We start from the raw sequence: 224,226 nt of genomic DNA, 5'->3' as shown, positions 1-224,226 counted from the left end.
GCGGTCTCCGTTCACCCCCGGCCCGGCTCGCAGCCGCCGGTTCCGTCCCTCCAGGGGCCGATGCCGGCCCGGGCACGGCGTGCGATGCCGACACTCCGCCTGTCGCCCCGAAGCCGCGCTCCACAGATTCCGTGTGTGACGGCCTCGGTGCATCCCTCGCTGGGAACCCAGTGTGTGCCGATCCGGCTCCGGCAGCTGACAGCAGAGACTCCGCCTGCCGTAGCTGGTGTTTTACTCCGGAGGCTCGTTTGGATGATGAGTTGCGCGATGACTTCAATCCTTCCCGTGCTCTCACGGTCGCCTCTAAGGATTCCATGTGTCGTGAGCTAAATTCAGCCTCCGACTGCAGAGGCACCAGGGTTGCTCCAGAAGTTGAGGAGGACAAAAAGGAAACGAGGGGCGATGATCGCATTCCCGCAAACGCTGTAAAGACGGAGGATGGGAAGAGGCTGTGGTTTCCCTGTGCGAATCCTGGAAACCCTGTCTTTTCCTGCATGGAAAAGATCCCAACGACGGCACATTCCCCGACTCCATTCGTGAAACCCCAGAATCCGCTCTACAGAACCACCTCTGCCGATTATGGATCCAATGAACCGACCTGCGACATTGCACCTTCTGTTTACAAACCGATGTCGCAGTTGTTCTCGGAAGCGCTCTACATCGCTGGGATGTATCGTAACCGCTCTCTGAATACTGGGTTGGATAAGAAGAGAGTTCACGATTTAGTCCAATTGTGATTTTCGGCCCCCATTGTGCAAACGTTTGTATTAGTCATCAATATTTGATAGTGAAGATTTGATCAATTTTACCAGAGATAATGTGAGTGTGTATAAGTGTGTGTCTAAATCCTGTGCGCAGTTTGCACGCTTGTATACTTTAAAATCATTGTCTGTGGTAATATATGCTGGCCTTGAATATAAAGTGTTCAGATGTCTTTTTGTTTCCATTTGCATTCGCTCGGCACTTTACATCTGCAGGCAAATGTAAAAGAATAGAATGCAAGAGGCCATTGAGTCCATCGTCTTCTCATCCTAATCTCACAATCCAGCATTTAGTCTCTTGCCCCGCAGATCATGGATTTTCAAGTATGTATCCAAGGACATTTAAATATGATAAAAGTTCCTGCCTTTTCCATTAAGGGGTTCTAGACCAGGATCATTCTTTGTGAGTAAAAATTTCTCACTCACCTCTTGTCCCATTACCAATTCTTTGAATCTTTTTTTACCCCCTGCTAAGGGAAACATCTACTTCCTATTTGTTCTGTCCCTTCATAATTTTATATAGCTCATTTAAACCTCACCTCCATCTCCTCTGTTCTAAAGAAAACAATCCACCTTATTCAATATTTCTTCATAGCTAAAATAGCAGGCATGGTAGCGTAGCGGTTAGCTAACGCTTTACAGTGCCAGCGACCTGGGTTCAGTTCCTGCCACTGTCTGTAAGGAGTTCGCACATTCTCCCCATGTCTGCGTTGGTTTCCTCCGGGTACTCCGGTTTCCTCCCATGTTCCAAAGATGTACGGGTTTGGAAGTTGTGGGCATGCTATCTTGGCGCCAGAAGCGTGGCGACACTTGCGGGCCACCCCCAGAACACAACGCAGAAGAAGCATTTCACTGTGTGTTTCGATGTACAAGTGACTAATAAAGATATCTAGTCCTGGCAATGTGTTTGAAGATCTGCCTGCACTCTCTCTAGTCCTCACGTCTCTCTGTGGTGATTGTAAACATAGTCTGAAATAGAGTTGTGTACAGTTCCAGCATGACTTCCCTGCCCTCCTCGTCTATGCTTCAGCTCATAAAAGGAATTATGCAGTATGCTTTTTTAGCCACCTTATTGATCTGTGCTGCTACAAGGATCTGGGCATATATACTCCAAGGTCTGTTTGTCAGTATCCTACCATTTATTGTGCATTCCTTGTCTTGTTGAACTTCCCCCAAATGCACCACCTCACATTTCCAATTGCCACTTTTCTGTCCAAATGACCAGACTGTTTATCTATTTCTGCATTCTTAAACTTTCTCTCTCACTGTCAAATACTGCAATTTTATATTTTAATTGCAAATTTCTTTATTGTGTATCTTGCATTTAAGTCTAAATCATAAATACATTTGACTAAAAGCAGAAGACAGTGTATTGAGCCCTGTGGATTCCAGGATAGTAACTGTAAAGGACTGCTAAGTTATATGCTGTTGAGTTTTATAAGCCTCCCAGCTCTGTATCACTTGTTTTAAATCTTTGTGTCCCTAAGGTGAGTCATGTCTCCACTCTGGTCCAGCCCTGGTCCATGCTTTTGACCACATTGTTGTTTGGGTTGGTCTTCTCCTTTCTGACTGCTTAAGTAAAATATCCCTTAGCCCCTCCTATGTTCCTTTTCTGCATGGAGCATGTCAGAATTAAGCGTGCCTCCTGGTTTCGGTCAGTGCTCTACCCTGCTTTATGATTCCCCACCTTCATTTCTACTCTGCACCATGCCCAACAAACTATCTCTTGTCTCACTCCAGAATTGCAGAGATGTTACAGCACAGCAAGAAGCCATTCAGCTGGTCAATCCCCTGCTGGGTCTATGCAAGAGCAGTCCAACTCATGCTGCCACACACCCACCACCTCTGATTGTCCTCCAAACCTTTCTCCTGAAGGACTTGTCCAACTCCCTTTCAAGTGCCACAATTAGAACTGAATCTATTACTACCCCTCATATTCCAGACTATTGGTTTTACTGTCAATCATCATCATCATTTTGTGAACCCCGATTCCTGACCTTTCACCAGTTTATTGTTCTTCTGCCTTGTTGTTTGCCGGTCCTCACTTTCCAATTTGCATCTATCTTTCACACTGCAAAATACCAAAAAAGAATCCATTGCGTAACTAAACTGCCAATGCCACTAATTTAAAGATTTGCCCTCAGTCCCAAATTAAATGAGTTTCCATTTCCCTCCTGTACTTTAAATACCTCCCTGGACCTGCTGCCATTTTGCTGCCATATCCCACCATTTTCCCTCTTATACTCCCGCTAACTTCTCTCCTACCGCTCTTCTACTGTCTGCGCTCTCTGGGTGAAACTGGTCCCCCCATCTCACTCACTCGCTTCAGGGCCACTCCTCAATAGCCTGCAAGTGCAGCCAACTTTAGTCTGAGCCACGGAGCCCACCCAAGATCAGCCTCAGTTTAGCCAAGCTTTCCATCTGGCCACAATTTTTCAGCCCTGGTAACATCCTCAAGTGCAGGTGGCAATGCTGCAATCCTGCAGTTTGTCAATCTGTTGCCTTCTCTTCCAGCAGTGCAGATAATCCTAGAGTTTATTCCAAAGGGAAGTCAATGCATTTCTGCAGGTCCCAATAACGTAGCATGGTCTGACTAGAGTACAATGTGTTTACAGTTTCAGCCTCTCTTCAGTGTTGGAGATATAGTCTAAATCCAGGTTCAGTCCAAGTCACACTTCCAGCATTTTGGTTTTAAACTCTCTGGACTACACTGCATGGACTCAGGGGTAGGTTCAAAGTTAGATGTATAAATCATCATGCTGACTTTGTGTGAACTTGCATGTTTTAGGCAGGTGCACATTTTGCCAAGCATTCTCCAAAGATTAGAAATATTTAATCCTGAAGGAGGGTCTCAGTAGCTGTATATATTCAGTCATTTGCTGAACTTTCTTTGAGGTTAAAGCAAGCAACAGCATCTGGTTTGCAGCTTCTGGTTTCAGATCAGTAACCATTGTACAAGTGCAGTGTAACTTGACTTGCCAAGAAACAAAGAACTTTGCCTCGTCAACAAAAAGAGTTTCATTACTGAGACCAAGAAGTGACTCTTCACACCTCCCACGTTCTTTAGTCTATGTTCTCTCTCTAACTGCTCCCATTCAATCATTAATCAGATAACCTTGTTTACAGTTTATCCCTATGGTTACCCCAGTTTTTCCCTTGCAGACATGCCTCTTCCCCACCCTCCCTGCAATTTAACAAGCATCTTTTGTCTCCTTCCCAGTTCTGACGTAGGGTTTTTTGACCTGAAACTCTTTCTTTCCCCACAGATAAGGTCTAACCTACTGAGTATTTCCAGCATTTTCTGTTATATTGAAGAACTGACTATTGTAAGGGCACCAAGAGGTGTTTTGGATTGTATTTGGTGCCACTTTTTTTGTTGCCTTATGTTACCATAGAACCATACAGCACAAAACAGGCCCTTTGGGCCACCATGTTGTGCTGTCCATCAAACCACCCTCACACTATCTAAACCTTTCCTCCCACATATCCCTCTATCTCACATTCCTCCATGTGCCTATCCAACAAACTCTTGAACCTGTCCAATGTATCTGCCTCCACCACCACCCCAGGCAGTGCATTCCATGCACCAACCACTCTCTGGGTGAAAAACCTCCCCCTGACATCTCCCCTGAACCTCCCACCCATAACCTTAAAGCCATGCCCTCTCGTCTTGAGCATTGGTGCCCTGGGAAGGAGGCGCTGGCTGTCTATCTATTCCTCTCAATATTTTATATACCTCTATCACGTCTCCCCTCATCCTCCTCCTTTCCAGTGAATAAAGCCCTAGCACCTTAAGCCTCTCCTCATATTCCATACGCTCTAATCCAGGCAGCATCCTGGTAAATCTCCTCTGCACCCTCTCCAATGCCTCCACATCCTTCCTATAATGTGGCGACCAGAACTGAACACAGTACTCTAAATGTGGCCTAACTAGAGTTTTGTAAAGCTGCATCATCACTTCGCGGCTCTTAAACTTTCTTGGTTTAAAAGTAGATGATCTAAACCGATACATCCCAAAATGCTTGCTGCAACTGAAAGAATAGCTTCCATTCACTTTGTCCTACATGAGGTACTAAAAATGCAATAGGTTATGAACAAATGTATGCTCCTGAAATAAACAATCACCAAGCACACCCAACTTTTAGAGACAACATACATCGCTAGGTTATTAATTACAGATGATAATCAGAAAAAACAATATCACTTTACATACATTACAGAGAAGCAGCACTTTCAGTACTTTTTTTGTACAACCAAGTTCCTTTGTTCCTGCACACCCTTTAGAACTGTTCCCCCCCTTTGGTCTGCATTGTCTCTCCTTACTCTTTCTACAAAGTGCGTGACTTCACAGTTCTCTGTGTTACTTTTCATCTGCCGCTTGTCTGTCCTTTCAGCCAGCTCGTTTCTGTCTTTTTGCACTCTATCCTTATCCTCCTCACGGTTAACCAAGCTTTGTAGCGTCTGCAAATTGGAAATTTTACCCTGCATACCCATGTCCACAAGATTAATTTATATCAAAAGAAAGCACTAAACCCTGGAGAACACCAGTGTCCACGATATCCTCCAGTCTGGAAAACCACCATCTACCACCATTCCCTGTTCTCTATCTTTAAACCAACTTCCCACCCTTGCTGTTAGTGATCCTTTAATTCCATGCACCTCAATTTTGCTAAGCAGACTTCTGAGTGGCACTTTATCGAACGTCTGAAAATCCACGCGGACAATATCTGCATTCCCTTCATCAACTTCTCTATTATCTCATCAAAAACTAATGTTAATCAAATATGATTTCTCTTTAACAAATCCATGTTGACTCTCCCTTATCAATTTAAAAATAATCTGCAATCATAGACCTTTCTTCTACACAATGGTACAACTCTTGGTTAACCATAACCTTTGCCCTGGTACAAATTCTAAGTACGGGCATCCCGAGTTCAAACTTACTCAGCAAATCTGATCCACCCTTTTGGAGGTTGATTGTCTAAGTCCTGGGACATGATTGCATGAGCTCCTCTGGATAGTCCTTGGCTGAAGCATCCAGAGCTGCTTCATTAGTGACCTTTACTCCATCATAAAGTGAGAAGTAGAGATACTTTTTCATTGCATCATGTTCATTTCCATTTACTACTCCACAGCACATGCACCAAATTCAGAACTGATAATCGGCATGTAACATTCTCACCATGCAAGTCCCAGGGAATTACCATTTCAAACAAGAGAAATTCCTGGTCACTTGTCTCTGTAGCAGCCAGAGCAATGCCAAGTATCCCATCAGGTTCTGGGAGGACACCCTGTGCTTCTTTGTTCTGTGGCTCCCAACATCTTTTCCTGGCCTGCAGTGAAGGAAGGTCATGTAAACAACACCTGCATCAACACAGATAAGACAGCTTTACAGCCCTGTGAACTATCCCATTGGAAACCATCCCACTGTGCACTGTCCAGAGGACAGAACCATCAAATGGGGATGTTTTGGGAAACTGACATCTTGTGAAATGGACAGTTTGATAAATTGCCAAAATAGCTCAACAAACATTCTGATAATTAAGGAACCAAATGGTTTAAGTAATTGTGGAATGGCACCAGCAGAAATTTGAAAAGGTTACAGAAACACATACTCCTCTGGATAAGGATCGGAATTAAGGCTGTGTAAATGGCAATAAAGGACTAAGCAATGTTTTGAAGCTATGCCAAGAAATGTATGAAAAGGTGCCTTACAAGATGACCGGCAGCAGTGAATCCAGAGACCAACAACTGAAGAAGAGAACCCTGAGTCTGGGACTCAGAAGAACTAGCCAAGATAGAACCCTGGCCAGGGTCATAAAGAGCGGCTCATATCTGAATACAGGTAGTGAACATTGGAAGTTGTGAAAGTAAACTAAACAGTTAATGGGTCTTGTATTAAACTACGTATTGAATCTTTGGGTTGTTTGAATCAATCTTGATTAATAAAATAAGTATAGATGTTGGGCAAAGTCATTGTCTGGTGTGTTTCATCGTGTGCTGCATTTAATTGGCAACATCTGCAAGCCACAAGAATACAGCACCAACAACACTAAAGCTCACACCATCCACTTTCAGGCAGCCTGTTTGACCATCTGAAGCATCCACTCCTTCCATCATCAGTACACATAGTCTGCAATGTTTACCATAATTATGATACACTGCAGCAAATAGACAAGGTTTCTCCGCTGCACCCCAAATGCATCACCTCCACTGCCCAGAAGAACCATGGCAGCAGGCAAAGAATTCTATTTACAAGTTTCCTAAGTAATGTATCAGCCTTTCTTGGAAATATATTACTAATCCATCGTCAACTCTCTGCCTAACAGCATTATGGGCACAACTTCACCATATGAACTGCAACAGTTCAATCAGGTACCACGTTCTCAATGACAATCAGGGTCACATACAAACATAATTGTGAACATATGAATTAGGAGTAGGAGCAGGTTACTTGGCCCTTGAGCTACTCATGGCTGATCTGATTGTAACCTCAGTTCCACATTTCTGCCTACCACTAATAATTTTGCACCCTTACCTTATCAAGAATCTAATTTGAAAAAAAACATAGAAAAACATAGAAAACCTACAGCACAATTCAGACCCTTAGGCCCACAAAGCCATGCCAAACATGTCCCTTAGAAATTACTAGGCTTACCCATAGCCCTCTATTTTTCTCAGCTCCGTGTACCTATCCAAAAGTCTCTGAAAAGACCCTATCGTATCCGCTTCCACCACCGTTTCTGGCAGCCCATTCCACGCACTCACCACTCTCTGAGTAAAAAACTTACCCCTGACATCTCCTCTGTCCCTACTCCCCAGCACCTTAAACCTATGTCCTCTTGTGGCCACCATTTCAGTCCTGGGGAAAAGCCTCTGACTATCTATCCGATCAATGCCTCTCAGCATCTTATACACCTCTATCAGGTCCCCCTTCATCCTCTGTCGCTCCAAGGAGAAAAGGCTGAGTTCCCTCAACCTGCTTTCATAAGGCATGCTCCGCATTCCAATTGACTCTGACTTAAAAATATTCAGAGACTATGCTTCCACAGCCCTTTGAGGAAGAGTTCCAAAGACTCACAAGGATTCAGTTTTCTGAATCATTGAGGCCTCCTTTGGGACAGGTATGACCTGTTCAAAGAATCCCAGGGGGACCCACATACTGGCGGGGAGGTTTGCTAAGGCTACTGGGGAGAGTTTAAGCTAGAATTGTTGGGGGGTGGGATCCGTCCTGGAGAGACTGGGGAAGAGGTGTTTGGCTCTCAAATAGAGGAGGCTAGGAGTAAGTACCACAGGCAGGTGATAGAGAAGGGACGTGTTCAGACAAGCTTGAGATGTGTCTATTTTAATGCAAGGAGTGTTGTGAACAAGGCAGATGAGCTTAGAGCTTGGATCGATACTTGGAGCTATGATGTGGTGGCCATTACGGAGACTTGGATGGCTCCGGGGCTGGAATGGTTGATTCAAGTGCCGGGTTTTAGATGTTTCAGGAAGGACGGGGGTGGGGGGGTGCATGGGAGGCGAGAGAGGTGGGGGAGTGGCACCGTTGATCAGAGATAGTGTCACGGCTGCGAAAAAGGTGGACGTTGTGGAGGGATTGTCTATGGAGTCTCTGTGGGTGGAGGTTAGGAACAGGAAGGGGTCGATAACGGTGCTGGGTGTTTTTTATAGGCCGCCCAATAGTGACAGGGTTATTGAGGAGCAGATAGGGAAGCAGATCCTAGAAAGGTGTGAGAATAACAGAGTTGTTGTGATGGGGGATTTTAATTTCCCAAACATCGATTGGCATCTCCAGACAGTGAGGGGTTTAGATGGGGTGGAGTTTGTTAGGTGTGTTCAGGAAGGGTTCTTGACACGATATGTAGATAGGCCAACAAGAGGAGAGGCAGTGCTTGATTTGATATTGGGAAATGAACCTGGTCAGGTGTCAGATCTCTCAGTGGGTGAACATTTTGGTGATAGTGATCATAATTCTATCTCCTTTAGCACTGGAGAGGGATAGGAACAGACAGGCTAGAAAGGTGTTTACTTGGAGTAAAAGGAATTATGAGGCTCTCGGGCAGGAAATTGGAAGATTAAGTTGGGAACAGATGTTCTCTGGGAAAAGTACAGAAGATATGTGGCAAATATTCAGGGGATATTTGTGTGGAGCTCTGCATAGACATGTTCCCATGAGACAAAAGCATACAAAAGGTACAGAGAGCTAGGTAATGTTAGAGATCTGGAGGAGTACAAGGCTAAAAGGAAGGAACTTAAGAAAGAGATTAGGAGAGCCAGAAGCGGAAATGAGAAGGCCTTGGCGGGCAGGATTAAGGAAAACCCCAAGGCATTCTACAAGTATGTGAAGAGTAAGAGGGTGAGATGCGAAAGGATAGGGCCTATCAAGTGCAGCAGTGGGAAAGTGTGTGTGGATCCGGAAGAAATAGTGGAGGTACTTAATGAATACTTTGTCAGTATTCACTATGGAAAAAGACCTAGGGGCTTGTAGCAGGGACTTGCAGCGGCCTGAAAAGCTTGAGCATGTAGATATTAGAAAAGAGGTGGTGCTGAAACTTTTGGAAAGCATCAAGTTAGATAAGTCGCCGGGACCGGATGAGATGTACCCCAGGTTGCTGTGGGAGGCGAGGGAGGAGACTGTGGAGCCTCTGACGACGATCTTTACATCGTCCATGGAGACGGGAGAGGTTCCGGAAGATTGGAGGGTTGCGGATGTTGTTCCCTTATTCAAGAAGGGGAGTAGAGATAGCCCAGGGAATTATAGACTGGTGAGTCTTACCTCAGTGGTTGGTAAGCTGATGGAGAAGATCCTGAGAGGCAGGATTTATGAACATTTGGAGAGGTATAAAATGATTAGGAATAGTCAGCATGGCTTTGTCAAAGGCAGGTCCTGCCTTACGAGCCTGATTGAATTTTTTGAGGATGTGACTAAGCACATCGATGAAGGGAGAGTAGTAGATGTCATGTATATGGATTTCAGCAAGGCGTTTGATAAGGTACCCCATGTGAGGCTTATGGAGAAGGTGAGGAGACATGGAATCCAAGGGGACATTGCAGTGTGGATCCAGAACTGGCTGGCCCACAGAAGGCAAAGAGTGGTTGTTGAAGGGTCGTATTCTGCATGGAGGTTGGTGACCAGTGGTATACATCAGAGATCTGTACTGGGACCCTTACTCTTTGTGATTTTTATAAACAACCTGGATGAGGAAGTGGAGGGGTGGGTTAGTAAGTTTGTGGATGACACGAAGGTTGGGGGTGTTGTGGATAGTTTGGAGGGCTGTCAGAGGTTACAGAGGGACATAGATAGGATGCAGAGTTGGGCTGAGAAGTGGCAGATGCAGTTAAGTGTGAAGTGGTTCATCTTCGTAGGTCAAATATGTTGGCAGAATATAGTATTAATGGTAGGACTCCTGGCAGTGTGGAGGATCAGAGGGATCTTGGGGTCCAAGTCCATAGGACGCTCAAAGCGGCTGCGCAGGTTGACTCTGTGGTTAAGAAGGCATATGGTGTATTGTCCTTCATCAATCGGGGAATTGAATTTGGGAGCCGTGAGGTATTGTTGCAGCTATATAGGTCCCTGGTCAGACCCCACTTGGAGTATTGTGCTCAGTTCTGGTCGCCTCACCACAGGAAAGATGTGGAATCCATAGAGAGGGTGCAGAGGAGATTTACAAGGATGCTGCCTGGAATGCAGAGTGAGGATGAGGGAGGACCTGATTGAGGTGTATAAGATGATGAGAGGTATAGATAGGTTAGGTAGTCAGAGGCTTTTCCGCAGGGCTGAATTGGTGGCCACAGGGGGACATAGGTTTAAGGTGCTGGGGAGTAGATACAGAGGAGATGTCAGGGGTAAGTTTTTTTACTCAGAGTGTGGTGAGTGCGTGGAATGGGCTGCCGGAAACGGTGGTGGAGGCTGATACGATAGGGTCTTTCAAGAGACTGTTAGATAGGTACATGGAGCTGAGTAAAATAGAGGGCTATGGGTAAGCCTAGTAATTTCTAGGGTAGGGACATGTTCGGCACAGCTTTGTAGGCCGAGTGGCCTGAATTGTGCTGTAATTGTTCTATGTTCTATGTTCTAACCCTCTGAGAGAAAAATTGCCTGATCTCTAGCTTAAATGAAAGACTCTTCCTTGCAAACAGTGATCCTCGTTCTAAATTCTCCCACAGGAGGAAACACCTCTCCACACCCACCTTGTCCAGACTCAGGCTCTTATGTTTCAATCGTCAGCTCTTGCTCTTCACTCCAGTGACAAGCAAAGGAGGCACAGATTGTTCCTTATAATCTCAAAGCCAAAACTAATTCAAAAGGGTTGAAGTGTCTGACAACATGACACTTTTAATATACTCATTAACATGAGATCCATAAATACCATAGGACCAAAAGCAAAATATCAGGACTCTTTTGGTGTTTTGCATGGAAAGGGGAAGGTGCCTTCTTGAACAACGTGCTCTTCTGGTGAAGGTACTCCTACAATGTTTTGAATTGACAGTTCCAGGATTTAGATCCAATGATGATGAAGGGATGGCAATTATATTCACAAGTCAGATTGATGTGTAGCTCAGAGGGAAACATGTGGGTGATGGTGTTCTCACCTATCGGTTGCCCTTATCTTTCTGGGCCCACAATGTTGTGCCGAATTTTATCCTGCTCTGAGATCTATCTAATCCTTCCCTCCCACATAACCCTCCATTTTCCTATCATTCATGTGCCTGCCTAAGAGCCTCTTAAATGTCCCTAATGTATCTGCCCCCACAACCTCTGCCGGCAGTGCATTCCATGCACCCACCACTCTGTGTAAAAAACTTACCTCTCACATCCCCCCTATACCTTCCTCCAATCACCTTAAAATTATGCTCCTTGTGTTAGCCATTTTCACCCGGAAAGAAGTCTCTGACTGTCCACTTGATCCATGTCTCATCATTTTGTACACCTGTATCAAGTCACCTCTCATCCTCCTTCTCTCCACAGAGAAAAGCCCTAGCTCACTCAACCTATCCTCATAAGACATGCTCTCCAATCCAAGCAGCATCCTGGTAAATCTCCTCTGCACCCTCTCTAAAGCTTCCACATCCTTCCTATGAACACAATACTCCCAGTGTGGTCTAACCAGAGCTTTGGAGAGGTCACGTTTTGGGAGGCAGTGTCAGAGCAGCCCAAACAAAAATTATATTTTAAAAAGCTTTCCCAATATTCACACACTTTTGCTTTTTTTTCCACCTTCTCTAAATAGCAAATGCATGAATGGGTTCCCAAAACACACACCTAGGTACCAAGGGGAATCCTGGGAAAACAATTTCTCCTGTTCTCCTTAAAAATTTTCCCCACAATGCTGCTCCATCATAATTGCAAAACATTTAGGTTGGTCTCATTTTGATGGGCCAACATTAAATTGTAGTTTTCTGTTCAACGTCCCTTTAAAACATTAACCTTTTAACCAAACATCTAGAACACACTGTTACTCTACACAAGTTTCAGATTTTACACACATAGCCTGCACGTGACCTGCAACTTGCAAAACAGAGGAAAGGAACAGGTTGCCCAATGACAATAGTTCCTGATCAATTTGATTGCTAACTTTGACTTGCTGAATTTTGCTTGCAATCATCCTGTCCAGCTTGCGACAGGAAAACCACAGAGTGTGTACACAGGGCAAAGACCAATTTACCAAATCATCCTTTTCCCCCCATTTGTATCCCAGAATTAGGCATACAAAGGATGCACCAGAGAGAAAGGAATCAGAACAGTGTATTCAAGACCTTTTCACGAGAAGTCAGTTGTGACTGTATGGTGCAATACTTTTCCATTTTATAATTGTAATTCTAAGCAGCAGTTTAGCCTGCATAAATTGATAGTTTCCTTTGTCCAAATTAAGTGGACATACAGAAATGCTTCATACATTCTCCTAGAAGTAAACTGCAAAGAACAAGATTAATAATTATATCTGGGCTATTTTAAACTTTTATGGAGGGGAAGATACTGATGCCGGTTTCAGTACACAGAGACTTGAACTACTGACAGAAACCTCTGCTAATTATTTGAAAAAATTATGTGGAGAAAAATCCAAATTTAACAATCACGTTACCAGTACTTGGTTGAAGAACCCTACCTATTCCCAGGGATTGTGTTCTTCAGTTCACTGCATCATACTAAGTGCCAACAAGGAGAAATGAAAGCCACGCTGGATGCTTTATGCAACATGACATCAGCGTATAAAGCAGCAATTCTAAAAACAATTGATGAAAGAACTGTTCAGCACATGTCAATATTTGCAGGAATTTGCTGACTTTGTTTTTGTATTTGTATCTCACATCTGTCAAACATGATGGTTTCAGAGCACATTACATCCAAATACTATGCAAAAATGTTTCAAGTTGCTTTATAATTTAAAACTGGAAAATAGTTTTCTGCTGACACTGCATACCTGTCCAATAGAACGGTAGTGTGACAATCCAGTAGTGAAGTGTAAATTCCCAGCGCCTCTACTTCCTCAGAAGGCTAAGGAAATTCAGCATGTCCCCGTTGACCCTCACCAATTTTTACAGGTGCACCATAGAAAGCATCCTATCTGGATGCATCACAGTGTGGTACAGCAACTGCTCTGCCCAAGACCGCAAGAAACTGCAGACAGTTGTGGACACAGCCCAATCCATCACAAAAACCAGCCTCCCCTCCATGGATTCTGTCTACACTTCTCGCTGCCTCAGAAAAGCAGCCAGAATAATCAAAGACCCCTCCCACCCCAGACGTTCTCTCTTCTCCTCCCCTCAATCGGGCAGAAGATACAAAAGCTTGAAAACATGCACCAACAGGCTCAAGGACAGCTTCTATCCCGCTGTTATAAGACTCTTGAACGGACCTCTTGTGTGTTGAAGATGAATTCTTAACCTCAATATCTACCTTGTCACAGCCCATGAACTTCATTGTCCATCTGCACTGTATTTTCTCTGTAACTGTAACACTATATTCTGCATTTTGTTACTGCTTTTCCCTTGTACTACCTCAAAGAACTTAGTTTTGTAAGCCATCCATACAGATAATTTCAAAAACATAATTTTTTCGCTGTATCTCAGTACATGTGATAACAATAAACCAACACCACACCTCATTCATACACTATTACTTTTCACCAGCAATTAAATTTATAACATCAGAGTCTTTATTATTATAACAAATCTCAGATGTTCCTAAATACTACTGAGGAGTACTATCAGAATTTGAATTTTTCCAAGATTCAGCATAATGCTTAAACCAGTAATCCAAATAAAAGAAATCATTCAGTTACTAATCAATTCTTGAAGCAATTCTATTCTGCTCTGAGGTATCAGATTTTCACATTGAACTCGACTACGATAATATTAACCAATTTGGTAATTACAATATAATATTTTATTGCAAGATTACCAAATAGTGACATTTGCCAGGTTCATTTCAACATATAATTAAATTTATAAATAAAATACCACAGTCTAGATCTTGTAATATTTTTGAAAAATGTCAGACTATTCTACCATTCCTAGTAGAATTTATTAGATTCTTTTAAAATAGGACCGGATCACCTTAGTCCATCAAGAGTTTAAAGTTAAAGCTGTATCTTCTGCATTGGTGCTGGTCCACCTCTAGTTTACACCTTCAGCTATTTCTCCTCAATGCTTTTCTCTTCTTGCTTATTGCATACTTCTGTCATATAGAAAACATAGCTGAATGTTAGACTCATTCCCCTTTACTATCCTAGATTTAATACTGTTTTAATATTAATATTCATTTATATTCTCCTCAACAACTGCCTTGTTGCAGATGGGTTAATTCCCTTATTCATTTAAAATTTCATGTTTAAAAAGACTTCTAAAAGAACATGGCAATGTAAACAATATCTTGCTCTAATTGACCACTCCAAGGTACACCGTGTGGTATTTTCAGAAAGACTCTGCAATATCCCCCAGGACTTTGAAATAATTATTTATATATACAGTGGCATGCAAAAGTTTGGGCAGCCCTGGTCAAAATCTCTGTTACTGTGAATAGCTAGCAAGTAAAAGATGAGCTGACTTCCAAAAGGCATAAAGTTAAAAATGACACATTTCTTTAATATTTTAAGCAAGATTACTTTTTTATTTCCATCTTTTACAGTATCAAAATAACAAAAAAGGAAAAGGGCCCGAAGCAAAAGTTTGGGCACCCTGCATGGTCAGTACTTAGTAACACCCCCTTTGTACTTAGTATCACAGCTTGTGAATGCTTTCTGTAGCCAGCTAAGAGTCTTTCAATTCTTGTTTGGGGGATTTTCGCCCATTATTCCTTGCAAAAGGCTTTTAGTTCTGTGAGATTCTTGGGCCGTCTTGCATGCACTGCTCTTTTGAGGTCTATCCACAGATTTTCAATGATGTTTAGGTTGGGGGACTGTGAGGGCCATGGCAAAACCTTCAGCTTGTGCCTCTTGAGGTAGTCCATTGTGGATTTTGAGGTGTGTTTAGGATCGTTACCCTGTTGTAGAAACCATCCCCTTCTCATCTTCAGCTTTTTTTTTACAGACGGTGTGATGTTTGCTTCCAGAATTTGCTGGTATTTAATTGAATTCATTCTTCCCTCTACCAGTGAAATGTTCCCCGTGCCACTGGCTGCAACACAAGCCCAAAGCATAATTGATCCACCCCCATGCTTAACAGTTGGAGAGGTGTTCTTTTTATGAAATTCTGCACCTTTTTTTCTCCAAACTTTCCTACATCCTCACCACAAAATTCAGCATCAGAAGTTTGCAAAGGAACATCTAAACAAGCCTGATGCATTTTGGAAACAAGTCCTGTGGACTGATGAAGTTAAAATAGAACTTTTTGGCTGCAATGAGCAAAGGTATGTTTCTAGTAAAAAGGGTACAGGATTTCATGAAAAGAACACCTCTCCAACTGTTAAGCACAGGGATGGATCTATCATGCTTTGGGCTTGTGTTGCAGCCAGTGGCACGGGGAACATTTCACTGGTAGAGGGAAGAATGAATTCAATTAAATACCAGCAAACTCTGGAAGCAAACATTACACCGTCTGTAAAAAAAAAGCTGAAGATGAAAAGAGGATGGCTTCTACAACAGGATAACGATCCTAAACACACCTCAAAATCCACAATGGACTACCTCAAGAGGCACAAGCTGAAGGTTTTGCCATGGCCCTCACAGTCCCCCGACCTAAACATCATCGAAAATCTGTGGATAGACCTCAAAAGAGCGATGCATACAAGACGGCCCAAGAATCCCACATAACTAGAAGCCTTTTGCAAGGAAGAATGGGTGAAAATCCCCCAAACAAGAATTGAAATACTCTTAGCTGGCTACAGAAAGCGTCTACAAGCTGTGATACTTGCCAAAGGGGGTGTTACTAAGTACTGACCATGCAGGGTGCCCAAACTTTTGCTTTGGGCCCTTTTCCTTTTTTATTATTTTGAAACGGTAAAAGATGGAAATAAAAAGTAATCTTGCTTAAAGTATTAAAGAAACGTGTCATCTTTAACTTTATGCTGTTTGGAAATCAGGTCATCTTTTACTCGCTTAGCTATTCACAGTAACAGAAATTTTGACCAGGGCTGCCCAAACTTTTGCATGCCACTGTATGTATGTGTGAAAATGTGTTAACACTGTTGTTGAATGATTCAGATTCACTAAATGTACAAGCACTGCCTTATTACGGTTTCACTCAAAGCCTTGGGTGGTAAAATATCAGATCATAAGATATTCCAAAACCTTATGAACATCTTTTGTTAATTTGCAAATGCCAAAAGCAGTGATATCCATCTTAGACTGCATACATCTTAAATGAGCAGCCAAAATGATACTGGTGATTGAGCACAAAATATTAAGGCTTTGACTCTTAGAGTCATAGCACAGAAACAGGCCCTTCGGCCCACCAATCCATGCCAACCATCAGGCAACCATTTATACTAATCCTACCCTAACCTATTTTACTCTCCACATATTGGCATCAACTTCCTCTGCCCCCAGATTCTACCACTCATCTACACACCAGGGACAATTTACAACAGTCAATTAACCTACCAATCCACAGATTTTTGGGACGTGGAAGAAACCTGGAGGAAACCCACACATTCACAGGGAGAACATGCAAACTCCTCACAGACTGCTCAGGATTGAATTCAGGTCTTGTTTGGTCCTACAATGTGCTGACCTAGTTTTTATAGTAAGGTTCCATGCTGTGTCATTACAAACAATTCCTTCTCTACTTTGTGCAATTGAAGACAGCCACATCTAAGACCTGTAAGGCATGAAACTCTATGAATCTGAATGTGTAAGAAAAAGTAGGATTATATTAAAATCTTGGATTTTGGTTACAACATGGCAATCGGCAATCTTATTTTGAGAAAAGAGCAGAATTACATCTCCTTCCCCCTTCCCAGTCTCATACTCAGCTCCCAAATAGATTTTCATGGACCCAAAATAGCATTCAACTGTAGTTCACATAAAGAAAGGCAAGTAAAATAGCACCAATAATTAATGCAGAACTTCTATCTTATTCCTCTGAGAAAATTAAAAGAAGCCTGATTTGGATTAAGGATCTGGACTGGATTGAGGATCTGGACTGGATGCTGCTCTGACTACAAATCTCTACAAGTTTTAACAAAAGTGTGAAAGGTAGAAATATGCTAAACTTTGACATTCTTCGCAATGATTTTAGGGATCAGGAGGAATTCCTTGAATCACTCGACGTATCTTCTCTGCATCTGCTTGTATTGCCACGTTGCTTGGGTCAATCTTAAGAGCTGCTTCATAATCTTGAAGACCTGCCAAAGCAGAAAATAGAAAATAAATAAATAACGGCTTAAATATAATACTGAGCCATCAGGAAAAGTCCAGCTTGAATCACTAGTGTGAGCTAGGTTGCAAAATCTAGTGAACATCACCAACAGCCTGTCCTGGTCAAATCACGTAGAAGCCATGGTCAAGAAAGCTCACCAGCGCCTCTACTTCCTCAGGAGGCTAAAGAAATTTGGTTTGTCCCCTTTGACTCTCACCAACTTTTACAGATGCACCATAGAAAGCATCCTATCTGGATGTATCACAGCTTGGTACGGCAACTGCTCTGCCCAGGACAGCAAGAAACTGCAGAGTTGTGGACACAGCCCAGCACATCACAGACACCAGCCTCCCCTCCTTGGACTCTGTCTTTATCTCTCGTTGTCTTGGTGAAGCAGCCAGCATAATCAAAGAGCCCACCCACCCGGAACATTCTCTCTTCTCTCCTCTTCCATCGGGTAGAAGATACAGGAGCCTGAAGGCACGTACCACCAGACTTAAGGACAGCTTCTACCCCACTGTGATAAGACTATTGAATAGTTCCTTTATACAATGAGATGGACTATGACCTCACGATCTACCTTGTTGTGACCTCGCACTTTATTGCACTGCACTTTCTCTGTAGCTGTGACACTTTACTCTGTACTGTTATTGTTTTTACCTGTACTACATCAATGCACTCTGTACTGTGTAATGAATTGATCTGTACGATCGGTATGCAAGACAAGCTTTTCACTGTACCTCGGTACAAGTGACAATAATAAACCAATACCAATACCAATCTAATGTTGATGGTGGGGAGCTACAACTGTCTTCCTCGGCTAGGAAGAGGAAAAATTAATCAGGGTTACACATCTAGTTCAACAAGCAACTGCAGATCAATATTCTATATTGCATGTGTCCTGATACGATGTTTCAACTCAAAATTTCTTTCCTCCCGGCAGATAGTGCTTTACCCGCTGAGTTCCTCCAGCAGATTGTTTGTTGTTCCAGATTCCAGCATCTGCAGTCTCTGGTGTCTCCCTGGGTTACAAGTTACAGTACTACTTTCAGGAAAGGAAAAGGAAAAAGTACAGGAAAAGGGAACACTTATGCAACTAAATTTATACTATAGCATCCAATATTTCTAAATACATACATTATACGGGGCCTGATTAGGTACATCCAAGAACACGGTGGGAAGCTAGAGAAGAAACTGCGGAAGCCCTGACTAAGATACATGCATCATCTTTAGCAATGAGCAAAGTGCCAGAAGACTGGAGGATGGCTAATGTTGTGCCTTTATTTAAGAAAGGCTGCAAAGAAAAACCTGGGAACTATAGACTAGTAAGCCTAACATCTGTGGTAGGTAACTTAACAGAGGGAATAAGGAAAGACAAGGGTTGATTAGGAGTAGTCAGCATGGCTTTGTGTGTGGGAGATCATGTCTCACAAATTTGATTGACTTTTTTTGAAGTAACCAAGAAGGTCAATGAGGGCAGTGCAGTAGACGAAGTCTATATGGACCAGTAAGGCCCTTGATAAGGTTCCGCATGGTAGGCTGCTATGGAAAGTTAGATTGCATGGGATCCAGGGAGAGCTGGCTAATTGGATACACAATTGGCTTCATGTTAAGAAGCAAAGGGTGATGGTGGAAAGTTGTTTTTCAGACTGGAGGACAGTGACTAGTGGTGTTCCACAGGGGTCAGTGAGAGGCCCATTGTTATTTGTCATCTACATCAATGATTTGGACGAGAATGTACAAGGCATGGTTAGCAACTTTTCAGATGACAGTAAAATAAGTGGTGTTGTAAACAGTGAAGATGGTTATCAGGATTTACAGAGGGATCTTGATCAGCTGGGTAAGTGGGCCGAGGAATGGCAAATGGAGTTTAATTTGGGAGTTGCACTTTGGAAAGTCAAATCAGGGTAGAACTTTCACAGTGAATGATAGGGCCCTGGGGAGTGTTGTAGAGCAGAGGGATCTAGGAATACTAGTATGTGGTACCTTGAAAGTGGCATCACAAGTAGACAGGGTGGTGAAGAAGGTGTTCAGCATGCTGGCCTTCATAAATCAAGGCAGTGAGTATAGAAGTCGGGATGTTGTGTTGCACAAGACGTTGGTGAGGCCGCATTTGGAATATTGTATCCCGTTTTTGTCACTCTGCTATAGGAAAGATGCCATTAAGTTGGAAAGAATGCAGAGGAGATCTACGAGGATATTGCCAGGACTTGAGGGACTGAGTTATGGAGAGAGGTTGGGCAGGTTAGGACTTCATTTATTGGAGCATAGGAGAATGAGAGATGATCTTATAGAGGTGTATAAAATCATGAGGAGCATAGACAGAGTGAATGTACACAGTCTTTTCCCAGGGTTGGGGAATCAAGAACTAGAGGGCATAGATTTAGGGTCAGAGCAGAGAAACTTAATAGGGATCTGAGGGGCAACTTTTTCCACACGGGGGTGGTCCATATATGGAATGAGCTGTCAGAAGAAGCGGTTGAGGAAGGTACATTAACAACATTTAAAAGATGCTTGGATAGGTACTTGGATAGGAAAGGTTTAGCGGGATATGGGTCAAACATGGGCAAATGGGACTAGCTTAGATAAGAATCTTGGTCAGCATGGACCAGTTGGGCTGAAGGGGCTGTTTCCATGCTGTATGATTTTATGATTCTATTACCACAAATTCAGTACACTTAAATATTTAAAGATCTTCTTACCCTCCACATACAACTCCAGCTCACAAAACGCTGCCCCTCTTCTAACATGGGCCTTCAGTCTGCTGTCAGCATTGTCTGGTACTGCAGGGGTTAATAAATCAAGTGCCTAAAGAAAAGAACAAACAGGTGTCTTTCAAAAATCAAAGGAACTGTTGAAAGCAAATGGCTTTTAAAGATACAAAAATTCTGTAATATTTCTAAGTTCTGAGAACAGAGTGGAAACTTGTCAATTTAATGCATTTATGATTTCACTACATTTAAGATTTACTGCACCAATCACCATCATCTTTTGGAGGACATTTCTGAAAAACTATTGACACACAGCAACTGATTTTACTTGCAAAAAAACAGCATGGCAAAGAAATCTGTGTATCAAACCGTGTGTAGGAGCAGAGAGTATTGTATCATTTTTTTAAAGGCAGATCTCATTAACATGCAGCTGCTGATATTGCCAGCCTCAGCACACAGGGGTAGTTAGGAGGGCTCTGAATGTTTTGTGGAATCCAGAAAATCACTTCTGGTCAGCAAGAAAAACATTGTTTTTAAATTTACTTTCCCAGACCTCCGATGAGCAGATACCCAGGAAATAACTTGTCACTGCTTTTCCACACTCAGGCTGTAGTCAAAATAGCAAATCTCTTCCTGTTGATGTCATTGGAACTCAATCTGCAGATTGAAAGAGGACCTGACCATTTTCGTTCAGGATGCCCTCACTGTTTACAAGCTGGACTAAGAACAGTAAAGGAATGAGAACATTATCTACAGGTTATCCTCCGTAACAGAAAGAAATATAATTTACAAAACAGTAACAGCAAAAGGGAAAATGAATGATCTGTAAAGCATAGCAGCAGTAACAAATTTACCGTCTTATATTGTTCAACAATAGATGGTGATTTAGTTTTTGTGACCAACTCAAAATCAAAAACTCTAGTTGATATAGGAAGGTTCTAAATTTAAACTAAAACTGAACCATGGTTAATCTTTGCTATTTTTTCAGAAACTGATTAGGAACTAACCTTGGAACAGTCTTCAAGGGCTTTGTGCAAGTTTCTTAGCTTAAGATGGGTTGCAGCCCGATTCAGGTACAAAACTGGAAGCTTGTTATTTAACCTTATTCCCAAATTATAAGCGTTAATAGCTGCAAGATAATCTCCTGATGCAAACAGTTTGCTGCAAAAGGAAAACAATGCTTTAACAACCATAATAATCTGATCAATTATTTATTGCAGAACAGTTAATCAGGTCTTCAAAGAGCAGCAAAAGGAAAACAATCATAAACCAAGTGATATCTCACTCTAGTTAATCATTATTTAGGAGTAAACTGCATTCCCCATGCTCCAGAATGTCTTTTGGACTGCACACATTCTGTATAATGGGAGATCATTATACTTGTAAGGGATTGGCACTCAAACTGAAAACCATCACAGGACATAGAACAGTACAGTACAGGAAGAGGCCCTTCGACCCACCATGTGTGTGCCCACCATAATGCCAATCTAACTAATCCCATCTGCCTGCACATGGTCTGTATCGCTCTATTCCCTGCCTGTTCATATGTCTGTCTAAATGCCTCTTAAATGTTGCCATAGACCAGAACTGCACACAGTACTCCAAAAGTGGCCTAACCCAATTTTTATACAGCTGCAACATGACTTCCTGACTCTTATACTCAATGCCATGACCGATAAAGGCAAGTACGCCATTTGTCTTCTTCACCACCCTACCTACTTGTGTTGCCTCTTTTAGGGAGCTATTGACTTATACCCCAAGATCCCTCTGTACGTGAATGCTGCCAAGGGTTCTGCCATTTACTGATTACTTTCCTCTTGCATTTGACCTCCCAAAATTCATCACCTCACACTTGCTGTATCCTTTGACACCTTCCTTGTTATCTACAACCCCACCAATTTTTGTGTCACCTGCAAACTTACTAATCAGACCACCTACACAAACGTCCCGTCAGAAAAGCGTCCCTCCACCATTACTGTCTGTTTCATAATACCAAGCTAACCTTGGATCCAATTTACCAACTCGCCATGGTTCCCAGGTGACTTAATCTTCTGGACCCATTTGCCATGACTGACCTTATTGAATGCTTTACTAAAGTCCATGTAGACAACATCTATTGCCCTACCCTCATTGACCATCTTTGTCACTTCGTCAAAGAACTCAATGAAATTTGTGAGACAGGACTTCCCAGTCACAAAACCATGTTGACTATCCTTAATAAGTCCATGCTTTTCCAAATGTGACTACATCCTGTCCCTAAGAATCTTCTCCAATAATTTCCCTACCATTGACTTAAGGCTCTCCAGCCTATAATTTCCAAGTTTGTCCCTCGTGCCTTTCTTAAACAAAGGAACAACATTGGCTCCAGGTCTTCTGGCACTTCTCCTGTGGCTAAAGAGGATACAAAGATCCCCGTCAAGGCCCCAGCAATCTCCTCTCTCAGTATCTGGGTTAGATCCCATCAGCCCCTGGTGACCTCCACCTTAATGTTTTTCAACATACCCAACACCTCCTCCTTCTTAATGTCAACATGCCCTAGAATATCAACATCACTCTCCCTGATCTCACCATCATCCATGTCCTGCTCCTTTGTGAATACTGATGCAAAGTACTCTTTTAGGACCTCACCCACTTCCTCTGGCTCTACACATAAATTTCTTCCCCTGACCTTGAATGGACCTACCCTTTCCTTAGCTACCCTCCTGCTTCTAATACTTGTTTAAAATGCCTTGGGATTCTCCTTAACCCTTCTGGCCAAGGATATTTCACAGCCCCCTTTAGCCCTTCTAATTTCTTGATAAGTTCTTTCCTGCTTTCTTTATATTCCTCAAGGTTTTGGTCTGATATCAGCTTGCTAAACCTGACATCTTTTGCCTTTTTCTTTTGGACTAAATTTATAACATCTGTCATTCCTGAACCCAGTCATCTTTATCTTTCATTCACACAGGAACATGCTGGTCCTGAACTCTAATCAACTGGTCTTTAAAAGTTTCCCACATGTCAGATGTGGATTTACCTTCAAACAGCCTCTCCCAATCTATTTTCTTCAGTTCCTGCCTAATATGGTTGTAATTGGCCTTTCCCCAATTTAGCACTTTCACCCAAGGACCAGTCTTATCCTTATCCATAAGTATATTAAAATGTACAGAATTATGATCACTGTTCCCAAAATGCTCCCCCACTGAAGCTTTGATCCCCAGGCCAGCCTCGTTCCTCAGTAAAGTGTCTAATACAGCCCAATCCCATGCTATCTACATACTTTCAAGAGACCCTCCTGGACGCATCTAACAAATTCTGCCCTATAGAAGCCCTTGGCACTAAGGGAGTACCAGTCAATACTGGGCAAGTTAAAACTCACCCACTAGAATAACCCTATTGTTTTTACATCTTTCCAATGATCTGCCTGCACATGTATTCCTCTAGCTCTTGCTGGCTATTGGGAGGCCTATAGTATAACCCCAGCATAGTGATTGCACCTTTCTTATTCATGAGTTCTATCCACAGAGCCTTGCTGGATGAGTCCTCCAGAATGTAGTCTCTTAGTGCACCCATGGCATTCTCCCTAATCAGTAATACAACTTCCCCACTTCTTTCACATCCCTCTCCGTCATGTCTGAAATACCTATACCCTGGAACACTGACCCATCAGATCATAAACATTCTGTGACTGGGAAGCCAGGTACCCATTGAAGTGGCATTACTTTGTGAAAACCCAGTTGATTGGCTACTTGACTTTAGAGGACTACAGAGTTGATCTTTCTTCACCTGATATGACACGTGTGGACAAGACCACTGGAGCGCACAAATTTTGAGTGGAAATTAGGCTCTGGCCATATGGGCAGTGACATATTCAAAAGAAGATTTTTTTTGCAGATCGCTGCTGTAAAAAGAATAGAACTTAATCATGATAGATTTCAATGAAGCAGACCAAGAAAACGACAGTGAAAAAACTGAAGAGTGGTATCTATTTTGACTTGTGCAGGATTTATTCGTACTACACTGGTGGCACTGTTGCCTTTGTAGGAAGGTTATGGGTCCAGCATATCCTGAGTCTTGAGCACAAACCTAGGCTACTACTTTGATGAAATTCTGCACAGTTGAAACAACTGGTAACTAAAATTGATTTGTATAGAATGTGACAAACTGTTGCAGAAATGAAACCTATAAACTTAAATTAGAAGTAATGCAATTGATGGAAGAGACTTATTCATGCAGTTCCCAGTACCAAGGATGACTTCTACAGAAGTGCCTGGGGATGAATTCTTTTGACATGGGGAGGCCACTGCACACCAGCTACCACAGGGTCATGACTGAGCAGGGTACTGGTCCAAAGGCAAGGGGGCCAAGATGATTGGAGACCAGGCTTTGCTGGACAGACTAATAACATGCCTGGTCACATTTTGCCCACAAGCAGGCATTATCTATTACCCACACACTCAAATACAAACATATTAGGTAACCACATAAATAACAGAGAAATGCGAGGGAAGGGTTAACATTTGCAAGGGAAGGTTTAGATAGATTTTAGAGCAGGATAAAGTGTCAGCACAATATTGTGGGCCGAAGGGCCTGAACTGTGCTGTAGTGTTCTATGTTCTATACACACTTCTGCACAGACTGTCTTCCAAAGGCCAACCCCGTCTCCCCACTTTCTGAAACCCTGTCCTTCCTCAGTCTCTCTCTGCTTAAACACTCTCTTCTTCAGTCTCTACTCCCCTTACACCCACACCCTCCTTCCACCTCTCCCTCCCTCTCTCTGCCACTCTTCCCATTGCCACTCTTTTGTTGCCCACTTTCTCCTGGGGTGAGGCTACTCCCCAACCACCAGTAGGTGCAGGCCACTTTTGCCTGTGTCTCAGATCCCACATTCAAAGCAGCCCCAGACCATCCAACCCTTCCTCAAAGCTACAATTTTTCCATTCCCGACAACATCCCAGTAAATACAGGTTGCCTTAATGCAACCAGCTTATGTTATTTAAATATGATACTGCAGTTGTTGCATGAAGCTGCTGAGAGTTGCAATTGACTTCTTTTGAGCTCCAAATAGACTCCAAGATTATCAACAGTGGATAATCTGCAGGAGCACAGATCGCTCAGACCCAGTCACTAGGTTGGCAGAGTATTAGTAAAGGGAGTGGGGAATAGATCGCAGAGTAAAACAAGGCCAAGGATCTCTATCAATGCAGCCAAATTACCCATTCCTGTGCTGCAGGATTGTACACTTCAGTTCCACTGATATCAACATCCCATCATCCAACTACATCACAAAGTGGCCCTTATGCAAGTGTTTGCCTTGACAGGGTTATTACATTGACATTGTCCATGCAGGACCATTACTGCCAAATCCATTCATGTCTTCATATGACCCCCATGCATGCAGCTTGGACAAGATTTGCTGTATAGTGATTAAAAGAAATGCTGGCTAATTTTCCCCTCTGTCACCTAAAATGACAAAAACTCCTTTTGATTCCCTGTAGGTCACCCTGGGAAAGAGCAGTTCACTAAAGCAACAGAGGCTGGGATTATATCCGGGACATCCATGGTCTATTTTATTCACTTTGATAAACCAGGTTAGGTATTACTGGAGTGAAGTTGTGATTTAAAATGTTTTCATGACTTACTTCCCTTTATCTTTCAGCCAGTCTGGATTTTTTTCTTCTTCTTTTAAATCTTTAAGGTCAGGGACATGTGCATTATTAGCTCGCCTAGCTTCTGCTTGCTTTCTTAACCACTGAAAGTAGAAAAAGTAAAATAGTTCATGAGCAACCAATCTCAACTGCCCATTGCATCTTATAAGATTATTAAATTAAATTGAGTCATAAAGTCACACAGCACCGAAACAGGCCCCTTGGCCCACCAAGGCCATGCTGGCCATTAAATCCCCATCTACACTAATCCCATTTACCAGCACTTGATCTGTAGCCCTCTGTGCCTTGGTGATTCAAGTGCTCATCCAAGTACTTCTTCGATGTTGTGAGAATCTCTGTATCCACTATTCCCGCAGGCAGTGCGTTCCAGATTCCAATCACCCTCTGGGTGAAAAAAGCTTCTTCTCAGATCTCCTCCAAGCCTCTCATCTTACATCTCTACTTTTAGACACCTCTGCTGTGGGGAAAAGTTTCCTACAATCTATTCTATCTATACCCATCATGATTTTCCATATGTCTATCATGTCTCCCCTCACTCCAACTGCTCCAGGAAAACAAATCCAACCCATCCAGTCTCTCCTCATAGTGAAACACTCCATCCCAGGCAACATCCTGGTGAATCTTCTGTACACCCCATCCAGTGTAATCAAGTCCTTCCTATAGTGTGGAGACCAGTACTCTAGCTGGGCCTAACCAATGTTTTATAAAGTTGTACCATAACCTCCCTGCTCTTATATTCTATGACCCAGCTAATGCAAGCCTTCTTCACCACTTTATTTACCTTCAGGGATCCTTGGACTTGCCCACAAAGGTCCCTCTGTTCCTCATTACTCCTTGAGGCCCTACTATGCTTTGTGTAGGTTCTACCTTTACTAGTCCTCCTCCCAAATGTCACACATTGCACTTATGAAGATTAAATTCCATCTTTCATTGCTCTGCTCATCTTACCAACCCATCAATATCATTCCATAGCCCATGACTATCTACCACACCCTCAACAACATCACCAATTTTCAGGTCAATTTACTAATCATACCTTGTACATTCATATCCAAATCATTAATGTATTATATACGTATAAATGATTTTTCACATTTTATAAATAACTCTGAAATTATCATTTTAAGTGTGAAGTTTCAAAACATATTTTTTCACAGTCATCATTTGCATGTGACGGAAGTACAAGATTAAACCAAAAGGGATCAACAGAAACTGGCACAGAGAGATGGCACCAGAGAGAAACACAAACAACACTGCGTTCCAGGAATTAGGTGAGACCTGAAATAGATTAAAGAAATGTTTAATTATGGCACTCATGACAACAAACCAGCAGCAGCAGAGGCCCAGAACTGTCAACCTTCTCATGCTATGGATGGGGAATTGCATGTAGATTCATGAAGAGGGAGAGAAAAGATAACCAACTTGTAAAACAATCAGTTACACACATTATTAAATCTCAATTCCTGCTCCAAAATGCTTCATTTTCCTTTACCTACTTTCCTTTTTCCCAGTAATAATAGTAGCGCGAAGCTATTACAGCACCAGTGATCGGGGTTCAATTCCCGTCGCTGTCTGTAAGGAGTTTGTACGTTCTCCCCGTGTCTGCGTGGGTTTCCTCCGGGTGCTCCGGTTTCCTCCCACATCGCAAAGACATACAGGTAAGTTAATTTGGGTTTAAAATGGGCGGCGCGGACTCGTTGGGCCAGAAGGGCCTGTTACCATGCTGTAAATAAAATATAAATTTAAAAAAAGTTCCTTTCATTCCATTTCATTTGAACAATCATCTCCAAATTGACACATTATCAATTAAAGTTTCCAAATGAACAGGATTAACTTTATACAAATAAATGTTTCAAAACTTGTGAATTAATAAAACAATTTCTCAGGTAACCAACCACAAATCTCTGGAAGAACTCAGCGGGTCAGGCAGCATCTAAGGAGGGAAATGGTGAGTTGATGTTTCAGGTTGAGACCCTTCATCTGGACTTTAGATCGGGACCTCTAGCGCTTTGTGTTGCTCCAGATTCCAGCATCTGCAGTCTTTTGTGACACCAAACGTGTTTTAAGTATTTTCACAGTGTCCTTACCTCCTCTTCCTCAGCAATGAGAGATTCCCTCAGTGCGGTAGGAAAAACCCGTGGTGTGAATTGTATCTGAATATTGCCAGCTGAACGAGGAGCTGGGATGATTTCTTCCTTCACATTTTCAGTAAATATATTGCTAGCATTGCCTGTAATTAAAGTGTGGTTAGAAGTTTACCATTAAATACTATCCTCCAAAAAAAATGACCTTTTTTTATAAAAGCAGTTATATGATCTACAAAATAAACAAAGGGCAACATACTTCTACTTGGTAGAGATATACCAAGAAATAAACTATCTCTTGTGCTTATTAAATTAAGATACTAAACAAGGAATTTGATCAAGCAATAGGGTCTATTTATTGTGAAATACTATGCATAAAATTAGAACTACCATTATGTTGCTACATAAAATAGCTGTGGTCTTGAGATTAAAACTGCTTTTACTAAACACTGGCCATATTCATGGGCTGAGAGGCTAATAAATCCTAATGGCACAAATAAGCACAGCCAATTTCCATATCTGGACATCATTCTCAGCCTATTCAGGGGGAGGGTGAACAGCCAGAAGTCGTGGTACATATTGGTACCAATGACATAGGTAGGAAAAGAGATGAGGTCCTGAAGAGGGAATATAGGGAGTTAGGTAGGAAGCTGAAAAGCAGGACCTCAAGGGTAGTAATCTCTGGATTGCTGCCTGTGCCATGCACCAGTGAGGGTAAGAATAGGTTGACTTAGCAGATGAATGCGTGGCTGAGGAGTTGGTGCAGGGGGCAGGGTTTCAGATTTGTGGATCATTGGGATCTCTTCTGGGGAAGGTACGACCTGTACAAAAGTGACGGGTTACACCTGAACTGGAGGGGGACCAATATTCTTGCGGGCAGGTTTGCTGGAGCTGTTGGGGAGGGTTTATATTAGTTTGGCAGGGGGATGGGAACCCGAGTGATAGGTTAGAGGTTGGTGCATTTAGTGTACAAGTAGATGCAGCGTATAGAAAGACTGAGGAAGGATAGGCAGTTGAAAGGGCAAAATTGCAGTCAGTTGGATGGGCTGAAGTGCGTCTACCTTAACGTGAGAAGTATCAGGAACAAGGCTGATGAACATGAGCAGGGGTAAGTAGCTGGAACTATGACGTTGTGGCCATTACAGAGACTTGGCTGTCACAAGGGCAGGAATGGCTTTTGGATATTCCAGGGTTTAGATATTTCAAAACGGACAGGGATGGAGGTAAAAGAGCTTGGGGAGTGGTTTTGCTGATCAGGGACAGTGTCACAGCTGTAGAAGGGGAGGATGTCCTAGAGGGATCGTCTACTGAGTCAGTGTGAGTGGAAGTCAGAAACAGGAAGGGAGGATCACGCCATTGGGAGTATTCTACAGAGCCCCCCAACAGCAGCAGGTCGGGAGGCAGATTTTGGAAAGGTGCAAAAATAACAGGCTTGTTGTCATGGGTGATTTCAACTTCCCTAATATTGATTGGCACCTCCTTAAGTGTAAAGGGGATAGATGGGGCAGAGTTTGTTAGGAGTGTCCAGGAAGGATTCCTGACACAATATGTGGACAGGCTGATGAGAGGAGAGGACATACTGGACCTGGTACAAGGCAATGAGCCTGATCAGGTTTCAGATCTCTCGGTGGGAAAGCATTTTGGAGACAGTGACCATAACTCCTTGACCTTTACCATAGCCTTGGAGAGGAATACGCGCAGACAATATGGGAAAGTATTTAACTGGGGGAGGGGAAATTATTATGCTATAAGGCAGGAATTTAGGAGCGTAAATTGGGAACAGATGTTCTTGGGGAAGTGCACAATGGAAATGTGGAGGTTGCTTAGGGAGTACTTGCATGGGGTTCTGGATAGGTTTGTCCCATTGAGGCAGGCTGAGGATGGTCGAGTGAAGGAACCACGGCTGACAAGAGACATAGAATATCTTGTCAAGAGGAAGAAAGAAGCTTACCTAAGGTTTAGAAAGCAAGGATCAGACAGGGCTCTGTAGAGGTACAAGGTAGCCAGAAGGGAGCTTAAGAATGGACTTAGGCGAGTTGGAAGGGGGTACGAGAAGGCCTTGGCGAGTAGGATTAAATAAAACCCCAAGGCATTCTACACGTATGTGAAGAATAGGAGGATGACTAGAGTGAGGGTAGGACCGATCAGGGATGAAAGAGGAAACATGTGCCTGGAGTTGGAAGAGGTAGGGGAGGTCCTTAATGAATAATTTGCTTCCTGATTCACCAGCGAGAGAGAACTTGACGTTTGTGAGAATGGCATACAACTGGCTGATACGCTAGGGCATGTCGATGTGAGGAAAGAGGATCTGCTGGAACTTTTGAAAAACATTAGGATAGATAAGTCACCAGGGCCAGACAGGATATAATCAAGGTTATTTCAGGAAGCGAGGGAAGAGATTGCTGCACCTTTGGTGATGATCTTTGTGTCCTCACTGGCCACAGGAGCAGTGCCAGATGATTGGAGGGTGGCAAATGTTTTTCCTTTGTTTAAGAAAGGGAGTAGGGATAACACTGGGAATTACAGACCAGTGAGTCTTATTTCAGTGGTGGGCAAATTACTGGAGAAGATTCTTAGAGACAGGATTTATGGGCATTTGGAGAAACATAGGCTGATTAGGAACAGTCAGTATGGCTTTGTGAGGGGCAGGTCGTGCCTCACGAGCTTGATTGAATTCTTTGAAGATGTGACAAAGCACTCTGATGAAGGTAGAGCAATGGATATGGTGTACATGGATTTCAGTAAGACATTTGATAAGGTTCCTCATTGAGGGCTCATTCAGAAAGTCAGGAGGCATGGGATCCAGAAAAACCTGGCTGTGTGGATTCAGAATTGGCTCGCATATAGAAGACAGAGGGTGGTTGTAGATGGAGAGTATTCTGCCTGGAGGTTGGTGACCAGTGGTGATCAACAGGGACCCCTGCTCTTTGTAATTTTTATAAATGACTTGGATGAGGATGTGGAAGAATGGGTTAGTAAGTTTGCAGATGACATGAAGGTTGGTGGTGTTGTGGATAGTGTAGAAGGTTGCTGTAGGTTACAACAGGACATTGATATGATGCAGAGCTGGGCTGAGAAGTGGCAGATGGAGTTCAACCTGGAAAAGTGTGAAGTGATATACCTTGGAAGATCAAAATTGAAAGCAGAATTCAAGGTTAATGGCAAGACTCTTAGCAGTGTGGAGGAAGACGGATCTTGGGGTCCATGTCAATAGATCCCTCAAGGTTGCTGCTCAGGTTGATAGGATTATTAAGAAGGCATATGGTGTGTTGGCCTTCATTAGTCAGGGTATCGAGTTCAAGAGCCACCAAGTAATGTTGCAGCTCTATAAAACTCTGGTTAGACCACACTTGGAGTATTGTGATCAGTTCTGGTCACCTCATTATAGGAAGCATATGGAAGCTTTGGAGAGGGTGCAGAAGAGATTTACCAGGTTATTGCCTGGATTGGAGAGCATGTCTTATGAGGATAGGTTGAGTGAGTTAGGGCTTTTCTCTTTGGAGAGAAGGAGGATGAGAGGTGACTTGATAGAGGCAGAGAAGATGATAAGAGGCATAGATCGAGTGGACAGTCAGAGAATTTTTCCCAGAGTGAAAATAGCTCAACCTATCCTCATAAGACGTGTTCTCCATAAGCATGCAAAACACTAACAGCAGCTTGTACTTACTAATGTGGTGGCACATTTAACACTATAACATGTCCCAAGGCGCTGGACAACAGCATTATCAAACAGTTGACCTCTGACTACACAGGGAGCTCAGTCAAAAATGTAGGTTTAAAGGAGTGTCATAACAAAGAAAAGAGACAGAAGAGCTTGGGAGGAAAATTTCAGAGTTTCGGAACTGGTAATTGATGGCAGACTGCCAACAATGAAGCAATTAAACTCAGGATGATTCAGGAGGCCAGAAATGTAGGACTGCAGTGATCTTGGAGAGTTGTAGGGCTGGAGGTCAATAAAGATGAGTGAGGCCTTGGAGAAATTTTGAGACGTAAAAGAATTCTAGAATTTTAAAGTTTTAAGAGTTGCTTTGGTTTTCAGTGATTTCAATGCCACTGAGTCAAGTTATCAGCTGTCTTATTTAACCGAGGTTAGATAAGGCAGAACAAAAACAGAATGCTGGAAGAACTCAGTGGGTCAAGCAGTATCTGAGGAGGCAAAAGGTGCTTCAGGACTAGGAGGAAAGAGGAAAGATTGCCACTCTATAAACAGTGTGAAGGAGGGGTGAGACAGAGGCTGGTAGATGATAGGTGGAACCAGATGGGGAGGAGATGATGGGCAGATAGAACCATTGGGGGATGGGGGGGAGTGGAAGGGATGAGCAAAAGGGAGAAATAAAACTAGGTAGTCAGGTGAGTGTGTGTGAGAGAACACCAGGTGTGGGTTACCTGAAATTCAAAAATTCAATATTCATAGCATTGGGTTGTAGGCTGCCCAAGCAGAATATGAGATGTTGCTCTTCCCATTTGGGTTTGGTCTCTGCAGCAATGAAGAAGGCCAAGGACAGACAGGTCAGTGTGGGAGTGGGAAGGAGAGTTAAAATGACATGCAATTGGAAGTGTGAGATGGCTGGGGGTCTCCATTTTGTGGACAGAGTGCAGGTTCTCTACAAAGTGGAGGAGACCCCTGGTCCAACCAGTTCATCTTTACCGTGGACGTCCAGTCTCTATACACTTCCATCCTCCATCAGGAAGGTCTTAGGGCCCTCTGGTTCTTGCTTGAACAAAGACCCAACCAGTTCCCTTCCACCAACACTCTCAACCTCCTGGCAGAACTTGTCCTTACTCTGACAATTTCTGATTTCTCCCATTTTCTACAGATCAAAGGGGTAGCCATGAGCACTGGCATGAGCCCTAGCTGTGCCTGACATTTTGCTGGCTGTATGGAACTGTTCTTGTTTCAAACCTATTCCAGCACACCCCATACCTCGACTCTTTCCCCACTACATCGACAACTGCATTGGTGCTGCCTCCTGCACCCAAGCAGGACTCATCAATTTCATCACCCTTCCAACCAACTCTGTCCTCAAATTCACCTGAACTATCCCTGACACTTCCTTTTCTGGATCTTTCTCTCTTCATCTCAGGAGACAGACCTGCCACTGACATCTTCTGTAAACCCACTGATTCCCTCACCGCCTCAGCTACACCTCCTCGCACCCTGCCTCCTGTAAGCATCCATCTCTTTCTGTCAAGTTCTCCATCTCCACCACATCTGATCTGAAAGTGAGGCCTCCTGCTTCAGGACTTCTGAAATGCCCTCCTTCTGAAAGTGTAGCTTCCCCTCTGCCATAATTGATGGAGCCCTCACACATATTTCCCCCATTTCCTGCACACCTGCTCTCATCCATCCCTCCCTGTCACCAACCCCCCCCCCCCCCCCCCACCACCCTTCCACAGGCAGATCAACAATAGTTTCCTTGGTTTTCATCCCACCAGCCTCTGCCATTTCCACCAGCGCAATGTGATCCTACCTCCATTCACATCTTCCCCTCTTCCTTCTCCACCCCATTCTACTTTCCACAGGGACCACTCCTTTCCGTGACTCCCAGTCTGTTCATCCCTCCACACCCACCCCTCCCTGACCCCTGGCTCTTTCCCCTACAAGCATAGGAGGTTTAACAGCTTCACCTCCCTCCTGACCACCATCCGGGGATGAAAACAGTCCTTCCAGGTGAGGCAGGGGTTCACCTGTACATCTTACGGCCTGGTATATTGTATTCAGTATTCGAGATGTGGCCTAGTTTATATTGGAGAAACCGAGCATAGATTAGGCAACCATTTTGCAGAGCACCTGTGCTCTGTTCGGAACAGCTATCCTGAGCTTCGGCTGTATGTTGTTTTAACTCCCCTTCCCATTCCCACATCAACCTGTCTTGTCCTCAGCCTCCTCCATTCCATGGAATGGCCAAACACAAACAGGAAGAACAACATCTCATATTCCATTTGGGTAACTTACAACCAAATAGTATTAATATTGAATTTTCCAGTTTCAGGTACCCCACACCTCTGGTGCTCTCCTCCCACACACACTCGCCTGTCCACCTAGTTTTAGAGTCATGGAGTCATAGAATTATACAGAATGGAATCAGGCCATATGGCCCAACTCATCCACACCAACCAGTGGGCACCCTTCCATATTAATGCCATCTCCCATATCTGGTCGAAGTGATTCAAGTGCTCATCTGGACACATCATAAAAATGCTGTCAGCGTCCCAGCTTCAGCCAGTGCATTCCAGGTACTCACTACTCTCTGGATGAAGAAGGTCCCCCTGATATGCCCTCTAAATCTCTTCCCCCTTACCCTAGTTTAATCTCCCTTTGTTCATCCCTCCCATCCCCTCCCCCCATGAGTCTCAAGACTGGCTATAACTAGGGAAGAAAAGCCAACAGAAATTCTCTCCAACATGTCAAGTCAAAATGTAAATTCCCTTTTAGGGCCGACTACCAATTTAATAAATCACAAATTAAGTTTGCATTCTCTATACAGATAGGGCTGGTGCTAAACCGAGTTCACCGCTCTGCTGCTTCCTCCACTTTAACCACCATCCAAACCCCTCCCTCATATTCCTGACAAGAAATCAGGACTGAACATAATCTTTTGTGGTATATTCTTTGTTTCAGATCGCATCCCCCACCTTTTTCTCAGCACATTAATAAATATATTGGTACCTGCACTGAACTGAAATGTTTCCTCGCCTTTGCTGCCAACTTCCACTCTGCTCCCACCTGATCCATCTCCAACTCTTCCCTTCCCCTTCTCAACTTCCCCATCTCCATCTTAAGAGATAAACTCTTGATTGGTATACAGTGAGACATTCTGATGAAAGGTCATTGACCTGAAACACTGTTTCTCTCTCCACAGATGCTGCCTTACCTGCTGAATATTTCCTACATTTTCTGTTTATATTTCAGATTCCCACCATCTGCAGTTTTCTGCTTTCTCTCTAAAATCTCCGAGTCCCACAGATACAGTACCTTAACATGTTTCCTTCCACCCTGCTTCCTTAGGCACTACTGCATTCTACCACTCTATCTCTATTGTAATGCCACTTTCCACGCCAGTACTTCCAATGCACTTTCCTTCTACCTCAACAGTAGGCTTGTCTCCACTGAAGCTGAAAGGACTTCAACCTTGTCTGCTCCAGTTTCTGCATTTCTGGGTAGTTCTCTCCTGATCCAGTACCGGCACATGCCCTCTTTTCATTACTACCATTGGGAAGGAGGTATAGGAGCCTAAAGATCCACACTCAACGATTCAGAAATAGCTTCTTCCCCTTCGCCATCAGATTTCTGAACAGTCCATGAACACTACCTCGTTATTCCTTTTTTTGCACTGTTTTTGTAATTTATAATAATTTTATGTCTTTGCACTGTACTGCTGTCGCAAAACAAGAAATTTCACATCATTATAGTTAATGACTCTGATTCTGATTCATGATAGTATTCACCTTGTCTTCACCCTCAAGAAGCCTCTACATTCAACATTCATACTTCAAAATTTATGTCTCCACCAATATGGTGCCACCACCAAATGCTTTTCCTCTCCTCTCACTTTTCAATATTTCAAAGAAATCATTTCCCTCCAGGATGCTCTGGTTCACTCTTTCCTTGCCATCAGTATCCATTGCCCCTCCCATGGCTCTTTCTTGTGTAATCACAGGAGATGAAACTTCTACACTTTTACATCCCCCTTTTACAACATCCAGGGCCCTAAACACTGTCCACTTTTTCTTGCAATGTAGTAAATGCATTCACTACTCATGATGTGGTCTTTTCTACACCGGGGAAACAAAATGTGGATTGGATCACCTTACTGGTCACAGGGACCATCCTTGATCAGTAATTTTATGAGAAAAACAATTTTAAATTAATTTGTGCTCATTCTCTATGGATGGGACAGATTCCACATCCAAGTATCTGGTAAGAAATGAGATTGCTTCTGTGTTAATCACTGATGTGAACTAGATTTACCTCGTTTGACAGAGTGCTTGTATGGTGCTTGTGAAGTAGAATTTTGTACTTTCTTCTTCTTTCTTTCTGCCTCAATCTTTTGCCTTGCGATCTTTAGTTCCTCCTTTCTCTTTAGTTCCTCCTTTCTCTTTAGTTCCTCTTCTTCAAGCTTCTGAAGCTTCCACTTTTCTAGCTCTTCAGTGGCTTTTCTTTGCTCTTGCTTTTTCAATTCTTCAATCTGCTTTCTATGATCTTCCTCAATCTGTACCATTTTAGCACAAGTGCATCATCCTTAACCACACTTTCGTATAGGCCATGCTTATAACAATTTACTGCATGTTATCATCCAAGATGCACATTCCAAATGTAGTTCCAGTTCCAGCACTAAAAGAGTGTTTTACATCTGCATTGATCATCAAGACCAATACAAAAATATATTGCTGCTGACTTGTGTGGAGTGCAGATAAATTGTATAGAGACATGGTGAAAGATGGGCAGGACTGGCAACTCAGTATCTCAGGGTATAGAATTTTCAGGGAAAACAGAGGGGGATATAAATGAGGAGGTGACATTGTACTGTTAACTAAGGAATGTATTACTTCCGTATTGAGGGAGGGTATCCTTGAAGGCTCTTCAAATGAGGACATATGGGTAGAGATTAGGAACAAAGAGGATGTCGTCACTTTGCTATAGACCACCTGTCAATAGGAGATAGAGGAACAGATATGTAGGCAAACAGCAGAGAGAAGTGATAATATATAGGAAAATAGGGTTATAGTACTAGGGGATTTCAAATTCGCAAATATAACTGGGATTGCCTTAGCATAAAAGGCTCAGAGGGGGCAGAATTTTTGAGGCATGTCCAAGACAGCATTTGACCCAATGTGTAGATAGACCAACAAGGGAAGTGCTGGACCTTGTCTTGGAGGATGTAGCTGGTCAGGTAGATGGAGTGTCAGCAGGGGACCATTTTGGAGATAATAAAAATAACTCCATATATTTCTAAGTGGTTATGGAAAGAGATAGGAATATTCCAGGAACAAAGGACTTAACTTGGGGGAAGGTCAATTTCATTAAAATAAGACAGGACCTGCTAGAAGTAAGGATAGTTTGTGATACGAGGTGAGAGGAAAATGCTAACTGGCAGAATTCTAAAATCTGCAAAAGGAGGTGGTGATTGCAGGGGTATATTTTTAAAAGCCCTCTAAGAGCCCGCCACTCTCCAGTCCCACACAACTAGACTAGCTCCTGACCACTGATCAAGTTTTCCGTTCTGATCATTTTATAAATGGGAATTGCAACAATTTAAGAGTAAAACTGTAAGTGAAATAAAAACAGAAGATGCTGGAAATATTCAGCGGTCAGACAACTATAAGTGAGGTTTCAACAGAATCTGGAAATCCAACTGCCTGTCATTTGCTTCCAGTTAGATTTTGATTAGTAAGTATTTTTTTAAGAATACCATCAAGAAAACAAGACAAAAAGTGAAAATCTTTTGTCAAAGTTGCAGCACAGTTTTATTTATCTTAGTGTAATTCATATGATTGTGCTGTGAGAACTGGTATCCCCCAACGAGCACTAGCTTAGTAGTATTGGTACTGCCTTTCACTATAATTCTTAAAATTGTAATTTTTCTTACCCTGCTTTTAGCATTATATGACAAGAAGCTATCAAAAAACATGCAAAATCTGCAAATGGCAGAAAGTGTTTGTTTTTCCTCACTTTTCTATATTACAGATCTACTTTGCAACCAACCATCTTGAATAAGACTTAAAACCTCACTGCTTCTGTTACAGGCTGTCCCAGGGTTAAGAACGCCTGACTTATAGACACCCCTTATATATGAACGAGCTCCCATAATATTAAGTTCAAAAATCTGCCGTACATACATATCTTCATTTCTACAAATGGCAGAACTAGTTCCCCATCTCTCCCTCCACTTTTAATAATTGTTCTCTTTTATCAGTCTTATGCGTTTTTGATGCCATTCATTACAAAACTGTGGAAGTATGGATACCATATTGAGTGTTTTTTGTGTATTTCTGACTCATGAACAAAATTGACTTACGGATTTCTGTAAAAACAGAAACAATTTGTTACCCCTGAGTGGCCTGTAGCTAGGTTGCACATTTTATATAAGTGTTAAGCAAATGAGTAGTTTTACACAAATTCCTTGCCTGACCTTGTGCATCAAGGTATCTGTTCAAAATAAGAAAAGAAATTCAATATGTTTAACAATAATCACCTTCATCATTTTTTCCAATGAGTACTTCTCATTTTCTCGCTTTTTAATTGCTTTTTCTTTTACGGCTTCTTGTGCCTTCTCTTGAGCAGCAAGAATGGCACTTTCCCTCTTTTTTTGCAACTTCTCCTTATTAACTATCAAAACAAAACCAAAATGATTCACAGTTACGAGGTTTAAAATAATCAACACAGCTGTTGTATTTCACACAAATTTATTTTCATCTAAAGTCTACATAAAGCAAAAAATAGTTAACACTTTGCTCACCTTCGACAGTTGTAAGTTGTTCCCACATTCTAGATTCTTTTTTATGCAAGGTGAAGATGACAACACCATTGCCAACTTTAGCTGAACTTTTTGATTCATCAATAGAAGCATATAACAGCACTTCAAAAAGAAATGGAGGGAAGTTCACCTGTTAAAATAATACATACTGTAATATTATCTGCAAGCAAATACAGATTTCCAATTAACAACTGCACAAAATGAATCAAATCTCTCAATTTGGTCAAAAACTAAAATAAAGGCCACTCCGGGGTAACAAATGGTTTCTGTTTTTTACAGAAATCATGAGTACAATATCATGAAGCAGTCCACAACCAAATGCAGCAATATCCAGGCCTGGGCTGATAGGTAGCAAGTCACATTTGTGTCACACAAGTGCCGGGCAATTACAATATTCAACAAGAGAAGATCCAGCAATCACCCCTGATATTCAAGGGTTGACCGTCACTGAATCCCCCACTATCAACATCCTGGGGGTTACCATTGACTAGAAACTGAACTGGAGTAGTCATATACACAATGTGGCTACAAGAACTAGGTCAGAGGCTAGGAATCCTGCAGGGAGTAACTCGCCTCCTAACTCCCAGAAGTCCATCCACCATCTACAAGGCTCAAGTCAGGAGTGTGACGGAACACTCTCCACTTGCCTGAATGAGTGCAGCTTCAACAACACTCAAGAAGCTCAACACAGCAGAAGGACACAGTAGCCTGCTTGACAGGCATCCCATCCACAACCATTCACTCACTCCACCACTGACACACAGCAGCAGCGGTTTGTACCATCTACAGGATGTACTGCAGCAACTCACCAAGACTCCTAAGATGGCACCTTCTGAACCCACAACCTCTACCAGCTAGAAGAGCAAGGGCAGCAAAAGCATGGGGAACACCACCCCATGGAAAGTGCCCTCCACGCCATACACCATCCTGACTTGGAAATATATCGCCGTTCCTTCACTGTCGCTGGGGCAAAATTCTGGAACTCTCTCCCTGACAGCACTGTGGGTGCACCCACACCTCAAGGACTGCAGTGGTTCAAGAAGGCAACTCACCACCACCTTCCCTAGGGCAACAAGGGTTGGGCAATTACGTGCTGGCTCAGCCTGTGAAGCCCACATCCCTTGAAAGAAAATAAAAAAAATAATGCCAGCAATTCCCTTAAATGATTTGCAGGTGCATAATATTGCCATGTTCATACTATTACATGAATGACTCGAGCATACAAGATCAAGTACTGTTTATGATCTGGCCTGCCTATTGAAATCATTATATTTTTCCACAGTGCAAGGACATGAGCCTAGAAATTTCTTTGCACAACTCCAAAACATATTTCTGTGCAGATGAGAAATTGGCTTAATCCAGAATTGAGTCATTCTGTGCACATTCCAGGGTGCTTTACCACTCAGTGGAAAACTTGACATCTGACTTTCAGGGGACTTTCATTTGTCCTAGCACTTTTTTTCTCAGCACTGATGATATCAACAGTACGATGAAAAATTTGTCTCCATTGAAGTGTTCAAATTCACTGGTCTGAAAAATGATGTTTCTTATTTACTCACAGAACAGCAAAGTTTTACAATTCTCTTTCCCTGAAACCTTGCTAATTAAACAGATCAAAACATAACAATAAGATCAGTAACTTTTTGCAACCTTCCACCATTATCCTATGTGCATGCCTTGACTGTCTATATTTCCTTATGAAGGAGATCATTTGGCCTATCGAGTCTATGCAGGCGTACAGACCAATCCCATTACCCTGCTAATTTTCCCTGCAACCTACTCCCTGCATTCGCACCACCTACACACTGGGGCAATCTACATTGGCCAAATAATCTACCAACCCACACATCTTTGGGATGCAGGAAGAAACTGGAGCACCCACAGGACACCCACATGGGCACAGGGAGAATGTGAAAACTGAACGCAGACAGCAGCGGGCATCAGGAGTGAACAGGGATTGCTGATGCTGTGAGAAAGCAGCTCTACTTGCTGCGTCACTGTGCTGCCCAACTCCTTTGCCTGTGAGCCTGAGTCACCTCAGGATCATTCCCAGCCTCTTATCCTCAGGATCATTCCAGGCTTCTGCTGCTGATCTCTGCCAATACTCAAACTAAACTGCTGGAGGAACTCAGTGGGTCAAGCAGCATCTGTGGAGGCAAAGGGATCGCCAACACTTTGGGTTCCTCCAAGCAGTTTGCTTTTTGCTCTAGATTCCAGAATCTGTGGTCTCATGTGTCTGCCAGTTCTCAGTTTGCTAGACATTGCTGCAAAAAGGAGGTCACTCAATTCAATACTCAAAGGGAAAAGATTAAAGGATAGGAAAGGTTTAGATAAGTTAAGGTATCTTTATTAGTCACATGTACATCGAAACACACAGTGAAATGCATCTTTGTGTAGAGTGTTCTGGGGGCAGCCCGCAAATGTCACCACGCTTCCGGTGCCAACATGGCATGCCCACAACTTCCTAACCCGTACGTCTTTGGAATGTGGGAGGAAACCCATGCAGACACGGGGAGAATGTACAAACTCCTTACAGACAGTGGCCGGAATTGAACCCGGGTCACTGGCGCTGTAAAGCGTTACGCTAACCGCTACACCACTGTGCCTGCCAGTCAGCCACAGGAAACGGGACTACCTTAGATGGGCATCTTGGTTAGCATTGTCAAGGTGGGCTGAAGGGTCTGTTTCTGTGCTGTATGACTTTATGACTCATTTTCCTTTAACTTAAAGGAGTGGGCAGAACAGGGACAGATAACTGCTACATTGCAGGTTTCTCCAAAGTACAGTCATTCATAGACTGCACTCATGTCTTTCTGGAGACCTCCAATGGAAGCTTCCCCCAAGGCCCCTTTACACAAAGAATGTGCCTCCTGAGGGCACTATTCTTCATCAGCCTCTGCAGATTCCTTTCCTCCCCTGGGTACAGTCTGCCATCCATCTCCCATCATTGCAGGATCTTTTCATTCAGAAGCAAAACTCCCACATAACAGAAAGAGGTTGTGTGCATTATAGAGTGTCACCTTAAGAGCTGCCCTTATGTGGCACAGTATCACATGCTGTTAACAATAGTCCTGTGAAGCTCTTTTGATACTTCACAATGTTAAAGGTCTCATGTAAGTGTAAGTTGATGATGCTGTAAACGCAGTAAGAGTGTGGTTGTTTCATTTGCCTTCTGGTGTACTGTTTTAGCCAGGCACTTATAGGGGAATCAAGTTTACACAGCTCTGAAACAAGAATATGTATGTGAAGTTAATATATAGAGAACTCTCTGAAGAGGATGTTTGAAGGAAGAGGAGGGAACAGGAGAGGGAGGCTCAGCTTTCTCCCTACTTCCCCTTATTCTATTCTCCCCTACCATTCTGCTTGCTTCCCAACCTCCTTTTGCCCTCTTCTCCCTTTCCCCTCCACCTTCTCTCCCCCTCCTAATTGCTGTGAGCCAGTCATGGTTACGAAGAGGTTAAAGATAGTATTAGATCAAACGAAAAGGCCACACAATGTTACCAAAAACAGCACTAAGATGGAGAATTTAGAAAATTTCATAATTCTGTCAAGGAAGATGAAATCATTGAAAAGAAAAGAGGAAGTAAAATACAAGAGTAGGCTATCAAGAAAAATAAAAACAGACTGTAAGAGCTTCTATACATATACTGTATGTAAAAAGGAAACGATTAGTTAAAATTGTGGGTAGCTTACAGATAGGAGAAATTGCATTGCAGAATAAGGAAATGTCAGAGAAATTAAACAAATGCTTTGTGTGTGTCTTCACAGAAGAAGATGCAAATAACCTCCTGGAAATACTAGAGAGAAACAGGCCTAGAGTGAATGAGAGGATTAACAGAATTAACATTAGAAAAAAGAACTGGGAATGGAGAAATTTATGGGATTGAACAGTCATAAATCCCCAGGACCTGATGACTTGCACCCTTTGGCTTTGAAGGGGGTGAGTAAGGAGACCATGGATGCACCAGTTGTCATCTTCTAAAGTTCCACAGAAGGGATTCCACAGACTGAAGACAGCAAATGTAAGCCCACTATTTAAGAAACAAAAGTGGGGAAATATAGACCAGTTAGCTTGATACTGATCGTACAGAAAATGCTATAATCGATTATTAAGGAAGTGGTCACAGGGCATTTGGAAAAAAATAATAGGATTGGGTAGCATTAACATGGATTATGAAAAGGAAATCATACCAGATAAATACGTGGGAGTTATTTGAGGTTGCAATTAGCAGAAAAGGTAAGGGACATTGAGGTAGAGAATTTGGACTTTCAGAAGGTTTTCGATAAGATGCCACGCTGGAGATTATTAAACAAAATTGAAGCACAGTACTGGAAGCAATATGCTGGAGGTGGATTGGGGAATCAGAATCAGATTTGTTATCACTGACTTATATGACATGGAATTTGTTGTTTTGCGGCAGCAGTACAGTGTAAATATGGTGAGGAATGGTTAATGGACAGAATATAGAGATTAGGAATACACAGGTAACTTTCACATTGGTAGGCTGTAACTAGTGGGGTACCACAGCAGTCAGTCCTGATGCCTCAATTTATATCAATGATTTGGATATAGGGCTATAGAATATATGCAAGCTTGTGGGTGGTACAAAGCTAACTGGCAGTGTAGGGTGTGTGAAAATGCAGGGAGACTTCAGGGGTTTATAAACAGGTTAATTGAAAGGGCAAAGACATGGCCATTGCAATATAGAACATAGAGGAGAGGTTGGACAAACTTGGATTGTTATCTCTGGAGTGTTGCCAAGTGAGGGGCAACCTGATAGAAGTATACAAAATTATGAGAGGCATAGACAGGGTGGAAATGTCAAATACTAAAGTGCATGGGTTTACATTGAGAGAGGGAAAGTTTAAAGTTTGTGCAATACAAGTTTTTATACAGAGAGTATAAATCCAGGAAACATCCTAGTGAACCTCTTCTGCATGCTTTCCAAAGCCTCCACATCCTTCCTGTTGTGTGGTGAGCAGAACTGCACACAATACTCCAAATATGGCCTAACCAAAGTTTTATACAGTTGCAACATGACTTCCTGACTTTTATACTCAATGCACTGACCAATGAGGCCAAGCATGCCATATGTCTTCTTTACCACCCTATCCTCTTGTGTTTTCATTTTCAGGGAGCTTGCATCCAAAAATCCCTCTGTACATCAATTTTCTTAAGGGTCCTGCCATTTACTGTATACTTTCCTCTTGCATTTGACTTCCCAAAAAGCATCATCGCACACTTGAGGATTAAAGCCCATCTGCTATTTCTCCACCCAAATTTCCAACTGATCTATATCCCCCTGCATCCTTTGATAATCTTTCCCATTATCCAAAATCCCACCAATTTCTGTGTCATCTGCAAACTTACTAATTACATTATTACTAATTAAAACTACATTTTCATCCAAATCATCAATATACATTACAAACAACAGAGGTCCCAGCACTGATCCTTGCGTAACACCACTGGTTATAGATCTACATTCAGTAAAACACTACCCTCTGTCAAATAAGACCAAGCTAATTTTGGAACCAATTTACCAACTCACTGTGACTTAATTTTTTGGACCAGTTTACCATGAGGGACCTTGTTGAAAGCTTTACTAAAGTCCATGTAGACAATATCCACTGCCCTGGCCTCAATCATCTTCATCAACTCCTCAAAAACTCAATCATATTGGTGAGACAGCACCTCCCCCACACAAAGCCATGCTGACTATCCCTGATAAGCCCACGCTTTTCCAAATGCAAGTAAATTTTGTCCCTAAGAATCTTCTCCAATAATTTCCCTACCACTGATATAAGGCTCGCTAGCCTACAATTTCCTGTTTTGTCTCAGTTTTCCTTCTTACACAAAGGTACAACACTGGCTGTCCTCCAGTCTTCTGGCACCTTGCCTGTGGCTCTAAAGGACAGAAAGATCTCTGTCAAGGCCCCAGCAATCTCTTCCCTTGCCGCCCTCCATATCCAGAGATAGATTCCATCATGCCCAGGGGACTTGCCCACCTTAATGTTTTTCAAGTCACCCAACACCTCCTTCTTCTTAAAATTACCATGCCCTAAAATATCAACGTACCCTTCGCTGATCTCACCATCATCCATACCCTTCTCCCTGGTGAATATTGATGCAAAGTACTCATTTAGGATCTCACCCACTTTTTCTGTCTCTATGCATAATTTCCCTCCTTTGTCCTCAAGTGAAGCTACCCTTTTCCTAGCTACCTGCTTGCTCCTAATGTGTGTATAAAATGCTTTGGGATTGTCCCTAATCCTACTTGCCAAGGATATTTCATGGCCTTTTTAGCCTTCCCTTGGCAAGTTTCCCAAACAATGCCATCTTTATCTTTTATCTTTACAGAAACATGCTGGTTCTGAACACTAATCACCTGGCATTTAAAAGATTCCCATATGTCAGAGGTGAATTTACCCGCAAACAGCTGCTCGCACTCTACTTTCCCCAGTTCCTGCCTAATACTGTTGTAACTAACCTTCCTCAAATTTAGCCCTTTTAGCCGAGGACCAGTCTTGGAACCATAACTATCTTGGAACTTGCAGTATTATGATCACTGTTCCCAAAATGGTTCCCCCAGTGAAACTTCAATCACCTGGCTGGGCTCATTCTCCAGTACAAGGTCTAGCATAGTACCTTCCTTAGTTGGACTTTCTATATATTGTTTCAAGAAACCCTTCTGGATGCCCATAACAAATTCTATCCCACCGAAGCCTCTGGTACTGAGGAGGTCCCAGTCAATATTGGGGAAGTTAAAACCACCCACTATAACTACACTGTTGTTTTTATTTCTTTCCATGGTCTGCCTACATATCTGTTCCACTATCTCTTGGGAGGCCTATACTATAATTCCATTATAGTGACTGCACCTTTCTTATTCCTGAGCTCTAACCATATTGCCTCACTGGATCAGCCTTCAGGATGTCCTCAAGTCCAGTTGTGACATTCTCTTTAATCAGTAATACAACTCCACCACCTCTTTTGTCCCTTTTTATCACCCGTGAAACATCTAAACCCTGGAATGTCAAGCTGTTAGTCTGCCCTTCTCTCAACCAAGTTTCCATACTGGGTACGTCATAGTTCCTGTACTTATCCAGGCTCTAAGCTCTTCTGCCTTATCTATTATAATCCTTGCATTAAAATAAATACACTTCATACCATCAGTACTGTTGTGTTCATTAACTCAGCCCTCCCTCTTCTTCCTATTAGAGTTGTTTGACTTAACCTGTACCTTCTCCTCAATTTCTCCACCTACTGACCTACTTCTCTGGTTCCTACCCAGCTGACACGCTTGCTTAAAACCTCCTGAGTAGCACAAGCAAACTTCCCTGCAATGATATCGGTGCCCCTCCAGTTTAGGTGCAATGCGTCTTTCTTCTATAGGTCCTATCTACCCTGAAAGAGAGCACACTAATATAGGTATCTGAAAACCTCCCTCCTGCACCAGCTCTTTAGCCATGAATTGAACTGTACTTTGTATGTATTTCTTGCTCAGCTAGCATGGGGCACAGGGATTAATCCCAAGAGTACAAGCCTAGAGGATAGAGGTAGTAATTTTCTACCTATTTCCCCAAATTCTTTTTGCAGAATCTCATTCCTCTTTTTGACTAAGTCATTAGTACCAATATGGACCATGGTCTCTGGCTGCTCACCCTCCCCTTTCAGAATGTCCTATGCCTGCTCAGAGATATCCTTGACCCTGGCACCAATGTGAATGAAACCATTTTGGAAGAAAAAAAATGCAGAGTACTTTTTAAATCATGACAGGTTGAAGGATGTTGGTGCTTGGAGGGACCGAAGTGTCCAGCAACAGCAAGTGATTAGGAAGGCAAATGGCACATTCATCTTTATCACAAGAAGATTTTGGTTCTAGAAATACCTTGCCTAATTATATAGAGCCCAGATCATAGAGTTATACAGCACGGAAACAGGCCCTTCGGCCCAACTGGTCCATGCCGACCAAGATGCCCCTTCCAAGCTAGTCCCATTTGCCAGCGTTTGGCCCATAACCTTTTAAACCATTCAAATCCATGGACCTGTCCAACTGTCTTTTAAAGGTTGTTGTTGTACCTGCCTCAACCACTTTGTCTGGCAACTGATTCCACATAGATACCACACATTGTGTAAAAAAAGTTGCCCCTCGAATTCCTCTTAAACCCTTCCCCTCTTACCTTAAAGCTATGTCCTCTAATTCTTGATTCCCCAACTCTGGGAAAAAGACTGATTGCATTCACCCTGTCTATGCCCCTCATGATTTTATATACCTCTATAAGGTCACCTCTCAGTCTCCTACGCTCTGAGGAATAAAGTCCTAGCCTGTCCAACCTGTCCCTATAACTCAGTCCCTCAAGTCCTGGCAGCATCCTTGTAAATCTTTTCCGTATTATTTCCAGTTTAATAACATCTGTCCTATAGCAGGGTGACCAAAACTGAACACAATACTCCAAGCACAGCCTCACTAGCATCCTGTACAACCGCACTGTGACCTCCCAACTTCTATACTCAGTGCCCTAACTGATGAAGGCCAGTGTGCCAAAAGCCTTCTTCACCACCCTGTCTACCTGTGACTCCTTTTTCAGTGAACCATGTACTTGTACTCCCAGGTCCCTCTGTTCTACAACACACCCCAAGGCCCTGCTGTTCACTGTGAAAGTCCTACCTGGATTTTTGACTTTCCAAATCAAATGGTGCAAGTGATCCTAGAATATTGTCTACAGATCAGATCTCCAACCACATGGAAAGGTACATTTACAAAGGAGGGAGTGCAGCAAAGATATGCCCAAATGATTCCCAAGATCCAGGGATAGCTAATTAGGTGGATTCAAAATTGGCTTGGAAGTAGGAAGCAGAGGGCGGTGGGTGAAAATTGTTTCTCAGAATGGAGGCCGGTGACTAGTGGTGTGCCGCAGGGGGTTGGTGTTGGGACCCTTGTTATTTAAGATAAGATAAGATATGATATCTTTATTAATCACATGTACATGGAAACACACAGTGAAATGCATCGTTTGCGTAAAGTGTTCTCATCTGGATGCACACGGCTTGATCAGTGAGTTTGCAAATGACACAAAATTAGGAAGTGTTGTTAATAGTGAAGGAGGTTATCAATAGATTATAAGATAAGATATCTTTATTAGTCACATGTACATCAAAACACACGGTGAAATGGATCTTTTTGTGTAGAGTGTTCTGGGGGCAGCCCGCAAGTGTCGCCACGCTTCTGGTGCCAACATAGCATGCCCACAACTTCCTAACCTGTACGTCTTTGGAATGTGGGAGGAAACCGGAGCACCTGGAGGAAACCCATGGGGAGAACGTCCTTAAAGACAGTGGCTGGAATTGAACCCAGGTCGCTGGCACTGTAATAGTGTTACGCTAACCGCTATACTACCAGGATCTTGATCAATTAGGGAAGTGGGCCAAGGAGAAGCAAATGGATTTCAATACAGATTAGTGCGAGGCAATGCATTTTGGAAAGTCAAACCAACGTAGGACTTATACTATGAATGGTAGGCCACTAGGGAGTGTTATGTAACAGAAGATCCTAGGAGTACAAGTACATAATCCATTGAAAGCGGTATCACAGGTAGACAGGGTGGTGAAAAAGGCATTTAGCATGCTGGCCTTCATCAGTCAGGGCATTGAGTATAAAAGTTGGAAGGTCATGGTGTGGTTGTACAGGACACTGGTGAGACCACACTTGGAGCACCGTGGCCTTGGAAATTGGAGCACACTCGGAGTTAGAACCATAGAACAATACAGCACAGAAAACAGGCCATTCGACCCTTCTAGTCTGTGCCGAAACGTTATTCCGCTAGTCCCACTTCCCTGCACCCAGTCCGTAACCCTTCAGACCTCTCCCATCCATATATCTATCCAATTTATTCTTAAAGCTTGAGCCTGCATTTACTACATCAGATGGCAGCCCGTTCCACACTCCCACCACTCTCTGAGTGAAGAAGTTCCCTCTAATGTTCCCCCTAAACCTTTCCCCTTTCACCCTAAAGCCATGTCCTCTCGTACTTATCTCTCCTAATCTAGGTGGAAAGAGCCTACTTGCATTAACTCTGTCTATGCCCCTCATCATTTTGTAAACCTCTATCAAATCTCCCCTCATTCTTCTACGCTGCAAGGAATGAAGTCCTAACCTGTTCAATCTTTCCCTGTAACTCAACTCCTGAAGACCCAGCAACATTCTAGAAAATCTCCTCTGCACTCTTTCAATCTTACTGATATCATTCCTATAGTTAGTGACCAGAACTGCACACAATACTCCAAATTTGGCCTCACCAGTGACTTACACAACCTTACCACAACATCCCAACTCCTACACTCAATACTTTGATTTATGAATGCCAGGATGCCAAAAGCCTTCTTTACAACCCTGTCTACCTGTGACGCCACGTTCAGGGAACTATGTATCTGAACTCCCAGATCCCTTTGTTCCTCTGCACTCCCCAGTGCCCTACCATTTACTGTGTATGTCCTCCCTTGATTTGTCCTTCCAAAATGCAACACCTCACACTTGTCTGCATTAAATTCCATCTGCCATTTTCTGGCCCATTCTTCCAGCTGGTTCAGATCCCTCTGCAAGCTTTGAAATCCTTCCTCACTGTCCACAACGCCTCCAATCTTAGGGTTATCAGCAAACTTGCTGATCCAATTTACCACATTATCATCTAGATCATTGATATAGACAACAAACAACAATGGCCCCAGCACAGATCCCTGAGGCACACCAATAGTCACAGGCCTCCAGTCTGAGAAACAATCATCCACTACCACTCTCTGTCTTCTCCCACACAGTCAATTTTGAATCCAGTTTACAACCTTTCCATGGATACCTAGTGACTGAACCTTATGAACTAACCTCCCATGTGGTACCTTGTCAAAGGCCTTATTAAAGTCCATGTAGACAATATCCACTGCCTTTCCTTCATCTACTTTCTTGGTAACCTCCTCAAAAAACTCTACAAGATTCGTTAAACACGATCTACCACACACAAAGCTATGCTGACTATCCTTAATCAGCCCTTGGCTGTCCAAATACTTGTATATCCAATCTCTCAGAATGCCTTCCAATAACTTACTACAGCATCATAGTGTTTTTCGTCTAGATTCCTGCATCTGCAGTGCTTTATTTCTCTTGGAACATTGCGTTCAGTTTTGGTAACCCTGCTACAGGAAAGATATTATTAAACTGGAAAGAATGCAGAGAAGATTTATGAGGATGTTGCCAGGACTAAAGGGCCTGAGTTACAGGAAGAGGTTGGCCAGGGTAGATCTTTATTCCTTGGAACACAGGAGAATGAGGGGCGACCTTATAGAAGTGTTTAAAATTATCAGAGGCGCAGATAAGGTGGACGGGAACAGTCTTTTCTCCAGGGGAATCCAAAACTAGGGGGCATAGGTTTAGGGCAAGAGTGGAAAGATTCAAATGGGACCTGAGGGGCAACTTTTTCCATGCAGAGGATGGTGAGTATACAGAATGAACTGCCAGAGGAAGTAGTTGAGGCAGGTACAACAGTATAATTTAAGAAACACTTGGATAAGTACATGGAGGGGTGGTGCTTGGAGGGATATGGGCTGAGTGCAGGAAATTGGGACTAGCTGGGTGGGCAGCATGGTTGGCATGGACTGGTTGGGCCGAAGGGCCTGTATCCCTGCTGTATTGCTCTATGACTTTAAGATGGCAGCTTTTTCTAAAAAAAAAGTCAGCAGAGGTTAAGGAAACCAGCCTATACTCTCGAGTTTAGAAAAAGCAGAGATGATCACATTGACAGAGTAGATGAAGGGATGATGTCTCCCCTGGTTGGAGTGAGCAGAACATATTACAGTCTCAAAATAAAAGGTTTAACTTTGCAGCAAAGAGAAGTGATTTCCTCACCCATTGGCTCTTGAATATTTTAATTCTCCATTAAAGGAAATGAAGGTTAAGGCAATGAGAATATTCAAGACAATTAAGGGAACCAATGGATTCTTATATATTCAGGGAGTGAAGGGATATATGTATATGGGGCCAGTGCAAGACTGTGGTGCTGAGGTAAAATATCAGCCAGGAGCTCATTGAATGACCAAACTCTGCCTCACGTTCTTGCTCCCTCTCCCCCCTCTCTGTTGATCCATCTCCCTTCTTCCCTTTACCCCCCCATCTCTCTCCCTCCTCCCCCCACCTGCCCTTCTCCCCGCATCTTCTTCTCTCTATCCCTTGCTCTCCTCTCCCCTTCCATTTACCTCCCTCTTTTCACAAAAACTTCCCCCCGCCCCCATTACCTCCCCCTCACCCCCATTACCTCCCCTGCCCCCACCTCCCCCTCAGCCCCCATTACCTCCCCCTGCCCCCACCTCTCCCTCAGCCCCATTACCTCCCCCTCAGCCCCCACTACCTCCCCCTGCCCCCCGCCCCCATTACCCCCTCCCCCCACTACCTCCCCCTGCCCCCCGCCCCCATTACCTCCCCCTCACCCCCCACTACCTCCCCCTGCCCCTGCCCCGCCCCCATTACCTCCCCTTGCCCCCCGCCCCCATTACCTCCCCCTCACCCCCCACTACCTCCCCCTGCCCCTCGCCCCCATTACCTCCCCCTGCCCCTCGCCCCCATTACCTCCCCCTCAGCCCCATTACCTCCCCCGGCCTCTGTCCCCCGCCCAGTGAACGGCCTGAATTCTGCCGCCGCTGTGCCTCCCTCACCTTTAAGTAATCCTCCGCACAGAAGATATCTGCTCTCCCGGCGCCGACTCCCCTCAGCGGCACGGTGATGAACACCTGAGACTCCACCTGCTCCCAGGTGTAATCCCTGACCAGCACCGGCATCTTCCCCGCCGCGGCGCCGTTACTAGGATGCGGCCTCGGTTGCTAGGGATTAGCACTTCCGGCGACGCCGGGGTACTTCCGGGACGGATGGGTGCTGCTGGAGTGATGGGGAGGATGTGTGGAGGAGGTTCGCTCCTCACCTCACTGAGCAGGCAAGGTGAGGGTGGCCGTGTGCCACGGTACTGGGTACCCCCTCCAGCTTTTACAACAGGCTGCAAAGCTTATGGAGTCTGTGGGCTGCTGCCAAAGCCGGTCTTTGGCCAAGCTCATGGTCCAAACTGGTGCTGTCTTTGGTTTAGTCTCAGCAGGGACGTGTTACCTGAGGAGTTGAGATCAGCTGTATCACTCCTGTCTGAGTGAAGGGTTATGGGTTCAAGCCCCACAGGAGACAGTTCTATAGGTCAACACAGAGGGATTGGGACATTGACAGAGGTGCTGTCTTTTGCATGAAACTTTACACTGAAGCACCATCGGCTCTTTCAGGTAGATTGAAAACCCTGCAGAACAGGAGAGTTATTCTTTATGTCGCCACCGGTATTCATGCTTCACTTAACCTCACTAAGCAGAATTCATCATTGTTGCATTGCTGCTTCCTATTTTACAAAATGTGGCTACTCTGCAAAAGTATTTCATTAGCTGTAAGGTATTTTAAATATCTTGAAATGTACTATATAAAAACAAGTTTTTGTACATGTTATTGATGAAATAGTGCACATTTGACTTTTTGGAAGACTGCAAGGACTTGGCTCTTGCCGATTGCCTTCTCTGATTGACAACTTATGACAAAAGTAAATCTTTAAAACATTTAACCACAAGCCTTGCTTCCTTAAGTTAAACTGTTGGTTCCAAATTGGTAAAACTTGCCTAAAACCTGATTGGTCCAAAACTAGGTGGGTGGTGTCTGTGCCCATATTATAGTCATAAAAGCATCCTCAACCTCTGCTTATCTAATGCTCTGTCCCTTCTCTGTCCACAGTGTCAATACCATATTCTCACTCAACAACAAGGCTCAAGCTGCATTTGTGTGCTGTGGACATTTTTGCTAGCCCAAACTGAGGACCTCATTGTACAAATGAATTTATTCTATGTGGGTACAGTAGAATGACAGAAAACTCCCAGATACTTTCCATTGCCTGGGCTGAGTTATCCCCTTTGAAGCATCTGTTTTACAGTTATCACTGTGCCAATAGAATGCTGTAAGGTTGAAGCTCTTCAGTGAGGAAATTTACAGAATGATTACTGTATAGTGACTAAATTGTAAAGTCAGTCAGAAACACCTGCAACATTAATTATATATTGTAATATAAATCAAAGTGAAGATTTACCATAGAACCATAGAACGGAACAGCACAATACAGGCCCTTCACGCCACCACATTGTGCCGACCTTTAAAACCACGCCTAAGACTATCTAACCCCTTCCTCCCACATATCCCCCTATTTTAAATTCCTCCATATGCTTACCTAACAATCTCTTGAATTTGACCAATGTATCAGCCTCCACCACCACCCCAGGCAGCGCATTCCAGACACCAACCACTCTCTGGGTAAAAAACCTCCCTCTGACATCTCCCTTGAACTTCCCACCCATTACTTTAAAGCCATGCCCTCTTGTATTGAGCATTGATGCCCTGGGAAAGAGGCACTGGCTGTCTACTCTATCTATTCCTCTTAATAGTTTGTATACCTCTATCATGTCTCCCCTCATCGTCCTCCTCTCCAAAGAGTAAAGCCCTAGCTCCCTTAGTGTCTCCTCATAATCCATACTCTCCAATCCAGGCAGCGTCCTGGTAAATCTCCTCTGCACCCTTTCCAACGCTTCCACATCCTTCCTATAATGAGGCGACCAGAACTGGACACAGTACTCCAAGTGTGGTCTAACCAGAGTTTTGTAGAGCTGCATCATTACCTCGCGGCTCTTAAATTCGATCCCACAACTTATGAATGCTAACATCCCATAAGCTTTCTTAACTACCCTATCCACCCGTGAGGCAACTTTCAGTGATCTGTGGATATGAACCCCCAGATCCCTCTGCTCCTCCACACTATCCAGAATCCTGCCATTAACTTTGTACTCTGCCTTGGAGTTTGTCCTTCCAAAGTGTACCACTTCACACTTCTTCGGATTGAACTCCATCTGCCACTTGTCAGCCCAGCTCTGCATCCTATCAATATCCCTCTGCAATCTTCGACCGTCCTCCACACTATCCACAACACCACTGACCTTTGTGTCGTCTGCAAACTTGCTAACCCACCCTTCTACCCCCTTATCCAAGTCATTAATAAATATCACGAAAAGTAGAGGTCCCAGAACCGATCCTTGTGGGGCACTGCTAGTCACAGCCCTCCAGTCTAAATGCACTCCCTCCACCATAACCCTCTGCTTTCTACAGGCAAGCCAATTTTAAATCCACACGACCAAGCCTCCTTGGATCCCATGCCCTCTGACCTTCTGAAGAAGCCTACCATGTGGAACTTTGTCAAATGCCTTACTAAAATCCATGTAGACCACATCTACTGCACTACCCTCGTCAATTTGCCTGGTCACCTCCTCAAGGAATCCTATCAGGTTTGTGAGGCGTGATCTTGCCTTCACAAAGCCATGCTGGCTGTCCCTAATCAGTCCATGATTCTCTAAATGCTCATAGATCCTATCCCTAAGAATCCTTTCCAACAGCTTGCCCACCACAGATGTAAAGCTCACTGGTCTATAATTCCCTGGACTATCCCTACTACCTTTTTTGAATAAGGGGACAACATTTGCCACCCTCCAATCCTCCAGTACCATTCACATGGACAACGAGGACTCAAAGATCCTAGCCAATGGTTCAGCAATCTCCCCCCTCGCCTCGCGGAGCAGCCTGGGGAATATATCTATCCTAATATTTTCTAGCAACTCCAACACATCCTCTCTCTTGATATCTACATGCTCTAGAACATTAACCTTACCAACACTGTACTCAGCGTCATCAAGGCCCCTTGCCTTGGTGAATACTGAAGAGAAGTATTCATTGAGAACCTCACCCACTTCCACAGCTTCCAGGCACATCTTCCCACCTTTGTCTCTAATCGGTCCTACCTTTACTCTCGTCAGCCTTCTGCTCTTCACATAAGTGAAAAAAGCCTTGGGATTTTACTTAACTCTACTCGCCAAGGCCTTTTCATGCCCCCTTCTTGCTCTTCTCAGCCCCTTCTTAAGTTCTGTAAACATTTAACACATGAAGATTACCAGTTACCGCAGATATAAAGAAAAGAAGTCAGAAATAGGGAAAGGTAAATCAGAAGCAAACCATGCTTATTTTGATAAGGCAAAAAATACAGACTGAAATTTACAAGTCATTCATCCAATGGCCATTATTGCCAGATAGAAGTGCACAGATGCTCAATAGAGATTCCTCCCCCCACCCATTTTAAGTAGCTTGTTTATTTTATAGACTCCTTCACATCAACTCAATCAAAAAGATGTTAAATATTACTGGTTTTCATGGACTTGTGTTTGAAAATGGTTTCCAAATGTGTTCCTGACTCTTTGTTGCAGTGAACAAAACAAAACCTTTGTTCAGTGACAAGGTACATTAAGTAAAATCCAAACTGCGGTAACACGGGGGGGGGGGGGGGGGGGGTGGCGGGGGGGTGGGAGGGTGGGGGTTGGTGTACACTGTAACTGAAGCTATCCAATCTCCTCTGCACTGGTAGGGAGTGCGTTATGTGAAAATAACAGAGGGGAGAATGTGCATGGAGTAATTATTAAATTACGTTACTCCAATCCCATTGAATATGTATCTGATGGAAAACTAAAAGCCACCGTGAAACCTGAATTTTTTTTCACAAATTGCAAAGAACCTTTCTAATTTTAATCTTAACAACGCTTTAAAGAGATCCAGCTGAAATACATGGGCTACTTTTCATGCAGTTGTGTTCTGTGGTGATAAGTGCAGTACTTATGACCAACATCAAACATAATTTCATAATTTGAGTGGTGGAGTTAGTACTTCATCGGGGTGTGGGAAGAAACTGGAGCACCTGGAGAAAACCCACACAGTCATAGGGACCCACACAGATAGCAGCCAAGGTCAGGATGGAACCTTGATCCCTGAAGCCATGTGGTAGCAGTGCTGACAGCTGTACCACTGTGCCGTCCCTCAGTGCTGTAGCTTCAGAATAAGGAATAACCCATTTAAGAAGAAAACGAGGATTTATTTCTCCTTTCAGAGGGCTAAGAATCTTTGGAAGTCTGTCTCAGAGAACTGTGGAGGCTGAGCCATTAATTTCATTCAAGGCTATGAAAGGTAGATTTTTGGACACTAAGGGAATCAAGGACTGTGGTGATCAAACAAGGAAAGTAGATTGGAGGCCAACATTACATCAGCTACGATACTGAATGGTGCTCAAGGAACCACTGAACCTGCTCCTGCTTCTGTATCTTTTGTTCTACAGTGGCAGATGCATCAGTTAGGCAGCTGGTTGGCTTGTTTGCAAACAGAGAATGTTTTGTAAATTTTCATGATTCTGCCTAATTCAGTTCAGACTTCTCAGGGTGTCTCTCACTGCTACTGCCAGATGATGTGGGTAAGTACAGTAGTGGTGATGTTAGTGGACCAATAGCCAGAGTTCTGCATTGGGTCCAAATCCCACCATGACAGCCAGGTAATTTAAATTCAAGTAATTAAATGTTTTAAAACATTATGGAATTAAAAGCTGGTCTCAGTAATGGCCACCACATCGGTGTTAAAAACCCACTTGGTTCACTAATGTTATACAGGGAAGGAAACGTACCACGCTTATCCAGTCTATATGTTGGTCTGGACCCACCAATGCGGTTGACTTTTACCACTTCCTCAGTTCAGAGGTAATCAGGGACAGGTAATATCAGCATTCCTAAATATCAGACAATCTATGAATGAATAAACTTAAAAAATATACAACAGTAAAAACCGACAATACCACTCAGCTAAACTTAGAATGGTCCAGAATAAACCAAGTCATTATAGAATCATAGTGATACAGTTACACAGCACAGCAGTAGGTCCCACAAGTCCATGCCAGCCATAAAGTGAACATATACTAATCCTATTTACCACCACTTGATCTGTAGTCTTCTATGCCTTCACGATTCAAGTTCCTGTCTAAATACTTCTTAGATGTTGTGAGAGTACCTGCCTCTGCCATCCACTCAGACTGTGCATTCCAGACTGCAACCACCCTCTGGGTGAAAAAATTCCTTCTAAGCTCTGCTCTAAACCTCTTACCACTCTACTGCAAACCTGTGCTCTCTAGTTTTAGACACTTCTGCTATGGAAAAAAATGTGCTACTTTCTACCTTATCTATGCCTTCCTTGTAGAACATTAGTGAACCAAGTGGGTTTTAACACCGAAGTGGTGGCCACTACTGAGACCAGCTTTTAATTCCATAATGTTTTAAAACATCTAATTACTTGAATTTAATTTACTATACCATGACCTCCTAACTTTTATAATTGTGTGTAACTCTCAGCCTCCTCCGCTGAAGGAAGACAAACTCAGTCTATCCATTTTGTCCTCATAACCAAACAGTTTCATCCCAGGCAACACCATGGTGAATCTGCTCTGCACCCTCTCCAATGCGATCACATCCTTCCTGCAGTGTGGTGACCAGAATTACACATAGTTGTCTATATTTCATAAAGTTGTACCATAACGTACCTGCTCTTATACCACAGCTGATGAAGCCAAGTATTTTGTATGCCTTTTTCACCACCCAGTCTACCTATGACTTTGAGACACGTCATAGAGTTATGCAGCACGGAAACAGGCCCTTCGGCCCAACTGGTCCATGCTGACCAAGATGCCCCATCCAAGCTAGTCCCATTTGCCAGCATTTGGCCCATAACCTTACAAACCTTTCCAATCCATGTACCTGTCCAACTGTCTTTTAAAAGTTGTTACTGTACCTGCCTCAACCACTTCCTCTGGCAGCTGATTTCACATAAAGCTACCCTTTGTGTAAAAAAAAGTTGCCCCTCAAATTCCTGTTAAATCTTTCCCCTCTCACCTTAAACCTATGCCCTCTAGTTCTCGATTCCCCAACCCTGGGAGAAAGACTGAGTGTGTTCACCCTATCCATGCCCTTCATGATTTCATACACCTCTAGAAGATCAACTCTCAGTCTCCTACACTCCAAGCAATAAAGTCCTAGCCTGTCCAACCTCTCCTGTAACTCAGTCCCTCAAGTCCTGGCAGCATCTTTGTAAATCTTTTCTGCACACTTCCCAGTTTAATAACATCTTTCCTATAGCAGGGTGACCAAAACTGAACACAATGCTCCAAGTGTGGCCTCACCAGCATCTTGAACAAATGCACCCTGACCTCCCAACTTTTATACTCAGTGCCCTGACTGATGAAGGCCAGCGTGCCAAAGGCTTTCTTCACCATCCTGTCTACCTGTGACTCCACTTTCAGGGAACCATGTACTTGTACTCCAAAGTCCCTCTGTTTTACAACACTCCCCAGGGCCCTGCCGTTCACTGTGAAAGTCCTACCTGGATTTGACTTTCCAAAATGCAACACCTTGCACTTATCTGAATTAAACACCATTTGCCGTTCCTCGGCCCACTTACTCAGCTGATCGTGTCTCAAGGTCCCTCTGTTCCTCAATGTTCTCCAGGGCTCTACTATTCATTGTGTATGTCCTACCCTTGTTAGTCCTCCTAAAGTGCATAACCTCACACTTATCAGGATTAAATTCCATCTGCCATCGCCCTTCCCAACTAACCAATATCATCCTAAAGACTAAGTCTATCCTCCATGGATCCGAACTTTGCTTGACAATAGGAGGGAGAGGCTGACGGTGGAAGGTTGTTTTTGTGATTGGAAGCCTGTGACAAGTGGTGTACCACAGGAATCGGTGCTGGGACCCTTACTGTTTGTGATACATTAATGATTTGAATACGAATGTAGGAGGCATAACTAGTAAATTTGCAGATGACACGTAAATTGATGGTGATGTTGATTGTATGGAGGATAGTCTTAAGCTACAGAATGATATAATAGTGATCAGTTGGTAAGATGAGCGGAGCAATAATAGAAGGAATTACATTTGTCAATTTGCCTCGGATCCCATGGACTCTAACCTCTTGGACCAGTGTCCCATCTGGGACCCTGTCAAAGGCCTTACTGAGATCCATGTACGCTACATCAATTCACTGCCATCATCAATACATTCTGCTGCCTTTTCAAATAAACTCAACAAAATTGGTCAGACAAGATCTCCCCCCCCCCCCCCCCCCATCCATCAAAACCATGCTCAGATTTAGCCACAGTTTGACAGCTACAGTAAAGATTTAGTTTGACAGGAGTGGATCAACTACACACGTACCAAACAAAAAATGCTGGATACCATGATTTGTGTAAGGATGATATTTGCTGCCAGAAATATGAAAATGTGAGTTCTGGACTTGCACTATATTGTTTGACACTACTCACGTTAATGAAGACAGACTGCAGGCAGATTAGCATCTGGCAAGCAAAATTCAACAGATTATTTTATCACAGAAAGAAATATGGTAGGTTTAATTGACATTTTTATTGATACCACTATCAATTTATGTGTCATCTGCGAAGTTACTAGTTATGCATCTTACATTCATATCCAAATTGTTAATGTATATAACAAACAGTAGGGTCCCGATTCCTGTGTTACAGGCTACATTTTTAATTTTGCATGTCAGAAATTTTATTTCAAACTTGATGAACTATGGATTGAATCATTTGCTTTGTTTTGATGCCACTCTGTGATAAATTGCTGAATTGCTATGAATGATCAGCCTTGGTTCCTGGTGTAATTGGTTTGGAAATGATGAAATATTTAATGGATAGTGATCATTTGTAAAACAGCCAGATAATGATCTAAATAAGTTGTTTTCACTTATGAAGTGAAACTTTTCTACTTCTGAAGATAGGTTAAATTAAGAGGAATAGATAGAGTAGACAGCCAGGGCCTCTTTCCCAGAGCACCAATGCTCAATACAAGAGGGCATGGCTTTAAGGTAATAGGTGGGAAGTTCAAGGGAGATATCAGAGGGAGGTTTTTTACCCAGAGGGTGATTGGGGCATGGAATGCGCTGCCTGGGGTGGTGGTGGAGGCAGGTACATTGGTCAAATTCAAGAGATTGCTAGATAGGCATATGGAGGAATTTAAAATAGAGGGATATGTGGTAGGAAGGGCTTAGATAGTCTTAGGCGAGGTTTAAAGGTCGGCACAATGTTGTGGACCGAAGGGCCTGTATTGTGCTGTACTGTTCTATGATTCTATACCTCCCGTTATACAAATTTTTGCATAACAAAGGATTCTTTAAGAATCTAACCAGAGATCTGTATGACCATTCACAGTTCTTACAGAAGCCTGAAAGCACGTACCACCAGGCTCAAGGACAGCTTCTATCCTGCTGTTATAAAACAATTGAACGGTTCCCTAGTACAATAAGACCTCACAATCTACCTCATTTTGACTTTGCACCTTACTGTCTGCCTGCACTGCACTTTCTCTGTAACTGTAACACTTTATTCTACATTCTGTTATTGTTTTCCCTTGTGCTACCTCAATGCACTGTTGCAATGAAATGATCTGTATGGATGGCATGCAAGACAGTTTTTCACTGTACCTCAGTGTATATGACAATAATAAACCAATTTACCATTTTATTTGCCAATTTGCTATTTGGGCCACCCGATTCTTCATCGTGTATGTCTGAGGCAGAGGCTCCTCCCTCCACCCTTCAACCCTCAACCCCCAACTGCTTTGTCTTAATGTCTCATTGGTACCATGTTCCCCTATTCCACGTGTATTGAGACTGCATCACAACCCATGCACATATTATTTACAGCTAATCCATCTATTGTCTCTCACCCTTATCTGTGGTCCTGGCCCTCAAATGTTCAAAGACAAGTAATGTTCTTATGTTGACTGACGTATTGAATCATGTTAGGACTGAACTGTTGACCCTTACGATTCAGATTGAACCATTGAATGTCTTACATTGGTCAAGTATTCTGCCATACTTCATGACTGGATTACATTCATGGCTTATTATAATGCAGAGTACATTATTAAGACTAAAATTCTTACAGTTAGTATTTAAATACAAACCATGGTAGACACAGAGAGAATTGAAGACTGGCACTCATGGTCTGTGTGTTTCTGGTGCCTCCCATACTTAGCCATACTTATGAACGATGTAACAAACAAGCATTGTGCTTTTTTCTCCTGAAGGTACCATTTTAAGCAATGAACCGAATCAGAATCAGATTTATTATCACTGACTTGTATGGCGTGAAGTTTGTTGTTTTGCGGCAGCAATACAGTGCAAAGACACAAAATTAATATAAATTACAAAAATAAATAAATAGTGCAAAAAAAAGGAGTAACAAGGTAGTGTTCTTGGGTTCATGGACCGTTCAGAAATCTGTTGGCAGAGGGGAAGAAGCCTCTGCCTTTTGGGGGATAAAAAGCATCCAGTAATAACCCTTCTGATCAATCATTAAACTGAGAGGATGTTTTCAATCTCAGGTGGCCACATTTGAAATAGAGACCAGGAAAAGGGTGTTTTGGGCCACTGGGCAACACTTACCATGAATGTGAAAAGCCAACAAAATAACTTGCACACTTGGGAGTCTAATTTTCAGTTGGGACTACTTTTCAGATTGGCACACGTCAGTACTCGTAGAGGTACTGTACTAATACTTTAAACATTTAGGGGATCTCAAGTTCCCAAATATTAATTGGGATTGCCATATTGTAAAAGGGTTAGAGGGGGCAAACTTTTTGAGGTGTGTCTAGGAGAGCTTTTTGACACAGTATGTGGATAGACCAATGAGGAAAAGAGCATTACTGGACCATGTCTTGGGGAATGCGGCCAGTCAGGTGGTGGGAGTGTCAGTGGGGGAGCACCTTGAAAATAGTGACCATGTCTCAGTATATTTCCAAAGTGGTTATGGAAAAAGAAAACGATACACCAGAAATAAAAGTCTTAAGTTGGGGGAAGGCTAATTTCATTACAATAAGACAGGACCTGGCACAGGTAGACTGGGAGCATCTACTTGCTGGTAAGTCTACATCTGCACTGTGGGAAGCATTCAAAGGAGAGTTCCTGTAACGGTGAAAGCCTAGTATAGGGAACCCTGGATGTTGAGGGATATTGAGTGTTGGATAAGGAGAAAATAGGAAACATGTGGTTGGTATAGAGAACTAATGCTGCAGGAGGTCTATAAAGTGTATTAAAAGTATAGGGAGATGCTTAAAGAGGAAATTAGGAAGGTCAAGAGAGGTCATGAAATATCACTGGCAAACAGGATTAAGGTAAATCTGAAGGTAATTTATATGTATGTCAAGGACAAAAAAGTAGCCATGGAAAGAGGAGGGCCCATGAAGGACAAGGGGGACAATCCGTGTGTGGAACCAGAGGCACAGGTGAGGTCCTAAATGACAAAAGAGAACCCAGAGAAGAGGAAGGTGAAATTCTAGTACAAGTCTCCATGAGTAAAGAGGAGGTACTCAATACCTTAGGTGGGCTGAATATTTGGGAACTTGAGATCCCCTAAATGTTGAAAGTATTAGCACAGTACACCTGCAAGTACTGACCTGTGCCAATCTAAAAAGTAGTTCCAACTGAAAATTGGACTCCCAAGTGCAAAAGTGGGCTTAAGTGGATAAATCTCCAGGGCTGGATGAGATTTATTGGCTGCTATGGGAGGCAAGAAAAGAGATTGCTGTGGTTCGGGCCGAGATTTTTAAATCTTCCCTGGCCACAAGTGAGGTACCAGGTGACTGGAGGATGGCAAATATGGTCCCCTTTTCACGAACAGCATCGGGGAAAAGCCTGCTAACTACAGACCTGTGTGCCAAACATCAGTGGTGGGGAGGTTATTGGAAAAAATTCGAGAGCCAGGATTAACAATCACTTAGAAAGGCAGGAACTAATCAGAGACAGCCAGCATAGCTTTGTCAAGAGCAGATCTTCTCTGACCAATCTGATAGAATTTTTTGAGGAGGTAGCAAAGTGTATTGATGAGGGCAGGCCAGTAGATGCAGTTTATATGGACTTCAGTAAAGCTTTTGACTAGGTCCGTCATGGGAGACTGGTCCAAAAGGTGAGGGCCCATGTAATCCAGGGTAAGTTGGCAAATTGGATCCAAGATTGGCTTGGCAGTAGGAGACAGAGGGTGAAGGTAGAGAGTTGTTTTTGTTATTGGATGCCTGTGACTCGTAGTATTCCACAGGGATCAGTGCTGGAACCCTTGCTATTTGTAATCTACGTGAATGATTTGGGTGTGGATGTAGGAGGCAGGATCAGTAAGTTTGTGGATGGCACAAAGATTGTGAAGTTGTTGACAGTGTGGTGGGTAGTCTTATCTATAGGGTGATAGCATAGGCGGTAGCATAGTTGTTAGCACAATGCTTTACAGCGCCAGCGACCTGGGTTCAAATCTGGCCACTGTCTGTAAGGAGTTTGTATGTTCTCCCCGTGTCTGTGTGGGTTTCCTCCGGGTGCTCTGGTTTCCTCCCACATTCCAAAGACGTACTGGTTAGGAAGTTATGGGCATGCTATGTTGGCGCCAGAAGCGTGGCGACACTTGCAGGCTGCCCCCCAAAATCACTACACAAAAGATGTATTTCACTGTGTGTTTCGATGTACATGTGACTAATAAAGATCTTATTTTATATCAATGTGTTGGTGTAATGGGCTGAGAAATGGCAGATGGAGTTTAGTCCTGAGGTGATGCATTTTTGGAGTACTAATGAGGCTCGGATATACACCATGAATGGTCAGGTCTTAGGGAGTATTGAGGAACAATGGGACCTTGGTGTGCAAATTCAAAGATCCTTGAAGGTGGCAGTGCAGGTAGATAACGTAGTTAAGAAAGCATATGGGATACTGGCCTTCATTAGTCAGGGCATTGAATACAAGAGCAGGGAGGTTATGCTCCAACTTTATAAAACATTGGTGAGATCTCAGCAGGAGCACTGCCTGCAGTTCTGGTCACCACACTACAGTATAGGAAGGATGTGACGGTGCTGGAGAGGGTGCAGAGGGGATTCATCAGGATGGTGCCTGGGATGGAGTGTTTTAGTTATGAGGAGAGAGTGGAGAGGCTGGGTCTGTTCTCCCTGGAGCAGAGGAGTTTAAGCGGGGACATGACTGATGTATATAAACTTATGAGGGGTGTAGATAGGGTAGACTGCAGGAAACTTTTCCTCTTATAAGAGGTGAATAAAAGTAAATGAGATAGATTTAAGGTGAGGGGGAAGAGATTCAGAGCGGATCTTTTTCACCCAGAGAGTGGTGAGTACCTGGAATGCACTGGCTGACAGAGTAGTGGAAGCAGAGTCACGGACAGAAGTGTCCAGATGAGCACTTGAATCACTCAGGCAGAGAAGGTTACGGGCCAACTGCTGCGAGAGGGGATTAATATCAATGGGTGCCCACTGGTCGGTGTGGAATTGGTGGGCCGAATGGCCTGTTTCCTTGCTGTGTGACTCTCTGAACATTTGATTTGTTTGACATCAATATCTGATTGAAATCACAGTAGAGCAAACAGCAGTATTTCACTTCATAAATCCACCAGAACATTCCAATCAAAAGCTAAGGTTAATAGAGTGTTTGATGTATGATGTTTTTATTGTTTAATATTATTTTGTTTACTTATTAAGTTCATTTTCCCTTGAATTCTGTCATTCCACTGTTATAGTGGCTGGAACTGTTGAAGTCAGAGATGGTGTTGGGGTAAGTGTGGGGGTGAGGGTGATGGGAGGCTGCTGTGAGCTCAGGAAACTTGGATAAAAATGTTCCTTCAGGCAACACAACCCGATTAGTGTCTTTTGTCTACATTTCCCATTGGCAACCAGTCTGACTGAGAGGCTGGCTTCCTGTCAGGCAATTTAGGCAAAGAGGATCTAGGAAGGGGGAGAGGGACTGACATTTACAGTGGAGGTGGGGGTGAAGGTGCTGGGTGTCAGGTGTGGAAAGTTTGGAAGAGTAGTTGAGGTCTGATGGAGGAAACGGAAGAGCCATGGGGACATCAGAAGATCTACAACTAGCACGTCTAAACATCCTGCTCCATCTCAGTGCTGCAAATACAGTTCCCTTCAGCTTCCCCAAAGCTTTAATCTTTTAATAGGTATTTCCAGAGCAATTACCTTCTTGCATAGCTGAGATAATTGTACATCCAGCAGGCCGTTCCCTGGTGAGTCCTGTGCATTCAGATGGCCATAGCTTTCTTAATCTCCTTCATGTTGAGAGGCTTATCTAACTGTTTCTACTGCTCTGTTTCTAATTGGGAAAGCTTACTGTGTTAAGGAATGCATTGCTCGATAGGCACCAGGGAACATTCCACGGATTGTATTTTGTTTTTTTAGAGTACCATGAATGCAGAGTTAATCTCCTCTTTCCTGGTCAGAATTCCCTTCGCCTCGTCTTTAATTGTGTAGTTGTGATGATGCTGCATTTTGGTTAAGCAGTTATTTCCCTTCCATTTAATACTGAAATAGTGGGACTGGTTAAATGCTGCACCTGAAATGTTGGCATGGATCTCATATATATTTTGCCATTTGCTCTCAATGACCAATTTTCAATTTTATTCTGTAATTATGTGAATCTGGGAGAAAAGAGAGAAAAAGCAGAAGTGACTTTAATGAGGGCAACCTGGGAACATTTGTACCATTTTTTAACTTTGGAGAAAGAGTCTGGACTGTAAACAAAGCATTTAAAATGCTACTTTCAATGTAATAAATTAAATCCTCGCGATAAGTCACAACCAAGTCACAATACACAACATGGTGTATTGTCCTTCATCAATCGGGGAATTGAATTTAGGAGCCGTGAGGTATTGTTGCAGCTATATAGGTCCCTGGTCAGACCCCACTTGGAGTACTGTGCTCAGTTCTGGTCACCTCACTACAGGAAGGATGTGGAAGCTATAGAGAGGGTGCAGAGGAGATTTGCAAGGATGCTGCCTGGAGTGCGGAGCATGCCTTATGAAAGCAGGCTGAGGGTACTCGGCCTTTTCTCCTTGGAGAGACGGAGGATGAGGGGGGACCTGATAGAGGTGTATAAAAGGATGAGAGGTATTGATCGGGTAGATAGAGGCTTTTCCCCAGGGTTGAATTGGTGGCCACAAGAGGACATAGGTTTAAGGTGCTGGGGAGTAGATATAGATGAGATGTCAGGGGTAAGTTTTTTACTCAGAGAGTGGTGAGTGCATGGAATGGGCTGCCGGAAACGGTGGTGGAGGCTGATACGATAGGGTCTTTCAAGAGACTGTTAGATAGGTACATGGAGCTGAGTAAAATAGAGGGCTATGGGTAAGCCTAGTAATTTCTAGGGTAGGGACATGTTCGGCACAGCTTTGTGGGCCGAAGGGCCTGAATTGTGCTGTAGTTTTTCTATGTTCTATGTAATATGTAACCCACCTAATTCATGGAATAATCTGCCTCAGTGGTATCATGCATGGGAGATGCAGATTTATGCTTTGTAATTTAAACTGTGAATATAAAGCATCCATGAGTTGCATTATTATTGCCCATTTACTTTGACTTTATACGTGTAACAATAAGGAGATGGAGAAAGGTACATTGAGAGATGTGGCTGGAGTTTAAAGAAAATGGTTGGCTAAATCAGGAACCCTGACCTGCCTTGTGTACATCAGTGCAAGTCTGGTAAATGTAGATTTTATATCCTGTGCATTGTGTGACTCTTGGTTTCCCGAGAAAATGCCTAGTTCGAAAGAAACTCGTCTGCATTTCCAGCCCATCAGTGTTGGCCTTAATGAAACCACTTCTGTGGCTCAGTAACATTGTTTTAATCACACCTGGCTGACTTCTAAAGTTTAACTGTTTGCAAATGAATGCATACCTAACCATTACCTGAACCTGAAGATATAATAAGGTATGAAACAGCTACTGGAATGGGCCGTGTGGCATTGATTTGATGCTGCATCATCATAGTTGGCAGCTACTTGTGTGGAAGTTGAGATTGTGTACTGGTCTAAAGAGGGTCAGGAGATGAGAAGGCAAGGTAGCAATACAAGTTAGGTTCCCTGTTGTGCACTTACTGTTACTGTAATTTATGAGATCAGCTATATAACTAGACTGCAGTTCAGATTGTATTATCTGAGAGATACTATATGGCCATGTCAAGGTACCACAATGGGGTGCTCTGTAGTCAGACTGCTATCTCAGTTACAGGTCTCTGAATTGGCTTCACTGACTACAGATAAAGGAAGGGAAAGTAAGTGCCAGGTCCCAAGTGAACTGCAATTCCGTGTCCTAGCTTGCAAATGTGCAAGTATCTCAGCAGGGAGCAAACTCACTGCCGAGGCTTGCACCTGGAGAATGCCCAGTACAGTGTGGCCGTGTCAGGCACATCAGTTGGGCAGTGCCCTATCAAAGTTCCTTGATTCTTTGTTCAGCAGCCTCCAAATGGATGGCAGCAGGGGCAGGAAACTCCAGCCATAATTATCAGGAGATGGGTGCAGTTTTCTGCTGTGTGTGCACACACTGGTTAATTGGCAGGAGTAGCAATGTTTTACAGAAAGAAACATGAATTGGAAATACCTCGAAGAACAGGCACCTCAATTGGGAGAGCAGTGGTGGATCGTGGATACCTAGATCTTTCATGAGGTGGGTAATGGACATCAGTCTGAGCTGCCTGTTGCTTCCTTTCCTGAACATTTTAAGGAGTTGACTCTCAGTGGTCTGTCCCTAAACAAGTGAGCGTCACCTTGGGGCCTCACCGTGGCTTTCACTTAGGAAGTGAACCATTTTTTTGAATCTGTCTCATTGCTCAGTTAGATCAAGCAACGTAAAGCATGGATTGGATCAATAAACTGTCTTATTCCCAGTGAAGTAAATGGACAGGGTTGGGCACGATCAGGTTCACTCAGGTCAGTAATTACAATGTATATTCACATTATGACACAACCGAAAGACATTCCATATTTTCAGAACTGAAGGGTCATTATATCCAAGTCAGAGAGAAGGTCTTTCAATCATTCTCCAGCATTCGTAATCTTTGCCTCAGCAACTGCCCCGACAGCTTTTCCTTTTACAAACTGCCTGCACATGCAGCAGTACTCTGAGAGAGAAAGAGCCCACCTTTTTTCTATTCCCACCTCTTAGAAAGAGACCGATTGCAGGGTTTTCCAACACAGTGGGGCAGAGGTGCTTGCTGCTCACACAAATAAGATGAAAGGTTTGGAGACGCATTTGCTCGGGATGAAAAATTTGCTTTGTTCAGTCTCTGGGAGAAAGAAGTTCCTTCATTTTTAAAACACGCAATAATAAACACTTCTGTTAAATACTCAAGACTGGTGGAAATGCTTAACCAGGTCTCAAGAGCTACCTTTAATCTGATTTGAAATTTAGTAAACAACATGTTGCCCACATCACATGCCTTTTGGAGTGTCAGGTTACCAGATCAGGTGCCGCCATTCACTGAAAGTTATTTCAGATTGGACCACAAGAGGGTGCCACAACCTGCCCCATCCATCCACTGACTCCCACACAGATTACACAGAAGGAGATTGGACCAGAATTGGTGGCAATAGGTTGGAAATCTATCAGCATTCACCATCATTATTCTGTGGAGTTTACAGGAACTCATCGCATCTGCTATTTTCAGATGGATGTGTGGAAATCCCAAAACCATTTTCAATGATATTACGTGGAGTCTTTGCAAAGGTAAATAATGCAGAATTGGTAAATTAACTTGGACTTCGACACCTTTATACGCTATTCACACTGGAAGTTCCACTGAAAATGTTACTGCCCAGTCAGTAACACTAAATGCAATAAATATTACCTCATAGTTTAGCCTGTATAACTGTGTTTCCATCATTATGAGGCAAAGTTTAGTGGGTAGTCGTTACTAACGTGTATGTAGTGCTACCATCTGGGGTTGGATTTCAATGGAACTGAAATTAATGTGGGCAAGAACACCTTGTTGCGGGGTGTTTATACTAAGAACCGGGGTGAATTTCTTGGCATATGCTTTATGAATGACAGATTTATTATTTTAAACTGTTATGAAAATTAATAGAGTAAGGATTTTTCATATATTTTGCCTTCTACCTTAATCCACATACATGCCCCAATCATTATTTCACTCTCTGTAAAATATTTTAAATGGTATAAAAATTAGAGCTTTCAATTTCAGGTTTTTATTGTCTCTTGAAGTTCTTCAATTTGATTGGCTGTTCAACTATCTTGATGCCACACTATTACTGGGTCCTACAGATCTCCTATAGATAGGAAAGCAGTGATCCGTGTCAGACACCATACTGAAGTTTTGTGAGTTTCTTCAAGATTACAGGTAGGTATTGTCACTTTATAACTGACCAGAAAATCTACATCATTGAAACCAAATTACCAACTGGTCAATGCCAGTGTTTCCAAGCCTTCTCCTAGTCTAATTGTCCCTACACCGTACATTCAAAAATGACAAAAATGCAGCATACCTACAGGAATCAGTCTTTTGGCGATAAAATATAACGAGTGACCAATCAGACAATGTTGGCCACTTTTTCCCCACTGTTCCCGGGCAGCAGTTGAATTCAATCTGAAGACTGAGCTAAAGTAAAGCAGCTGCAAGGGAGGTGAACACACACCATGCCTCGGGCTTCAAAGATGTGGGTGTTAAGTGCATGGGTGTTAAATTCGTGGGTACTGTCCAAAGCACACATCAAATAGTCGGGATGCAGAAGAATCAGACAACTTTATGGTTTATTAAAATATGTGGTCCACTTTGTAACAGAATATTTCCATGCCTGAAGGTTTCAGAAATCACACTGTAACCAGATCTCTTTTGGTGTAGTTCCACTGGTAACTGACAGAGGCCAGTATTGTTCCTTTACTCAATGACCTGCATCTCTGACCTTTTGCAAGATCCAGAATAGCTCCTCGAAATCCTCAAAAGTAGAATTCCAATTTACACAATTTTCATGTATTCTCTTTTGAAATTAGTTTGATCCCCACACCCACATCAGAGAATTTAAGTACAGATGTAGCATTGCAAACATGAGTTAATCTACTACTAGAGCTTAAATAGCTGAAATCAGCAGAGATCCTGCTATGAAGATATCATCTTCCATTAAGGCAATGTCTTCTGTGGATACCAGGAACTGAGCAGAGAAAATCCTATTCTCTCCAACAACCATATTCCTGAGCCAACGTCCTTCATTCTGAAAGTCATTGGTCTGTGTTTTGCAGGTGGTGGTGAAGCAACATTGGAATTGGTTTATTATTGTCACATGTACTGAGGTACAGTGAAAAACGTTGTTTTGCATTCCATCCATACAGATCATTTCAAAATATAAGTACACCAAGGTAGTACAAGGGGAAAACAATAACAGAATGCAGAATATAGTGTTACAGTTACAGAGAAAGTGCAGTGCAGGCAGACAATAGGGTAGAAGGGCCATGACAAGGTACATTGTGAGGTCAAGAGTTCATCTTTAATGTACAAGATGTTCGTTCGAGTCTTATAACAGACGGATAGAAGCTTTCCTTGATCCTGGTGCATGTTTTCAAGCTTTTTTATCTTCTGCCCAATGGAAGTCAGGAGAAGTGAGAATGTCTAGGTTGGGAGGGGTCTTTGATTATGCTGGCTGCTTTACTGAGGCAGCGAGAAGTGTAGACAGAGTCCGTGGACAGGAGGCTGGTTTCTATGATGAACTGAGCTATGTCCCCAACTCTCTGCAATTTCTTGCAATCTCAGGCAGAGCAGTTGCCATACCAAGATGCGATGCATTAAAATAGGATGCTTTCTGTGGTGCATCTATAAAAATTGGTGAGGGTCAATGGGTACATGCCAAATTTCTTTAGCCTCCAGAGGAAGTAGAGCTGCTGGTGAGCTTTCTTGGTCATAGCATCCATGTGGTTGGACCAGGACAGGCTATTGGTGATGTTTACACCTAGGAACTTGAAGCTCTCACCTCATCTCCACCTCAGCACCATTGATACATACAGGGGCATGTGCTCCGCCCTGCTTCCTGAAGTCAATGACCAACTCTTTTGTTTTGCTGCTATTAAAAGAAAGGTTGTTGTCATGATGCCATGCCACTAGGCTCTCTATCTCCTTCCTGTACCCCGACTTGTTGTTATTTGAGATCTGGCCCACTATGTCATTGATCCCGAAGTACAGTTTCAAATATTGGTTCCTATCAGGCACCAGTTCATGGAGATCCCATCAAGTAACAATTACATAGACTGAGTAACCAATCACATCGAAGAATTCTCATAGACTACAACCCAGGAAGGAGAAAGCTAATATTTTAAACATCTTAAGAATGAAACATACAAATAACATTAATGCTCGTAAAGTTCCGACGAAAAAATAAGAATTTTAAATTTGAATTGGGAAAAGGTGAAGTCGTTCATTTTGGAAGGAAGAACAAAAGAACATATTTACTATTTAAATGGAGACAAGCCACAGAAAGCTTCAGCACAAAGGGACTTGAGGGTCTTTATGCCTGAAACAGAAAGCTAGTACACAGGTGCAGCAGGTAATAGTAAGGCTAGTGAAATGTCGGTCTTTATTTCGCGGGAGCTGGAGAATAAAAGTCTTACTGCAACTGTACAAGGCACATCTAGAGTATTTTTTTAAAATTAAATTAAATTTTATTTACAGCGTGGTAACAGGCCCTTCTGGCCCAACGAATCCGCGCCGCCCATTTTAAACCCAAATTAACCTACCCGTACGTATTTTGGAATGTGGGAGGAAACCGGAGCACCCGGGGGAAACCCATGCAGACACGGGAGAACGTACAAACTCCTTACAGACAGCGATGGGAATCAAACCCCGATCGCTGGCGCTGTAATAGCATCGCGCTAACCGCTACGCTACCGTGCCGCCCCAAACTGCAAACAATTTTAGTTCCCCCTATTTAAAAAAATATATTTGATTGGAGATGGTGTAGAAAAGGTTCACTGGGATGATCCTTGGTATGGATAGGTTGTCCTATGAAGAAAGGTTAAACAAGTAGAAGTTTATAATGAGAGGCCTTCTTATGAAATGTAGAAGATTCTTTTGGGGCTGGACAGGGTAAATGCTGAGAAGATAGGGGGAGGGGGCATCCATTGAGATGAGAAAGATAGTTGAGAATCTTTGGAACTCCATGACACAGAGAGCTATGGAGCAGAGTCTTTGCATTGATTAAAGGCTGAGGTAGATAGATTTCTAATCAGTAAGGGAACCAAGGTTGTGGGAAAGGGAAGAAAAGTGGATGAGGGATGTCAGATTAGCCATCATCCTGTTGAATGCAGAAGCAGGCTTAAAGGGGTGAATGGCCTCCTCCTGCTCCCACTTCTCATAGTCTCACTGAGGTGATTACATCCACTTCCAAAGCAATTTATTTTAGGAGAAGACAATTTGCTGAGTAATTATGACATCGCACAACCTTAAAAACTCATTTAAAGTTCAAAACAAAATCTCATATTGTCTGGGTATTTTACATCAAGAATAGTTTGTAAGTTCCTAAAATATTCATCAGCAAACTGATTTTCTTGGAGATGTCTGCAAAAACAACACAGTCAGTGGGAAAGTGTTCAATGACAACATCCACTGGGTGCTATGACAATTTACCAGTGCAGAATCCAGACCAATGAACGTTCCCACTTCCTTTGGCAAAATACCCTTTTCCTACCTGCCTCTTCCTTTTGGTTTAATTGACCTTGTGTAGCCTCATCAGCCATGGGACTGTATGCAAGCATCTGTCTATTATTTTGTGGCTCAGCACTGCTTTGTACTGCTCCCCTCAGGTGACAGAAATCAAGACACTTTGTGCTCTATGTTACCAAATTGGAAGGCCCTTCATTGAAACTGTCTCAGTCTGAGAGCGAAAAGGCAATTCCGTGTGAAGATGAAGTCACAGTTGGACGCACGACAGCTGTAGGGTTTGCACACCATTACTTCCTATAAGGCAATACCTAACAACATAAATGGCAGTGATGCTTCACTCCCCAATGAGCTCAACACCTTTATGCACACTTTGAAAAGGAGAATGACACCACACCTGTGCGAATCCCCACAGCATCTGGCAACCCTGTGATCTCTGTCTCGGAGGCCGACACCAGAACATCCTTCAAGAGGGCATTAGGCCCCGATGGTGTACCTGGCAGGGTACTGAAGATCTGTGCGGACCAACTGGCTGGAGTGTTCAAGGACATCTTCAGCCTCTCACTGCTGCAGTTGGAAGGGCATCGGAAGGGCATCAAAAGGCCATCAACCATACCAGTGCCCAAGAAGAGCAGGGTGAGCTACCTCAACAACTATCACACAGTAACGCTCACATCTACTGTGATGAGGTGCTTTGAGAGGTTGGTCATGGCTAGAATTAACACCTGCCTGAGCAAGGACCTGGACCCGCTGCAATTTGCCGACTGCCACAACAGGTCTACAGTGGACACAATCTCACTGGCTCTCCACTCTGCTTTGGAGAACCGAGACAACAGCAAAATGTACATCAGGCTGCTGTTTATCGATTACAGCTCGGCGTTCAACACCATCATCCCCTCCATATGAATTAACAAGCTTCAAAACCTGGACCTCTGTACCTCCTTCTGTAATTGGATCCTCAACTTCCTTACCAGGAGACCACAGTCAGTGCGGATCGGTAGTAACATCTCCTCCTCGCCGACAATCAACAAAGGCGCACCTCAGGATGCGTGCTTAGCCCACTACTCTACTCTCTCTACACTCATGACTGTGTGGCTAGGCGCATCTCAAACACTATCTATAAATTTGCCGATGACACCACTGTTATTGGCAGAATCTCAAATGGCGATGAGAAGGCATACAGGAGCCAGATAGATCGGCTGGTTGAGCGGTGTCGCAACAACAACCTGGCACTGAATGTCAGTAAGACCAAGGAAGTGATTGTGGACTTCAGGAAGTGGAAGCCAGGAGAATATACACCAGTCTTCATTGAGGACTTAGCAGTGGAAAGGGTAAGCAGCTTCAAGTTCCTGGGCGTCAACATCTCAGAGAATCTATCCTGGGCCCAACACATTGATGCAATCACGAAGAAGGCACACCAGTGGCTCTACTTCATTAGGAGTTTGAGGAGATTTGGTCTGTCACCAAAGACTCTTGCAGACTTCTACAGATGTCTGTAGATGTTTCTACAGGTGGAGAGCATTCTGACTGGTTACATCACTACCTGGTATGGAGGCTCCGATGCGCAGAATCGAAAGAAGCCGCAGAGGGTTGTAGACTCAGCCAGCTCCATCACGGGCACAACCCTCTGCACCATCGAGGACATCTTCAAGAGGCAGTGCCTCAAGAAGGTGGCATCCATCATTAAGGACCCTCACCATCTGGAACATGCCCACTCCATGTTACTCCCATCAGGGAGGAGGTACAGGAGCCTGAAGACCCACACTCAACATTTCAGGAACAGCTTCTTTCCCTCCACCATCAGATTTCTGAATGGTCCATGAACACTACTTCGTTATTCTTCTTTTGTACCATATATTTATTTTTGTAACTTCTAGTAATTTTTATGTCTTGCATTGTACTGCTGCCACAAAACAATGAATTTCACAATGTATGTCAGTGATAATACACCTGATTCTGATTCTGATTCTGACTTGAAGTCTTCCTATCTCAATGAAAAATACCACATCATCTCCACACAGCAAGCTGGCAGCCATTAGCCAGTACAGCTCTAAACATCCCTGCATCAACATCAGACACTTACCTGTAACAGCACATTTGAAAGTGGTCCTTCATAAATGGTGGGTGTACACTGTTCACCATTAAGTTTTCTAATGCACCACCAGGCTCAAGGACAGCTTCTATTCTGCTGTTATAAGACTCTTGAACAGATCTCTTGTACAATAAAGATGGTCTTGATCTCTCAATCTACCCTCATGGTGGCCCTTGCACCTTATTTGTCTCTATGCACTTTTTCTGTAACTGCAACTGTAGCACTATATTCCGCATTTTGTTATTGCTTTTCCCTTTGTATTACCTTGATGTAGTTATATTTGGAATGATCTGTATGGGTAAAGCAAAGTTTTTCACTGTATCTCGGTACATGTGACAATAATAAACAAATCACCAATTACTAATTAATTTAAAGGTTCAAAAAAGACTTTCATTTCTATGGCACCAAACAACTTCTCAGTAACATCATAAAGTATTTTGATTGTGATGACCAGCTTTGAAGTACTGCAGAGCTAAATCTTTGTGCGGAATGGAGCATCAAATGGTAATTAATGTCGAAGTGTGAATCATCTAGTTGGTTGAATGTTTAACTATTCTGTAGATGGATAAGAACTTTGTAAAACAGGGCCACCATTAGGCATTCCAGAGATCATGGGTTCAATGCTAGTTATCAGGGTTAGTAAGTTGATACAAGGCTGAGTCCTAGTGAACTGATAACAGGGATATTCAAAGCAACGTCATCAATGCCATTGATATACAGAAAGGAAGCATTGCTTTTAAGAGATTAGCTGCCTGATTGTCTCCTGTGATCTTTCACAGAGGTCATAATTGAGGTGAAGTGAAAGGCCATTGAAGAGGAGTTATATTTAACACAGAAACTAAACCTACAGCTGGACTCAGAACTGCTTCTGCACAGGTCATCCCTGTGCAGTTCCCAGGTCAGCTGCGTCACTTTCATCACCGGGGCTCATTGGGGGGCTCAGACGTGGAACAATTTGATAGCTGATAAATGCACGGGCACCCCTGCTTATCAGGAGAGACAGCACACAGCAAAGGCAGATGGCAGTATCCAAATAAACCTGCTTTTGTGTTTCACCAATGTGAGGTTTCGTGCTGCTTTGAAGTTCACAAATTAGAGACTATGTGGTCGTGACAACAAGTTGAATTCTGGATCATTTCTTTAGGTGACAGGACTACTAGTCATATCGAAAATGCTTTCACCAATGAAGTTTGACTTTAATATTGACAGTCCTTGTGACTAACAGTTCTTGATTCATACTGCTCTGCTGAATAGATCGATGGGAGAGGTAGGTCTGTCTACGTGACCCCAGCCGTGGCACGGCAAGTATCTGCTCCAGAAGCATTTTGGAGGGGTTTTTCTCACTTGCTTCACGGCACTCATCATTTGCATAATGTCTGCCCTCTCGCGATCTCGACATGCACAGTTGCATAAATTACAAGGCAGAATCCTCACGTTTGGTGTCGGAGTAAATCAGCACGTGTTTTACAAATTGCAAAGAACAAAAGCAGCCACTGGGATTGAGGCTGGCAATGAGACAAAAACTTAAATTGGCTGCAGTTACTGGTTGTCCCTGACACACTGAAAGTATTCTCCTACTTGGGTGGGTTGGCTGGAGTGAAGCATGTCCCCTATCAAGAGGAAATAACTGTGGCTGCATACTGCTCTCACCCCCTCCCCCAGTCTGCAATCAGTGGGAGAAATTTCCACCCTCCATTGTGTTTCTAGTCCCACACTATCATCACACAGCAAGCAGACCTCAGACTGTCTGAGCGCACAGGTCAGCCTGACCAGCAGGGTCAAAAGCCTGGTCGAAACTACAGCTGTATAATCAGATTTGCTCCACGTTTTGCAGCTGTTTACAATCAAAATACTCCCCAGTAAATTGTAGAAATTAACTTCCGATGTGAGCTTAGGGTAAAACTTTCCAACTCCTGTTGGTGACTTTTTAAAGTTCCGAATCACACTGTAATTTGTAGACAGACAGCAGTGTGTGTGTGTGTGTGTTATCACTGCAGTAATGTGACACCGTCTCAGACTTGTCCGGGGAAGACAGAGTGCTGACCCAACAGTAGCCAACTCTGGCTCCACCAAATCGCACTGGGGCTACAGAGTGGGTTCAGCCTGTGGCTTCTTTGCACATTCCCTGTTCAAGGAGTCATGGGGCAGCAAAAATGCCCATGACAAAGTCAAACAAAATGCAGCAGCAGCAGGAGAGCCCAGGATAATAGTGCTGGTACTCTCCTGGATTGCTCTGTATCACAGGTTCTTCTTATATACAGTTGTCTTATTTTAAATTTCAGTCAAAATTACAGACATGTCCAGATCTTTGTAAAATGTTCAGCACAAATCTTGCAACAATGATTAGTTCTTTAAGTAAGGCTGGAGTTGTTCATTAAAGTTACTATTGATTTATTGATCTCCTTAAACTGATTCAGGTCTTTTGCTGAAGGAAGCACACCTTGGTTTTTACCATAAAACTTCTTGTGCTTACAGATCTCTTCAAGCCTTGTGCCGTAAAATTACCTTAAATAATTTAGATCACTCGTTTTCTCAGCAAGTTAAGAAATTAGATGAATTGAATCCCAAGCCTCAGCTGTAATATTCAGGAAAAACAGTCTATTAGATGTAGGAGTAGATGTAATCCCTGAGCAATCTGCAGTCAGCTGATTCCAGATTTTAATAGGTGTATTAGAGTTGGTAAGGGTTGATGCTATTATCTTACTGTCCGGGTAACAGATGGCTACAACCACAGGAACAACTTGCTTTTATTTGGCTTTGTAGGAGACAGATACACATCATAATAATTTTAAGGACTTTGTATACATTAAGTATGAATTCGCCTGTAACTGCCCTCTGCCAGTAGTTTAGGCTTTACAAAAAGATCACAGACCCTATATGGTATGATATGGTAGGTTACTCATAAATTACTCAAGGATAAAGGTAATTTACATTTCTGAACAGTACGCCCCTGCTCAATCCCACACCTTTTTCTGTGCCTGGTAACGTCTAAGTAGGTTAAGAGGAAGACACAAGAGACTGCTGATGCTCTTATAGAATATAGAACAGTACAGCACTGGACAGGCTGTTCAGCCCATGATGTTGTGCCGATCTTGATGTCGATTTATACAAATGTCCTCTTCCTGTGTATCATCCATACCCCTCCATTCCCTTCATATTCATGTGTCTATCTAAAGGCCTCTTAAACTCCACCAAACTGCCTGATTCCACTACTACTCCTGGTAACCCATTGCAGGCACCTACCATTCTCTGCGTAAACAAACTTGCCCCTCACGTCACCTTTAAACTACCCCTCCCCCCCCCCCCCCCCCCCCCCATCCTCTGGTGTTTGCCATTTCTACCCTGGGGAACAGATTCTGACCATCTCTGCCTTTCATAATTTTAAAAATCTCTGTCAGGTCTCCCCTCAGCCTCTGACGCTCCAAGGAGAACAACCCAAGTTGTCCAACCTCTCCTTATAGCTCATGCCCTCTAATCCAGGCAGCATCCTGGTAAACCTCTTCTGCACATTTTCCACTGTCTTCACATCCTTCCTACAATGGGGCGACCAGAACTGCACACAGTACTACAAGTGCAGTCTGACTAAAGCAGTCTGACTAAAGTTTTATATAGCTGCAGCATACTCTTATACTTCCTTACTCTTATACTCAGCACCCCCACCAATGAAAGCAAGCATTCCATAGGCCTTCTTTACCACCTTATCAACTTGCGTAGCTACTTTCAGTGAACTTTCACTCGATCCCAAGATTGCTCTGTACCTCAATGCTATTAAGGGGTCTACCATTAACTGTATACTTTCTCCTTTCATTTGACCTACCAAAGTGCAATACCGCACACTTGCCCGGATTAAACACCATCTGCCATTTCTCTGCCCATATTTGTAACTGACCTATATCCCGCTGTATTCTTTGTTAGTCCTTTACACTGTTCACAATTCCATCCACAAACTTACTAATCCAGCCAGCTACATTTTCATCCAAATCATTGATATATATCACAAACAACAGAGGTCCCAGCACCAATCCTTGTGGAACACCACTGGTCACAGACCTCCAGCCAGAATAACAGCCTTCCACCCCTACTCTCTGACTTCTATGGGCAAGCCAGTTCTGAACTCAAACTTGCTCTTCACCCTGGATCCCATGCATCTTTATCTTCTGAATCAACCAACCATGAGAGAGCTTGCAGATAACATCCAATGCCTTACCCTCATCAAGCACCTCTGTCACCTCCTCAATAAACACAATAAAGTTTGTAAGACATGACTTGCCTCTCAAAGCCAAGCTGACTGTCCCTAAGCAGGCCATGCCTTTCCAAATGTGCAGAAATCCTATATCCTCTCCAATAGCTTTCCTACCACTGACGTGAGGCTCGCTGACCTATAATTCCCTGGATTATCCCCATTTCCCTTTGCGAACAACATTTGCTACTCTCTAGACCTCCGGGACCTCGCCTGTTGCTAGTGAGGACACAAAGATCCTTGTCAAAGCCCCAGCAATCCCCTCACTTGCTTCCTTCAATATTCTGGGATATATGCCATCAGGCCCGGGGGTCTTATCCACCTTAATGCTTTTCAGGAGACCCAGCCCTACCCCCTCCTTAATCTCAAGATGTCCCAGCACATTAGCATGTCCCACTCTGCTTTCACTATCCTCCAATTTATTCTCCTCGGTAAATACCAACGCAAAGTATTCATTTAGTATCTCAGCCACTTGCTCTGACTCCAAGTGCAAATTCCCTCCTTTATCCTTGAGTGGACCTACCGTCTCCTTAACTCCCCCTCCCACACTATCACAGATATGTGAGTCCTCAGCCTCCTCCACTGCCAGGAGAAACTGGAGGAACAGCACTTCATTTTCCGTCTTGAAACCTTGCAGCCTAATGGCATGTACATTGAATTCTCCGACTTTAAGTAATTCCCACACCCCTTCCCACACCCACCCCCAACCATGCGTCTTCATTTCTTCCCATTCCTGGCCTGTCTCTCTTTATTGTACCCCTTTTTTTCCTTTCTTTCCTTATCTTTGACCCACCCCCCCAGTGGATCTGCTCTCCCCTCCTCCCCTGCACTATCTCTCAGCTGCATCTACCTATCACCACCTTGTGCCCACCCCGCCTCCCCTCTTTTGTCCACCTATCAGTGCTCTGCTTTTCCCTCCTATATATTCGGTTTCCCCTTTTCCTATCTTCAGTCCTGAAGAAGGGTCCTGACCCGAAACGTTGACCGTCTGCTTTTCTCCACGGATGCTGCCTGGCCTGCTGAATTCCTCCAGCATCATCGTGTTTTTCATCTCGATTCCAGCATCTGCAGTCCTTTGTTTCTCTCCTTAATTATCCTCTTCTTCTTAATATAAAATGCCTTGACATAAATGCCTTCCAGCCTTGTCTCTTGCATTTGGTGCTCTTGATGTGACCTCCTCTACATCAGCAAGACCTAGCGCAGACAGGCCACCCATTTTACTGAGCACCTGCACTCTGTCCACAATGGCCATCTCGAGCTCCTGGTTGCAAGCCATTTCAACTCCCCTCCCCATTCCCGCACCAACCTGTCTGCCCTCCGCCTCCTCCACTGCCAGGTTGAGGCCAAACACAAACTAGATGAACAGCACCTCATATTCTGCCTGGGCAGTCTACATGAACATTGAATTGCCCAGGTACTCCACAGCCTCTCTGTTCTTTCCTCTCTCCTCCTGATCCATCCTGGTCCTTTCACACACCACACCCTCTTCTTTCACACTCACTACCTACCATTTTTATCAGATTCCATCATCTGCAGCCCTTTGTTGTCTCCACTATCACCGCCAGCCTCTGTCGCTGTCTCCACCTTTCCCTCCCCCACCTGGCTCCATCTACCCCTCCTCCCCTGGATCCACCCATCACCTGCCAGCTCACCCCTCCCTCTCACCTCTTTATACTCTCTATCTTCCCTCTGTGTTCTCAGTCCTGATGCAGGACCTTGACCCAAAACATCGACTATCACCCTAGGGGCCCACATGGTGCTATGCTTTATAAAAGTGTTAACACTACTCAATGTATTACTATATGACACTAAGAACGTAAAAAGTTTTGCAGTGTTTATTCCTTTGTATATATTTTTCACTGTGAATTAAGTTTATTTCCCTTTGCATCTACAGATGTCGCCTGACTTGCTGAGTTCCTCCAGGAGCCTGCTTTTTGTTCCAAGTAAGTTAACATCTCCTTGGAAAGTGTTGATACAATTTCTACATAAAATCATTAGCTGGCATGTTTAAACACAGGAACGAGAGGGACAGTTCCCCTCCCACCACACCATACCCCTCTCCCTTCACCTCCTGCTTCCGCCCTCTAGCAGAGAATTCAACCACACTAGCACCTGCCCTTTGTGGGAGCCTGGTTAGTTCCTCTGAAGATCCACTGTCTCAGTGCAGTGAGTCTTTGGACATCTATGAAGATGTTTTGCTCCTGACACTGGGTCGATTGTGTTCAACTGCACTGTTGATGAATATGCAGCAGTGGAGGGTCACATGATACAGTGGGACACAGATCAGCTGGGAAGCTGAGTGGACCAGTGGGGGATGGAATTTAATCAGACAAGTGTGAGGTAATGCACTTTGGGAGGTCAAATTCTGGTAGGACTTATAGACCTTGGGAGCATTGGTGTACCTTGGTGTCCAAGCCCATCACCTCATGAAAGTAGTGACACAGATGTATAGGGTAGTGAAGAAAGAATTTGGTACACTTGCCTTCATAGGCTGAGGCATTAAGTATAAGAGTTGGAATGGCATTTGGAGTATCGTGTACAGTTCTGGTCACCACACCACAGAAAGAATGTGGTCATAAAAGAGACAATGCAGAAGAGATTCACAGGATGTTGGCTGGAATGGAGGACTGTGGTTATTAGGAGAGATTGGATAGACTGGGTTTGTTCTCACTGCAACTTAGAAGACTGAGGAGTGACCTTATACAGGTTTATAAAATTATAAGGGACACAGATTGGATAGATAGTCAGAATCTTTGTCCCAGGGCAGTGGAATCTCGGACTAGAAGGCACAGGTTTAAGGTGAGAGGGGAGAAATTTAATGGAGATCTGAGGGGTAAGTTTTTCACACAGAGGGAATGTCTGGAACGATCTGCCAGATGCAATTACATTTTAAGGGCATTTGGACAGGTACTTGGGTAGCAAAGGCATAGAGGGATACAGGCCTTTGAGCAGATGAACTAGTCAAAGAAGTAGGTTTTAACTAGCTTCTTAAAAGAAAGATAGAGGGACCAAGAGGTCAGGTAAGGACATTTAGCTTGACAACTGAATGCACAGCCACCAGGGACAGTGTGATTAAATCTGGAGATATCAAGAGACCAGAATTGGAGGAGTATGGAGATCTCAGGTGCTGCAGGGCTGGAGTGGTTTACAGAGTTGAGAAGATCAGACCAAGGAGGATTTATCCAGTAAGTGGATTAAAATATCTTCCCAAGAAAACATGGATAAGAAACCATGGATCCCGACAGCAGGCTAATCTGGAAGGTTAGGTTGGATGAAATCCAGGGAGAACTAGTTCGGTGGATTCAAAATTGGCTTGGAGGTAGAAAGCAGAGGGCGGTGGTTGAAGGTTGTTTCTCGGAATGAAGGCCGGTGACCAGTGGTGTGTCGCAGGGGTTGGTGTTGGGACCCTTGTTATTTGTTATTTATAGAAATTATTTGGATGCGAATGCACAAGGCTTGATCAGCAAGTTTGCAGATGACATGAAATTAGGTGTTGTTGATAGTGAAGAAGGTTACAGATAGATTACAGGGGGATTGTGATCAGTTGGGGAAGTGAGCCGAGGAGTGGCAAATGGATTTCAATACAGATAAATGTGAGGTGATGCATTTTGGAAAGTCAAACCAGTGTAGGACTTATAAAATAAGATAAGATATATTTATTACATGTACATCGAAACACCGTGAAATACATCTTTTGCTAAGAATGTTCTGGGGGCAGCCCGCAAGTGTCGCCACGCTTCCAGTGCCGATGTAGCACACTCACAACTTCCTAAACCGTACGTCTTTGGAATGTGGGAGGAAACTGGAGCACCCAGAGGAAACCCACGCAAATGGTAGGGCACTAGGGAGTGTAAAGGAACAGAGGGACCTAGGAGTACAAGTGCATAGTTCGTTGAAAATGGCGTCACAGATAGACAGGGTGGTGAAAAAGGTGTTCATCAGTCAGGGCATTGAGTTTAGGAGTTGGGACATTATGTTGCAGTTGTATAAGTCTTTGATGAGGCCGCACTTGGAGAACTGTGTACAGTTTTGGTCACCCTGTTATAGGAAAAACATGGTTAAACTGGAAAGAATGCAGAAAAGATTTACAAGGGTGTTGCCAGGACTACGGGGCCTAGGTTATAGGGAGAGGTTGGCCAGGTGAGGTCTTTATTCCCTGGAATTTAGGAGAATGAGGGGTGAGGGGCTTCCCCTCATTCTCATAATTTTAATTTTTAAACATAAGTGTTTAAAATTATGAAAGGCATAGATAAGGTGAACAGTAACAAGTTTTCCCCAGCAGTAGGGGAGTCCAAAACTAGGGGGCATAGGTTTAGGGTGAGAAGGGAAAGATTTAAAAGGGACCTGAGGGGCAACTTTTTCACGCAGAGGGTGGTGAGTACAGTGGCATGCAAAAGTTTGGGCATCCCTGGTCAAAATTTCTGTTACTGTGAAGAGCTAAGCGAGTAAAAGATGACCTGATTTCCAAAAGGCATAAAGTTAAAGATGACACATTTCTTTAATATTTTAAGCAAGATTACTTTTTTATTTCCATCTTTTACAGTTTCAAAATAACAAAAAAGGGAAAGGGCCCGAAGCAAAAGTTAGGGCACCCTGCATGGTCAGTACTTAGGAACACCCCCTTTGGCAAGTATCACAGCTTGTAAACGCTTGCTGTAGCCAGCTAAGAGTCTTTCAATTCTTGTTTGGGGGATTTTCACCCATTATTCCTTGCAAAAGCCTTCTAGTTCTGTGAAATTCTTCGGCCGTCTTGCATGCACTGCTCTTTTGAGGTCTATCCACAGATTTTCGATGATGTTTAGGTTGGGGGACTGTGAGGGCCATGGCAAAACCTTCAGCTTGTGCCTCTTGAGGTAGTCCATTGTGGATTTTGAGGTATGTTTAGGATCATTATCCTGTTGTAGAAGCCATCCTCTTTTCACCTTCAGCTTTTTTACAGACGGTGTGATGTTTGCTTCCAGAGTTTGCTGGTATTTAATTGAATTCATTCTTCCCTCTACCAGTGAAATGTTCCCCGTGCCACTGGCTGCAACACAAGCCCAAAGCATGATCGATCTGCCCCCGTGCTTAACAGTTAGAGAGGTGTTTTTTCATGAAGTTCTGCACCCTTTCTTATCCAAACTTTCCTGAGTCCTCACCACAAAATTCAGCATCAGCAAAGGGACATCTAAACAAGCCTGATGCATTTTGGAAACAAGTCCTGTGGACTGATGAAGTTAAAACAGAACTTTTTGGCTGCAATGAGCAAAGGTATGTTTGGAGAAAAAAGGGTGCAAAATTTCATGAAAAGAATTGGTTTATTATTGTCACATGTACTGAGCTACAGTGAACATGTGCCATCCAGACAGATCATGCAATACACAAGTACATTGAGGAAGTAAAAAGAAAACAGAATGCAGAATATAGTATTGTACTCACAGAAAAAGCACAGTGCAAGGCGACAAATAAAGTGCAAGGGCCACGACGAGGTCGATTGGGAGATCAAGGGTTCAAGAGTTCACCTTTGGATGATGTTGCTTAACCAAGAACAAGTCGGGTTCCAAGCCCAGGGATAGTGGGATTTTGAGCAAATTCAGTCCTGGGTAGCAGAATTATGAATGACAATTTTACAGAGGTTAGAATTAGAGAGATCAACCAGGAGTACGTGTCTAGAGGTAACAGACACCTAGATTAGTATTTTAGCAAAAGCTGCACTAAGTCAGGTAATGTCTTGAAGATGGAAGTACGTGTCCTTGTGATGGCACAGGTAGTGGTCAAAAACTCATAATCATAGAGTCAGGAAACAGGCCCTTTAGCCCACTGAGTCTGCACCGACCATCAACTACCCATCTACACTAATCCTACAGTAATCCCTTTGTTTTAATTCTCCCCACATTCTCGTCAACTCTGCCCAGATTCTACCCCTCACCTACACACTAGGGGCAATTCACAGCGGCCAATTAATCTACCAACCCGCACATCTTTGGGATGTGGGAGGAAACTGGAGCACCTGGAGGAAACCTACACAGTCACATGGAGAACGTGCAAACTCCACACAGACAGCTCCCAAGGTCAGGTTTGAAGCTGGGCCACTGGCGCTGCAAAGCCATGGAGGAAGATTGAATCAGTGGCAGGGGAATGGAAAATGTGTCAGAGACCAAAGATGATGGCTTCGGTCTTCCGGGTATTTAGTGGAAGTAAATTACTGAGCATCCCCTACAGACAACTCAGAGCCTAGGCATAGAGGTGGGTCAAGAGAGATGGCGAGGTGGAACATCCAGTTAGAAACTGATGCTAGTGGTGTTTCAGGTGGTGGTGTTGAGTGAGGAACATAGTAGCTCTTCTGAGACAGCAACTGCTCAGTCCCAGGCTGGCTTTCAGCTACTGCACAGGGTGAAATAGGAGTGTGCAAGATTTCTTAACGTGTCACAGTTTGAAGAGATGTACAGTTCAGGCAGCATTCTCTAATAGTTGGAACAAGTCTCAGAAATCATGAAGTTGTATGAAAACATTCTATGTATTTCTGCGAATCATTTTGTTTTAAAAGGAAACTCAGTACAATTGGCAACTCACTTAAATTGAATAAACCCCCCATGAAAAGGAGCTGAATGAGATGCTGATGACTACACGTGTGCATTCATTCATGCGTTCCCAGATTGGCTTCCACGGCAATGACCTATCACAGCAGGACCTCTGGTTATTGTTATGGAAATCATTAATAGCCAATCAGGAAATTATTATTATCCTAGCTGATGTTCCTCCTGTCCTCCCACAAGATGCACATTTAGATAGTAAGCGTGTGAGTTCGGAATTATTGTTAGGCCATCTTTAAACAGAAACATCAGGAACACACAAATGGCAACAAGCAGGGTGAATTCAGGAACTGAACACATTCAGCTGAATGACCCAATGACCTACCGGATTTATCGCTGCAACACAATGCAACTGAAATGTTGATCCCTCAAGAAGTGACTTACCTTCCACATGCTGGGAACTTCCAGAACTTGGCCGAAATAAGTCATAGCCCTGTCTACATCCATCCTCTCTAACTCCTCCTGTATTAAAGTACTGACCCAGCGTCGCACTCACATATGTGGAGTACTTCTGCTTTCATTCTTGTTTTGTTTGGAGGGTTCTGCACTGCACAATGAGCAGCCGTCTTCATGCTTGACCTGTCAATGCATGAGTTATCTGCTTAGTTTCCTTTGACTTTTATTCACCCTTATTCTGTCGACTCTGTCAACCTGGTTTCTCCCTTTTAATAATTTCTTCTTTTTGCAAATAGTTCAATTACAAACAGACAAGAATTTTACTGACCCTGTTTCCAACATTCTGCAGGAGCTGTTGTGTAAAGGATTGGTTACGAAGGATAGACCTGGATGTTCTACCAGTTAGGATGTTTATGTGCCCAATTATGCTAAAGAAAAGGTCTGACATTGTTCTATGCTCCATTGTTAGTGACAAAATCTGTGTTCTTCCTGCCAGATCGTCTGTGTATCGGACATGTTAAGTATCTACCTGAGCAGTTGGTATTGGTATTGGTATTGGTTTATTATCGTCACTTGTACCGAGGTACAGTGAAAACCTTGCCTTGCATACTGATCGTACAGGTCAATTCATTACACAGTGCAGTTACATTGAGTTAGTACAGAGTGCATTGAGGTAGTACAGGTAAAAACAATAACAGTACAGAGTAAAGTGTCACAGCTACAGAGAAAGTGCAGTGCAATAAGGTGTAAGATCACAACAAGGTAGATTGTGAAGTCATAGTCCATCTCATTGTATAAGGGAACCATTCAATAGTCTTATCACAGTGGGGTAGAAGCTGTCCTTAAGTCTGGTGGTACATGCCCTCAGGCTCCTGTACCTTCTACCCAATGGAAGAGGAGAGAAGAGATAATGTCCCGGGTGGGTGGGGTCTTTGATTATGCTGGCTGCTTCGCCAAGACAACGAGAGGTAAAGACAGAGTCCAAGGAGGGGAGGCTGGTGTCCGTGATGCACTGTGCTGTGTCCACAACTCTCTGCAGTTTCTTGCGGTCCTGGGCAGAGCAGTTGCCGTACCAAGCCATGATACATCCAGATAGGATGCTTTCTATGGTGCATTGCTAAAAGTTGGTGAGAGTCAAACGGGACAAACCAAATTTCTTTAGCCTCCTGAGGAAGTAGAGGCGCTGGTGAGCTTTCTTGGCCGTGGCATCTACGTGATTTGACCAGGACAGGCTGTTGGTGATGTTCACTCCCAGGAACTTGAAGCTGTCAACCCTCTCGACCTCAGCAACATTGATGTAGACAGGTGCATGTACACCGCCCCCCTTCCTGAAGTCAATGACCAGCTCTTTTGTTGACATTGAGGGAAAGGTTGTTGTCATGACACCATTCCACTAAGCTATCTCCTTCCTGTACTCTGACTCATTACTGTTTGAGATATGGCCTACAACAGTGGTATCATCTGCAAACTTAGAACCATAGAACCATAGAACCATACAGCACAAAACAGGCCCTTCGGCCCACCGTGTCGTGCCGTCCATCAGACCACCCTCACACTACCTAACCCCTTCCTCCCGCATATCCCTCTATCTCACGTTCCTCCATATGCCTATCCAACAAGCTCTTGAACCTGTTCAATGTATCTGCCTCCACCACCACCCCAGGCAGTGCATTCCATGCACCAACCACTCTCTGGGTGAAAAACCTCCCTCTGACATCTCCCCTGAACCTCCCACCCATAACCTTAAAGCCATGACCTCTCGTCTTGAGCATTGGTGCCCTGGGAAGGAGGCGCTGACTGTCTACTCTATCTATTCCTCTCAATATTTTATATACCTCTATCATGTCTCCTCTCATCCTCCTCCTTTCCAGTGAATAAAGCCCTAGCACCTTAAGCCTCTCCTCATATTCAATACCCTCCAATCCAGGCAGCATCCTGATAAATCTCCTCTGCACCCTCTCCAATGCCTCCACATCCTTCCTATAATGAGGCGACCAGAACTGAACACAGTACTCTAAATGTGGCCTAACTAGAGTTTTGTAAAGCTTCATCATAACCTCGCGGCTCTTAAACTCAATCCTGCGACTTATGAAAGCCAACATCCCATTGGCCTTCTTAACTGCTCTTTCCACCTGTGAGGCAACTTTCAACGAACTGTGAATATGAACCCCCAGATCCCTCTGCTCCTCCACACTGCCAAGTACCTTGCTGTTTACCCTGTACTCTGCCCTGGAGTTTGTAGATGGAGTTAGAGCAGAATCTGGCCACACAGTCGTGAGTGTATAGGGAGTAGAGTAGAGGGCTGAGGACGCAGCCTTGTGGGGCACCAGTGTTGAGAATAATCGTGTCGGAGGTATTGCTGCCTATCCTCACTGATTGCGGTTTGTTTGTTAGAAAGTCAAGGATCCAGTTACAGACGGAGGTGTTGAGTCCTAGGTCTTGGAGTTTGGTGACAAGCTTGCTTGGGATTATTGTATTGAAGGCAGAGCTGTAGTCAATAAACAATAGTCTAACGTAGGTGTCTTTACTGTCCAGATGCTCCAGAGCTGAGTGTAGGGCCAGGGAGATGGCATCCTCTGCAGACCTGTTTCAGCAATAGGTGAACAGCAGTGGGGCCAGGTTGTCTGGTAGGCTGGAGTTGATGCATGCCATGACCAGCCTCTCAAAGCACTTCATGATGGTGGATGTCAGAGCCACTGGTCGGTAGTCATTGAGGCATGTTACCTTGCTTTTCTTTGGTACCGGGATGATAGTGGTCTTCTTAAAACAGGTAGGAACCTGAGATTGAAGCAGGGAGAGGTTGAACACGTCCGCAAATACTTCTGCCAGCTGATCAGCACAAGATCTGAGCACACGGCCAGGGACACCATCTGGGCCAGGTGCTTTCCTCGTGTTTGGTCTCCGGAAGACTGATCTTACATCCTGCACCGTGATCACAGGTTCAGCTATATTGGAGGCTGTCAGGGTGGATGGTGACAATCCACTTCCCTTCTGTTCAAAACGCACATAGAATGCATTAAGTTCATCCGGAAGGGATGCGCTGTTGTTAACTATGCAGCCCGACTTTGTCTTGTAGCCTGTTATGGCATGTAAGCCCTGCCATAACTGACGGCTGGTCAGCGACTCTATTTTGAGTCGGTATTGCCTCTTGGCATCCCTGATAGCTTTCCAAAGGTCATACCTCAATTTCTTCTACAGATCAGGGTCGAGTACTTGCCTCGGGTAGGTTCTCCAAGTTAAATTCTTACACCTTTTGGCAACCCTCCCTCTAGCCCCACCCTAAATCTCCCCTCCCCTAGTGGTAACACCCACATCTTCAATCTGATCAAGACCCACAATTGCTCATCCTCCACTAACTACTTGCTTGCCTTTTCCCCATTGCCTATGACACATAGGACACGGTACAGCAGGGGAACAGGCCCTTCGGCCCACAATGTCTGCGCCAAACACGGTGCCTAATTAAACTTAATCTCTTCTGCCTGCACGTGATCCATATCCCTCTATTCCATGCATATTCATGTGTCTATCTAACAGCTCTTAACTGCCACCACCCCTGGCACCGCATTCCAGGCACCCACCACTCTCTGTGTAAAAAAATTTGCCCCGCACGTCTCTTTTAAACTTTCCCCCACTCACCTTAAATGCATGCCCTCTAGCACCAGACATTTCTACCCTGGGAAAATGATTCTGACTGTCTACTCTACCTATGCCTCTCATAATTTTATAAACCTCTATCAGATCTCCTCTCAGCTGCCAACGCTCCAGAGAACTCGTAAAGCTTCTTTTCTAAAATTCTATAATATACAAAGTCCACGTGTTGTGTTCTATAATCTAGACTGTTGGGTGGGAGACGAGTTAAGGAAAGTGGATGGGGTCATGAGTGTAGTAATGTTAGGGAAGGCACAAGTATAAAATGGAGACACAAAATTTCCGACTGGCCTCCCCACCTTCCCCACTTGGTTCCACGCTCCACCTTCCTCTCCTATCAGATTCCACCATCTCCAGTCCTCTGCCATCCCCTCCTATCACCCCCCAGCCTCTGCTGTGATTCCTAACCTCCCCTCCTCCGTCTGCCCATCACTCCTCCTCACCTGGATCCACCTATCGCCCGCCAGCTCTTGCTCCACCCCTTCCCTCCATCTCTTTACGCTGGCTATCTCCCCTCTACCTTTCAGCCCTGATGAAGGGTCTCGACCTAAAACGTCGACTGTCCATTTCCCTCCATAAAATGCTGCCTGACCCACTGAGTTCCTCTGGCATCTTGTGTGTTCCGCAAGTATAAAATAATTTGTTTTCCCTCAATGCTTATAGGTAAAGTGGAGAATCATAGTGTTGGCAATCTGGGGGTACTGTTCAGCAAAAATGTTTGGGAATCTCTACTTTACAGAATAGGGTTTGCTCATGTGAAGTCCATTGTAGAGTGCACAAGGGGAACAGTTAGGTCACAGGTAGTGGAGGGTCATGGGATAGGGGCCCAGTCTGACGGAGGTCATAGTGATAGTTTGAGGGAGTGGGGTTCAACACTGGGAGGAGACTGTTCTCATTCGGGTGCTGGGGAACTTGAGGGTTGAGCTTGAAAAGTTAAGATACATGGTATTTAAGGCAAGCTGACTATTTGGATAAGTTGGCTTGGCGATAGGAGGCAGAGGGTAGTAGTGGACGGATTGGAAGTCCATGACCAGTGGTGTGCTGTAGGGATTGGTGTGGGGCCTTTGCTGTTTGTGACGTATATTAATAACTTGGACGTACATGTGGGAGGTATGATTAGTATGTGGATGACATGAAAATTGGTGGTGTTGTGGATAGTGAGGAAGGTTGTCTAAGATACAGATCAGATGGAAAGTTGGGCAGAGTGTTGGCAGATAGAAGTTGATATTTGATAAGTGATACATTTTGGGAGGTCAAATAAACATAGGAAGTATACAGTAAATGGCAGGGCTGTAAGGAATGTTGTTGAACACAGGGACCATGGGGTTCAAGTCAATAGTTCCCATATTGATAAGGTGGTGAAGAAGGCATGCAGCAAGCTGGCCTTCATGGGTCAGGCATGGAATGTAAGAGTTGGGACTTTACATTGCAACTTTAGGCCACATTTGGAATATTACGTATGGTTCTTGTCGCTACAGGAAGGATGCACTGGAGAGAGTGCAGAGGAGATTCACCAGGATGTTGCTTGGATTGGAGGACTTCAGTTGCAGGGAAAGACTGAATAGTCTGGGTTTGTTTTCCTGGAGCAAAGGAGGCTGAGGGGTGACCTGATAGAGGTGTATAAGATTATGATAGGTATCGATTGGGTAGACAGTCAGAATCTTTCTCCCGGAGCAGCATTGTCGAAAACAAGAGGGCATAGGTTCAATGAAGGAGTTTTAAAGGGGATCTGAGGGGCAAGTTTTTTTTACGCAGAGTGGTTGATATCCAAAATTCTCTGCCAGAGGAGGTGGTGGAATCAGGTACAATTACGATGTTTAAGAAGTGTTTAGACAGACAGTTAAATAGGCAAGGCACAGAGGGATATGGACCTGATGCAGGCAAATGGGACTAGTGTAGATGGGCAGAAAGGTCGTGTGGAGGTAGTTGGCCAAAGGGCCTGTTTCTGTGCTGTACAACTCTATGACAATCAGGCTGCGGTGGAGGGGGGGGATGTTTGGGGACCAATTGGGTGGGGAGCAAGGGAATTCCATTGTCAGGGGTAAGTATTTTACTCAGAAGACTTAGGTGAGACAGTGCTAACCTCCACAGTCTGGGCTCTGGTCAGCTCCCAGGTAAGTATCAAAGCAGCCTTTGGAATGTGTGAGGCCCTGTTTCTGTATGTGTACCTCTCTCCGTAGGCTATAGATACTCGGATGTAACTCAGGGAAGCGGCATCCAGAGGTGACCATCTGCCTCAGTGAACCAGCATCTCGGATGTACAAAGGACCTGGAAGGAAAACTGTGGTCCTTGTGATCTCTGTGGTAAGTCCTCAACTTTCTTTACCGAATATTTTTCACGTTAATTTAATCATGTACCTATCTAAAAATGTTGTGATACTCAGTAGAATTTCTAGGCCTTATTTTCTACATTCACCCTATCATTATTTTGAAGACTTTTAGCAGAAGATCTCTCTATCTTCTCTTTTGAAGAAAATAGAGCTCCAACCTGTCTCTTCCCTGAGTTACGGAGAACATTATGGAGAATATTAATAGGTCAGCAATTGTGACAACTACTTCTATTGAGTCAAAAGTGGAGTGGAAAAGAGCAGGAAGGTGACCTTGTCCAGAGTAAAGGCAAAGTTGCTGGATAAAGCTGGAATGGTACAGCCTAAAATATTCTATCCAGATAAAATCCATACTTCCTTCAATGAATAAGAGGATTAGTCCCACAAGTAAAGTCAGAGGATTAATATGGAGAAATTGAGGCAAGTACTAAAGTAGAATCAAAATTCAAAAGGAGAAACAAAATAGAGAGATAGGGATGGCTGAGGCAGGGATTGAGGAAAGATTTCAAGCCTACGTAAAGGTAAAGGGAAAAGCTTTTATAAGAAGATCTAAAAGAGTGAAGCCAGAGAATTAGAGCAGTGGAGGTGCTTAACAAATATTTCACCATGGTATTTATCAGAAGAAGCCGAGCAATGACTGAAGGAGAGCAGGGAAGAGTGTGAAGCACCATCTTGGAGCGTGAATGATTATTGAAGGAAATGTTATTTGAAGGAGAGGACATAAGGTTGGTGATTTAGTAGGCCTGGATTGCCTACAGAATACTAAGCATGGTTAGTGATAGAGGTTGACTAATCTTAGTGTTCTGTCTATATATAATTTGTGTTCTCATAATTCCTTCTGGTATAGGTGGTCATAGGTGGCCAGTTCTTAGTTCATTCTTACCAATCCCTCTCTGATTCCCCTGTAACCTGTTCTCTTACACATACCCATTAACACTCCCCGGTTCTCTCAGCAGCCACTTACACTAGGTGCAATTTCACAGTGGCCAACTAAACTAAGAGCCAGCACATCTGTGGGAAGTGGAGGAAACTGGAGCACCAAGGAGAAACCCACATAGTCACAGGGAGAACATGCAAACTCCCCACGGGCAGCACCAAGAACAGGCTCAAACCCTGGGTCACTGGAGCTGTGAGTTAGTTGCACTCACTGCAATGCCAGATGCATTGACCAAACCATTCCCCAGGACAGATGTGGCTAACATTCAACTGTAATAAACCGTGTCAGTTTCCTGTTCGACATGTTATAGAACATAGAACATTACAGCACAGTACAGGCCCTTCGGCCCACAATGTTGTGCCGACATTTTATCCTGCTCTAAGATCTAGCTAACCCTTCCCTCCCACACAGCCCTCCATTTCTTTATCAATCATGTTACTTGAAATCCCTCTCCCTGTCTGCATTGGAGACCTGGGAAGCCCTATCATCCTCCTCCCTTTGACCCCTGAGCAGCAACTTCGATGCCCAAGGAAGGTAGATGAAAGGAAAACCGAAGTGGTGTGGTGGACAAGGCAAGACAGGGCTGGAGAAATGTGGTCAGTGGGAGGGACAGTGAAAAGGTGCAGTGAAGGACGCCGGAGGGAGGTGAGGAAGCGGAGGGAGTAAAGCGATGGAGTGTGGAAAACACAGTGCCAAGGAAAAGAGCTAGAAAGGAAAGCAGTGAACTCCTGGAGCCAAGGAAGGAGCAGAATGGAGGGAGAGAGAGAACAGAAACAGAGTGAATTCAGCAGCAGAACCAGAAGTCAAACATGAGAGATACCACGGCCCAGAGGGGCGGGAAACAACGGTCGCAGTTTAAGGGAATTAATGGGCTGAGGAGGAGAAATTGTGATTTTGTTTTTAGAAATATCTACCCTCGAAGAGTTGAATGAATTTATTGAAGACAAGTGCGGGGATTTCGAGGCAGGAGGGAAAATGAGCAATTGTACACCAGCCAGGATCTTATTAAAAAGCAGAGCAGGCGTGAGGGGCTTTAGTATCCGATCCAGTAGCCTCATCGGTCTTGTATTCTCACTATAGAATCATGGAATCAGACGGCACAGAAGGGAACACTTTCAGCCAGCTTCATCCTTGCCAACCATGATGTCTAGCTACACTAATCCCATTTGCCTGCATTAGGCCTGTATCCAAGTACCTGTCTAAATACATTTTAAACATTGTAATTGTACCTGCCTGCTTCACCTCCCTTGGCAGCTCGTTCCAGATGTTCACCACCCTCTATGTGAAAAGCGTACCCCTCAGATCGCCTCTAAATTTCTCTGATCTCACCTTAGACCTGTGCCCTCTAGTTCCAACCTCTACTGCCCTGGGAAAAGATTCTGACTGTAGTGTAGCAACCAGAAATTTACACAAGACACCAAATGCAGTCTAACCCAACTGCAACATGACATCCCAACTCTTATACTCAATGCCTCAGCAAATGAAGACAAGCATAATATCCTTTGCTACCTTATCCACCTGTGTCACCATATTCAGGGAGTTATAGACTCGTACCCCAAGGTCTCTCCATACATCAACGCTCTTAAGGTCCCTGACATTTTCTCCATTTGTCCTACCAGAATTTGACTTCACAAAGTGCATCACCTCACACTTGTCTGGGTTAAATTCTATCTGCCATTGCTCCACCCAAAGCAAATTTAAAAGTTAAGAAAGATCGGCAGATGCTGGAGATCGGGTAGTATCCGTGGAGACAGAACCAGCGCTAATGCTTCAAATTGATAAGCTGAAGCATTAATTTTGACCTTTCACAACTGATGAAAGGTCATCTTCTTGATGCATTAACTGTCTCTGCCTCCTCAGATGCTGCTTGACCTGATGAGTCTCTCCAGCATTTCCTGGTGTTATTTCAGGTGATAATTTAATAAACTGTGTTTTGCACATCAGTGTAAAAGAATAAAATGGTCAGTGTTAATCTATGTGCTGTACTAAATATCCCAACCATGAAATGGTTATAATCACTGGAACAATGGAATGGGGAAATGGACCAGGTTAATAGAGTCATGGAATCCTGGAGCACTACAGCACAGAAGGAGGCCCTTCAGCCCATCTAGTCCATGCTGACCTGATCTTCTGCCTAGTCCCATCTACCTGCACCCAGACCATATCCCTCCAAACCTCTCCCATCCATGTACCTATCCAAAGCTCTCTTAAGTGTTACAATTGAACCTGCATCCACCACTTCCGCTGGCAGCTCGTTCCACACTCGCACCACCCTCTGAGTGAAGTAGTTTCCCCTCAGATTCCCCTTAAAGATTTCACCTTTCACCCTAAACCTATGACCTCTAGTTCTAGTCTCACTCAACCTGAGGGGAAAAAGCCTGCATGCATCCACCCTATCTATACCCCTCATAATTTTGTATACCTCTATAAGATCTCCCCTCATTCTCCTGCGCTCCAAGGAATAAAGTCCTAACCTATTCAACCTTTACCTAAAACTCAGGTCCTCAAGTCCCGGCAACATCCTTGTAAATTTTCTCTGCATTCTTTCAAGCTTATTGACATCTTTCCTGTAGGTAGGTGACCAGAACTACACATAATACTCTAAATTCGGCCTCACCAACGTCTTGTACAACTTCAGCATAATGTCCCAACTCCTGTACTCAATGCCCTGATTTATGAAGGCCGAAGTGCCAAAAGCTCTCTTTACCTGTGGCGCCACTTTCAAGGAACTATGGATCCGTATTCCCAGGTCCCTTTGTTCTACCGTTCACTGTCTCAGTCTTACCCTGGTTTGTTCTCCCAAAGTGCATCACCTCACACTTGTCTGCATTAAGTTCCATCTGCCATTTTTCAGCCCATTTTCCCAGCTGGTCCAGATCACTTTGCAAACTTTGACAGCCTTACTTGCTGTCCACTACGCCCCCAAACTTGGTGTCATCCACAAATTTGCTGATCCAGTTTACCACGCTATCATCTAAATCATTAATATAGATGATAAACAACAACGGGCCCAGCACCGATCCCTGTGGCACACCACTGGTCACAGGCCTCCAGCCAGAGAGACCACCATCTACTACCACTCTCTGATTGGTCTGTAGTTACAATTACAATTCCATTGTATTGGAACGACTCTAAATGGAACCCCTCAGACCATACAATAGCTCAGGTTACAAGTATAAGGTTTCAACCTTCACAGCTGACAAAAATATTGTGGCCTGAGGCAGAGGATTAAAAATAAATGAAAGTAATTTGCCAAAGAGATTGGTTCAGCATTTGTGAATGAATGAATATTTAGGCCATAGAAAGAGGCAAGACAAGAAGTCTCTTTGTGTATATGTGATGGTAGGAGTTAGTGAAGGCCACAGGTTTTTGTTTTCATTTCTGCAAAGGTCCAGGTCCAAAATGAAACAGTATAGATTTGGCTGTTGGTCATTTCAAGTACCTGTCCCATCACAGACTGAATCCTGCAACAGTTTCATTCACATGAAGCGAGGGGATATCTGGGATAAGTACATCCAGGGACGGGAGCAAATCAGATCCCAGAAAGTCCTTGTGCCTTTTGTGTGATGTATTCACATCAACCACAGTGAAAAAATCTCAAGACTGCAGTCCCGAGCATCTTCTGAAATGGATTTTGTGCTTCTTGATCTTGGATTGTAGGCTGTGGCACTGGAGCTTTGTTTCAGGGATTTCTTCATCTACTGCAGTTGTCTCACAACTAACTGATTGCTACCTCAGCAACATAACCCCCATACAGAGACATAGGAGAATCACTCGGGGGAACATTAGCCTTTATGTCATCAACTGTCCACTTGCACAGAGAGAAAGGCCCTGACGAATAGGTAAACTAACACCTCAGTTACTTCTGTAAACATTTGTCCAAGAGCAGGATTTAAATAGTTTCAAGATTCTATTACATTGGCCTGAATTTTGCAGTACAATAAACCAAGCTGTCTGTGCTCACCACAACCAAAAGGTAGGAGAGAAGATTCTGAGATGAACTGATGGGCAGTTACACTGGGAAACAAAAGATACCCTGCTCCTCCACGGCCAATGCTATACTGACAGTATCCATTGAGTCCTTCTCCTGAAGTGCCTGCAGGATGTTCCGTGCTGACCACTGCCTGATGGACTTGTGGTCAAAGGTATTGGTCCACAAAGGACAGGTAGCGCTGCAGCGTCCAGCTGACTGGGACACCGTGTGGCCATGCGGCCAGGCCTATCCTTCGCAACAGCAGGGGAATACTGCCAGCTGGCACATTCCAGGCAGGAGTACATGCTGAGGGACGCACTGAAGCTGGGCGCTGCCAACGCAAAGGCTCGGTGGGGAAGGACTACAGTTTACGGTTCTTCTGCCACTGGAGAGGGAGGGGCGGGGACAGGCGAGAAAGCCCCTAAATATTGTAAATACGGGACCGGGTAGTTTCCAGGGAGCCACACGTGTGGCATCGGTGCTGTTTTTCTATATAAAAAGGTAACACTAATGAATGATCTGTACAAGAATGTAAAGGCTTGCACTGTTTTGTAATTGTATATAGTTTGTCTTTTATTATGAATAAAGTTTATTTTGTAAAAAAAATGCTATACTGACATCTCACCCAGAGACTCAAAGGTATGAGACTGCAATAGTTACACAATAAACAATCCAGCTAACAATGGCCCCTTCAAATGTTGGTGACTTTAAATGGTGTGATGTGCTATGGTCAAACCACCAAGGCTCTAAACGTTGACTTTCACAAGTGCAGAATCTATTGTTGGGGATGTTTCTCTCTTAATCCATCATCATTTCTATCTACTCATTTTGCATTCTGTACATGATTGGTTAACTGCCTTCAATGTGAGTAGTTAAAGTGATAGGTTGTTGCTTTACAAAAGATCAGGATGTACTCAGATGGGAGATTGTCTAATGATGTAGACAATCAAATCATTCAATCTTTTATTCATGAATGGTTGTAAAGTTGGAAGGTGACATGGGAGACGTGGCGAAGTAAATCAAGGGTTAAAGAACTGTGTAGCCATGAACGGCAGGTGGCTCTTTGGCTCTGTCGTTTCCTGAGGAGATGCTGCAGAACTGAGACTGTTTAACTTCCTCTTGGTTAAAGCAGCCTCTCCACCCAGTAACTGTAAATGCAATCAGTTACCCATTTGCTACCTGGGAAAATTCAAGTTAATTCAAAAACCACATGCCCACTGGTGGAGGCAAAGGGGTTGTTCATGAGATCGCCAGTCATCAGGAAGATTGGGATGTGTGAATGCAGGATTGGAAGAGATCTGGATTACAGAGCAAAGTGCTGGTGAGTTGTCAGGCAATTCCACATAAAAACTGCAGATTGGTAACCATAGGGGATTCAAGCCCAAGTAGAATTAGAACATATTTGAGAAAATTCGAGGAGATCTGTCATCAGACTTTCAACCTGAAATGATGATTCTGCTTCTCTCTCCACAGACACTGCCTGACCTGCTGAGCATTTCCAGCATTTTCTCTCTTTATTTCAGATTTCCTACAACTGTGGGGTTTTTTGCCAAGAGCCGATGGAAGCAGTGAGCCGGGGGAGTTTGGGGGCACAGATTCCGCTACCGAGCTCGGCTGATAAACTAGTGCCCGCGTAAATCGTTTTCTCTGTGCACCCCAGAGGAACTTAATGAACCTCAGCCTAACATGAAAGTCTGCACCTCTAAGACCTTCGTTGAAAAGACCTGACATGCCTCAAGCTGGCATCCTGTGGAACAGCGATTGCCTTATCCCTTGACCAGACAGACTCAGTTCCAGTACAATGCGGCTCTGGATCACCCATCTGGCAAACAGAAGTCTGAGTCCGAGAGGGGAGGGACTGCCTGGGAGTCCCCACGTTGGTATCTGTCAGATATCATGAATAGAGTGATTGTGGGGGAAAGTTTATCCAGCTGTAAAGACAAGCCGGTAAAACCATAGAAGACAGAATCGAGGTTAGAGGCAGAAAATGTGTCAAATTCCAATAAATCACAGTTTGGAAATCTCAATGATTTGGCATCTGGCTCACCAGATGATGTTTGCTGTACTCTCCTCCAGCTCACCCAGTTCCCACACTCCCTTCCAACTTACCAGGGTCCTGGTTCCCATTCTCCCTTCTGCTCACCCTTGAAACTTACCGGGTTCACAGGAATATTTATTCTACTGTGTAACATCTAAAATAAAAGTGCATTGTCCAGAAAATCTGATGGTCCAGTATCATTCAAAGTCCCAGTGAGTCAGATTAATGACATCTTACTGTATGGAGCAGACTCGTTGGGCCGGAAGGGCCTGTTACCACGCTGTAAATAAATTTTAAAAAAAAACTACAGAGGCTGGAAATCTGAAATAAAACCAGAAAGTGCTAGAAACACTCAGCAGGTCAGGCAGCGTCTATGGGAAGAGAAACAGTTCACGTTTCAGATCTGGAATCCTCCATCAGACCTGAGAACAAGAGAAATCAGTTGATCCAGATGGCAGAGAATATGGAGATCAGGTGGGTGGAACGAGCTGACAGGGTGAAATAATGTAACTGGTAAGAGGCAGTTAAGTTCCTTCGTCTGCGTAGTGTGTTGCTAATGGGCCAGACTATTCAATGAAGGAGAAAGGAAAAGGGAAGGCAAAAATGATCAGTTCTGATATACAGAAAGAAAGAGCAAGTTATGTAAAGTTGGGGAATTCAATCGAGTCTTGCAGGCTGCAGCATGCCCGGATGAAAGATGAGGTGTTGTTCCTCAGCTTGAGCTGGGCTTCATTCTGGCTGTGCAGGAGGTCACAGACAGAGAGGTCTGACAGGGAGTGAGATGGGCCACGGCTGGAAGCTCAGGGTTGGTCCTGCCAGCTGAGTGCCGGTGTTCTGCAAGGCGACCCTCTGTCTGCTTTTGGGGTCTCTGACACGAGCACCAAATGCAGGGACTGAATTGGAAGAGATGCAGGTGAATGTGCTTCACCTGGAAGGACTGTTTGGGTCCCTGGATGGTGGGATGGGAAGGGGTGAGTGGACAGGTGTTGCACCTGCTGTGGTTACATGGGAAAGGGCCGTACGATGGGGAGGGACGTGCAAATCAGGGAGTCATGAAGTGCTGAAGGGGAGGGGAAGGGGCACATGTGCCCGGTGGTGGGATCTTGGTGGAGCTGGTGGAAATTGCAAAGGATGATCCATGGAATGTGGAGGCTGGTGGGATGAAAGGCAAGGACCAGGGAACTCTGTTCTCATTCCGAACAGGAGGAGTAAATGCAGAGGTGCTGGAAATAGATGAGACGTGGTCAAGGGCTCTGTCCACTACGGCAGAGGAGAAGCCACGGTTCAGGAAGAAGTAGGCCAGACAATGCAACATTCGCAACACCTTTCACAAAGGAGCTCAACTGTCTCTGAGCTGCCACTTTATTTCACCCTGAGAGAGATTCCCTGTGTTCCACCCATCACCCTCCCCCGCCTCAGAGACCAACTCATTTCTCTCGTTCTCAATTCTGATGAAAGGCTCAAGACCTGCATCAGTAACGGTTTCTCTTCCCACAGATGCTGCCTGACCCGCTGGATCTTTACACCTTTACCTGCAGCACACTCAGCCCCATGTTCAGCTGGACGTTGCTAGCACCTCATTCCCCACTGAATCACTCCAGCCCAACTTTATATCCAGGAAGGGAGGGAATGGATCAGCCCAGTCGATGGAAATGCCCAGCCAGTTCAGGGGCTGGTTGTACAGTTGGAACCACTTCACCAGTTGCGATGGAGCTGTTGCTATGGTGAAGTACAGGACAGTATTCGGCAAGCGTTAGGCCACTCTATTAACCCCACCCTGCTGATGAAAGCCACACAAGTCTCCCGCTTAGCCTGAAAATTTTCCACCATCCACACGTGTGAGACCTGTATCCCCATCACCTGCACAGGGCTGGGTCCTGCTCTCCACCTGGGAAAATAGATCTGATTCCCTGAGCAGCCAATCAGATAACAGACCACACCTTTCCCAGGGCAAGCTGCCTGGGTCAGCTGCAAGCTCGGGCCAGTGACTGTGGGAAATGAATTAAAACATTGCAGACCCTGCCCAGTGACCAATCCAGGCTCAGGAGGTCAGTCCATCACCACTCCCTAATGGGGTCTGACTATGACCATAGTGGCCACCAACACAATGTCAGTGGACACAGGATCCTGATTTAACATCCTACATAACCCATACTAAAACACGAGCTTGTAGCAGAAAAGGGTTGCTGATTGCCTTGATTTTTCCACTCCACTCATTCACTGTAACTGACCTCTGAACATGTGGCATTCTGTTCACAAGAGCTGATCCTGACATCATCCTTAAACCTGCCACTATCGTACTCTGGTGAACTGCCGTCTCAGAGGCCAAACATCTGCTGTCAGACCCACTCCATCTACCATTTCTTGTTGTAAGGCCCTTTCCCACACAGATGCAGGAGGTACAACACCTGTCCTTTCCCATCCTCCCTTCCCACCATCCAGGGACCAAACAGTCTGTCTAGGTGAAGCAGCGATTCACTTGCCCTTCTTCTGGTCTTGTGAACTGCGTTCAGTGTTCACACTGTGGTCTCCTCTCCACTGGAGAAACCAAACACAGATTGGGTGATCACTTGTGGGGCTCCTGCACTGTCGGCAGGGGTGACCCTGAGCTTCCTGTTGTCTGTCACTTTAATTGACCACCCACCCTCATTCTGACCTCTGTAAGAAAGCTAAGAAAGGTAAAGGAGTAATTGTGTAGTTTGTGTTCTGTGGTTTATGTTAATTGGGATAAGGATTTTTTGTTTGTTAATTATCCAAGGAAATACTGCAGAACCAAGACAATATCTAAATATCTCTTTGTCAAAGAAGCCTCTCTGTGCAATAACCATTTATACAATCAGTTGCCTGTGTTACTTAGAAAGACCAAAACTATAATTGTTCACAAGATCAGAGGTCTGCAGGAAGAATGCGGTGGCAGTGGTGTGTGAGTGCAGCTTTGGAAAAGCTGAAACGATTGGAGAGAGACTGGGACTACTGTGCAAAGTATTTGCAAGTTGTCAGAATTGTGACATCCAAAGCAGACCAACTGTGGTCAAGAGAACACAGCAGGAAGTTGTGTGGCAGGAGTTCCAAGGAGATACTGATGCCCAACTTCCCAGACAACAGAACACCAATGATGAGCATTTTCTTTGTACACGTTAAAGGACATAAAGCTCAGCTTAATGTGAAAGTTAATTCCAAGTTGATAAGGACCCATAGGTTTACATCAAGAACAATTGAAATGGATGATTTAAAACAATTAAAGCACTTAGCCAGTCTAGTTTATCAAAAGGGACTCCCAACTGCAGTGGATAATGCAAAGCCTCTTCCCCCATGTACCACTGCATTTATTTACAACATCACGGTCTTCAAAGGGCCCACATTGCTCCTGATCACCATTTTCTTTCTAATATCATTACGTATTAACAAAAACATTCAGGTTGGTTTTATATTGATATTCAGTGTCCTTACACACACTCTCATTTGGTACTTTCAACTTCCTGTTTTGCAGCTGCCAGATCACACCTTTCATGTTGAATTTGTACTTCTGGTTCATTAGCTTTACCCCTCAAGGTCTGTGTGTTTATACAAAGACCACTTGTTTGGGTCACACAACCTAACCTGTTCTGCTTCTCAAATATTTGAGTCACATATTTATATCTTCTGGTTTAATTACTTTGCATCTTTCAATTTTCCCTTTACTTGTGGGGTGCACTTTCTGACATTTACTCTTCTTCCCTGTTTATTTTGGAACTATTAAGCCACTTTTCCAGCTTCCCCCATTGACTAGTTTAAAGTTCATTCATTTTGCTAGGTGGAGCCTGACTGGAGGACAAGTTCCTTCCTGCCCCAGGATTTCAGCATGAAGTAACTGTCTGTTAGGTGAGGGGAGGTTGGGAGAAACATGCAGAAAAAAGTACCGTTTTGTTTTAAACTGAATTAGCACAAACCATTCTCATCAGGAGATTCAGACCCAAGGAAAGCAATTCACACCCAGAGACACGAAAGAATTCATCATTGAAGAATTATCATGTAATTTTTTCCCCATCCATTAAATGTGCGACAATAGATGTATTTTATGGAAAACTTTATTTAAACTGTGCAATCATTCAAAATGCAGACTATTTTACAATAGTTTTAAAACATTTTGGCTTTTAGACTAGTTATATTTTTGGCATGAGTCAGCAAAATTACAGATCAGGCACCTGAACTCTAGGCAGCATTCACTGTAATGCTATTATAAAATAGGAACACACAGTTTCTCAGTAAAAGTAGTTAAAGACATAAATGAGGTACATTCACAAATCAAGGCAAGCGTTCATTCTCCTGTAGCACTGGACATGAAGTGAAGCTGATCCCCTGAGACAAATAAAATTTGATATAATGCAGGTTCACCGTCCAGAGCCAGGATCCCAAACACTGCCTTTACAAGATAATTGGCAATTGAAGATAGAAGGTTCAGAACACCTGAGGTACATCAGACTGCACCCTCCACTTCTTCCCTTTAGTTCACATCATAACAATATGCTCTAAAATCAAAAGAAACTAACACATTAATTGTTCTCATCACAAAGGAATAAAACACAGTAACCAAAACAAAGCGGTTAACAATGACTTTTCTCCCGCCCTTCCTAACCGTTGTAACGAGTGGTCACATGACATACTTCAGTACCGCCACAGGTGCACACGGTAAATGTCACATAGGTACCCGTTACATCAGCTGCACAAGTTTAATACATAATAAAAAATGAAAATACAATTTCAGACAGTTTAACACACAATTCCAGATTAACGTGCATCAATACTTAACTTAAAAATGAGGCAGTAGTTTCTAATTATATTTCAGTTAACATCTCCAACCTCAAAAAAAAAATCAAGCAAAATCTCATCAGCTGACCAGCATATTTTCCAGACTCTGCTTTTACTGGTCTAAAAAGGCAGACTCTCTCCTAAAACTGTGCTTACATTTGCAAATGCATTGATGCTATCAGGCCCTCTGAATAAATTTAAAAGGCAGTTGCTTTAATTAATGCAATTAGTAAAACTTGATCTGCCAGAGATCAATGACAAGTTTCCCTAGCAAACACAAGTGAGGTCCTTTATTGATAACATATATTGTACTCAATAGTCATGTTGTGTAAACACCAGTATCAACCTACATCATATATGAAGCAGGATTGAAGAGTGTGGAAAAAATTGCTGGTGAGTTAACAGCAGTTCTCGTTGAAGTACTGTACATTATATGTCAGAATGTTTTTTTCTGAGACATTATTTCACTGTTTCTTGATCCAGGGTCCCACAGAAGTAACAATGATATCAAACAGATTTTAAATATCTCGACTTCCGTTGGTCACCTTATTCACACCCTGTGTGGGGAACGTGTCTTTCCTAACTAGTGCGCAAAGCTGGACAGCTGTAGGGTGAACAGGGGATGGGTTGGTCTTCAATATCTTCGATTTGCTTTTGTCAAAAAACTTTAAATGATTAATGATGTTCCCACATCATAAAGTAAAACAAGTATTAAAGTAACTTTTTAAAAGTTGTTGTCATGAACAACATATTTTCAAACTTTTCAATAGCTCAAATGGAACACCAGACTGTCCAGAGAAGGAAGGTGCACAGCTGAGGCGAGTAACAGTTACACAAGTATTACTACAGTTGTACAATAGCAACTCATACCTTAGTACTGTGGGAATGAGGAGGAAGGATACTAAACAGGGTTTTAAAACATCAAGCAATGTCTATAATGATTATTCTATGGACTGTATTAATTCGTATGTACAGTATTTCAAAGTAACTGCTATGTATAATGAAAAGATGCCAATTTTGATTTGGAATGTTATCCATGAACATTTGTTGCTGCATCGAAATAAAAAGCAAGCAATTAAACAACATTATTTAAAAGACACAATCTAGGAGTGAAGAACTAAACTCCTACTTTTGATACACAAAGGTGAACAAAAAATAAATCTTTGGTTTTCACGGACGGCTGATCTAGCTGTATTTGAAAACAAAATATTAATACTGTATTTATTGTTTTTTTTAAATCTTCATCTGCTCTCCTCTGCTCCCTGAAATTTATCAAGGCAAGAGACAGAACACTTATTGCTCAACATTGATTAAATTATTTAAAGCTATTACAAGTCCCTTTTCTTTCACATTCTCCAGAACTGTTGCAGTATTTTATTTAATTGTTAGTTAAGTAATGCAAATCATGTGACTGTGAACCTCAAAAATATGCAGTTATCTTTGGAGAAGGGCTCAGCCAATCACATGATAACAATTGAACTGAATTCCAGAAGGGAATTTGAGTATTTTACTTCTGTTTGCGTAGAGCAATCTGGTTATTCCAAAAATTAAAATTTAGGTTCAGATTCATCAGGAGAAGATGTAATTTGCCTCTTTAAACGCTGAAGACATCATTCATTATTTGCCAGTTTTAAAGTTTTACAGTTAGTTGGATAAAGAGAATCCTCTCCTATCAATGGTATTAAACGATTATTGTAATTTGAGGAGAATGTACATTTACAAAATTACATCTTGTCACACAAGAGAACTCTTTTCCTTTCATTCATCAACTCTACTGCAGGTTTTATGAAAAGTGACACAGTTCTCAGGTCTGGAATTCAGATACTGCATAGACACAGTGCCCCGTCAACATCAAATCTTTGGATATAGTTGCTTATCATTTACCTTTGTATACCGCCTTTACCACCAATACAATGGGATGACACTAATCTGAAAGACAAGTGCTAAACTGACTATAAATCTGATCTACACTATAAAGAGCAGAGTGCAGCTAACCAGAAGTCGTACTCAGTAGTCAGTACTAAGGATCTTTCATTGAGCCGATATTAGAACATCGTTCAAATATTAAAATCTTTTGGCTTTGGACAGGACAAAGAATTGGCTTAAGTAATTTTGGACAATAAGTCATTGGATATCTATTTACTATAATTCAATTTGTTTCTAGTTAGGGATGGGCTTTAATAGCATTTGGGCGTTTTCACATCAATATATCTCGTTCCCTAAATTAGGTTTCCAATTATTCTAGTGTAATATTGTATTAGAAAATCAATTTCAATTCAAAACACATACAAGTCACTACTTCTGATTGATTAGAAACTACCATAAAATTAAGAGATTCAACAGTTAAATGGCCCAAAAAATCCTAGAAAAAAGTTATGTACATTTTCTTTGGTAAGCTTAAAGTAGTTTTGATATATCGGCATCGCATAGGAGTGAACATTTACTGGCACACAATTCTAGTGATCTGTTCTAACTCTTAAAAGCTACACAGTAACTATTTTAAAAGCAATAATTCAAACAAGATACCCTGTCAGTACACCACACACTTGTGTGTGGCAGTTCAAATGTAACAAATATTTGATCCCTGAGGTTAGATAAAGAATAACACTAAAATAGGTTTTTAAAAAAGAGGTAGTATCAAACCGGAGCTGCAAGGCGAGAGCACATGAGAGTAGCAGCTTCTAAACATTTCCCTCTAAACATTTTTGGTATCATAAAGCTCTGTTTTATGCAAGCAATTCTAAAACTACAAATGGGGCACCGAATGGTGCTCTTTGGATTGTAACTCTTAACGAGTTTCTTGATTTAATACCGATAAACTGAAGTTGTCAGAAGGTGAAAGATTACTTGTCGAAACTGTGGTAGAGATGCAGTAATTGAATATCCAAGCACAAAATTACTTTGTTTTAAAAGTAGCTCGATATCCCTTTCAACTTGATAAAAAATTACATTCCTATTATTTAGAACATGAATAGTTTAATCAAAATATTTTAAAGCTCTGCAGTACTCTTACATTCCAGGACTCAAAATTAATTGGATCAATTCAATCCAAAAATATTGCTATGATTTTTCATTTGGCAGTTTGTTAAATGAAGTGAATCCACTCATCATGAGGATCAGAAGGTTAAAAAGGATTTTGATGAGTTCTGAGGGGGAATAGAGAGGCTTTGTGTCAAGTAGGGTTTAAAAAAGTATACTAATTAATTGAAAAGATGACAATGAAGAATTTATTAAGGAGGAACTGCTTATATTTAATGTATTTAGTCTACCATGATAGGTGAGCATTTCTCGTTGAGATTTTTTGGTAGAGGTTTGGCAATACTAACCTGGGAACACTACCTACTTCAGAGCTGCAGAACAAAACTGGAGCAGGAGTCCACATACTAATTTAAATGCATCAGTAAGTGTCAGCAGAAACTCCCTTGGAATATTTAACTTTAGATAAAAATTTACTTCAGCTTCAAGATATCACCAAAGTCCCACACTTAGAGAGAATAAGCCCACAGGATTCCCCTTCGAAAACACAACATTAGCATTGATATATGCAGCAAACTAGAATGTCCAAGCACCAGCCCACTGAATGTTATATTTGGGTTGAAACAGACCAATCAGACAGCTGCAGAAGCATCTGTTAGAACGCATGAAATCAGAACTCAACCAGGACAGCACAAGGCTGTGATAGGGGTCAATGCACGAGGCATGTTTTCCCTAATTTCTGCATCTGCATTGTATTTTCCAGTTTCTAGAACAGGAAGCATCTAGGTAATCATTTCAGTTAACCCTGGCCTGCTTCAATTAGTCTGCTGTGCCTCCCAACAGATATTCAATGAAACTTGATGTACTCAGAGCATTTTAGGTTCAGATTCACTGGGAATACATTCACTCTGCTTGTAGTGCAGAGTTCAGATGTCTTTATAGACCAACTCAATAAGAACACAAATGAAGCACTAAACTTCTACAGGCACCTTATTCAAACTAAAGCATTTCTGCTTTTCTCTGATAAGACCAGCTCCACATTTTCTCCCCCCACAGCTTAATATCAGTGTGCAGTATAAATAAAACAGCTGTGGAAAGTAATCTTAACATTTCATGGATTGAGATTACAAATTCAAAATCTTCAATAATTTGTCTGGATCCCCTGCTGTATATTAAAAAATAATCAAGACAACTTCAGCTTAAAGGCATTGTGCATGGCCCTATTTTAGAATCTCACCTGCTCATGTAAACAGATCTTTAGTCAAACACTCTCATGGCAATGTCCTTACAACCCCTACATCACAGCAGAACAACACCAACAAACATTTCTTTTATCAAAACAACACATCTGTGTAAGGAAGTATCAACTATTAGGCAATGGAGTCAAATACCTGTTAAATACTGGAGTTTATCATTAGGTAAAATTGAGGTAGATTTTTTCAGCAGAAAGCCTGAAATATTATTTCTGCTCCATGATATACCCTTTAAAATAAAATCAAAAGAAATGTAATGGTCCTTTTCACATTTTTTGACATACAGACATTCATGGTGGGCAAAATAATAAAAAATGGAACATTCATAAAGCAAAAGTGTGTAAGAACCTGGAGTGACTAAGAAAATGACCCAGACTTTCTTTCCAGAGTGTTCTTTGGCTTCCTGCACATTTGTCCATTGTACAGATAAATTACTGGATCAGGTTACTTAAATTGGAAATTGGTTGTTGGTGTTTTCACTGGTTGGTTTTGAAGATGCTTGATTCGGTCGAGGCAGCGCCAGCAGGTCAGAGGTAGTGGAATGAGAAACAACCAACAAGCGTTGATCTTCCTCTGAGGTAGACAAGACGGGAATGCTGGCAGTTTCTGCCTGGACAGATGATCCCAAGAAGACAGGCGTAGCACACGTGACAGAAGGAAGATGTGACATTTCCATCTCCTCTCGAGAATCATGCGAGTATCTGCCTGAATCTCCAGTTTCGTGGCTGCCATCACTGTTATGAGAATATTCTGTATCTCCCACAGCCGTAAACACAGCTGGCAAGGACGTGGGGGGAATCAGCACGGAGCAGCCCGATTCTCCACAGGTCAGCCCAGACAGCTGGTAGGAACTCACACCAAACCCATTTCTTCTCACTGGCTGCAAGCAAAAGAATGGTAATTTAGTAAAGACTTACAATTCTGGACAACTCCTTTGGTTGGAGTGAATACTCAACTGTTCTTCATAGGGTGTGTAGATAATCTACTGCATCATAAACCAAAACACCTCCATTGGAAAACCAGGACCATATTGTTGGGCTTTATCCATAATTATTTAAAGAAAGACAACAGGTGGCCAACCAGTAATTATTGACAGGGAACAATCAAAGGAATTAGTGCCGTCATTCGATGAGTGAGAGTGACCTGCCGTTTAAAACTACAGATGCAGGATTTATTAACCATGCTGAGTTAATAAAGGTCAAGCAGCTGCTCTCACTAAAAGTTATTGAATACAAAACTAATTCTAATTGACTAGTCAACTCTCAAGCCCAACAAATTTCAATCCCATTTCTGGCACCAATAGCTCTAATTATAGAAACCATCAAGCATTAGCCTGTATGAGAAATTGTCACACAAGTCCAAATCACAACTTACACCACACACAAACAGGTCCATCAGCCCAAGCACTGGAACCAGTGTTTGAGCCTAATCTCACTCTATCAGCAAATCTTTACAGTCCCTTTAATGCAAATACATGGTCATTACCACTTCAACATTCAAGTTCCGAATCATACCTGATCCTCTTTGTATGTGTTTGTTGATCTCTTTTTTGTTCCAAAAAATGAACATTTTTTGGTCTTTTCTTTTCTGTGACCAGAGCTGCTAATAATCAGATCAGATCCACCCTGTTGGGTACAAGAGCACATTGAGAAGGGTTACTTCTTGCTCACTTAAAGCCTGCGACCGCTGTGCAGAGGTGCTCAGGTTGCACCTTGTGCTGCTGGTTTAAATCCGGCCCTCTTTCTGCCCACTCTGCAGCTCAGTGACTTCATTAGTTTCCCACCGTTAGAGCACAGAAATTCATTTGGGTTTTAATGGTGTTTCCCTATCAAGGTTAAAGCATCCCTTTACATCACTTCTCCCCTTTAGAAATATAACAAATTTAACACAAGTACTCCCAGATTGCCTTTGTGCTTTCTTCTACTCAAAAAAAATTCTGAGATTGGTATCCGAAATACTCGCTCTCATTTTCCTCTGCTCCTCATTTCTAACATGTTTTCTCTCTCCCTTTTGCTGCTCAGCACCTGCACTTTGCACCAGGTCATCGGTCAGCCCTAATACACAAACGTAGCTTCAGAGTGTGGGTAGAGAACATTACAAGCAGGAAAGTCCCTGGTTAGAGTTAGCTGAAGCAACAATCAATCTGCTGGAGGAACTGGTCGTATAACTGGAGGATTAGAGTTAGCTGATCTCAAGCCTCACAAGCCTGATAGGGTTCTTTGAGGAGGTGACCAGGAAGATTGATGAGGGTAGTGCAGTAGATGCAGTCTACATGGATTTCAGTAAGGCGTTTGACAAGGTTCCACATGGTAGGCTTCTTCAGAAGGTCAGAGTGCAAGGGATCCAGGGAGGCTTGGCCGTGTGGATTCAGAATTGGCTTGCCTGTAGAAAGCAGAGGGTTGTGGTGGAAGGAGTGCCCTCGGATTGGAGGGCTGTGACTAGTGGTGCCCCACAGGGATTGGTTCTGGGACCTCTACTGTTTGTGATATTTATTAGTGACTTAGATGAGGGGGTGGAAAGGGTGGGTTAGCAAGTTTGCAGATGACACAAAAGATCGGTGTTGTGGATAGCGTGGAGGGCTGTCAAAGCTTACAGAGGGATATTGATAGGATGCAAGATGCTGGGCTGAGAAGTGGCAGATGGAGTTCAATCCAGAGAAGTGTGAGGTGGTACACTTTGGAAGGACAAACTCCAAGACGGAGTACAAGGTAAATGGCAGGATTCTGGGCACTGTAGAGAAGCAGAGGGATCTGGGGGTTCATATCCACAGATCACTGAAAGTTGCCTCACAGGTGGATAGGGTAGTTAAGAAAGCTTATGGGATGTTAGCTTTCATAAATCGTGGGATTGAGTTTAAGAACCGTGAAGTAATGATGCAGCTTTACAAAACTCTGGTTAGACCACAGACTACTGTGAGCAGTTCTGGTTGCCTCATTATAGGAAGGATGTGGAGGCATTGGAGAGGGTGCAGAGGAGATTTACCAGGATGCTGCCTGGATTAGAGAGTATGGACTATGAGGAGAGACTAAGGGAGCTAGGGCTTTACTCTTTGGAGAGGAGGAGGATGAGGGGAGACATGATAGAGTGGACAGCCAGCGCCTCTTTCCCTGGGCACCAGTACTCAATACTAGAGGGCATGGTTTTAAGGTAATGGGGGGGGTGGGGGGTGGAAAAGAGTTCAAGGGAGATGTCAGAGGGAGGTTTTTCACCCAGAGAGTGGTTGGTGCGTGGAATGCGCTGCCTGGGGTGGTGGTGGAGGAGGCTGATATGTTGGTCAAGTTCAAGAGATTGTTAGATAAGCATATGGAGGAATTTAAGATAGAGGGATATGTGGGAGGCAGGGGTTAGATAGTCTCAGGTGTAACGATAACATGGTCGGCATAACATGGTGGGCCAAAGGGCTTGTATTGTGCTGTATTGTTCTGTGGTTCTATGATCTTCAATAGGCAACACTTACATAGTTGAGAGCACTTTGGAATGTGTGCAAAGATCCCAGAAGGCACCAGCGCAGGTAGACAGAGTGGTGAAAAGGCCAAATGGGATGCTTGCCTTCATTTGCCAGGGCACAGAATACAAGTTGAGGGAGGTCTTGGTCAGGCCGCAGCTGAAATGCTCTGTGCACTTCTGGTCAGCACACATAGGAAGGCCATGGGTGGCACTGGAGAGGTGCAGAGGTTCGCCAGGATGTTGCCTGGATGGAACGTTTCAGTTACGAGGAGAGGCTGGATGGGCCGGGTTTGTTTTCCTAGGAGTGGAGAAGGCTGAGGGAGTCCTCAGAGGTTTACAAAATGATGAGAGGCAAAGACAGGGTAAGTAGTAAGAAACTTTATCCCATGGAAGGGGTTTGAGGCAAGTGAAAGATTTAAAGGGGATCCGAGGAAGAATAATTTTCCACCCAGAGGTCGGTTGCAACCTGGATCACACTGCCAGTGAAGGCGGTGGAGGCAGGTACTCTCACACTATTTAAGCAGCACCTGGACAAGCACTTGAATCACCCAAGGTGTAGTCGGCTGTGGACCAAGTGCAGGTAAATGGGAATAGATTGTGCAAGATGGCGCCAGAGCGTGGCGACATGTTGCAAGATGCTCTCTACAGATCTACTCATTACCTTTACTATAATCGTTACTGCTCTGTGTAATGAATTGACCTGTACGATCGGTTTGTAAGACAAGTTTTTCCACTGTACCTCGGTACAAGTGGCAATAATAAACCAATACCAATATAGATAGGTACTTGATGGCCAGCAATGGACATGGTGGGCCAAAAGGCCTGGTTCTGTGCTACGACAGTAGGTAATTGCAATGTCACCAGGAAAAAGTTTCCTTCTGTTTAAAGGGAAGGGGCAGGTTGAGTAATAACAATAAAGCAAGAACAAAGTTACCTTGGTATCCAAGAAGACGTTCTCAGGCATCATCGGCATTAAGGTTTCCATGTTTTCCCACTGTTCATCCTTACTCTTGGCGAGATGGTTCCCACTGACCAGCGGCCTCGTCACCTGTGCCAACTGAACACTTCCTTGTTGATCAGCCTTGACTGCATTGGATTTCCTGGATAAACAAAAGTTCACCGTTTAATGGTAACCTCAGCAAAACTATTGATGTATTACTCACTGCAGCTGCTGCAAACACTCACTGTTTATTCACTGATGCAACTGGAAATAGGAGAATGCTAGTAAATGTTACCTTCTGCAAAAGATGGCATTTCAGTAAAAACTATACTTAAATACATGTAACAATCTGAGTCCAGGTTGTGGGGTGGAGTGGGATGGGGGTGGAGAGATGAAGGTTTACAGCATACTTTGATTAGCAGAACTTCCCCCACTCCCAACAATTAGATTCAAAACATTTCAGATAGGTTTTAATATAAACCTTTGCCTGTTATCATTAATGCTCTGCATTGTGTCCTGAACAATGGTACTTTCAAACAATACCTTGCTTTGCTTCTATAAAGGAGGATGAGGATGCAGATGATAATACAAGTCAGGGCAATGCAGACTCCAACGATAATCCCAGTCATTGACTTCTGGTCCAGGTGGTAAAATACATCTGAGTTAGCTGTGGTATAAAGAAAGTGATAACGGACGTTAGAGCTGAACAAAAGCACTGAATTCATTGTAGTAAGGGATAAAGGCACATACAGAAGTACAAAATTTGGGTTATACCTGCATCTATTTCTTGTGTTCCTAATTCACTGTCCCCACATTGCAGATATTAACAACAGTATCAGAATAGATCAAATACTGCTTTTCATATACAAAATGTTGAATCTTTGTAAATAAATGCCATTCAAGTAGTAATAAATAATAATTTTCATAAAGGTATTAGTGCTGCCAGCAGCAATGATCCACTTTGGATATGTGGACAGGCAGTTTGTTTAAAAACTTGGATGAAGAGTAAAGAACAGAAGTGAATACATGGTGCGATTAATGTTGAAGCAGGACACTGAACTGGTAGATATTTCTGAAATAAAATAGAAAATGCTGGAAACACTCAGCAGGTTAGAAAGAGAAACAGAGTTAATGTGTCAGTTCTGATGAAGAGTCTAAGTCTCCAACCCAAAATGGTAACCTTGCTTCTCTTCCCACAGATGCTGCCTGACCTACTGAGTGTTTCTAGCAGTTTCTGGTTTTATTGCAGGTGCTGGAAATGTGAAGTCTTTTGATTTGCAAATGATAAAATATTTCTCTCAGGGCTTTTCTCAACCTTGCCCCAGCGGAGTGTCCCTTGTCAGTTGCCATTCAAACAACTCCAGTACATTCACTTTATTCCCCTTCCCCACAGCTGTATGGCCATGTGATATGACAGATATCAAAATACTGCTGCTCCGATAAATACAAACTATCACAGCTCAGACTATTGCAGAGTTTTATAACATTAGGCATAATTGTTAATTTTAAGTGTAATATTATTAAAAATATCTTGATCCACAGTTTAAATTGCCCAGTTTATCATTCTTTATAGATCAAATGATCAGCATTTCACTGACAAGTATGCCCATTTAATCTAGTTTGATCTTGTAGAAAAGGTTTAAACGATTACATTGATTTTACACTTGGCAGTTTACCTTTGGCATCTGCATTGCTGAGAGAGTCAGACCACTTTGGCCCTTGACTAAAGTATATTGTCTCTGTAGCAGGGATTACCAGTTCTACAACATTTGAAAAGGGTCCCTCTCCTACTTCATTTGATGCAGATATCTGAATAAGGTAGACATTTCCTGGAACAAGGTTCTCCAATAAAGCCATAGTAATCGTTCCTAAAAAAGAACCATAACATTAGTGGATCAAAGGCTAAAAGCAAGAAGTGTAATGAAGGCAAGCACAACTGATTACTCATTAGCCTCTTCCTTCAATATGTCACACCCTTCCAAACTGCAGTGAATATATCTGGCAGATCAACGTGCACTTGGGACACAAAGTCAGCAGAATGGTGTGAAGTAATGAATTGTATAAAAAATGAGGAGGATCTTGTAGATTGTCCAAGGTACATTTTCATCACATTTGCGTACATTTTCATCACATTTGCTGTAGAGGGGCAATGGATTATAGGCTGGAGCCTTGCTGTCAGACCAGGCCTGGCCCAACAGGTTCTGCACATTCTGTGCCTAACAACAGCAAGACCCAGACATCATTCACTGCGAGGTGATAAGTGGCATGCAACATTCAAACAAGGCAACGAGCACCTTCCACAAGAGAGATTCTTCACTTCATGACATTCAGTGCTGTAGCTGTCCTCGAGTTGACCACTGACCAGAAAATCTAACTGGACCAGTTAGAGGTTATAGGAGCTGTTCAAAGACTGGGTGTTCTGCATCATGTGACACATTTCCTCACTCCCAAAAACATTTTCACAATCTACAGAGAAGTCAGGTGTTTAAAGAGCACTCTTCACTTGCTTGTATGAATCCGATAGAAGAGCAACCATTCAACCTCTCATACCTGCTCTGCCATTCAACAAGATTACAGCCAACTTTTTACCTTAACACCACCTTCTGCATTTACCCCATATCCCTTGATTCCCTTAATGTCTAAAACAAAATCAATCAAGTCTTTCTCTTGAACACATTGAGTTCTGAGCCTTCACTGACCTCTTGGGTAGAGAATTCCATAGATTCACTGCCCTCCAGCTGAAGACAGTTTTATCATCTCTATCCAAAATGGTTGATCTCTTATTTTGAAACAATGGAGCCAATTCCAGAGACTCTGGGCAACCCAGCCAAGGAAAACGTCAATGCAATATCTACCTGGTCAAACCCTATAAGAACTTTGTACACACCAGTGATATCACCTCTCATCCTTCTAAACTCAAGAGATGACAGGTCTAGTCTGCTTGACCTCTCCTCATACGACAAACCCTCCTGTGGTAAAGGAGTCAACTTGTTTCACCCCCCCCCCCCCCCCAACTAGTACTCAAGAATTTTCTTCATCACTAGAACAATATGTCCACAGTGCATGCCATCTACAATATGCAACACAGCAATTTGCTAGATCTACTTTAACAGTACCTCCTAAATCCACAATCTCTGCTAGGGAAAGGTGCATGGGAACATTCCCCGGGTCGCATCACCCCGACTGGAAAATTTAGCATCATTCCTTCAGCATCACTTGGCCACAGTCCTGGAACACTCTGCCTCAGAGCTCTGTGAATGTTTTCATCAGTCTGCAGGCTGTAACCTTTCCAGAGGTGATGCAACCCTACCATCTCATGGGCAATGAGAGATGGGCAACCATTAGCCAGACCATAAAAGGTACTGATGACAAACATCTATAAACACTCACTGAGTGTCAGCATATGCCAAGAATACAAAAATAAACATGGTGACATGGTGGTCAAGGTCTACTTTTGCATGCATTTGACACATCTACATGGTTCAGATAAAAATATGGATTATTCTGATCTATTACTACTGGACAACAATATTAATAATAAAATGAATATTTCTGGTTTCAATTACAGTCCAGGTGGGACTAAGCTGAATACAACTTTCACCACCGGGATCAGGGTATAAAACCAAACATATAAAGCCAGCATTCAAATGACTACTTTATCTGTAGTTACCTTTGGCTTATTGCTGGAGATGTAGGTAAACCAAGCTTGTGATCTTTCCAGTATATAATGACTCAGACTAAGTCCAGCATTTTTCAACATTGTGTATTGTAAAATCAATTAGGTTGTATTGTGATAAACATGACTTCAACAAGTAAATACAATAACAATCCAAGAACATCTGCTCACTGATAGTGCACAAAGGGGATAAATGTTCTTGTAATGATCCGTAGACATAAATGTTTGATGTATATTCTGATTGCAGCATCCTTCTTCAAACATTCTTCCTCTCTGCCCAGAACAAGGACCACAAATAATTCAGGGCAATAGAAAGAAAATTTCAAGAGCAATATCAGGAAGTTCTCCCGTCCCCTACATGCACGCACGCAGACTGAAATGGTGCAGTCTGGTTCTTGGACCAGGGAGCCGTCCAACTGCTGGAATTCCAACAACAAACACAGAGATAAAGCATCCACCCAAAAAGATGATATAACCCAACTCAACAATAGTGCCAACTGCACGGGTTCGATGTATGGATGAACCAACCTGGGCCTGCAGGCCTTGCTCATTCAGAATCATCAGGCCATGTGGTTTTCCACTGTTTGTGAAGATGCTACTTCACAAAAAAATCTAGGAAGCTGGGTAGATAGTGGTCTCATGGCTTGAACCCATTTTAGCTGTTATTTACTACATAATTCTCAATCTCACTAATTTTCCAGATATTAACATTTAGTCAAGGAGTTTGCAACTTGCTGATTGAAATCTGAACAAATACACAAGACTTCAGCTATGCTGAGTGAAGCTCACCTTCCCTGTGGAGCATTTGCCACTCGCCTGCAATCCAGGCCTTCCTGGAAGCATACAGGATGGTGTAACGAGTGACAGCTGTGCTGCTATCTTCAGGGGGTTTCCAAGAAATGAGAGCAGTTCCTCCTTCTATCAAAGTGGCTTTAACTCCTGAAGGTGGTTTGGTTGGAGCTGCAGAAGAAATTATAAGAAGTTACAAGCACAGCCACAACAACAGGCCTATATTTCTAGACAGGTATTCGAACTTTTGAGACACAAGAGACTGCAGTCGTCGGAATCTGGAGCAACATGCAATCTGCTGGAAGAACTCAGCATGTTGTGCAGCATGATGTCCCTTCAAAATATTATCACAATATAGGTTTGGACTTTGTGCAAGATTTAGCACTTTTGAAAAGAGGTTTATCTTCTAAAATATTTCATGCTCACTAATTTCCACAAAATCTATCGATCTTGGTTTTGAATGTTGTCAATGACAACCTCCACAGCTCTCCAGCACGGAGAATTCCAACAATTCTCTGGGTGAACATTTCTCATTACAGACCTAAATGGACCACCTCTTATTCTGAGACTGCAACCTCTAACTCTGGACTTGGTAGCCAGGGGAAACATCTTCCCCTCATCTACCCTGTTGAGTCCTTTAACTATTTCCTACATCCCAGTTAGATCACCTCCTCATTCTCCTAAACTCTAGAGGACAGAGGCCTAGCTGGCTTAATATCTCCTCGCATAACAGACCCTTCATCCCAGGATTCTTCACTGCACTCCCTCTATAAAGTACATCCTTACCATCAAGGAACTTTACTGTCCAATCTAGTTTTATGCAAGCTACAGTTTACTCTGTAATTAGCCTCATCTTTCGGATAGAAACCAACTCCCTTAGGAATGGCTTGCTGTTAACAAAATTCTTAAAATGTGAACATTATAAAATATTACTATAAAATCATGCCACTTAATGAAATCTCTTCAGTCATGGAATATGTCAAAACCAAATTTGACACTGAACAAAAATGAGTTGAGATCAGGTAAATAAACATCACTCTGTTTTTCCAGGCTCTGGGATGCGAATCATTTGACGTGGTCCTTACCTTCAGGCAGTGTCAGCTGATAAACCACTGGGCTCCAGGGGCTGGAGAGCTGATCTGCATGAAGACGCACTGCAAACTCATACTTGGTGAAGGGTTGTAGACCATTCACAAGCATGTGTGTTTCAGACCTGTATAAAATAAAAATAAAATGGGAATTATTGGAAAATAAATTCATTCAGGGCTGACATGATTGCTGAGCAATGTGCACTGCATATTGATAACAGGATCAACTAAAATGTATTAGTTTGTGACTTTCCATTTGCACATTAAGTAAAGATGAAATAGTTTGGTGCAGTTTGGTTCTTGGACCAGGTAGCCATCCAACTGCTTTGCCAAAGCAAAAGTACCGAACTGATAAGTATGGGTTAAGATAACTGATGACAACGTTTTCTATTCAACTCTGGAAGAAATCTGCTCAAGAGAGATACCTCCTGTAAAAGCAAAAATGACCCAATCACGATCACATTGAGACCATTATTTCTTGGTATACACATTTAACATTTTCCAAAATAATCGCTAATCAAGTTTATTCTCAAATTTCCTGCAGTATTTCCCTCGTTAACATTGATGATAAGTAATGCAGGATGAAATTTATTGTGGCCTATGTTGACCACACTTTACCAATGGTCTTTTTCCCCAAATTGAAAAGGAAGAATTAAGTTTTTCTGTACATTAACAGGGCAAGTTGCTGTTGGATGAATGGATTGGTCCCGAATACCAGGGGCAGACGCGTACATGCACTGCAGTCAGAGGCTGAGGGACAACCAGATAGAAGTGCATAAAATTTATGAGTGGCATAGATAGGTAGGTTGTCAGAATAATTTTCCCCAGGGCGGAAAGGTCAAATACCAGAGGGCATAGATTAAGGTGAGAGGGGGAAAAGTTTAGAGGAAATTTACATGGCAAGTTTTTGTTTTACACAAAGAATGGCAAGTGCCTGGAACGTACTGCCAGGGTAAGTGATAGGAGCAGATACATTGGTAACATTTAAGAGGCATTTACACAGGCACATGAACAGGCAGTGAGTAGTGGGATATGGACCATGTGCAGGAATGTAGGATTAATTAGAAATCAACTTACGTTTGAAGGTACATGACAAGAGATGCATTCTGCAGCCCCACAGGGTTGCAGCGGACAGTATAGTTGATCATTGGTGCTGCAGTAAAGGCTGGCTTCCCCCATTGCAAGGAGATAGAAGATGAACTATTGGCTTTTGCGTACAAGTGATGAGGAGGAGGTGGAGGCGGCACCATGCGATCCCGAACAGCTGTCCAATAAGAACACACATCATTCATTTCTATTAGGTTTAAAAATATTTAAAGAACAGCAATATGTTGTGAAATTAAAAATCCAGCTTGAATTTTCATTTGAAAGCTGATAAAAAAAATATATTCTCCAATTTTTAATCAACCTGGAAAAGGGAAATGTGTTTTGATGGTTACCAGCTGCATGCAAATTCAGTACTCAAGGGAGAAGATGCTATCAAAAGCCTGCCAAATAGCCAAAATAACTTGAAGACTGAAATGATCAGCATGGATGGCATGCAAAACAAAGTTTTTCCACTGTACCTCAGTACATGTAACAATGATAAACCAAATTTTACCAATTTTTAATTTTTACTAAAGTCCATGTAGAAAAAAGCCACTGCACCCATTTGGGATTTTGAGATAAGTTTCACTTCTTAAGAGCTGTAGTTCACTCTCACTTTCCTTCTCACATAAACTGCTTTAGTAGAATTCCAATAATCCAGCCTTCTTGGAATTTGCGTTGGACTAATTGATTTTCTGGACTAATGCACGTTACTCCTATTAACATCTATTTCATTTTTAATCACATTCAATGTAGTATAATACATTCTCCAGTGAAATCACCAAGTTTAAAGCGAACACGAAATATACACGCATGGTGCACCTCAAATCGAGCCGCAAACCTATCTGACCACAGCCCCACAATCCAGACCCCCTTCCCGCCACCCTCTGCACCCATGCCTCTGGTGAGCGAGCCAGATGCCAAGCAATCAAATACAGGATTATCAGCGTTTTACTGTACTTGTTTGGTTTTATCTGTTGCACACAATCTTGACAGTGAGAAAATCATTTATAAAACCCCAACAAGAACCAGAAATCATTTACAAGAACCCATGACTGTGAAATTGCTGACTGCTTTGGTTGTGATTGACAGGATGCCTTAGTTTTTAAAAACAGACAAATCAACAGCATTATTATTTAATGCTTGGTTATCTGGGTTAAAGATTTAGGAGAGGAGACAACATCCAAGGAAGGTTTACTTAAGTTATAAAGCTTTTCAGGTACAAACGTTATTGGCTTTCTCTAAGAATTGAACAATACCAGTCACTAAATGCCAATCACTTACACACACATCCTGGGGTGCTCACAGTCTGATCTGCCTGGTAGCCTTCCCCCATGTAATTGTATGCCAGCAAACGCATGTGGTACTTCTTTCGAGGGTCTAAAAAGAGGAAATAAAAAAAGTTGATTAATATCCAGTATTACTTTTATAATTATTATGTTCATTCTCCACCAAACTCCACCTTATGGTCATGGTACATGCACACTGTGACGACATTTTTGACACTGAAAACTTTATCATGCTTTCACAGATTAGAAATGGACTACCATCTAACCTGCAAAATGTTTTAATTACTCAAACACATGCCATATCAGGCAAATGTAAAACAATACAGGAGATGTTAAGAAATGTTTTCTTTGAAGAAGTAGGATTGCAAAGAAGATGGAATTCATAATAATTTTAAACAACTCTCCCTGCAGACTGAGGGGTTGGTGAAGAGGACCATAAACACTAGCAAAGTTGCAAACAAAAATCATAAATTATTAAAACTCAGTAACATTCTGCCAAAGTTACCATCCACTGTTTTTCTCTGTCATAGTTTCCTTCATTATTGACAAATCCCCTTGACTGGTTGAGCTTTTGGTACCAAATCCTAATTCAGTGTACAATATCCCTAATTAAGTCAGCTTTACAAGCTCTGTACTAATTCAGTTACAGTTACAATGGAGGCTTTCCATTCTGCTCTAAGCTTTTCCAATAGCAGAATGGATCAACTTCACAGTTACCACCATGATTCCTGAAGTATCTTAAGCTGATAAATTTGAAAAAATTTATCACATTCAAACAATACTAAAACCAATTGCTTGTAATCTTTCTGAATGGAAGTCCCACTTGTTAACACTTGGTTAAATATGTAACCTCCCCCTCCCCCATGAACACTTGGTGACATCAAAGGTCACTCCTTTTAAAGGAGTTGGGACCTTCTGAGGGGTTCTTAGGGACTTCCAACAGCCCCGTTGCTTGGAAAGCCGGTGCATCAAATATATTTTTACTTATTAACTTTCTAGTTAAACTCTCTCAATATTATTCAAGCCTCAAGGAAGTAATTTTTGGCATCACCCCAAGGGATCACACATCCCAAGTTGGAATTGTTGCTATTAAAGAGTTCCTTTCATTTATCAATAATTTTCTCAGCCTACAACTATTAATTCAGTCCCTGTTTGAATTTTCCAGCTCCATCCAGTTGGTATCTTCTACATACTCACCTTCTCTTGCACCCTAAAGTAGAATTTGTCATCTAGTCCAGCATACATTTTCCCCAAGAGAACAGTAGTTGCACCTTATCAGGTCATGTGCCCAACCAAACTTCTCTGTTACACTTTTTTTTTTGCATTTTCTTCATGAATTTTTAGTACAATAAATGGAATTCTATGCTCTATAATGCTGGGCCAGAGCTTTACACAAGATTATCAAACGCTACCTTGCTGGTTAGGTCTCTTAACATCTTGTCTGCATTCTTTGATGTTTGCCACATTTGCTCCAATGGATTTAGTCAGCAACTATAAGCAGCCCCAACTCTGTATCCTCATGATTAATTCCATATCCTTACTTTCTAAAAACTTCCAATGCAGTTTTTTTGCATTAAAGCAGTCCAACCATTCAAATGATTTAACATTCATAACAATTTCATAATAACTATCTGCTAAGGCCCCCCAAAAACAGGGTGCTCAAACTTTTCAAGTTCTAGATGGTTCCCAAGTTGGGAAAGTGTTGCAAAAATGTTGTTGCTGCCTCTGTGCACAGTGCACGAGAGAGCACTGGGTGATCAGGGACTCTGCTGTGGCATGACTTGCACAAGCCCCTCTGGTACATAGAAGAGTCTTAATCAGAAGGTTAAGGCCAGTTTTGGTACTAGTTAAAAGGCCCAACTCTACCTGGGTCTCTGCTGGCAGTAATGAGATGTCTGTCTTCCTCCAGATAGGGCCTTCCACCAGTAACATCCTTAATCGTGACCATAGACTCTCCACAACTTCACTGTCAACATCCTCACCAATCCGGCCATCACCTATGTAGCCCCCCACGACACAATACTCACCATCTTCCCTTCCTTCCATATGAGTGGCAAGCTCTCGTTACATCCAATTTGTGCTCCCAGTCAAGCTATTCAATTTTCTTTTTTTAAAAAGATAAAGTGGATGTAGAACTGGAAACTGCAATTGGAATATACAATGAGTATCTGTGATCACCAGCCATGTTGATGCCTGCCAGTTTAACACGACCATGTGTCCACATCAGCACCACTGCCTGCTCTGTCATTGCTGATATGAAACAAGACCATTTATTGTAGCAAACACAGGCAGAATTTTGACATTGGTGGAATCCATTTGCCTCCAGAAGTATTCTGTCAGATGTTTCTGCACATGATCCTTTTTCAAATGTTATACACTTTTGAGGGTTTCCAGGATTCTGAAGAAAGCCAACTTAATTTTTTCAAAATAACAAAAGCCAATTACTATTCACAGTAACAAACATCAAACTAAGAAACTGTGTTTAGCTTCTACATTCTTGTCTATAACTTTCAGTACTATTCTTTTGGAAAAAGTACAAAATAAACCACAAAGTAAAAGCCTGGGATGACTGGTTTAAGGATCCTTTTACAAAGCAACTTATCTACATGGGACCCCTACTGACCTGTTGAATGCCAGAGGATGACCACACTAACCATTTATCATACTGTCAAGTAGCTTAAAATGTCTGCTAGCCTGCTGAGTGGTTATCCTGAATCGGTCATCGTTCCATTAAATGGAGACAAGCAAAGGTCTAATGTCAACATAGAATTGCCCTGCTTCAGTGAGAGATATTGCTTAAAGCAATAGTTTATACAATGCATCTTAACAAGGGGGCCTCTCTTTGTAACTGCAACTAATTCATCACTCTACAGCATTATAAAGTTTAAGATTTTCTTATCCAAAACTGCAAAGCAACAATATTTAGCCTTTAAATTGCCTTCATATGCCACATGATGAAATCTTTATGAACTGAAGCTGATCCAATATCTGGTTTAGAAATACCTTTTAGAAAATTCAAAATGAGTAGCTTATTAAGAGACCACAAACAAGTCATCCTGATTTACCAAATAAGGCTGGTAAAAAACCAACCTGATTTTTCCTCAGAGATATTTCAAGGATGCTTCATGAATTCAAATTAATTTATTTGGCAAGTATTATGACTACTGTTTATTAATGTCCATTTTTTTTTGGATATAGCTGTAATATAAAAAATGTTTAAAGCCAGAAATGGATTACAAATCAGTTCCACAAATAATCAAAGTATCTTCACCACCCCATCCCCCAACCAAAGCATAATTTTGTCCCATTCTCTTCTGAAGTGCAGGATTGTCACAGGGGCTGTTCCAACAATCTTGTGGCACCTCAGAGCAGAGAGACAAGAGAATAAACACGTAGGGTACTTGCTCATGAGAATACCCATGCATGAACATTTTCCAGTAGAGGTCACTAGATAGCAATCAGGAGCACAAAACTGGTTGTTTCTCTACACCCTAGCCAGAGGCACTGGGGATAATTGTAGTCCTGCCCTCCCCCGACACCACCACCCCACTCTCATTCAAGATAAGCTAACAGGAGTACAGTCTGTGTGTCTCAGCTCCACACCACTGGAAAAACTTTGGCTTGATTTCTATGATATACTTATCAGTAATCAAATGGAAAACAACCGTGAAAGGCAGGATTAATTGGTAATAAATTATAAAGTAACTTCTGAAACTATTTGCCCTTATAACTTGCCCACCCCATGAAGGACTTCAGTTATGCTTTTATAAATGAACAAGGTAATGAATTATCAATAAGCATTTCCACAAGATTAGAGAGTGCAGATTCATTCCCACTGTGAGAGGAGAGAAATACTAGGGAATGCTTCAGAGGGTTGCTCGCTGTTTCTGTGGTCTCAGAGTAGACAAAACTTCTGTTTTTCCTGACACATGGGCTTGAAAGGTCTTAGAGGGCAAATGTTAGGAAAATCTAAAGGTCCATGCCTGTGTAAATTCCCTTTAGTGAAAAGATTAAATAATTATATTGACAAATTATAGATTCTATAACGCAAAGTACTTGTACTTAGCTTTTAAAGTAAATCAATGGGTATTTAAGGTTATTGGTACGTGAAGTGATTGGTAATACACTTCACTGAAGGAAACAGCAGCACATAAGTTACCGAAAGAGATTAAAAAACAAACAAAATTGCCAAACCAACAATATATCACTGTAAGAATAACATTCAGTTGAGATGTGTAACAGAATAGCAGAAGCGTTTTCATCACAATTTGCATTCTAGAGTTCAACGAAAATAACAGACTTAAGAGCTTCCAGACACAACAAAAAAACGTAACAGTGGAAAAACCTCCAAAAATAAAAACAAAATCAGATAAAGCAAGTCCCTTCCTCCAGGCATGCTGGAGCTTCTATTTCACAGCATTATTTTTGCTGCTGCTGCTAATGGATCATCTAAAACAAAAGCACATCTTTTGCAGTTTTAATGGTTTCTGGTAACCAGATAACCTGCAGGAGACTTGGCTGCAGAACACTTGTAGTGCGTTTAAATAATCCCCATAAAAGCTGAGAGCCACCACTTATCAGGAGATCCACTGCAGACCATTATTTATTATGCACCATCTAACAGTGGAAATCTTTAACTTAAAATAACAGGCAAGACTAAAGCACCACAGAATTAATGCTGCATTGTTAGCGTCTGCACCATCATTGAAATGATCTTTGTTAACTCTTGCTGGAGGTGATTTGTCCCCTTGTTTATTATTTTTATTTTAAAACTACAGCCTACTCCTTCAAAGGAATGAACATTTCTTGCAATTATTTCAATTGGTCCAATGTAGTTTTTTTTTAGAACAAACATTAAGTAGCCAGTGGAATTTATATTGTGTTTCAGTATGAAAGGCAGGTTAGAAAACCCCAAGTGAAGGTGAAAATACTTACTTTTCAGAGAATTACCTGATCACAGATCAATCCTGACTCATAATTTCAATTTGAGGACAAACTTTGAAGTGAAAGAAATTTGTGAGGTGGTAACTAAGCTTTATTAGTGGAGGTTATATTCTGGGATAGAGGTTTGAATTTGTTTGTCTGAGCCCTTGAACCTCGAGCACAGAAACCAGCATCTGAGGGAGTAAAACAGCAATTATTTGAACAAAATACACTTCAGTTGCAAGTGGCACTTGCTGTCACAGAGTGCGGCCAACACGAGATGTAGGACTCAAAGTTATGAGGTAGGGCCCTTTCAAACAGCAGGGTTAAAGGACAATTGGTTGGTGAGTAATGTGGATGGGCGGCTGCAAAGCCTCTTAGTACAGTAGCTGGACTTCGCCACACTACCTGTCCCTTGTAGAAAACATTCTGCAGAAAAACACCCTTGACCATGTTCATTCAGCTGTAAACACAGGAACACAACAGGAGCAGGAGGGCGGCCATCAGGTACTTCAAGCCTGTCCCACCATTTAATACGATTGTGACTGATCTACACTGGCTTCAACTCTTCCTCTGTGTCATTTCTCCACACCCCTCTATTTCTTGATCTATCAAATATTTACCCACCTCCACTTTAAATACTTCCAATGATCCAGCTTCCACCACCTGCCGGGACAGAGTTCCAGAGATTCACCACCCTCAGAGAGGGGAAATTTTTACATACCTCAGTTTTAAATGACCAGCCCTTTTATGTTCCTTTGTTCGACTCTGTCCCACTGGTGAAAGCATCCCAACATCGAACCTGTCAAACCCCCTCATTCTTCTGAACTCCACGAATACAGCCCTGAACTATTTAGTCTCTTGGTAGGACAACCCTCTCACCTTATCCCAGAGTTACCCTGGTGAATCTCCTTTGTACTGCCTCCAATGTTACGAGATTTATCTTTAGGGGAGGGGAGCAAAATTATATACAGTATTCCAGGCGAGGCCTCACCAACACCCTGTACCATTGCAACAAAACCTCCCTGTTTTTATACTCCAACCCTTTTGCAGTGAAGGCCAAAATGCCATTTTTTTTCTTAACTACTTGTTGGAGCTGCCTGTGAACCTTCTGAGATTCATTGGTGGTCAACACTGAACATCCTGCAGGCTCTCGGAGAAGGATACAGGCTCTCAGAGAAGGATACAATGGATCCTGTGGGATTGTTTCACAAGCAGAATGTCAAACCCATTTGGCGGAATGCCTCCTCAACAGGCACCAGAATCTTGCCTGGCTGGCAGTGCGAGGGGCCCTCCTCATCAGACCTTCCTACACAGTCACTCACTCACTGCCATCAGGATGGCTACAAGACAATCGTCCACCTCTTTGTTGACTGTGTTTTTGCAAAGGAGGTCTGGGAAAGGATGCAAGGGTCCTTGTCGAGGCTTGTCCTGAGCAGCTGCATTACAGAATACTCTCTGGTCTGTGGGCTGTTCCCAGGGACACATACCGAGACAAAGACCAACTGCTGCTGAAAGATCATTAGCTGGGGAAGGACTGCAAGTTAAAGTCCTGTCATAACTATGCACGGAGGGGCTGTGTAACAACCCTCAAATATTTGAAGGGTGTATTGTTCAGAGGCCATGAGCAGCATTGGTGTTTTGTACATAGAATGTATTAACTTTATGACACTATGGGTGTATTGATTTGACAGCACTATGAATGCATTGAGTTGATAACACTGTGAATGTAAAGAAAGCCATGTACTGTTTTGTATTTCCTTTGTATAATTTTTATGAATAGTTTATTTTTGAAAGCAGAAGTACAGTAGGTTTACAACTAGAGTTAAGGCACTGCACAATTCTGTGAACTTGCAATTCTGTTGAAGTTCTGATAAAGATTCTTGGACCGGAAACATTACCTCTTTCTCTCTCCACAGATGCTGCCTGACTTGCTGAGTGATTCCAACATGTTTTTTAAATTCAAATTATAATTCACCCTTGCCCTTCATTTCCTGGGGGGGGGGTGGGGGGCAGCTATACTTAAGACACATTTATGGAGGAGCCTTCTGACTGCTCACCCAAGCAATAAGCATTCCCCACTTAACAGCCAGAACACCAAGTGAGCATTGCTGTTCACCTGTATGGGCAACGTATCTGAACCCACCCCGTTCTCACCGAGTCAAGGTAGGCACACTGCCAGCACTGGACAGAGCAGCATCAAACTACACATCATCACGATTTACATTCCAGGACCAGACATCTACAAAGCCATTGGAAAAATAACTCCACGCTCCAAAGAGAAGTCAATGCCATTGTAATGAGGGAGGAGGGAGTAATTGCCGTTGGAACAAATTATCATTAGTTGAGGTGAACAAGTTACGTTTGCTGAAGGTTATTTTTCTCCGGCACATAGAGATGACAAAGTTAAAAAGATTGAACAACTGCCTTTCCTGTTTTGGTCAGAAAATGATACATTTTAACATCTTAATCATCATTAAAAGGCAGTTGGCCTGCACAGCAAATCTCTGCAAGGCCCAGACCCAGTTATTAACATACTAAACCTCAGAATAAAGCTACAGAAGTTTGCTACAGTTTGTGAAACACTACAGTGCCCTTACTCACAGCACGACATCACCCAACATATCTACATGTTCAGTCAGTGTGCACAGCACAAGCAATAGATATCCCAATCACAGTTGAGACTGCACAATATTTTTGCCATTAAATCCAATCACTAATTTAGGGTTTCACTCCATTAACGCTACCAACTGAATTGCAGGTTATTCATTATGCAAAATTTCTTCTAACTTAGACAAAACGTTTGGGGCAACGTGCTTGGCTTTCTTTCTTTAAAATAACAACCTGTTATGTGGATTCTGAGAGAAAATACCAGACTATACAGAGTGATCCAGCATTGAACTAGCAGATTCTAAGTGCTGAATGAATCTGCTTGCCTCTTCACTCCTCTGAGATGTTGTTGGAGCATGCTGAATCTCTCAAACTAATGAGACACTGTCTCAAAGGGTTTTTAAAGAGTCTTTAATATTTTAATGCATGTCACAGTTCATGAGACACAATCTTACACGAGTCAAATCACCCAGATGCAATCTAAAGCATCAATGCAGCATGGTAAAATTTAATTGCTTGTACATTTTGTAAGAGAAGCCTCAGGGACCACTAACGTTTAAAGACAACTTGAATAAATTCACACAAGTCATTGGATCACATTAACCATCCCACTGTTGAGCTCTTCCCAAAACCCTAAAACCCAAATTAATGCAAATTAGAGTGAAAACATTAATATAGAAATATAATGTGAAATGGTTTTAACCCAATCCCCTATCAACTCCACACCAGAATGAACTAGTCCAACTTTCCTTGCACTTGTGGCTTTAATATTATCTTCAATTTGCCCAGCTCCTGCTCAAACATGCCGATTTAAATTCCTTCAATAGCCATGTGGTATTGTATTCAAATGTTCTAATAAGTCTTTCTATGATTATTTTTAGATTTATGCATCCAGTGCCAGTCTTAAATTTATGTCCCCTTTTTACTGTGACTAATGGAAATAATCTTCCACTAGCTTCCTTCTCAAACTCCTCCAAATTGCATTTTTCCCATGGCACCATCATCCTTTTCACGTTGGGCTACCAAACTCCATTCAAATAATGCCCTTTGTTTTAGCAAGTAAATCTTCTCCCAGCTTTCCTATGTATTTCATTTAAATCTAAATCCAAGAATGCCATGTCCTTTCTTTGGCTATTTCTATCTGCAATCCAACTTAAAAGATGCAAATCTATCCTTGCATCTGCCCATTCTCCACCATCAACAATTTTTTTTATATACAAAAAGTATTACTATATTCTGTTTCACAAAGTTTCATGAGCCATATAGCCAGCTGTCCATTCTTCAATGATGGATCTTTTAAATAAAATATTATATTTCTTTCAAAATGATGCAATCTGGACCTAAGTGGTTAAACATAAACAGCACCAACAAGTGAAGAATAGCCAGGCAGGAAGGAACGGAGGAGAACTGTTGCCGTATTGAGATTATACCAGGACATGGTTTGAAGAAAGGAAGGAAATGAAGGGAAAAAGAGTGTGAATTCTAGGCAGTAATGACAATAAGATCTATATAGTAATGAGATATATTTATATAGTTATATAACCAGGGGGAGATGTTACTTGGTGGGATCCTGTTGCAGCCAGCGGACATTTTTCTTTGTCCATTTCCACCTATTATTTAGCTACTATAGTTATATTTATATAGTAATGAAAATAAGATTTATATTTCAATGTATCAACCCTATTTTAGCAAGTGTGAACAGTTCACAGCTGGGTTTAAAACTGTAATATAACCAAATTTAGTGCTTAATCCAGGGGTGGTAACAATCAATGGGCATAATCACTGGATTGGAAAATAAATAAAACTGCAGATACTGGAATCTGAAACAAAAACAGAAACGCTAAAGAGCTCACCCAGTCAAGCAACATCTGTGGAAAGGGAAACCAGTCAACATTTCGTGTCAGGAACCCTTCCTCAGAACTGGGGGGAGAGCGGAGGGGTGTCAGTTTTCAAAGCAGAGCTGGGGCGAGGGGTGAGATGCAAGACAAAAGACTAATGGAGGTAGGTTAAGACAGATCAGGTGATAAGGAGCATGAGGACTTACTGGTAAGGAGGTAATTTATAGAAGAGGCAAGAAAGGGACATGACCAATGATAATGGGAAGCAATAAGAGAGCAGTTTACTGGAAAAAATGGAAAATTCGATATTCATTCCAAAAGGCTGCAGTACCCAGATGGAAGATAAGATGTTGTTCTTGCTAGTTTACGTTGGGCTCACTATGGCAATGGAGGAGGTTGCAGACAGACAGGTTGGTGTAGGAGTGGGACTGGGACTGGGACTGGGACTGAGAATTAAAGTGACATGTAACAGGAAGCTCAGGATCACTCCTGCAGACTGAGCACAGATGCCCCACAAAGTGATCACCCATCTGTTTGGTCTCTCCAGTGGAGAGGAGACCATATTGTGAACATCAAATGCAGTACACTAGACTGAAGAGGTTGCAATGATTGTTTGGACCCCTGGATGTGGGAAGGGAAGAGGTGAGTGAATAAATGTTGCATCACCTCCAGTTGCGAGGGAAGATGCCATAGGATGGGGAGAGAAAAGTGAAGTGGTCCGTGCGAAAGGCAGAAAGGGGAGGAGAGAGGAAGGTGCAACTGGTGATGGGATCGTGGAGAACCAAAGAGACCGCAGGTACTGGAATCTGGAGCAACAAACAAATTGCTGGACCAACTCAGTGGGTCAACCAGCATCTACTGAGGTGGAGGGATGAATGACGTTTCAGGTTGAGACCCTGCATCAGGGCAGAGTCTAAAGGGAAGATAGCCAGGTGAGGGCGAGGGGTGAGGCAGGGACTGGTATGGTAGTGGAACCAGGCGAGGTGGGGGAGGATGGGCAGATGGAGCAAGATAGGAGACGGGGGAAGCTTTGAGACAGAGGCTGATGGGTTATAGGTGGAAACAAACACGGAAAAAGAAGTCCACCGGCTGCAATAGGATCCCACCAAGTAAAATCTCCTCTCCTCCCCCCACCCCAGTTCACCCTTGCTGACGTGACGCCCTGGTCGTATCCTCCCTCCCCATCCCCTGGCACTTTTACCTGCAACCACAGGTGTAACACCTACCCCTACGTCTATTCAGAAGCCTAAGCACCTCTTCCAGGTGAGGCAGAGATTCACGTGCACCTCCTCCAACCTCATTTACTGCATTCAGTGCTCTCAACGTGGCCGCCTCTACTTCGGTGAGACCAAGAGTAGACTGAGTGACTATTTTGCGTTCTCTCTTCAACGGCCACCTTGAGCTTCCAGTCGTGTCATCCCAACTCCCCTTCCCATCCTTGGCCTTCCCCACCGCCATGGTGGGGCCAAACAGAGTAGAAGAACAACATCTCACATTCCACTTGGGTGGTCCACAACCCAATGGTATGAAGCGTTTCCAACTTCAGGTAACCCACGCCCTGTGTTCCTTTCCCACTGGTCCACCTAGGTTCTCTCTCCCCACCTTCATCTTTTCCATTCCCCTCCCCTCACCCCCAGTACCTAGATTCATTACCCCACCCAGTTCCAGCTGTCCAACACCCACCACCTGGATTTTTTCTCCCTTGGCCTATCTTTTCTATCCCCTCCCCCAGAAGGTTCCATTTGCCCCCAATTATTTCCCCCTCAACTGTTTTCACCTGTTACCCACCACCTTGTCTCAAAACTTCCCCTCCCCTTTCCTCCCCCACCTGCCCATCATTCCCACCCGCCCCTTACCTGGTTCCACCTACCAGCCCCTGCCTCCCCCTTTATACTGTTTGCCTTCCCTCTACAGTCTCAGCCCTCTGCACATCAACCAGCCCTCTGCTTCCACAGATCCTCCAGCAGCTTGTTTTTTTGGTGGTGGGATCATGGTGGAGCTGGGGGGAAATTGCAAATGATAACACATTGAATGAGGTGGCTGGTGGGGTGGAAGGCGAGGGCCAGAGGAATGCCATCTACATTCTGTCCTGGGGGTGAGAGCCAACATGCAGGAAGTAGAGGAAATGCAGTTGCGAGCTTCATCGGGAAGCCACGTTTCAGGAAGGAGGACCTATCAGAGTGGAAGGTCTCATCATTGGAACAAATATGATAGAAGAAACTGGGGATTTGCTGGTTAGCTTTTAGTTCAAAAATGTCCTTACCTTGTAGTTTAAAAAAGCTTATTCAATAAAACATGTTACATTATTGTCCATTAATTATCATAGCACTGCCCCATGGTAACATTTACTGCACTATAGTTTCAATGCCCTGGGGTGCAAAAAAGGTTTCATTTTAACTCATCCACATACCAACGGTGTAAAATATACCATCCAGAGCTATCCCTGGCAATACAGACTCATGAGCTTTAGATATTATTCCCAGCCCATGCAAATCATGCACAACACGCTGCAGCAGTTTCTCCATTACAACCATGGCCACACTTCCCAGCAGCTGTGAGAGGTCCTGAAAGGAATACAAAAAGCATTGTACAAATGCATGCTTTTAACTTTTTATATCAAGTTCCTGATGCAAGCCAGAGCAGAAGTTTGAATTCTGAAATTAAGCACAGCTTGGTTTGGTGGAGGGGAACTTTTTTGGGTGGGGTGAGGGGTGCAGTGGGAGGAGAAGAGAAAACGGTACACAGCGGTCAGAGCTTCCATTACTGATGATCACTCCTTGACTTGTGTTTGATAGTTCAGATATGTTAATGTTGGGCAGAGAACAGGTCTGACCTCTGTGACCTCACACTTTTCTATCCTCGCTGCCATGAAGAACAGCTCATTTGGCAGGGGACTGGAGAATGGCTGGCACCCACTGAAGGCCAGCAACACCCAGGGGGACTGGGAGGTGAAACACAAACCAAGGGGAGGCATTGCAGCAGTGCCAAATGCGAGTTTTCTCAACTAATGGCCTACATGATGTCTGTGCTTGAACCACCGGTTCCCATTTCTGGTGTCTTTCTCAGAAGCTCAGCAGTTCCCGTGTGCTGTACAGGATTGTTATTGACCAGTAACTCACTGACCACTGTATATCTAAACTCCGTATTCGACTACTAGTTCCGTCACAGTAACGGCCCCAAGATGCCCACACACATATTTGAAAGCAGTAGTCAATCAGAAGCAGAATTTTGACCTCTCTTGTTCCTAGCTCAGAGACACTGAAGCCAAATAACCACAAGAGATCACAACCTAATGTCATATGCAAAATCTCATTTGAATATTTAAAAATTGCTCTTTTCTATGAGCAAACTTTCTACCTCAACACTCCAATCATCTGCAAACTACAGTGGTGTGAATGGGGGTCCCAAGTGGTGATATAAATGCCGACAGTGTACTCAACGTTTCACTTTTGACATTGCCCAGGAACATCTAGGGGACAGCTAAGTGTAATTGGTCATTTAAAAGTTGCACCAATATGTCAGTAAAGCATTGTTGGCTACATGCCAAATGCATCATTACCGGCAAATGTTTGCTGACCATTTATTTTCATTGACAAGCTGTAAATAGCTTTGCTTCAAAAGAAAGGCGATTCCCTCTTCTGTTAAAAATATTTGCAAATCTCAAAAGTTCTTCAAAAGAAATGAGCTGGCAGGTCACCAGTGAGGGCATGGGGTGGGGGTGGGGGTGGGGGGAGTGAGGGAGAAATGAATCCGGGGTCAAAACCATGGAGAAAATGTTTTTTTTTCCTGAAGGGTCATTCCATTCGTCCTAACCTTCATTTAGTGGTGATAAAGACAAAGGCAAACCTACTGAAAAACCAGACCTCTCAATTCTAAAAAGGTCCCCTCTGGGACCAAGTAACAGATAAGGGCTGGCTAGACAAGACAAAAACAGTGCCTACACAGAAAATTTACAGCCACTGTCTTTTAGCTTTGAGTACTTAATACAAGATGGGGCTTATCCTAGTTATGCATGCAAAATTCTAGCCTGTGATCCAGGATAAAGTTTTGACTGAAAGCAAAAAGTTAATGCCTTCTCTGCCGTCCAGTTTCAAGCGAGCTCACCATATATTGTCCTGCAACAGTCTAGTGGCTAGCCTGCTGGGGTGAATAAGTGCCCCAAGCTCATTCTCAGAATACAATAAAGCTGCAGCAATTATGCAGGAAAGAATCCAACCATGCTAGATGGTGACATCTGGGCCATGCCCTTTGACACGCTTAGAATCTGCCTTGACTAAAGCCTGCTTTTGAAGCAATTGGGAGACTGAGATCTGGGGGACTGTAAAGGGAGTGGTGACATAAAGCCAAAAGCAAGCTGTATGATGTTACAGAAACCTCCTAAAAGGTTAGTTTTCCTACTCATAACAACCAGATTACTGATACTGTTGCACTTGAGAAACCAAAGCATGTATAGTTAGTTGTTGACCATCAGTATACGAGTAAAACAAATCCTTAGTCTTCTCATTTAAAAGAGACGGAAACATTTCCCACATCTTGCAGCAATGTTAATATTGCAAGGCTGACTGTAATAAATTTTAAACCCACAGCTGGTTACATTCCCTTCACATCTAGGTGGTTGAAACTAACACTCAGTCCACATTATCTGCTGCCCACACTCATTATTGAATGATTGGTTTGACACAGGTTGTATTAGCATTTAAGATACAAAGTAGAGAGAGACGTGCCTGATGTGCAAACTCCCTGATGCTGCAAATCTCAGGCCTGGAAGTGGAACTCAGAGGTAGCGTCACACTGCAAGCCCAACTCCCATCTACACCATTTATACTGAATCAACAAACTGAAATTTGCAATCGTAGGGTAAACCAGGTTTGAAAGGTTTAATTGCTGCTCCTATTGTAAATCCTTCTACTTCTTCATGGTCACCTGATGTTTATGATTTATTTGTGTAATCCTGCCTATCTCAAGCCTTTGTTCTGTCCCTTTGAAGGCCTTCAGGTCAAACACTCCCCCACCCCACCCCCATCTCCCAAAATAAATGGTTCTGTCTACTGAGTAGGGCTCTTTAGTAGAGGAAAAAAGATAATCAAGACTACAACACTGAAAATCATTAAAGGTGGTTGAGAAGTGACAGAATAATTTGCAAGGATATGAGTAACTTATCTAAAGTACAGTAACCAAGGACCAACTGATACTTCAGTACATAACATCAAACATTCTAAAATATCCGTTCTGTGCAAAACATGCCTTCAGGCCTAAAAATACATTTTCTTCTAGAATAAACACAGTCTATTAGTTTCATGGGTTAACTACCATTGTGACCTTGTAATAGAATGAAAACTTACATTTATCAAACTAGTTAAATTAAGACAACAACTTTGTGCCTGATACAAAGGACAAGACTATTGGACACAAGTACTCAGATTCAACTACATAACTTCATTAATTGCGATAGTTTTCTTCTTAACAGTATCTTTCCTTCTCTGCAGCTGTGATGCATTTAATGGTTTGGCATTAATGATTTAGCATCAGTTAAAACTTTTTTTTATACTTTTCAGAATCTGGCAAGCATGTTGCTCCCATCAACTTTCCATTCATTATGTGTTCTGTAGAAATTACCTCACCAAGAAGTGACCATTAAAGTTGTATTACAAATGGACAAACTTCAAACATACATTCTCAAAACGTTTGCTTCTGTAATACTACCTTTAAATTAACTTTAAATGATGTGATTCAAAATAGATATCAGTCCTCGCCATAGTATTAGGTTAACTACAACATGAGTAAAATCATCCTGAGTTTTGTTGTTGGACTTGGGAATTGTCCCCAATGCTGGCTGCCAAAAGATCTGTTCAAACGAGTGATGGGCCACTTCCAACACACTATCATATCCCCTGCTGCAGTGGTGGCTTGGCGATTCCATTCTCCAATGGACAGGGAAGACTTGTTTTCCTAGCAGCCTAAGTGAAGTGCCATTCATATTTCCCCAAGGCCCTCAGGGTCCATTGCCTAACATCTGCCTAGATTGAGCTTTGCAAGAACTTGGATTTAAGGGAATAGTTTGGCAGAGTACTGGGGTGGGAAATATTTTCCATTAGTCCATTTTACATTTCTAAATAAAAATTGGATGCATGCATTTTTAGATATTCTTATGTAATAGGCCCTTCGGCCCACTGTGATGCCAACTAACCCCATCTGCCTACACATGGTCCATATCCCTCCATTCCCCACCTGTTCATGTGCCTGTCTAAATGCCTCTTAAACATTGCTGTTGTATCTGCTTCCCCCACCTCCCCTGGCAGCACATTCCAGGCACCCACCACTGTGTAAAACAAAACCTGCCTCATAAATATCCTTTGAACTTTCCCCTTCTTACCTTAAAGCTATGCCCTCTAGTATTTGACATTTCCAATTTCACTTATGTATAAGTGTATAGAATTTGTACTGATGATGGAAGAAAGGAAAACCTCTATGGCAATATGGGCTGACTACTGGTCTGTGGCTCAAACATGTCTTAATATTACATATAATGATGTGGGAAGTGATGTGGGACAAGTTACTCTCTGAAAGAATCATCACAGTACTCCTTAGTATGTTCCACTAAATCATGTAAGTTGTTGAATGAAATTTCTTCTTAGAAGCATAGAACAAAGGCAGGGATTCTCATACAAGTTAGACCCAAAAGATTTGCATTCTGCATTTCAGTTAGCCAACATAACAAGTTACTAGACAATCATAAATCAACTTAGAATCTTCTTAACAGGAGGCCACCAAATCCATGCCATTCACAGTAGAGCAATCCTGTCAGTCCCATTCTCTTGTTCTATCCCCATAATTCTGGAAGTTTATTATTTCACAAGTGTTTGCCAATTTCATTTTGAAATTATTAATTATCTCCATTTCCACCACCCTCTTGTTCTAGGCCATTACATAGAAAGTTTTTCCCCACATTCCCACCCCACCTCATGTATTTTTTGCCTTATATCTGTGTCCACTAGTCACAGAGTATTACAACACGGAAACAGGCCCTTCCTTGCATTATCAGCTTAAAGGAACAACTTTCCTTTGTCTACCTTACCTAAACCTGTCTGAATCTTGCCTATCTCCTTCAAATCTCCCCTCAATCTTCATTGCTCCAAGGCAAACAAGCTAATCATAGTTAAAATCCTTCATCTCTGAAATCATTCTGGTAATCTCCTCTGGACCTTTCAAGGACCTTCACATCCTTCCTAAAGTGTGGTGACAAGCACTGGATACAATATTCTAGTTATGGCATAACCAAAGCTTTATAAAATTTGAGGATAATTTCCCTGCTTTTGTACTCAAAATGTCTACCTATGAAGCCCATGATCCCATGAGTCTTGCTAAATCCTTTCTAAATTTTTTTCTACCTAGAAAGAACTATGCACTCTGAATCCCAGGCTCTCTGGTCCCTGCATGTTTTAGAACCATGCCAATAAGCCCATCGTTCTCTCCCAAAATGCATCACCTCACGTTTATCTACAGCTGTCACTGATTGCTCATTCTGCCCAGTTTTAGTTGATTCATATTATTCTCATTGTTTACCACACCTCCAAGTTAGGCATCATTAGCAAATTTTAAAATCTTACTCCGTACTCCAGTATTCAAGACAATTATATAGGATACATATCAAAACTTAATTTAGGAGGTAATATTTTAGGAGGAATTTGTCAGACAAAATTAAGACCATAAAGAAACAAGTTATGTTTCCAAACTTTACCACATGGGTTAAATGTTTCCTTAAGTTCTAATTAGTCTGGATGCACCCCACATTTACAATTTAAAAAGAAATCCTGAAGAAATTAATGGAAGATCTTATGACATTTATCTCAGAAATTTTTGAACTTGGGCAATAGGTCTCAACAAGTATATGCAAGATTTCTACAGCAAACACTAATAATTATAGAATGTGAAGACTTCAAACAGCAAACAAGGAATTTCATATCTCCCCACAAAAAATAAACAAAGGCAATCCAAAAAATATCAGTGTTCGTTGCAAAGTCCAAGACAAGAAACTACTATGAAGATGAGAACAGTTAAGAGAAGTTGGTTTTTAATAGGCATCTGTGTCAATAACTACCTAAACTCAAAGTTTACAATAAATGTGAGCGGTGAATTTAAGTACAAATTGAAATGCTACATTCATGCTCACATTTTGTGGTTACATGCTCTGGTTCAAAAAAACTTATTGGTTATACACAGAAGAGAGAAAGAAAACTTTAATGCCTTTAACATTATCTGGAACACCCAAGGCATTTCACAGCCAGCAGAATACTTCTGGAGTGCAGTCACTAGTGTTACAGAGGGAACTACTGAAGCTACTCTGTGAATTTCCAAGTCTAGCGAACAACATAAATAACTAATTTGTTGTTTCCTGATAAAAAGGTAAAATATTGGCCAGGATACTGGGCAATAAACCATGATATTCCACAGGGAAAGATATGAACTTGGCGGGGGCAACAGTGCAAATTTTTCTAACTGTACAAATTGATTTCAGCAGTGGGGTATAATGATGGTTCAGGATATGCTTTTTATTAATACTGATAAGTGGGAGTCCTCAGGATTGATGGATTATCAACCCAGCTGCATGAACACCCCTTTTATAATAGAAGGGGGCAGGATGGCTGTTTAAATATTTAGCAGAAGGCTGGGACAAATATCCCCCCTTGGTACTGAATAAGATTTTCATCTTTGAAAAGACATGTTCCATTTAACTTGGGGATAATGGCTATTAAGTGTTGCATGTTCTGATTTACCATGGACTGTGACTGTACCATTGTCACCCGTACAGATCAGCCTCTACTTTGTAAAGTAAATTGCTCTGACAGTAATATTGGCAATATTTTAAGGGGGAATTATAATTTACACATTTTAATAACAACATTTAACATATTATTACTACATTTACAAGAATGAAGCTGCTTTAATGTACCTTTTAGGTATTTTACGCACATACGTCTTAGGTAAATTTAGGTAAATTGGGTTAGTTTTTCTTGGAGTGGAGGAGGCTGATAAAATGTATACAAAATTATGAGGGGGATAGCTATGGTAGACGGTAAAAATCTTTCCCCCCCTGTGGTGGGTGTGCTTAAGATGGCACAAGTTTAAGACGAGAGGTAGGAGGTTTAGAGGGGACTGGAGGAAGAATATTTTCAGAGGTTGCATGGAGTCTGGGATGTGCTGCCTGAAGAGGTGGGAGAGGCCGATGCTCTCATCACATTTAGACAGCAACTAGACCAGTACTTGAATCAGCAAGGCATAGAAGGCTACAGATGTACTGCGGGTAAATGAGATTAGTGTAGATCAGTACAATGGGCAGCATGAACGTGGTTGGCCAAAGGGTCTGTTTCTGTGTTGTAGAACTCTATTCATTTAAAAAATTAAACACTCAGATATGGCTTTTCAGCTACATAGTTTCTACTCCTCAAAACTGTTTAAGTTAAAATATCTTTTCAAAGCTTTGCTCCTTTGACTTGGTTGCACCCTACAGGACCTTCTGAAGCAGAGGACTTCTTTCTTCTGAAAATAATCACTGAAAAGATGCGTCTAGCCTTACACTTTGATTAAATGAAGAGAAATTAGTTCAAGCTTCACATTTACATGACCCCTCATCATGTGCAATGGTTGAAAACAAATTTCAATTTTGTTCACAATATTTTAAGTTCTATATGATCTTTCTCAACACAAATTATTAATTTGAGAAGCTTGACAATAACTAGCCTTGTGCTTTGAGAGTATATATTTACAGGTTCCAGATAAGGACAATCAAACTTTCAGAATCTCTAATAAAAATGAAAATCATGTTCAGTCACATGTGCTGAAGGTATGATACAGTAGCAGATGCAAGCTGCACTTTACTTCTTAAATTGGGATCCAATTGAAAATAATTTGGGAGGGCAAACTCAAAGGGCAGCTGCAACTACATTGTGCATTCAGCGTCAATAGCAGAGGGTGAAATCCTACCCAGAACGTCCAAAGCAGTAGCGCTTTCTTCTTGCAATGTTTTGTCTTCATAAAGCAAGACAAGGATAGAACCAAGAAGCAGGATCTCCAAAATGGAAATCATCATTTTCATTATCTGATTCACAGTCTTTGTGGAAACCATTTCGTCCTTCTGATTATCTAGCACTGATGTGTTATAAACAGTACTCACTACAATCTTATAGGGATTTGCATCGGTGTGCCTTAAAGTTGCAAAGAGGGCTGCTTTCTTAGCCAAAACTATGGCTGCAATTTTCTGAACACGTCCGTATACTGAAGTTAACTATTCACTTTCATTCATAAAGTATTGCGCAGAACAGGCGGGCAATTACTGAAGGTTTAGAATAACATGAGCACTTGAAGGGCATTAACATGCATTAGCCAACTGGTATTCAAGTCACTCCAAAGAAAAGTGCATTGAACTAATGATTTACAAAAGATAAATATGGCAAAGCTATTAACTATGTTTACAAGTCATTCTAATATTTACTTATCTCATTACTTGCTCATCTGCTGGTCTTATCTTTTATTTATTCAAGCAGAATTGTACATTTTTACTGATAATTAATCAGATAAAGTTTGGCCTTTTTTTGATCTCTCTGCACTAAGATAAGGCCTTGAATTAAGAGCATTAGTTTCAAGATCTTCCTTCTTCAACTAATTCTTCCCTTTGGATTTTTGAAGGAGCTCTGATGCTGCATTTATGTTCTTCTGCAAACTCCATAACGATAACGCAGGACCTGCTATTTTCTAAGAACAGCTACTATCGTTTGACCACACAAACTCTGGGGACGACAGTCACAACTTCAGTTTCTCCAAAAGTACATTACACCCAGTGAAGTAGAGGTTTCGGAGCATTACGCCTTTAGTAATTTAGGAACCATGGCTGTTAATTTGTACACAGCAAGATCCCGCAAATAGCAATGAAATAATGAGCCCTGATGAAGGGTCTCGGCCCGAAACGTCAACTGTTCATTTCCCTACATAGATCCACTTGACCTGCTGAGTTCCTCCAGGGTTTTGTGTTCACTGGCTCCAGATTTCCAGCATCTGCAGTCTCTCTTGTCTCAATGCAATAATAAGTTATTTTCCCCCAAAATAAAGCAGCATTGGTTAAGAAATAAATATTGACCAGCACAATGAAGAGAACTCCCCTCCTCCACGTAACCTTTATTCCTCCCAAAGGTCTAGATCCAATAGATGCCACATCCAGCGTTGCAATGGCAACCTAGATTGTGAACTCAAGTCTCTGAACTGGGAATTGCCGGACAAATGGACGCACATTCTTCTGACAGGGAAATTGCTTTCTCTCTGCTAAAGCTGACACTTTGGCTGCCCTATATCTTTCAAGAGTTTGAAAGCAAAATCAAAGGATTTCACTGAAAGAACAATCCAACAATAATTTACAGATCTAATAATTTTAAAAGTAACATTGCTGACAGTTTTTTTTCTTTAAAATCGTCAAATCTGCATCTGTTCCTTCAATTGCTACATGTGGATAACACAAATAATTTCGTAACGGAATATTTTGAAATCTCAAACTATTCCAAGGGCAAAGTCAGATATTTTCAATTCAATTTCAATGCGTATACAAAAAATGTTTACACTGTAAGCGGCCCGTACTACCATCGGCGGTCGCGCAGCAACGCATCGCGAGCTAACAGCGGGGCGGGCCTTCTGGCGGGATCCTGACATCACATTCGCCGGAGAGGCTCTCGGGTAGTTTTGTGCGCGTGTTTTGCTTCACTCAGTAAAGTGTGCTCCGATTCAGCCACAGCATCTCCGAGTTTTCCTTTCGGGAACGCGTCGCATTCGGCTACATTTGGTGACCCCGACGCTTCCAGATAGCATCTGGAACCCGCAACATGAATTCCCCCGACTTGCACAACGCAGTCTCGCTCAAGCTCCCAACTTTCTGGTCCGCTCAGCCCACGTCTGGTTCGAGCAGGCTGAGGCCCAGTTCAGCATCAGAGGCATTACAGCTGACGCCACGCAGTATCACTACGTGGTCAGCGCGCTCGACCAAGACACGACAGGCCGGATCATCGACTTCCTGCACCAACCACCAATGGAGGACAGGTATGCTAGCATCAAGGTGCTCCTAATCTGTACTTACGGACTCTCCCGCTGCGACCGAGCCGCACGGCTTCTGCACATGGACAGCCTGGGCGACCGCAAGCCATCCGAGCTGATGAACGACATGCTGGCGCTCATGGATGGCCATAAGCCCTGCCTTTTATTTGAGCAGTTGTTTCTCGAGCAACTGCCGGAAGACATCCGCCTCCTCCTCACAGGTGAGGATTTCAGCGACCCGCACAGATTTACGGCCAGGGCAGACATTCTGTGGCAGAGTAAGCAGCAGGGAGCGGCTTCCAGCTACCTAACCACGACCGCGCAGCCCAAGGCCAAAGCCCCACAACTAAAGCCACCGAGACCCGCAGGGGATAAGGATGAAGGTTCGGACCGATGGTGCTTTTACCATCAGAGAAGGGGGTCAAACGCACGCCGCTGCCGCCCACCATGTGCCTTCCCAGTAAACGCCGAGGCCGGCCGTCACTAGTGGCTTCGACGGCTGGCCATCGCGACAGCCTCCTATTCTTCTGGGACCGACACTCCAGACGATGTTTCCTGGTGGACACCGGGGCCAAAATCAGCGTTCTTCACCACCCCCCCCCCCCCCCAACATGGACACCCATAACGTGGCCCCAGGCCCCGACCTCAATGCCGCAATCGGCACCACCATCCGAACATAGGGCATGCGCACCATCCCGCTGCATTTCGGACCCAGCTCCTTCACCTGGACCTTCACGGTAGCAGCGGTATCGCGGCCGTTACTAGGGGCAGATTTCCTACGGGCCAACCACCTTCTGGTCGACCTGAAGGGCCGGCATTTGGTCCACACAGAGACCTTCCAGCTCGGAGAAGCCCACTTCCCGGCCCTCCACCTGGACTCAGACACACTTTCGGGTGATGAGTTTGCCAGGGTGCTGGCGGACTTCCCCTCCATCATCACCCCACAGTTCTCCAATACCGGTCCCAAGCATGGTGGGCAACACCACATTCCCCCGCAGGGACCACTGCTGCACGCCTGAGCCCGTAGGCTCCCATCCGACAAGCTCCACCTCGCCAAGGAGGAGTTTTGGAAGATGGAGGAGATGGGGATCATCTGTCGCTCGGACAGCCTGTGGGCATCTCCGCTGCACATGGTACCCAAGTCCGCAGGAGGGTGGAGACCCTGCGGGGACTACAGGAGACTTAACAATGCCACAACCGCCGACAGATATCCGGTGCCCCACATCCAAGCTTTCACGGCGAACCTGCACAGGGCGACCACCTTTTCCAAAATCGACCTGGTCCAGGGGTACCATCAGATCCCTGTACACCCCGATGATGTGCCCAAGACAGCCCTCATCACCCCCTTTGGGTTGTTTGAATTCCTAAGGATGCCTTTCGGCCTCAAGAACGCCACTCAGACTTTCCAGAGGCTTATGGACTCAGTAGGGCGAGGCCTGGATTTCATCTTCATCTATCTAGATGACATCCTGGTGGCCAGCAAGTCATGCCAAGAGCACATAGCACATTTGCGCCAACTCTGCCAGCGCCTGAGCGACCACGGACTGGCAATCAACCCGGCAAAGTGCCAATTTGGGCTGACGGAAATAGACTTCTTGGGCCACAGTCAGCCAGCATGGTGACACCCCACTACCGGACAAAGTTCAGGCCATCTGCCAGTTCCCAAGACCCAGCACGGTCAAGGGCCTGCAAGAATTTGGGGGGATGGTAAATTTCTATCATCGGTTCGTGCCGGTGGCAGCGCGCATCATGAGGCCCTTGTTCAGTCTGATGGCTGGCAAAGCTAAAGAGGTGGCATGGGACGCGGAGTCCACGGAGGCTTTCGAGCGCACCAAAGAATCGTTGGTGAAAGCGACCCTCCTGGTACACCTGAGAATCGATGTGCCCACGGCGCTCACAGTCGACGCTTCCGACACTGTGGTCGGCAGAGTCCTGGAGCAGCTCATCGAGGGCCAGTGGCGACCGCTTGCCTTTTTCAGCCGGCACCTGCAACCACCGGAGGTTAAGTACAGTGCTTTCGACAGGGAGTTACTAGCGCTCTACCTAGCCATCCGACACTTCCGGTATTCCCTCGAAGGAAGGGATTTCACCATATATACAGACCACAAGCCCCTCACCTTCGCCCTTGCAAAAGTATCGGACCCATGGTCGGCTCGGCAGCAGAGGCACCTCTCCTTTATCTTGGAGTTCACCACGGATGTCCGCCACATCGCAGGGAAGAACGTGGTCGCCGACACGCTGTCCCGCCCCCACATCTACTCAGTGACCACTTCATCCCCGGGGTCGACTACGTGGCACTGGCACAGGCACAACAGGCAGACACAGAGATCCTGGCCTACTGCACCGCTGTTTCGGGACTCCAGTTGGAGGACGTCCCCGTCGGCCCAACTGCGGTTTGGCTCCTGTGCGACACGTCTACCGGCAGACCCCGGCCTGTGGTACCAGCAGCATGGAAGCGACGGGTTTTCGACGCGCTACACGGCCTGGCCCACCCGTCCATCCGGGCGTCTCTCAAATTGGTAGCAGACAAATTCATTTGGCATGGTTTGCACAAGCAGGTCGGACACTGGGCCAGGACCTGCATACACTGCCAGACTGCCAAAGTCCAGTGGCATGTGAAGGCCCCCCTCCAGCAGTTCCAGCCGACACTTGGGAGGTTTCAGCACATCCACGTGGACCTAGTCAGCCCCTGCCTGTTTCCTGGGTTGCCAGGCATATCTTTACCATGGTTGACAGGTTCACAAGATGGCCGGAGGCCGTGCTGCTAACAGACACGTCCACCGAATCCTGCGCCAGGATGCTCATCGCAAACTGGATCACCAGGTTCGGACTCCCAGCGGACATCACCTCCAACAGAGGGGCACAGTTCACGTCAGGCCTGTGGATAGCACTAGCGCAGCTCTTGGGCACCCGGTTACATCACACCACGGCGTACCATCCCCAGTCCAACGGTTTGGTCAAGCGGTTCCACAGGCATCTCAAATCAGCCCTGATGGCGCACCTCAGGGGGCCCGACTGGACAGACGAGCTCCCCTGGGTTTTACTGGGCATCTGCACGGCCCCCAAGGAGGACCTGGGCACCTCCTCGGCAGAGTTGGTCTACGACACTCCCCTGACGGTCCCAGGCAAGTTCGTGCCAGAGGCCCATGGTCCAGCAGGGACGCTGGCGGAAGTGCTGACAAGGCTACGGGACAAGTTAGGGACCCTGGCACCAGTTCCCACCTCCAGACATGGCACTACACCGCCCTTTATACCCAAGGACCTCCGGGACTGTGAGTACATTTTCATCCGCAGGGGCATGCACAAGTCACCGCTGCAGAGGCCATACGAGGGACCCTTCAGGGTGCTCCGACACAATGGTTCTACACGTGTCGTGGAGGTGGGTGGCTGCGAAGAGACTTTTACGGTGGACCGCCTCAAACCGGCGCATTTGGACATTAAACAGCCAGTGAAGGTACCCTCACCGCGCCGACGGGGCAGGCCACCCAAGAGGGACACACAGATTGGGGGTCCCATGCCCCTGATGGATGCTTCTGGGGGGGCGCGGTGTAGCGGCCCGTACTTATGGGGCTCGAACTGCCATCAGCGGCGGCGTGGCAGTGCATTGCGAGCTAACTGAGGGGCAGGCCTTCCGGCGGGATCCTGATGTCACGTCCGCTGGAGAGGCTCGGGTAGTCTTGTGTGCAAGTTTTGCTTCACTCAGTAAAGTGTGCTCCGACTCAGCCACAACATCTCCGAGTTTTCCTTTCAGGAATGCATCGCGTTCGGCTACAACACTTTAATTGTTTAACTGTTTAGGCAGTGGTGCATATAGCCATGCAGGATTCTGGTTATCTGTGCATTTACTTTTAGTTTGTACAAAAAAGAAATAAAGTTATTAAAATTATTTTATATTCATGGGCTATGATAAGATCAATAGTGACAAACTGACTTAAAAAATTCTCAGTGGCAATAAAAGTGCTCTGATTTAATAACATTTTTTCAAACTTTTAGAAGAGCTTATTCCCATTTTTTGTGAAGCCACATCCTAGCTTTCTGACACGTTCTAGCTGGAAAAAGCCTTAGCAACAAGCCCAACTTGAAGACCTTAGTGAATCTCAACAAAATTGCTTCAGTGATTCAGCTACTTTATTCATACTTGACCTCCATAATCAATTGCACAGAAAAATTAAAGCTTTCAATCTTGAATAAGGTAAAACTGTAATAAATTATTTTGGGCAGCTATTGGTAGCAGTTAAAATGAGAGGTGAACTGCATCCGAATTTAGAGCATCGCAAACATTCCAATCCTGAGATCTTTAGGCTCACAGCAACAAATACATCATGTTTACCATTATCTGTTCCTCTTTAGCCTTAACCTTTTAGCTCATGGTCCTACGATAACAGATTGCATTTAAGAGTTGTCATTCCATTATAAATTTAGTGCTCCCCTGAGATAAGATTCTTCAATGGCTTTCTCTTCAGCTCTAACATAGCAAGCACTCTGTCTATAAACAGAATACTACTACCTTCTCAGCAATTAAAGAAAAACAAAAGCTCCTTGCGTGGTAAACACGGCAATTTGAACTCGGAAACCCGTTGCTCGAATAATCCCAAAAACAAAATTTCCTATTGATATTTACTTTACATTATCACTGTTGCAAAAAATCACATGGTTACACACAATGAATCAGTTACTATTGTTTACATCTCCCACTCCCCCCCTCCCCCCAAAGAGTTTACAATTCTCCTTCATTTGAAAGGGTAGAGGATTTTGACCCACTATGTCATTCTGCATTTAAGGCAGTTTTATTGTCTATAAGTGGATATTTTCTGAATAAAATTCTCTTGTGCAATGACATGGCAGGCAAGATCTTGTTTGAGAAGTGCAGGAACTCAAAATATTATTTTTATCCAAAACGCAGGCAGTTACAGCTCTGAGACGCTGGCTCACAGCTCCAGTGACCTGGGTTCAATCCAGTCCTCTACAGCTGTGTGTGGAGTTTGCATATTATGTGACTGTGTGGGTTTTGCCCAGGTACTCCAGTTTCCTCCCATAACCCAAATACATGCAGGTTGGTAAGTTAATTGACTGCTGTAAATTGTCCCTGGTGTGCAAGTGAGTGGTAGTATCTGGGACAAATTGATGGGAATGTGGGAAGAATAGGTTAAAAGGGAAGATTAGTGGGAGAATAAGATTGCTCCAGGAGTGAGCATAGAAAGTAGCCACGTCCATCCATCAAGTCTATGTTGTTAAGAAATATGAAAAAAAGACTAATCATACGCTCAATTTTGATTAATTATCCCCCCAGACTTTGTGTCCATTAAAAATGAAATATCTAAAATTGTCCTATGAAAAGTACACTTTCCCACAGAATATTAGCATGTCAACAATAACCCAAATACTTTTGCAGATAGAATACAACATGGTATTAATGAAAACTGCTGAAGCAATGAACTATTTTAATTCAATAAAAGAATAATGTATTTAAAATCTTGGTTTATTTGTTCAGTTACTTCAATAGGGTGATTAATTTAAAGCTAACTAGCCAAAAGAACAAAAGCATATACAGGTCGCTTTTCATTCAAATTATTTAAAAATCCAAACATGCAAGTAAAAAGTACAATTTTTTGGAAAAAGCCATTATTTCATTACTGTTTATGGTTCCTTGTGTACAAATTAACTGCCACGGTTCATAAATTACAACAGGGATTATGCTCAAAAGTTCTATTTCAATTTCTGTAAGGCACTTCTCAATAAAAATTCAGAACGCAATGTGAAACTCACACACTCAATATATTCTTCAAACTGTGCTTTCAGAAACCTGCCAGAATCGTTTGTGTTTCATTGTAAAATGGCACACTTCTGTACAGGTGTTCTTAACTTTATTACGCTTTCACACCTTGTTAATGCACAGCAACTATTTAAACACAAACAGCTAGTAAAAGACTCCATTTCCTACCAATTTGCCTCCCCTTTTCATAGTACTTAGTCCAATTTGTGTTGTCTTTCAGGCCCACCCTGGCCTGTATAATTTTATTGCACCCTGGGAGACCATCATTAAAACAGCCTTTCCATACATAGGCAGAAAATACTAAAAAAAAATTCACTCAACCCCAACTCGTACTCAGCTCTTGTTCCATCCCACTGAAAAGAGCCCACAAACTAAAATAACTCCACGTTAATGAGCTAAATCTGAACTGAAATGTAGTGCCTCGTAGCTGACAATCAACTAGTAAAGTTTAGCTCTCAATGCTGCACCGTGTTTTTCTGTGTTTTCTCTCCCCTGCCTCCAAATAGCAGAAGCTCACACTTGGGGAGTCTTTCCATCAAAAAAGCTTAAATGTGCAACTGATGTTCTTCATATGGGTTTTGTTTTTTCTATTTAATCCTGGGGCATGAGAGCCAACACCAATTCTTTCTTCAAATAATGTCCACACATGCATGCATCTTCCAGCAGAGGTCATTACGCAGCAAATCAAGAGAGTCCATCTGAAATGCATTTCCCCCAGTATACTAAAGCACAGTTGTACAATCCAGTTTAGGCTGCACATGAAATACTTTAAGTAATTTTGGGTCCTGGACCCCAAGAAAGTACATTGTCCTCAGTAGGAGTGTAAAATGACAGCTGCAGAAGGATTTAATTCAATCTCTTAATTTAAGAGATTACACAAACTAGGAATTTATCAGCTGGAATTTAAGGTTAAGAGGTAATTCGATCAAAGTTTCCAAGATGATACAGTAGAAGACAAACTAATTTTGCTGACTGAACTAGGGGGAATAGTTTAAAAATTAGAATCAGTAAAGTTAGGAAGTACTTGTACATGCAGAAGATGTTAAAAGTTTGGAACACTCTTCCACAACTAACAACTGAAACTTGGTCAATTAAGTTTAAACCCAAGATTAATAGTGTTACGATATATAGCATAAGTATAGGGAGTTAGGTCATAGGTCACCTTCATTCTCAATTAACAGTACAAACTTCAATGTCAGTGCCCAGGTCCTGAGGATCACTCTGAATCCTGGATACCCGGTGTCCTAGACCCACAAACCTCATTCCTGTTTTATTGCAGTGTAGTGAGATCAAGTCTTGAACAAGAGTATTAGTCTGAAGAACTTCCCTCATTAACTAATTGCACCCTTTGGATTTATAGCAAAGATGTGGCTTCTTTGTTGAAGAAAGGAGCTTTGATGACGTAATTATTCTGCAAACCCCACAATCAACAGTGATATCTGGTCTTGCATCACTTTCTCCAAGAACTAATACTGTTTGACCACACAACCTTTGGCGACGGCACCTCTCATGACTTCAGTATATTTTGAAAGTGCCTTACAGAAATTGAAATAGAACTTTTGAGCTTAATCCCTGTTGTAATTTTTTTAAAATTTTATTTACAGCGTGGTAACAGGCCCTTCCGGCCCAATGAGTCCGCGCCACCCATTTTAAACCCCAAATTAACCTACCCGTACGTCTTTGTAATGTGGGAGGAAACTGGAGCACCCAGAGGAGAGCTACCGGCACGGTAGCGTAGCGATTAGCGCGACGCTATTACAGCGCCAGCGATCTGGATTCGATTCCCGTCACTGTCTGTAAGGAGTTTGTACATTCTCCCGTGTCTGCGTGGGTTTCCTCCGGGTGCTCCGGTTTCCTCCCACATTGCAAAGACGTACGGGTAGGTTAATTTGGGTTTAAAATGGGCAGCGCGGACTCGTTGGGCTGGAAGGGCCTGTTACCACGCTGTAAATAAAATTTAAAAAAAATTTAAGAATTTATGAACTGTGGCAGTTAACTTGTACACAAGAAACCATAAACAGTAATGAAATAATGGCTTTTTCCAAAAAGTTGTACTTTTTACTTGCATGTTTGTCAAGTGAACAATACACTTTACAGAGGATGAACTGCCACCCAGTTGATGGGCAGATTAACCCCACAGCTGAATTCTGCTAATTAAAACAAGAACAACCTGCCAACTAGTCCAATCCTAAACTTGTACTTATCCATACGGGTCACAGAAACAGAAGACTGGTTTCCTGAAAGCAAAGTACAGCAGATGTTGCGCATCCAAAACAAAATCAGAAAATACCTGCAATGCTCAGCTGTTCAGGCAGCATCTCCAGTGAGAGAAAAACAGAGTTAATGTTTCAGATATAAAAAGTCATCAACTCAAAATACTCTTTGTGTTTCTCTCTCCACAGATGCTGTCTGACCTGCTGAATATTTTCTGCTTTCATTAAAGACTGCTTATCTGTGCCCAAGTGATTAATTACAAATAGGGTTTTGAAATTTGGAGGCAATTTTCCCATTTCTATAACACAAAATATGGCAGTAAGACAGCAGGACATTAAATTAATGTTATTTTTCACTTAGCATGGTTTTCATCATGTAGTATCTTTCCTCTTCTGCAGGTGTTTCAAAACATTTCACCTGGTAACAAGATATCTAAAAATACTTTTCAACAATACAGCTAATTTCCCAACAGTGAAAATACTTCCCAATAAAAAGTTTGCTTTTAGTACTTTATTTATAAGCATTTTCAAATTTAATTCAACATCAGTTACTATTTCCACATTTTTCTAAGTCCCACTGAATACAAACAATCTCCAGATCTAGCTGTAATCCACTCTGTTGGACATTGTCTATAGCACATCTGTGATAGGTCCTTATTGCTGGATGAGGCTGCAAGTAAACTTGCAACAATCAGTGCTTTTATTAAAATGTCCTGACTGATTAAACATTATTAATAAAATAGGTTAGAGCTGGAAAACAGTTCAATTTATAAATGGACATAGTCTGTCAGAACAGAGAGAGTACTTTATCTCCATCCACCAGGAAGAGATAAAATCCTGGGGTTCCAGAGGTCAAAAGGCTACGACTGAAGGAAATATCTTAAGCAAACTATTCCCACTTAACCCCCAATTGGAATTTTGCGAAAAGACTGAGGGAACAAACTGATTTGGCACATAATAAACCAGCTTACATTTTTCACACTGGAGACTGGTTTTCAATAAAACATCAACATAATTTATCCAAGTAAACCTAACAATCTAAATAACAGTGATAGGAATAAACTGTCCAAATAAAGTCAAAAGGCAATTTAACCAGTAAACAAAAATATACCAGTGCACCAAGTTCTTCGGCATTACTGGATTTCGAATAACGAAATAACGAATAACAAAAGCAGAATCCAAATGAATATTAACTTTGACTTTTTGTTATGAGATAGGGAGGCAAGGCAGCAAAATGATAGATTTCTTTATACTCATGTGCTGTTTTCACATTCCCACCCGATTTTTCTTTTTATAATTATGCTTTAACTTGAATTTAACAACTTTTTAAACACATTTAATTGCACCAGTCTGGAGCCATTGCACTTAAACTGCAACTCCCATATTTTAAACTTTAATAAATTCCAAAGTTACCACTTGAATTTAGACAGCATTGACAAGTACGCTTTTTGTTTTAAAACATTTGATTTGAAACAATTTTATCATTAACCATGTGAAGAAACGAACCAGGTGAAAAGGAGTCAGATGTTGGAAGTGCGACACATGAAATGAGCATCTACATTTATTTTAGCTTGTAATGCTGAATGGAACTTGTAGCTGTTTTGCTCTTGCTACAAAACCTACATCAACAGGAAAAATAACAAAGGATGCTTGAATAGAAACAGAACCCAATCAATGGCCAGGTTTAGTCCTACACTCTTTCATTATCCTGAACAGTATTTTGCCTGGTTAAATGGTCAGCTGCCAGCCACCTGCTATGGCTGGAATGGCCACAGATGGTCAGTTGTCCAGTTAGTAGTTTAGAATGTGCTGTTGTTCCCACATCACATGGGGATTGGGGCCATTGACAGGGATACGTGAATCTAAACCCATCACCAAGCAACAGTCAGGGGCCACAGCCAAACAGCGACCGAGGTCAGTCTTAATAATTCTGCAGTGACTTACAGCAACAGATCACTCAGACTAAGGCTTTCAAATGTACTAACATTTGGGCATTGTTCCTTTTTTTGCTAAAGGAAAACATTTAAAAATCTTGACTACATAGGATAAACTCATAATAAAAGCAGTTCTAACAAACAATATACTAAAAATACTCAAAATAGATTGAAATGTACTGAAAAAACTCAAAATGTTATCAATAATATAAGAACTTCTGAAGTTCACAAACTGACAAAGCTTCTGAACCCCGATTAATCCTAGCTTCCATTACCAAGTAAATTGAGAAGCAGTCGAGTGGCTATTTCTGATACACCAACTCTAAAGCATGATTTTTGCATTTCTTCCGCTTCCAAATCCTTGAAGATTTTGGGAAATTGAATCATTTATAATGTGAAAAGTTTTGGTGCACACATGCAGATATTCGCTGGGACACACACAGTAATTTATGCCCATCTGGTGCAGAACCACATTTTAGTTTGTTCAATTGATTTAGCACAATCTGGTAGAAGCCTGAGAGTTAGGCAGCTCTGTGCAAAGTAGATTTCAGATCATTTCAAGTGGTCTGGAGGCAAAAATGCAGAACAACTGTGTTAAGGGATTGCGTTGACAGAGTAGGTTGTGTCAATAATTCACAACAGAAAAAAATCTCTTCAAGAAGGGCTAATAAGTAAACAATATGACACAACACAAGAGTCTCTTTTCTAAGCCACATTTGAGGTGCTAAATTTAAAAAGGGAAATCAATTGTAATTTCAATGTTTAAAAAGGTGAAAAAGGCACATTCATAGGAAGATAGAAGTTTCCAACAGTGGTATTTTCAAAAGCAAAGATATTCAATGCCTGTTACTGAGGTGCCAAATTCTTGTACTGCATAGAAGAATGAACAGATAATGTCCTGACTCAAATCCTGTTACTATTAATAGATCCAAAGGAAAGGAATTAGAAGTTCCGGGAAAATTCAGGAGCAAATTCAAAACTACTTATTCTGAAAAATGTCAAAGTTGAAACTTTTAGCCTTTACATTTGTACTGCAGCTGCACAATATTATGAAGTGAATTATTCCAAGTGTGTTTGTGCTTTCAGAATATAGATATGACGTTTACAGCGAGTTCCAGTTCATTTGAAGGAAGCTAACCATTTCAATAAAGATTTTTTAAAATTTCTTAAATTTAGCAAAAAAAATTAAGTTTTCCATCTATAAACATTGAATAGGTTTCCCAGAACAAAAATACCAAGATTATTTTTCCTTAGACCTTTTGAGTACCCTGTATCAAGCAACTTGTTTGGTGTTAATAAACTTTACTGTGCAGCTGATCCATGGGGAAAATTAAATTTCACCCTTCCCCCACCCTTGGGGATTTCCAGCACAAGTGAAGCCTAGAATAAGTATACAATGAAGGAAAAGATACTATAAACAGTGTAACAGGCTGTGGAGATGAGAAAAGGATCGAGAACCTCCAGTGAGAATAAAGCACAACCCAAAACACTGATTCCTTAAAGAGAAAAGCCTGAATTAATCTATTCCTTCCCCTTAGCAGCAAACAAGGGAAACCTCTAAATCTGTGGAGTCAAAAGCACCAACATGTAAAGCTTATACACAGAGAGACTGCAAATGATCAATCCCAGGTGAAATATTTGAACGTTACATACCTAGCCCACTGATGGTATACTGGGAGTCACGCATGCCGAGTCTGATTGGCCCAGTTTCCTGCAGGCTCTCCTCCCTGTAGAAAAGTCGATATCCCTGGATCTGCACGTCATTTTCCTCTGCTTGTTTCCACCTTACCGTAATTGTTGTACAATTCAATGGCTCCAGACGCAGCTCTGGGGCCAACGGGACTATAGAGATGGTAAATTGAAATTATTTAAGACTTCTGAATTTTTAAAAAGAACGTATTATTTCTAAGTTGTACAAGATCAAATATGATCCTTATCCTTCTTCGCGCATTGATCTATACTTAGTTAGCTCTAAGGCCAGAGTAATACCCTCCTCCTCTTCACTAAAACACCCCATGTGATACAGATATGACAAGAGTTTATTTTGTAAAAAAAATGTTCAATAATTTTAGTTTAATAAGCATCATAATTTCCTTTTGGTCCAGAATGTTACAGGTAAATCCAAGCATCATTGTTAATATATTATTTTGTCAAGATACGGTTTAGATAGATATCTTTATTAGTCACACGTACATCGAGACACAGTGAAATGCATCTTTGCGCGGAATGTTCCGGGGCTGCCTGCAAGTGTCGCCACGCTTCTGGCGCCAACATAGCATGCCTACAACTTCCTAACCCGTACGTCTTTGGAATGTGGGAGGCAACTGGAGCACTCGGAGGAAACCCACGCAGTCAAGGGGAGAACGTACAAACTCCTTACAGACAGTGGCTGGAATTGAACCTGGGTTGCTGGCGCTGTAATAGCATTGTGCTAACTGCTATACTACCGTGCCTGCCAAGGATTAAGTTTAATGCACACTTTTCACAGGATTCAATAATAAATGGAACCCAATACCGATCTTCTGTTAGCTTCACAGTTTCTATGGCTCCTTATGTTGATATTAAAATTTCAGTTGCGTTAGAAATTGGATTTTAAAATGAGGATATTTCTTCAAAAACTTAAAATGGTACATTTTAAATTCCAAAGAGCCAAGATCACGTTCTAAATCTGCCACTCTAGGAAATTTTTAATTGTCTATGTACACATCTGTATATTTTATCAAAATACGTTTTACGCCTTAATTTCTGAACAGGCTGTGGTTTCTGAGCTGAGAATAAGCTCAGAAAGGAGTTTAAAAGAAAGAGCGCGAGTGTAAAAGCCAGGGATGACAGACAGGAAGCTATACAAAGGCAAGACAAAAAACACAAGTGTAAGCAGAACTCAGGATGCACTTTTTCCAAGTCTCGCTTTTCTTCTTTTAAGGGAAGGAATGCCATCCACCCTGCTGCTGACTCCCCTAATCTGATGAAAACAACAGGCCTGGAGCCCCACAGGGATGTGTCCTGCTCCATGCCTGACAGCTCCAAGATTGATGGTTTAAGATAGCAGGCACCAGAATGAAATACTGGTGCTTTGACTGTTTATTTGGCTGTATCAGCAAACATAAACACACCATCTCTTTGTTTGTGGCCAAACTGAATTATTCTAGGATGGATACCATTTACTAAAATCAAAAGTAAACAGCAAGATATTCTTCCTCCCATCATCACACTTCCCATTAAACACAGGCTCATCTTTACCATTAGGGATAGAAGGCTATTGCAAACCCTCATGAGCCATTGATTTGGGGCCAATCCTAATGTTACTGGCATAAGGGCAAAGGTCATCAGGGTAACAGCAGCAACATCTTAACAAGATTATTCTGACAATCTCTTATGAACAACAGGCAGATCACCAGATGCTCTGCCTTGGATTGATGGTTCTACGCTTTCCTCCACAAAATCATAACACAGCAACATTTGGCAACTTGGTTACAAATAGGTATTGTGCTAAACTAACTCAGATTAGCAGCCTAAACACTAGTGATTAATCAAGTTACTTCCATCCTCATGCACTTCATAATCCAAATGAAAACATGTCCTCCACTGAAATCTACAGCTGCATCATTTGTACCAATTTAAAACTAAAAAAGTGCTACCAAGTCTACAAGTTCTCTCATATATACAATATCTACAATAATTTTCTTGTAGCACTTTGTCCAATCATTGTGAAAGGTTTTACAGTAGTAATTAAAAATATCTAGGGCTCTCTCTTTTCAATTTAAAAATGCACTTATAATTCCCAATCTAAGTTGTTGACAGGAAAAATTATTTTAAGTGCTGTGTTGTCAGTTATGCCAGCAGATTATGTTTTCAGCTAGCAACTTCAATTTTAATGCTCCAAGATCAACTTGGACATGCATTATCAGTGAATTTCTGTCCATTTTAACTGCCAAGTATTGTTTACCACATTTATGCTGCCTAAACCTGGTGAGAATGATCTGGTGGCTTTGCTAAGCAGGATACCATCAGGAGCACATGGCAACCACCTCCAGCAACAAACTTCAGTGGTGATTTGGGTCCAAAGGCAAGGAGAAATGTGCCCCAGCAGAAGTCCTTTTAGGACCTGATTGTCCTTTAACATATTGAATTTGATAGAAGTATTTTTGGATGCACCTACTCAAAATTATATATTTTACATTACATCAAAAAAAATCAAAAAAGTGACTGAGGTTCTGAGTCAGGGCTAGAACCACCTGCAACCCTCCTCCTCCCCCAGTCCCCAGTTTGAAGGGGCCAGTACACATTGCAGATTACCCTGTCATTTGAATCTGTTTCATGTAGTTCAAAGTGCTCTTATTTCTCAGTAAAACCTAGCAGGATTACTTCACAGCTCCACAGCACACATTTGCATAGAGATAAGTTAAGTCAACAGAACTGAAATTCCTTTGACCAGTGATCACAAAATGGCATTGATGGATTGTGGAGAGAAGTATGATCCTAGCATGGTCACCAAGTCTGATGTGGGGGGATGCAGTGAGTGTTCCCACAATAGTGATGAATGAAGCACAATGTGAGAATTTACTACAACATTAGGAGGTAATTTCTTTTTTATTTTGCCTCAAAATTGGAAATATAAATAAAAGAAAAAAAGTATCACCTTATGCTTTTCCTTGAGGGGAGGGACAAAGTTTTGGTTTGGGACATTGTAAAAAGACTTTTCCTTCTCAAGTCTACATGCTCAATTCACGAGCATGCATCTCCCAAAGACCTCAGTAATTAAGAAGAAATATTAACAGTGTTTTGAACTAGGTTCTGACAGAAGGCAAAATATCATTCCTTAGGAGGAACTCAAACTCCACACTGGAAGAGTAGAAACCAAAATTAGATTCTTGTAAATAAGCCAAAGACAATGATCTGCTAAGGAAAGGGGGAAGACAGTGGGGAGCCAAACGCAAGTCACTGGAAACACAAGAGACTGCAAATGCCAGAACCTGGAGCAACGAATAAGATGCTGGAAGAACTCAGCAGGTCAGGCAGCATCCGTGGAGAGAAATGGACATTTCAGATTGAGACTCTCCATCTGCACTCTATTATGTTAATCACAGTAAGTAGTCACTGTTCAACTCAGATGGCAATCATTTCTAAACTACTTGAGGGTATTACAGCCAAACTCAAAATATAGTTTTCTCAATATATGCAACACATTGACCAAATCCAGCTGTTACTATTGGCCAGAATGAAGGAGGAATTCTGGCCTTTCTCCTATCCCAGTCCAGAAGGCACAAATACCAATAAAACATCCTGAATGAAACCTGCAATTTTCTGACGAGCATCCCTCAAAAACATGTTATCAGCATTAACGGAGCCAGAGAACGTCTTCATATACGGATCAAAACAAATTAGATTCTGGAGTCTGGCAGGTTATGAAGCTTTCCACAATCAGTGTCAAGATTTATCTTACAAGTTGATTATTTGTAGAATTAAAACTGGTGTTTGACACAACTGATTGGAAAATAGATTAGTGAACCCAGACTACAAAGGAGACAGGCAGTTACACAAGACTATAGTTGTATTTCCAAATGGTTAGCAATGGATTTGAGACTCACTCCCCTCAGTAGACATCAAGCCCTCCATGTGGCCAATATCAGAAGACAGGTTGCTGGAGCTGTCATGTAATTCGGGGGCTGAAAACCCCAAATTTACCTACTTTCTTGATTAAGGTCAGAACAAGGTTCTAGAACTCAGTGAATTTATGCCTTTGTTTTTCTAAAAATGGTGTACTGGCATCTGTAGTTTATGAAAGTGTGTGTGAAGTAAAGCACTCTCCCTTAACTCTACCAGGGATAGAACATTAAACCATAAAGCACAGGAACAGGCCCTTCGCCCCACAATGTCTGTGCCAAACACGATGCCGAATTAAACTACTTCTCTTCTGCCTGTACATCCCTCCATATTCATGTGTTTATCTAACAGCCTCTTAAATACCACTATCATATCTTCATCCACCACTAACTACTCCTGGCAGTCCCTTCCAGGCACCCACCATTGTGTAAAAAAAATTGCCCCATACCTCTTTAAAACTTTCCTCCTCTCATCTTAAACATATCTCCTTTAGTACTTGATATTTCTACCCTGGGAAACAGGTTCTGTCTACCCTATTTATGCCTCTCAATCTTATAAACATCGATCAGATCTCCCTTCAGCCTCCGATGCTCCAGAGAAAACAACCCAAGTTTGTCCAACCTCTCCTTATAGTTCATACCCCCTAATCCAGGCAGCATCCTGGTAAACCTCTTCTGCACCCTTTCCAAAACTTCCACATCCTTACTGTGACGAGGCAGCCCAAATTGTGCACAATACTCCAAGTGCAGCCTCAAAGATTTACATAGCTGCAACATGACTTCCTGACTCTTATACTCAATGCCTTGACCGATGAAGGCAAGCATGCCATATGCCTTCTTGAACACCCCTATCTACTTGCATGGCCACTTTCAATGCTGTTAAGGGTCCTGCCATTAACTGTATACTTTCCCCTTACATTAGACCTCCTAAAGTGTAGCACCTCACAATTGTCTGGATTAAATTCCATCTGCTATTTCTCCACCCACATTCTGCTGTATTCTTTGACAGCTGTCTACAATGCCCACAACTGCACTAACTTCTGTGTTATCAGCAAACTTACTAACCCACCCACCTACATTTTCACCCAAATCATTTAAATACATCACAAACAGAGGTCCCAGCACCGATCCCTGTGGAACACCACTGGCCGCAGACCTCCAGACAGAATAACATCCTTCCACCACTACCCTGTGTCTTCTATTAGCAAGCCAGTTCTGAATCCAAACTACCAACTCAACATGGATCCCATGCTTTTTAATAGCGGTTAGCGTAACACCATTACAGCGCCAGCAACCCAGGTTCAATTCCAGACACTATCTGTAAGCAGTTTGTACGTGCGTGGGTACGCAGTTTGTACGTACGTGTACTCCCTGTGTCTGCGTGAGTTTCGTCTGGGTGCTCCAGTTTCCTCCCACATTCCAAAGACGTATGGGTTAAGAAGTTGTGGGCATGCTATGTTGGCGCTGGAAGCATGGCGACACTTGTGGGCTGCCCCCAGAACACTCTACGCAAAGATGTATTTCACTGCATCTTTCGAATATACATGTGACTAATAAAGATATCAGACTACCATGAGGGATGGGGCTTACATTTTAAAATAAATGACCATGTTCACTTCATGTCAAAAGGTTTCTTCTAAACTGATTGATTTCAATAAAAGAAAACTTTATTATCTCAACCAAATAGAGAGTTTCAGATTATTCAATTTAAAGCCCAGCGTGCAGATTTTCAATTAAGGTGCTAATATGCATAAATCTCACAGTAAAAAAAACACAGAGGTGGCCGGGACTTTAAGAGGTCCACATTCATTAGGAAGACAATTACTGTACACAAGAATAAAAAAGGTTAAGAAAGACTGAATTAGATTTGTTTCTTCATTGCTGATCTGTTTTATCTGTTGGTCTCAGACTTATGCTGGTGTATTGGTCCACATCCGATTTGTAAAAAAAATTTGCATCTAATTTGAATTTCAAGTCCAATTATCTTATACACAACTAGATCTGAACAGGAAAGAACATTCTAAATTTGCACTATTGTCAAACATCCAAACTGTACACAGATTCCGGGAATGACTAATCTTTTTAGACGTGGATTTCACAATTTCAGTTTTCTACGATCAGTATCCATTCCCCTGGTTCCAAAGACCTTTGTAACCTTTGTTACAGATTGTTAATAAAATGCTAAATAGTTGGGATGTTTGACATTTACCTTCACTTTCACCAAGACAATGAATTACCTTTGACACTGGTAGCTTTTGGCGTTCTGTGGGATGTCCAGATTGAAGATTCTCCCCACCCCACTCTGGTGGCTGCAGAGATCCGCACGAGGTAAGTGCTGTCAGGTTCCACATCTTCAAGCAGGTGTTCCGATTTGGTTCCTGGAAGCTCCACCAAGTGGACAGCACGCTCTGTGCTTTTCCGATAGTAAATGCGATATGCGATGATGTGACCTCTCCTGAATTTGGCTGGAATGGGGAGCCAGGAGATCAGGATGTTGGTTGGGCTACGACTGGTCAAACTGATCTCTGGCATTCTTAGGGGGACTGCACAAGGAAGAATTGAGAAAGTAAATGATATTTTAAATAAGTGATTATATTTTTCAGCAACATTAATTGGCAAGAAAAAGCAATTACTTCAACTGCAATCACTGTGATTGAAACTTATCTCAGTCAGTCACACTAATGACAAGCTATAGCAGCACAACCACATTGTGATCCGTTTTTACAAAGCAGTGGAACCAAACTTTAGATGCAGAACGCAACTGTTATACTTTATTGTATCACATGTATAACATGCTACAGAGGATGAATCTTTACCACAGTGTACAGAATAATTTAACATAGCATTTTAAATTAAGTTTTTAACCCTTGGATTTGTTTCTCCATGCATGCTTGTTTTCATCTTGTATAGAGAAGTTAGTCTCTTGAATTTAAAGGTATCATCATAGTCAATGCAACTGATGACGTGATTTTTAAAAGCCAACTAGACTAATAGAAGAACTAAGTTGTGATAGGGTACAATGTTTTTCACTCATTAAGTAACTTGTATTGGTTTATTATTGTCACTTGTACCGAGGTACAGTGAAAAACTTGTCTTGCATACCAATCGTACAGGTCAATTCCACTGATGCATACAATAACAACTAGTTTCAGATATCCTAATATTCTAATTCCCAATTTTCTCTGGTAGAAGCTGGATTTGAAGAGGGAAAGTACACGTTTTTAAAAATAATGAATTACTGCAAAATGAATATCTGTACAACTCTCATCTACCACAGGTATGAATGGATAAATTAAGATGCAATTATGCTAAAAGTAGAAATTGGTTTAAAAAAATACTTTAAGAAACTCATCCCCTTTTCATGGAATGTATGGCTTCTGATTTTGTGTTAAATATACTACGCCTCAACGGCAGAATAAACCACGGGCACAATTTAAACAGATGTTAAACCACCAAGAACTTTGCAAATCTTTTGTTTTGGACATAAAAGGCAGATTTCTGTATAACAGAAACTGATATCTAAAAGCACCATCTCAGAATAGCTTTCTATACCATCTTCCAAGGTGTGCTGAGTCACATGTTCTGACATTCGACTGGCTCCCATAGGCATGTACGCAACAATATAAAATGTGTAGTTGCTGGCTGGTTCTAAGTCATCAATAATGTAACGAGTTGTATCATTCCCAATAACCACTTGATATTCCTCATTATTTAAACCTGGAGAAAGAAAAAAAAAATTCTGTCGATTTGTGAGCCAGAGATAATTAATCTCGCCAACCTACTATGGTTACAATTCTTTAGTGGGAGGCACAAGGAAGAAAAATTAAATGCAAATCTGCCTAAACAGCTCTGAAAATTAGTTAGATTTCTCAGTCTTTGATCTAACTTTGCAGCAGATAACACTTCTCCCTATCACCACAACAATAATACAATTCTTATTAGAAGTTGATCTTCCCTTAATCAACTCCATCATTACTTTGCTTCTTAAAGCAAGGCAGTGCATTTTAATACAGCCAAAAGCAAAATTATTCCCAATTACATTTTCCCACATTCATGAATAAGCTTGAAAGCCGCTTAATTTGCAAAACCCAGGAGCCCCATACACAAGTAGTAATTACTGGCTAATAATGAATTTCAAAAGTCCTGATTTCTGACCTGGAGAACAAAATCCTTGAAGGAAAATTAAAGAGTCTTGTTACCCTGCTGAATGCTCCAACAGAACTCATGCTGGGGCTTAACGAAATAACTATAATGGAACACAAAGCAACCATTCGACTGCAAGCTGCACTCTGTAGCCAACACTTTAATGCCTTCAGAAGACTGGTGGTGCTGCGTGAACACACTTCACCACACACTTTAATTATACCTTCCTGCATTTCTATACTCTCTGTTCCATGAACTCATAATAAACACCTTTCCCTTGAGAAGGTAAACCTTCCACCCGATTTTAATCATCTCAACAGATCACATCGTTTGTGCAGAGAAGGCTGCTATTCCCATTTGATTAGAGAGGCCATTCTCTTTTTGTGACCTCTGCCCGGCAACAGAATATTAACAACAGATGGTCATCTTCTCACATTCCAATTAGACATCAGGAACAGGAGAATGTCCAAGCACAAACAACAAAAAAAAATGATGATTGCAGATTAACTTTAAAACAAACGACTTAATTTATGTACAAACAAATGCTTCTCCATAGGTTCTGGTCAAGATGCACCTTGTCAGTTTACAGCGTTAAATTTTACCTCACACACACAATGCGAGGGAGGAGGGAGTTTTTTTTTATTATTTAAAAACTTTGTACTCTTTACTGGTTGAAGGAGGGAAACAAATTGATCAGCATAAGCTCCAAGTGTCAGAATGAAATTCAAGTCTCACCTTCAGCTTTCATGTAATGGACAGAGTACGCGATTACTTTATCAGAATTGTACATGGGCCTTTGCCAAGACAAAAGAATCCCTGAGCTTGACACAGTTTCAGCCTGGATATTTCGAGGTGCACTTGGTCTGTCTTCAGACATTATAACAATCAGTCTGGCCACTGAAAGAACAGATCCTTGTTCATTTTCAGCCACACACTGGTAAATGGCATCGTCTTCAGGAATGATCTGGTTTATCACCAATTTGCTAAAAAATAAAAAGAATAATTTGCCTGATTAACCGAATTATCAATGAGAACAAAACTGATGATATACATTATCTGTAAATAAGTGCAGTCTCCAATTATTTATAATTTACATTTGCAAACCTTGCATATTAATATTTGGAAATGGGCATGTTTTAACAATGTGGCTGATTTACTGCCCTAAACAAGACTGCTAACCACATTAACCTCATTTGTTCAGGAACAATTAATTTCAGAGCTAATCTGGTTGAATTCAGTACAAGCAGCAGCTTTAAATCAAGGCCCTTTCAAACCCCTGTCCTTTAGTGCAGGTATTCACCAAATCAGCTGCAACTCTTCAGTGATGCAACACCAGCCTTCATGCCCTGTAAGTAACAACCCAAAGGGATAATACTGTACTTTTAGTTAGTGGCAGTGATCTACAGGTTATGAAGCGAGTTAGTTCAGGCTACTGAATGGTTTATCTGTACTATACAGATAAGTGGCTCCATCTGACGTTTCCCAGCCTGTCATTGATTACGTGCATTGTACTGGAGTCAGACTTGCATTAGCATGTCTGGCTTACAAAGCCATAAACCAGCTCTTTAATATGGCAGTCTGATATCATAATTAAGACTGAAAACTCAAGACCCAGGAAGATTTCTTTGGTTATTACTCTGAGATTTGTTATCTTTCCACGACTTTGAATGCAGAGCTTCTAAAATCCACACTCATCAGGATGTCAATAAAGAGGGTTATGATTTGCCAGTGCCACAAGTGTAGCATGAAAAGCCATCGTTATGTGCTGCACTAGAGCACCTTCAAAACGTTGTTTAATTCCGTGACATATCAGTGACAGTCAGGTAGTGCAAACGCTCTTTTTCAGACAATTAGAATCTTTTCAAAGAAAACTCTGGCAATATAGGCAATTGCATTCCAATTACAAATAACTGACTGACTTGTGCTTTCTAAACTGGAAAAAGATCTGAGTCAGGAGTTCGTAAGCAGTGTTCAGCAAATACTGTGTCCTACCCCACTTCTACAACAATGCAAGTCAGCAGAGTAGTTGTAGCTCCCTACCCGATCCCATCCTCAGTCATTATCACACTTTCAAGCACAAAAGCAGGAAGTGCAGACGATTCTTCCCTTCTACCCCAGATGAGGTTAACTACACCACCCCAGCAGACATGAGTGATTGTACCTGGATTCCCCCCACCCCCAATGGCTGTGGCTCCGCACAAAACAACATGCAGCATGTTTACCAAGTGAAATTCTGTACCCTGGGCACACTATTAGTTTCCTTCAGTTTTCTTGACAGTTTTCATACAGAAAAAGATGCATTTTAATTATTCAACTGTGGATCTATTGAAAATAATAGGACTTTACGAAGTAGAACCTGGTCACTACAAACTAAACTGAATAATTTCAGCTGAGAGTTAACAATTATGCACAGATTAACAGAGCGTTCTGTTCTTTAACATCAACGTCACTACCAAGCCGAGCCCATGAGGATCCAACTATGCACATCAGGTTCACTCTGGGTCAGGTGTATAGAACCATAGAACAATACAGCACAATACAGGCCCTTCAGCCCACCACGTTGTGCTGACCTTCAAACCACACCTAAGACTATCTAACTCCTTCCTCCCACATATCCCTCTATCTTAAAGTCCCCCATATGCTTATCTAACAATCTCTTGAACTTGTCCAATGTATCAGCCTCCACCACCACCCCAGGCAGTGCATTCCATGCACCAACCACTCTCTGGGTGAAAAACCTCCCTCTGACATCTCCCTTGAACTTCCCACCCATTACTTTAAAGCCATGTCCTCTTGTTTTGAGCATTGGTGCCCTGGGAAAGAGGTGCTGGCTGTCCACTCTATCTATTCCTCTTAATATCTTGTATACCTCTATCATGTCTCCTCTCATCCTCCTCCACTCCAATGAGTACAGCCCTAGCTCCTTTAGTCTCTCCTCATAATCCATACTTTCTAATCCGGGCAGCATCCTGGTAAATCTCCTCTGCACCATTTCCAATGCATCCACATCCTTCCTATAATGAGGCGACCAGAACTGGACACAGTACTCCAAGTGTGGCCTAACCAGAGTTTTGTAAAGCTGCATCATTACTTGACGGCTCTAAAACTTGATCCCACGACTTATGAAAGCTAACATCCCATAAGCTTTCTTAACTACCCTATCCACCTGTGAGGCAACTTTGTGATCTGTGGATAGGAACCCTCAAATCCCTCTGCTCCTCCATACTATCCAGAATCCTGCCATTTACCTTGTACTCTGCCTTGGGGTTTGTCCTTACAAAGTGTACCACCTCACACTTCTCCGGATTGAACTCCATCGGCCACTTGTCAGCCCAGCTCTGCATCCTATCAATATCCCTCTGTAAGCGTCGACAGCCCTCCACACTATCCACAACACCATCGATCTTTGTGTCATCTGCAAACTTGCTAACCACCCTTCCACCCCCTCATCTAAGTCACTAATAAATATCACGAAAAGTAGAGGTCCCAGAACCGATCCCTGTGGGACACCACTAGTCACAGCCCTCCAATCCGAATGCACTCCCTCCACCACAACCCTCTGCTTTCTACAGGCAAGCCAATTCTGAATCCACACAGCCAAGCCTCCCTGGATCCCTTGCCCTCTGACCTTCTGAAGAAGCCTACCATGCAGAACTTTAAATGCCTTACTAAAATCCATGTAGACCACATCTACTGCACTACCCTCATCAATCTTCCTGGTCACCTCCTCAAAGAACCCTATCAGGCTTGTGAGGCAAGATCTTCCCTTCACAAAGCCATGCTGGCTATCCCTAATCAGTCCACAATTCTCTAAATGCTCATAGATCCTATCTCTTAGAATCCTTTCTAACAGCTTACCCACCACAGACGTAAGGCTCACTGGTGTGTAATTCCCTGGACTATCCCTACTACCTTTTTTGAATAAGGGGACAACATTTACCACCCTCCAATCCTCCGGTACCATCCCCATGGCCAACGAGGACTCAAAGATCCTAACCAATGGTTCAGCAATCTCCTCCCTCGCCTCACAAAGCAGCCTGGGGAATATTCCGTCAGGCCCCGGGGACTTATCTGTCCTAATATTTTCTAACAGCTCCAACACATTCTCTCTCTTGATATCTACATACTCTAGAACATTAACCTTTCCAACACTGTCCTCAGCGTCATCAAGGCCCCTCTCCTTGGTGAATACTGAATTCATTGAGAACCTCACCCACTTCCACAGCTTCCAGGCACATCCTCCCACTTTTGTCTTTAATCGGACCTACCTTTGTTCTAGCCATCCTTCTGCGCTTCATGTATGAGAAAAAAGCCTTGGGATTCTCCTTAACCCTACTCGCCAAAGCTTTTTCATATCCCCTTCTTGCTCTCCTCAGCCCTTTCTTAAGTTCCTTCCTTGCTACTCTATATTCCTCACGAGCCCTGTCTGATCCTTGCTGCCTACACCTTATGTATGCTGCCTTCTTCTTCCTAACTAGTTGTTCCACCTCTCTCGTCACCCACAGTTCCTTCACCCTGCCATTCCTTCTCTGCCTCACCGGAACAAATTTATCCCTAACATCCTGCAAAAGATCCCATTTCCCTTCAAAAATGTCATCCCAATTTACACTCTCAAGTTCTTGCCTTATAGCCTCATAATTCGCCTTTCCACAATTAAGTATCTTCCCGTCCTCTTTGCTCCTACCCCTGTCCATGACAATTCTAAAGGTTATGGAGCAATGGTCACTGTCCCCCAAATGCTCACCCACTGATAGATCTGTCACCTGTCCCGGTTCATTACCTAAAACTAGATCTAATATGGCATTCCCTCTAGTCGGCCTGTCAACATACTGTGTCAGGAATCCGTCTTGGACACACTTAACAAACTCCGCCCCGTCTAAACCTTTGGCACTTAAGCAGGTACCAATCAATATTTGGAAAGTTGAAGTCTCCCATTATAATAACCCTGTTATTTTTGCATCTTTCCAAAAACTGCCTCCCAATCTGCTCCTCAGTATCCCTACTGCTACTGGGGGGCCTGTAGAATACTCCCAGGAGAGTAACTGCTCCTTTCTTGTTCCTAACTTCCACCCATATTGATTCCAGAGAGGATCCTTCTATATTATCTAACCTTTCTGCAGCTGTAACAGTGTCCCTGACCAGTATCGCCACCCCTCCTCCTCTTCTCCCCCCCTCCCTATCCCTTTTAAAACACTGAAAACCAGGAATATTCAATATCCATTCCTGCCCTAATGTCAGCCATGTCTCTGTAATAGCCACGATATCGTAGTCCCATGTACTTATCCAAGTATTCCATATTTGGTGTTTCAGGTGTTTTCACCAAGTATCACCAAGAAACACCAAGTATCCAAGTTATCCTATATTTCAATTAAACATTTGGGCTCAGGTTGGATGGAACCCAATGCCAGTCTGGCTCAGTACTATATCCAGATGAGGATTTTGCGGCCACGTGAAGAGAGGGCATGTTTCAGATAGTTCTATTGGGTCTGGAAAAAAAACTACCACCACTCAAGTTTGGGTCAGGGGTTTTAATTTTACATCCCAAAAGACCACTAATTGGCAAGGACAGTTGATGGTCTAGTTAAACCATTGCTTATCATGGAGTTTAAGCAACAAAACTGTTGCAAAAGCAGCTGTGCCACAGGGAAAAGCCAGAATAGTATGCATTTTTCAAAAATATAATGACATCAATTTCTTTCATACTTGCATTAGCATATCAAATTCAAAGTAAAACTAAGAAGTCAACACTTTACCTGCTGTACTGCACTTTGATACGTCCATTGGAGTGAATCCTTTGTCCGTTCTTCAGCCAACTAATCTTCGGTGTAGGAATACCTTCTGCCTGACACATGAACCTCGCGGTACCAGCGCGAGGACGGGTGAGACTCTCAGGCCACTCAACAAAAGAAGGTGGTGCTGCAAACATGGAAGACACCTGAAACACCAAACTCTTACTTTGTTCTGAAAAAAGTGCCATGCATCCTCACTCAACAGATCAAAGCCACACAATTGGGGGGGGGGGGGGGGGGGGGGGGTTGGAAATCACCATGGAATAAATCTCAGACGTATAAGCAAGCGAGTGATGGACTGACATGGGTGAAAGTCCCAGTGCAGGAAATGTAATTTTCTTGAATAGGAGGGGGCTTCAGAATAGCAAGAAATGCCTTGTGGACAACCCCAAACCATTCCTACATTGTCACCTGGTCACTACCACACACCTGACTACGCTAAGTGTTAATGTCATCACCTTGTGCCCAAATTGGATAAACGTTTCATCTTACTGTACTCCTCATTTTCATAATATTCAACTAATGAGTAAAATTGAAAAAAATTTGAAATGTCTCGATTGACACTATATTTCACATCCAAATCAGAAACAAATGGATCAGAAGAAACAAAACAAAAAGGAAACCACGAGCAGCTAAATGTGCATTCAAAGCCAGAAAAATTCAGCAAAGGACAATGCTAGTGCACAGGATTCTAATTTTTAAAACAAAAATATAGGTTTAGTCATTTCCACCGCCACCCCCCCCACATTATCCACTAAAGCTTTTCACTCAAACCAAAGTAATTCGGTAGCTTCTGATAGTTATCATCCTGCTACTCAACAGTCCTTTATAGAATGTCCACTGTGTTCATCCACATTCTTTCAGGGATACCAGCTCTAATTTATTACCTTTTAAAAGCTTTGCCCTTTTTGTAAATAACAGTAAACAAAATACCATTTTTGTCAGCTTGGCTTAGTCGGTTGTACCCTCATTTCTGAGGTCTGAGCACATAATCTCGGCCAAGGCATTAGTGCAGTACTGAAGGAGCACTGCATTGTCAAAGCACTATCCCTTCAGATTCTCTAATGGATGTTAACTAAGCCCATGACATGATCTGAAGTGAAAAGGGAAGCTTTGACAGGCCAATATTTCTTCCTCAACCAATCACTCCAATAGAAGATTAAATGGCCATTCTTAATGAAGCTCCAAGTTATTTTTGTGTTTATCTGTAAAACAGTGACTGCACTCCAAACCAATCCACGTTGTTTAAAGAGATATTTCTGAGAGACAGCTGTAGTGCTGTACAAGTGAGAAGATTTTTATGATTTTTATTTACTTTAGTAATGAGCCTACTTGTATTGTCAAAGAACCACAGTAAACACCTTCAAAATGTACTAACTTGTGTAAATCTTAGCATAAAATGTATTTGTTAACTTACCCAATACTGTAAGCATAGCTGTTGCAACAGTGTAGTTGCGTGTGCCTGGTGTGGTGGCCCGACACACGTATATTCCAGCATGCTGGACCTTCACATCTGATATCATCAGATTCCCATTCCCCAGAACACGTGTATTGAAGACGTCAATAGATCTGTGATCTGTTTGGGAAGAGCATAAGTTTATATCAACTAACCACCAAAATTAGATCATTTATAAAGAGAAACAAACTACAATAGCAATTGTGCAGTAAGTACACATTTAGGTCCAAAATGATCAGTATTAAAATGCAGGGAAGATAAATCATCTATAATAGAAATAATTTGCTGACTATTTAATATCACTGTGTTCTGCATATTGGTTCAAGGTTACATTTGTATTTCAAAAAAGTCACAATATTTTAAACTAGTTTAGCCATTGCTGTGTGATTTCTAAATATCAGAGGAAGAGGGGAAATGGGACCTCACCTAAACGACTCCAAGAAACAAGAGGCTTGGGGGAACCGATGGCAACACATTCCAGCATCGCTGTTTGATGCACAGGCACAGTGATATTTTGGGGACCTGCGATTATCACTGGTTTCTGCAATGTCTTTGGTTCCCATGCTGTCAATGACAAATCAATTAAAAAATGATTAGTAAATAGCAATGACTTCCATTAGGGAATCCCAAAAAAAATTAACTAACCAGCAAAATCAAAAGGGCATAATAAATTGATAATTTTCCAGTTAGAGGAAAATTTAATTAAAATACATGCACAAAGAGATATCTTGTTTTAAATAGCATCACCAATAATGCATGAAAATTGGAAAGTCACATCGAGATCCCCAGCAAATGGTGAAAGAGCCATTATATCCAATCAAAACAGATATCATGACAACCTCTTTTTTCCTTTTAATATAAAGGAACCCCAAATGATTAAAAAAAACTAACGTCCATGTACAGTTAGCCGCAGGTAACATTATCACATTTCAAGCGCTGACTTGATCTGGAACAATAATTGGTGCAGCCCTGTTGGCAATTTGAGCATAGCTGCGGAAAATTTGCCACTTCAGTTGTCTAAGGAACACCCCTGTGAAGATTCTTTGTGCTATTCTCTTCCAAACCAAGAGGGGGCTAATTCCACCCTAATCCACCTACTTTGGTGAAGGCATAATAGTCAATATTTTGAAAATATGACTGAAGACCAATGACATATCTTAAATATGTTTTGCTTCAGGAAGTTGAGGAAATGCTGACAAGCTCAACTACCCTACAAGTATACTTCCACGGTTAAGCATAACTTGGACTCATCTGTTGAATCAATTCCTGGCAGAGAATGCATATGCAGACTTTCAGATTAGATACTGTGATTATGGGCATCTTCAACTCTAAAGTTCAATGCGAAGTCTAATTGAACCAATTATTGGAAACTGTCCAGGAAGACAGACCTCTCAATTGTATACCTGGAACAACAGTTAAAATGGCTTCTACACTCCTGCGCCTATTTGCAATGTTGGTTGCGACACAACGATACAGTCCAGCGTGTTGTCTCTCAACACCATAGATCTGAAGGATTCCTGTCGGTAGAGCAGTTATCCTGGGGAGAAAGAGAATTTTATCTTCTGAAAAAAAACCATACTGAGTTTTCAGATTTATACAACAATTTGGTATATTGGAACAGTGTCGGTAACAATTCAGGCACTGCAGCAAAATTTCATTTCATTAACAAAAGAAACAAAAGCAAAATTGTGCACAACTAAAACAGTGGTATATTTAACTAACTATTAAAGTCAAATTATGTAACAGTAAAACTCTGGTTCCAATCATTTGGAAATCCTGATGGGTTGGCATCTAGCTCTCTCATTCTCCTGGACTGCGACCCAGGGTTCTGGAGTGCGCGTGGTGAAACGGGGGTACGGGTCAGGAACATGCGTAGGTTTGCAGCTGGAGCCAGGGTGTGGAGTGTTTTTTTTCTTTTAACAAGCTTAAATTTACAAGCTGAAACTTACTGAGTTCACTACTATGTAGCATGTTTAAAAAAAAGTGAAATAAAATTATGTTGGGGTATTAATAGAAGAAACATCCAACAGTCCAGAAAATTTGTTAATCCAGCATCATGAGGGTGCCACATTATTGGAGTTTTACTGAATAGAATACCACTCTAATTATACAGATTTTTGTTTTTACAAGTTTCCCACTCGGTACAGTACCTGTCAGTAGCTAGGGGCAGTGCTGTCCGGTTGAACTCCCAGGTTATGATTGGTGGAGGATTTGCATGTATCTTGCAGATAAATCGTGCTACTTCCCCTTCCTTCACCACTGTATGAATTGGCTGAACCTCAAATGGAGACATACCTGAAATAGAAGGAACAGCACCATGTTTAGAAATTCAGACTAGTTATTAGGATATAACTAGAAAACAAACATCAGTAAGCAAAAAATCTCCAAAATATTCCAAAACACTTCCTACAAGTTAACACCCCAACTGAAACAGATCAAAATACAATGAGAACCAAAGGTTAATTTTTGAGATGATTCAGTTGTATTCCTTAACTTAAAAGGAACATGTCCCACAAATTAATTTGTAAAAACCTCTCACCTTCAACTCTGAAACTAGGTTTATAGCTGGCTACAGGATTGGAGTACTTGCAAAATTATTCTTTCACATTGGTAATCAAAGCAGGGGTTTAAGTGAACGATTCTTTTTTTAAAAAAATTGATCTGGGAAACAAATCCCTAGTAGTTTAAGGACCAAGAAAATTATTTTCTGAAATATTGATACAAAATTTGTGGTATCCAAGGATTTGTATTTACATAAAATCACTTGTGCAATAACTCCTGAGCAATACCATATGAATTAATGGAGCTAATTATTCTAGTAAGCTTAAATTTCAAGACTTGAAGACATTTATGCACTTATACACAACTGGTCTATGAAAGCCATCTATACTTTCTCCCTCCTCCCCCCGCAAACCCGGAGTGAGACTAAATTTCCATTCCATGAGCTTTCTTTAATAAAAAGGCATAAACAGAACCTAAGCTACTTTGAAGCCAAGATAACAAATGTTTTCCAAAGTTCTTCTACTGCTCTAATCGTCATTCAAAACATGGACATTTTGTAAAACATTACTTCAATGAACAACCATGCTGTAACATAGTCCACCACTATATCTTCACAGATATATTTGCTGTGAAATCTAAATAAATCCTGCAGTAGCTTGCTCACTTGGTTGACATGATGGACTGCACTAATGTGAAACTGACTTTCCCAATACAAGCAGTTACCATCTCACAGATGTTTTTGCCAGCAGCAATTGAAAGGATCCTGGTGAGGAGAGTCATTTCTCACACTCCAGGACCTGAAAGGAACTCCAAACTCTTTCAGGATTGCAGAGTTACAAAGGACAAAACTTCCCTCAGGATAAATGATCATTGAGCCTTACCACGCAACCAATACAAGTGTTGCTAACAATAAGAACATTAGGGCTCATAAAAATTTCACACCTCTGGAAAATTTGTAACTCATCAATATGTACAGAAGAATTAATTCTAAGGTCCAGTATAAAGATGAAAGGCACGCTTGTAGATCAATACAAACTTTGAGGATTAAAGAAAACCAAAATCTAATCAATGGGTAAAAAATACAGATTGTGACCAGTTAATAATCAACCAACCCATAGGGGGTGCAATAAATGTCAGAGATCAATCATCCGTCTTGGTGAAAAGGTGCACAGTTTACCAGAGAAAGAAAGTACCAATCCCTCCTCAATCAGCACTCCAAAAAAAAATTCACAATTTCAACAGAAATACAGTTACAGCAGCTTGTAAGGCAGCTTTCTCAACAGCCCAGAGAGTTTACCCTGCAAGTACCCACACCAATAAAAAATGTTTTAAAAGTCCTTAGTAGGTGGTAAATTTATGAGGGGAGCAATTAATGGTCAATATAATTGAACTCAGTACTTATGGGTCAAGACAGAAAAAGTTAGGCCAGGATTCCTATTCCCAGTTTCCATGCAGTGACCCTGCTGGATGCATATCTACACAATAAATGCTGAACCAGAAGTAGCTGTGATGCCTCAAAGGCTGAACAGTTTATTGACATTCACTATAAAAACACACACATGAACAATGGCCTCTTTAGTTGAGGTACTGGAGGGTGAATAACTTCTGAAAAACTTTTACCCCAAATATGGAATACCTGTTATCGATACAAGGATGAAACAGAACTGACAAAAACGTCGTGACATAAATTCCCAAATCTACAAATTAATTCAATACACCGCTTAGCAGTTATAGTTCTTGCTGAATTCAATAAAATGATAATCAAGTCCAAAAAAGAAAGATTACTGCAGGATAAATATGTCAGAGATAATAGTACCCAATGCAAAGGTTAACTTGTCAGAATCAAAGTTGAAAACTAAAGCTCAATTTTTCAAAAAATATCTATTTTAACAGAAAATTTATGTCGGAAACCTAATGGCTTTTCACACTTTTAGGGTTGCTAATGCACCCGATTTTACTGTGAATGTAAAATGCAGTCTGCTTTTGTCTTAGCACAATGCCACTGAAGCACTATTGCTTAAACAACAAGTCTCTTGTCAGATTCCCTTATATAACACAATTAGCTTCCTGTGAGATGAAAGCCAAGAACTAACCAATACTAATCAGATTTACAATCAGTTAAGGTCGTCCATATGTAGCAGCATTTTACACCGCCACTGTGAAAGGTCTGTGCTTAGATTGCTCTATCCATTACAGGGTTTGTGCACATGCTCCAGAACAGCAGATGTTGAACGAGATGTACAGCACAGAAATCAATACAAGGATTTCAATGAGGAATGGGATACTTCTTTCTACTTTCACAACAAACACTCCGAATTAGGACATTAACAGACGACTATTGCAGTGGGTAATCTGAGCAGATCAAGCTGAAGTTATTCTGCATTTAGGAAATAAAATGCTTCACTTTGGCCAGGATGAAGCATAACAGTAATGTCTAATGTGCATACAAGTTATATACAATACTTCCTCATCCTCAGTTCAGAAATAATCTATGAAATGGACCATCGAATGCAAAAAGGAAATTGCTTTCTGTCAGACTGCAGAAAAATGTAGAAAGTGCTCATCAGAAACAAATGCAAGAAAGAAATTTTAGTTATCAGGAAAACTTAGACCAGAAAATGTAATATATATTTGGCTGTATAATTCTGGATTGTTTTGACAGTTACTCCTTACAACAGCACTGGAGTTGCAGCTGAGCATCTTTGTTCAAGACCCTGAAGTGGGACTTGACTGATTCAGAGGCAAGAATGCCATCATAGAAGCATAATTAACAATGAGCTGGCTGTTCAAAAGGTCAGACACACATTACAGCTACTTTCACGAGCACAAGGCAATATGTGAGACACCACACTAGCATCATTGGCCTGGAAGTAAATAATGTAGAACTGAGTCATAATCAGACACCGTAACCATAGAACCATAGAAAATTACAGCACAGGAAACAGGCCATTCGGCCCTTCTAGTTTGTGTGAAACATTATTCTGCTAGTCCCATTTACCTGCCCCCAGCCCATACTCCTCCAGACCTCTCTCATCCAGATATCTATCCAATTTACTCTTAAAAGTTAAGAGCGAACCCACATTTACCACATCAGATGGCAGCCCATTCCACACTCCCACCACTCTGAGTGAAGAAGTTCCCTCTAATGTTCCCCCTAAACCTTTCCTCTTTCACGCTAAAGCCATGTCCTCTCGTACTTATCTCTCCTAATCTAGGTGGAAAGAGCCTACTTGCATTAACCCTGTCTATGCCCCTCATCATTTTGTAAACCTCTGTCATATCTCCCCTCATTCTTCTCCACTCCAAGGAATAAATTCCTAACATGCTCAATCTTACCCTGTAACTCAACTCCTGAAGACCCGGCAACGTTCTAGTAAATCTCCTCTGCACTCTTTCAATCTTACTGACATCCTTCCTGTAGTTCGGTGACCAGAACTGCACACAATATTCCAAATTTGGTCTCACCAATGACTTATACAACCTCACCAAAACATTCCAACTCCTACACTCAATACTTTGATTTATAAATGCCAGGATGCCAAAAGCATTTTGAAATATTAAACAGCTTGATTAAACATTTGCCACTAAAAACTCCCTGGCTTCCTAGAGATTCCATTCTCAGGCTGGGAATTCAAAAAACCCTCTGACAACAATTTAGAGACAAAACATTGTTTGACCTACCTGTGAGGAGCTTGTCTTTAGAAGGGCAGTCTCCAGCTATCAGAAACTTTTCAGACTGCTGCACAGGCTGGATCATTGCCAGGCAGTGGAACCAGGAGGAATGGGCCACTTGGTCCTTCAGGCCTGCTCCACCATTCAACAAGATGTGAATAAATTTGGCAACACCAGCTCAGGCTGTGCAAAATGGAAGGTTCCAATCTATCTTTAGGAGAGGAGGACTTCTCTCAGGAGAATATATACTGCTGCCAAAAGATAGATCTGAAACTAGTCTTGCTTGTTACCTTGACCTTTATTTCCACCTTGCCCCCCCCCCACCCCAATTTTTTTTCTTGGTTTTTGCCTATAATTTTCTCATTCAGAAAGAGACAAATTATATTGTAATTTGGCAAGCAGGCCTCAAAAGGCACCGAACATGGCCCATCACCGTGTGTATGTGACTAGCCAGTTATCATCTAAACCAGAAAACCACATGAGCACACACTGCAGGAAACAAAAAGCAACCGTGAATGTATTAATTGGTTCTCTTATCTTACTTCTGGGACATGGATGCTAACTACAACAGGATTAGCAACTCGAGTCAGGTGAAGATTTACCTGATTTGTTAAATTCAGCATAGCACAGTGTATACCCTGACATCTGGAAAAACTCAGAGATGCAATACGTGCCATGGAGATTCCATTCTAGTGGATCAAGAAACCGTACTAAACATCTGTCATGAACACAAGGTATAGATTTTTCTGCACCGTAAGACAAAGTTCCCTTTTTAGGTACAACAGTTGAGAGAAAAATTAATAAAACAAATCCTTACGACAGCAAGTTTTATTACAATGTTACCAATGTTCAAACTTAAGTTAATTCAATGCTTTACTAAATTAGCTTAAGTAGTCTTCACTGTGGTCAAGAAATTGAATATTAATCAGGGCACCAAGATAGTACAGGAGAGCGTAAAACTAAGAACACAATTCTGACTAAACGGCTGGACGCAAACTCAGTCAATTTTCAACTTAATGAGAAGGAAACTAAAGAAAACATTAAAATCTCAAGGAAAAGAATGGAAGCTTATTTATTGTCTTTCTGCAACAGAGCAAGAAAGGTGTAATTGAAAAAAAATGTCCTATGCAGAATTTAAAAAAGACATGCAATGCACAGAGTGGGCGATTTGGTTCGCATCTCCTGGCTTTGTTGATAATCAGATCCCTTTGAGGAGTGAACAGTGCTCTGAAACAGATGGTGATGGTGCAGCACAGATAGGGTGATGGTGCAGCAAAGATAGGGTGACTACCACTTTTCTGGTGGAAGGGTAAAGACACAAGGGGGAAAATATGATGTAATAATGTGTACACACTGAACTCCACTTCCAAAATTTGGTTCCATTGATTTCAATAAAAGCAAAATTTCAGAACTGAGGTTCAGCCAGTACATGGTTACTTACTACTGAGGAATTCTTTCTACCACACAATACATTAGACCAACTAGAAAAGGTTTTCAAGTGTCGTTTAAAACAATTATAAAGTTGACTAAAAACTTCTGGAAGTCTTGATATTTACTTGCAATAAGCTCTTCATAGATTTATTTTGCACTAAAAAAATGTTATTTCAACATGAACATCAGAGAATATTGGCCGAGATTGGCCTAGGTCAATTAACCGGAAAGTCAGTAACTGGGCTATTTCTGGCCATGGGCTGATGCACACCATTCTACTTAGCACCACCAACTTCTACAGATTTCTCAGCTATCACTCTGGGAAATCTACGTACGGTAGCATAGCGGTTAGCGTGACGTTATTACAGCGCCAGCAATCGGAGTTCGATTCCCATCGCTGTCTGTAAGGAGTTTGTACGTTCTCCCGTGTCTGCGTGGGTTTCTTCCGGGTGCTCCGGTTTCCTCCCACATTGCAAAGATGTATGGGTAGGTTAATTTAGGTTTAAAATGGGCGGCGCGGACTCATTGGGCCGGAAGGGTCTGTTACCACCTGTAAATAAAATTTTTAAAAAAATTTATCTACCATTTTATATTTAGTATAAATAAATAGTCATAGGTATACCAAAGTAACTTATGGGATCCAGACACACTCCCATGGAAATGAAAATGATAAGCACAGCAGACAATAAGGAGCATTGCGTCTGTTTTGGCTATTGGGAATGCACTACCCAAATCAATCCCACTTACATCAACCTCCACCCCCAGCCCTCCTGATTTTCCTCCTTCAACTAAGTTATAAAATTTCATTTTGAATGCTATTATTCAATTTGTTTCCACTATCCTATCGGCCAACACATTCAAGATTGCAACAAAGAACACAGACAAGACTGTAACAGAACACATGCTTTTGTTCCTCATATAGTTTCAAGATCTTTTGCCAGTTATCTTAATTCTCTCCTCTCAAAAGCAACAGCTGATATCATTCCCTGGATGCAATTAATTTCCATTCACAAAAACCATGAAAAAATTCAGAGAAAAGTTAAAATGTAATTTTCTATAACTAACAATTTTATTCCAAAAATACATGGCCAATGTTACTCAACATTGATATTGTTTAAGAACATTTAAAACTAGCTATAACATAACAATATTCACATATTAAGTTAATAGTGAGAGCATCCTGTTTCTTCAAGGTTAGAACTGCAATACGACTTCAGATCTAATGTCAAACTTCTTGGTTCTGATCAGGCTGTTACATTATTATACCAGCTACAAAACCAAGAAGAGAAGTTATTTCATTCCAAAATCAACTTAAGATACACTTGTCAAATCTTTGATTTTACCACAGTAAGTAACTGCCCAACCAGTGCCACAAAAGGTTAGAATGGGAAAATGAGATTCCCAGGATAATGTTTACAACTACAAATTAACCTTTTGCCACTTCCATTGCCATGAATTGAATAAATTTGCCTACAATGCATACACTCACTTCTGATTCAAACCTAAATCCACAAAGTGCAAGGTAAGGCAAACAGAGTGGCTGTTGGGAAACAAAATTTGCACTATACACCTAGCGAAACTTTTAAGTCCAAGAAAAAAATAAGCAAGTTTCTGACTATGGATCAATCATTTGTATAATCCTGTTGTACAGAAGATTCATGAGATGCACTTCAATTTTCTTTTTAAAAATATGCTGCCACCAAATTATAAAATAGAGGTGGATGCTGAGGGTAGGATTGATTGGGTGGTGCTTTCCCAATAAGCAACACAGACACCATCACAGGAATTGTGATAATTGGAGATTTTGGGCAAAATCAATTTGATTCCTTTGTATCTCAGTGCATTTTGGACTTCCGCAGTGATAATCCCTCCAGTGGAGGGGAACTTGCTGTATTAAACACAAATTGAACTCATCTCCTGCAGCACCAGCACATGACAGAGGGCTCTAAATATTAAAGCGCCATAGACATCAAATGTTTAGGCAGTCTATTATGTGCATTACAAAGTCAGTAGAACTATAATCAAACAGAAACAAACATGCTAAACTATAATGGACCTGGACCCAAATAAATCCGAATAAAATTTAACAAGGACTTTCCTAAAATACTCTTTTCCATCCCCATTTCCTCCTATCCAAAAAAATGCCTCAGGTCCCCACACCTGTACTTCCTTTTCCCACAGCCAGAACCAAGAACCAAAGAACAGTCTGTATTGGGGGAACAGAAGGTACCTTTTTTGTTACGAGGATGGATTGCCAAATCTGCTGCACATAGCACTGTTGAACAGTAGCAATAGCTAAAAGAAATATTTGTTCTTGGAAATGTGGACATCACAAGACAGCTGGAATTTTCAGCCCATCTTTAATTGCCCCCAACTGAGGAGGCAGTGAAGAGTCAACCGGTTTGGTTAGTCCAGCCCATATGTGATTTCAGACTAAGTAAGGCTCTTAGATTTTCTTCCCTGAAGGACAAGGTAAATGTTTTTTTGTAATAAGAATTTTAGCTTCATGGGCACATACTGGCTTTTTATTCTATTTCAAATCTAATTAGTTTAATTTAAATTCCCAGCTGATATGGTAGAATTCCAACTCACACTTCTGGAACAATCCTCAGAACTCCAGACACTAGGGCAGTACCTTAACCACCATCTAACCCCATCCTACAATGACAGCTTGCATCCAACCTGTACTTTCATTTCCAATAGATCTGAACTAATTCAAGGCATCCTTGCCCATGTGGAGTGCTGCCACCCAATGTATCGGAGGCCACCCAATTACCAGCTTTTGGCACAGTGTGTATTCTACAGCACTTGCTTTTCAATACTTTGCAATATAAAGTCACAAGGTTGAAGTTTTCAAAAAATTCCACAGAAATTCAACTTACCCTTAAAACCAAAAATATGTGAAGGTTATTGATCCAATACACTGGCTCTCGTTTCTCACTCCACAGATGCTGCCTGATTGGCAGATAATTTCCAGATTTTTCTCTTTTTATTTCAAATATATTTGTCTTACTGACTGCAGTTTATACTTCACTACATAGTGAGACTGTAGAAGGAAATATTCTTGCTCTCATAGGAATATACATGTGAGAGAAACGTTCCACATAAAATTAACAGAGAAACATCATAAATGCTGCTAGTTCCAAATTACCCCTCGAAGTACTGTTTGTGGACCTGAGAAATAGCTTAATGCAAGGCTAATCCTCAGGTCCACAATCAGTTTTAGAATAAAACAGGAAGAACTAAAACCAATACAATAAAGCTCTATAATGGACAGTGAAAATAGAATGACTATTGAATTATTTCTGAAAAGCTCTGCTAGCGGCAAAGTGGATTACTGTGCGATTGCCATCACAAGATATGGAGAAAATAATAAAACAGTAATTGATTTCTGATACCTTACATTTGCTCTCCTGTTCTGAACAATGCACACTGCCATTGTCCTTTAATTACAATCTGAGTACTTTGCCAATTGACAGGAGAGCCCAATTCTCTAAATTGCGTTACTCAATACTAGAAACATTTTTAACCATTGATTAATACAAAGCAACCTACACTACCCATTATGGTGAGAAGGCTTTTGTTTGTCAAATGTCCTTTATGGGACTTTATCAAAGTATTAAACCTGGATTAAAATGTTCAAATTTGTTCAAGTTTTAAAATATTAGAAACTGCAAAAATCAAAAATTGTAAAAAGTTTTTTCACATCTGTTTCCATATTCTCCTCACTGATACACAAGAAACATTTAGGGAATAAAAAGTAACGCAATACAGGTTCTTAATTAAAGATACCATCAAAGTGGCTCTTCAACTGGCTCTGCAGTCAAAACTTATTCAACTTTTTAACCTTTTTGAGTTTGACCTTTTATTTGATGCTATAAATTGTGACTTACAAGTGCAACTAACTCAATAAGAAACCCTTCACACTGGATCCATTCCTCTTTACTTCTGTAATCAAGCAGGTGCTCATACTCATCCACACAAGAACTCATTAAACCAGTCACAAAAAGACCAGTCCACTCTAATGACAATCAAGGCCCTGGTGAAGGACCTCATTTAAAAAAAGTTGTTCCCACAAAAGGGAACATGATGAATTCTTCTGTTATTGCTCCAAAACAAGATTAACTATTATTTACGCTTTCATAAAATTAACAATACATTTTATGGACATTACATCACATTCCTAATACTGTAAAGCAGAGATACAGGGCTCTTGCTATTGGGTGCAGTTGGTAAATATAGGGTATGCAGGGAACTGATCCACCTCAAGGTTCCCCATTTTAGCAAATCAAATGCAGGCAGCATCTTCCATGTTCACATTACAAGTCCCTGGATTACACAGCCCAGCAAACATGCATCATAAAATGTAACAGAATGATCAACATAAAAAAAAACAGAAAAAGGCCAAAAACACATAACTACCCACAGATAGCTAAACAACCCAAAATAATAATATAAGTTGGACAGATTTTATTTCTCCCCCCAATCACAATATGTTCTAAACAAAAAAAAGTCAGTGGGGAAGCAAAATCTTGTGAAGGCAAGACAATAAGTTATGCATTTTCTTTGCAAGATTGGGTCCAAGCTATTTCTACCTTTGTTTTTATACTTTGGTATAAAATGAGAGAATAAAAAGCTACCAAAAGGTAACAGATGGTATAAGTGAAGGAAATCAAACAGAACTTCAAGGTACCCCAGAAGTTCACAAGTTATTGAATACCATACTTCTATATTATACATAAATTGAAACATCTTTTAGTCATGTCACATTCAGACAAAATTTGACAGAACTGCAGACATTTGACCATCAGTGCCACAGCTGGTATACTCCAATGGGACAAGCTTGTTCCCTGCTACTGTCTTCTGAGTAGCAAAACACAACTGTTCCCTTTGTCCTTGGAAGGTTCTGTCAGAATAGCTTAGACAAGTAACTGGAGTGACACATGTAGCGGCCAAGGTGTACTGGTGGTGGATAGAATGCACATTCAGGATGGTGGATGGAATGCCAAGCAATCTGGCTGCATTGTCCTGGCTGGGTGTCAAGCTCCTTCATATTATTGGATCTGTACTCACCCAGGCAAGTGGTGAGGATTCCATCACCTACAAGGCACAAGTCAGGAGCATGGAGGAAAGCCAGGAAGCAAGCCACCTGCTGCAGGATACCCAACCCCCAATTTTCTCTTGTAGTCACAGTACTCGTGGCTGGTCCAGTTGAGTTTCAGGTCAAGAGTGCTGCCGGAAGCATTGATGGCCAGGGACTCAGCACTGATACTGGTAATGCCATTGAATGTCAAGGGTAGGTGGTTAGATGATCTCTTGAAAATTATCATTCCCTAGCACACTTGGCATTAATGCAGTTCATGCCTAGACATTGGCTAGGGTCCTGCTGCATTAAGGCTTGGACTGCTTCATTTTCAGAGAAGTGGAATAGAACAGCATGCAAACATTCCCACGATTGTTGCAGTGAAGGAAGTTTGGTCACTGAAGCAGCTGAAGCCAACTCTGTTTAGGATGCTTTCCTGAGGAACTCCTGAAGCGATGCAAATTAACCTCCAACAACCTAACACTGCACAAAGGAAAACGCTTATGACTCCAATCATTGTACAGGTTTCCCCTTGATGTCCGTCAGGCTTCTAGATGTCACACTCAGCCAATGCTTCCTTAACGTCACTCTCACTTCACCTGTGGAATTCATCCTTCTGCTCGGACCTACAATGAGTCTTCCATCAAGTGGTCATGACAAAACCGAGATTAAATGACAGTGAGCACATTATTGGTGAATAAGTATTGCTTGATAGCACTGTTAATGACACTTTCCATCACTTGGCTGATGATTGAAAGTAGACCTATTGGGTGATAGTGTGATTGGATTTGTTCTTTTTTTGTGAACAGTACATACGAGGGGAATTTTACAGAAAAGCCAGAGTTATAACTGCACTGGAAAAGCTTGGCTGGAGGTATGGGTAGTTCTGGAGTGTAGGTCTTCATTCCTACACGTATGACATTGTATGGTCCCAAGGTTTTGTTGTATTCAGTGTTTGCACTGTTTCTTGATACACATAGTTTGAAAATGAGCTGAACAAGGTTACAATTCTTCTGCCTCATCTCTGGCAGTCTAATGCTGTACCTCACCTTCACCAAGGATGGGGATGTTCTTGGAGCCTCCTCCTCCTCTCACCTTTAATTGTCCACCACCATCCACTACTAGATGTGGCAGGACAGCAGAATTTTGATCAGATCCATTGGTTGTGCATTTCCTCAGTTCTGCATATTGCATGTTGATTTCACCATTTATAGCAACTATGCTGCAGGTTTGCAAAAAGCAGTCCTTACATTGTAGGTTTTGAATACACTTGATGCTCCTTTGAACATGCCCTTCTGCACTCCCCGTGGAACACACATGCTGCGGCCCCAGCTTGACGGGAATGTGGGACGTGCTGGGCCACGAGGTCACAGGTTGAAGTGCTGGACCCTTCTGCTGCTGGTCCACAGAGCCCCTTGGATGCAGTTGCTGTATAAAAGGGAGTTTTATTAACAGTTCCAAATCTCCGGTGCTACAACTCTGCAAAAAGCAGATATCACCATTGAGTTCTATATTCATTACAAAAAAGCAAAGAAATCTTTGCAATCAAGTATAGACACAAAATGGCATATTTCAAATTTTTTAGTATCCATACCCTGCTGTATTGCTGCACCTATTAACCATCAGAACAGTTCTAGTGCACACAGTTTGATGGATGCTACCTACAGCTAAATGTTTACAGAACTAAGTAGCTTTAAGCAGGATGTCGATAAGAGTAAGTGTCTCCAAAGCTATCCAAGCAAGACAAACACCACAGCCAAACTCAAATATAGGTTACATGACTTATGGATCACTTTGGGCTCTCATTTGTCAAAAAAAAGCAAAAAAAAACCTTTTGAAAGTTGCTATTTATGAAAGCACTTTCCTTGTCGGACTGCATAAGCTGAACTTTAAAACCATCCAAAGTTCTACGTTACCCCCTTCACTACTGAAGTGCCAAGTAAGGTACATTCAGGTCAGAACAGGGAATGGGAGGGACGTTGAAGAAGTAACTATGTGTGCTAAATGATTGGTAAAGACTCATTAAGATTTTATAAATAAATGTACGAGACAAAGTTAGTACAAATCATTTCAAATTCATAGAAATTTTTTTCTTGCTTTATAGCACATCCATCTATACAAATACACTTTGTTGTAATAAAACCTCTCTGCTGATTGATAAAGTCCAGTTCCTATTTCCACATCACAATGTAATCCCTTCTACTGGGCGAGGAAAAATTTAATTGATTTTAAAGGTTAGAAATACTTGATTGCATTTCTTACTATACCTTAACAGGGAAAAACATTGCTGGCAATGATGAAATTATAACAGGTAATCAGGAAAAAAGAAAAGTAAACCTGTTGGTAATTATTGTCACATTGGCTGGAATTGGTGAATTTCTGCTGGACTTCTTCATTTCACAATTCCTCTCTATTAACCAAACTTGAGGAACAGACACATGTTCCCAGTCAACAGGTTAAAGGCATCTTTTGGAGGTGACTGATTCTTGGATGTCTTTTCAATTAAAACACTGCTGAGATAAGTGGCACTTATTGTTGCAAGGCAGGGTGAATAAGAAATATTTTCCTCCCAAGGAAATATTTTGCTGAAGAATCCAATAAGCTATTTGTATTTTTGTCATCAGCCTAAACAGAAGAAAACATCACAATAGAACCAATCTTGAAGTGGAGTGTTTACCCAAAAACTAATATGTGGTAGTGAATTCATTATCACCAATCACAAAACTAATGTCTTGCTGTCACATTGGCCAAGGAAGAAATGTTGGCCAAGGAGAATTCTCCTGAACTCCAAGGATTGGTAGGTTAATTAGCCACTGTGAATTGCCCCTAGTGTGTAGGAGAGAAGTAGAATCAGGGAGATTTGGTGGGAATGTAGAGGAGAATAACAAATGTGATCAATGTAAAGTATGTGTAAATGGGTGGCTCATTTACCAGAACAGGCAAAGCGGGGCAAACTTTAATATCATCTCATCAGTAATTATCTGACACCACAGCATGAAAAATGGAAGCTAAACACACACAGATTTCTTTATGACATAGGAGGAAGCCACTTGGCCCATCAAGTCTCAGAGCGATCCTGTCAATCCCACTCCCACACTCGTTTCCCTGCAATCTATTCTCACACAACATAAAAGGCTCCTTCTGATTTCTTTTGTTACACTTCCTCAAAAATTTCCATAGTTTACACACTACAACAGTGCATAGTACCTCACAGCGCATAAATAACACACACACACACACACACACACACACACACAAAGAGTGGATTTTAAGGCAAACCTATATGCCTAGGTAGCACTTGCCCTAATATGTCTACTTTCTCTATCTGGCAGGAAGCAAACTAGTATTACACTAATACATAATCAAGTTGATTGAGCAACTCTACTGCTATCATGTCAATTATACATATTGCAATTGATCAATAACCATCACTACTTCCTGAAGCAAATCATTTCATTTCATTTCTCACTGCAGTTAAGCATTGTTCTGACTCCCCGGTAATTCAGGACCCATGGTAGAATATAACTTAAGTAAGCAGCAGCTTGAAAAGCCAAGTTGAACATATTGGCAAAGCCACAATCATTCAAGTGACAGCTTGGAATGCTGCCAAAAATTTCACTGACCCAAACCTCTGGTAATAACCTCTATAATGGATTTCATTTCCAAGACATAACCCTTCAATCAACACAGTAATCCACTTTGTGGTTTACAAATCAAAACAGTTAAAACACAGTCGTTACTTCCTACAGCTGTCAAAATCTATTACTGTGTTATTTAGTTCTTTTCAGGATTCTCTCCTGGTTACCCATCCTGCACAGAAGAGGGGACAAAATTACAGCTGTAGAAAGAGGATTCAGTTTCACTATCACCATTCACAGAAGGAAGCAAAACTCAAAGGCTTCTGATACTTGTATAACTGAAGCTGACGATCTCTTAAATTAAACCTTCCTCCTCCCAGAAGCAGCAAACAGGAATGATGCATTATTATAAAATGTTGTTTTGAAAAACTGCATTTTAACTAAAAACTTGATAAAACAAACCTTTTGTTCTCTTGATTTCTTCAAGCTAACAAATGCACTTTTCCATAAGATGCTTAAACTTCTGCAAGCAAATGTTTCTTTCCAGTTTTACATTTCTTATTCTGATTGCTGGTAGACTTGCTTTCCAAAACAATAAATCCAATGCATGGCAACCACCTAGTGTGATCTTATTTTGTGTTTCCAGCATTAGCAATATTTGTTTTTCCATTACCAGACCCTCCTTGAATTGTAAACACCCGATGTTTCAAAGCAGAAATACTACAACATAAAAGGACACTCTCGTGCTTTGTTCTCAACTGAAGGGATCTGCAGCATTAAACCAGTTCAAGGCAAAATTGCTATCAGCTTCTTGTATTTTTCCTCAACTTCCATCTCACATAAAAGTTTGTATTCCGAATTTTGTGTTCCAAGTGAACCCGCCAAATGTCTGTAAAGTTCAGAGTTGATACTGAACTGTCATTTCTTTTGACTTCTGCCGAACATTAATGTAGTGCAACAAACTTTTTTTTACTCAAGATCCAATCCATGTAGAATTTTACTCAACAATGGATATAATTACACCAAGGACTCTCATACAGCACCAATCTTCCTTGCACTGAAATCACATAAATAATTTCTATCCAAGATGCCCAGAATAAATTTTTCCTTATCCTGCATACGCATTTATCATAGATGGATTTTTTCACATCCTACTTTTTAGTCCTGCATAATGACTGTCAAGGTATAATGCAAAACACAGAACAGCAAAATCAAACTCAATAGTTTACACTGACATGTCCCTTCCACAAATGATTATCTTGATAGATAAAATAAAAGTCTTGGCAGGAGGCTGTCAAGTGTTTAGCTTCAAATTGGTTGGATAACAAGAAAGGGTGCCCATTTTATAAATCTCGTTTAGTATTACATCACAGACTTTATTTAGAGGGCAGAGGGGAGCCTGCATCTGTTCAAATTGCAACAAGCAAATTCTCTCTCAAATGATTGCATATACAGGCTTGTTGCTACAGGCAATCTAACCACTATTGAAAAACAAAATGGCAGATTAATGGCTTTTACCGTGAATATTAGCAAGTAAATGTACACCCTTCATCACCAGCAGCAGCAACACAAGGAGCTACCCACAGATTGGTTAGTGCCTCTTTCATTGTTCATCAGATCAGCCCATCTTTAGAAGCTTTATCCTTTAACAGGACCAATATCTTTGAATTTTTCTACTGTGGTTTCCTACTATCCAGTGGCACCAGTCAGATTAGCAAGCAGTCAGCTCAGAGGCATTAAAATGGTGATTAAAAACCCAAGACAAGGTCTGTAGAAACTATCTGCTCAACTGATCGGGAATATTCTCTATTCTGTACTCTAACAGTTGAGACAAATGGTATCGGTGTTAACTTAGGTTAAGTGAAAAATGTCAGGTATTCAATAGTGTTTGCATTTTGAAGCCATGCACCAAAGTTTATCTGTTCATGGGATACATGTGAAATAAAAGGAAGCAAGTGAAAGAGAAGCCAAGCAAGGAGGGGATTAAAAGGAGCTTCTGAGTTTCACATGCATGAAAAGGTACACTAATTCTATTTTATCTGGTCTGATTGTCCAGCTGTGGCAGTTCAATTAAAAAAAAGTCTTCTGCATCTGAAAACATTTTGTAACTGTCCTGACCGAGGAACACTTAGGAATGCAAGAACTTCCTTCCTGTCACAGGACAATTACACAAGGATCCTAAAACTGAAGGGAGCAGGAACAGCAAAGCCTTCACATCACACACACCTCACATGAATTTAAAACTTTAGAAAACCAATTAACAAATGGCATTAACTCAGCTTTGATATTTCCATATTTGAATGTATGCCCTCAGCTTACTTTGATTTAAATTGTCATTTTGAAAAAAATCTATATTTTTCTCCTATTTTTTTTCCAGACTTCACCTTCCACTTCACAGCAGGCACGTTAGTGTAGCAGTTAGCATAACACTTTACAGCCCCAGCGACCCGGGTTCAGTTCCGGCCGCTGTCTGTAAGGAGTTTGTACGTTCTCCCGTGTCTCCGTGGGTTTCCTCCGGGTGCTCTGGTTTCCTCCCACATTCCATAGACGTACTGGTTAGGAATTGTGGGCATGTTATGTTGGTGCCGGAAGCGTGGCAACACTTGTGGGCTGCCCCCAGAACATTCTACGCAAAGATGCATTTGATTGTTTTGATATACATGTGACTAATAAAGAGATCTTATTTCCCCCATTTCCTTTTTTGTTTATTGACATTGTCTAATTCACATTTGTAGTGAATACCTTAGCTGCAGAAAGGGGAATTAAAAAGATTTATTTGCCACAGTTAAAAGAAATGAACTATGTAATTTCATGCTAACTAGAAATTTTAGATTTCAGTCACTTCTCAATGCTTAGTGTAAGACAGGAAATACAAGGAGTGAAAATGGTTAACATCAACAACACAAAACAGCCCAATACCAAACTCTTAGCATACTTGACTTCGGGGGTGCTGTCATCCTTCCAACCATAAACTGGTCACTAACCAAACTTTCTCCAAACATACCTTTGCTCATTGTGGCCAAAAAGTTCTATTTTAACTTCATCAGTCCACAGGACGTGTTTCCAAAATGCATCAGGCGTGTTTAGATGTTCCTTTGCAAACTTCTGACGCTGAATGTTGTGGCGAGGACGCAGGGAAGTTTGGAGAAAAAAGGGTGCAGAATTTCATGAAAAGAACACCTCTCCAACTGTTAAGCACGGGGGTGGATCGATCATGCTTTGGGCTTGTGTTGCAGCTAGTGGCACAGGGAACATTTCACTGGTAGAGGGAAGAATGAATTCAATTAAATACCAGCAAATTCTGGAAGCAAACATCACACCATCTGTAAAAAAAGCTGAAGATGAAAAGAGGATGGCTTCTACAACAGGATAACGATCCTGAACACACCTCAAAATCCACAATGGACTACCTCAAGAGGCGCAAGCTGAAGGTTTTGCCATGGCCCTCACAGCCCCGCGACCTAAACATCGTCGAAAATCTGTGGATAGACCTCAAAAGAGCAGTGCATGCAAGATGGTCCAAGAATCTCACAGAACCAGAAGCCTTTTGCAAGGAAGCATGGGTGAAAATCCCCCAAACAAGAATTGAAAGACTCTTAGCTGGCTACAGAAAGCGTTTACAAGCTGTGATACTTGCCAAAGGGGGTGTTACTAATACTGACCATGCAGGGTGCCCAAACTTTTGCTTCGGGCCCTTTTCCTTTTTTGTTATTTTGAAACTGTAAAAGATGGAAATAAAAAAGTAATCTTGCTTAAAATATTAAAGAAATGTGTCATCTTTAGCTTTCTGCCTTTTGGAAACCAGGTCATCTTTTACTCGCTTAGCTATTCACAGCAGCAGAGATTTTGACCAGGGGTGCCCAAACTTTTGCATGCCACTGCAGGATTAAGGTGAGAGGGGAGAGATTTAATAGGAACCTGAGGGACAAATATTTCCACCCAGAGGGTGGTTAGTATATGGAATGAGCTGCCAGAGGAAATGGTTGAGGCAGGTACAATAACAACATTTGAACAGATACATGGATAGGAAAGGCTTAAAGGGATATGGGCCAAATGCAGGGAGCTTAGATGGGTGTCTTGGTCGTAATGGACCAGTTGGGCCGAAAGGCCTATTTCCGTGCTCTATGACTCTACTGCACAAGACTACAAACCAGTGTCCCCAGGAAAAAAGCAGGGACACTTTGGAAAGCAACTTCACAACTCCTGCATTTAAATGTACACACGTACTCCAAATTTATGGCATAATAATGGCAAATACTGACAGGTATACCACCTTTACAAGTGAAGCCACAACAATTTCACAAGAGAACTGTAGGGAGCAAGACCAATATCACTACTCATGGCCTCCTCCAATCTCACCAAATCCAACGATTTCACCAATCATCGTGGAGTACCTCCCAAACCTGGGAGGGCACAGAAATTGGTTTTCTTCTTGCACTTGCTTCGTGATGGCGCACAAGCTGTGATCTGAACCAACGGGTACATAACAGAGTGAGTCCAAGTTATTGCTTGAACACTTCCATCTTTCTCACCACACCTCACACTGGAGTGGAAACAGCTTACAAGAACTAATGGGGAAATGTTCAACAACACGTTCCACTGCTCCACAGCGAAGATCATTCCATTCTGAGCTGCAGGTCGCAGACGATGTTTGTGTGCATGCATTCAGGGGCTAAGCTCCCAGACTTGGTCAACTTGCTCACTGAAGCCAGTGACAGGACAGGCCGTACACTCACTACCCATAAAACAATGCTCCTCTACAACAAACTTTCACAACAAAACCCTGGAAAACACAAACCACTTCCCACCTCTCAGCAAGCAGGTGAAGTTCCCCACTGCCTTCAGCATGCCAGCACAGCCTACACCATCAGAGGAAAGGGGTATTTGAAGATCAAAACCTCAAAACCAGCACAAAACTCACGGTGTATAGGGAAGCAGTGATCCTATCCTCCTGTACACTTCCGAGACTCAGACTACTTGTAGCAGGCACCTCACAGTGCTTGACAGATTCCACTTATGCCATCTGTGCAAAATCCTCCAAATCCACTGGCAGCAGAAGCTAACCAATTGGTGTCATCAGTTTTGAGGCCCTAATTACACATAGATGGTCCTGTCATATCCCCTGTGTACTCTTGATCCAAATTTTAAACATAAAGCTCTTCAGCCCACTGCATCCATGCCAACCATTAAATACCCACCTACACTAATCCAGTTTTTCTTTTCACACATTCCCATTAACCCCTACCACCAATTCTCCTTACAGAAGCCAATTTACCTACCAACCAGCACATCCTTGACACACAGGAGGAAACCAGAGTACCCAGGGGAAACCCAAGTGCAAGCTCCACACAGACAGCATCCAGGGTCAGGGCAGAACTTGAGCTTCTGGAGCTGTGAGGCAGCAAAACCAACCTGAGGAGGTCCCAAAATGGAATCGGTCACTCAAAGAAGTTGGTCTTTGAATGGAAATAGTTTCTTCTCAATTTCCCTTTTCTAACCTACTCTTGATCTCTCTTTCAAAAGCTCCTCTCAACAACTTTAGTCCAAGAATAACAACCCAGATTACCTATTCCAATCTTGTAAATGAAATTCTGCATCCCTGAACTCATTCAAGCAAATACTCTATCCCCAGTTAGGTGGGCAGAATGGATGCAATACTCTGGTTGGGATTTACGCAGCTTCAACATAACCTCCCTGCTTCTGTATTCATGCTTCCTTTCATCACAAGATCCCACTGTTTCACCAACCATTCTCTCAACATGCCCAGTCATTTAGGATTTTCCCACATTTATAGCCAGGTCCCTCGCTCCTGCACAGCGTTTAGAACCCGAGACATGGTCACAGAATAACAAGACTTCATAAAGTCAGAGCTGTACAGCAGAGAAACAGGCCCTTCAGCCCATCTATACTAATCCCATTTGCCTGCATTAATTCCATATCCTCTATGCCCTGTGTATTCAAGTATTGTCCAGATACCTGTTAAATGTTGTTACTGTTCCTGCCTCCACCACCTCCTCTGGCAGCTCATTCCACATACCAACTGTGTGAAAAATTTACCCCTCAAGATGTCCTTTAAACCTTCTCCCTCTCACCTTAAACCCAAGCCCTCTAGTCTCAGACTCTCCTACCATGGGAAGCAGACTCTGGCTATCTACCCCTCTCGACGTGATACACTTCTATCAGTCACCCCTCAGCCTTCTCTTTGCTCCAGGGAAAAGAGACACAGCCAATCCAATCTTTCCCTATTAACTCAAGCCCTCCAATCCAGGCAACATTCCTGTGAATCTTTTCTGCAGCCTCTCCAGCTTATTCACATCCTTCCTATAGGGTGGTAACTAGAACGGCACACAACAGTACAAGTGCCATCTAACCAATTTTTGTACAACTGTACACGATATCTCAACGCTTAAATTCAATGCCTCGGCCAACGAAGGCAAGCATGCCAAATGCCTTCTTCACCACCTTGTTTCAGAATATTCCCATTTTCAGGGAACTACATTCTTGTACCCAAAGGTCCCTCTATTCAATAACACTCCCCAGGGTCCTGCCATTCACTGTCTATGTCCTGCCCTGGTTTAACTTCCCAAAATACATCACTTTGCACTTGTCCGAGTTAAATTCCATCTGCCACTCCTTTGTCCTCTTTCCCAGATCCTGTTGTAGCCTTAAACAACTTTCTTCACCATCCACTATGCTATCAATTTTGGTGTCATCTGCAAACCTACTAATCATGCCACCTACATTCTTATCCAAATCATTAATATCAATGACAAATGAAGGACCCAGCCCTGATCCCTTCAGCACACCACTGGTCACAGGCCTCCAATCTGAATAACCCTCTACTACCACCCTCTGCCTCCTACCATTAAGCCACTACTGTATCCAGTTGACTAACTCACCCTGGATCCTATGTGCTCTAACCTTCCAGACCAGCCTACCATATGGGACCTTGTTAAAGTCCCCGTAGGCAACATCTACTGTCATGCCCTCATCAATTCCCTTCGTCACATTTTCAAAAAGAATCAGATTCTTGAGACATGATTTCCAATGGACAAAGCCATGCTGACTTTTCCTTAAATAGAACTAGTCTTTCAAATGCAAATAAATCCAGTCTGTCAGAATCACTTCCAATAACTTTTTTACCACTGATGCAAGGCTCACTGGCTGTAATTCCCTGGCTTATCCTGGCTGCCTTTCTTAAATAAAGCCACAACATGAGCTATCCTCCAATCATCCTACCTCACTTGTGGCCAACGAAGATACAAAAATCTCTGCAGAGGCCCCAGCAACCTCTTTCCTCACTTCTCATAACAACCTAGGACACCCCTGGTTAGGCACTGTGTTTGAAGACAACACCACCTCCTTTGTAATGTTGATATGCTCCATGATATCACTCTTCCCTCTCCTGAACCCACGAGTTTCCATGTCTTTCTCCACCTCACCCATTTCTCGTAGTTTCACACATAAGATTACCACACTGATCCTTTAGGGGGCCTACTTTCTCCCTAGCTACCCTTAATATACTTGGAGAACCCCAAAAGATTCTAATATCTTATCTGCCAGGGATATCTTATGGCCTCCTTTTGCCCTCTTAATTTCCTCAAGTGTACTCCTACATCCCTTGTACTTCTCAAGGGACTTATTTAATCCCAACTGCCTATACCCAACAAATACATCCTCCTTTTTCCTGACCACACCCTCGATATCACTTGTCAACCAAGGATCCTTAACCTTGCTGGCCTCGACCTTCACTCTCGCAGGAACACGCTGCCCCTGAACTCTTCCCATCTCATTTAAAATCCTCCCACTTGCAAGGTGTCTCTTAACCTGCAAACAGCCTTTCCAAAACAACCCGAGTGTTCTAGTCTGACATCACTGAAATTAACCTTCTCCCAAAAGTCCTATTTTTATCCCATGATCATCTTGAAACTAAAAATTATGGTCACTGGTCCCAAAGTGCTCCCCCACCGACACATCAACCACTTACCTGGTCTCATTTCCCAAGAGAAGACTGAGTGTAGCCTCTTCTCTAGTAAGGCCATCTACATATTGTTTCAGAAAACTTTCCTAGACACCCTTAACAAATTCTTCCCCATTTAATCCCATAGCACCAAGGCAGTTCTAGTCAGTATTAGGGAAGCGAAAATCACCGATTATTACAACCAAACTACCCCTTAAGCTAACGTTAAACTGCAGGGAGAGGACAAAAATCAAAATATCTGAAACTTTTCTTCCTGGTTGTCTTTTGTTAAAGGTAGCCATAATGCAGTCTGGGTGTTTTAGTCCTCAAAGCAGGGTAACAAACTCAATGGTCAAAATGCACAAAACTCTCACATAGTTAGACATTTACACACAAGCCTGCACGTGCACAAAATTTTGACCAAAGGTCTTATTTCGGCAAATATCCCAAGATCCTTAAGATATTTCAAAGCTTTGGGACGGAGGCAAAACTCCATGCCTGGATTAGGAAGAGGTGGCAATTTCCAAGCCAGTACTTGAGATTAACTGGCTGGTTTTGTGGGGCGACTTAATGATCTTCACCATCCTAGAAATGCAGTTTTCTGACTATTTCGTTATGTCCCAAAAAGGTATTCTGCCACAGCTAAAAGCAATTCGGAATAAACTACATACACAATTTGATTGGTTGCTTTTATAGCTGTTGTTGGTTTCAGTTTACTGAATTTGAAATTGATTTTGTTTCTACCTGTCAACTTGTACAGGTTTTTGATTGCTTAAACCACGTACTTCAGTCAGCCAGTCAATCAAGGTAACAAAGTTTCATTCAATCAAACCATATTTGCTTTACCTGTACAGGCCCTCCCCTGCTTACAAACGGCCTATTTATGTACAACACATACATACAGACCAGCGTTTGGGAGACCAGTGGGATGGTTTTACTGGCTGCTGTGGGGCTGCAGGTATCTTCTGCTACCTGGAAACTCTATTCATGGCCACATTTCAGACTTGTAAACTGTTTGGGTTATGGACAGTTCGTAGAAATGGAACCCTGCCATAACCTGTACCAGTGTATAATACAATGTGTGTCATTATTAATTGATCGTAAAGAGTTGAATCAGAACCAGATTTATTATCACCTGTCATAAAATTTGTTTTATGGCAACAGTACAGTGTAACGCAAAAATTATTACAAGTTACAAAAATAAATAGTGCAAAAGAGGAACAACAAGGTAATGTTTGTGGATACATAGACCATTCAGAAATCTGATGGTGGAGGGGAAGAAGCTGGTCCTAAAATGTTGAGTGTGGGTCTTCAGGCTTCTGTACCTCCTCCCTGATGGTAGTAACGTGCAGAGGACACGTCCCAGATGGTGACTGTTCTTAATGGTGGATACCGCCTTCTTGAGGTACACATAGGTGAAAAAATCTTAGAGCACCCACATCTCCCACGTATAGACAGTCTCATCCAATGCTCAATAATAGCTGCAAGTTTACTTAGTGACTAGTTGAGACACCACTCCTTGGCAAGAGGTCTATTTTGTACTGAGTTAGCTGATCACAGCACAAGGATCACAGAAATGTTAGAGGGGAAAATAAGCAGCATCTCTCTCCCCTGGTGAAGATCCAGAGACTTGTGATAAAATCATACGAATATAGATGCTACTTTCTGGTCCGAGGATCAGTCCTGGTCCCAAAAACTTGGCCAAATTGCTGGCTGCCAAGGGCACACTCAAATCATGACTACTTAGTGAAATAGAAGACAACCCACACTCAGAACCAAAACGCAAAGATATTTTATTAGTCACATGTACATCGAAACATACAGTGAAATGCATCCCTTGTGTTCTGGGGGCAGCCCGCAAGTGTCGCCATGTTTCTGGCACAAACATAGCATGCCCACAGCTTCCTAACCAGTACGTCTTTGGAATGTGGGAGCAAACCAGAGCACCTAGAGGAAACCCATGCAGATACGGGGAGAACGTACAAACTCCTTACAGACAGCAGCTGGAATTGAACCTGGGTCACTGGCGCTGTAATAGTGTTACACTAACTGCTACACTACCGTGCCTTCCCTCCATTTCCATAAGACAGAAATAATGGAAAATTTAATCAATACAAGTGGTATTTCATTATCAAAGGATAGCACTTCTATGAAACATCTAGGAGTAATTTGTTTTGAGCTAGTAGTGATTAGCTCGTGTTCCAAATTTCATGTTGTTCAACATACAACACTACAGGCGATGCTAGTGCACCAAATGAAGTTCCATTCAGCCAAAAAAGAATGGCTTGTGTGTGGAACAGTCATCTGGGTTAATAATCTTCCCACATGGGTTTAAATAATTCTAATGTTTAGAACAGTCTTTAATCATGTTTCAATGAGATTAATCATTAGGTGAATAATGAAATTCAGCAAGATCTGCACTTTGTACATAAATCTGCAGGTTATCAAGTAATAAACAACTGATTGATCCTGCCTGTTATCCAACCTTATGCCCTCTAATATAAACCAGCATTTTTTTCCTCCCAAGAGAATGTGATTTCATCACTTAATAGCTGATGTCACTCTAACATTTCATTAATTCTTGTCACAATGGAAACTATACTTCACAACACAAAGCGTAGATACTTGCTGCAAGCATTTTTTCTTCAGTGTTTCAAGGCTGCAATATATTATAATTCCACAGCAGACGTGGGAGTCAATGAGGCAACATTTGACTCCGTGGCATCAAGGAGCCTCAAGTGACACCGAAGTCAAGCAGCAGCAGGGGTGGGTGGGCAGTCCAAATAAAATAACTCAACTGGCTGGTTATACATTGCACAAAGAAAGATGTCAAGCATCTTGGCCCTGCCCATCGTTGCAGGAGTCCCTGACGAGCTGTTCTAGGGCCAACCATCCTCAGTATTTCATCAATAACTTTTCCTCCATCAGATCAGAGGTGAGAATGATTACACCATGTTCTATTCCAGTCACAGTTCTGCAGATGATGATATCGTCCTCGGCTGCACAGAATAAGACAGATGGACAACACTTGGGTGTGAAGTGGCAAGTGGAAAATAACATTCAGGGTAGAGAAGATTTTGACATTCTCCAAAACAAGTAAGTCTAACCATATCCACTTGATCTTTAACACCACTATTGCCCAGTCTACCTCCAACGTCCTAGCGTGCAACTATGTCTAAAAAAAACTTAAATGGGCCAGCCAATTAAAAATTCCAGCCACACAACAGCTCAGGGACTGGATATTCTCCAAATGACTGGTTTCCTTACTCCCCAAATCCTTTCCACCACCACAAAGTTGATGGAGTACCCTCCTCTTATGTGAATGAGTGCAGCTCTAAAGAGAGCTATGAACCTCAATAACATCAAGAATAAAGTTGCATGTTAGATTGGCATTCAATCCACCACCAGCATATGTGGGTGGCTGTCATCTGTGCATAAACAATACAGCACAGCAGCTTATCCAGACTTCACTGACATCATTTGCCAAACACATAACCTTACCAGCTAGGACACCAAGGGCAGTGTGCATACTGGAGTACCATCCCCATCTGATCTGGGGACATATCACAGTTCCTTTAGTCTCACTGGGTCTGAATTCTGAACAGTCCTAAACATCGTGGGACAGGACTATCTTCACCAAAAAGAATGCAGTGGTTCAACAGCACATCACCACCTTCTCAGGTGTGATAAAGGACAGATAGTAAATGTGGCATTGCCAAGGATGCCCGTACCCAGTAACATGATCCTTTTTTGAAAAAGGAACAAGTTTACCTGAGCACATTATGCTCTTAGCTCAATGCCCACAGTGAACAAGAAGAAAGTCTCTGTTGCAATACAAGTTTCAGCCCCAAGTGGAGATTCACGGTTATTAGACCACAATTGCAACACTGAAGTTAAAAAACTCACCAACTCTACAGGTGTAAATCAAGGGCACATTTAAACCACATGTGGGATCACCTCTTGAACAAAGTCTGAAAACAAATCTCTCCACACCATGCAACATTCCTCAAACTCTCAATCATGAATCAGTATCTACTGAACTAAGGTGACTTCAGATCAACCCTACTGCAAGCTATGATGATCCTTAATCACTTTTGTTCATTCCCATGCAGTATGGTGCAAAGCTTCTGCAGAGTTTGGGAGGTCCAATGAGATGATTAAAGCATATTTGTATTTACCACTTCTTTACTTTAAAAAAAAAGGCCAACAAAAATGCTACTTCTATTGCAAGATAAACAAAGATATGACTTCTCGGTGAAAGCTCTGGTTCCAGTTCATGGGTACTCTCTAATTGGACAGGCACTGTATTTGCGGCATTGATGACATTTGGCCTGTTCTCTGCCAGTCAAGCATGAAGTCACTTTTCTGCCATTTTGGATTTTCTGAATGTCATCTGTCAACTAATTGTCAGTGATCTTTGAAGCCCTACATTTCTCTCAGCACCCTGAAATTGTAACTGTGGAGAGAATACAGAGGCCTGTCCAAAACCCTCCCCCGTCCATCCCTCTGTGTGTAAAGCACAGGGTAGAGACCTTTAATCAACTTCAAAGAAAATTCCTTGCTGCTGCACAACAACAGATTCTCACCAGGCAGGTATCAAATCAGTGCAAGCCCTGAGGGGAGAGGGATGTTATTACAGAACAACTTCACAGATATAAGACAGGATGAAGATTCACACTAATGAAAGATAGAAGTAGCCTAAACAATCAACAAATATCATAGCAAGGCCCAGAACTGAACCATTGTGGTAATGACTAGATTTGCTTGTTGCTAATATTATCAAACACTTGTTTTAAAATTTCTGAATTATATTTAAAGTGCTAAGATATTTCTTCGAAATACAAATGTTTCCTTTCTACAGCTAACCATTAACTCAGCTACTTTCGTACTTTGTTTCTTCAAAATCTTCTGGCAACTAGTATTTTCCACCACAGAAAAGGATCTCAAAGTGGAAAATGTTAAGATGGGGTTTATTTAAAATAAATAAATTTAAAATATGTACTTGATGGGTAATGACATGCTTTGCATTTCTTTAAATTTCAATGCTGTTAGTCAGAAGGTCAAACTGAGCATGGTTTTCAGAAATATTTTACAGAAACCTTTGAGGTAATCGTTTAGTAAATTCCATCTGCAATGAAAGAGGATTTAACCATCTGCCCCTTCCGCTGCTCGTGCCCTATCACCTCTGCCCTCTACAAATCCTTGCTGAAGCAATGCTTAGTAAACCAAAGGCAGAGTTGTTTCACAGGCCTTATTACACGAGGCTTCCTTGCTTCCAAATATCTGCCAATCACAAGTAGGGCCCCAGCTCCACCGGGATTCTTAAGGCACACTGTCCACATCACAAGTTTCCCTTCCCTTTCTTCACAGAAAAGCATCATCAGGAGTTCTCTTGACAAAATTATCCAATTGGTACATTTAGATGAACAAAATTCTTTGATTGTTTTCATGCTTTGAAAACACCAAGAGACCGGTCTTAAGACTTTCACACAGAAAACAGTAGTTATTTTTTCCCATTGAAACTCTACTGCTAATTTGCTCAATTGTTCTGTAACCCGAGAAGCTGAAATACTAAGCAAAGCAACAGAGTAAACAAGAGGTCAGTTACCAGGTCAGCATAGAACAAAGGTTTCCTCAGAGATGTCATATGCAATCTCATTATTCTTCTTTCAATAGTGGTAGGCCATCCTGCCTATTTCTTGAAAGTTCTTGCTTCAGTAGCTCTCAAAAAGGTATAGCCTGAAGAAAAATACTCTGTCCTGAACCCAAAAAGGCCAAGTAACACACAACCACAAGAAACACTTATCTTCGCAGGCAAATCAGAAATGAACCAAACTCTTTTTAAATTTCCCTGCATTAGAGAAATAATTTAGAAACAGCCATCGAAATTCGATAAACTGTAAACCTACGCACTGTAGCTGTACAAGATAGTTTTTAAAACGGCAGAGAAAGTTTTACATACAATATTCTTCACAAAGTGAGAAACAAATCTTTCTACAGTTTGATACAAATGACAACAAAGATTTAGACACATTCTCGGTTTGTTTTCCTTCATTACCATCCATCAAATAAGCATTCATATCTTGCCACAGAGGAGGCCAATAAAACTAACACACTAATCAAGAATCCCTTTGACTCTTTCCTTCCCTGTGAAAGCAGGAAGTGGCCAGGGTGACACCCAATAAGCCACATTAAGTTGCATCAAAGCAGTTCTACTTGTGTGGCTGCTGTTCACTCATTCAAGAAAACGCACATACTTTCATTCAGTCTGGTCCATTTAACAGGGCCTGTATGTGATAGCTGGAGCTGTTCATATAGCACACGATTTTCAAGGGTTTATAACTATAACAAAGTCAAAAAGGCATTCATAAGAATCTCCACAACACCAAGAAGAAGCCAAATCAGTTTTAAAATTGATTTTCCTCTTTTAGCAACGACTCTTTTAACATGCCTAATCATTTGATGACCAACATATAGATTTTAAAATAGCTAATTAGATCTCCAGATGATTTTATAAATCAATATTCCTGGAAATCCACACATTTCTGTCAGCCAAGAAAAGCATCACAATGCAGAATGCATAACCGGTGAGATTCTCCAGATGTTGAGCTTTGGAAAGATCTCAGACCAATGAAAATGTGAAAAGTTTGCCCAGAAATTATTTTGTATAGTACACCTTTTTTGGGGCTATACAAAAGAATTTAATCAAAATCAAAAGCAGATTAGGTTTACTTACCGTGTGGTTCTACAAATGTCAAATTACTTCCTGGGCCTTCCCTGTGCATGATAAACTTATGTATGAAACCTCCAGACATGCGCAGTCCGTTCAAAAGCCATTTAACGCAACAATGGGCATCGCTCACCTAAAATTCTTTTGCACGTGCAAAGCTTGCAAACTGCACAAGTCTCACATGGGCAAGCAGCTTTTCAAAATGTAAAAAGGAATGGTTAATTATCTGATCCATCACCAAAGAGTTCAATGGTTGGACCCTCTTCCAGGAGTGTCCTCCTCAGGATACAAGGAAAGATCCCTCTGGCAGTTTAAAATCATGACTTTTTTTTTTGAGTTCGATAGGCGATATGACATGTGTCAGGCGGGACACAGTTTGCTGAAACAGTCAAATGTGGCTCAGTTTGGGCTGCATCCTGCCAGCCCAGGTGAGCACTTTATCTACCTCAGTGTCAGATATGCTGTCTAGGAATCTGGCCAAGAACAGACCAGGAACATGACCGGTGGGCAAGGGTGATTTTCCAATGTAGGTAGGAGGGATTAGCTATGTCAGCACAACATTGTGGGCCGAAGGGCCTGTTCCGTGCTGTACTGTTCTATATTCTATATTCAATGTTGGATTCTGCCTCAGTTTGAGATGCATAGTGAGGGAGTGTGTTGGAGTGTGTTGCTTAGACACCAGTTTCAGGTTTGCCTCCATGCCACAGTCAAGCACTGACGTCTGCCCATGGGGGTGTATGTGCCCTCCCTGGGCTTGGCAGGCATGCTCTGGGCTTTATCATCAAGTTTGGCTTGGTGCACGAGAGTGAGATACAAGGCAGGCAGGACCTCTCCTAGGCCTTCCATGTGCTTTGTCTGTTCACCTCAGTGCCCATCAACCTCCCCATGATGCCTACTCTCACACCCTCACTGTGGGCCTCCTTTGGCTGCAACCCAACTCCCAAATCACCTGCCCCCACCCCCCCAGCTACTCTTCCCCTCTTTGGCAACCAGTCATGACCAAGACTCCCACCAGCATATGGGATTTCCTTCCACCCCCATCTCACTGCCCTACAGCTAACCATCTTCTCCACAAGCATTGAGAAAAGCCCTCTGTGCATAAAATGAGCAAAGTCTATTGGACCGCACACCAGGGAAAATTGCAGCGGGGAGTCCCCCACAAACAAACCATGCATTTCAGGTTTAATGCACCTTCAGAAATGCAGAACTACAACTAGCCCCTCATATATACATAAATTTTCCTCAGGTTTAAGATTTGAGAATATGCAAAATTTGAGTAAATAACTCTCTTGAAGATAAGAGACTGCAGATGCTAGAATCTTCAACAAAACAGGACACTGGAAGAATTCAGCGGGTCAAGCAGCATTGGTGGAGGCAAAAGGTGCGAGTCAATGCTCTGGGTCAAAATCCTGCATCAGGACTGAGGGGGAATGGAAAGATCGCCAGCATACTGCAGTACGAGTAGGGTGGACAAAGGCTGGTGGGTGATAGGTGGAACCAGATGAGGTGGGGGGGGTGGGGGTGGCGGGGGAGAGATGATGGGCAGGTGGGACCAGGTGGGGGAGGGAATGGGAAAGGTGAAGAAATTAAGAAAAAAACCTGTGTGTGGGAAAACACCAGGGGTGTGGGTTACCTGAAACTGGAAAATCCACATATTCTATTTTTGATTCTGAAACAAAAGTTGTATTAAATTGGTTTATTATTGTCACATGTACCGAGGTGCAGTGAAAAACATGTCTTGCATACCATCCATACATACCAACTCATTTCAACAGTACATTGAGGTAGTATAAAGGTAAAAACAATAACAGAGTGCAGAATAAAGTGTTACAGTACAGACAAAAGTGCATTGCAGGTAGATAGTAAGGTGCAAGGTCACAATGAGGTAGATTGTGAGGTTAAGAATCCATCTCATCTTACTAGGGAACTAGAATCATAGAACACTACAGCACAGAAGACAGGCCATTCAGTCCTTCTAGTCTGTGCCGAAACAGTATTCCACTAGTCCCGTTTACCTGCACCCAGTCCATAACCCTCCAAACCTCTCCCGTCCATGTATTTATCCAATTTATTCTTAAAACTCAAGAGTGAGTCCGCATTTACTACATCAGATGGCAGCCCGTTCCATACTCCCACCACCCTGAATGAAGTTCCTCCTAAACTTTTCCCCTTTCACCCTAAAGCAATGTCCTCTCATACCTATCTCTCCTAATCTAGGTGGAAGGAGCCTGCTCGCATTAACTCTGTCTATACCCCTCATAATTTTGTAAACCTCTATCAAATCTCCCCTCATTCTTCTGCACTCCAAGGAATAAAGTCCTAACCTGTTCAATCTTTCCCTGTAACTCAACTCCTGAAGACCCAGCAACATTCTAGTAAATCTCCTCTGCACTCTTTCAATCTTACAAATATCCTTCCTATAGTTAGGTGACCAGAACTGCACACAATACTCCAAATATGGCCTCACCAACATCTTATACAACCTCACCATAACATCCCAACTCCTATACTCAATACTTTGATTTATAAATGCCAGGATGCCAAAAGCCTTCTTTACAACCCCATCTACCTGTGACTCTACTTTCAGGGAATTATGTATCTGAACTCCCAGATCCCTTTGTTCCTCTGCACTCCCCAGTGCCCTACCGTTTACTGTGTATGTCCTCCCTTGATTTGTCCTTCCAAAATGCAACACCTCACACTTGTCTGCATTAAATTCCATCTGCCATTTTCTGGCCCATTCTTCCAGTTGGTTCAGATCCCTCTGCAAGCTTTGAAATTCTTCCTCTATGAAACTATTCAATAGTCTTATAACAGCGGGGTTGAAGCTGTCCTTGAGCCTGGTGGTACATGATTTCAGGCTTTTGTATCTTTTGCCCGATGGGAGAGGGAAGAGAGAATGTCCGGGGTGGGTGGGATCCAAGGAAAACATGGAAATCACTGAACAATTCTTACTGGACTATGATGGGATACAAGAAAGGCCTCATGCTTGATCCGTGGACAAGAGGACCAGCCGTCTACCGACTTCCAAATTTCAGGGAGTCTAGTTAAACGAGTTTGGCACGGAGGGTAGACGAGAGTGGTAAATCAGTACATTCCCCGTTCCTGGTCACTAACCAGTGACGTCTGCTGGGTAAGATTCAGCAGCAAGGCTTCCATGGTTGAGTCAGTTTACTGACGGTATCTCAGCACACACACAGCAGCCAGCAGGGTCAGCTAATGGAGCACTACATTACCTGTGCAATCACATGAGCGCAAGCCATCGTCATTAAGTAACGCGAGAGAAGGAAACGCAGTGGCAACACTTTATGGAAAACCTCAGCCGTGTTAAAAAAAAAAGTTCCCTCAGCAGTTCTGTTTTATGATAGAACAGCAATTTTTCCAACCTCAGCTGCAGCAGAAACAGGGTACAAGTGACAATAATAAACTATTGCTACAAATGCTTTTAGTGCTTGGATCTGGGTGACTCAAACTCCTGCTGTTATTCAACAAACCTCGTCAGAAATGCATGGACACTGAGCAAAGCAACATCTGCCTTAGTCATTATACCGGCTGGATTCAAATAATCTGTTGACACTGGCCAGAGCAGAGAGTGTACTTGGCACCCATGAAATTGCACATCAGCATCGAGATGGAGCCTTTAGAAACAAGAGGAAGGGAAAAGTACCTTTATGTTTGCAATTTTTTTTATTATATACTGCATTTCTGAATGGGGGAGGATGGGTTACAGTAAAAACAAATACTTTAGTACATGCTTATATAAAAATATCCTGTCAATCAGAAGCCAAAAATAGACAGTTTACAATTTAACATTACGTAGAAATGGAGCTCCCCAATTCAGATCTTTAAGCTGCAATGAGATAGCGCAGAGGGTGTCATTTGAAAGAGCTACCCAATTAGTCCCACTTCCCAGCCCTTCCAATTCACTCCTTCAGGTGATTACCTAATTGCCTTTTCAAAATTATTTGGAGATCCTTCCAAAATTCAGATTAATAAATAGCATGACAAATGATCTCTAATGTTTCAAACCTAGACAATTGGAAACTGGTTTGTAAATCATGCTGGGCTAAACCAGTGTAAGCTGTGGTTCCACTAGGAGCATTTCCCTATCTACATCAGAAGGTTTGGGTTCAAATTCCACAAAAATATAGGTTGAACTCCAGTATGATATTAAGGCAGTAGAGTTCAACTCCAATAACCCACTCTCTCAATGGTTCGGCATCTGGCTTACCAAGTGACGTCTGCCACACTCCCTTTCAACTCACTAGGGTCCCGGTTCCTGTGTTCTCTTTAAACTCACAGAGCACACTGGAAAATTTATTATAATACTGTATAGAGTCTTAAAGTGAATTAAGAGCATGTTGGGGTATTAATTGGGGAATAACATCTAACAGCCCAGAAAATGTGCCAGTCCAGCACCAAAGTGTGCCAGATTATCTAAATCTTACTGTACTACTGTGTTAGGAGTGCTGCCTTTCAGGGGAGACCTTAAACTGAGGTTGGAACAGATCCTGCGCTATTACTTTGAAGGGGAATTATTCCCTGGTGTTCCTCAATCAACATCACAAAGACAGCAGAGCTGGTAATTACTGCACAGCTTTTTTCTGGGAGCTTGCCGAGCAAAATTGGCTGATGCGTTTCCTACAATGTGACAGTGATTATATTTTAAAAAGTACTTCACTGGCTGTAAAGTGTTTAACACATCCTGAAAGGACACAAAATGGGACTAACATAAAGGCAAATCTCTCCTTTTATCAGCCAAAAGCACAATGGTTTACTCCTCTGGATGACCAGTTGTGATTAACAAACATTTTGCACTCATACATGGCACCAAAAGCAACTGTGTCACCTGAACAACCTTGCCCTCTATCCTGTACAGCTGTTCTCCACCCCTGCCCAACTCTGCAACTTAAAATATACCTGTTGTCTCACTTTTCCAGTTTTAATGAAAGTTGCAGATGCCAAACAATCCCGACATTTTGGCCAGTTCTTTCCCCTCTCAATTCTGACCCAATAGGAAAGAATTTTTCTTTGAGATTCAACCTGTTCAAACAGATAAGTTGATTCTCATAATCACAATGGATGAAAACAAACATGGTGCAACAACTGTTGAATTAAGGTATTAAAATATACCACTCTAATAATGGCAGAGCGCCTTTAGTAATTAACAAACTGAAGGTTTACATCATTCATATACAAAATTCAGCAGTCAACACTCAATCTTCCATCAAAAAGAGGCAATATTTGGGAACATGCCGTAATTAGCAGAAGGTTTGAAAAAGACAAGCATTGCAGAGCCTGTGGAATTTCATTCGCAACTGAGAAACTGCATGTAAACTTAATTAAATTTTTTTCTATTCAAATCCAGGAGGTTAAATCTCAGCAAAAAGTCATTAATGCAACACAGCTCACTGCCTTATCAGCTCACAATGCTAGTTGACGATAAAAAAACATGCCCAGCCCTTCAGTTCTTTTTTTCACTAACTCACTTTCACTACCCATAGTTACTCATCAACCAACTTGCTGGAAAGTAGGTTGAAGAGAAATTAACATCTAATCTCCTGTCTGTGCTGTTAGCTAATGTTAGCCAAACAAGGGATCTGGAGATGGAAAAAACTAGCCTGCATTTTCTCCAGCCCAATATTATGTAACAACAGCTGTGGGAATTGCAACTACACAGTGGAGAAGATTTGGCTATCATGTCCCTCACCTATTAAGGCTAATAAAGAACCATACCCCAGGAAGATGGAGGAGGACAAATATCAGAGAAATCTGTCAAACTTAAGCCAAAAGATATCCTAACAAGTCCTCCCTACACAGTTGCCCCGTAACCAGAACCTTAAGTATTTAAGCAATTTTGTTAATTAGCTCCAACAATTATTGATGAACACCTTAAAGTAAGCCAAATAAAATAATAGTTAAAGAAAAGTTGGAGGAAAAGAACATATCATAGATCACATTTCATCCAGAGTTGCCTGTCATGTTCAGTCAAAGAAAGGCAGGAGGTTAACTGGTTGGATCTGCCTTTTAATGCTCATTAGGTCCACTAGATGGAAAACCCAGCTTCTCTTTCTTCAGCAGCTCATAAGTTTTGCTTGAGTGAAACCTACATCAGAGAGAAAGAAACTCTCTGCTGCCACAGCACTTCATAGCTGACAAATGATACTGCTGATGGATTGTTCCTTAAATCCAAAACCAGTGCTCTCAGCAGTAATATGTCAGGCCCCCTGGAAAATGGAAACCAATTGGATAAGCAAGTGGCAGGAAATGGGATCCTCAAAATAAGCAATTTATTTTGACAGTGAATACTTACATTTTAAAAAAAGTTTCATAAATTGCACATGCTCAAGAACACTATTCAAAAATACTCAGCAAGTGTTATTCAATTTAAAGTTCCTCTTTAGATAAAAAGTACTCAAATGAGAAATTAATCATTGACAACTGTCCATTTCTAACCAGTGAATAAGTAGCACATAGTGCCATTGACATTTATTCAGGCTTAACAAAAAGGAGAAAAAGAAGCTAGTTGCTTATCTACCATCTGTGAAAATCAATATGCATCAGCATTAGTTTGGACACTAAGCAAAACATCAGCTTCATCAAAGCTATACAAAACCACATTTGTGATCATTCAACACAAGTTTCTGAAGAAAAACTGAAATGAAAATGAAATGGCCTATCTATAGCAAGTATATAGTAGCCCACATCCACAGACATGAAAGTACAATATAATTTGGCTTTAACCACAGATCATTTCTCTTCTAAAGAAAGATTTACCTACAGCATTTCCTAACTTAAAGATTGAGGTAAATCTTGTTAATGTATTTCGCCCAATTGGATGTTGAGTGAATTAGCTTTTTTTTTTATTATTTTACTTAATGAGAAGTACTTTACTTTCTTTCAAATTCTCTGATTACATGCCTCAATAATTAAGGACATCAAACTTATAAAGTCAAATACTGTTTCCTTACTGATTTTTTACTACTGTTTCATTGATTACATTCTGCATTTTTGCAGGAAATGTAAGCATTGGTCATGATAATGTTCCTGGACCACTGAAGATGGCAAATCAAGCTAGTTATGGCTCTTTATGCAGAGGTGGTCCTACAGTGATTTGCCAATGTAGTTGTTCTTTATATGAAGTGAGTGTCTGTGAGCAATTTGGTAATGAGAGCCACTGTACTCTGCCCTCAGTGACATCTGCTAAGTTCGCAATATAAAAGGCATAAATGTGTAGTTTCTGAAAATCCATTCGACTTAAGTCAATGGAACTACATTTCAGAAGCAGATTTCAACAAACATACTTTTCCACATCGAGTGTTCAGCACACGTAGCCGAAGATGAACTTCTTCCCCAAGTCTCTATCAACGGTTTATATTTGCTAATAGTACCGATTACCGAATAGGAACAGAACTTGTAGTAGATGTTGCTGCCTCAGACTCCTACATCCAGCCACTTGGAGAACACGGAGAACATTTGTAAAGGCTCAGGATTCCTCAGCTGAGAACAACAAAGCAGGCCAAACTAAGGGTTTAATTCTGGACCACTCTGTACCACACTGAAGTACAGCAAATAGTGCAGTTAATAATAATGCTATTGAAGATTAGTTAAAAGATTAAAAAGAAAGGTTTCTGCAAAATGCAATGAGTATCTTCTCCATAAATCAACAAGAATTTACATTTATAAAGTACCTTTAATGAATAAAAACATCACAAAATTTGATGCCAAGCACCAAGACAAGATGAAATGTTTAAAGGAGTTTCTTTCTAAAAAAAAAGCCAGGTAGAGGGGAAATGGTTAAAGGAAGGGACCCCAGTGCTCAGTGTTCTGGCAGCAGATGGCACACAGTCACCAGCAGCAGCACATTCAGAGCTGGTGGTGCTGATGTAGCATGCCTGTGGAAGCACAGATCTTTCAGGAGAGACCTCAGCAGATTCTGGGCCGAGGACAGATAGGGAGGAACAAATGAAAATCAAAGGTGCAGATGCTGGAAATCTGAACTAAAAACAGAAAATGCTGGAAATACTCAGGTCATCAGTCAGTATCTGTGCAAAGAGAAACAGAGTTAATGGTTCAGGTCCAAGTCCCTTCAAAACAGTCTTTCCTCAGATGTTTGTCCATTCAGATGAAAGGTCAATTACCTGAACCATTAACTCTCTTTCCATAGATGCTGCCTGACCTGCTGGGTGTTTTATATTGGAATGGAACGAGGCTTTAGGGTGATACAGAACAGATTCGGCCCACCAAATCTGCACTGACTATCGACCACCCATTTATGCATTAATCCCATTTTTATTCTCTCCATATCCTCATCAGCTTCCCCGCACCCCCCTCCCCCCCCACCAACCACTCCCCAGATTCTTCAGGCACTGAAGAGATTTGAAAATATGGATGATAATTTAGAAATTAAATGTTGCTCAACCAGGAGTCAATGTAGATGGCAAGAAGAGATGCTGGGTGAGAGGATTTAGTGTGAGGCAGGCCAAAGGCAATCGTGTTTTGGATGACCTTACATTTTCAGAATTACAAATTAGTTACCAAGACAATGCAAGAACAATGAAAATACATTTTTTAAACAAATTGCCCCCACACAAACACAGAGAGCATTAGACAGTTATACATCAAATGCTATTCACCGATTTTAATTATAGTGCAACCAAGGTAAGACTTTTTCAAAAATCAGGATATTCAGAAAAACATTTTTCTTTGCAAATGATCAATCCCTTAGCATTTTTATTCCATTCATTGAAATTGACAAAATTAATAGTTTGCCACAGAAGCAGTCCAGTACTTCAGTTCACACTTTTTCATTATTGCAAACAGGTCTGAACAAATTCCACAGTGGACAAAGACCAGAATGCTGACTCTTGGCACCCTGCTTTCTTTATGAACACCACAATCTAAAGTTCAGTACATGCACTGCAAAAGCTCATGCTACTGCCTTTTTCTGACTCCACCAGAGTTCATTTCGCAGTGGAATGCTGCCTGCTCCTCCACAAATCAGAGTTGATTCAAAAGGGTCATTTTATCACTTCATATGCAAATAGCCATAAACCTACGACATGCTGTGATCAAGGGAAATGGAGTGCCAAGCAGACAGAAGAGAACACATACTACATGAACGAGCAGGCAGGATTTCGTTTTCCTAGTTAGTGGTGTCGATGTAAACCCCATCTAACCTTAACTATCAATGCAGCTAGAATCACGACGAGTAAACACAAACTACATGAAGGAAAGGTTTTTGCCCCTTTAATGATCTGTGTCTTTATGATTAGGAATGAGTTAACAACAGGGCTAGCTGAAAACGAAAACTTCAGCGCCTAGGAAAAGAAACCACTTAAGCATTATTTTTACTTTGTGGATGTTTCTCAAAGTGGATTCCATATAAAAAGTGCTCAAAGAAATAAATGTGCTAATAGAATGAACTAAATTAATCAGAGAAAGATGCAGCTGATCATTTGTTGCTAAGGTGGCTAGCAAAGCCTGCTAGAGTTCACTGACCACTGCCAAAAGATAACAAAGCCAATTCTCCAATGAATAGCTTGGCCCCAGAATCTAGGGTCACTGGAGTAGCCCTGCAAAAGGCTTTGTGGCAGCTTCTAAATTTTCAAGTTATTGTGTTGACCATCCTATCACTTTAAAATGTCAATGCTTTGCCACAGGGACAAGGAACTGACTTTCCTACAGCTCTTTTGTCCAGAAGAAAAGGTTTCCAAAACTTGGTAGCAATCACAACAGGGACATTTTATCAAAAGGATGTTAAAATTAACTAATTGTTAATTTAACATTTAGCAGTGCACAATTTTCCCAATTTTGATGTCCTACAGGTTATCACCTCATGGATATTAAATTGTAGAAGTAATTGGCTATAAAGAATATTAGATTACAGAGATTAAATGAAAGTTTGATTGATAAAATGTTAGGCCACTATCAGCTTTAATAGCCACTACAAAAATGCTTGACCACAACAGAACACCCCCTCTCTCCCAGCTGGTAGCTACACTTAACCCAAAATATTCTCAGGATTATTTTCCATCCTTTAATCAACATCCTCAGCTGTTTCTGCTACATACAAGCAGCAAATCTCAACAGTGAAAGTAAACAAAAAAAAAACTGCAGATGCTAGAAATCAGAAACAAAAACACAATATGCTGGGAACACTCAACAGGTGGGCCAGTACCTGTGGAAGGGAAACCCCTTTCTGATAAAGGGTCTCAGATCTGAAACTTGGTGTTTCTCCTTCCACAAAATCATCCAATCCAGGGTTAGGTATTTTAAAAAAAAATTTCTAGTTACATAAAAATCAGAAAAATGAAATATAGCAGATGCATCAGTTAAAGCATTTTTTCCTCCTGAACTGAGCTCTGTTAACCAGAGAATCAGACTAGCTCCACAAGTCTGTTCACTGATCATATCCAGGGCCAAGTCATTAACAAAGTAGACTGCTGTACAGGGACAAAAATACACCTTGGTAGAAAGTCATCAGGATCTTGAGACATCACAGTTACACAGCCTAAAAACTCATTCATAAAGATCAGCCACTGACTGCAGAGCGCACCCATGGGACTGTCTTCAGCAGTGACAAAGAGGGTAGTGGATACAGATGATTCTTAACTTTCTAAAGTCAAGCATTTGTTCAATTCACACCATGCAATTCCTATTTCTACCTAATTGACATTAATTGCTGTTAATGTAACTTTAATGTACATTGTGTAAAAACATAAGAACCAACACATCAGGAACAATGTCACTTTAAGTAACGATTGAAATTGGGCTCCAGTATAAAACAGAATAGAGCAATATAACATTAACACTGTACCACCCTGTCCCCATTCATCAAATTCTCAGACCACAGCTTCTACCTTTAATTGGTGGTTTCAATTTAATAGTTTGCATGTTTACAGCTAAACAATGGAAGTTATCATTTAATGTTTTTCTTTGAATTCATTTGTAGCCAGATTCCAATATGCAGGAAGGATATCACTACAGCACAGCTCGATGGTCCGATGAATGATTTAACAAAGCTTGACGTTTCCAGTTATTGCCCATGGCTGAATGACATACATAAGCTTTATACATAAATTGATGAATGCCTGTCATTGTGCAGATAAACTCAATGACTGCTATTGAGGTGAAGCAGTGATAACACAAGTTTTAGCCTACAGGCTATGTTACACTTATTAGGCCAAAGAAGAAAGAGTTTTCCCAAGTAAAAAACAATTTAAAAATGAGTACAGTAACTCAAATTATGCATGTTAAGTCAATGTTATGGAACTCTCGAAAGTGTTAGTGACGCAAACGCAAGTGCTAGTTAGGAAATACACCACTGTTCCCATTATTAATACCCTTTTTACACCCAACTTCAAATGTCTCATGCTTTTGCCAGAATGTCAGTATTCTAAACGGAAGCCATTTTTCCTGGCAAGGGCAAAAGGTTACACTGATTAAATGTCAATAACCCTATCAGTGCTCGAAGTTCACAGTAACCTGATAGCCCAAGGCTATGAAAAATTTAGCTAGGTATCCTGCCATCCCACTTTTCTAGTCTCGTGAAGACCAGTACAGGAAATAGATTTCCAAATGACAAAAAAAAAGGCTAGAATGCTTCAGAATTTATAACCTATTTAGCAAATCAACTTGGGGAGAAAAATCTGATCCACTTATCTGCATAATTCATTGGAGGGCAGCAAGCTGTTTGGTGAGCTGATAATGTTAATAAGTGATAATTACCCAGCTGGAAATAACAGGAAAAAAATCCCCCCTAAGAGCAGACATTGCCAGTGGAGCTTAGTTAAAACCTATGCACTGATGGAAAACCAGAGTAATGAGGTGCTATCCAGTATCACATGATTATTGTTTTTGCTGTCAAAAACTCCCAAGTCTGACGGTATGCCCACTGGTCCAAAACCAACTAAACTCTCAATGAAGTTTGTCACTACTGGTGAAAATGAATATTTTTTTCATCTTTCTGAATGCAAGTTGATTATCTACAGTACCCCACATCCTGATGTCAGGATAAACTTCATGACATAATCCAACTAGACATTTACTGCATCACTTTAAAATTTCCATTTCCTATTCTACCCATCTCAGCCTCTGTGGTAAATCTGTAGTTACACTCGAGCCCAAATTGGACAGTTACACTTAAAGCTGCACCAGAAAAGGTAGGTTCACTGTTCAGATGCAGTTGACTGACCGTTTTTGGCCAACAGAGTCAGGAGACTTTCATCATATTAGTCTTGGCAAATGAGGTGAAGTTTCCCATATGTTGGTTCCCTGTTTTGTATAAGCTGGATTTCAAAATAAAACCAACTCTTCCAACAAGTTTTCAATATTCTGTGCTCCTGAACTAACAGACTGGAGGTATGTTCCCCACAAACAGCTCTCCTTTAGGTAAAGCAATAGTTTTAGATCCATATCCAACAGTGCCAAAGGGTCTATTTCTGTGCTGTATGCCTCTATAACTGTCACTCACCCAAAATTTCACTGGGGAAAGGAGGGTGTATGTTGAAGTGGAGACACTAACTTTTCCCCTTCTTGGTCCAAGTGACTGAGTACAGTTACAGTATTTCAAGAGTGAATATTTAACTAATATAAAGATCAGTGAACAGGGACAGGATTCACCAACTCATGGAAGGGTTTTTGCATGTATTATTCAAACAGAATGAGACTGTTGGTATGAACTCCTACCAGCTAGGCATTGCACGACTCCGGCAATACTCATCTCCCTTCGTTTAATTGATGCAGCATTAAACCATTACATATAACACAGTTAAGCCTGCATAATACACCATTCAAGAATATTACACATCCTTATTACTTTGTCTCACAAAAAGGATTAAAACTATCCATAATTATTTAACTTAAATTCATTTCCAGGACTGGATATCTCTGACACTCCAGCTCTCAAAACAAATTCTCTGACAAAGTTGCAAAAAAAAGCCATTTGTAAATGACACTGCATTGAATAATCAACAGTAATCCCCCTTCACACGTTGTTTTCTTCAGGTCTCAATTGTTAAAAAAACTTTTCTGTAGGCTACCAAAATACATGGGAGCCAAAACTAAAATAGGAAAGGGTCACAAATAGATTTTGTTTTTATCCCAAGAAAGATCTAAAAAAACATTAATTATATTTCAAATAACACTCAAGTAATTATAAAAAAAATCCAAAACATCAAAAAGTTATGGGAGAAAGGGCCAGGTATATGGAGAATCTCTTTCACTGAACAAAGTTAACTTATTGTACTTCATTAACCAAGCTGAAACACTCACTGCTTTTATATTTCTCTGGGCACTTATCTTGAAGCAGAGGCAGGTTACTCAAAAAACATTTTACTCTGGATCCATAGCAAATGTTAGTTGAACAACTTTATTTACCCACATTGAGGGCTAGGGCAGTGGTAGAGATATGATTGTACTACAGATATTCACTTGGTTTTTGCCTCTGTGACTTGGGTTTAAACTAGTTTAATGAAGGTCTCCACTGTCAGGTGGTTACAAGGTTTAAAAACAAAACAATTGCAGCCCTGGATTGGAACTGCTTATGCTAGCAATCTGGTTTCTGCACAGGAATTGCTACAAGTACTCTGGTCAAGCAGCATCTGCGAAGAGGGGGACAGAATTAACATTTCAACTGAGTAACCGTTCATCAGAAATCCAATGCGTGATCATTGAACCTGCTGGTTAATTTTATTTCACTCTCCACAGATGCTGCCTGACCTGCTGAGTTTTTCCAGCATTTCCTGTTTTTATTTCAACCCAATTCCTAGTTGACATGGAAAATTGTAACGTTTGTAAAGTTCTACTGATAAGGATGGGAAAAGCTTCAAGAGCAGAATATAAACTGGCAGGGTCTGGTTGAGCTAAATGGCTTGTTTCTGTATTGTATATTTAATGTAAAGGCTATTCTTTAAAACAGTGCTGACATTGGGCATGTTCTCATTGGAACTGCAAGAATTGTCCAGATACTTGGTTCTCTCCCAAACCTCTTAAAATCTGCAAATCTGAAAGCAGGAACAATACTTTAAGGTTGCGGGAAACCGGATATCAATAGCCAAGGGGAATGGATACAGTAAATTTTGTTTTACAAGCAACATGTTAACAAATCTAAGGTCATATAAGAGGGACCACTGTTAACTATTCCACCCCCGCACCCCCCACCACACCATTTTGCGGCATGCAAGACAAGTATATGATTAACGCTATATTCATTGGTATGCACAATGAATCATCTTAATGAAAATCAAAAGGAGAAATGTGGCTGGTGATCATGCTTTGCTATAAGCCATCTTCTCCACAAAGAAAGAGGCAAGAAAGTTTTACATCCTCCAATAGGCACCAAGAGGAAATCAGATTTGTTACTACAACAAGCAGGTGCTTCTGACTCATCTTCACATTTAATCTAATAATTCAATCTATATGGCAGCTACTAATTCAGTTTGCAGCACAAGATCACAGCTGTTTTAATTTTAAATGCACTGCATACACAGTGACAATGGCTACTCCACTGTAAACAGTCCAGTCCAAAAAAAATCAAATCAGCATCTTATGTTTCTAGTTTCAAACCAGTCCAAGATAAAAATTATTCAGCAATTCAAAATCTCCATTTTGCTGCCCAGAGCACAGCGCCTTCCTCAGGACCAAATGGAACAGAGCACTTTCAGCAGCATAAACAATAAAACTAAATTCCAATTGCTCCCCACAGATCACAGTTATAGCCCTATTTAATAAGTCAAATTACAAAACATGATCATAAAATGCAACACAAAGTCAACGTTTTGGGCTGAGACCCTACATCTGGATTGATGTTCATTTCCCTCCACAGATGCTGTCTAACCTGCTGATTTCCTCCAGAGCCTTCTGTGCTGCTCCAGATTCCAGCATCTGCAGCCTTGTGTCTCCATCAGAAAATGTAACCTCTATTGTGTAATTCTTTTTTGCCATTCTTCTAACCAATTCAGATCATTCATCAGATTTTCTTACAATCTCAACAGCTTTTGAGTAATTCCTACATCGATCGACTTCAATTGCACCTGCACTAGATATCCTCTGCAATCTTCCATGACAACAATGCTTTAATGGAACATTAAACGTCGACCTTTAAGACCTTTGGCAATATAGAGACAGAAATATAATCCACTATTTTGTTTTGTGAATGTTCTGCCCATTGAGGTAAGTATGAACTGGTCCATTTAACTGACCAGGAGCCAGGTTCTGGTTATTCTGGCCTCCACTTATGATATAATTATACTAGGAACTTGGATGCTCCTGCATCAATGAACATTTTTCAATTTCCTCTATCCATAAGGTCCCCCATGAATAGGAATGTCAATGTTACTTCAAAGATTTAGCATAACCGGTACAGTTCTGTGTTTCGCATCCATCTCCAAAATGAACTAAGTTCCAATTGCTCAAATTAATTTCACACACAACCCTTGAAAAATAACACTTTAAACCCAATAAACTGGACTACTTCACATTATTCTCCTACCACTCTACCCATCTTAACATCACAGGAAGACCTTGGATCAAAATCCGCTGCCAAACTGCAATGTTTCCAAACTCTTCAAATGAGTAAACGTTATTGGGCTGGTATGCTTTTTAATGAAAATCAAAGCTCTGTGCCCCAAATTCTATCACACATCTTATCAATATAATGCAGCAAGTATACTCATAGCAATACGAGGGGTTCTACGCTGAAATCTACCTTGTATACTAGGCACCAGGCATCTGCTTCCTTAATCCAAGCATCTATGCTCCCTCCTAACACAACAGATTGAGCTATTTGGGAGAATAAATTTGGGTGAAGGGAAGAGAAACAATTTAAGTGCCAGTATAACCTAGATGTCCATAATTTTACATTTCATATTAGTTTTATTCCTCCAAGGTAACAGTTTTTCTTCAAACTCTGCATCTCCTAAATATTTAAAATCACAATTTATCTCAATTCCTCCTACAAATTTTGCTGATTCATTTTTAAATCAGTAGCTTAATTATCCTGCACGTAATCAAAACATCACACTGTTCAATTATCAAGATCTTAGAATCCCTGCATGAACAACCAAAGAAGAAAACTATTGCTTTTGTTTAGGATAATCAGAGGAGACAAAGGGGGCAGAACAAATTCTTTTCTCCAGCCCTTTGGAGTATTAGAGTGCAAAACAATTGCAGCAAGCAGAACCACCACACTCTTCAGCAAGTTGCCTTACAATAAAGAAATGCAATTTAGACACTTAGTCACACAGGGAACTTTTGGCAAGATACTGAACAACAAGGAACAGTGGCAATATGGCTGGAAGATACAGCCCCAACCCCATTAGCCACTTTGCCCACTCTGCATTTCTCAAGTACTTGCAAATTTCATTGGCTTCTAGACAGAAGAGGCAAAGCTGCCTGTAAAAACCCAGACAGGTTTATCACCATCAGTTTGAACATTAAGCATTTCCCAAACCAAAACAACTACTGCCAGTAACAATACATAGGAGTACATGCTAAAGAATTCTGTGATGACTACGTTGCAATGAATAACAACTGACTGCCACAATCGACTTTGATGCAAGCCAGTTCAACATTTACAGGTAATGGAAAGAGAAAATTTTACACAAGTACGCTAATGAATACAGTTAGAGTACGAATGGGTTATTTTCCAGATACATGTCAATGCCATACCTGCAGGCTGCAAAAATGTTCATACAACATGCAGACAAATGTTTCATAATTGGTGCAAGCAAAACCAAAATGTACAAAGCTGCAGCATTAAACTAATGTGATATACCTGACGCTATCAACTTCAGCTAATCAAAGAAGATGGACTCTCTGTAGAAGCCTCATCATAGGAAAAATGTTAAATAGAATGGTTTCAGAAAATAAGACTGTCCTTATGATTTGTTATACAAATCAAATCTTCATCATTATATACCTTTCCAAAAAAAATGCAGTGTTAAGAGCATAACAATAAATTCCTTCAGCAAAAGTACAAGTTGGCATTTATGATTTGAACTGCAAGTTTGGGAACTGGCTAATGCATTCATCTTAAATTTTCTGGCATTTAGAAATAAATCCTAATATTCTCTGAAATCACAGCCAGAATTATTTACAATAAAAATAAAATTCTCCTTCCCTGCAAACATATTCCTTATCAGTAGCAAAGGACTGTTCACTTGTAATCTTATTCAGACCTGAAGCAAGCCATTTGGGCACTCGATTGTTCAGTTGACATTTTCCCCAGCTGGGTGCCTCACTCAGAACAGAACAGCAGTGAAAAATAACTTCCTATTGTCTCCTAGCTACAAGAAGAAAATCTATAAAATATACAATTGTCTCTTTACATCTCTTATAGTTTCCTAAATACTGCACTCATAGTTCCTTCAAGGGAAATCAAGAAAGCAAAAATTAGTTAAATTCTTCTACGCATGGGTGAACAGCAGAAAGCAGAGCCTTAAGGGCTTCAGAGCTAGAAACTGTCCCTAAAGACCTGCTGTGATGTCCTTATGTGATAAGGCTCCACAGTAACACTAAAGGCAAGCCATACGATTCGCTGCATTCCTTAAGAACAATTCCTGGCAATCACAAACTTTGTGGAGGAACAACATGAAAGCTACGGACAATGAATAAGGGTCATCTGCTCTTTATCACAGGGCTAAACCTCATCCTGCATCGCCTATAACCTTTTAACCCAAAGAATTCTTAATTTGCACATGAATAATCAATTTCTCAACCATGGTGCAAGTAACAGCTTCTAACTTTGGAAAAAGTGACACCTTTCTGTGTGTTCAGGTCTAACACTTTTTGGATGAACTAATTAAAAGTTTTAAATGCTTTACCAGACATTACACATCTGTGATAAAGGATAACCTTTCTGGGCAAATGCTTTAAGAAAAAGCTATTCCTGCACCCCACTGCCAACTTTAGCTTGGAATGTACTTTTTCCCCTTCCCAAATTAAAAAGTTGCAATTTCACAGCTTGCTCTAAGTGGTTTCTGCATGACTGCAATCTCAATTTAGTTATTAAGGTTGTATCCTCATTACAGAAGGCTGGAAATACAGGTTTAAGTAAAAGTATTACACATGTGTGCATTAGTGACCACTATATTGATTTTTCACCTTGTGTTAACTAAAAGCAAAGTGCAATAACATAAAAACTTGTTTTTTTAAAAACAGATTGATCAAGTTTATTACATCTTTTTTCAACCTCAGTCTAAATAACAAGAGTTATCACTGCAATATCATCAATATAGCAGCCAATTAATTTTACCCTCCAATACTTGACAAAGTTGAATGTGTTAAGAGTTTCACAGGTGTAAATAACTCTACAGCTGACAATCTTTATGTAAGAGCCTACAAAAATTAGTAGGATATTCACCAACTCATCAAAACCATCCCAATTTTCTACCTCACCAGAATTTCTAAATACCCAGCTGATAATCTGCCCAAGATCAACCAACTCAGCTGGAACAGGAGTCAAATCCAGGCCTTTCCTGCTCTGGTTGACATTTTTGATCATTTAAATTGAAGACACTTGTTAGACTTTAGTGGACTATCACTTAAAAGTCCATGATATCTTTAAAATCATGTGATGATAGCTTGCCATTTCTGCCTGATTAAATGAATTAATGTTATTAATTATATCGACAGAAATTGTTCATCAGGGCTACAAGAACCAGAGGTGAAATTTACTTGATCAAACATTTTAAAATCTTCATTATTTTACCGCAGTCTACTAAATGTGTTCCGGAAACAAGTTCACAAGACTATAACATTAATCCAAATGAGAAAGATCCACAACTTTAGAAATCTTTGTATGGCCATGTTTCTATTTCTTCTCTCGTATTTAAGCAATTTCTGCCTTTATACTTTAACTTGCCCAGAGGTACCACACATGTATCACTGAATATTAGTGCCGGTAATAACACCACGTGACTGGAAACAATGAATGTAATCTGCTTATAGCGGATCCAAGTATTTTATCACAGTTCTAAGCAATGATTTTATGACATGCTTACAAATTTCCATTTTAAATCTATTTCCTACAATTAAACATACATCTTATAGACTAGAACACAAGATCCAAGAGTCTAGTAGAGTATATATTAGACATTTGGCTCCAAGCTTTGAGAAATGAAAGGCAAACTTTAACACTATCTTTATTAAAGGATGCTATACTATTTTTGTTTAGAAACAGGATTTAAGATTTAACATACTTCAAAGCATTGGTTATCTGGGTAAAGAAAACAAAAAAATAACTTCACCGATTTCAAATTTGTTTGCACATCTTATAAACCAGCAGCTTTATTAGAAATAATGACCAGGGAAAAACACCCACCCTTCTTCAATGTGATAGCAAGTACATCATAATTCCCTTATGTTTCAGAATGTATAAACAAAGGTAAAACTATTTCCATTCAAGTAGAATTTATAATACCTTTACAATCCATATTTTGCTTCAATTGAAGATGCAATTCCAATAACAATCAGATGTACTAGCCTCAACTCTTTTTGTTGTTTGTAAAAGTGTGTGTGTACACATGAGAAAGTTGTACACAATAGCTCAATTAGGATGTGCTTAATTAGCAAAATCAAAAAAGAGAGTACTTACTGGCCACAGAGAGGTGGGATTTCTGACTCAGAATGGCTCCATACTTATTTTGAGCTAAACATTCATAGTAGCCTTCATCTGATCGTTCTCCTCTACGATGTTCAACTTCAGTGATGTAAAGCGAACCATTTGATAAAACATATGTCCGCTCACTATCCACCAACTTTTGTCCATTTTTGAGCCACACAATGGTAATTGGAAGTTCCCCATGAGCCTGGCAATCAAGAACCACAGGGTCTTTCCGCAGAGCAATAACATCATGGGGTTCCCTCATGAAAAAAAAGCTCAGTGAAGCACCAAATACCTAGAAAAACACAAAACAAATCCTTTTCATAGATAACAAGAACAAAGTATTAATATTTATTGTGTTTGAGAAGCAAAAAAATTTCCTCCATACAGCAACAAATTGATCATGTATATTAACACTGCAGAGGGAAAGTGAAACACGGTAAATCATTTGGGAGTGTTTTGATAAATTATGTGCATTAATTGCTGCCAAATATTGGGAAAATTGGCTTTCCACATTAACTGGATATTCTGAAGATGCACTGGAATTCAATTGTCACGCTAAACCCAAGATTTGTCCCAATTCTCCTTATTTTAGATCCTCCAGTTCCGAAATGTTTTGTCTGAAACTTTAATCTAATTAACTATTATGGTCATAGTTCCAACTAGCTACACAACCTCAATTTATCTCGATTACATTTCCATCATAAAAATAACAAAATCCCTTGTTCTGTACAACCAAAACTTTCTTGCTGAATAATGCTTTAACTAACTACAATTTGGCAAAAAATTTCAATGACTCGCTGAAACTAACCCCGAGGTTTGCCCATCTTCCAATTACTAGACAAGTGGTACATGTTTTCTTAAATGTTATTCTCCTCTTCCCTCCCTAACCACAGCCACCATAAACAATATTCTGTTGCTGTGATTAGTATTTAGTGGGCATTTTGCCATACCAGATAGTGAATTTGGTTATTTTTTGTTATATTAACACATGGGCACAAACTCTCTCCAATGTTTTATGGAGTTAAATGCTTGCTATCGAGACACCCCCTCCCCTCCCTGCAGTTTAACAAGCTCCTTTCTTCTCTTTCCCAGTTGAGGAAGGTCTTTGACCTGAAGCTACAGCTCCACTTCTCCTCCCACAGATACAGCCCGACCTGCTGAGTATTTCACAGCATGTTCAGTTTTTTATTTTGGTACAGTATCCACAGGTACCAACCAACAAGCCTTCAATTCTTCCAAGAAATCCCCAGATCAATAATTTATAACTTTAGTTTTTTTTAAAAAAGAGTCTTCAAATATGAGTGAAGGGGAGAAATCTATTTTTAGATTGGCTGTCTGAAAGAGAAAAATAATCTCAAAATACATCAGGTGTATGTATTTAGTAAGCAACCATAAGCGCCTTAAGTTATGAAGCTGGAAGGTACCATGTGCCGAATCTCTACAACCACAACCTCTACGGGCGACAAAAAGGCAATCCAAAGTACAAACAAATTGAGGAGCCACTGCACCGAAGTATCGATGTAAAAATCACTGCAGGGGCGCACTACAATGGCGGTAACCTTTTATTGAGCTTTTACATGGGGGCAGAAAACTCAATTAAAATCAGAATTAAAAGGACAACACTTGTAAAAACGTGTTATTATTTTGATTCTAAACACCAAGTCGATAGAAAAGACTTGTTCCAATCTGAAGTCGCCAGCGGTTGCCATACAGGCAGGACTCCGCACAAGATGTTTGCTAATTTTACAAGCTTGTCAAAAAGGAGCTTGAACAGGCGAAGTCGTAAAAGTCTGATTTTACGAGAAATCATTAAGCAACGGGCTGCCCGTGTGTATCAATAAGCTCTCGTCGCCTTTTCTTTTTTCAAAAAAAAGTTTTGAACTCTTTCTTCTTAGCTAATCTCGACGAACCACGTGTAGAGAACTACCTCTAATTTGGACAACTAGTTTCAAGCACAAACATCCAAGGACAGTCATCTCTACAGAAGCGCCACTCCGGTTTGACGATCCAACTTGAAAGGTTTTTCAAACAGTTCTTAAGCCCGACCATCAACTCAAAGGGTGCTGACTGGCTGGGTAACGTGCATGCGATCAGGCGCTACGATTTATTTTCATTAAACACACTCAGACTGCCCAAACCGTCTAAAGAGCTTAGGTACTACGACTCATTTTCTTTCCGTTCTTTTTTGTACAACGGAGAGTTTTGCAAATCTGGCTGGTGTGTTGCAGTCAACTAACTTTGCACAGAGATCGATGTACAACGTCTTGGGGGGGGGGGTGGGGGGGGGGGGGGGGGGGGGGGCGAAGAAAAGAGGAAAAAAAATCCTGGGATATAACGTAATTTTAATTTGTCGTATATTTGTCAGCATTACGGTGACAGAGCAGTTGGGAATCGTTAGAAGTCCCGAGTGGATTTGAACGTACGTGATCGAGAAGAGCTTCTCATCAACTGATCAATTCTCTCCATCAATACAAATCCTCTCTCTCTCCTCCCTCCCCGACTTGAATTAATCAGTTCAGGTTTCTGGGATGCAAATGAATCCTTCCGTTAAGGACATATAACGCGACAGGAGATCACACAGCACTGTTGAAAAGGGGAGAAACACTTCGCCTCTCCCCCCCCAAAAAAAAACAATTCATCGAGCCTTCAAAAAGAAAATTTGCTAACAACCTTCAAACAACTCTCAAAGCTAAAAAGATGACTTTTAGCTTAGCAATAGATTCATCTCATTGACGTTTGGCTTACAAATACCGAGCGTGTGCTCCACATCAATAAAAGTCACCTCACTACCTCCCGCAGTTGGGATCAATTCTCCATATAATCTTAGGAGAGTGAAAATCCCCAAGACAAATGCTGGGTCGCTTCATGGGCGAAAAGAAAAGTGAATCAGTCCCAATGAAGAGGAGTCAGCATGGCCAGAGACCCCACGCTGTGTCGGAGGGGGTGGGGAGGGGCAGCCAAAGCGAAATAAATAAATGCACGTGGGTCAGACGCGGCGCCGATACATTTTGTAAAGAGAAACATGTAGCGAGCAACCCAACTTTTGCAACAATGTAACTGAAGGTGCGCAGGAGCGCGGCGGACAACACAAAAGCTCGTCTGTGCGGACACTGCCGGCCATTAAGTGGCTGCAGGGATGAGTAACCCCCCCCCCCGGATAGCCCGCGAACACATTTTTGCACCAACAACCAATCCCCCCCCCCTCACACACACACACCCCTCCCGGGAATGGACCCCCACGATCAACATCTGGAGTTTGCCCTGGAGTAGCCGAGCCCGGCTACAATGGCTGGAGAGGCTAGGGCCGGCTAGAAGGACACTGCAGTGGTCACTCCTGCACAGCGCGGACATCAAAGCCCTTCCTCATCCAACACTTACTTTTCGTTACCCAAAAGGGAAAATACCCACTCACCTGAAATAGGGAGCAGCAAAGCTATCAGCACCGTCCCAGCACAAGTCCTCCGTTTAAAAATCGCCATTTAATCCTCCCTTTCTTCACTCATGCTAGTCTCCCCCCACCCGCCCCTACACCAACTCTCGTCTCTGATCTGCGGCAGCTCCGGATGCCTCTTCCTTCACTCAGCGCGCACTCTTTGCTGACAGCGCATGCACATGCGCAGCAGTGCTCCAGCCAACCGAAGCGCAAGACCCTGCAGCTTCCTCCGCTGCAGCGGCGGGCTCGTTACTTTCTATTGGAGAGGAGCGGGAGGTCCAGGTGAGTGGGGCTTTGGGCCGGAGATAGGGAGCATCTGCATGGGCATGAACTCAGCAAGCAAGATGACTGGATAAAAGCAGGAGAATTATAGGGCACCAACCAAACTAGCAGTGACCAGAGTCCATTAACAAGCACTGGAGTGCTTCAGACCAGTTACTGTTCTGAGGCTCCGTGAGTAATGTCTTGTATTTTTGTAATGCATGTTGGAACACCCCACACTCCCCTCCATGCAACAGAGTGAGTACTTCTTAAATCGAACAACTGCCGGTGCTGGAAATCTGAAATATAAACAGAAAACGTTGCAAACATTCAGCAGGTCAGGCAGCGTCTGTGGAGAGAGAAACGGGGTTATGGGGAAGATTTTTCATCAAAACTTCGACTTGAAGCATTAACTGTTACTCCTTGCACGGATGCTGCCCAGCCTGCTGAGTGTTTCCAGCATCTCCTGATTCTTCCAAGTCTGAAATGCCAGGTAGGAAACTCAGCTGCCAATATGTGCACAGCAAGCTCCCACTAACAACAGTGTGACAAAGATCAATAATCCGTTTTGATCATTTTGTTTGAAGGGTTCACAATGGCCAGGGAAACAGTAAGAACCACTCCACTTTCCAAAATGGTGCCATTGAACTTTTTCTGAGACCTGACGGCCTCAGTTTAACACCTCATCTGAAAGGTATATGGCGGCATCTCGACCAGGAAGATCTCAAGTTCATAAATTTAATTGGACATTTACTTTCCAGGTGGTGCTCTAAAAGGTGCTAATTATTCTCTGGTGCCTGGGGCTACCCTGTGTCATCTTATTAACCAGATCACGTTTGATTTCTACGATGCGCATACATAGCATCATGATTCTATGATGCAAAAGGTCCTTTCTGCCAATAGTGAGTGGGCAGTGTACTTGGTACCCTGATGTGAGGACATAATCAGGCAGTGATCTCACTTACTACCACCCAATGACTACTGTAAGAAAGAACACAACACACAAAAACTTGGTTCAGCAGAAGATTGGGAGGAGCTGTGATGCCTCTATTTGTTAAAGAGCTTGTCAGCATTCCTACTAATGTTCTTCAAGCCTTTCTTATTGCCAACCATGCACTATTGCTTCCGTTATCCTCTTCTATCATTTTTTCTAATGGATATATTTCTGTGTTGGGATCAGGACAATAGATCACAGATATCAAACTAGTGGGGAAATGGAAATAGTGAATGAAAGTCTTGTGGTAAGGGAGCAAAGTCAGCTAGATGATCTCACATGCAGCACTTTGAAATAAAATTAAGATACCAATAAAAATGTAAAATCAATTGCTCAATTCTTTGTGAACTTTTACAATCATTAAGATTATCAGTGCTGAAAAGTGGTTCTTTTTTGGGCTACCGGTCACAGGAGCAGACCTTCCGAGGTGGAGTATTCTTTAGCTCAGTGGTGTGACCTAACCCCAGAGAGCACTCCTTTCTCCAGACTTGTAAATTTTTACAGTTTCTACACCAGCCATCCTTGTGGTTTCTCTGAGGGTGACAATTTGTGCCAAATTGCAGACAATTTTGTAGTGTGGGTCTGCACCCAAAAGGAACCAGGTTGATTTTACCCAGGATTTTGTAGACTTAGATGGCTCCATCCCATAAATCTACAGTCGGTGCAAACCCAGGCCTTTGAGGGGTAAAAGTTTGGTTACATCAATGTAGCATTGATCAAAATGAAGTAGTAAAACTCTTGAATTTGCAGTGTTGCAGTTTTAGTCCTAAGGTGGAAGCTAGTTACTTTTGGAATGGATTTAAAAGCTGAGTATTGCAAAGTTGCTTACTTATTGAGTTCATGTAGCCAGATATTAATACACCTAGCCCCTATAATAGGTATTTGATGTTAGCCCCACTTCTACTCAGGAGTGAAATATGACAGTTGTAGAACATTGGAGAGGAGAGACTTGCCAGGTATGAAGATTGAACACATATTTCTTGGTTTTGTTTTTAGCAAGTGAAAAATGTGTCATGAAAATGAACAAAGGATTTGTTGTAACTGAGAGCAATATCTGTAATGTGTTACGAGGACATATATTTAAAATAACTGGCAAAAGATCCAGAAGTAACAGGAAG

At 42.0% G+C, this 224,226-nt stretch overlaps 2 protein-coding genes across 2 annotated transcripts; both read right to left on the bottom strand.

The window, feature by feature from the left end:
- Positions 1-17,266: 17,266 nt before the first annotated feature.
- Positions 17,267-51,308, bottom strand: dnaaf4 (dynein axonemal assembly factor 4). Its single transcript, XM_052040604.1, has 9 exons — positions 51,180-51,308; positions 38,462-38,609; positions 38,198-38,331; positions 35,974-36,214; positions 28,005-28,147; positions 25,891-26,000; positions 21,277-21,430; positions 20,261-20,366; positions 17,267-17,544 (listed from the first exon to the last, which is right to left on the bottom strand). The coding sequence occupies exons 1-9, from the start codon at positions 51,300-51,302 to the stop codon at positions 17,435-17,437; spliced, it is 1,269 nt and encodes a 422-aa protein (XP_051896564.1). The 5' UTR covers positions 51,303-51,308; the 3' UTR covers positions 17,267-17,434.
- Positions 51,309-107,634: 56,326 nt separating this feature from the next.
- LOC127583900 (protogenin-like) lies at positions 107,635-221,899 on the bottom strand. The gene is given in 21 exon segments (XM_052040290.1): positions 107,635-108,066; positions 108,701-108,811; positions 111,568-111,733; positions 112,117-112,240; positions 113,250-113,441; positions 116,039-116,209; positions 117,124-117,251; positions 118,204-118,390; positions 119,497-119,592; positions 152,518-152,706; positions 158,705-159,010; positions 160,020-160,184; positions 161,346-161,593; positions 166,364-166,526; positions 167,817-167,975; positions 168,282-168,419; positions 169,259-169,392; positions 170,006-170,150; positions 218,409-218,688; positions 218,690-218,712; positions 221,833-221,899. Coding segments are annotated over 21 exon segments (3,624 nt in total).
- Positions 221,900-224,226: the final 2,327 nt, after the last annotated feature.

The sequence above is a fragment of the Pristis pectinata genome, chromosome 28, assembly GCF_009764475.1.
Source record: "Pristis pectinata isolate sPriPec2 chromosome 28, sPriPec2.1.pri, whole genome shotgun sequence".
Taxonomy (NCBI): domain Eukaryota; kingdom Metazoa; phylum Chordata; class Chondrichthyes; order Rhinopristiformes; family Pristidae; genus Pristis; species Pristis pectinata.
This window is presented reverse-complemented; position numbering and strand designations above follow the sequence as displayed.

Bases quoted from the DNA above. Each gene is read 5' to 3' on its own strand.
- dnaaf4 (XM_052040604.1), bottom strand. From the start codon at position 51,302: ATGCCGGTGCTGGTCAGGGATTACACCTGGGAGCAGGTGGAGTCTCAG. The intron at 28,148-35,973 runs GTAAATCTAGTT...CTTTAATTACAG, and splicing joins CAAGCACTCTGTCAAACGAG to GCAATGCTAGCAATATATTT. The intron at 20,367-21,276 runs GTTAGTTCCTAA...TCTTTTCTTTAG, and splicing joins CCCTTGAAGACTGTTCCAAG to GCACTTGATTTATTAACCCC.